Below are 288,358 nucleotides of genomic sequence, written 5' to 3'. Positions count from 1 at the left end.
TGGTCAGGTGGCACTGATGTACATGTCAGCTTTGAGCAGAGGGCACCAGGCATTGGCGAGAGTGCGTGGTGAAACCGCCAGCCTGCTCACCCCGGGCAAGCAACTCAACAGCCTTCCTGGGATAGCTTCTGGTGATCTCAGCAAAAGAGCTTCACCAAAAACACTCTGAGGCAAAGAGCCACTTATCCCCTGGGACCTGCCAGTGCACGTGTTTGCACACTCAGGGGCACACACACGTTTTAAGAAAAATGAGGATGAAGAACTGATCTATCCAAAAACTGTAAATCCTTGACTAAAGGCATTCACACATTAATATGCAAAGTCGTCATTCGATGGCGCAGGTTAAGAATGCATATGCAACCATGACATAACTTTATGACTATACATCATAAAGATCTGTTACTTGGCTGGGCCGAGAAAAAAGTCATGTGAAGTAAAATAAAGAAAAATCAAACTCCTAATCCGTTTATGATCCAGCAGAATGTTCAGCCGAACTTATTGTAAGAGTAATGTATGCAGAAAGGTGGGGGGAAAAAGGAAGAGAGGAAGGAAAGAAAAAACGAGTCAGTTTAAGTGGAATTTAAGTTGTCAGGCTACAGTGTAGAACTCCATTACCATATCTTTCTGTTTTTTTTTTAATAGTATTCTCTGAAAAGCACTAGATGTAATAAAGTCAATTTAAAATTTGTTCTACCAATCTTTTGCATCTGTAATTTTCCCATTAAACGTAAATGCCCATGAGGCAAGCTATTTGCATTACATTGCATTTGCAGTCTTTAAAACAAACTATAAATCCCCTCCTTGTTTCATGTGATTGATGCTGTGTGTATAAATACCACCATAAACCTCAAAGGGGGCTAACGGTGACAGTAAATTAAAGTTTCCAAGTCTGGCAGCATCTCAGCTCACCCAGCAGCCTTGTTAACCCACGTCCCATTGCCCTCCTGAACTCACCTTTTTCCCCCCCTTCTTTCCCACTCTGCCCCCCATTCTGATTTCCTTGGGAAACACCTTCCCGCCCACGCAAGTCACACCAGGGCAGGGCTAGGCAGTCAATTAAATGGAGGCTGCGGCGGCGTGTGGCAGGACGGAGGGCCCTGCCTTGCACAGCCCGCCCGGGTTGCAGCCCAAGAATCTCGGGCCCCTTCTCTCTGTAAACAATGGTGAGCCTCCGAGATACTGATTAACTGGCAAAGACCCCGGGATGAGCTGCTTTCTTGGGGACTGTCTTCTGCTCAGTGGCCTTTCCCTCAGGAAGGGGCAGGACACGGACACAGCAGCGGATGGAGAAGAAACCCAGGGCAAAAAGGAGCAAAAAGTTTCTAGCCATGCTTTTCAGTTTCTTCTTGGGAAATCACCTCTGTCTCTTCATTATTTTGCTCTCCGTGTGAACCCTGCATAACTGACATAATTACTTCTTTTAAGGAAATAATTACTTCTTATTAAAACCCAGAGCCCGACACAGGCTTTTCACCTCCATAGGAAAGCTTACTTGAAACGTAAACATAGCAAATGCCTCTCTGAAACTTCAGAAGACCCTTGTCCCCGTAATTAATTGATGGGTACAGTTGGTAAATTCTTTCCCGTGTCTCTCTCTCACTGCAGTGGGTTTGGGCTTGCGGACGGCTCTCGGAGCGCTGAGTTTGGAGAGGTCTCCGATGCTGATTCGCTGATTCTGCGTGTCCATGTCCACGTGTGGGGAGCTTGACCAACTTGACGTGGTCGCTCCCCCAAACTGCGCCACAGCTAATTGATTCTGGGTGCACTGGGGTTTCTCACTGTTATCTCAAACTCTCCTTGTAATTTTTATTTTGCGTTTTTCCCCAGAATAAAAGGAACAGAATTGTAAAATCCCACATCAATTTTTTTTTCTAGCTGTATGTTTCCTATATGACTTCAAAATGAAAGTGTAAATTAGCAGAACCTCACAGCTCACATAGGCAAAATTCTTGGGGGAAAGATGGATCTTTGAGGATGGGTAAATTATTTCTCTGAAGGGAAAGGGAAAACACAGAGGAAAAGCAGCTGGGCAGGGGGTAGGGAAGATGGAGGAAGGCAATGAGACAATAAAGCTAATTAATTAATTTAGGCTATTAATCTAGACCAAGTGTCCTTTGGTGATCTCCGACTCCGTAGAGCACCCCGAGCGAGTGCTGACAGGGACAGCAAACTACGGTTTGGAAAAGAACAGGTACGTGGCTTTTCATTTCTTCTGCGTTCTTTGAATAATCCAGGTGGGAGAATACAAGAAACATCGACGGGAGGAAGAAAATCTATCCGAGATTGATTTCCAGAGACTGCTTTCTGGTCCTTTTTCTTCTGAACGGCAGAGATGCCCAGCCATGGTACCTGCTTCTTCTGTAGCTCAGACACCATCCTCACGAAGGCGGCCCCCGGGGATTGGTGCGTTCTCCCCACCTCTGCTCTGACAGGCCCTTTCTACGCCGGTGGCCACGGAAGTAGAAACCCGTACTCATTTGATTAAAGCGGCAAGTTTTATGAACATTCCTACAAAGGACCCTGTGAACACGTCTATAGCCCACACTGGGAAAGTAGACGGTGGCAGACATTTATTGAGTCTCTACCATGCGTTTGTTGCCCTGCTTGACAATTTTGCTCTTCTCAGTTTTCACAATAACCCTGTGAGGCGGTCTCATTGGCCGTTGCCAATAGAATGGGAAAATAGTGTCTAAGAAAATTGTTCCAAGTCTCCAAAATGATAAGTGACAGTGTTTTGGGGGATTGTCCATGCTTTTTTGAAAAATCTTAATGATACCTGTTCAAAAATACAAAATGTGAAATCCTTACTGCAGATCCTAAGGACACAGAGGTGCATACCAGTATCTTTGGGTTAACGACTGGGTCTCCCCCAAATTTTGTCCATATGATCTGTGAGGTTTTGTTCATTTATATTACTATTTTTAAGTCATACACAAAGCACATGGCAGGAAAAAATGACATTGGATCATACAATTTTCCTTCTATTCAGGAAAAAATCATAAAGAGCATTTGAGATACCCTAATAAACGCTGAATCAATGATCATTGCTGTAATTTGGGGGAGCACTAAAAACTGGAAGGTTTTATCCTTGACTTTGGAATTCTCTATCATATTTAGGGGGACTAGATACAGAAGCGAGACTGAAGTGTGGAAACACTTAAAGGAGAACATAAGTAATTATTATAAATATCTGAGGGCAGAGGCCAACGTCTGGCTCAAAGCGGGGAGAGTTGAATGCCCTTTGGGGTATCACTGTAAGAACTGATGATGAATTGATTTCAGCCAATATTAATTTTTTTCTGGCTACCAGTTTTGGTGAGTGGGTTATGCACCCAAGTGTGCGGGACAGGGGGGTGGAATAGAGGTGGGGCGAGGCCAGAGCGGAGAGCAACTGAAAATACCACGCACAAAGGAGTTTTTCCACTTGGATTGGAACAAGGTGAGTTTTCCTGCGTAGGGATGACTCAAGAACGCTCACAGGGTGGACACCAGCAAGTGAAAGGTGGGCAACAGCAGATGGACTGACAAGGCCTAAGAAGAAGGTCCCTCTAAAGAACAGAGAGGTGGGGGAGTCACAGGTTGGCTGCCAACCAGATGGTCACTCTGGCAACTTAAGGGACTTCAGTGGGCCAGGTGGGGACTGCGGAAAATGGGACAAGGGAGCAGACCCCTGTAACTGGGTAGTGCTCACACCGTGCCTTTGTTCATAGGTGAAAGTAAAGGTCCATGGTTGCCAGGTCTGAATTTTTATTAACCCCCCCAAAAAAGATGCCTATATTTATTTGAAGTCCCTCAATATTTAAATGTTGGCCATTACTTCACATATCAGATCCTTCCTTAAGATGCATTTAAAAAAGATGTCTAATCCTCGGTGACGCAGAGAACTCTAATTTATTTGGCTTTATGTACTTTTTTTCCTGCTGGCAATATAGTGATTTCAAAGACAAATCCCTTTGCTTTTTTGGGGAACATAAGAAAAAATCTCAGTTTTTCATTTTGAAATATTTGCCAGTTTCTTTGATCTGTTTCATCACTCATTTTCTTTCACCAGCAAGACATATGACATATTATAAATATGAACTGCTAAATAATGTACACAAAACAAATTTGCAGTTTTGATTCTACTACGATTCTGAATTTTTGTGGTTTTTTTTTTTTAGTTCTGAATCTACATATGCTCAAAGCTTACATGTATTTAATCCCTATTCTGTCATCTGTGGTGAAACAACCATCTCTGTTTTGTTCACTTTTTTTTAGGCAAAACTGAAAAATATTGCTAACAAAACAACAAGCCCAGAATCTTCATGTGAGTCAGACAGTCAAACCCTACTGCTGACACAGATACCCTAGCCAGAAAATAGCACGGCAGGACCTCATCCCCCAAACAGAGAGTTGCAACAGATTCTGTCCGGTAGCAGGATGTTTGCTACACAACAGAGCCCAGACTCACGTCAGCTGAGCATCGCTGCCCTTCGACCTTTGGTGTTCTGCGCGGGCAGCCTTCCCATGGCCAATGTCGGACGCACGCTTCTTCAATATTGTAAAAGCTCCCATCTTTGTCTGGTCATTACTGTGTTCCAGGAATCCATTGATGGTTAGGGATTAAGTGGAGAAGCCAGAGAGGGAGCAGGTGCCCCTACCTGGCGACCACAGCGGCAGTAACAATCACAGTGACGACTGTGGGAAGATAGGCAGCACCAGGTCCCCGTCTCAGCCCCGACACATTGCAAAGACGGCCCTTCCCTCCAATCACCCTATTCATTTGGAAATGCTTAGATCTGAAGTTCAGCACAGGAATCTTCAGATCCTACCCATTAGAATAAGCCACCGTGTCCTCCTAAAAGTGCCACGGTGGAGTTTGGTTGAACAGATAATGACAACTTCGGAACACCTTGTAATGGGAAAAAAGAATTAAAATTATAACTCTTCCACGATCTTGGTGTGCGGCTTTCTGTATGGGCTGTGGTGTACCAAATTTCAGGTAATATTCTTTTGTCGCCCAATATCCCCGGGTCCCGGATATAAATGAAATGTGCATGTCATAAGAAGATCCCACTGAGCAGTAATAAGAAAAACGATTCAATCACAGTCAATTGGTTAAAGCTTTGGGGATGGGCTCTCGCTACTATCATCTTCTTCTTTTTTTAATAAGAACATGCATTAAAAAAATTAAACTAAAATATATTTCCACCTCCTACCAGATCCAGCTGGCCAGGGACAGAGGTGGAGTTATACTTGTAGTAATAGGAAGATAGTTTCCAATGGATTCTTTAAGAATTAGTGGAAGCATTATCAATCATCTCAGCTATAACAACCAAAAATTGTGGTCAATGTAACAGGTTCTTTTAAGCATAACCCGGGACATATCAAAATACATACCTGGTGCCATTGTTCCTCTCCCCCCACCAATAAAAGAAAGGGAGAAAGGAAGTACATTTTTCCATTATATTTATTAAAAACCTGGCAACACTAGGTCTTTGCAGTATCAGGATGTCTATTCTTAAAACAGAAATTCTAAAAGAAATTTCTTAAAACAAAAATTTTTTTAAAAAATTAAAGGAAATATATAATGGCATATGTCTAATTTTTTTAGCTAGGCCTTTGAATTACCTTTATTTTTTTTGGAAAGTGTTTTGTTAATAAGGACTTATCTTATGCTGGATGCAAATACATTAGTCTTTGAAAGCAACGAAATTGTCCTCAGAGGGGCCAACCATGTTCCCCAAAGTGAAACATGTCCCCCAAATTTGAAATCTAGGAAAACAAAACACAAACCTGCTTTTGTCAAAATCTAATACAAAGCCTCCCCCCTCCCCTCACTTTTACCTACCAGGAAACCTCTCCTTCTGCCCGTATTACAGCTGACCTACTCGGCCACTCCGAAATCTTTGGGACCTTTCATTCATTCAAATTCACTGCACAGAGAATTTCACTTTGTCTCAGCTCATCAGAAGCAGATGCCACTGAATAGATTGGGAAAAAAATTCAATGGTGCCCAAAAAGTCCACCATCCAAAAAAAAAAATACGCGTAAAACAATAGTTGTTTAGAGAGGCTTCCACGGACCCCAGTGCCCCGGAAACTTCTCCTGGGTTGTGAACAATCCAAGATTTATTCGAGCTCTCTGCACACTGGGAAATGAAGACCCAAAAGCTCATTATCATGTCTATTAAAAAGCAGAAACTGGGGTACATCTAAGAAAAGATGTATTACTTTTTAAACCTCACTGCAAACTGCAGGCCAATGGGGACTTGAACTATATAAAAATACCCTCAGTAGTAGGGGAGTGCAGAGGGGGTGGGGTGGAGGGTAGTTCTCCCAAACAGCGGGAAAATTAGGAGCCATGAAGTTCCACTGTTGTCGTGGCTTTGCAGAGGTGGCTCCCTCCGATTTCCTTGAACAGGGATTTCTGAAGCCAGATTTCGGTTTGATCAGGGGACTGGACACCGCTACTGGACTGACTTCAGGGACCAAGCTCTAGGGGAGGTGAGGGAGGGTTTGATAAGCAATGACCAGTTAAATTCTAGTTAACCCCAATTATAAACCTTCACCTTGGCTAATTGGATTAATTTGTCAGCAGGCAATATACTTATAAAGTGTCCTGGAGCCGACTTTGCACCACTTTATGACGAGATAAAAATCATTATTGGGGCATGCCTCATTTCTTAAGACTGGATCTATAACCAATTTCTGCAGAGGCAGAACAAAGTTGAATTTGACTATAAAGTTGGAAGAGCCATTTATTACAGCTATTCTCTTTGCAGACCGAAGAAATATGCCCAATAAGCAAATTTTTCTCTCAATTAAAAGCCTTCCAAATGCACGCTTTAATGAAATCTTAATTAAAGTCAATGGAAAGTCATGTTCAGGAAAAAAAAATTAAAGGTACGCAAATGTGTTCTTTTATTTCCCTCCTGACTGATCGGAGCGTTCTGACTGTTTCTGACTTTTTCCGTGTGTGCATGTGTGTGTGTGTGTGTTTGGGTTTTGTGCACAGAACAGACACAACCCCAAAAAGCCCATTGTATTCACGTGGCAAAACCAAAGTAGCTACTTGGTTGTTGAAAAGGTAAACACGTCAGCACACTATTTGCACCAGCTCACAAAGCCTGGCCTCAGTTGGCTGGCAGGATTGTGGGGCTCGGTGGTTAATGTTAACATTGCAATTTTATGTTTCTAGTCTTGTTAGGGGGGGGTCTGCGAACGAGCCCAGTTTGAGTGAAATGGAACAATGCTGATTCCGAGTATTCCCCTTCGGTGGGAATCAAATCTCCCAAGGTGGTCCCAGTTGGAGTGCAGAGAGAATCTGTTGTACTTGAAAATGTGCTAGGGAGGCTGCAAAATATTGTGGTTTAGAACCGGGTAAAGGGCAAATAGCTCTCGTTAGCACTATGCCTCTTGGGAGAAGCATCACCCCATCCAATTAGATGGACACAAGGCTCCTGGTGTGATGTGCAAGCTCGGAAGGACAAAGGAGATCGCATGGCATGTTCTGCTTTGATCTGTTCCACAAAAAGAGTCCTGGGAAATCAGCTACTCCATAGACATTCGTGGAGAATATACGTAGATTGCATTTACTCCGTCAACCTTTCCCTCCCTTTTTTCTTTTGCAATAAAGGTGCTAAGGATAGTACCTTCAGGTTCTGTGCCTGTACAAACAAAGCAATTCATAGGAAGGAGATAGTAAAGATGATCCGATGATGGAAATGAATGGCAATATCCCGTGCTCTGTGTGGTGTGTGTGTGATATGGTGTGTGTGTGTGTGTGTGTGCGTGTGTGTGATCTACCTAGGACCAGGGCATTGCTTGTTGCTTCTCTATAGCCCCAGCCAGACCTCGTCATCACCTGTTGACAATAGAGAAGAAAGCAAGCCAAGCATCGGGATCAAGGCGCAATAATGCCTGTTGACAATAAATTATCAAAACAATAATCATGTTTAGCCAATCCCTTTGTGTAAAACTGTTATTACGATTCCAGTGCCAGCTGTCTGAAACTTTAATTTAAGTGCTTGCTGGAGGCGAGACATTTGGAATGCTAGTTGAGAATGTTTTATAGCTCAAGCAATATGTTTTAGCAACTTCAAATACTGTGGCGATGCTTTCAATGGCAACTATAATTTGTACGTGGGGGGCTCCGGGGTGAGTTCTGCTCTCCCAGGGGAGTGTCTGCTGCATCTCAGTGCAGACACTTCTGGACTCTCTGGAGCAGCCTATCCTTGGGTGGGGGGGCCTTGGAGGGACACCTACCTGCCCACAGGTAAGCACCACAGGTGGTTAAATTTGGGGAAGTTACTTCAAGCTGCTGTACGGTGGAAGAGTCCCCGGATCCTGAAATGTTCCGTGGGAAGTAGGGTGCTAGAGAGGCTATGGTTTAGTGCTAGGGGGCGGGTAACTTTGACTCTGTCCTTAATCATCACCCTTGCCCTTGACCCCGGACTTTGAACAAGAAGGCCGGACGAGATCCTGTCGGGCTGTCATTAGCACGTTCTCGGGTTTCCCCCATAATGGATTGGCACCAGGTGGGCATGTTAAGAAGGAAACGTGATTCTACTTTGAACAGAGTGGGCGCCAACATATGTCCCATCCACAGGAACTTTCGCAATTGTCCTTATCAGGCATAAATAAATGATGTATATGAGGGGTTTGGGAAGATACTGGCAATTTAGGATTAGATATAGATTTCTCATTTTATATTGGAGTATTAGTAAGGTAGCATAATTGCAAAGATGCCTATCAGCTAATATTAACATTATGTTACCTTAGAGTTTACAGCACATATTACGTCCATCACCTCATTATCACAACAGCCTTTCCATCAGGATGAAATCTCCTTTTGCAGTGGACGGACCCGAAATCTAGACTCGAGATGATCAACTGCACCACGGGTCTCCGAGGACTTGGGGCCCTGCGCCAGGCCTCCCGAGTCAACCAGTAATCCACGCAAACGCAGGTTTTTGCAATTCCTTTTATATTCCCTGGGCCGTCAAAAACATTTTCCAGTAAAGACTTTACCTCTCATGGGCAGGCACTGCACCAACCAGTGAATATAGGTTCCAAATCCAATGTCTAGGTTTCCAGGAAAAAAAAAAATTTTCCGACCAGGGACCCCTAATTTCTAATAGCTATTTTGAGCGTACGCTGGGTACTTAATAAGCCTTGGGAATAACTTGACACCTGAACTACAAACCACACTGCGTGTTTTCCCACTCTAGAAAAAGTCTAATTTACGTTCTAAAGATGTCTGTGGAGATCCTACAAGATAGAGCGGGGAGGGAGAGCTTCCTGAGCCCATGGCCGATGTGCGCTGGGTAAACACTGCTCCGAGGACAGCCACTGCCAAGCTACGTGACTCCGACAAGGGCAATTGTCTCCTGAATTCTCCTAATAGGAGCCCCCCCCCACACACACGGCCTGATCCTATGTGTGGCAGATGCTTTCTGGGAAAAGTTATGTATCAGTGTGTCCTAGCATAGTGCCGGGCACTGGGATGTTTAGTAAATATTAGATTTATGAACCGTGATCAATACACTTCATTTTATTGGAATGGGGGAGGTGGATGGAATTCCAGGGGAGGTGTTACACAAAGCTATAAGTCCAGCTCTCTCAGCCAAGTATGGGTTCTGTAATTCCCCACACCTGCAGGAGAGCCCACGGCCAAAGGGGTGTTGCAGCTGTGGCCGGTGGGCTGATCAGAGTACGAATGGCAGGTGACCAATGAGGGCACACGAGGCCTAGAGTGGGACAGTGCAGTTTCTGGGGGGCACTCACCACTCCAGTTCCCTCCTGGGTGACTGTCCTCAAACTACTGCATGACTGTCCTCTGGCCCGGAAGCCTACAGTGTCCCCCACATGGTGCATGGCTGAGTGTCCTAGGATGCTGTTATTGAGCACAGAATGCTAAAACCTTGTTGGGAGTGTTCCTACTCCTCCCCCACTGACCTCAATGCCATCGCCTTGAAAGAATATGCCTGTGAATGTTCCCCTGGGCTGCAAGGCACCTGAGGTCAAGTTCCCCGCCGCTGCCGCTAGTGCGCCGCCCGACACAACGCAGACTCTTAAGAAATGCTCACTGATCTAAACAGTGCCAGGTAACCTAAGAAACGGTGGAACACAAGGCCCTACCACCTGCTCGGTGCTCTGGGATGGCCAGTAGCCTTGTGCCTCCACCAGGCCCAAGTTCATTCCCTTCGGAGTGACGTGGGCTTTCTCTCCGAATCCCACCGTCAGCCTCTTTGAAACCTTAAGGGAAAACTGCTCTCCCTCAGTGGCTGGGAGTGCCTCGGTGTTTCTACTTTGGAGCGCCACCAAGTTTTAGGGTTAGGAGATTTGTTCTACTGAAGGGACTTTTCAAGTCTGACCAGATTGCATTGGCCTTGAATAGGACTCGACAGCTCCAGACGTGGGCTGAAGGGCAGTTTTTGAGAACCTTCTTCTCTCAAGGAGTCCAGGAAAAGAACGCAAGACATAATCGAAAGGGTGCCTCTTGTCCTGTGCTAATATGCTAGAGGAACAAAGAGACTGTTTTTTTTTTTTTAAACAATTCCTACTCAGAACATACCCGCACTCATGGACGCACACGTCTCAAAAGGATAAAAGATGATTTGGGAATAAAAAGCATTTCTGTCTCCATTATATTTTAGCAGCAAATGGAATTCAAGTGCATTTTCCCTCCTTACCTTACTTACACATAATGCATTAAATAAGTCAGTGATGTCTCTCAGACACAGGCAGAAATTGCCTTCCTGTAACGGAGGTCAAAAATCTCACCGAAGAGTTGGGATTCTTATATTGATTTACATCATTTCTTTATTCACTTCCTTTTCGTTGATTTCTTTTCTTCCTTGACCCAGAGAAGAGGCCACCGACTAACAAAAAGCTCCCGTACCAATGCAACTGTGGGCGGATAACACTGACCTGCATCAGCAAGTGGAGGACCCTGCCTCTGCCCCTACTGCCAGGTAAAAAAATTAGAGGGGGAAAAAAGAGGTTATCAGTCGTACGACTCGTGTTCTCTTGTATGCAGACGGAATGGTTCTAACTGCACTGGACTCCAGTCTCCTTGACATCCGCTGAAAGGCTGGGGTCACTTCCTTCCATTAGCATGGGTCTCCCTTTCGACAAGGCCCTCCATGCCCACACTCATGTCAGATATAATTGTCCACTGCTTGTCGATCTTCCCCGCTAATGGCATCAACAAGTGGTGAAAGTGGGCATCTTTCTCTCCTGCAAGTTGCCAAGAGAAACCGCGGGCTCTTTCCAGAGATGCAGGAGCACGGGGGAAAAGCAGAGAGAGCACCTGGACTCTCCTTATAGTATATATGCTGTTCGCTTTCCTTTGGCTGCCAGTTCAGACGCTTCCTAGTGTGCCAGCCTCTAAGACACAGAATTGAAAATGCCGCAAGGGGTTGGACCCAGGGGCTCTGTTCCTGGGTGTGACCTCTCTCGCACCAAACCGCTCTGGTGTTAGACAGTGAAAACTTTCCAATCTGCAAACTGAGGTGGGCACTGCATGCATGTAACTTGTCTTGGGAAGAGACAGGTAAATTTTGGGACGTGGCATCAGTGCAAAGAAGGGTCTCCTTATGACAAATCTGACCCATCGCCCCACCTCAGCTACTCTGCACGTCTGGGCACTTCGAACCTGTCTGTGGCGCGGCTTGGGTAGACTGCAGAATGTTATGGAGACGGGATGGAAATGTAAGCTCCTAAACGATGCTTTGGACCGCTTCGAATTCTTCCTGACGGGTGGTTGATCCTGGACATTTTTCAGAGGGGGCAGGGGTCTGCCTGTGAAGCAGTTGCCCCGCCCCTTGGTGTGTGGGGTCAAATGGCCAAGAGTTGGCTTTAGAACATCTATCCTCCCCAGGGGCATTTCGAACCGGAGGATGTCATTGGATAGTCACAAAATCAATAGCGCACCACAAGGGCTGTGGTTAGAAGCGGAAACCCACAGGTCCGGGATGCGTCTGGAGACAAAACGTTGGACCACAGCCATGAAAGCCCTGCACGGGGGTGCTCCCTGCCCAGAACGCCTCTCGCTGAGTTGCATCCCCACCTTTTATGGATGCTCTCTGTATTTTTCCTCCTTTAAACATAAAAGCTGAGTTCAAGTGGCCAGAGGACCCTTCTCTAAACAGTTCCAGTGAGTAACTGTACAACTTAAGTGTTGTGCAAGAAGACTTACTGGATTTTCAAGTTCATTCTAATGTGCTTCCAGTTGCCTTCCTAGCTTCATTTCATAAAACCAGTGGTAAAAACAGCGATGACCTTGATATTGAAATGCTGGATATTATGTTTATCACTATGTATTTAATACCTTATATGAATATTATCTATGCATATAACATGCACATATATGTACATAACTATACATACATATACATACTTTTATTTACTATGTGCTGTAATGTGCTTAGCAAAATTTCTAATATATGTAATAAAATATGCATGTATTTACATATTAAGTATGTTACGTAATATGTTAGTTAGACCAGCTGAAGCTGTGCCCTGGCTGCCTGACATCGGGCAGAGCTTACCCTGGTGACGGGCTGCATGCTGACTGCTGGGTGCCTTTCCCATCAGCGATGGTCCCCCACCACAATCCCCCTGGGTCCAAACACATCCATTGGATTTTAAAATGATCCTGCCACTTTGGTTTGGTCGAATTTGTTCACCGCCAAATCATGCCCCCTTTCTCCTGCTCTGATGTCTGTGCCAAGTTCTGTCGCTGAGGCAAAGCAGAAATAAACACCTCTCACTAGTGCTCTCCCCCCGTGGTGAGACACAGGGCGTCCTCTCTCCTTGTGTGCAGAGCAGGCTCAGAAAACATCCCTTCCTGGATTTCCTGCCTTTCTCATTCTATTTTCTCCTGGAATCTGTTTGCAAAACAGTTTATGGAATTGGCAAGTTATTTGCACTGCTTTTGCGCCGCAGTCTTTCTAATTCAATTGCAATTATTTGTAAACAGCCGCCATAACTCTTCCTTGGCTAATGTCTGCAGACTGTTTACTAAACAATAAACTTAATCATGCATTCATTGTTGCAAATGTCTCCAAACGGCTTCAGAGGAGAGCTGACTTGACATTTTTGCCTATTTGCAAAGCCATGAAGGATGCTTTTCTGAATAGGCACCAAATCCCATAACATTCAGTCGCTCTGTTTGCTGCAGCTCATCAGATTAGCTGCAAATGGGGATGGCCTCTTTTCCGGATCAGCTCCCGCCGGTGGGTAGAGAGCGGCCGGGCTGCAGGGGAGGCACCAGGAGGAGGGAATAGAGAGACAGTACGAGAGCATGGCACAGGCTATGGTCAAGTTCTGTAAATATCACATGTGGATTCACTTCGCATAGTCACCAAGTGTCTGCTACTGTTCAGTCCCTGCGTGGAAGGCATCTGATTGGGTGTGAGGTTGAGAGGAAGAGGAAAGACCACAAAAGCTTCTAACTCACAAACTGAGAGGTCTGAAGGACCCATAATGCTATGAGTAACCACAGACCAGTCAGGGTGAGCAACGGGTCTGGGGAGGAAGGTGAGGAACATGGCTCAGAATATCTTGGTTTGAGCACAGTCTGCTGTGGCTCAGCGGATTGAGCACTGGCCTGAGAACCAAAGGGTCGCCGGTTTGATTCCCACTTAGAGCACATGCCTGGGTTGCAGGCTAGGTCCCCAGTAGGGGGTGCGTGAGAAGCAACCACACATTGCTGTTTCTCTCCCTCTCTTTCTCCCTCCCTTCCCCTCTCTCTAAAAGTAAATAAATAAAATATTTTTTAAAAAGAGAATATCTTGGTTTGATGCCCGCAGCAGTGCGTATTGGTGGAAGAGTTGATCAACAGTACTTATCAGGTAGTTTGAAATGGAGAATAAGAATGTCAGTCTGGGGTTTCTCGTGGAAGGAGGGTGAGGAGGACGGGCCCACTTTGGGGGGGGAGGGCCTTTCAGTGGAGAGTAGGAAGGTGAACCCTTTGTGGGGTACACAGAAGAGAATGGTACAAAGAGGCCTCAGCTGTTACAAGGTCATGGACATGAGGAGAGGCTTTTTAGAAGTCTGGGTAGCTTTAGACCAGGTCTCTCTGCTTCTCCGTCTCCTTGCCCACCCAGAGTCTCTTCCCCGCAGAGCTAGAAAGAGTCTGTGGAAATATTGTTTATGCCAGTCTTCTGCTCAGAGTAAAAGACAAAGTCCTTTCCATGGCCTGAAGACCCTACCGGATCTAGGCCCTGGCTGGGCTTCAAGTTCACATTCCCCTTCACCACCTTTCATTCGCTGTATGCCAGGGGCCTGTTTCTCAAATAAATGTCATATCTCGGGGCCTTCGCGAGTTCTGCTTCCCATAGACGGTACCCTCTTTCCCCCAATTCTGCATAACTTGCTTCTTCACTTCTTTAAGTTTCTGCTCACGTCACCTTTTCACGAGCACTTTCCTGTAAAAAATGTTCCTCCTTCCCTTAGCACTTCCTGTCCCGTACTCTGCTTTATTTCCTCCCAGGCCTTCATCTGACCTACCACATTTACTTGTTTGTGCATTTGTTGCATCCATCTAATCGAATGGAAGGCCCGCGAAAACTGCCCCTTTCCCCTCAACTCTCTGTTCCATCTCCGCCGCTTTGAAAAGCCCCCACCATGTGGTTCATGTTCAGTCAGTATCTGTATGAGTAAAACCCAGCTGAAGAGAAGCTGAATGGTGCTTAGCACACTCCTAAGGTTGTGACTGGTTCAATAAACATCCATGGAATGAATAAATAAGGAGATTATATCCACTTATAGGCAGAAGGCAGAGCCAGGGGGAGAAAGATACTGTGCAAGAGTTGGGTAGATCTAGCCCTGGCTGGTGTAGCTCAGTGGATTGAGTATAGGCCTGTGAACCAGAAGATCATGGTTCGATTCCCCGTCAGGGCACATGCCTGGGTTATAGGCCAGTTCCCAGCAGGGGCCAGTTCCCAGCAGGGCATGCATGAGAAGCAACCATACATTGATCTCTCTCTCCCTCTCTCCTTCCCTTGTAAAGATAAATAAATAAAATAAAAGAGTTAAGTAGATAGTATGGAAGAGTTGGAACATCCTCAAGTCAGCCCCGGAAGTCTAGACATCAGGATCCTCACGTCACCAGAAACCATGCTGGGCACTGACCAAGTGACTCTCTCTGGGGAGATGGGGGCAAAAGGACCAGCCAATGAGGAGGAGTCCCAAGCCAAGGGTTATCACGAAGCTGAATCCAGGAAATCAATGAGAGTTAGAAGGTCAAATGGGTCACCAGAACCAAAGGTCCAGGATCAGATCCACAAAGAACCATGGCTCACACCAGACTCCTGAGAAGGTAGCATTCAAGTCAAGCATGAAGCAGACGGGTTGCCTTGAAAGAAACTAGTTTTCAATGCATGCAGCTTTTTGATGTAACGTAGGCCTGAAACCTCGGCTCTATAGATTTGGCATTCAGGTAGAGAGAAACACAAAGCATGGATATATTGTACGTCCCAGCTTGAACTCCTATGCATTCAGTTGCAGACGCAAACCCGTCCCCAGTACAACCAATTCTGACTCAGCACGGGCGTCTGACAGCCAGGGGTAAGGCCACGTCAGTAGAGATTCTGCGAAGCCCGAGTCCCGATTGGCCAGTCTGCACAGGCCTCATCCGGGAAACCCACCGTTCAGTTTCCCAAAGCATGCCACTGCAATCAGGTCTTTTCCTCTTGTAAAACTGGCCACAAAATACGACTTATAAACCACTCCACCAAACCAGCCAGGGAGCACAACTCCTCTTGGCTTTCTAAGAATACTTGTTCTGTAATGAAAACCATAACCCCCCAGCTTCCCCATGCGAGTGCCTGGTGTCCAAGAAATAGCACTTCCTCCTTCCAGAGACAGCCAGCATCCTCCCCCGGCACCCGGCACAGCAACCAGCATGACCTCAGGGCGGCACGCTTGCCATGCGAACGCCCGCCTTCGGTGTTCACCGGTCCCCGGCTCGGGGTGCACACTTCTGCTCTGATACCGTGAGAGTGAGTAACCAGAGGTCAGGTAAAAATGCGACACTTACTTGAATCAATGTCTTCTTGAGGCTTTGGAAAGGTGCAGCAGGCATAAAATTTAATATTGATTGTTGGGGTACAGTCCATTCCCCCCTTCAGAGTCATCTCGGAATGTTGGGGTCCGCACGGGCCACGTCGACGGGACACCCACGAGTCTCGGGCCCTCTCAGCGAAGCTGATCTTGCTTTTTTTCTGTCCACTCCTCTCACTGTTTCTCCCCTCCTTAAATGTCTTAGTTCCTGCCGTCCCCTTCTGCTCGCTCCTCTTAGCTCCTGTTCTAATTTCAACTGTCATTTCCCCCGCTCTCCCGAGTGCTCTGAGCTCCTGCTCTAATTTTTCATGTCTTCTCCCAGGGCTGCCCTCCTTTCTGTCTCTCTGACCCTCTCCCGTTCGCCTTGCCTCTTACTCTGACTCTTACTCTCCCCATCGGAGGCTTTGCCTCGGCTTGTGCCTCAGCTTCCATTTGCTGCCTGCTGTCTAAGGCAGCTGGCAACAGGACGTCTGGTCTGCTCCGTGGACATTCCAGATGCACAGAAACAAGAGCGGATTTTCTTCCCCGTTTTTCTGAAGCCAGATTTGAACCCCATCTCCCCTAAATGTTTCCTCCCCACCCCCTTTCCACATTCTATTTGCGGATAGAGCAATCTAAGGAAATCTCTTTTTGTATCCCTTAGTTGACGAGAGTGAAATACAGGGAGTCGATCTGAGGACTTGTATGCCAATACCATTCTGGTCCAGTATCATTTTCTAAAGACATTTAGGTGGATTTCCAATGAGTGTCCAGGAAAGTATGAACACAGACCTGCTGGGATCCCATCATTCATTCCAACAATAGTTCAGTGAATAAGTAACCAACACGAAGGCCACGTCTTGTAAGTGACATTCTCCCAGGTTCCCCCTCCCCAACCAGTTGTATGTAGAAATGATTGCCCTCTCATTAATTGCGTGTGAAATGACTTACATGATTCTCAAACTACTTCACCGTGTGGGCAAATGATCTCAGTGGAATGTTGAACATACTGGTCTGGACTGGAATGAAAGGAATTCTTTTAGAAAATGTGGGAAGGCGTTCCTGGTGGCCTTGGACATCCAGATTTCGTCAGCCGTGCTAGGTGGGGGTTCTGTCGACCAGTTTGTTCCTAAGAGCAAAACGGCTTCTTATACGCAATTCTCCCAGCTTGGGGGGGTCTAAGTAGTCCCACATTAAAGAACGTATTTGTGCCCATATTAAAGATCACACAGCCTTTATCAGAAGACCTTTTAATTTCTAGGTTATTATCCAAGGACAAGGGCCCCTTCTAGTCCTACCCAGAATTTTCCCTTCCCTGGCTAGCGAATTCCGGCAGCCTGGTCCACCACCTGACTCTTACCAGCAGACTGGTCTCATTTAATGCAACCGGCCCGTTGTTTTGGCCTTCCTGTCGGAAACGTAACATTTTACATTTGCTGGGAGACTACACATACGTGGAAGAGGAGAATGCTTGTCTAGAGGTCAGAGTTTAAGACTGTACATGCCGGTCCTTCTCCTTCCAGGGCTTCGTTGACCGTGTCTCTGGAACTAATTTCGAGGGGCTTTAAGAAGTTACAAACGACGCGATTATCTTGGCTCTGTATTCTTATTATTATCCTTGCAGATGGCAAATGAGACTCAGGGGTTATGACATTCAACCCACATGGACTCAGTGAACTTTCTCAGTGTCCACTTTGTGCCCAGTGCCGCGGTGATGGCTGCAGGGGTCAGAAAGATGACGGAGCCCCCAGTTCCTTCCAGCTAAAGGTCATGTCAAGGGTCAACTAAAAAGCCTCAGCCTCATCTGAAAAATCTTAATCCCAAATAGCCTCTTCCACACAAAAACCTGCGAGTTAAACCTCTCTAGGGCATCTGGCTTCTAAAAAAATGAGCACAAAACCCGCGAATAAAAGGCTACGGCCTGTGTTACCTTTTTCACTCACTGCACCCATCATGCACAGAATATACATGGACTTCTCAAATACATGGTAGAGAGGAAAAGAGGAAATGCACATTTAGCCCCATGTAAGTTTCTGATTATTCCCTGCTTCTAATTAAGTTATTTTCCTTTACTAACAATCTCCAGATTTTTTTTCCATGAGAATGAGCAGAAAGACAAAAACACGGGGGAGGGGGAAGACCCACAGCTCTGCTGAGAAACAGGAAGTTATGTGAAACCTCACTTGCCCTTTCTGCTGCAAGAAGCTAGCTGTCACCCCACGCCCTGCTATGTAAACCACCTACAGAAGTGGCAGAGGCCAGCGTGGGAAAAGAAGGGGCGCCCTGGGCCTCGAGTGACAGCAACAGTCACTTCAAACCACTGACACTGCCCAGTCGATCCAAGTTATTGGCTCGCTTCTTCCTCTTTGCTTTTTTTTAACCTTCTTGCTTCCCACCCCCCACCTCTCTCTCTTTCTTTTTTGTTGAATTCCAAACCAGGATGAGCCTGTTAACTACGACGATGTTTTCAAATGTAGCCTAGTGACTTCAATTGAGCCAAGACTAAAACAATCTCCTGTTCATTGCTATTAAACGCTTTAGTTGCCGGCTTCTCTCTTCAAGTTTTCTGTGCCTCTGAGAATTAAGAAGGAACTAGTCTCTAGCACGAGGACTGTTCAAGCGGCCTTTTCCACTATCTTGCGGTTTCAGAGGGAGGCCGGCGGGGGCTCAGGGTCGCTGAAGAGGGGGCTCCAGCAGCATCCAAGTTGGGGTTATGATACATTTTGGAGAAAGGGCTCCTGAGACAAACCAATTTGGTTTTGATAGTCAATAACATTATGTCAATGGCTTGGTTATTTGTCCCTAAGAGTGTGGGCAGGCCCCGAAAATCAGTTTAAGGAAGGAAATGCTCTAATCTGATTTGTGCTATGAAAGTTCACTTTGGTGAAGATATAGAAGGTAGATTGAGTAGAATAGAGAGTTCAAAGGCAGAGCATCCCATAGGAGGCTAAGGCAACGAACCTAGAAGAGAGGTGGCCTAGACCAGAACGAGGGCTTCAGGGAGGGGGTGGAAGACGTGAGAAGGAGGCTGGAGTGGACAAGCTAAGACTCAGCCTCTAATCAGAGGAGGAGGGGAAGGGGGAGTTAATGGTGGCTTGAGTTTCCGGTTCCGGTCCCTTTGGGGTGAGGAGGGTGTGTGGTTCATTAAAAACTAGAATGCAAAAGTGCTTGGTGCCAGACAATGAATTCTGTTTTAGACTGGGGTACCCATGGAATCTTCCGGCCCATTGGAAACCCTGGTGAACAGGTCAGGGGGAGGTATATTTGAGACCATTCCTGTTTAAGTGTTGATGTGCTCTGTGTGGATGGATGGGTTTATCTGGTTCTTGTTCATTTTTGTTTGCTTGCTTTTATCCATCCTCTTGCCGCCTTCATTCATATGTGCGTGATTAGGGCAGTAGATGGGATGGGCAAAAGCTGATGAAGTGAACTAAGAAAAGTTTGGAGCTAAACAATGATAATATTTTCTTCGGATCATTTGCCTATTCCTATATTCAAGCTATTGATTTTCTACTGGATTCTGTATAGATGAAGCTTATTTCTGTGGTCGTGTCATACACACAGAAAATTTGGGGAAAAAAACCAAACCTGAAATCTCTCTGGGCCATTGTAGTCATTTGCTCTTTGCACAAGCATGTAGTAGGATTTGGGGTATCACACGGCAGCCGCTGGCCTTGACCCTGGATACAGCAATGAACCAGGTGGTCCCCGTTCTTGCAGAGGAGAACTTGGTCAACACACTGCACATGTCTAGGAGCTCTTTGTAATGTAACTAACACATTTTCCACTGCCGTTTACAACTCCATTTCATACAAAGGGCACTATGATGTGTGGTGGAGGGTATTTTATTACAGGGGATCACTCTTTTTCCTCTGATTATGATAGAGGGATTTCCATTCTTTCCACTTCAGTCAAGATGAATCTCACCTATTCATCACAGGACTCAAAGAAAGGCCAGTCGACAATACGGAAGGAGATGTTCACGCTTTCTTTGGTCCCCTAAAGGAAGAGCTGTGTCTGCTTGCCGGGCCAGGCTTGGAAAGACAAGCATTGTATTGCTTTGACTTTATGTTCAACCCAGAGCTTGGAAGGTCAGTGATCTCCTGCTGTTCCGATCTCTGGGCTGCCCATTTCTCTTCTTCCTAGATGTCGCTTCTTCTTCAAATCTTGTGACATATCCCGGGATTCTTCCATAGCTCCCTCTTCAGCTGGAGTTGGTTCGGATCACTCACATTTGAAATAGACTCTCCAAGTGTCTAAAATCGAACACTTGCTCTTCTTCCAAATCTGCTCCTCTTTCAAAATTTGCACCTCTATCTACCAGTTGCTCAGCTGAACATCTCGGCATCTTTTTAGAAAGTGTCTGCCCTATGCAGCGCCATATGTGGTCTGTCCTGAAGTCGCTTTGCACTTTTTCTTCCAAACCGTTCATTTTAGTGCCTATTCTCTCTGACCTGGACCCATATCTCTAAAGGTGGCTTTCCCAACATCTACTCTGGCCCTCCTTCCATTCGCTCTGCGTACAAAAGCTGGAGGGAGAGGGATTCTTCCCAAAGTGGACTATTTACACCGAATCGTGTAACTCCCCTGCTGAAACCCTTTCTCTGGTCTCCGGTTGTCCTTGGAACGAAATCCTGGCTCTCCCTCATCACCCCTGAGGTCCTGCTGCTCTGCCTCTGTCCACCAGCCGGACTCCACCTCTGGCTTCCCTTGACTTTGTCCCCGGCGCCCCAATGCAGCCCTTGCCCCTTTCTCCAAGGTTCTAGATCCTTCCTGCCCTGGGACCTTTTCATGGGTGATTTCCTCTTTTGCTGCTTGTCTTTCTAACGATTCGTCTTCAACCCCCTCCTCTCATCTCAGTCACGTTCTGTACGAACTTCTCTCTGAGTCCATCCTCTGATACAACACTTTCTCTATGGTACAGGGGTTCCAGGCACTTAGCATCACAGATGTGTTGGCATGGCGATTTATTGGATCTTCTTCTCTCGCGAGACTTTGTGCTACACCAGGATGAGACTCTAGCAGCGCAAGATGTGGGTTCACTCTCTCCTATCGCCAATGATACAGACAGACTACCCAGACTCCCGCCGTGAAAGCGAACAATGGGATGACCGACGCTGCCCGGACCGAGGCTAGGCTGGGTGAGTTGGCATCTCAGCCCACCCCCTGACCCGGGGTCAAAGAATCATGACCCCAAAGCACAGGTGAAAAGGCTGGGTGAATACTTCCTTCCACTTCCACGTCTAACTACAGACTTGTCACAGGCAGAAGGGAAGAAATCGACCAAGGTCGATGAAAGCACTGTGACATTCCGAGGGGATATTTCCTATTCGTTCTAAAATGAAAGCCTCATGAAAGTAGCAGGGAAAATATACCACCGGTTCTTTAGCTTGACTGTTTTAATAGTCCAGTCAGCACATTAGCTGCCCCGAACTGCCGGGCAGCGTTCTGCGATCGCCAGGTTGTTTTATGTACGTGGAGCAACAAAAACAATATAAGGTGACAAGCACAGGACGGAAATATATAAAAACAGGGAAAAAATTTAGCTGTGTGCTACCTCGGGCTTTAAAACGCTTCTTATACACTTCACCACCAAGTCTATTAAAGCAAAATATAGTGGAAATACAATATGCCGCAATGAATGTCTTCAAACTAGCAATTTAGCGCAAAAGCTGAGGGCAGTTCTTATGCACCGACTTTTAATACCAAGAGGATTTGTGGTCTCACAAAGTTCCTGCCTTAGGCAAAAGTTGTGCCGAGTTCTAATAGGTCTAGTTTGTTGGCTGTCAGAATAATGGAGAATTGGGGAGCGGAGGGGCTGGATGCTGTAAACGGCGGAGATAATTAGAAGGCGCGCTGGGAGGAGAGTGAGGCTGATTTATATGCGGTCGCGGGGGGAAAGTGTTTGTTCAGGAAACTCTGGTTGACACGGCTCCGTCTGGATCCCAGGAGGTTTATCTGGGGAAATTCCGTGGGTCACTGGACAGGCTAGTTTGCTTTTTTTATGATAATGCTACAGCTATTGTTAATAATAAGCTGGTGTTTGTTGATCACCTACTATGTGCTTGGCCCTGTCCACCCCTTTCTTCTGCATTCTATGGAGAAGGAAATCTGGGCTTGGAAGGGTACAAGTCTTATTCAGGGTCAGGCCCCTGTAAGCAGTAGAGCTGACAGTCACCCCATTGGGCTGTTTTCCTGGGGGGCAGGTTAATGTGGCCAAACAGTATTTTAAATGAGGATCTTACGAGTTAATGTCTAGGTTCGATTTGCAATAACCGTAGAGGCAGCTGACTTCACTGACAGGGAGTGTGATCCTGTCAGTGATCACGAGATCACAGCACGATCTTGCCTGCCTGTATTTTGATGACAGTTCAGGGCATGACCTTTTCCAGGGATTTACTTATATTTTGTGCAATTTAGTGTGGAATCTAGACTGTCCTTTGTAGTAAAGGTATTTTCACTCCTTGTGCCAGTTTATTTTCCTGCCTGGGAGGACCTGCTGGCCACATTGCTGCAGCCTTTAGGTATGCCCCCTCCACCCGGCCCCCAACCCACCTCCATGTGGTCACCTTGCCAGGTGAGTCACCACCAAGGAAGGTAAAAAAATTCAGAAGGTGCTTTCCAGTCAAGTGTGGGAACACAGGTAATGATTCTGTGGTTGCTATGATTTGACTTTAAGTCTCCTGGTACCTTCAAGCCTAGGAGACAAGACACAGCCCCCGTGGGACAGGGGCCAAAATGAGTGGCGTCTTCAGCCTCGGGGTGCTCGGCGACACATGTGGACGGATGCTGTTTTCCCCGAATGGTAAATAGTAATTAGCATGTTCTCAGCCCACTGTAGGACATCTGCATTCCTACTCCAGAAAGCTGTCCCCAGACGGAGGAGTTGACGTGGAATGAGAAGCTGCTGTTGGCCTCCGCGGAGCAGCCAGGAGGCCTGGGATTGCTTGTGGTGGGAGTTGAAGTTGAGAGACTGCATTACCAGAAGGGTCTGAAATCCTGAAGTGTCTGATTCGGGATTTATTTACCAAACCCTGGATCACCGGAACAAGATGGCTGCAGAAGAGGCCGTCCTCTGTCTCTTCCTCCCAGGCGACATCAGCTTCCTCGCCCCCCAACTTCGCATTCACGCTTGTACCAATGAATTTCTCTGTGCATCAGCCATTTATTCAATTATTTGGGAGAAGCGGCGGGTGTGGCACAAAGGGCACTGGCTGAAAGCTGAGATGTGGGTTCTAATCCCGGCTCTGCCGCTGTTTCTACCGCAGCTCTGAGGCTGGGCCTGCTCCTCTCCAACAGGGGAAGGTTCAGTCTTGTGTCTAATTCCATAGAGACCTCACAGGTCTTTATGATGGTCAGACGGAAGAGGGCTTTATATAAGTGTTTCATAGTTTGTTGAAGGTTATGATCGGACACCTTTGTGCCTCTTGTTGTAGGATTTAGATCCACATTTTACCTGAGCTGCAGCTGAAGCAGGCAGCTTGGCATCGCCTGCTTCGCCCCCTCAGGGGACCTCACCTCGCCCAGGTTTCCAAGCTCAAGCTCCTATGAAGACATGCTAGGGCCATGCATGTGTTACTTAGGATAGCCCGTAAAGAAACCCTTGGACAGTGGGGTACAGGAACCAGAATTAAATGGCCCTATATTCTGCTCTTAGTTGAAAAATTCTGAGAGCTCCACGAAGAACTCTCCCAAAGACCACCTCGGTGACCGACTCCAGCCTGGCCCCTTGCATGGTCTTCTCCCCCAGCTCTGCCTGTGCAGTCTCTTGGCACTGTCCCAGACTCTGCTTCCCGGGGGTCCCAGGGTCAGACAGGACTGCGCCGCAGTGTGAGTCATGCCTCCCCAGCTCTCTCTACTTCAGGCTTGGAGATCACCGCAATGATTCTCACCCAGATCAAGAGTAATCGTCAAACCACGGGGCTTACCCGTGGATCATGAAGTTCAAGGGAGACTCAGGATCTGACTAGTTCTGGTACTCTGGGGCTCTGGGTGTTTCTCTCAAGCTGCGAGGAAAATACGAGCTCCGTGTTCTTACCAGAGCCCCACTCCTGCTGATGGAGAGCTCGCCGGTATAGAAGTGCTCAGCTCCAGATACCTCCATGTCACCACTCTCTCCCAACCCAAGGCCACTCTGTCGGCCAAGGCTTCGTCAGCCCTCACCTGGACAACGGGCACAGCTTCCTCATGGGCTCCCAGCATTGAGTTCCACCTCCCCAACTATACCTCTGCTCAGCAGCTGGAACCATCTTCTAAACGTTCCAGACAGATCATGTCACTCTTTTATTTCTCTCTTCGAGGCTCTTCAGCACCTTCAGAACCCAGTCCGATCTTTTCATCACAGACGCCAATGCCTCTTCAACCTGGCCCCTCGCCTGGTCCCCTCTGTCCTGGGCCACGCTCGGGCCACGCAGGTCTCCTTTTGGTAACCTGCCCTCTTTGCTACGTTGGGCCCTTTGCTCCTGCGATTTCCACGGACAGGGAGGCCTGTGCCTAGTCCCTCCTCTTTCTGGCTGCTGGTGAAACATCACACCTGCAGAGAAACCCTCCCTGATGATTCTATTTATGGGAGCTGTCCCCCTGTCCCCATCTGTCATCAGCTCTTATTCTCTACAGCAGGGGTCAGCCTCCTTTTTCACTGACGGGCCACACGCGGAGCATTTCAAGTTTTGTGGGCCAGAGGTCTCTGTCACAACGGTTTACCTCTGCGGCTTTATGGTTACAGCCTCTGCAGACAGAACATAAATGACTGGGAGTGGTAGTGTTCCAATAAAACTTTATTTACAAAAACAGACAGTGAGTGGGTAGCACGTAGCCCAGGGGCCATAGATGGCCGATCCCTTGCTGTTGTTTTACCCCTTTAGAATCTTTGATGGTGTTTATTGAAACTGGGCTCCTTTACTTTATGGTCTGTCTGCTCTAATCGCAAACCCTGGAGGCAGAGGGCCCATCCCTTTTGTTACCACGGGGACCGCCGTGCCCAGGAGGGTGGGGCATATAGCAGACAAGACAGCTATGGAGAATGCACAGACCAAACATGCCCCCTCCCTGCTATTTTTCAACTCAGCACCTCATGTATGTATAATTGGCTTCACATCCCTGATCTCAGTTCTTTGAAAAAAAATAAATTTCACTTTACTGTTTGATGTAGCCTTCAATTTTTGATTCTCCCAAGAATTATGCGTTCCAAGAGCACAGAGACTACGTCTGTCAGGTGTGACTACGTCCCTCAGTCCCTAGCGTAGTGTGCGGCACACAGACGGACATTCAAACAAATGTCACGTACCTGTAGATGAATTAGTTTACTTGTTAGTTCCATGAATGAAAGGAAGCACTAACATCCCATGTTGCTAAATATCTGTTTAAAAACCATACCCATCACAGAATGAATGAATGAGTGAAACGTACCTACTGGTTCTGCATAGTCATGATCAAAGATTCCTAAGAATTCTCCAGATTACGTGAGAATCCAATGGGGGAGATAAGAATGCTAGTTATTTGCCACCAGGCAGATGAGTCTCTTTCACCACGAGGAGATTTGATAAGCAGACAAAGTCTCAGTTTTTTCCAAGAAGCCCCTCGATAAATGCCTCTTAGACCGAAGGGATGGCTGACTCAGAGGCCATGTGTTGCCGAAGTCACCTGAAGGCACAGCGTGACCTGTGAGGACATTCCCTCTTGGTCTTGCGGCTCTAGCGTCATCTGCCTTGGGGAAACTATTTCGTTGACTCATGGCCGTAACTATGACTCTGTCTCCACGGAAACACTTAAAACTAAATTGAAGGAGGGCGAAAGTGGAGAGAGACGTGATGCCTGGCAATCCAGGGGATGGGGGAGGTAGAAGAGAATAAAGGGGGAATGAATGGTGATGGAAGCAAACTTGACTCGGGGTGGTAAACACACAATACTATATACAGATGATATAGCATAGGAACCTGAAACCCGTATAATTTTACTAACCAGCATCACCCCGATACATGCAATGAAAAGAAAGCCATGGGTAGTGCGATGACAACATGTCCCAGTTTGTGTGGGGCAAGCGTCGTTCTCGTCTTTTCTTTTCCTTCCTGGAACTTTTATTAATTGTATCCCTTTTCCTCCTTAAAAGTGCCTGATTGGGACAATAAATTATCTTGTCACTGGAAGCATAAGGAGTAAGTTACCTTTCTTTCCTGAGGACAAGCTGGACATGCTGGGGGTGCCTGGCGTGTCATCCGGGTTGGGTGTGGGGACACCAGGCTGTCTTCTCGGGCCCATTGTGGATAATATTCCTGGGCATCTGTGGAAGCTTTGGCAGGAATTGCGGGGGCAGTTCCAGCAAAGCACATTTAAATATTTGATTGATCCCGGGGCAAACTCTCTGTGCCTCTCATCTGCGGTTAGAAGCCCAGGTTCTGCAGGTCTGAAATACCTGCCCCAGATTTTTGGAAGTTGCTGGTGCCACTAACCGGCATATGCCTTCGCAGAGGTGCCCCGAATGCCTTGAGGAAAGGGGTTACACCCAGGGGTCCTTCCTCCATGCTCCCTAGGCCCTGGCTTTCCAGCAGCTGCTAGGAGAGCTGGACGTGAATTCCCTAGTGACCAGTGAGTTAGGAATGACTGAGGTTGATGCCAAGGGGAGTGGACAGCACATTGGCGCTGGAAGCTTCAATCCTGGCTCAGGTATCTGTTGCCTGTATGTGGCGCCTCCCTTGGCCTCAGTCTCCTCCCCCGCAAAGTGGGGTCATTACAGTCCCCATCTTTCAGGGTTGCCTCAATGACTCAATCGGTCAGTTAATGTCTGTAAGACACTTTAAAAAGCCCCAGACACAGGGCTTCAATATTTGTTACTTTACTGTCTGCGTATACCTAATGCTCTCTAGAGAGGATGCTCCATCTTTAGGTGAAAACTGATTTCCAAAGATTTGAGAAAAGGCTCCCTGTCATGTGGAATCTCGTACAGGGGCTGCATCATCAATCTCCTTATTGGCATGTTTGCTTTAGAGTTCACGCAAGGGTCTCAGTTCCCCTAACATTTGCCTCATTGTATGGTGTAATGCTCCCCAATATGTGGCAATGTATCCCCCTCTCTGAACTCAGGGCACAACAGAATAAATTAAATTAATTAGAGCAGATAATTATTCTAGCTAAGCATCATCTTGAATAAAGCAGCAACTCAACAGAGCTCTTTTGTTTCCCCCAAATCCAGTTTGACTGACACAGAGGAGTGGAGTAATATAAGGTTCAGTTCTATTTAATAGCATCTGATTGTATTCTCTTGATAAGTCAGATAATTAAGTAATTTCTCTGTAATTATTAGTATTAATTTTATATATCCTTTCTGGTTACCAGCATTATTATTCCTACTTTAAGAGTGGCAATTATTGTTCATTTAGTTCCGTATTCTACACTGACTCCTGGTAAATGATTCTGAATCTTCAAACCATTGTGTTTGTTTAGTCTCTAAAAACATGCACTCATAGAACTTTTCCATTTCTTAGCTCATTTAATTCGTGATTTAGTTAGGTAGTTTTACAAAATTAATGTGGCCGTGTAGGAAATCTAGATGTCGTTGCTATTGTAATACACAAGTCATGAACGACGATTATTTTTTCATTGTTCTGGAATAATTTGTTTGTTTTGTGAGGGTTGTCAAGATTCTCGGAGATCTTGCACCACCTTTTAATCTTCCAAACAGGCGGCCTGAGGAGGTTCTGGAAGCGGCCCGGCTAATGTCCACTGTCCGCTTTCTCACCCTCTTCATCATCCCTTCCCTTCACTTAAAAATGCTTCTCTGTTTTTTCAGCTCTTGTTGTCTTGAACTTTATTACCCTTCACCCTTCAAGCCAAATGTAGTGCAGAAGAAGGTTCTAGAAGGGAGAGCCAGACATGCTCATGGCGTTAAGGAAGGCGGGGATTTGAACCTGGGGCGGCTCCTGAGGAGTCTCCGGTAGGGGACTGCCGTGGGAAGTTTGGAGGAATCGCCTGGAAGTGACATGAGGACCTTTGAAAAAGGAACTGCTGTACCCTCTAGAGAGAGGGGCGCGGAAAGGGAATCCATTTTTTCAGATTCGACCTGAGGGCGCACCTGGAACTTAGAGTGAGAGCCATCAGTGAGTAGGTGACACGGCTGGCTTCCTTAACACAGCCTGTTGAGCTGTTGCCACGTCTGTGCCCCTTCTCTCTGAAGGGCTTCTCTCCAGTCTCACTGGGACGGTCCCATTCAGGGCCCCCACTGTTGCTCGCCCTGTTGACGGGCCATGCTGCCCTTTTTGGGCACCCCATGAACGTCCTCTCCCTTCCTTCCTCCCCCACTTCTTTGCCCAGACGCCCGCTGCTCCTCCGGACACATGGCAAGTACTCTTCCTTCCCCTCTTCCGGGCAGAGCGAGCTGCCCCCTTTTTGGTTTCCCCCCTTTCCAGGTGCTTGGCTCTGAAACAAGGTGTGACCCCACCAGACTGAGTCTTCTATGCGTGTATCTGGTCTAGAATTGACTATTCAGTGCCTGAAACTGGGCCGAGAACATAGTAACTTCTCAGTCGATCGTTCTGAGTGAGCCTTGTGTTTATTGGCACACAGTTCAGGAAAGGACACAGGGACAGAAAGGTACCACTGTCTTTTTAGAACATGGCTTAAAGACGTCAGAAGCCATTCAGCTGGAAAGTGAGTAATCCGTGCGGGCGGGGCGCTTCTCTTTCAGAGTCTTTCGGGGACTCAGGTCCCCTCCGGGGTGCACTGCCAGGCTGTGACTTGGGTCACAACCCCCTCTGAGTTCCAGCTGTCAGGAAGGCATGGGGAGGTCAGGACTCAAAGCCCTGGCCTGGACAGGGCAGGCATCACTTCTCACATTCCTCTGGGCCTACGTCAGTCAGAGGACCAGCAATCCTGGCCGTCAGATTTCATGTTTTGCGTTGAGAAATACCAGTCTATATGCAAATGTGTCAACTCCCTGATATCAACCAATCTTCCATCTTCAGGCTTCTTCTTTTTTTTTCCTTGAAAAATTACCACCAACTTTCCTACTTAAATGATCAGGCTTTATTTCCCTTCTGTGTGAGGAAAATCCCGTGTACGTTCATTTCATCTTATTTCTTTGTTTAATTAGACAATCTCTGTTTGGCATAACCCAGGCCTGATTTCAATTTCTTTTCTTCCCCCTCATCTATTGTCTCCTTTATGGCATCTTCCAGGAACGGTACTAAATTAGTGAATCTTTTATCTTGATCAGCTTCATCGAGCAAAGGAGGCAATTCTCTCCTGGCAGTGTTTGTGGAAATTCTTTCCTAGAGTAACTTCCTCCTATGAGTTGTTCTTTTGGACTTCTGACCTCATACCACTGCCATTAATTTTAATAAGGATGCTCGGCGTAGCTGGGCTGGGCTAAGGGACACAGTGCCCACTCCTTTGAAACAGCTGGGCTCGAAAGATCCCTGGGTGACCTCTGGACCATCTGATGCTCCTAGGTAAGAATCTCCTTTTATACTCATGTGGATGTCGCTTCCAATGGCCTCAGAGTTCGAGGACAGATTCTGGTTTGGAAGTAAATTCATGAGGTGACTGTATTTGGGGGGATTTTCCTTCATCTTCTGTCTAAATTTTCTTCGAAAAATTAAAATTGGTTCCAAGTGCCCCTTGGTAAGAAAGTAGGATCAGCATGCTCTTCTCAGTATTATTATGATTATTATTGTTATTATTATCATGATTATTCTCTGGCATGGAAATGGACCCCCCCCCAATCACCCAGCCTCAAGACAGGCCTTCCCGAGCACCCGAATGGCCCTGGCTGTCACGAGTCAATTGTCCTTTGGGCAACACGGGAGGACATTTAAAACCACTTTCAGAACTTGGAAGCAGCGAGAAGCAGACAGTGTATGATTGCATTGGGCCTCAAGAGCGACACTCAGCTCCCCGGCCGTGGCCGTGAGCCAGGCTCCTGAAGACTGAACAGCCCTTTGAAGTGCACGGCAGACCTAAAGCAGGGGATCTGTTAACATCTCCCTGCGCAGCCAGTGGTGGGAACGAGGAGTGTATTTGATAACGGGAGAGAGGCTGGGAGAGTGGCCGAGGCCGGGCCTCCCTTGTGATAAAGCAGAAATTGAAACGAGAGGGCCGGGGAGCGGCAAAGCCCCTCTCATTAAGAGGGCAGCAGGTGTAGGGGTGGTTTGCATCAAGAAATCAGGAGCGAGGTTGGAGGGCCTTCCTCTGCCATTTCCTGGGGGGGTGGGGAGGGGTGGGTACCTGGGATGGAAAGCAGATGGCTCTCAGAGCCCAAATACCGAGCACCTGTCTCCGATTCCTCGGGATGGGTTTGAAGAAAACCCAGAGCTGGGAGCTGGAGATGTCGGTCTGGAGGGAGGAGCGGCTCCTGGCTTGTGCACTGAGTTTCTCCCCACACGTGCCATTCACAGTGTCGGCATCGTTCATGTTCATGGCCCCAGAGAAGAGGCAAGACCTCAAGTTCGGTCTCTTGTGTGGGACAATAAGCAGATCACTTAACTGCTTTGAACCTTAATGTCTTAATATGTTAAATGGGAAAAAAATGAGCCCGAACTCAGGTTCATAATGAGGATGAAAAGATTCGGCTGTGAATGCGCCCAGCTCCTTGTCAAGTTCGTTCATTGTGACTCTAAAGTCACAATGAACAAATTGATCTTATGATAGTTGTATTCAGAATGCTTGGAGATTTGGGGATTCCAGCCTTCTTTTTACGTGAAGTGCAGACACATTTAAAATCCCTGCCACGCGCCCATCCCTTATGACCACAAAAATCACTACTGAGCTCTTTCATGTCGGCCCAAGGAAATCAAATCCAATGCTATCATATCGAAATAAAATAATAAACTTGCGGTGTGGCCTAGGTAGCTATTAGAGCGATAGGAATGCTACGTGAATCTATGAGCTGTTGACTATTAGAATTATTAATGGGCGGGATAATGCATTAGTGTATAATTAGAAGCCATTTTTTCTCATATCAGAGGGAGAATTTCACAACACCTGCAAGGAGGAGATTCTGCTGCCACTTTGCCCTGGGTTAACTCACGTGCTGCCGCCTTTGTTAGCTGATTAAAAACATCAGAGCTGAGCTGGAAGTGGCCAGTTTTCTCCTGAAAATGCAGTATTTCCCCCGTGAATCCAGGTGTCACTGAGCAGACTGAAATTAATGATCAAGTGACTAATTGCAGCGGGTGCTTGTGGCCAGGTTCAGAGCCTGGCAGTGTCATGCCACCTTGTCACAGGACCAGAAGGGAGAGACCCAAGACTGCCACCAAGAAGCCAGGCTCCTGCAGACTGTCGGACGCGCTATGTTGGAGACTAAGGGTACTCTGTGCGCTGTCCGCTCCATGTGATCTAATTTCAGTTGAATGACTTGATACAATCTGCTCAAAATGTGTTTACGACAGAGAATCGTTATAGGAATAATTCCTTTTCCTTTACAGCGTGTGGTTTCCCCCTGCTCCTTTTCTCTCTCTCTCTGTCTCAGCTTTGAAATGTGCTTCCCTCTGCTAAATAGATCAAATAAGTTGAGGAGTCGAAATCCCTTCCTTGTCCATTGCATCGTCTCTTTAATGCCTTTCATTTGCTCATCCTTTTAAAAAGAACAGTCGCTTCTTTTCCTTCGAGAGCTTTCCAGATGTTCTATATACTTGAGTTGGAATCTTACAGACTTCCTCCTAAATTTCCTAGCCCGTAAAGAGCATTTCTATGCCAGACACCTGACCGGGCACCTGGGAGACAGACATACCACCCTCGAGGGTTGCTATCCACAAGGAAATCAAATACCTAATATTAAAAATATAAGACGAGGTCTAATTTCAGTATGAATGCACATAGTTAATACTTGCTCAACTATTTCTTTGGTTTTAATAGTGTTTAAAGAGAGTTAGAGAGCAAGAAACTGCAAAATGAGCACAGGAAGTTTCCACGTACCAGTTTTCCTCCGTGAAACATCAACCATATTCAGAATCCACTTTCAGAATCAGGAGAATGGCACTGTCATAATACTATTTACTCCAACACAGATCCGCCTTGCCTGACTATTTTGAAGGGGTTTGAGCCTCAAAAAGAGCCTCAAAATGTTTTGAGCTTCAGAAAGATTAAGAATCTTTCAAGGACAAGATTCTTAACTGAAGACCACCCCCACTCCCACCCCAGGGGACGGCTTGCAGTGGACATCCCTAGAGGCATTTTGGGTTGTCACAACACTGGGATGAGGTATACTACTGGTATCTAGTGGGCAGGGTGCAACGATGCTTCTCAGCATCCTACGATAAATAGCGCAGCTCCCACAACAAAGGATTACTTAGCTCCAAATGTCATTAGGGTCAGTAAACCATAGTTTCGAGGTACATACGTCTCATAGCAAACCACTTCTTCCTTTATCACGTCAGTAGCATTTAAACCAGGGGGTGCAAATTCAGATGTCTGCAGTGGCCAGCTAGGTCACGGTCAACCACACAGCCGACTGGGTGAGGATGCAGAGGGCAGAGGACAGAGGAGACCTAGGCGAAGGAGCTGCTGCTGCTCAGCCTGTAGGGCAGCTTGCCAGGCCAGTGTTGCCGGGGCATCAGACCTTCCCTTGGAAACCAAACATCTGGATTTTGAACTGTGGGCTGTTAATTTGAATTCTCAAAAAATAAAGCCAGAGAGCCACCGTGGTCATGAGGATGCCTGGGACAACTGTTAACTCCAGGGCACACACTTGAACCTCTTGGTAAAGGCTCACGGTCAATGGGAAACTGTGTGGTTCTGCAAAGAAGCCCATCTCTCAGCCTCAGCTTCTCCATGAGTGACAAGGAAACAGTACGGAGGTCATAGAATTGTTCTGAGAGACACAGACTTATGCGTAAAAGCTTAGTTCTCTGCTCTGGGCAACATAGGTGTTTAATAGTTGTGCCAGAGTAGAAGTAACTAGAGCTTGTAAAGACGTTAAATATTTTTTTCCCCAGGATCCTCTTGCCCGTGCATTGCTAATGAGTCACCATCAACTTACAACAGGCTGAGCCTCCTCAGAGAGGAGAACCTGGTAGCTTATAACTACAATAAGAACTGCCATTCATGTGGCACTTGGTTTGCTGTGGTGTGAGTATGTCTCCTCCCTTTAGAATTTGGTCTCCTGATGCTCATTTGGGTAAACATCCCACACATCTTAGAGCCTGTTGAAAGGTGCCTCTGACTCAGGGCAAGCATCACTGACTGGTCCATTTGGATCAGACTGGACAGCAGTGTAAGTGACGAGACTCTGAAAACTCTGCTGAATTCATAGGTGTGTTCAGTGGACTTGCAAGCCTGTTTCACTAGTGGGCCCCCGGGGTCACTGGTTACGTTTCTAAGTATTGCATCTACCCTTGCTTTCCTTCAGAGGTGGGCTGTCGGTGCCCACCCTGCTGGATATTCCGATCGAACTCAATATTCCCAGGGCTTGTGTTGTTGACTCAAGTGAGGCATAGTGACCGTCGTTAGTCACACCCACTCTGGTCTACTTTCCACAAGTAAGACTTCGGCGCGTAGAATTGTCGCTTATCACCCAGACCCAAGGGGACCCTCTGACCCACACTGTCCTGGCCTATGTAGGCTCTGGGAATCACGGGCACTTTTACAGCCAAAGGTGTAATCTGTGCCAAAGGCTGCCAGTGAACTTGTCCATTCAGGGATATTTCCTGTGATTCCGATCCACTCAAATGTATTGAGTTGTACACCTAGTCCGTGGTCTACCTTGGTGAATGCTCCAAGGTGGAACTTAAAGAATGTCTATTCTGCTATAATTGGATGTAGAGTTCCACGGATATCAATTTGGTCAGGTTATCTGATAGTGCTGTTCAATTTTTGTACATCCTTAATGATTGGGGGTCTTGTTGTTCTGTCAGTTCCTGTGAGCGTGGTGTTAAAGTCTCCCATGACTGTGGTTCCGATTACCCATGTTGTCCAGTTTTATCACTGGTTTTTGTTTTTAGGAAGAGGACTCGCTGAATTTCTCACCCTACCATTATGAATTCCCATCTCTTTATTGATGTTTTGCTTAACATTTTTGAAGATTTATTTGGTGCAACTTTTTTTTTTCAGGTAACACCTAGTCACGCTGGTGTTAAGGAACACGTTTTGGAGACATTTGGAGAAACTCTGACATCAGTGAAAGGGACATAGATTACTTAGGCTTAAATCATTGTATGTATAGGGCCACCGGTCATACCTCAGTCCAGGCTTGCCGTGGCTGAGGGTGGGGGACAGGGTGAAATGGTCTAAATCAGCTTGTAAACGGCAGACTAGGTCCTGCCTGCAGACAGGGGGTTGTGTAACCTCCCGTACTGATCTCTGGTGTGAGCTGGGAGACTGCACACAGACTCCGGATTCAGAAGGTTCTCTTCGGAAAATCTAACAACAGCACGCCATCCCTACGTGGCAAAAATATGCTACAACTAAAGGTTGGAAACCACACTGTCCCCTGTGGACTCAGCACACTGTATCAGCTAACAACCCAGACCCAGAAGTCACTTGAAATGATAGCATCGTCTCTCAAGGAAGCTTTGAGATGAATGGAGGTTGTTTCCTCGAATTCCAATACCTCTGATCACGCCTCGGACCCACAGCTTTCTGTTCACAACCAGGGCTGTGACGGTCACACTCTCAAGCTTGATTTTCATCAAGACCAGCGACATGGGTGTGCAAGGTGACCGGCTACCATGAATGGTATGGTCAGCAAAGCCAAGTAGAGCCTTCTGGCTCCTTCGGTGATAAACTGCCTCACCTTTTTAGTTCTGAGCTCTGAATGCACAGTCATACACATACACTCCCAGGGGACTTGGGTTACAGGTGAGCACATGAAGGTGCTCAGCTGTACGTAATGCAGTGGTGTGGGACAGGAGCCGTGAGTTTATGTAGGAACCTAAGTAGTCAGGAAGTCACTGTCAAGAGGTGACATTTCAGGAGTAATGTCTAGAGTTCGGAGGGAAAGCTCCATGGTCTAAAGTAGGTAGAGGGTGCAAGGCAGGCGGTACAACTTAAAAAGCGGCATCACAAAACATTTTTTGTGATGATGAATGCTTGTAGCCTACTAGGCACTCCTCACTGACCACCCCTCTCCTTCCCCACCCCGGGGTCTCCCACAGAACCCCCTCCTCTAACCCTGCCCGAAGGGTCTCGAGAATCCCGAAGCTTTGGGACTCTCAGTCAAGATGGCTGGCTCTCAGCCGGCCTATTAATTTCTTTTGTGTTTTTCAGGAGCCCCAAGTTCACTGGCCTTTCGGTTATTCAGCAGAAGTGGATTCATTTCCTTCCCCAGGTTCACTGTAAACTTGACTGTGAGGCTCTCCTGCCTTGCGAAGGCCCCGTTCCCGTGCCGAAATCAATATTAATCACATACAGCTTGATATTGTAATTGAATAGTTTTTACCCAGATGGTATTAACTGATAAAATATGGCCTCCTCATGAAAAAACATTACCTTGAAATATTAGCGTTATGATATGTTAATTTCTTTGGAGGATGTGACTACAGATATATGAGCAGAGGTAAATTTCCCAGCGCTCCGGCTGACAAATTCCATGTCAACATAACTCTCAAGAATTTGTATTACTACTTGGCGATGACTTATATGATGATGTATAACAACTTAAGGGGTTTTAAAATGCAGTATTTTGACTAATGCGGTTTGGTAAATAGCGTTTGTGATGAGTCCCTTTTCTTCCCGCTCCCCCCCCCCCGCCCCAATTTCTGTACTACTGACAAAAGCCAGTAATAATAATAAAAATCACCTCTCCAAATGGAAAAAGCCCCACTCCATCACCAGCCGTTCCTGGGAAGTCTCCAAGTTCTGTGCAGAGAGCGGCGGAAGGGAGCACACCGCAAGCCAGATCCGCACTGTCGTGCTCGCCACATTAGAGCTTCCTGTTCCTATCGGGGCGTCTGCCCCCCGGTTCTGGTTTCTAAGAACGTCAGCGGTGGTGATTCATTCTACATGGGCTGTGGACACTGAGAGAAGTTCTGAGCCCTGTGTCTCTTCTCTCAGGAAGGACTGAGGGGTGGGTCTGTCATTCTTATGCTTTTAAATACAGGAATGGTGACCCTGTCTCTGGAGTGTGGTTCACGAATAGTGCCCACAGTCCTTAGGATTCCGTGCACTTTCATAGGCGTATCTACTTTCCATCACTTTGAGAAACCATTTAGAGCCATTTCGGATGTGCTGCCCCTCAAAAGCCCCAGAACCCTGAGAACAGGAGTGGCCTCTTGGGATTTTCCTGGATGCCCAGCACCCGTTCTCAACCCAGTCTGGTGGCCGGTTCATCGTCATCTGCTGGCCCCCGGCAGGTGGGAGCCATCAACTCTCTCCTTGGAAGTCTCTCACGGAAATGTCTCCTCTTTTTCTGTTCAGACGCCTCAGCCCGGCCCCCTCACATCCCCCTCAGAGAAGAGGAGTCTTCCCAAGGTCAGCGCTGCCCAAGTAGGACCGGCTGTCTTGCATGGTCAGCACAAGGTCGCCTCTAGATAATCAGTGACTTTACGGCCCAGAGGAGGCTGAGTCTCTGGGCCTCGCCTGTCTGTTCTGGCTGATGAAGGTGACACATGCCAAGGATGACAGAGCTCGTGCATAAATTATATGCAGGCGACATTTCCTACTGGGGCTCCTGATCACTGCTGGGGGGTCTGGCTCTCACGCTGCCAGTCCCACCCCTCCATCTCAAGTGGAACAATGAACTTGATATTAATCTGTCTTAAGGAGAAGCATCTGGAGCCTGGCTCATAAAACTTCAACAGGACGGAGGAAAAAATGCTCTCAGTCATGTGGGCCCTTTAGAGCTGCTAACTGCTCCATGCCTTTGTCCCAGGGCCCCCGAACCTCTGTCCATCTGCTGAGGCCAGTGAGCAGACCCCTCGTTCTGACTACAGAAGACTGGGCCATGGTACTTTGGGCCACGGGCCCCAAGTAAAACTCCAAATCTCAGAGCAAAATCTCCTTTCCTCTCCCTCTTCCCCTGTGCTCTGGGATCTCCCCCCCTTCTCCCTTCACCTCCTCACCTTACACGCCCCACTCTCTACTGGGCTCTGGCCAGATGTTTAGCCCCTCAGTGTGATGGGAAAAGGCCAATGCCCTTGATCTGGGCAGACTGACGCCCCAGAGGCAGCTTCTGGAAAGCTTCCCCGTCACTAGACCAGCTAAAGACGCACGGCAAGGCCTGAAAGCATGACAGCTGGCCGGCACGACAGACTGACAGCACAGACACCGGCTTGGGGGACTATATTTAGGGACTAACGAGCCATTCCCAGTCCAGGAACAAGGCCATAAATCAGAGTGGGCATTAGGCAATGGGAGAATTTCCCCATCACCAAAGTTGTCTCTTCGCTTATAAAATAGTCCTTTCCTTTTTAAAAAAAAAAAAATATATCATTGGCTAATTATTATAATGCGACAAAGAAATCTTGAATTTTTCAAATGAAATAACTGCACTTTTAGAGCCATTTTAGGCACAAAGCAAAAACTGAGAGGAAAACATAGACATTTCCCATGGACTCCCGGTGCTCCGCAGGCACAAACGCTCCCCACCCCCATAATCAGCGTCACCAAATAGAACATTTGTTACAGTCACTCACCTGCAGGGACATGTCACAGTCACCCCAAATCCACAGTTCACATTAGGGTCCACTCTCAGGGTTGCACATTGTGGGATTTTGACAAAGGCATCACGACACGCATTTACCATCGTAGTATGGTAAAGAGTCGTTTCACTAACCTGAAAAGTCCCCGTGCCCCATCCCGCCTTCCCTCCAACCCCTGATGACCACTCACCTTTTTACTGTCTCCAAAGCGTTGCCTTTTCCAGACGTCATACAGTTGGGATCACACCAGATATGGCCTTTTGGCTGACTTCCCTCACTTGGTGACTGGCATCGAAGGTTCCTCCGTGTCCTCTCATGGTTCAATAGCTCATTTCTTTTTAGCAATTGCTGTGTAAAATGAGAGAAACAGGCCCATCTGAAATATCTTAATTCAAGTAAACTGTTTCTGACATTCTTATGAAATCGATGTGATGTGTGACCTCCAATAGACCTTTCCCATTGTACGGGCTGGTCTCGGATGAGTCAAAAATAGTGCCAATAAGAGTCTCGTATTAGGTTGTGGAGGGCACGTGAGGTCAGCCCCTGGGTAACATGTTAGGGTCATTTCTGAAGAACTGCTATGGCCGGAATGAAGGCAGAGGCAGGCCGATAATTTGTCTTTGGGGTTAACCCATTCATAGGGTTGAGGTTTTCAGGTTCAGTTCCCGGGGAAGGTCTATGATGAGGACACAGGCGGCTGGCCACTCCCGTAGTTCAGCAGACTGGAGACAGCAAGGCTTGGTGATGGAGATGGCACACGGTTTGAAGCCGCTGAGACACGGGGTTGAAAACTCGGCTTTGCTGCAGCCTCGCCGGGAAATCTGGGAAAAATTACTGAACTTCTCTGTGTTTAAGTTTTCTCTTCAGCAAATGGGTTGAAGGATGCCTACTCTGTAGCTTGATTAGGAGAATTGATCAGAGATCATTCTGTAAAATGCTGGACACCCACTGACTGCCCACTGTTAGGTATGTCATAGGAGGCATGGACATGCCTTCGTGAGCTTCGTGACCACCGACGTAAAGCAGGTACACAAAAACACACCCTGGCTTTTGACTTCACCTGCCCTTTCTTGTCGGTGGTTTAAACCATTTTTATTCTGAGCCTTCCTAAACTAAAACAAATATAATAAACAAATGATCAGAAAAAAATGGAACTGCTATCCATACCCAAGCATTGTGTAAGAGACAACTTTTTTCATTATTCTAAATGTATCAAATGAAAGGAGAGGTACAAGGAGGTGAATATTTTGCAGGCTGTGAGCCCTTTGCAGGCTGTCAGGGCATTCCTGGAGCTGAATCAGCTTAATCTATAACACAGGTCTGAAATAAATGGGTAAATGCAACTGCATACGTGTGCCCACGCACACACACACATGCATACACGTCTGGGCCTGGGAGAGAATGACCACTCTCTCTATACTATTTATACTATTGACCTAAAACTCTCTGTGCTACACATAAAATTAAGTGTTGGAACCCAAACTCTTTTAGTTTTAGTGCAAACGCTCCAAGCAGTGCCAGCCTCCCACGCCGTCACCCCTTCCCAGAGTAATCCATTTAGAAGCAATTTCCTGTTTATTTCTCTAAGTCTGCTAGCTTTAACATAAAAGTCCCAACTCTGCATGTAGCCTGGGAATGAGTGTGTCCATTCTGTCTTCCACCTGCTACTCCAGAAGGGTCCTCAGGCCCTTGCTCACTGGGCTCAGGGAACTTTTACTTTCAGAAGGCAAGTCTGTATTTGTATGCTCATTCTGACAAGAAATGGCTACCAAAAAGCTCCATATTGCCCAAGAGTTGTTAGGTTGGAAACTTCCCGGGAACACATGCAGGCCTGTGTGCACATGTATGTGCACACAGACTTCAATTGGCTCAACACTACTCTAATTATGAAATGTTTCACGTTTGCTTCCCCGAATTCTGTATTTCATTGCACATTTTTGCATGTTTTAATATCTCTGAAAAAGGCACAACTCATTGACAGCCCATCAAAATTCAGTTGGCAAGCTTTCTTTCTTGTCAGCTTATAAATAATAGTGTATCTCAAAATAAAAGTTATGTTAGACTCTATAAATATAGTGTTTTGGATGTATTATCATTCAGATATTAGTGGTTTGGATACTGGGGAAAATAATCTCATTTGGGAAAATTTTTGAAGAGTTTCTCAAGATCCAAACGCACTTTCCCAACCTCAGACCAAGGGTTTGAATGGATAACATTCTAGTAGCTTGCTTCAGTAAAGACTGTGACTTTACAAGAGAGATAAAGAATATTTATGACTTGATATGAGGGGTCTGTTAAAGACCAGCCTCCCAAGTACACAGCCAATTGTCCTTGGTGGCTGCAGGTGGCATTTTGTCTGGTTTTGTCCCGAGGGTTTCTCCTGCCCAGGACCCACCTGTAAATTATCCAGACTTCCCTTAAAAACAGTAGTCACGTGGAAGCCTTTTTTTCTATCAGGCTCATTCCCTGCCTTATCTCATTCCTTGTTTGAACAGCTTTGGGAAATACACCTCACGGTTAGCAGTTTACAGGCTTAAGACACCCGGGGATGAAGGAGGTCAAGCACAAGGCCACGTGAGAGGTGCTGGAGCGGTGGGCTTGGGTTGGAGCCCCATCTGCCCGCATCCAAACCCCTGACCTGCTCCGGGCGGGTTTTGTTTCCAGCTTCAATGTGCAGGCCCTTAGTATTGGGCCTGAAAAGCCCTCCCCAGACCGCCCCGCCTAGGGCAGGGTAAGCGGAGGGCGCGCACGTGCTACGCCTGCCCTTCCATCCCCGCGGTCCACTGCACCTCAACAAGTGTCACCTTGTGATGGCCCTCCTACCCCACCTCGGTGTACTTCCTCTCTTCACCTGTCCTTTTACTTTTTAGCACACCGGCCTGACCGGATAGTTACCCAGCCCCTTGCTGCGACCTGCCTGCCCTGTGTTAGGGTCACAGGTGAAGCATTACAATTTTGGAGCTCACATTCCAAGAATAAGAAATGGGTAGACAGGCTTCCTATTGTCTTTCTTAGCTCGGAGTTTCCAGGGATGTTCATGCCTTTAAAAGAGTTCATTCAACATGTACTGGATGCCTGTTGTGTTTCCGACCCGGGGGGGCGGGAGGGGGGCGAAAGGTGACAACACATCAGCCATGGCCTCAGCTCCTCCAGAGCTCTCTGTCTGGCATGGAAGAGAAGGACACAGACAGCGAGGTTCTCTGTGTGGTCCCAGCGGAAGGGACAGTGGTGGCTCCGAGAAGGGGCGTGGGGACCAGACTAGGGAGTCACAGAGGGAAGGTCAGAGACGGCGGTACATGAATTCTGATCAAGAACGCTCTTCCCGAAACACGAGTTTGAAAGGATATGTGCACCCCTGTGTTCACGGCAACATTATTTCCAATAGCCAAGATCCGGAAACAGCCCAAGTGCCCATTGGTAGATGAGTGGATGGAAAGGCTGTGGTACATTTACACAGTGGAATACTATGCGGTCGTCAAAAAGAAGGGAATCTTGCCTTTTGTGACAATATGAATGGACCTAGGGAGTATTATGCTGAGTGAAATAAGCCAGTCAGAGAAAGACAAACACCATATGATCGCACTTATACGTGGAATCTCATGAACAAAATAAACTGATGAAGAAAATACAGAGACGTGGACATACGGAGCAGACTGACAGCTGTCAGAGGGAAGAGGGGTTGAGGGCTGAATGAAAGAAGGTAAAGGGATTAAGAAAAAACATATATATTTTTGAATAGTCTCAAGTTATTTGCATCGGCTGTGGTGGCCCCAAGTCTTACATCCTAAGTAGGATCGACGTGGCTACCTTAACTAACTTGTGGCTTGATTTAACCTAGGTTCCCACTTTGACTTTGCACTGGGTCATTCAGTCTCTCAAAAGAAGTGAACGCCTTCTTAAAATGGCTTTGACTTTCCCAGTGCTCAGGCCAATGGACAGGCATACGAGCAGTCAGTAAACAGTGTCGAGTTACGGCCCAAAAGGGATCTAAGCGTTTGCACCGACTCTCTGCCTAGATCGATGGACAAAATGTGTATTTACCTCTATCCCCGAAGAAGGCATCATTGTTGCCAGGCAGAAAAACTAGTCAAATTACTAGTCAAATTACATTTAATTTTTGAACAAAACATGGGGCTCCTTATTTCTCCTAAGCTCTAAGTTTCACTTAGGAGACACTGGGCCCATCTGTAAAAGCTTCCTTTCACTTTATTCCAAGTTCATCTAAAAATCTTATTTGAGGAACACAAGGACTTTGGAGGCTACACGAAGTCTTCTGAAACCAACCGAGCTATGTGCCAAAGTGAGTAAGTAGGGGCCGCAAGTGTACAGTTGGTTCAAATTCACAGGCGGCAGGACTTGTGCTTGAAATTGTGTCATGTGGACAGTAGGCGGTGAACTCTGGCTAAGCCAGGCCGTGACCGGGGAGGACATTATGGTGACTAGTCTTTGGATGGCCCTGAATGACTGATGGGCCGGCCTCTTCCTGGATGGAGTGAGCTACCCAACTTTGGAGTATTTTAGGCTGAATTAATGCAAGGCTCCCGACTCAGTATCCCTTTTTCCCTGTGTTAGTTAACCCAAGGCTGAAAAATTGTGTTTGCATTTTGCGAAGGATATTAGAAAATGGGAAATACCCACAGGAGAAGCAGAGTGTGGAGGGACGACGAGATAGAGTCAAAGCCACTGGGGCTGTTTGACTTGGCGAAGTAGTTTGTACCAACTAAGCGCTGGGTGTCACACGGAAAGAGAGACTTGTTCTGAAGTTAAAAGGAGAACCACCCATTAGGACAGAGTGTGTGTGTGTGTGTGTGTGTGTGTGTGTGTGTGTCTTTGAGGGGATATTTGCTACTCTATTATGCCAACCATCCATAACTTGTGTTATTTCACTTAATCCTTCTGACAACTTTGCAAAGTCTGTTTTATTGTCCGCATTTCACAGATGAAGAACCTGACAATTAGGGCGTTTCGGTTGGTCTGTTCGGGGCTGCTTAGGTGGATTTGGGGCCAGAGATATTTTCACTGGAACTTCATTCTCTTTCCATGGCACCACATACCAGCCTTAAAATACCTCAGAGATGTAGTTGGAGTGCATAGTAAGGAAAGAGTTTTTTTAAAAAATGAGCTGTTAGAACCAGGAAAAGGAAAGTAAAGAGTTATATTTGGAAGGGTAACAAAAACCCATGAAAGAAATCCAGTCACTTTCCAACGAGACTGTCCACGGGGAGGTTAACGAAGGAGGTTCGAAGTAACTCTGGAAGGTGTTCATAAGACGCAGGAATAAGATGTCCGTATTCAGTATTTTGGGGGCAGATTTACCCAAGGCTAAGCTTTTTACCCAATCTGTTCACAAATTCACATGGAAATCTCTTTTCCAGCATTTATGCTTTCTACCTTTAATTCCATCCATCTAGGTTCTTACACGGTTCTAGGTTCTTCCATCCATCTAGATTCTTCCGTCCAAATTCAGATGATGTGGACGATGTGATTTTGGGGTCAGGGGAACACTTTTCCTAGACTTGAGTCAAGTCTCCTTCTTTATTTAGTTCATCAGCCATTGTAACAACAAGAACATCTCCTTCAAGTCTATTCTTTTCTTTTAAATTGAACTGATTCCTGCCAGTGCAGAACGCAAAGTGATAAAATGGTGTGACCCAGGATTAGCACACCAGCAGGAGGAGAATTCTCGAAGAGAAGGGTTGGTAGTTAACTCCATTTAGAAAGTGCTTACCATAATACCAGGCCACGGAAAAGACCGAACGCAGAGCTGCGGTGGCACATGGCCCCCAGCCCCTCCACGTACAGGTTTTATGGCTGTGAACACTGGGTCCCTTGCCCAGGAACTCGGTTCTTTTTTATTCCCAGAAGGTGCGGGTCGAAACCAGACAAACTCCAGGGCTGCTTCCTGCTAGAATAGTTCATACATGTATGAAACACGATGATTTTTAGATCAATATATTTTCAGATTTAGTACTGAGGCTTCTTTCCCTATAAATTCATCATATTTTCTAAAGAGAGAAATGGTGGAAAGGATGCATAGAAGAAAGAGGAATAAAATTTGGGGACTAGGAAAGAAAAGGGGCAGAATAGAGACAAACTAGAAGCAGAGAATGTCCAACGTGAAGGGAGTCGGGGGCGCAGTAGGAGGAGTGAGTAGGGAACCTAAATTGCTATAGGGAACCAAGGATTCAAAGTTCTTACTTAAATTCTCCCCCACTTTTGTCATTAAAGTACGTCCCGGAATGAGTTGCATCTGTCTTGTGGTCAAGCCCTGTGAGCCTTGCTTTCCCCAGAAGAACTGTGAACAGCGTGTCTTACTCAGGTCTAGGTCCCTCACCACAGCCAGCACGAAGAAATGGCACGATAAATAACCGGTCAGTGTTAACCGGACCTCTCTGGTGAACGGGAATAAACGTGCCTCCTGCCGCTTCAGTCCGGCACTGTTGGTTTCTCCCTCCTGTTCAGGGGCCAGCGAAGGTGGTGACAGGAAGGGGTCCCACTCCCAGGTCAGGGTGTCTGGGGACCTCCCTCTGCCATCCTGTTATTAGTCCCAGGTCATCAGCGGCTCCTTCTTTCTTCCTCTCTTAGTTTCCAGGAGCACTTGGAAGGCAAGTCTACGGGACCCAGTCGTTTTCTATGCTCATGTCTCTCCACGCCCCGCAAATAACCTGACAGGGATTTCCTCCCTCGACTCCAAGGACAAATATCCTGATCTCCAGAATGCACATTCGGGGTGTCCTCAGGGAGCCTTCGTCATATTTTTTTCCACTCTACATAGATAGTGTCTGGAGGTGGATAGCGCCACGGAATAAAACCCGAGCCCATTTTGTCTTTGGCGATTCGGAGTGTGACGGGGCTGATACCTGTTGTGTTTCTTGAGAGCACGGTGTCCCTTGGCTGGTTAGAAAGGTTGGAGTGGAGGGTGGCGGGAGGGAGGACGCTGTATTTGATCCTTATGGAAGCCAGTTAAAATTAATTGGAAAAAGCTTTTAAAGACCCGAGATGCAGACCAAATGTATCTCCAACCCGCGGCCTCATCCCGCACGGAACACGAAGGTCACCGTGAAGCCGCAGATTTATGCAGGCGGGTTGGGTGATGGAAAATGAGACAAAAGCATTTGGATTTTATTATTCCATTGACTCTGACCCTGGGCCATTAAGGGTTTGGAGAGCCTGTTTTATGTATTCAGCTGGTTGCCACACTGACAGGCATTTGGAGTCACTTAAGTAAACCACCCGGGTCCCACGGCGCAGCTGCAACAACACCACATCAAATGCAGGTTGGGGCCGGCCCGCGGGGGCTGCGACACAGCGTCTCCAGCAGGTGCACCGGGAAGATGGTCGTTTGTTCGGTGTTTTGTGCAGCTCCTTGTTTTGGGAGCAGCTTCCTGATCCAGCCTGTGAGTTGGATTTCCAGTCGACTCGGACGCTGAAGCTGCCTGGGTTTGGGTCTGAAGGGTGTGCCTGTCCAGGGCTCACCTCTGCTTTCCAGGAATGCTCTGGTTTGTTTGTTTTTTTTTTCACTGCACTTGCATGGGGCTTTAGAGAGGTTGTCTAGTGGCAGAAAGCTGGTGAGTTTTTGTTTTGTATTTTTTTTGTTTTATATTCAGGTTGATGTATTTTTAAAATGTGGTCTTTTTTTTTTTTTTAGTTCATTAGATTCTTTCACACTGGTCTGGTGGTGAAAAGCAGATGAGAAGAAGAATTCAACATGGAAGGCAGTGACACAGAATCTGACAAGTTTACCTTTGTGGTAGATGAAACACCTGTCCCAGGTTTGTTGTTTAATCGTGGGCACATAGGAACTAACCGGAGCAGAGAGGGAGACTTGGAAGCCTAACGGTTCCATCGTGTTTCTTTTGCGAACTTCATCCTAGAGCAAGACACAGTTTCCAGGGTCCACACGTGAGACGTGAGGCTGGCAGAGGTTAGAGGACTCGGGCCAGAGTCACGGGGCTGGGGAAGAGCATTCGTTCTGTGCTCTGGCGTCGCTCACACACGCCCTTCTTTTCATAACAAGGCCTGATGCTCAGAGTGAGGTGCAATTATCAAACAGAATCCAGGTGCTCCGATCCTGGAAACCAGAGACACCCAAATGTGCGGGGGGCGCACCGAGAGCTGGGGGCTTGCCGTGACCTTTCACCTCGAGAGCATACTCCTTTAGAACCCCAAAGAGAGTGTGGACAAGCTAATTGAGGATCTCTGTTTTATTTCATACTGTTCCTCTTGGGTCTGGTCTTCATAGAAAAGCCATCAGGACTTTGAACTATTAATCACTTGTCACAAAGACCGATTTTAGCACTCTCCCCCCCCCCACCCCAGACACTCGCCCAAAACACACCCTGAGAGTTCCACAACTGTGTGTTCATTCTTTGATGTTTCTTCCCTTGTCTGACACATCAGGAAAATTACCAACAGAAACCTCCCATTATCGGAATGACATTATTTTTTATTTCAGATTTGCGAGGGAAGGTCAAAATAGAAGTAGCTCTCAACGAGGCTTCCCAATGGGGCTTTGAGAGACTCGAATGCCTACACAATAATAAGAGGGTGACCTAATGTGTTTTCTTTTTCGAAATAACTGTAAAAATTGTGGTACAAGAAATGTCCCTACATTTCCTTCCTGTTTTAACCAGAAAACACACACCTGAACAAATACTATGGTACTCTTTAGGGTATGATATGAAACCCAGAACGTTTTTGGCTACAGTATTTCAGGATTTTTTCCTGTTTGTTTTATTAAAGGTGAAAATAGGACCCATCCTATCTCTCCAGATGAAAACGCTAGAGCTGAAAATTTGGCTTCATGAGAGTTTCCCTGACGTTCGACACTGGCTTTCTGAATTCATGGCCTGATTTTCAGAAAAATCGTCTTGAGATCACCCACCCTTCCCTTTTTCCCCAGAATCAGCTCTGTCCGAGTTACACGCAGCCTACCCTGGCCCCAGTGCTAAGAGAAACAGCGATAAATGCGCTCACGTGCCAGGAACAGAAATTCGTCAAGCTCTTTGACAACTTCGTAGTCCCGTGGTGGACTGAAATGATGTCTGTCTGTGCTAAAGTCTCACGGACATTGGGCAATTCAAATGTTACTATGTTGATCTGGTTTATGATACTTGTTTTGAACTCAGCAATCGGAAGAACATGTGGCCTAGCCGACAAAATATTAGAGGACTTTGGGCAGAACCAAACCTTGAGTAAAATTCCAGTATGGAGGGAGGCAGACCTTGGTATTCTCCCCGTTTCTTTTCTGCCCACTGCTTCCCCGGTCCTGCGGCCCTTTCCTGCCCCTCAGCCCCTTGAGGCACACACACCCCCCTTATCATCCCACCTTACCCACGCATCCTCTTTCTTGATGCATTCTTGTCCCCATATTGACATGCCCCGTTCAGACTCTCGATCCTAACTTTCTTCTCCCCACGGCTGTGACCCCAGGTGGCTGCCGTTCTCCAGACAAGCGCACGCTAATCGTCTGAGAGCAGCTCACGCCAGAAAGTGAAGAGGTGACGAGCTAGTCTCATGGCAAAGAGGACGCTTTTTTGAGTAAAGGAGACCCAGTGACTATGAACCCTACCTGGTAGTATTTTGACAGGGGGGAGATTTCTAAAGCCCGCTCCTGGGGCAGCTGTTTCTTTCTTTCCCTTCCCCCCAAATTCGGTGCCTGTGGGGCAGGGGCTTGCTGCCCCTCTCTGATGTTTGCTCTAACTCACGCCAGAGTGATCTGAAATGTGCTTCTCACTGGATTGACTGGGTATCTCGTTATTACTGGGTGACCGTGTGGGTATATATAGCGGTGTCTTAAATCCTAGTTCAGAGGATTTTTTGATACTGTGTTGTTTTTCTTTTGGGGGTTGGAGGAGAGTCATTACTTGGAGGAGAGTTCTGGCGTAGTTGTGGGTTCCATTGAAAATGGAATCAATGAGTTTATTTTCACTGATTTGACAGAAGGGGAGAGAGAGAGAAAGGGAGAGAGAGAAAGAGGTTTGTTGTTCCACTTATTTATGCATTCATATGCATTCATTCGTTGGTTGACGCTTGTATGTGCCCTGACTGGAGATCGAACCCACGACCTTGGCAAATCAGGACAATGCTCTAACCGGCTGAGCTATTCTCTGTGCATGGCTGCATCGCCTGAAGATGACCTGAGAGCCATGATTAGGGTCTCGAAAAATGGGGTGGATAAGCCACCACTCTTTCTAGTTTCTGGAAATTCTGAAACCCTTCTCCTATGGTGCTGGCCGTGTGGCAGGGCTGATGGAAGAGCCATGTGAGCCCGCGTACGTGCGTGTTTAAAGGCACCCATACAATAATGAAAGCTAACGGTGACTCCTGATGACTGTCATTGAAACCGGGGCACCTGCACTTTTGAGTGATGTTTCCCTCCCCAAAGCAGAGCTTTGGAAGGTTTATCCCAGTCGGCTTGCAGCGGAATGGAAAATGGCTGGATTTGTGTTTAACTTCTCCAGCGGTCACATGGTATTCATTTGCGGTGGCACCAGGGTGACTTAACTCCGGCTTGCAGTCTCAAATTTGGAGGGAGAGTTGGCTGAGCGAGGTGGGGGTTTCCGACTGTCTACAGTTAGAAACGCTCTGAACTTGAGAGGCCGCTTCGCTCGCCCTGCATTTTGGCATTTCTAGGAAATGTTACATAAAGACAGACCCAAAAAAATAAAATTTGACTCGACATTATGACTCTGGCAACTACGCCTGTTCCTGTGGTAAAACTACATGGAAACTATAAACAGCAGAAATTGCTACCATGTGAAGGGATTCCGGGTCGGGTTAGCACCTCTCCCTCTGCAGACAAAGGGAGACCCGAAACGACGCGAATTTCAAGCAAAACAAATTCACACTCTTCTTCAAAACAAAGCGAAACAAAAGCCTTCCTATAATTTGGCACAACCGGGCTGCCGGAGCCGTGTTCTGATATGTAAGTGGAAATCCTTTTTGGTATTTACACTACTGATTTCTTTAATCTCCACTTTGGAATTAATGGACAATGGCATCGGGTTGCTTCTCCGGCTGCCCCGGCCCTTGTGCGTATTTACCCAAGTGTCTAGAGTACGGATTGTACACACATCTCTAATCCACCTGCCCGTGTGAGCTAAAAGCTCAGATAAAATCAGCAGCCCTTAGATCTTAACCTTTTAAGTCTGAAATGTTTTTAAAGTCTGGCCATGGCAACTGCAGTCTGGGTGTGCCCTGGGAAGGAGGAGGGGGGCCAAGGAGGGGAGAACTGGTAGGGGAATTGGGACATAAAAATGTTCTCCACTGAAGCTGCTGTTGCTTTCCAATAAACCCGAAAGGTATAATAATAGTGAAAACATCCCCCCAAACTGGGAGGCGGGGAGTTCAGTTGCTAGAAAGAAGCACTTTAGGATGCAATGGCGTGGTACCAGGCCCCGCTTGCGGAGCTGTTTATCCAGACGAGGTGAACTCACTTTCAACTTTCTCTGCAGGTGTAGATCAGGGGAAGGCTGGTGGGAACCGGAGGGGCAAAGGGTGACCTAGAAGCAGGTAGCCCAGTGACAAGTGCTGACCGCACTAAAAATCCCAAAAATGCAACACCCTTGTTGCAACATTTAAGTCTCTGGGGCAATCGGTGAGCACAGGTATGGCCCATCTTTTCCCCATCTTAACCCGCAGATCTGCAAGTTAACAGACCGAAATCAAGTGAGAGATTATTGACAATTCTTATTGATCACAAGTTGCACGCTAGTAGATTGACGGTTTTTAATTCACCGTGTTCTTATATTTTGCCTGCCACCCTGTCCCCCAAAATACAATAAATGGTGGGTGATGCTGTTTCTAAATTAGGAAACTTGATCTTCGTGTTTTATCACTTACTTTCAATTTGTTGACTGAAGACAATAAAAGCAACCACACAGAAAAGCAACTGTGGCATCTTGGTACTTCTTTTCTGATTTGTGGAGTTAGAATCCCGTGCTTTCTGAACCACAGATCCAAAGTGAAACTGGCAATGTTTCATTAAGAAAATGACCAGAAGATTGTTTTCTGCAAGTGTTCGTTTACCATAGTTAGTCATAGGAATAGATATTGTCAGTCCAGTATTTCTTCCCTTGGAGAGTCCTCTGTGGAGACCAATGGTCATTTCAACTCAGCCTGTCCCTGGTCGCTGCCTCTAGGGCTCATCTCCATTTTCCTTCAAGGGCAGCTGCCCTGTTTTCTTCATCTCTCAGCCCTGGGCATGGAGTAGATGCTCAGTACAGACTTATCAACGGACTGCTTGAGTTACCGAAGAGCAGAAGCCTGCATACGTTTGGTTCAAATGCTCCCTTAAAATTCCACTGCAAGTTTGATTGTCCTTGTTGCCTTTCCTTTTTGAGTCATCTGTCCCTGCGCCTCCCTGGTGACATGGGGTGGTAGGATTGAGCCTCTAGGTTGTGCCACAGGAGATGGGAGCAGAGACAGTCACTCTGCCTATAGTAGGTTTGGCCCTGGGGGCGCTGCCCAGTAGCACCAGGCCCTCAGGGTCACTCGCTTTCCCTGGTACCAGTCAGCAGGCCAGTTGCATATCCCCACTGTGTGTCTACACGCAGTGGACTGCCCTGGGCCAGGCTCTGACCCGGGAGCTTCATGTCCATTTTGTCATTTACTCTGCATAGTAGCCCTGTGAGATCAGTCACATCATTGCTCTGCTACAGACGATGACACCAAGCCGTGGTGATGTGACTATGTTGCGTAAGTGTGTGCAGTTCCTAAAAGGCAGAGCAAGAACTGGACCCGGGCTTGTGCACCACGGCTCACAGTGCAAACAGTCGCCTCTCCGCTCCTCGCCCCACCCCGTCCTGCCCTGTTGCTCTTCTGAAGCGTTTGCTACTGTTCTGTGCAAACGCACGGACCCCACAACAACACGACAGCCAACCGACTGAACAAGCAGACAAATTTGAATAGGTGTTTTTTAAAAAAAGTATCCAAGTTGCCAATAGCAGACACACAAAAAACGCTCGGCGTGATTAATCATCAGAGACATTCAGGTACTATTTCGGACCTCCCAGGGTGGCTATCAAAATGGAAAATACCAAACACCGGTGAGAGTGTAGAGGGCCGGGCATGGCATTACCATGCCGGTGGGAATGCCAAACGGTGCAACCCCTGTGCAAAGCTGACTGGCTGTTCCTGAGAAAACTGACCACAGATTTACCATGTGACCCAGCAATTCCACTCCGTGGTACGTACCCTCCCAAAGCAAAAATGTTATGTTCAAGCAAAAACTTATACACACATTCCCACAGCAGCATGACTCGCAATCGTTCGAAGAAAGCAGCCCACATGTCCATGGAAGGACGAACTGGTGAGCGAAACGTGGCCTGTCTGTGGGATGGAGTACGATCCAGCTGTCAAAAGGAATGGAATGTGGATTCACGCTCCAGTGTGGCTCTGCTCTGAAAACACTCCTTTAAATGAAAGCAGCCAGAGGGGAAAGGAAATGGGCTGTAGGGTTCTTTCAAAAGGAAACGTCCAGAACCAGCACGTCCACAGAGACAGAAAGAGCAGTGACTTTCGGGACTGGGAGGAGCAACTGCATGATGCGTGTGGGGTTCCTTTGTTTTCCCTTTGATGTACATGTTCTGGGTTTATATCGTGGAGGTGGTCGTAGAATGAGATGAATTAGCCATGGACCTGCGCACCTTACAGTGACTGAAACGGTGAGTTGTACGATCTGTGGGTTTTGCTACAAGAAAGAACATGTTACAAAGGGGAAACATGCCCAACACTCAGCTCCAGTCCCCTTCACTCACCCCCTGACGACACTTTCATGAGAGTGTTCTCACGAGAGAGCACTCTTTCGAGAGAGTTCCTGTAGGTGGGAAGAGCTGCCGGGCAGCCTCCTGACCTGGGCTCCCGGGCAGTTCTGCTGACTGTGCTGAGTCACTGCACGTATCCTGGGAAATACAGTGGTTGGGACTCAGGACAAAGTGTCCAGCCATCTCTGTGCTCTGCGTTCTGGGAGCCCAGGGCGTCCAAATCGACGTCACCGGACATCTGGGGTTGGTGGTGATGCACGTTGGTAACTGTCCTTAGGGTCAGCGATGAGCCCTGAGGTGAGAAGGAGGTTCCGGGCAAACAGGGTTCGTGATGCGTCTGGAAAAACAAGGGCCTTAAAGTGCTTATGTGGATTTTTTGGTTTTCCCCGGGATCCTAATACAATTCCTTAGAAATGGTGTGGGTCAGAAATGGGAGGAAGGATTTGGTTTTGCATTTTGTATTTTGGGTTATTATTAAAAGAATCAGTGAGCTACAAAGAGTGGGCCGCACTCTTCCATGACAGCTTGTGCGGGTTAAAACGCTCGCTCCATAACTAGATTGTTGCGGGAAGTGAGCCCAATGAGTGGGGAAATAAAAATATCCCTGTGACTACATTTTCCTTACCCTCTTCTTCTGACTTTCTCTCTCAATCTAGGCCCGACAAGGGTCCCCATAGACGCAGAATAAAGCTGTATTGTGTGGTGGCAGATTTAATTTCATTCCATCACAAGTGACCATCGCAGCGCTGTCACCGCAATTTGTCACACTTTTTTTGTGTGCTCTATCTTTGTGAAGTCCCATCTCCTCTGCCGTCCGCCGCATAATCTCCTTTCCTGGGACAAAGCCCCCCGACATAATGAAAGAGGTGGAATCGGGACCTCGAAGTCAATGGGCACGGTTATCAGTTCAGGCCCCACCCCCCTGAGGCCTGGGATTCCTCCCCAGCAGCCGAAGAGGCGCTAGAGAGACCTTCTGTGTGTGTCAGGGGGGAAGGGGGGTGACCAAAGCTTGTCGAGGCCAAAGGAAGAGCTGGTGGCCGCTGGGGAATGTCACCTGGCGCCCTCCTGAAGAGACCACTGCAGAGAGGAATGCTGGCCGCCCCCCACCCTGCTCCCCCACCCCATAGCAACACAGCTCTCTGGGATCAGCAGGCCGGGCTACCTCCCAAGTCCTCCTGAATGGAAAACTTGGGACGGGCGCCCCAGCAGGCAATGGCTAGTGGCTCTACCCTTGGTTTTCCTTTCTCCACAGACCTGCTGGCTGCTAACACAAACCAGGGGGTATTTTGAGATGGATTCTCCAGTAGGAACATCTCTAAGCCCAGCCACACCATCTCTCACTGCGGAAACTCAAGTGCCCATCTCAAATTGAATGTTTTGAATGGAATCTCTTTAGCGGTCCCCTCTTTACCTGTGACAGGGGATTTACTTTAAGCTTTTACAGGACATGTCATGTGACTTATGTCATCTCTCTCTTCATTTCTTGCTGCCATTACCAGGGTGGGGATTTCCTCTTGCTTCTGCTTTTGTTGCTGGTCTAGATACTTCCATAGGGTCTTGGCTGAGGGCGTGAGGGAGTCCATGACTTCTCATCCGAGTATGTGACTTTGCCTACATTCCAAGCCATCTGTACTAAGAGGTCTTCTATCTATGACAATGGCCAAGAAAGTCAGCACCGCAGGTGGTAACAGGCTTCTTCTACGTTACAATGTTCACGGTCAAGGGCATCAGGGAGGTGACTGCCAGGGCATAAATCCTTGACTCGCCTACGAATCCACTTGGTGATTCGTAGTCAGCTATGCTACTTTATTTCTTTTTAAACAGTAAGAAACTGTTACGTTCCCCCAAAAGGAAAAAAAAAACATTTGTGGCGTTTTTTTCCTCATAATTTTCACAAAAAATACATGGTTGGAGATGTGGGTTTGAAATCCAGTTCTGTCACCCATTAATTGTATAAAAGTGGGGAAATGAGTTAACTCTCATGTTCAGGCTAGAGTCATCACTGACAAAAGGGAAAATAATAATCCTTATCATTTAGTGTAGTATCTTGGGACTCGATAAGATCAGCTGCAAAGCCAAAACATTATAACTTCTCACTATTCCCGTAGGCCTCAGGATTATGAATATTGTAAATATACAATATAGACATTTTGTATTTATGTGTGTCTGTAACCTGGGCTCCTCCCTTTATACTACTACACAAAGTTATTCATATTAAACCTTTTTCTGGAGCGTTAGCCCCGATCATGGATGCATGGGTGCATCCGACTCACCGGTTACGCCTCAGCTCACAAGTCACCTTCTCAAAGGGGCCGCCCGGCATCAGCTCATCTGATGTAGCTCCCTTCCTGTCACTCTTTACAAAGCATCACGGGGCGGGCAGCAGTCACCAGCCAGGAAACTCCGGAGCGACGCAATCCTGCCTACTGAGTGAGCACCGGCTGGGTCCATTCGTTTGGCAGGTCTTGGCTCGGTCAGGTGAAGTGTTCAGTGATGAAAGAGAGAAAACCTCGTGGAGGTGGGAGGTGGGAGGCAGGCTGGCACGAGAGGGGAGAGCTGGTGGGTAGAGTCCATTGTTACCCTGGCGACTACGTTTCTGGATAAAGAGGTGAGCATCGGCTGTCCCACAGGAATCTCCTTTGGGCCACGGAGACAATGGGCTTTCATTATATGACGAAAGAATGAATATAATCGCAGAAACATAGGATACTGCGGTTGGCATCAACAGTTTTGAGATGAAATAAGGGTAATGAGAAACATTCACAAGAGAAACAACTTATGGACCTAAGGTGCTAAAAATCGGCCTCCCCGCAGAGCTGATTATTGGGGAAGGGGACGAGGAGATGGGTCTGGGGTGGTGTGACGTTCTATCTAATCCAGGCTAACTGCCTTCCCTCCCCTCTCCCTGGCCGTTTGCCCGCTTCCCTCTGCGGCCTGGGCTAGATCCTGAACTCCAGGCCTGGGTGCTGGTGTGATATTTCTGCAGGCAAAATGCTGCTGGGTGGTCTTGTCTTGTGCAGGGGGAAAAGCAGATAGCGGAGGCTCGCTGGATCCTCTTCCAAGCGTTACTCCTCAGAGGAGAACGACCCACCGGGGAGGACCAGACATTTTCAGGAGACGGGGGAGGCAGACACCTGGGGTCAGGCAAGCCCCAAACGGAGGCCTCGCCCTGGAACAGCTGCGCTGCTCGGCCGGCTGCCACTTTGGGCTGGAAAGATCTTTTTTAAATGTAAACATTTTAATTTTTTAAATGACAGTTTATAGTCCATTCTATGTATGTTAATTCCTTTGCCCCTCCCCCCACGTGAAATACAGCAATGGAGCAAGAGAAAAAGAAATCATTGTGTTTAAATTGCAAACTTTTTGGAATCTGGCCGCCCTGGACCCTATATGATTTTTTAGCTTTGAAATAAAGGTTTTTGTGTTGTTTTGTTTTCCAAAGTATTGTTGGCCCGATGTCAAAAGACAGATGCTCATTTTGTGAACTGTTGGGTCCAGGAAAAGATTTCAAAGTCTCTCTGGGAATTTCAAACACGGAGCCACACACTGCTCAGAATAAAACAACTATGATCATCTTTGAACTGAATAAATGGGCGACCCCCCTACTTGGATGAACTTCTATATCTACTTTTAAAAGAAAAAGGATCCATAGCGTTTTCCTTGGGTTCAGAAGTGGTAGTATGGAGAGAGTAAACTTTCCCAGTGCTGAGGATGGGTACCGGTCCCATACCACGGCTTCACTCAAACAACTGCCACCGCCAGAGCCCAGGCTGTGTTGGGCACCGTGACACGCAGGTCAGAGTGACCATGGACTGACTTCTCACAACTGTTTTTACTGCTTTCCATGCAGAGACACATGAGAATAGATGGAGTGGGGCAACAGCTGCGTTGACAACAAACCATGATCGTCTAATAACTTTATTCTCATTTATATGCATAGATATTTGTGAAATACAGGCTGGTATAAAAAAAATGCCTGTGTTTAAGAGGCAGCTGAAGGAGACTGGTGGGTGACTGACTTAGGGTCTGACCTTGGCAGAGAGAAGATTTCAATTCCTGACTCTGCGTTCATAGTTCCATGATTCTTTCCCGTACGTCTTGAGCTCCACAGCGGGTTTCATGTGATTTTGCAACAAGCAGCTCTGTCTTGGAGGCTTTTCCTGGCCACTGACTTCGAAGTCTGGCCATGACCTGCATCCTGGGACTCTTAGACCAGCGCTGCCCTGGTCATGGTGGTGGGTGGATGGAACAGGAAGAACGGGGTAAAAAGTACTTCCAGTGGGCTTATTGGAAGGATTGAATTGAGGGAATGTGTTCAGCACAATGTCTAGCAGGTAATATACTTAGAATCATTATTTATTCCTATTTATTAATAACAATCGAGGGCTCTAGAGATGTAAAAATCGCTGCGTTCTAATCACAGTGCTCTTATAAGCCTGATCATTTTAGGTGACTTGGAGAATGAAAATTTCTTAGAGCGAACTATGAAAGGGGATGACTCTGCTCGGGGTAGCCGCTGGGACAGAGGAGATGTAAGTGCTGGGAGACCTCCTCAAAGCTCAGGAGGAGCTCAGACCTCCTCAAAGGCCGACGTAGCTGGTCGGGTGATGAGTCAGGGAATGAATGACGTGTCTCTGGCTTGTGGGAAGTGTCCAGCTCTCAGTCCTCTGGCCAGGGGACTTGTGGGAGGATGCCGTCGGACAGGCTGGAGAGAGGGGCAGGGGCAAACAGCCGTTCTCCAAGAGTTGGCGGTATTGGGTGACAGCCAGCTGGCTTCACAGACACCGGTCCTTGGTGGCGACCTCTGTCAGAGATGCTGTATGTTCTGAAGTGACTTGGCCCTCCTTTGGGGAGTAGGTGGCCACGAGGGTCCATGTTTTAAAGGACGTTTTACCTAATGCCAGTGAATGATGCCAGCTCTGGTTCTACTCAAGTCCACCAGCGAATGACAAGATGCCTCATTTCTAATCATTTGAATGTCATCTCTCCCTTCCCTGCCCACCCATAAAAACCGAATTGCCTGAGAATAGGTGCTATATATGCAAGTTCACGGGGTTTTCTAGTGAGTAGCAACCATTCGTAGTGAATACGGCTGTTTCGTTCATAGGCGACTATGTTCTAGTCACCCATTGTAGCCTGGGCTACGCTGGGGCCCTATCTTTATTCTGGAAATGTAGAGCTTAGGCAAAAAAGAGTGTAAAATAACATCAAAATAACACAGTGCAGGGTAGGCTGAATAATTCAAATTAAGTAAGTGGAAAGTGCTGAAATCGCCGAGAGAAAGAAGTCCCATACTGGACTTCGTTGACCTGACCTATTACAACGAATGTTGCTGGTCCTAACATCTCCAAGCGCCGTGGCCGGGGCCTAGGGTGACGTACGAGGCCCAGCTCTAGGCATTTGGAAGTCGTCAGGAAATCGAATAGACAAACAGTGCTGGCCTGCGGTCAGTAATTTCCCGTGGGAAGCGGTGGCTGGGGCTAGGCAATGATGAACACCCATCGTAAGTTATTTCTGAAGTTGGTGAGTCTTATGGGGCAGAAAATAAAAAGGTCTCTCCAAAAGCTGCCTCTGGAATCATTTGTCTGGCCCGCCAAGCAGTAATTATCCTGCCCTTATCACATCCCCTGCTATGTGAGAACCAGAGATGAAAAGTATCAGTGGAATAAATTGATAAACAATTAAATTATTCTTTTGGAACTGCTGCTATATGGATGCACGCTATGCGCTATCCCACTGGTCAATTGCAAATGCAAAAACCTTTAATTGGCAAAGAGAACCTCACATATATATGCAAGTATGAATATATGTATAATCATGTTGCTCCTGCATCTAAATCTTTTTTTAAAAAATGAGACAAATATGTGTGCTAACGAGGTACACAGAAGAACACTAGTGAGGGTGTGCATTCTGACTTTGTCCTAACATGAAAACCGGTTTGACAATTTTTGATGAAATCGACCCGTGGGGTCGAGTGCAACACCTGGTCAATGCAGTCAAAAATGTCAGAAATCCTGGGACCGAATCAACAGGTGTGGGACTGACCGAGCGGCCCGTTCCATCAAAGTGGGAGAACCATTTGTGCTCGTAGACACATTTCAGGCCCAATATAGACAAAGAGAATTTGGGGAATTAGCCCTGGAGTCGTCTCCTTGAGGCTCACTCTGACTCAGAAAACGAGCAGTAAGTTGCTTCTCTGGGATACCATTTCCTGTCGGGGCCCTGCCTCGGCAACCGCGCACAAGCACCCCTGGAAAGAAATCAGCGCAACTGAGGGGGCCTGTGCTGATCTCCTCGCATGGCTGACCACGGCACTCGGCTGCACCTTCCTTTGGAAGCCCAGCTGTCTGGGGGCAGGTTTCGAAGTTTCTGCTTCGCCAGGAATAAATTCAACAAAGGCCATCTTGGGGAGGGTGGGTGGAATCAATGTCCATTTTTATTATCCTGGCATATCGCTCTCACGGATTGAGTAGAAAATGTCCATTTTCAGTATTTGTAACTTGGCACTTGTACTCCTCACGATTTCAATTTCTTCACGGCAGGAAGAAGGCTCTTAGAATAAATACTTGGGACCGAAAGGGAGCTAAATACGTTTAAGTTTCTCCATGATCCGTTTATAGACTAATATAAAGGAATACCTCCCCAATTTCTAGTATATTGTCCCAGTGGTTGGTATTTGGCCTGTAGGGACGAGTATGAGTGTGAAGACCCCATGGAGATGGCCTGGAGGACGCTCCCTTGGACCCCCACGTCCGGGACACATGTGCGTCTGCATAAATTGTCCTACATTAGAGACCCAAAGGGTCGGCCAGCCTCTCCCACGGTCTTAAGTTAACACTCGCCTTTGTGCGGCCCACTCTTCTCTGAACTTGAAATCCAATTGGCCAACAATGAAAGCCAATTAGCTCGTCAGGAAAATAAACCCAAGACTCTCCCCCGGTGTTTTCCACGGCCGACGGAAAGCCAGTTAGCTCCAGGCATTAGCATAGTTGTGTATCGGGCCCGTCGTATAACGGAGACCGGTTGGCTGAAAGTATTAGGAGACTGGGGTAGCGGCTGGTGCAGCAGAACCCTGTTATTCTGAGCCCACAGCTGCCGAACATTCTTGACAGTGGGTGAGGCAGATGTCCAAGGACAATCAAAGAGAGGAGAAAGTTTAAGCCAACGTTTGCCTATCTCATATTCTCCGCTTGATCCTCGGCCTCAAAGACAGCACACAGCTGCTGCACTTCAAGGGCTGGGGGCTGCCCCCCCGCCCCCAGCCTGTCCCACGCCCCTGCTTATTCTCTGAGAGCCGGGCTCAGCTTTCCTGCCAAGTGCCCCTTGCAGGCCTCCTCGCTGGAAACAGGGGGTCTTCTTGGTGACTCTTTGGATTTTCCGGACACTCCAAAGGTTTGGGGTCAGAATTCCACAGCCTGCGATAATCACAGGACTCGAATACTTCTGCAGGTCAACCCTAAACAGGCCGGCTTCTCGGGCGACCAGATATATGTCTGGGCTAAAGGACTCTGTGTGCAGACATGCGAAGTCATCAGTTCAAAGACAAAGAGAGGCCAAGAGAAACATCCGTGTGAAATCTAAATGTTGAGGATTTACTCTGAAAGCTGGGGACCTTTTCTTTCATTGTTTAAATGATACAAGGAATGTGTATGTGAGTGTGTGTCGGGGGGTAGAATCAGAGGACCCAGGTCCCTATGGACAATGAGATGTTCACTGAAATGTAGGCATGTTGTCTCTCTTGGCGGGGCGGGGGCCGGTAGGGACTTCATTTCTCATCAGTGCTAAGGGGCATTTCCTTTCATATTTTACAATACGGCAATCTGCTCGTTTGCTAAAATCCTTCACTGTTCTACGTGACACGGCCCGGCACAAATAGACGAGTCTTTCATGTCAGTAAAGTACAATTCAGGTGCATTACATAGCAGGAGCTTGTGAAATGAGGAACCGTGGCAGTGCCAAAACAGTCCCGCCTACCATCATGTCGCCTGCTCCGCAGGCGAGGGACAACTCAAAGTTTTGTTTTGAAAATAAATATTAAGGGTTTCCCCCTTGGGATGTCTTTCTGGGGGAACTAAGTCCAGTGGGGTGGTGGGCTGGGACTCTCACCCCCGGTAAGTGATACTCACGTGCCATATTGCACCGTAATTACGGGATGAAAGCGTCCCCCCTCACTCGGCCCCCTGGGCGTGAGCCCTGAGGAAGGTATGCCGTCTCACACCCAGATGTTAGTGCCTGTAGGACCAGGGTGTGGTACACGCTCGGTGTGCCTCTGGAATGAATAAAGGAAACAAAATGAATGAAAGAATGAAGGAAGAAAATGAGTAAGTAGCCTTGGTCCCCTGCCAAACCCATTGAAAAATATATGAGCGTCACACAGCTGTAATGGAGTTACCTATAGAAACAGTCGAAAGATCTATTTTTAGTGGATAACCTGAAAAGAACTCAATATGAAATAGTTTCTTGTAAAAGCACTAATTAGTTAGAATTAGAGAGGGTTTTAAAAATTACATCGATTTCTACCCGACAACTAATTACAGGGATAACGTTCACACATACTACCATTGCAGGTGCAAATATTTAATTGTGTGTGCCAGCCAGGTGGTCGGGTGCTCCTTAACTACATGTTCAATTGTGTCTGCTCTGGTCGCCCCTTCAATTAGCCATGGGTGCAAAAAACAGAGACCGAGCCGAGGCCCTATTAAAACGAGGCCAATATTTCCCACAGCCTTTTATCTGCGAGGCGGAAGGGGCTGTGTATTTGGTGTTTTATTTTAGTTGCTCCTCTAGCTGGGGCCCGGGGGAGTTGCTTCGGGGAGCTAGTTAGCCCAGAGCAGCTGGGCCTGATAAGCACCCTGCACACGGTTGCATGGAAAACGGTCAGCTCCCCGGCGCGGGTTTGGGCATTAAACCGGGATCTCTGTGAAAAGCGACCGGGCCCGCTTATTCTGAAGGTACTTGAAAATCACGCCGAGTTTTCCCCCGTGAGATCAGAGCAGCGACGTTTGATCAGGACACTCCAAACAGGCAGGCCCTCCTTGCTGAATGGTCTTAATCATTGTAGCAGCAGCGCTCCTTGCCCTTTGAGTATTTCGGGGACGGCACACGTGGGTGGTGTTGGAGAGGCTGGGGGCAGTTTTTGAGATCTTGATTTTGTTTTTTGGACATAGTTCAAAAGGCTACTTTGGGCAATAAAACAATCCTACATCAAACTGTCTGAGAATCTACAGGGTTAACATTTGACCAAGGCTGAGAGTTTAAGATAATGAACTTGATGTTGACCTCTGTACATTTGGGAAGGGGTGAGAGTGGATAAAACAGCAGAAAGTTGGAGTCCATGACTCAGTTCTAAGTTCCCCCCTCACATGTGTCACTTTTGACATGTTACTTAACTTCTCTGACTTTCTACAAAAATAGGGCAGTAGGCCCTGGCTGGGTATCTCGGTTTGTTAGAGGATCAGACCAATACACCAAGGTTGCAGGTTCAATCCCCACTCAGGGCACATACAAGAATCAACCGATGAATGCTTCAATAAGTAGAACAGCAAATCAATGTCTCTCTCTCTCAAAATCAATTTTAAAAAACTTTTAAAAAGTAGAGCGCTAATGTCTGAGGACTAAAGAAGACACACTGAGGTGAGTGTGTCTTAGCAGTGTGTTTAATGACTTAGCAGGGAGATCACTTCATAGCTTATGTAAATGTCTAACTGCTATGCTGTAGACCTGAAAGTAATACTATGTGGAAAGTCCACTGTAATTTTTAAAAATATAATTAAAGCCCTGGCTGGTGTAGCTCATTGGATTGAGCACGGGCCTGTGAACCAGATGATTGCGGTTCGATTCCCAGTCAGGGCACATGCCTGGGTTGCAGGCTGGTTCCCGTCAGGGGACACACCAGAGGCAATCATACATTGATATTTCTCTCTCTCTCTCCTTCCTTTCCCCTCTAAAAATAAATAAATAAAATCTTTAAAAAAGTATAATTAAAGAAAGAAGATGGACCTAAAGTGCCTTGTTCTAAAACCGGGATGGGTGCTGTGTAGAGAGAAATTTTTTCCTCGCTCCAGAGGAAAGAAGCTTGAGGAAATTGCTCTTCTGCGATGAGCAAGAGAACTCTGGGGAGGGAGGTACTGGGCGCCCAGGATATATAGTCAGTTTGAACCCTTCAGAGTTGATGGGCACATTCGTGTCCCCAGTGATGTGTTACTGGATTTTCAGCTCCAGTCTTAAATCACAGCATCGAAATTACCCTCAAAACCTGCATGTTTACCTTTTCAGGGAACTTACATGTGTCTCAAAATCTGGCCTCATTGGATTAAAAAGGTTTTCCTCCATCACCTCGGGCTGCTCATTTGTAGAGGACTATAGATTCGGACCTAGGGAGTTCAGATGTGTTTATATGCCTCTTTCTTATATTTTCATCTAATTTTAGATGAAAATGAATCAAAGGGTGCCATGAATCAAAGGTGATTGGACACCCAAGACAGGTGGTGTCTTCAAGTCCAGGGTCCCTAGGCATGTTAACTCTGTCACATGCACACACACACACACACACACACACACACACCTAGGTATATTGTCTGTCACAGACACACACCCTAGGCTTTTCAATGATACACTATGGCACCCTGCATGCACAGATGTGGAGGCTGCTGGATTGGAAATGCTTGGCCTGGCCACAGAAGTGTGGGAACGCTAACTCCAAGTTGCCAGGGGAACAGGACAACATCAGTAATGATGCGTAACCTGGGGTGCACCGGGATGACTGGGGAGACGGGCCTAGCGCCTGCAAAATGACCAGCGACTCCTCCATCAGGGGCCTGGGTTGCTATTCCACTGCCTGGTTTGGATGCCTGAGAGAGGGCTCCAGAATCTCTTCTGGTGGCTCTTCACTTTTTCTCTGGGTGGGGACAACCTCAGTGAGACTTTCCAATTTCGGAGAAAAAATAGTTTGCTCACACGATGCTTTCAAAGTTGCGATAAGACTTGGGGCAGAGGTCAGGGGAATGAATGCCAACTTCTCTGACCTCTTGTTCTTTCTCTGGGTTGGGGAATGAGTGTGAGTGTGTGTGTGTGTGTGTGTGTGTGTGAGAGAGAGAGAGATAAACTTGAACTGTCTGAAAATGAAATGACTCATCTATTCCTGAGGTGAACTTGGAAGATACAGTCCTGTACCCTGGTTCTGAAGGTGGTGGGCAACCATTCCCAACCTTGGCCGAGGGGAGTGTCCTCAGTCATTTGTTATTAATAATAACAATACGTGCTTGTTAACATTAATAAAAGTAATACTTAATATGGACGAGTTACTGATTCCATAAATTAGATGAGCTTTTCCTGTTACAGCAGCATCCACACCTACTTGGTAGTGAGATGCTTTTATAAAGTGCTCCAGCTGGCACCAATGCACATGACTTCAAAACACAATGTGTGAGTTTCGAGGCCACCTGCGAACACTGGGTTTGATCATTATCGATGAATATTTACCAATTATTAAATGTTTCCTAAAACTTTCAAGTTGCTGAGCTGCTTTTTATTATAAATATCTGCATCCTATGATATTTTACGCAATGGCAGCTTTTGGGCAAGACGCGCACTGTATAAAATGTATCAGATGTATTTTGTACTTATCATGGAGACAAAATAAGTGGATAGTACAGATTTTGTGGTGACGACTGCTTTATTTTCTTAGGGTTCACAGAATGTACTGCATGATAGGTGCTCCATGTCTGTTTATAAAAATTATTATTATTTCTTTGAATCCCAGTGGATGCTTTAGTTTTTTAAAGAATTTTTACGTTTTATTTATTCTTTTAAATCCTCATCCAAGGACATGTTTATTGACTTTTGTTTTTTGAGGGAGGGCAAAGGAGAGAGAGAGAGGGAGAAAAACATCGATCAGTTGTCTCTCACATGTGTGCTGACTGGGGACTGAACCCACAACTTAGGCATGTGCTCTGACCAGGAATCGAACCTGCAACCTTTTGGATTATGGGCTGACGCACCAACCAACTGAACCGCATTGGCCAGGACCCTGGTGGATATTTTCAATTAGTTACATGTATATGCTCACGAAACGTGAGTAAACTACGTTTTTTATTTACCCCTTGAAGAGAGGTGACAGTTTAGAAAATTCTCGCTGTGTTTTTGGAGCCAAGTGTCCTTTACAGTCCAATGTGTCTGCTCTCAAGTCACCTGCTTTAGAAATCAGTGCCTTTATACAAAGTGTTATCCCCTGCAGTGGCTGCCTTTCTGGAAAGCACTTTCTAGAATAACACCTGTTAGTTCGGAGAGACAACTTTGTCTTCTCCCATGTTCTAGAACTCGCAACATTTAAATCACTTGTTTGAATTAGTGGGCTGAGGGCCAGAGCTTGGAAATGTAGTCCCAAGTCTAGAGTTCAAGGCTGAGCCTCACCGTGCTCAGGGGTCAAAGCTGTTATGATAATGTCAATGAAAGGGTTCGGTGAACTCAAACGGGCTGTACAATGCAAGCCACGCTGTGAGTGAGGTTCCCTAGTGGAACAAGAGAAACACAGATGTGCAGAGAACACCCAGGCCCAGGCCGTAGAAGTCCAGGAAGGCCACGGGGAGGTCACTCCAGCCTCTGCTGCAGCCTGAAGTGACAGACTGCTGAGTGGGCGGTGCACCCAGGCGCAAGCCATGTCTGCACAGGACTCCCAGCTGATTGAAATACGGCCGTCCCAACGTAGGCGGCCTTCACGGGCTGCACGTGGACTTGGTCCCATTTGGAAATTCACGTTCTGTGTCCAATCCAAGCTGGGATGCTAGCTCTGAAGGGGTCCCTGTGCCGCAGCTGCAGGGACAGGGTTCTGGCCAGTGGCCGCGGGCCTGGCCTTGAGTCCTCACCTCACCCTCCCTTCCACGTGATTTTCCTTCGCCAGCTATTGTACAAAGTGAGAAGCCGTAACCGAATGACCTCCCAGGGTTGGCTGATTTCCATGAACACCTCCCCCCGACCCAGAGACACAGCTGAAGACACAGTGACAACACACAAGAAGGTCACGTTCATCCCCAAGTTCAGTGGAAATGACATGGTTTTCTATTTGGAAGTGTGCATATCCTCGTTTCCTCCTTGCACGCGCATGAATCCAGACTGAAGGGTCCCCCCCAAGAGGACCGTACCCTGCCCTTCCCCCACCTTGTCTAATTCTTATGCCCCCTGTCCACATCTTGCCCTTTTAACTGTGAAATCACTTTTACTTACATTTAAAGCAAGCCGGTATCTTCGAACTTGTAGATTTACAAAGCAAACCTACAGACGGATAGGAAACGTTGACCAACAGAAAGCATTTAGCCTTCCCTCGCCTGGGCTGCGACTGGGTTAGCAGTAGTAACTCTACTCAAATGCAAGAGCCTGTCTCCCCGACAGTGGGATTACGCATAGAAAGGGAAGGACTAGGTTCTGTCGAAACGCCGTCCCATCACTGTGCGGTTTGCCTTCTCCGTCTCCGTGTCCAGAAATGTCCCAGGGGCAGAGAGGCAGGGAGATGTTCAGCCTCCAGAGTGAGACCTTATCTTGGAGAGGTAGGAAGGGTGTGCGTGAGTGTGTGTGTGTGTGTGTGTGTGTGTGTGTGTGTGTATGTGAAGGGAAGTCAGATGGATCCTGGAAAGCTACCTGTGTTTTCCTTTTACGTGTCTGGCTCCCCAAATGAATCATGGGGTTTGGGGGAGAGAGAGACAGAGAGAGAAGAAAGAGAGAACTGAAACCTGTTTTAAACGTGTAACAGACCAGAAAGAAAAGAATCTAATCACTCCATTACCCAAAATATGAATTGGAAACATGGTATGAAAAGACCAAAATTATGTTGGGTAGAGACACCCCCCTCCACCCCGGCCCAACAAGACATTGGCAGCATGAACCCTGGTATTTATTGCTCGTTTTAACTACAGTGCCTAGCAAGCACTTTCAGCAAAAATGTAATTCATATGCCTAATATTTCGCCCCAATTCTCCTTGCATATTTTACAGTGTTTGAGACTGTTTGTGTGTTTGCTATATATCAGTTGACACCTCTGTAAAATTTTTATATTGAATGCCTTTGGCAACCAGAGCTAAATAATAGTGTTGCCATTTGTAATTTTCGTAGCTCTGGTGTTCCGCTTGCCTGCAAGCTTCGGTCTGTGTGCTGTAAGGAGGGAGGGTTCAGAGAGCCGGGTGGATACTTCTTCCCGAGTGGCCTTCCCCGGTGGTAGGAGCCTCAATTACTACCTCATCTTGACCTTCCTGCTCTTTTCTTCCACTGAGCAACTGAAAAAAATGCCATTTTTTAAAAGATGTCATTGCCAACCACGGAATTCTTCTCTTGCATTCTGTTGGTAACTTATGTGTGCTTTGGAGACTTTTAGATGTGCGTGTTTACCCTTCATGCTGTCCAGGGTCTTTATTTATTTTTCTTTAAGATCCTTCCTGACTTTCTAGAAAGGATTTGAGGCTGTTTATAGCCAAGATAATTAAATGAGGAAGCAGATGAAAGTACACAGAATAAGAGGTCCAAAGCCATGTGGGGAAGGATACTCACTTTATTTCTCAAATAGAGATGGATATATTCCTGGCAGTCAGTCCTCTTATAAGCTTCACGGGAGAGGGGACTTCGGTCACTGTAGATTCCCCTCCAGAAAGGAGCTTAGCATGAGTTTCAGCAACTTGTACCGCTGAAGAGTAGTTTTATAAACCTCAGTCCTTACCCAAAGCTGTGACATGAATGACCTCTTTTTCCTTCCCAAACGCCGCTTGCTTTGGATTTCCTGGTCAACTGTCCTGTACAAGACGTGTACTATTTCTTGCTGCTGAGGCTTTAAGATAGCGATGAGCCAGAGGGGAAAAGCAGCCAACAGCAAGAGAGACAAAATAACAGAGAATACACCATGTACCGTGTTCTATCAGCAGGGCCCAGGAAGACCTTGTAGAGTTCCATGTACCTGCAGTTATTATTTCAAAAAGTGTCCAGTGGCCCAGGAGGAAAATCTCTCCACCTGGCCAATAGCATTATATTAACGGGCAAAACACCTATTTAGACCTCAGCATTCAGATGGCCACCTCCTGCTCGCTCATACGTGCAAGGCCTGGAGAAGGGGGGCTGCCTCGTATTATGCATCCTAACACAATCATTTCAGCGTTCCGACTCCAGATTAGGAATTTGGCATTTTAAAAATTCCACTGAAATTGGACTACAAAACATAATAGGTTTAGGCACCTGCTCTAATAAGATTGCATAAAAATATCCCAACAGCCTCACCATAAACATAGTTTACAATATCAGAGTCCAATTTTATGACATCATTACGAGAAGGCTCCGCCGGGCCACGCGATTGGCTGCTGAGGCAGAGCCGGATGCTGATGCTATAGAACAAACATGCCCTCACCCGTCCCTAATAAAGTTTTATTGTGTCCCCACGCACATTAAAATCAACACGAACCGCATTCATACATTGCAATTTACTTTGGTGCTATAGAATGCATAACAAACCTGGTGGTAATGAGAGCACATTTTCCATTATCCTAAAGCAGCCTGTGAGTATACCCGGTCCTCTGGGATTTCGGCTAAAAACACGCAACTCTCTCTTATTGGGCGACGGTGCGCAGTCGTCTAGAATGGTTTTCTTTCCTGCCCCGCTCACAGACATCACATCATGTTCTACACATCTGTGTTTGAATGACGCGGTTATAAAATATAGTATTTTGATTTTCATGGTATTATTCTTTCCTTCAAAATGGAACGTACACGATTCTTTTGTTACAATTGTCTGACTTGGATGGCTTTTTCATGTTCCACTGGACAGAGGTGTATTTGCTGCTAAAATACAGATTCAGACACTCATTGCCTTCACTTTTCCCGTTGGCTGTCATCAGAGTGGCTACAAGGTTTTTTTTCAGCGTGGAGTTTCAATTTGTCTGGTATGAGGCTCCAGAAAGAAATCAATTTCTTGTGAGACATGGAGGATTGTTTTTGTAACGTCTTCTGGTGTTGTTTCAACGAAGCTATTAGATGATTAAGCTTTTTTACTCTTAAAATTAAATCCCTAACAAGAGACACCGGGCCTTCATCCTGTCGAGCTCAGCGGAAAGTGACTGACTGCCCGGCGTCCCACCCGCACAAACGTTCTCCCGCCTGTCCGGGCTCCCAGGGGCTGGTCTGGAGCAGTCGTGACCGTGAGGAGGCTGCCAGGGGCAGAATGTCGATCACACTCAAGGGGAGAGATTGCAGGAATCTGAGAAGGAAAGGAGGAGGCCCAGGGCTCCTGTTACCCAGAGACAGGACGCTTCTCTATGGTAAACTTCAAACTGTCGTTATCTCGGGCCACTTTGTGTCTGGGTGGGTGTCCCCTCCTGCCCTTTGGCTACTTGGGCTGCACCCCGAGCTGGGCAGTTTACAAGATAAGGTAGGGGCGGACACCTCTGGATGTGTGAGCTCAAGGCTCCTCTCCAAGGGACTCTCCTGGGGCTTGCACACGTGGCCTTTCTACCGCTGGTGGTGGTACTGCCTGCTTTCCCAGCGCGAAGTGCTTTAAGAGTGTGACTAGATGGCACATGCACATGCACGTTTGCACACTCGACCTGCTCAGAGGCTTATAATGATGTTGAAGAGCTGGTTTCTTACATTTGACTTTCCAGCGAGATGTAGAGCCTGCCAAAGCCTATCTGATAGATGTGTTCATAAACTGTGCCAGATTTAAGATGAGTTAATCCTTGCAGTGCAATCAAGGTATGTGCAGAACTTGTGACTTTTACATGCTGCGGCTAGCAACTTTAAGCCACTTCAGCTTAATTTGTATAACCTCAGAACCATCATATATGTCCCCAAAGATTGAATTCTTAAGGTTCATCATAGTCTTTTTGGGTAGTTCTATGTTCTTACATTATTTTTTTTCTGGGAGTACCGAGGGCCATATTTTGGAACCAAGGAAAATTCCCTATGCAATTTTCCTACTATCTACAGAAGAGATACCATTATAAATCACATACAAATACATTAAGGAAGAAAATAATAATGATGATAACTAGTTGCACTTTTGGAGTGTCAGGTAGTGTCTAGAGGGGGTTGCATTCATTGATCTGTTGGCCTGAATACAGCCCTCTGGTATGGTAAGTGATCATTCCCATTTCACAAATGGTAAAACCAAGGCACAAAGAGGTTAATCAACTACCTGCCTGAGGTCGTACAGCTGGGAAGTGGAGATTCAGCCTTGAACACTCAGCCACATGAGACCTTGATCTTAACTTTTATGTAACGTCCAGATAAAGGGCTCCCTTGCGGGCTGACTGTGGCCTAAAAGGATGAATTTTTGTTCTCAGGAAGAGTGGGATCTCCCGTGCACACTAGTTAGTTTGACTCCGCGAGTCTCTTGAGTTTCCCCATAACGATGTGGCCTCATCTGGAGGCTGGAAGATGGAGAAATGAGCATAGGCTGGTGGTCCACCAGGCAGAGAAAGACATCTCTGTGAGGGTAGTAAGTGGCCTATTTAGACGATGCATCCATCCATCCACCCATCCATCTGTCTGTCCATCCCTTCCAGCATTTCTTGAACCATGCACCTCCCTCTAGTCCTACCTGTCACCTCCTAGTGACAAAGGCACTAGACAATTTTATGATTCCAGCTCCCCATCTTCTTTCTATTTCAATTTAAATAAAAATGTGAGATTTCGAATCACAACTTAAGCAATGGATGTTTCTTAGACTCAGAGCAAGCTTGATTTTTCACCTGGATTATATTTTTTTCAAAAGAATATATTAATAGTTGACTTACTGAATTTTTTTTTTAGAATAAAGTGAGATAATGTGTATACAATCTAACAGCGTAGTCTTGGGTGCTATGTCAATATTTTCCATGAAAGAAATAAAAACTCAAGCCAAGTACTAGGAACCATTGAAATAAAATTATAAGATAATTAGGAGAATACATAGAATAATATATTCTATCTCTGAGTATAAATGCAAAGTGAGAAAGTATAAAAATAGACATTTAACTACATTAACATTAAAATTTGTGTACAATATACATATAATTAAAATGCCATTAAATTGAAAAATTATAATCTACACAAAGTGCTTAAAAGTCAAGTAGCTAAGTGAACAAAAGATGGACAGAAGGACGTACATTGATAACTGATAATTTATGCAATTAATAGAAACACAAAAAATTTCAACTGGCACTGATGGTCAAAGATATAAAAATATCTTTAGTTGGAAAAGAAAAATAAAATATCAGAGAGGTCTTTTTAATGTATTTACTTGGCAATTATCCATTGGCCAAGGCAAAACAAAATACTTCTCATGTTCTTGTTAGGGTGTAAATTTGTATTATTTTCAGAAGGCTATTTGGCTCTCTTTACAGAAAGCCTCAAAATGTGCATCTGATTTTACTCTATGATTTTTAGGGCAATTTTAAGAAAAAAACACAGAGGATGTTCGATGATTTGTGGACAAGGGCTACCCTGAAGTATTATGCAAAATGGCAAAAATTAATGATGAATTAAATATGTAACAATATTGAATCATTCAATTATATTAATTATAATGAAACTGCAAGAAAGAACAATAGAGGGCTATTAAAGGATATTAGCTGACTTGAAAATACTCAGAGTTACAACACTGAATTTAAAATGAATGAAAGCCATAATAGAGTGACATTCTAATTTTGTGATGTACGTGTGCAGGTTGTGTGTATGTGCACATGTGTGTTACGTGATGAGTTCTTACATGCACTAGCTATTATGTTATTGTACTAAATAGCTTCTGCACTTTTTCTTATTGCATCTTCACTTAAACTGTGAATTGACTGCTTTGTTACAGGCGAAGAAAGAGAAGGCAAGCAGGCTATGCAACATACTCGATGTTATGGTCTGAATGTTTCTGTCCCCCCAGAATGTCTATGCGGAAACCCTCACTTGCATAGGGGGTAGTTACAGGAAGTGGGGCCTCTGGGGGCGATGAAGTCATGAGGGTGGAAGCCCTCATGGAGGGGGATTAGTGCCCCCATGGAGGAGACCCCCCCCCAGAGCTTCCCGCAGCCCCCGTCGCCAGGTGAGGCAACCACTGTTAACCACTCAAAGGTTTCACGTGACCAGGCTGCCTGTGGACTTCCAGTCTCCAGAACTGCGAGCAATGCGTTTTTGCTGTTTACAAGCACCCAGTCTTTTCAGTATTTTGTTATTGTTGCCTGAATGATCCAAGTCACTCAAAATCTTATCCATGAATGGTGACATCAGGATTTTAACATTTACGTGTTTGATGTAAAATATACGTTATCAACCAGCATGGCTCAAATACGTGCTCCAATGAGCTGAATATTAGGAAAAAAGATCTCAGCCAATGGAGAACTGTGGATATGTTGGCTTTTAAATACTCCCCTGGACGTGACTGCACAATTCTTGTTTGTCTGCCTACCTATCACAGATCATATCACAGAAAGGGATAAAAACCATTCCTGTTAAGAAAGACAGATTCACGTGCAAGTCCTAACTTTCACTTTATCATTCTGTAGTCTCGGGTAAGTTTCTTATTTCCCCAAACTGCTGTGGTGATGACGGGGCGTATGCCTGTGAGGCACCACGCTTTAAAAAGTCTTGCAAATAGTAAGCGTTCGACAAATGGTAGGAAATACTTCTCCATGGTTTTTTGGCAAACTTTCTTTAAGGAACACGGTACTCTCATACTCAGAAAAAGTGCAATAAGTATTATTGTCTGAAAGGAAGTAAACGGGTGACCTGATGTAAGCCTCCGAAAGTGAAAAAGGAAAGGGGGAGAAGGAAGCAAAGCCACCTTTGTCTGGGTCCTCTGCGTCCTAACTGTGCAGCTCCCCACAGGTGGGTGTCGGAGCCCGGAGGGAAAGCAATTACGTGCAAATCCTTTGACTTAATGAAAAATAAAATTAAGCAGACTAATACCCAGCAGGTACTTAAACATCACCTAATATTATAAAAGCCAGTGTTTCTTAAAGAGGAAAAACGTCTCTGGGGAAACTGGAGAAAAAAGAAGCCCCTGACCCAGGAGGAAGGAAAAATGTTGCATGTGAAGGACGACTTTTCCCAGTGTGCCTGAAAATCTCCAAGAATCGGCCCCTGCGAACCCCTCCTTTGTCTGCTGGGGGGCAAAGATGTTTACTCAGCCCACCGAGCAAATGTGTTCATTCTGCAAGTGAAGGGGCTTAATTTCAGGTTCTGGTGTGTTCTGAGCGAGTGGGTGTGTGAGAATCAACATGTATTGAAAAGCTTTATTTATTGTTAATGTGCAGACGTTGTCCTTCATGTTTTATCCAAGTTAACTCATCCACTTTTTGCAGTAGCCCAGGGGGAAGATGTTATTATCTTCCCCATTTTACAGATCCTCAGAGGTTATTCAGCTGAACTAGAGTTCAAGACTTTTCTACTCCAAAAATGCCGGGGCCAGAAAATTCATGAGGTTTCCAAAACAATTCTTTGAAGGCCAGGCAAAGTCAGAACTTCTTCTTCCTACACTGATTCACTTCTTTCTAGGACCAAAGTCCTCTTCTAATTGAAGAGAAAACCACCCATTAGACCTTACTGTGGCTTTTTTTTTTAGCCACATGCACCAAAGGGCTTGGGGGGGGGGTGGTCACGGGACAGATGGGGAAAGGGCTGAAGATGGGAAGGATGTGTCTGAAGGTGTCTGCTGGGGCGCGGGTGGGGGTGGGAGGCTCTACTGAAGTCTGGGGCTGGGGGCGCATTACAGATTTTACCCTTCTCACCACAAGCCCAGCTCTAGCTGCCCACTCGCTTCGAATCTGCCCTGGGGGTCTGCGACACCCCAGCTACGTCTTTCCACTGACTTCAAAGCAGACAAATGAAACCCTCCATCTGGGGGCTCTGGGGGCGGCGGTTCACTGGGTCTGTCATTAGTAATGGCTTCTTGCTCATCCCGTCTCACTGGCGATGTTTACAGGCTGTCCCCTTTCAGGGCCCGAGAGAACATTCTCAAACAGAAATCACGCACTGATTATTCTGAAATGGCCGGCGAGGTAATCGGATCCCCTGTCTTTCGGGAATGTTTTCGAGAAGAGGAAACGGAGCGAAGTGGTTTGTCGCGTTGTGGTCGCTGGGGTGAATGTTTTCTCCAGCTCCCTTGCACTCTTTCTTCTTCACTGAGTCTCTGGGCCTCTCTTTGCTCTGTCTTTCCCTCTCCGAGGCTGCCTCTCTTCTTGTCTGTCTCTGAATGTCTCCTTTCTGTGGTCCCCCCCCCCCCCCGCGCTGCGCCCACATGAGGACCTGGGGGAGGGCTGGCTCTTGTCTTTCCCACCGAAGCAAAAGCATTTCTCGTCCAGACTGGTGGCTTGTGATTTTGGAACTCTTAACTACACAAGTCACACCGCTTTCAAAGGTTCCGTGCAGCTTTCCATGTCAGATGTAGTTATTAACTCTCTTTCTCCCTTTAAAGAGCCAGCCAGTGGGAGGGAACGCGGCCTATCTGTGCAAATTGAAGAGCTGATGAAATCAGCGCGATCTGTTATCTCCTGAAGCTTTAAAGGTCCTGGACTGGGAGATTAGAACAAGGTTACAGTGACAATTTGTTTACAGGCAGGGAGAGATTAAGATCTCGTTGAAAAGGAATAAAAATAACATCGTCTCGAGCTGTCACAGCGTGAGTCCTATTGTAATCAACACTGGTCTGATTTCAGGGATAATTTAAGACCAATTTATTATCTTAATTAAAAAAAAAAAGGAGGGGGAATTCAGTGTTTCAGATGCCAGCGAGGTTGGTGGCTGTGGAGGTCTCTGCAGGTTCCGCGCACAAAATTCCAGGCCATCTCCTGGCGGATAAAAACGAAAGCAAATTTTCCCTTTTCCTTTAGTTTGGGTTTTGAAGTGGAAGAATCAATAGCAGATTAGAAGGCAAAACAGTAACTCCTTCGTACTGACCTTTCCAAAAGACAAATGGGTAAAAGGGTAAAGAAAGTCATTCCCATTCACCCTTTTGTTTACAGTCCTTGGTATTTAAGGTGAAAGCCTTCTAACTTCTTTTTTTCTTTCTGTCGTAATAAAACTGACTCCCCCCCAAAAAATCTTACTTTGGGAAGGCCTATTTTTCTAACTCCCTTCATAACTAATTCTTTTACTTCCAAAGGCTGAGAAAGCAGGACACCCTCGCCGCCCAGGGGAGGAAGAGTGAGAAGCCCAGAACGGTGTGATTTGTAACCACACCACCCACCGGCCAGCCCCTTTCAGAGTTCGCAGAAAAAGTGTACAGCTCCCTTCTGGCTTTCTCTACAAAAGCGGCCACGTCCAGCGCCCAACGCAGGGAATAAATCGGGCCACAAAGAGCCCTTTGAGAGCGCTAAGGAAATGTCCCACTGGGAAGCCAGGTGGACGGCGAACGTTCCCTCTCCATTACAAATGAGTGCTGGGACAGGGCCACCCCCGGGGAGGGGGGCACTCCTAACTCCCCCAAAGCCCGGAGCAGAGAGCCGCACCCAACCAGCCCACTCATTTGGAAACCAAACAGGTTTCCTTCCGCCTGCCCCCCCTCCCTGTTTACAAACACGTTTACAAGTGCTTGATAGGTGACCTTATTTACTTAGTAACCTGTGGATTCATTTATCTTGAAATTAGTAGGTAATGAAGTGGAAAACCTCAACAGCCCTCCCACTAATTAACATGATAATAAGATTGTTTTGCTACAGAGGTACAATTAGCATGTAGGAGAGAAAGGGGGAGAGAGATCAATACAATGTCTGAGGGGCACTACTCCTTGGTCTCCGGGAGAGAACAGAGAAAGACAAGCACAGATTTTAAGATTCATCCATTTAAACATCTCCGACTCTGAGACTGGAGCCTCCTGGGATGATTTGAGGCTTCCTGGAGCAAGAGGTGTGGGGAGGATTGAAATGAATTCGTTACAAAGCCCACTTCTTGGTTCAGTCCAGGGGCTTTGAAAAGAGAAGGGGAAAATTGTGGGAAGTTTCAGACCCTGATCTGAAATAGGCTTTGATGGGGGTGGGTGGAGGTAGGGGGTGTGGGGTGTAAAGAATGTGAGCAGGTAATTACACCCATAAAAATGGTTCCATTCCTTCCTTTTTCCTACCTCGCCCACCTCCCCCCGAAAATCAAGGGGCTCAGATATAAAACTTATAAGACAGATTCTTCTCCAACATCTAGTACCAACATCCATTTTCATGAGGTGCTGTAACACACAGGGTGCACAGCTCAAATATTTATTTATTCCACAGACTGAGGTGTGTAGAATAAATAAATAGGACTTTAAAAAATGGCCTCAATATGTATTTACCCAGTAGACTCATTTCTTGGGTAAATTACATGGATTTGCTAACCTTCCATGACATTTTTCCTTGATTTTAAACATACACAAACAGAGAATTGAAATGTCCAAAGTGTCTAAATAACCTAATTGAACTTGTGACACAGACCAGGAAGAACCAGGAGACCTGAGGTTAGAGGGACAACGCCAGGGGGTTTCATGGCTAAAATGTTTAAAGCAGTTGGAGCTTCAACAGAGCACCCCCAGGGCCTTGGGACGGGATGCTGCCCATGACAAAGTCCTTTGTAAGTGGAAAGATGGTATTTGGTACTCTTCTTTTTGTTTTATTTTGTATCTGTTTTAGTTTGCTTTTTGTTGAATTTATCGGGGTGGCCCTGGTTGATAAAGTTATGTAGGTTTTGGGGGTACAGTCCTATAACACATCATCTGCGTATGGTGTTGTGCGTCCACCGCCCCAGGTCAAGTCGCCTTCCTCTTCGCCAACGCTCACTTGTCCTCTCCCAGGACTGGACTTTCCTCTGAAATTCCACAGTCTAGGGCCTCGAAGTAGTTCCTTCATCTGCCAACCGTCTGGTCTTGCATTTAATGTTGACAATAATCATTTTGAAATCTCTTCATTGCCCATTTTCTTTCAAACTGGACTGGATGTATCCAAAAAAAAAAAAAAAAGGTTCTATCATGGACAAAGAGACACCCTCCATGACATTTTTAACTGGGAGACCTAGCTCAGCGCTTACCAACGGGAAACAAGAATAGTTGTTAGTAGATTAAAATAAACCCAACCAAGTGAGTACCATCTTATTTTAGAAATAATTTAAAGTGATGGAAATCATTGTTCCGCTTATGCCGTTAAGGAAGACCTTTGGAGATACAAGTTTCCTGTTTCCTTTCTCCCTCCCTCCCTCCCTCCCTCCCTCCCTCCCTCCCTCTCTCCCTTCCTTCCTTCCTTCTACATCTACAATTTCTGAAAAAACTCACCAACATTTTTCTGCTGTGAATTGATTTTAATCACAGGTGGATTATCATTGCTTTACCTTAACATCTTTAGAGTTAGGGGAGAACCCATCTTTGTTTCTGAGAGGCATTTGCATGGTTCCTGTGATTGTCCTGGACTTCATTGAAAACACCCGTGTCTCTACTATTTGGGACTGGTGAGCTTTGGGGGCTGAAAGAGAGGTTAGGCAGCGCTGGAGAGGAGCTCGGCCGCCATCCTGGGGGACACAGGTAGGACCCGTGAGCAGAGCACTCGCCTGTCCATGCTGGTAGGTGCCCAGGGGTGGGGGGTGGGGGGTTGGAGCAGAGGATCCTGGGAAGGAGCAGCGGACCCAAACTGCGGACCCACCCTTCCTTTGCTCAGGTCCACCTTTGCGCTCTGGCTTGAGAGACCAATGTAGCGATCACTCTAATGATGATCTCCTACTCAAGTGAGAGAGGCCCACATTTTCTGCTTTTAAACACACACACGGACAGCAGCACACGTCCCTGGCCTTTTCTGATGTGTTTAACCCCACCGCGCATCCTCCCTTTGACTGACCATGTTGAAGAGTGGGGGGATCCTTACAGTGAGAAAAAGAAAGCCGTGTTAAAAGGATCCCCGATCTTTTTGACATCCATCTCCCCCCACCTACATTCCACAGCATTATCACCCAGTCCACAGAGGGCATATACCAATTAAAGCACCCAAGTGGATTTATTAAAAAATAATTTTTATCTGAGGGTAATTTGAGAACTTCCAATATCTCTGGAGATCATAGGAGATACCCTGGGGTGTCAGGAAACCTCGCCTGGGTATTGCTGTTCTAGGGGAAAAAAAAAGGGATTTTTAATAACCAGAGCCTATTTCTCCTAGGAAGAATTCCCTGTGGGTTCCGTTGCTTCAAATCCAAATTCCTCATCTGTGAACAGTTAGAACGATATGATGTGGCCCAGGAGAGTCAGAACTTGAATTCAATTCAGACAAATGGACAATTCAGAGGAAAGAACATTGCACTGCATTCACACTGGGGGAATCTTCAAGAAATAAAATAGTCCCCACTCATTAGGCGCCCTACACCCTTGATAATCTTCATAACCCCGTAAAGCAGTTCCCCCATTTTACAGAAGGGGGAATTAAGGCTCAGAGACCCACATAACCACCTGAAGGTCAAACAGCTCATAGCCCAAGAGCGGGATTCTTCTGATTCTAGTAAATCTCTTGCTATTTCATCTTCTTTCCTGGGAAGACACACTGTCTTCCTGGAGGCCCATCTGACCTGTGTCTCTGGGAAGCGTGTGCTCTTTGGAGAAATTCTACGAACAGAAATTTGTCAATGTAGTTTCTGTTCATGGCACTCAAACCCATGACCCATTGCGGAGGGCGAAGCATTTCTTCTCTGGGCTAAGCCTTCTCCTACAGTATTTATAAAGGTCTCACAATTTAACAGCAAGGCCCCTCCGCCTGGTTTTAATGACTCTGTAAAATAAATGCCTAAGATTGTTCCTTAAAAAAATAAAATAAATTGTTTCAGTGGGAGAATATGGAAGATATAAATTTAACTGACTATAATTCCCTCAGCCCTTGTTAAGGGGTGAGCACGTGACTAGAAATTTTCAGAAGGGCTCCGATGAGCTGGTTGTCATGAGCAGGCTTTGGGGGCCAGGTTTGCACCTTCCTTGAGAACAGCAGTAATTTTGGAGTGTCTTTCCAGGCTTTTTTTTTCTTCCTTGCATATCCGCTACATGACTGGGACCTTGTCTGGAGGTGAGAAGTCCTTGCAAATGTATGAAATCATGTCGTCAGCCTCGTGTTCTTGCAAAGTCCCTGGCGTGAACAGGAGTGACTAGGCAGACGGCTCACAAGATCACGAGTGCGCTCAGGCCATTTTGGCATCACTCTGGTGTCTGGACAACCGTGTGGAGGCCCTGGCCACCGAGCATTGGATTTCACCCTCACGGTTTCTCCAAGAGGCAGGTGGGGTGGCCCCGGTCTCCCATTTCCCCAGCAGGGAGCCACCTCTTTGAAGAGTGACAAGACTGGAAATGTTGGGGACGCCAGCACACTTGCATCTGCCCAGGACCAGGGGAGGCCTTACAGGAATCGCTGAGATAGTCAAAGGTGTCCAGAGAACCGTGCGAGCGGAAAGGACATTTGCTGGTAGAAGGGACAGCAAGGAAGAAGGCTCTGAGGAGACTCGCTCGTTCCCAGGAACAAGGAGAGGACCAGTGGGCCTCGAGCGTGCGGAGTAGCGTGGGGGTTAAGCCCGGCGGCACCAGTCGAGTCGCTCAACCAGGTGGGGCGCAGAGGAGAGCTATTTCCCCTTTTTTACTCTGGGTGTGGAGTTATGCTTAGACACAGAGAGAAGCTCTTCTGGCTCATTCTTTTTATGTTCCATCTCTACACACACTTGTTTTGTTTTTTTAAACTGCTCTTGTTACAATTAAAAAAAGAAAAGAACTTGATGCGAGGATAGAGACCACAGATACTACAGACGATACAAGGAGCTCAGGGAGGTGGGGACAGGTTAGTCTGAAGATCGATGAACTTGGATCTGAACGCCTAGCAGGCCTCTCACGGATGTGTGTTTTTGGTGAAGCTATTTTATCACTGGTTGGGGTGCGTGTGAGAGGCAAATGACGGGTGTTTTTCTCCGTCCCTTTCTCCCTCCCTCCCCCTCTTTTCAAGAGAAATAAAATATTAGAAAAAAAACCAAGCATGGTTCATACTTACCTGTTTTCTGCAAATGGTCAACAAGGCATATCCATGAGGCGCTTACATTACGACAGAGGGCATTACGACAAGCCCTCCCTTTGTAAAATGACACAAAGTTCTCTGCATCGCCGCTAAAGAGTTTTCATTCTTCTCATTTATTTTTCCCTCCTCTCTGCCTCGCGTGTGCGTATGGGCACCACACACCTGGCAGGCCTCGTCCGCTGGGTTCCCAATATGGGGAAGAGAGCCAAAGGGAAACCCGCACCAGAAACGTCTAATTGACGGCTCTTGGAGAGGGGAAAGGCGTCTCTCCACAAACCTTTCTTCTTCCTCCTCAGCTGGGTAAGCCCTCCCTGGCTTTGGTGGGTCAGACCAACTCTCCAGCCGACCTGGGGCGGAAAAGGCTTCCCCAGTGGATTTCCAGTCAGCACTCCAGGGGCGGGGGGCGGGTGATGGAGGGCCGTGGAATCCTTCTGGAGGGAGGCAGGCTTTTAACTTGATTGATGAAATTATATCGAAATCTAGAAGATTTGGGACTTCAAAGGCATTTTTTCCCCAACTCGGGGCATCCCGGATGAAGGGTGTTTGCTATTTGTACCCAACTCCCAGGCTCAAGTGGTTTGCAAATTGACCCCTTTGTAATAGGTTAAAGGTTTCTTGCTAGATAACCGCGGTTCATTTTGATTAATTATGTCAGGGAATTAATGTATGATTACTAACTTTTAGCAGACCCTGCTCCTTCTGACCCCGAGCTGCTTGTCTGTGTGGCTGGTTGTAATTTTCGACCGATGGGTTAGGCGGGGTCACGGTGTGGTCAGCATATTTTAAACAGAGGCAGAAGGGGTGCGGCGGAGGCTTCCACATGGAGTGGACACCGCAGTTCAAGGCCTTTTCAGAGCTCTGTTAAGTGTTTTACCAGTAGGCTTTTATACACGGACTCTCGCTAATAAAAGACGGTTCGCCGGAGTGGAGAGTAAGCTGGGAAGATTTGGAGAATAATTTCACCGTTAAATGTGGGCCCATAAATTTCACTCCACACTGGTTTCAATGGCCTAGGACCTTGTTAAAGATTAAATGGCCGAGTGTTGAGTTTCGGCTGTTGGGGGGGGGGTGTGTGAAAAGATTCCAGGGGAAGGGATCTTGTTAATAAGGAGGTTTTCTGGAAGATGCTGGTAGACCCCACTGGTTTTCTGGGATTCCTTACTAGGTCGTGGGACAAAAGGGAGCAGAGAGCTGATGACACCTCGCTTGGAGTTAATTTTGTACCACTTATTGACGTCATTTATGGGATGAGCTCCTCGGAACGTGAATAGTTCCATTCATCGGCACGAACGGAGGGCTCGAAACAATCGGCGCAGAATGGCCAATTACCTCCGACTGGCTTTTCCTGGTATTTTTGGCTCTCTGAAGCTAAGCATAGTCACCACCAGAATGAGGTCTTTAGGATTTTGACAAAGATGCTAAGGATTTGTTTTAAACATGAGAACTCTCCGTTCTTCCTGCCATTAAACTTGGAGGATTTTCCTCCACAACGTGCTACAGATATTACATTGTCAATTGTTTTCCAACTGTGATCTCGTTGAAGCACAATTACCGGGCTCAGAGTGAGAAAGGCAGGCCAAGGAGAAACAGGAGACCTTTAGAGGGAAGGCAGAAATGCCCAGGGGCAAATTATCAAGGAAATGTGGGGAGGCGTAATTACCCAAGGGGTTGGAACAGCATTTGGATGAAGCAGGAGGATGGGGCTCTTTGGGTTTGGAGCAAATGCTGTGCATTAAAGAACTTGAAAGCCGAGATTGCAAAAAAAAAATCAGAAAAGGCAAGAGAAATGATTACAAATGAAAGTTGCTACTTTGGTACTGTACTAAACTTTTCAACATTATATAACTCCCTTTCTATAAGGTTATTCAGAAATAAAGTGTGCTTTAGCGTTCAGATTTAGTTAGCTCTGTTCAGAAGGGTATTGAAAAGACACTGGAAATGCCTATAACTGCTGATCACCCATCGCCTTTATGGACAACATAATCACAATTACTGTATTTCAAACAAGCCCCTTTCAGAAATTAGAGGTGTTGATGAGTTTAATGGGGACAGAGACCATTTGCCTGTTCCATTATTGCAATTACTGTGTGTGGCTTGGTATCTTCTCCCTGACAGGGGCTAATGCTGTGTATACTTCAGAGGAAGATATAAACCCCCAATAATGCACTTAGGGTCCGATTCCCATCTAGCTCTTCCTCCCCACGCTGTGCTGCCCCACCTCCGCGACCCGCGCGAATCTGCAGAGGCGTGAGGAGAGGGCCCTAGTGAGGAAGGCTGTGAGTGCCCCTGTGCTCCCCTGAGGACGCAGACAGCAGAGGGGAGGCGGCACAGGGTGCAGGTTGCAGGCTGGAGGGGTGTAAGGGGGTCACCTCACCCGGTGCCCCTGTGTCGCTGCACCCATCCCGTCCGGACATTGCAGAAAAAACATCCCTGGGACACACCGCACAATACTTTTCAGGGCTTTTAAAATCTACTGAAAGAATCATCTTGCAGCTCAGTCTCTCACTCTCCGAGTCTCCTTGTTGTAAATAGGTATGAAAATAGCACATGTATCACGTATGATACGCATATCTATCTCTAAATATCTCAAAATTTTATATGTAAATTTTGTATTGATGTCTAGATAGATATGTGTATCCTAAATATCCTAACATTGCCAAATGGTGTTCTTCTCGGTTCCCAGGTCATGTGACCTGGAGCTAATTCGACTTTTATTGCACTAGGGAATCGATCGTTGTTTTAATCCTATATTCATTTTAAAAGAATAAGACATAACATGGAACCTTCTGTCCCTACGTGACCAAAACATAGTGTTGTTGGAGGTAAGGAGTCCATCAGAACAGCTGTCTCCAAAGACGGGCACCGGCTTCCATTCAGGTTTTCCGAAGAGAATGTCTCACCGCAAATGCAGACATTCAGGAGCGACGTCCACCTGTATTCTTCCTCATTCAGTCACTCCCCCTGACCCCCCACTCCCCAGTGCCTAGATTTTAGTACAAACACAGTGATATTTCTACCACGGTTCGAGGTCCTCGCAAAGGAACCAGGGATTCCAAATCAAACCCAAAACGGACACAGAGAAACATTACAAAAGAGAAATGCATAACAGAACATTTAAAAAGAAAAGTAATGATTATAAACAATTTAAGAGACTTTCTACCCACAGTAAGGGATATCCTGATGTTTGAAATGAATTAAAAAGGACAAGTGTGTTGATGGCTGCCTCCGTAGGCTTCACTCATGGTTACTCAGATAAACAGACCAATGGGTGTATTTAGATTTTGATGAATATCTCTGTGCATTAACCCTCAGAATGATATTTATACTTAAGGATCACCTGGATCAACCTACAGAAAAAGGAGGCAGAGACCTGTCCAGTTACATGTAAGGGCTGAAGGGTAACTCATTATCCCAGTTTGCCGGGGCCCAAGAGGTATCCTGGAATATGAGACTTTCTATTTATTTTTATTATTTTATTTTATTTTTTTATTGACTTGAGAGAAAGGAAGGAGGCAAAGGAGAGAGAGAGAGAGAGAGAGAGAGAGAGAGAGATGTGTTACGCTACTTACTTATGCATTCATTAGTTGAATCTTGTATGTCCCCTGACCGGGGATGGAACCTGCAATCTTGGTGCATCAGGATGATACTCTAACCAACTGAGCTACCTGGCCAGGGCTGGGGCTTTCTATTTTAAAACTGGAAAAGTCCTGGGCCAACCAGATCAAATCATGTCACTCGAGATAAGGGAGTCCCTCTCCTAGTAGCCAACTCCTCATGGAAGTTGGTTTCTTTACCTAGAAGACCTGAGGGGATTGGACAAATGGGATATAGTCTGTCTGAAGGTAGCGCCTCGAAATTAATGAACCACGGAACTGGGTCCACAAATGACAGCAGTCACTTGCTCTGCTGTCTTATCTCCTGTTGTCTGGCATCAAAGTTTCAGCTGCATACTGATTAAACTCTTTTCATTTTTTTTTTAAAGATTTTATTTCTTTATTTTTAGAGGGGAAGGAGAGAGGAAGAGAAACATCAATGTATGGTTGCCTTTTGTGCATTCCCTGCTGGGAGTTAGCCTGCAAGGAACTGGCCTGCAACCCAGGCATGTGCCCTGACTGGGAATCGAACCGCGATCGTCTGGTTCGCAGGCCCGCGCTCAATCCACTGAGCTACGCCAGCCGGGTCTTTTCATTTTTTTTAAACTGGAGATTTTTCAACAAAGTTTAATAAGTCTCACAATCCAAATTAGACCATTCATCACGTGTTATCAACCACTTGCAAACCTGTTGTTTAGTCTGGCTTTATAAGTGTATTCTTTAGAACAGTCACAAACAAGGCATCATTCCGAAACATATAGTACAATAAAGGTCTGCAATGACATTTTAAAGAGAGTATTTTAAGTGTCCAGTATTTTGGATTTTTTTTTTCGAGTTCAGATGTGACTTTCAGCAGAACTTCAAAACCAACTTGGGGAACAATGAACATAGAACTGTTCTTTTTAATCACAAGCAAAATCTATCACACATGTTCTTTCAAGTCAAGTTTATTAGAAAAAACTGCTACTAGAGAGCCACATGTTAACTCTGACTTGGCAAGGTCAGGCCAGGGCAATAAACCCTTGAACTTTACAAATATGCAAAGCTGACATAAATAACAAATTAAACGCAGCCAGGTATAACACTTCGGCCAGTTGGATGTGAGGCAGACGCCAATCCCAGGGAACAAGAGCCTGTTGATTTGTAAGGAAAACCCGGTCTTACCCTCTTTGTTCGCTGCCCATTAGTTTTGCATCGGGGGCTCACTTTGCTCCTTCCTGCAGCGGTAAAACCTAATAAAAAGGGATTCTGCTGTGTTTTCCACCAGCGACCCCACGGTACGCATGGGCTGTTGGTGTGGTGCGTTGGGCTAATAATGTGGTATGTTTTTATGAAGGAACGGAGGGCCTTGGGTGGGACTGACATGTGGTGTTTGGGGATTTTAAAGTCATTTCTAATGATGGAGCCTGGGATGTTCTCCAGGAAGAAGCGAGTTCTGGGGTAACCACAGACTCAGCGCTGTGGGAGAGAGAGGATATTTGATTCAATCCAACATAGGAAAGGGAACAAGCAGCTGTGAGCAGGAAGGAAAAGATGAAACATATTTTGTATTTAAGAATAGACATTGCCCGGACTGGTGTGGTTCAGTTGGTTGGAGCGTTGTCCTGTAACCAAAGTTGCAGGTTCGATTCCCGGTTAGGGTGTATACACGACACCAATCTATGTTTTCCTCTCACACTGCTGTTTCCCTCTCTCCCTCCCTCTCTCTCTCTCTACAAGCAATGAAAAAAAAAATGTCCTTTGGTGGGGATAAAAAATTAAAATAGGACATCACTTCCTATTTTTTAATATGAAGGTTATTAAAGGGATTCAGAAATCAGGGATCTGGACAGGGTCAGGAGAACATAACCTTGAATACAGTCTACAATTCACACTAGAAAGTGTCAAGGGGGCAATACTATTGGCGAGAAACATACATTTTTGTTTGCTGAACATGTACTTTTGCTTAATAAGTCACCTAGAAGTTTTTGACATCATTCTTAAGCAGGGATGTTAAGTTATTCTACCACTGCTTTTGTTAAGGAGTATCAGTTTTGACAAGTCTAATCTGTAATGCATTTAATTAAGCAAACACAGCCTATCCACCTCCATGAGTTGATTCAAGGGTTGGATTCAGGGCTTTTAACTTTCCTTTGAGCCGGTGACACTCTACTCTCTACCGAAGTCAGTGCGTATAAATCAATGCTTTTGACTCTGATCGTTGACAAGAAAAGTGTCCTTTGTCTGTCATACTAGAAGTGGCCATGAGAGTGACTTCCTTTGGAAGTCGACCTTGGCTCTGCCAGCAGGGAACAGGAGGACACTCCAGTCTTTCTCAGGGAAAAACCATTTGACTACATGGCGGAAGGAAGGGTTAAACTATGTCAGTATCATGTCAGTTTTTGAATTTTTAAATTCTGAGAATTGCCTCGTGGATGAGGAAGTGGGTTTGTAGGTCAATGGTGAAGTCCTTGATGTTTGTTCAAATATATTTAAAACTTAAATTGGATATTTTTCTAAGTTAGAGTTTGTTGAAGGTGGAAAATAATCTCTTTGCCTTTTGAATGCAAATGTACTTATTTTAACATCATGCCTACCCCCTGAAACGTGATTATAGCCAGCATCGGAGACATATTCTGCAATGTGTTTTTTCTACAACATGGAGGGCTGCAAAGCTCATTGTGGAAACTCAGGGCAGGGGGGCGGGAACGGGCGGATGGGGTGCTTTCTCTGCTGTGCCAGCGCCGCGGTGATGAGGTGGTGCAGCTGGTCTTTTTGCATTATCGGGAGGGAGAAGGAAGAGGTGTTTTTAGCAATCGGCCCAATCCAAGGACAAGAGGTTTGGCAAAGGCCTTCAGGGGAGTAAGAAGAAAAAGCCCCTGTAACACTATAAAATTGAAATACCAATAATGAACAAACGGCATGAGATGAAACCCACAAAGGTTTTCAGAAAATTGGTTGAGGACAAATAATATCTTATTTCCATTGTCCTTTTACTTGTAAAAGCATTCTGTGATGTCAATGATTGTGTGTGTGTGTGTGTGTGTGTGTATAGACACACACACACATATATATACACACACATATATATATTTCATTGCAAAAGCAACTATTAGGCAGCTCAACCTTTGAACTAGACCGAAGTCTCGATCTCACCCCTGCTCCATTTTTGAATTCTACCTAAGCAGTTTCTTCATAGCACAGAAAAACAGGGAATCAGCTCTCTAAGACTACAGCCCATCCTATTCTCTGAACCGCTAGCTCATTTTTAATACCAATGAATGCTTCTTAGTTGGGCCGGCGGGTTGCATTTTGCAGTCGCTGGCCCACTTCAAGCTCATCACGAAGACTCTGGTCTCACACTGGCACACCCAATTCTGCCACTCCGTTCTCTTTTAGTGGTTGCCATAGTTATTTTGAAATTAAACACTGAATCCATCTACATGGTGGGAGTATAAACATTCCAATTTGCCGGTAGTTTTACCCTTCATCCATGGTTTCATCCCTGGAGCAGCTCACACATGAACCTCAGTAGTTTGAGATTTTATGGTTTGATGTAGGTTATCGAGGTGGCCTCAAGTCTTCAGGTCTGGGGCGGACTAATTAGTTAATCCATCGTTCCAACCTTGACCCCAGTGGAATTCTTGCTTCTGGGAAGCCTGGGTAACTGACACGTTTTTAATGTGAATGTCAAGTTAATCTCAAGTTATTTTGGCAAAAGTGGAATAACCTTGCTCCTTGCTTCTCTCTTGATTCTGTGGGTGGCAGCTGAGTGGGAGAGAGGCAATTAAGAGGCTCTTGTACAGGAAGTTGAATCATAATGTATATTACTACCTTATTTATTCTTGGATTCTTGTGGATTCAAGGCTGCTGCCTCTAAGTCTCAAGGACTAAAGGATTAGGATGGATATATATATTCTTAGTCATATACGTATATATATATATATATATTTAGTCATATATATATGACTAAAGAGGAAGGCTTGTTACCCTTGTCTATTCATCTTTGGCCTCAGGGCACATACCCTTGAATTGTATTAAATATTATAGGAAAATGTTTATTTAAAGTCCTTTCAACTGACAGGTTATTAAATGCTAGATCAAATGACTAGAAAGTTCAACATCAAACTTGTTAGTGGGTGATTAAGGGTGGAATCTGTTGATTCCTGTATAAACAAACAGACATGGAAATGTCCTCAGCTTCATTCAACCTGCTGAACTGTGGTTCCAATGAAGGAGAAAGCCAGGGAAGCGATTTTTTTAGAAAGTCATCCAAGGGCAATCAGAGTTGGCAGAAGTTCACGCACGTATGAGTATACCGAGGAGGAGAACAAGAATAAGCTTAATTTTTACACCAGATGTTTGGCAGCTAATTAGGAGTTGATGCCTTGCTCTGTAACCTAGTCAGTCACCTCAGACCCTCGGGTAGTTTAAATATTAGCCCGGACATTTAAAACAAAATGCGAATAAAATTATGAATAGCAAATAAGAAACAGAAAGCGTTCCCTTGGTTGGCTTTTTCCTACAGGGCAGCTAGCAGCCTGTCAGCATTTGGGGTCACATTCTTTATCTGTTCATAGTGAAATAATTTGAGTTTTTGAAAGAGCCCACCTTCAGTTCAGTACTAGGTCAGCAGAAGGGACAGACATGCCAAAAGCAGTCTCTTAGCCCAAGGTCAGCAGAGAAGTGTAATCAGTTTAGAAGTTGATGTTGTAACTTACCTGAATGAGAGACTTCTCTTAAGGTGACGTTCGGATGAAATATTTCAGATAAACTGGGAGATTTGACTGGAAATTCACAATGACTCTCTGAAATAGTCTGCTCTGATTTACAGATGCTCAATTTTCAATTTATGAGCTAAGACCGCGGTATTCCACTCGAGGATGAGAACAGAGTAGTCATATTAGAGGCAGCTCATATATCGTAGAGACAGACTTTGGAAGAATTAGAAAGTATAATAAAGTGCTTGTCCCTTTAAGACAAGACCTGGCTCACTGCCAATTTCCAACCTAAAGCATTCGATATTTTTAAAGCCCTTAAAACTGTCACTTCTTCTCCAGACTTTTTGTCATCTCCAAATGAAAAAACAGTTCCAAGGAGATTTGCCCATATTGTTTCAAGTCTCCTCAGGATATTTTTGAAAAGCAAATATATATTGCTGACAATAATTTCTTGTGCCAATGTTAACTAGCCCTCCAAGTACAAAGCAGGGCATCTGAAAGACAGAGTAACAGCTTGGCCACTCTCAAGTTACACATATATACGAGACACTTTGCAGGCAAGACCATTCAACGTGCACATTATTGAAATTTCTTTATCCTTTCCCAAAGGGGACTAGAAATGATTTTATGGAGAGATCAGCTAAAAGATGTTTGGGGCTTGAAATACAGGGTCCGGCACAAATCACGTCCCTTTTTTTTAAATTACATACAAATCTTTTATGACGAAATCGTAAGCGTGTAATTCTGAAACATAACAATATCATGCTCAAGCACGCCGTAGGACATTTTAGGGGGACTGTTCAATTTGCTGACCATCTTGGGCAAGACATTCACGTGCCTGACCAACCACACTCGGTGGCGTTACATCTGCTGGTCTCTGTATGTTCAACTTTGGCTAGAGACCACGGGAGTGTCAAATAAAGAGCTGGCCCCACCAAAGGCCTTATCCCTGCCTTTGTCCTTGAGCTTCCCAAGGTGGCTTTTTGACATTGTGAGAACCTCAAGGACCCTTCGTCCCTAGATGTGTGCCTGCCTTTTGTGTCTGTGGGAAAACAATGACTTCCTGACCACTCACTGCGTGCTTCCCATTAGACGTCCAAAAATGTCTACAAACTCCTCCAGTCTGCTGTCAACTTGTGCTAAGAAACTTTGGGGGGTTTCATGGGGGTCATTTTATAATCAGATAAGTTATGAGAAGGCAAAGTCAAACCAGTTTTTCTAGTGCAGATATTTTTAAAAGATTTAAATACACATCATGAGTCTCCCATCCTTGGAGACCCACTTAGATTTTGAGAAACTTTCAGTAAGACTAGTCATTGATTATATTTCATTCTATGCTGGCTAAAGGTATCAAAACAATAAAGCTGCGAAGGTTATTCTGGGTTGTGGTGTTTTGATTAATTAATTAAGAAGATAAATAAACACTGAGTGGCACTATACAGATTTTTTTGGAGAAGATCTCCCAATGGTGTCTAATTTTTTTATAGGTCTAAAATACATTTAGAGAGATCGGATTGACCTTGAATACCATAAGACACCTATTTATCTCTCTCTATATCTATGTGCTGATAAGTAGGTGCTATGAATGCAAATTCACGGGCAGTGCCCCGCCCACATTCATACCCATATATTAGGATGTGTTAGGATCCCTTAGCATTTCTCCTTGGCTTCAAATAACAGAGCCCTCGAAACCTCAGTGGGTCAGATCATTTGGTCACTCCCCACATGTCATGGCGCTTCCTGAAAAGCAAAAGGGAGCCGGTTCTGCCTTCCTGCTCCAGACCTTCAGCTCAGGGTTATTTCATGGGTGCAGCATGAGAGATACAGCCATTATATCTACATTACAAGCAGGGAGAGTGAAGGGAAAGGGAGAAATAAAAAATAAAATGTGCCTGCCCATTGAGTTGGACCCCACCACCAATTTATGTTGATAGTTAATGGCAAGAACGCGATCCCGTGGCTCTCTCTCTATGTGAGGAAGGGTGAGACACACGGTGTATTTTGTTTGAAACTGGGGACCTATCAGCCCCCCTTGGGTGAGCATCCCACGAACAACCTAGGGTCTGGGGGCAGCCATGGGAGCCATTGATTTTCAGTAGCGACTATCCAAGATCGCAGACGTTGGTTTCCAGATCTCCAAATCCCAAAACAGCTTCAAGGTCACCTGATGGGAAACCTTTTAGGGGCAGGACAGAAGTGTGTATATTCTCAGACACTTTTGATTCAGGGGAAGAAAGACACCAAGGCTAAAAGTGTGTTCGAGCTTCTTAAAAGGCACTCAATACTGAAAAGAGCACAGAATGGTTCCCTTTGGAATATGTTTCCATGTTATTTATTCTTAAATTAATACTCTAATACCCTTAGTATCTTGATAGTCTATAAAGGTTATTTTCAGGCTAACATTTCCGTAGATTAGTTTTATTTACAAAAGCCCTCTTGGCTTTTAAAAGATTTCTAGAGGACGCCTCATTCATGAAGGACAGAAGCCCTGGCCTGAAGCCTTTGAAACCGGTAGTGCCATCTAGTGGTGATTATCTTGACCTGCAGACACAAGATCCTGGGGATTTGGAAATAGGGTCAGGTGACCGAATCCATGTTAATTTCAGGAAAAGTTACAGCTGCCATGATCTTAAGCCACCCTGATTTTCTATTTCTGTTTTTCTTTCCCTGGGTCCATTTCTTCCTCATGTTCCCAGATTATTAATTTTCTTACACAGCATCGTCCATTGCTCCTCCCTTTTTTCAAGGACTGTGTTTTTGCCTCACACTTGGCCTTTTTTTTAAAAAAAGGATTGAATTTATTTATCGTTAGAGGGGAAGGGAAGGGAAGGAGAGAGGGAGAGAAATATCAGTGTATGGTTGTCTCTCATGCGCCCCCTGCTGGGAACCAGCCTGCAACCCAGGCATGTGCCCTGACTGGGAATCGAACCGCGATCCTCAGGTTCTCAGGCCTGTGCTCAATCCACTGAGCTACACCAGCCAGGGCTGACATTGGGCTTTTATATGGATAGATGATCTAGAAAACAAAGGAGTTGGGAGGTTACTTTCTCACACCACTTACAAAATGAAAATCCCATGATTTTATTATCATAACTCAAACCTACATACATGGTCTTGTCCCCCTTACCCAGCTCTGATCAGATATTTCTAAATTCTCGGTGGCCGTGTCTGCCTGAGGGACCCACTGTAACATACACCAGTTCTCGGAACAAGCTCAACCCAAGAACTAATCCAAAGGACTCTCAATTTCTGTTAATGGTGAGCATGTCTCTCTTTATACCCATTAAGATTAGTCTTTAAATTCTGGTTATCCTTCTTTTCGTATTTCCTCTTAATGATGAGAAAAGAGAGGCTGGGCTTTGCAAACAGCCCGGTGAACGGCACTGGAATACTACTAGCTTTGCCGGTTACTGGACGTACAATCCTGAGAAAGATAATACTCCGTTGATTGGAACAAGAAAACACATAAAAGGATGAAAATACAAGAAAGGCTACGATTAAACATCTCACAGACAAAGCACACGTTCCATGAAAATATGAAGGAGGGGCCGGTCACTCATGGACTCAGGTAATCAGCGTGGCATGTTCGGTTTAGAAGTTTAAAAGAAAGGCGTAGAAAAGGAAGGGGGCATGCCCGGGCAAAGAACTACGTGAGTGCAGTTACGGAGCTGGGGTACTCGACACCACATGGTCAGGAGGAAACGAGGAGCCTTGCGTAGCTAAGCTGGGAGACCATACTTGGAAATGTGGTGAGAAATTTTAGTTGTCTCAGATTAGAAAGGGTCTTGACCCGCCCCCAGAACCAGGTATTTGCATCTCAATGTAAAGTGATTTGAGGGTTCTGAGTAACACAATAATGTGATCAATGCAGCCTACGATTTCACAAAGAGTGGATTCAAAATTACTGGTAATTGCAATAAATGGAAAAGACAAATTAAAAACAAGAGCCAGCGAGAGCGAATGTGAAAGACGTTGAGAGCAAAAGAGCAATGAGAAGTCAATAAAAAGCAGAAACAGGAAAAGTAAAGGACAGACAATCTGACGGGAGACTTGAACTGGGCCAAACCGGTTTAGACTGGAAGCCCGTAACTTAACCAGCATGCATCTCTTCCCTGCCCTGAGAAGTGCAGTAATTCCAGTTGGCTCTCTGATGTGTGTGCTGCCCTGACATTATGGTAAAAGTCCAATAAACCCTTCGGGACTGAATGAATGGGTCGTTGAGACCACAATCAAATTCAATCAATCTGAACTCGGCAACGTGTTGAAGGTACACCCTCAGGCACCCAGAAGGTAGCTGATATGACACTTGAAAAACAAAGATTTAAAGAGGGGGTTATCAGCAAATTAAAGTGATCATACCCACCAACAAACGGTCCGCAAGTGGAAGACAAAGAATGGCAGAAACACTTTTATCCCATTCCACAAATGATCAAATTGGGAAAGTTTGGAAGAATGTGACCAGCTTGTGCTAGGAGCCTTAGAGAGCTTTCACTGAGCTAAGAGTGACCAGGGGACCATCTGCTTGGGGAACACTCTAAAAACTGTCACCTAGCCCTTCCTGGTTCTACCTCACTTTGATCTTGAAAGGGAACTGAGCTATGTCCAGGTTGGAACCTTTGGGATGTAATTGCTCGGTAGATACTTAAAACCACTTTTTATAAGAACTGGAAGGGACCTCGGAGATCAGCGAGACCCACCTTTGGTCTCCCCATGAATATAAAGATGAGGAAACTAAAACTGAGCAAAGCAGGGGACTCCATTTTCTGGAATGCGGATCTGTCTGCTGGTGGGTGCTCTCTCTGAGAGATTTGTGGGCCTCTTGTGTTATAACTGAGTACCTCGGAACGGTTACCAGAAGTGAACTGTGTTCCCTGAAGCATCTTCGGTAACGTTACAGTCCACGTGACTGTAAGAACCTTGGGTGCCGGAACTGGGATTAGAAATTGCTGGCTTCCGATAACTTCCTGGTGAATGAATGAACACTTTCCCCCCCTTCCTAGATGAAAGGGCAGAAAGGAAACAATGGCGAGAATTATTCAGAAAGTGGACCACTGAATCCCGGCTATCTGAAAACTATTCGCACATATCTTATATTCTCTTCTAAATGGCAAATCGCTTTTGCAATTGATTACTTAGTTTATTTTCTTAAATACCTGATTACTCAGAGGATTAAACTAATTAGATTTAATTATTACAACTGCATTCCCCGAGCTCTTGTCAGAAGCTCTCCCCTTTCCCGCTGTCGCTAAAACCAAAACCATCCCTTTGCTGGGGGAATTTAACGTTGTTTATCATTTTCCTTCGGGTAAAATGAATTCCATTTTGAATCGCTCAAGGATGAATCGTATTTAGGGTTACTGGCGGTCTCCGCTTGGCTGTGTTTTAAGAATCTGAGAGGAATTCTGGTTCCTGCCCTGACATGGGAGGGAGGTGAGCCTTCTCCTTCCCAGGCAGAGCAGGGATTAGGCATGGATATTACTGCTCTCCGGGAGGGTCCTTCCAAGCTCCTTCCCGCTGCACAGTGTCTGCCTGAAGATTTGGAGATAATGCATCTGGGATAACACGAGCTCATTCAGGTTTGTGGTTTATCTGCAAATCGAATCTCAATAATCTCGTAGCCCATTTGGCTCCGCGTACATTTGGGTAAGGTTTAAATATCAACATTGACACAGGGCTAACGAATTTCAAAGCAGGAGAAGAAGAGAAACTGTCTTTTTTTTTTTTAGTTCAGGCTAGCCTCCTTGCGTGTTTGCCGGCGTGTTTTTCTTCCAGCAGCGCAGGGAGTGTTGTTGGCAGAAACCTCTTCCGCGTGTTTGTTTCTTCTACGGTCCCACGGACTCAGCAGGCCCTCGTACGTGTGAACAGAACCCAGACGTAGCCCGTGTCCTGGCCGAAGTAAAACCGTTCGAGGTGTGAAAACACGAATCTAGAGAGTGAATAGATTAGCCTTCCGCCATTCATTTTAGAAAGAGCCTCCCTCTCCCTGCTTACGAGCCAGTTCGTGGACAAGCCAGCGAGTGTGGTAGCGCAGAAAGCTACGTGTTTGGTTAATAGGTGGTTACCAGTACAGGCCAGAAGCAGGCAGTTTGGTGCTAGTTAAGCGCCTGGAGTTTGAAATAAAACAGAACACGGTTCAAGGCCAGGCCTTGATGTATGGTCGCTGTGGGATGTGAAGCAGGTTGTTTACCCGCTCGCATCGTCGGGCCTGGGGATGAGGACCGAGGGGATGTCGTGCGATTCTTGTAAGCATCACGCCGGGTGACGTATGTGACGTAAGGGGGCAACATAAACGCCGGCACAGAGTAAACACGCGGTAAATAACTGTGGATCAAGTAGAAAGGACAGTCGAGCCTGTCGAGGAGGTATTTTCTGACAGTGTTGTAGATTTCTGACTAACTATACAAATTTAAAAAGAGGAACAAAAAAAAAAAAAAAAAAAGAAAGCCTGTGTGTGACTAAGTCCTCTCCCGGACACTGCTAGTGAGTGTAAAAATTGGTGCAATGTTTCTGGAAGACAGTTTGTCAAAACAAATCACGAGCCTTAAGCAAGTGAATATATTTTACCTAAAATTTTGAATTTTTGAGTTTCTGAAACAAAGATTACGTATAAAATATTTATTATAATATATTTTCCATTGTGTTGTATTATTTAAAAGGGGGGGGGGAGTCCAACACAGTGTGACGGAATTTACACATGTCATAGAATAGCTTTATAGCTGCTTGAAATCTTGCATCAGAAGAGTCTGTCACGATGAGAGAAAGTACTCTTCATATACTGTTAAAAGTAGCAAAAAACTTCTATGAAGTAGCATATACCTGATCAAATCAATAGTTTTAGAATCTGGTAAAATATTTACCAAAGTGGCAGTTGTCTGGGTGGTGGGGTTACAAGTTATTTGTATCTTCTTGGAATTTGTATTTTCAAAAAGTTAACCAATTCTCTACAGAGGCAGTTTACATGCATCTTTAACTCTAACTTCGAGGGTTCTTTAAGGCCCTAATTCTCCCTTCCAAGTCCCTCACAGGTTCCTACTCTCCCAAAACTTGTTACTGCCTATATAGCTTTTTATATAACCCGTTAACATGTAAAACGACAGAATTCCAAGTAGCTGGGTTGCCTAATGCAAAGTATAATCATTGAAATGACATAGAAAAAAAATTATTGTAAAGCACTTGATTTTTGGGGGATGAACAAATTAGATTTATAGTTTAGCTAAATGAAATGGAAAGAGGCATCAAGTTCAACATTATTAAAGTCTTGGCAAGTATTTTAAAGATATTTCCATGAATGTACATAGTCAAAAGTACCCCACAGGGCATCTGGGACATTGCCAAATTTCCGGTGGCCAGAGCTTTCAATTAGTATCAGGTGAAGCGAACCCCTGATGATTTTCTCATCAAGTTAATGGTATTCTTTCCGTCACCTGTAGTAACGATAACCCCCAAATTCTCTTCCTAGAATTTTCTCATGAGGAATCTCAAACAATTTTGTGGGCAAATATGAAAACCACAATAATATGATTCTTTGACCATGAGTTAGAAATCAGGTTTTCATGACTTTCTGAAAGATAATGCTTTTTTTTTTACTTTTAAGCGATTAGAAAAGAAATGGTTTGGTCTTAGTATAGAATTGGAGAAACCAAAATATGACAATCTTTTCAACATTGTCCCAGCTATATAACCTAAAAAATAAAAGAAATAACTCTCAGTCACATGTTATGGAAAGTGATTCTGCACCTTCGAGGGCCTGCCCAGATAGGTGTCAATTATTTATCTCGTCTAGGACTGGCTGCCTAGGGACAGGTGACCACAGAACCAACTCACACCGGTCCTATCCCGTTTCCAACAAGACCTGAAACCGACGTTTAAACCCTGGCGGCAGCACTTGGGACCCCTCAACTGCTCTCTCCCTGAGAACCAAGGACCCGAACAGGACCAGAACCTGCAGGCCAGAGCACTTTAGGAAGCAGGAGACCCGCTGTCCAGGATGACCCAGTGCTGAAGCCCCTTAAATCCCACCCCGAACCCTAGGTCTGGGAGAGGGATTTGAGCTTTGCCTTCTGCTCCCTGCTGGTGGGACTCACGGCTATAAACTCTTCCTTCTCCCAAAGCCGGTCTACAGCATTGGCTTCCATGCAGGTTGGCTGGTGCGCCCTTGCTTGGTAAAGCAGTTTGTAAAACATGAGGCTCTGAGGTTTTGTTGCAGTTTGTTATCTAGGACGGTTTGGGGTCCATTGCCAACGCAGTCGTTGAAGGGTGTGTAGAACAAGCTTTAACTAAGTGTCAGCCACGGCACCGAATCGCCTGCGGTCCAAATAGGAAGCAACACAAACACTAAGGTTCTCTACATCCCAGTGTGTGCCTCCCTCGCCAGCCGTGACACAAGGAGGAAAGGAAAGGCGAAGTCTAGATGCCCACGACTCACTGGATGTCTGCAGGACACCAAAGGGCTGGTGTCTCTCAGGTACCGCATGGAAAATAGCACTGGACCGATGGATCGTGTCAACGTATCCTAAGGTCATGGCCAAGTCTGGCCCGTGCTCAGCCAGGGGATCACAACCCCGCCACATTCCAGCCACTTTCTACAAGCGGTAGAGATTCCGTGTCGTTAGAAAGACTCAGGTCCCGGAGACGATCAGCAGAACTTAAACTCCTGACTCTTCCAGGTACGTGCAGACAAATCACACGTGCTGAGGACCACAGGAGCATCTTCCCGATGCACCATTCCTTCCAGCACGCAACGCCGAGGGGCCGTGGGCGCATAAACTGCGGGCGAATCGTGTGTCAGAAGTCGGTTCCCTGGGATGATCTAACTCTGGGGACACAGCATGACGTTCCCCAGCTCACTGAGCTTGTGGTCGTGTTGGCCTTTGACAGCCTCACCGTTCGGCGTGTCTGCCATAAAGTGGGGGAGCTAGCATTCTTTAGGACCTGGGGGAGTTGTTGCGTTCCGCTGGAATGTGTTGAACGGCTTGTAAATTAGAGTCCCTAATGAAAACTCACCGGTGTCCAACTGTAGCAATCATCTGGTTAAAATCAGGCAGTAATTCCACTAATTTTACTGCCCTTCTCCCAGCCCTCAACGCCTCATTTAGGAAAAAATGTTTATGTTCCCCTCAAAACACCTGCATTTTAACTTCGGTCCCCAACGCAATTACAGTGTTTTGTTTTGAAATTTTATTTCATTGCTTCTCTTCTTCTTCTTTTTTTAGCTCGTCTGTTGTGAATGAAGTATTCCTTCCTTTGGAAATATGTAAGTAAAATAACCCTGAAATCTTTCGCTGAAGGTGGGCATTCTACGTAGTACTTTTTCCCCCTTTTTAGTGTAGGGAACCCAGTTTTGCAACTATTGTCCAGAATCATTTAGATACGTTTCAGAGAGGTTTACACCGGGGCTAAATGAGCACAGGCTTGAAGAGAAGAACACTGTGACTGTCCCATTAAAAACCTCCCCAGCAGGCTATAGCTTTTACCCAAATCTAGTCCCACTGAGACCTTCCACACTTTTATCAATTTAATATCACTTTTTTAAAAAAGTGTTTTGATCTTTCCATGCCCAAAGGAAGTTCGATGGCAAATGTTGAAAATACGGCATGGGGTCAGAAACCCACTCTTTCATCTGCCTAGATGAACAGTGCGTTACCTGGTGCTTAGTTTGGGGGGTATCTATTTGTTTAAATTTCCTGAAAATAAGGTGAAACATCTTTCACACCAAGCTAGGCAAAAATTCGTAACTTCATGTTACGTGTTGTTTCTTGATACAACGCAGAGGACAAAGAATTTCGAGTAACGTATACACAAATCTCTCTGTTTGTTTCCAAAGCATTACCTTGCCCCCACCCGCTCCTCGCCCCACGTCTGGGAAACATCTGTGAGCTGGGAGGCATTCTGGGTAATGACATGCAAATGAGGCCACCAGTTAACAGAATTTCCTTGTCCAATAATGGAATTGGACCAACATGTAGGTTTTTAAATTGGAGCCAGGCTTAGCCCGGCCAGATGTGCAAAAGGAGAGCACGTGTTCCTGGATTTCGGAATTGGAGCAGCGATGGCCCGTGGGGGAGGGAGGGAGAGAGAACCACGTGACTGGCGGGCTGTTGGGTGAAGGACAAGAAAGAAATGGCCGGAAAGGCTCACTTGGGTCACCTGCCTATCCATCGAGTTTAGTTATTCGTAAATATCTGGGGGACACAGTCCCCCACCATGTCCCCCAAGGCTGATGACTGTGGCCGACTGAGAGTGGCCGTCGTTGCCGGCTGAGAGAGAGCTCATTTGTCCTCAGAGTGTGTCCTTCTCTCTCCCTTCACACTTCCTTTCAGACACAGTGTGAGGCACCAGCTTCCTCCTCTCCCCCCTGCGCCCCATGTGCGAGTCCTTCCGAAATATAGAGAGATGCAAAAATTGACCTCCTGTGTCCCATGCCATCCGTTGGGTGTCCTCGGAAAAATGTGGAGGCTGCTTCTAACAGGGAGAGTGGGCTATGACCACTGCAGTCCCCACCACGTCAGAGGCCCGTCACTACCTGGTGCTTCCCACTTAGGAAACAAAACTGATGCCAGGAACTCGGAAACAGTAAAAGGTAATTAAAGTGGCTATTGAAGGAACCTCAAGGAACGGAACAAGAGAAATCAAATGAACTTAAATCAAGATGTAGAAAATGGCTTGGAGTAAGATTCCCCCCCTTTTTTTTTTTTAAAGTGAAAGGATTCCTTCCTGTTCTTTTTAAAAGTGAAAGCCAAAAGAGTATTATATTATAGATGTCACAATTAATAACCATCATGAGATCGAGGCTCGCTGAAGATCAAAAACAGTGAGCAAACATTTGGATATACTTCTCAAGGATGATGGATATATTTAACTGATGGCTATTGAATTTATCAGGGTCAGTTAGCATAATGAAAACATATTTTATTAGGCCGTTAAAGGGATAAATTGTTTTCATATTTATTCATCTGTTCCCAAGGCTAATTTGGGGTTTTTTTAAACATGCTTTTCATGTTTCTAAAATGAACAGCTAAATAAATAAAGCATTAGTTTGGGAACAGAAGTAAGTACCCCAGACATAGGATTTCTCGGTACAGGCCTAAGTAATAGCTTTCTGACTTTCTGTTCATCTGTCACACTGCATAGTCACCAGATTCCCAAACTAATAACAAACAAACAAAAGTAGAAATATGCGTAAGTAAGAAAAAAAAGTGTAGGTCAGGCTGATGTTGGCTGCATGAAACCCAACATCAGGCGTGTAATTATATATGTTATTTAAGCTGAGAACCCTTTTGCTTCGATTTGTTTCTGAGTGCATTCGCAAAAACTGAATAACACAAAGAATCTGGAAAACCCCCCTTCTGCTTGGCTGATTCAAAACACCAACAGCATTCCTGATGAGAGCAGTGACTTGTAGATACTGACCCCCAAAGCATGTTTGGGGCTGTGGTCGCTTTTGGGGTGGGGGGGCAACACTGTCTGAAGGGGCAACGCCCCCGTGGCCATTTTGCAGTGGAATCTCTGCTCATCTGTCGCCTGCTTTCCATCTAGCCCCATGGTGGCCAGGCCACCCTTGGGATGTTACAGTAAGACTCACCCTGATTTTCTCTTCCATTAGTTTCTTCTCAGATTGCATCACTCACTTCACCACCCGCTGTGCGCCGTCCGTCCTTCAGTGCTGATGTCCCCACGTTTCTGTTCCCAGTTCTGGCCTCACACTGTCTTTGTGGGCAATTCCAATAACTCTGTGGNAAGGGGCAACACCCCCGTGGCCATTTTGCAGTGGAATCTCTGCTCATCTGTCGCCTGCTTTCCATCCAGCCCCATGGTGGCCAGGCCACCCTTGGGATGTTACAGTAAGACTCACCCTGATTTTCTCTTCCATTAGTTTCTTCTCAGATTGCATCACTCACTTCACCACCCGCTGTGCGCCGTCCGTCCTTCAGTGCTGATGTCCCCACGTTTCTGTTCCCAGTTCTGGCCTCACACTGTCTTTGTGGGCAATTCCAATAACTCTGTGGCTGTAGTACCCATGTCTCTGCTCGGCCCGGACTCCGCTCTACAAAACCAGGCTGTGTTTTCAACGGGCATCTTGCCTTGGAGGATGGTGAAGTAACTCAGGTTCGTTGTAACTAAAGTCCCATTTGGATGCTGGGTGCAACGGCTCTTCCTCCTGCTGTCCTCTCTGTTCAGGAAGTCCTTGTCCATCTACTTCACCCTTCCTTCTCACCCATCCCTCTGACAGAATGGAAGGGCACCCAGGAGTACCGTTCAGCGCTCTGCTGCGGGAACGTCACCCGAATGTCCTCTCCGTTCACTCACTCCCACGGCCATGCCCGGGGCCACCTCACCTCTCGTTCTGAGGGTCGCCACAGACCTTCTCTCTTCCCAGTTAATTCTCTGCGTTACCACCAGAGCTGTTTTTATTCCTTCTAAAAAGTGAAATGGACAATGTTCCTATATAAAAATGTCCATGGATTCCTTCCTGCTGCTTACTGGAGGATATCCAAATTCTTAGTGCCTACCTGCCACCATAATTGGAATATAATCTTTCTTTTCAGCTCATTCATGTCTGGCCACTCATTACCCTACACCATCATTCACCACGCTGCCCTCCTCCTCATCCTCCAAGTCCCCCGGGCCTGGGAGCCCACGTGTTCTCTCTGCTTTGACTTGACAGTAAGTAGCCTTGGAGTCCAGAAAAACAAACCACTTCTCTCATAAAAAGCTCTTAGAGGGCAGGTATGGAAGTCAGTTTAGGATATCACCATGGTGGGTCCTACCGTAAGAAACTGGGGAGCCACAGTAAGACAGGTGATTATCACTGGGGAGGGGGGGAATGTTGCTAAATTATCTCTCACGCTTTATCATGGGGAAGAAAAAAAGGAAAAAAAAAATCAGTGCTGAGTAAGTGGGCTTGGAGGGCCTGAGTACAGAGGCATTCTCTTCTGTAAACTAGCCCGGGAAATGCTCACGGTTGGCCGAGGACCAAAACTGGACGGAAACCAAAGAGGAGAGTGATGGNTAGAGGGCAGGTATGGAAGTCAGTTTAGGATATCACCATGGTGGGTCCTACCGTAAGAAACTGGGGTGCCACAGTAAGACAGGTGATTATCACTGGGGAGGGGGGGAATGTTGCTAAAGTATCCCTCACACTTTATCATGGGGAAGAAAAAAAGGAAAAAAAATCAGTGCTGAGTAAGTGGGCTTGGAGGGCCTGAGTACAGAGGCATTCTCTTCTGTAAACTAGCCCGGGAAATGCTCACGGTTGGCCGAGGACCAAAACTGGACGGAAACCAAAGAGGAGAGTGATGGATAGCAGAAGAGTGTGTCAACGTGCGAGGCCCCGGCCACCGCAGGCACGTCGAGGCCGTTGCAGAAGCTGGCGCCGGTCTCCACACTCCGGGAGCAGCAATGTAGGCCACGATTTACATTTCACATTTGTGTTGGCGCTTGGAACTGGGTGGGGAAGTGCGAGGGGCGGTAGATTAGGGAGAAACAGACCGAGCAGCGACAGCCGCCCAGGCACAGGCAGGCGTGTAGAATGTGCGGCGGAGGGCAGATACAAGTATTCGCTTCGGCTTTAAACCAATGTGTGTGTAATTAACAGTTCCCATTCATGATTTAATTTCCCCAACATATTACTCTTTATTGCAAGCCCTTCATGGAACACAGTGAATTGGCTGTGAATGAGGAAGATGCTCCGAGAATGAGCCTGACACACTTTCCTTCCGTTTCCTGGGACGTTTGGTGCTGGTGACAGACAGCGCCCCAACGATGGTGCTTGAGCCCCCCTCTTTCCTTCCACGGCCGGCTGAAGGAATTAGGGGAGCAATGCAGTGTTCTTGTTACTGTAACACCGCTTGGGGACTAGCAGGTCCGCCCTGGGGACCGTGACTGCTTTCCCGTTCAAGGATTAGTCTCTCGACCACAGCCAGCTACGAGTGCCAATTAGCACGAGCTGTAAACGGATTCATGTTAAATGGCTATCTTGATCTGACTTCACATTGCCATTTCTAGTGCGAACTTTCAGATGGCAACAGCTTCCTCTCCCCTCTGAAGAAACCAGATGGAAAGCAGAAACAAAACTCGACATTTTTCAAAGGCAAAACATGAAACACACACACACACACACACACACACACCCCAGAATAAGCCACCCCCCTTGAACTTGGATTTTCTTAAATTCTCTCAGTTTGGTGGTCTTGAGTGTCACACAGGCTGAGAAAGAACATGAGCTTGCTGAGAGAAGGGGAAAATAAAAGTGCTGGGGTATTATGAAATTCTTCGAGTGGTCTTATATAGTCACGGTAATGTGTTACAGGTCCGGATTCTATAATCGTCTCTAAAGCACATACGAGCAAACGAAGAAAAATTGGTCGTGAGGAAACATGAATTATTTAAAAGATGACTCTAGCCATACGAGAGTGAAATTAACAGCACGTAATCCTCTTAATAACGCAAACAAAATTCTCTACTTTCCCTTAATCAATCGCATGTTTTAAATAAAGCATTTTTCTGCCTGCAATATTCAAGTGATTTCTTTCAATGTCCACTCTGTGTACACACAGGCAGAATGTACACATTCGAGTATGTTCTATAATTAATTTTGAAGTGCAGGAAGAATGTGCTAACTAAGTAGCAAGCCCATTATCTGCACAATGGGAACTTCACTTACAAATGCAGGTAAACTATTTCCCCCTCATTTAAAATACACATATATTGTGTAAACAGAAAAAGATATTTCCATTTGTGAGCGGGCCTTTCTAATTTGGTACATTTGCAGACACAAAAGAAGCCATACTCAACCACAAATTGGATCAGAGAGCGAAATAGCTCAGATTATAGCAGGCCAGAGGTCTGTGAAAAATATACTGTCATTTGGGGTTGGATTTTTTTTTACATTAAAGCAAAGGAAAAGTCATTTTATGATAAAATGTCATACCATCTGTTCTTGTGTGTAGAAGAATTTGGCTGAACTGATCCAATTTACAACAAGTAAAATGGGTAGCTCTGGAATCTCTTCACCCTCCAATTGTGGCGGTTCGGTGTGTTTAAGAAAAATACAGTCAGGAAAAAGGAGAAAACATAGCCCTTCTATTTTAAATCCTTAGCCTGATCCCTGTTGCTCTGTACCTGTCACGTTTGGGGAGAACCGCGGATGCTGGCCTGCTCCTGCAAATGACTGCCTTCTATGTCGCGTTAGTTAAGTCCTAACTTAACTAACTAGCTGCTCCTAGTTAGTTAGGGCCTAGCTGGTCCTCAAGCCCAGTTGTTCACTGGTGCCTTCGTTTTCATCTAGACGGTAGGCCTGAACTGGGAATGCTCAAAAACCAGAATTTTGAAATAGCCAAAGGTCGTCTCAAATCTTACATTTCTATGATTCCCAAACTGGGTAACGCTTGTAAGGCTGCACGAAATGACTTTTGGATTTTGCCGGAGACAAATGTTGGTTGTTGGGTTCCCCAGCTTTGACTAGCGTCCTGGAAAGATACCACACATAAAGTATTTATCAATGTGTTTTGAGCTTCTGCCAAACTGTCTTTAGAGTTCCGGGAAGTATTGAAATTCATGCACATCTTATTTTTATATTATATCCGGCATATATCAGGAGTGGATCGATACCTAGTAAACAGATGAGAGATTTATTCGGTGGAGAAGAATAACATAAATGATGAGTCTTTAGGCAGTTCTTTTATTTTTATCGCTTTAGTTCTACCTTGTTGTTTGCTCTCCTTGAGTTGTTTTATGATCTTTAGCTTTGAAAGAAATCTCCACTTTGAAGAGCCATCCAAAAGAGAAGATTTGGCTTAGGTTTCAGGTGGACGCCACCTCATCCTTAAGTTTTCGGTTTGTTAGGGCCGTGGAATTCTCCCAGAATCTAGCCTTCCGGACAGTCCTGTGGCTCAAGGTCCTGAAATATTTGATGCTGCCTGCTCTCCCGGGAAGGCCACTGATGCAGTTTCTCAAACTAGAAAACACTGTTCTACCCCCTTCCCACCCCAAGACGGGACCAGCCGGGCAGAACATGTGTTCCCAATTTTGTGCCTGGTGCGTGGCCCTGCTGCAGATGAAACCCTGCACAGAGAGGCAAAGAGAAGTGGGAATTTTCTTTTAATGTTGGGATAATGGGGAAAGATGATGTGAATAATTTAGATCTGAATTATCTGGTTGGGCCTTAGTGCCAATTAAGTTAACTGAATAAATTATCCTAGGGCTGATAATTTACAGTGAACAAAGAGAAACGGCGAGTAATATAAATACCTGAAGGATTCATTTACAAACTCAGTTAATAATGTTTTCAGTCCTAATTACTGACTTTGACTGTATAAATAGTTGATCTATCTTCTGCAAAATTATGTAATTGCTTAATGCTCCACTCCAGGCTGTTGAGAGGATTAAATGAAGTAGTATATTCAAAGAATGTAGTCATACTTATTCCATACATTAGCTCGTTCCTAGTCTACTGTATGTTGACCACAACCCACCCACGGATGGGCAGGTCTCCTGTAAGAACAAACGGCATCATGGCGTCATCCTACTCGGTGCGATTTTATTCCATGCGAATTGCACCCCGATTAACTGGGTTATAGGACAGTTACACAGACACAGCTACAGGCCAGGAAACCCCAAGCCGAAGCATCAATGAGTTCAAAATACTTGGAACAGAATCCAACCACGGGGCCAACGTTTTACGGAGCTATTGTATGTTCTGTCTGATTTCATCCTCGCAAGGACCCTCTAAAATGAAACGAACAGTTTTATAGATGGCACTAAGTTTCAGTGAGGTGACACAAGGTGCCCAGGGTCATGGAAACGTTAAATGGTGGAAATAAGGTAGGAACCCGGATTTTTTCCTGCCACAATGCCTCTGCTCTTTCTGGGACAACGTACTTCCTTTGGGGGCCCGTCATTCACCCTGAGCATAGCCAACATTCCAACTCATAAAATACATGTCCTGGAGGAAGACGCATGCGCAGCTGCATTTGATAGACTGGCTCACTTACTTTGCATTTTCATGATAGCCGCGAGAGATGCCACGGGTCTGAATTTGTCCCACTGGCCTTTCAGTGAAAATGCTCTGCGTCTCTGTCTTAAGACAAATATTGATCAGAGAAGGAAGAGCACTAATTTCTATGAGAGTGGGTCTGCCTCAGATGGGCCATTTGCTGCGGAAGAGCCAGCCGTGACCTTGGGGTGAAGCACAGAACCCTGTGATGGCAGGGAGGGGCAGAGACGAGGGGAAAGGGGACTCAGTGTGGTTCATTCCACGTTTGGCTCTTGGTGGAACATCCTTTGCGGTAAGGATCGGAAAGGTGGGTTGAGATGTCCCCAGTGATCTCTATTTACTGTGTCCTGGATCCAGTCCTTTGTCTTCGTTAACCTTGGTTTCATCATCTGGAGAATAAGGCATTGTGGTCTCACCCAGGCTTCTGGTGAGAATCCCAGGGAAGGACAGAGAGGAAGGTGCCTTGAACCCTAACATGAGAAAACCCTGCACGAGCTGGAGGGTTATTAGCGGTCTTTCTGCTCCACGGCGGTTGCCAGGCAGAATCTTTGGCCCCCTGCCCTGCCCACAACATCCTCCAGGCGGGCACGGAGCTTGGTAGAAACCGGAAACAGGCCACTTTCACATTATTTAAAAAATTTGTTATGAAATTTTGCCAAAACTTTATAAATACCAGCGAGGGCAACGGGGTGCTGTACCACATTCTTTCCACCTCGTGAACCATTGTTTTTTGTTCTGGGCCCATGAGCTAGAATGCGCCGGGTTGCTGTTGCCCAGCTGGGTCAGCTTGTGAAATGCCTGATATGTAATGCTTGATTCTAGCCAATTATCTTTAGTTCCTCTCTTTTATTAGTGTTAAATTTGAATTACAAGGGGAAGGGTGGGAGTGGAGCGTGAACTATGCTCTAAATCTTTAAGACAGTGAATTCGTTTGTATTATTTTATGATCCCCTCTTGATCGCTTATCGCCGGTTGCAAAACTCTGTTGCCACTTTCGTGCTCCTCCAAACCCAGGCGACCCGTCCTTTTGCTTTAAATCTGTTTCCTAAAAGCAGAAGATGAACTTTCCTGTTGCAAAGTTTGAAAGGCGGGGGGGGGGGGGGGAGAAGAAGAAGAAAAGAAAAACCTCACAACAATCTGAAACTTGTAGTTAACAAAATAAACTGCAGATAAAACCCCTGAAGGTCTTGGCTGCAAATGCTTCCCACTAAACCGGGCCTGCGCGCTGGTCGTCTGAAACAGATTAGGGGCAGGGGGAAAAATCAACAGCTCTGGGGTGAACCTGGGGTTGGTGCTGCCTCATCATTTTTTCACCAAAAATAAAACAAGCAAATTTTGTTTAACTGCAGGTCAAACGAAAAAAAATTTTAAATCCCTCATCTGTTCAATGTAATTACTAACAGAGAGCCTTCTTACCAGCTGCAGGGTTCATGGATAAATGGAGAAAACCATAATTTTCTCTCCCCGGGGCTAAACTTCCAAACTTTGCGTCTGTGTCTCTCGCTATAGCGTGCTTTTAATATACTGCAAGAAGCCACGTCGGAACGTTTTTGGACTCTGCCTCTCTCCCTTTTTCTTTCTGACCAGAATGAAATGGTTGTGTGTACCTATATAAGAGTTCATGTTCTGGAGGGAAATAAAATAAGGCTGTATTCCTTCAAGGTCCTCTTTCCTGACAGTCTACCCTTTTCTTAATGAAGACAATGGTCCCCAGATTCTTATGACCCCAAAGATGGGTGAAATGAACCAGACTTTAGATTCGTCACTTGTTGCCTATTGCTTTCCAAATGGTCTTGTTCCCCACAACCAAAAAAAGTACCGCCACCCCCCCCCCCCGGTACTTTTCCCTTAATTTTTAGGCCTAAGTGTCTATGATGAAAAACTTGACCCTTATATTTCTGATTTATTTAAACTTAACTGATGGAACTTTTTTTTTAAGTAAAATATTTTTGGCATCCAAACCCCTCAATGAATGTCTTCTAAAACCATCTTTAAACCTTCATTGTATTTGCATAAAGCTGTCAGACTTGGGCTGAAAGAAATCTGAGCTCGGGAGTCTCGTTTTTGGTTTGAGATTGAACTCACCAAGTTCACACGGGGTCTGAAGGGGAAAGTGGCAAAACCAGGTCTCTTTCACCTCTCCTTAGGTTTTTCTTCATGGGTAATTTCACCCTGTCATCGGACCTCATCAGAGACCCGGAGATGAACTGAGGTGTGAGCGGTCGTCACACTGATGTGAGTGGGAGGCTGGGACCGTGCAGAGCAGAAGCCGTCCTGCTTCGTCTCCTCGCCGTCTTTACATTGGACCCAGACGGGAGGCATGCATGTTCAGGAAAGGGACAGCTCGCTAGAAGGTGGGACAGAGGTGGATCAGATATGGGTGACTCTGAGACATTTCAGAGAAACTTCCGGAAGACCCCCACACACGCACACTGCGTTTACCCCGTTCTGAAGATGGAGAACGTCTGGGGAGGGTGCCCTTGGAGTTTAGACCGAGATCGCCTTCTCAACGGCCACGAGGAAGACATTTCTAGTGCTTGGCCTCATCATGACCACAAATCCCACTGAGGAAAATTAACCTTATTTTACCTGCTCAATCTCTCCATGTGGGAAATGTTTCACATTCACCCCTGAGATGTGCATGGCAATTATAGAGAAACGCAGATCCGACTGCGTCTACACAGAGCAAGTGAAAAAGCACTGAGTGGCATTCCCAGTTCCGCCAGCGGGAGCGGGCGGCATCACGTGACAGCCCTGAGTTCTGCCTGGCCACCTGTAAATGGCTGGTAATGATTTCTCCCCCAGCTGTGTATTCTCACGCCTGACAGCTAGACGTAGCGGGGTTCTCAGGTCACAGGCCTGCACCAAGATCTGCTATTGGGCCAAGGTGTTAAATTTCTTTTTCCTCTTCTGTGAAGCGGAGATAGAAATAACACCTACCTGGGCATGTTATAAAGAGTGAATGAGTTACTATAAAGTGCTCAGTTCAATAATTTCTGGCACAAGGAAGGACTCAAGAACCATCACTATCATATTTACTCAGTTCCAAAATTTTCCCGTATTTTTATATTCCTGAAATCAGACCGTGCCTTCCAATAGACAGTATCTTATAAGAAGCAACATACAAGAAGCAACCAATGAGTACGTCAGCAAGTGGAACGACAAATTCCGCTCTCTACTTTCTCTCTCTAAAATCAACAACAACAACAAAAAAACCCTAGCAGAATGCTTGTTAGTGACTTGGAGAAAAATTCCAGAAACTATACTAAGCACTGTTTTAATCATTAGGCACTAGGTAGGTATGGGAAGGGTGTTTGGAGGTGACAAACCAGGCATGCTTAGCGACATTCTAGAAGTGAGAGCCAAGTGTCTGCTAATTCCTCGTACTCACAGAACTGGCCTAAAGGTCCAGTTCTTGTCTTATCAGAGAGGAACAGATGGCATAGAGGACAGTGCTGGAAAGGAAAACCCAGCGTTGACATCGATGGTCTGCGGACAAAGAGTGGTGCTCGCCTGTGAAGGAGTGCTCAGCACTCCCCAACTCGTTGGCTTGTATGTGTACACCCAGACACACGTGAGAAGAATAAAAGGGGAGAACTGGTGGACTGAGGGCCAAAAGCAACCTCTCAATAAATGTAAAAGGAACTGTGTAAGTGGGACGGAGCCATGCCTCCCAGTCCCACTGGTAGTGGCCTTTCCATTTCCTTTCATAATGATACACAAAGGGAAGGTTTCACTTACACTTGAGGGTGCCTTAGATTTAATAAAATGAGGAATCCGTTTGGTGGGGGTTGAGGGCTGCATTGATGAAGTGATGATAATGAGACTTGGCACACTTTGGATGTTGACTGAACGCAGGCGTTGCCCGGAGACGCTGCGGGTGCCGTTCCAGACTCCCACGATAAAGCCAGTATCACAATAAAGCGCGCCGGAAACATTTTTTGTTTCCCAGTGCACATAAAAGTTATGTTTACACATGAAAGTTACGTAGATTATTAAGCGTGCAAAAGCACTATGTCTAAAAAGTAATCTGTGTCCCTTAATTACAAAATAGTTTGTGGCTAAAAAACGTGGACCATCATCCGAGCCTTAAGAGAACCCCGATCTCTTCACTGGGGGTTGCTGATGGATGGGGTGGTGGAAGCTGAGGGTGAGCGTGGCTGTGGAGAGGCCTTAAAATAAGGCAGTGGCCACGTTTGCCACATCAGTGGACTCTTCCACAACAGATTTCCCTGGGGTGTGCGATGCCATCCAAGAGCGTGGTACCCACAGTGAAACGACCGAAATTGAAGTGAATCCTCTCAAACCCTGCCACTGCTCTATCAACTGAATTCACGGAATGGTCTAAAATCCTTCGTGTACATTTTAACAGTATCCTCGCCAGGAGTAGACTTCACCTCAGGAAACCACTTCCTTGGCTCACCCACAAGAAGCGACTCCTCACTCCTTAAAGGTTTATCACGCAATTGCAGCCATTCAGTCCCGGGTGGAAGCTCCTCCCATCTGTGGAACGCTCAGCGTCTGTGAAGCACAGTGAAGTGGAGCGTGCCGGTCCTTGTTACATGTGGCCCACATAGTAGGAAGGGTCTGCATGGTCTAACTCTGCCCTGCCAACTGATTTGCCCCTGTGTTTTCCGGTTTTGTCCGCGTTTCATCTCCGCACGTGGTTTTGCACGTGGGGGCATCTATCTGTGGAGGGTTCTTCCCTCCTGCGCTGATCCTGCCTGCGGTGGTTGGTGTTGCTGGTGCTCATGCGTGTTTCTGGTTCTTCTCCCCTCCCTGACATACACAGGACCTCCCTCCATGTTGGCCGTGGCTGTGCGGTTGGCTCTGACCGCTAACCAGCAGGTGGAAAAGAGCTATTTCATTCACCCACAGAGACACTGAAGACGCAGCCTTCTCGCCTTTATTTTCATCCCACCCTGACCATCCACCATAGCAACCTGGGAGTGTGGTGTTGAGGGAGGGGTTGGGGGATGGATGGCAGTTTCCTGGGGGACAAGCTGCCCTAGAGAATGGCCTGGCCCCAGCAGAGATGGTTCCTGTTCAGGGAATACTCTCTGTATTGGGGGCTGCTTGGTGGCTTGTCTGGGCTTCCGTTCCAAGTTCAGATGTCAACTGGAGAGTTGGCCTTGACGTTCTCATATCTAAAGTGGGAATACCAACAGCATGGCTCATATGGCTGAAGAAAAATATCTCTAAGGGCTTCAACCAACAGTTTATAGTCAGTTTTCAATAGATACTAGTTACTGTTTCTCTAGGAATCTTTTTTGGCTATAGGTCACACACCCCTATTCTAGATACTCACGGCACCCGGTCCTTCTTCATAAGCAGCTGTAGTGGTAAGAATTTTGTGTTTTTCTGTGTGCCAATGTGATGCATGTGTGTGTGTTGGGCTTGGTTTGAACTCCACGAGGGCAGGTGCTGTGCTCACTTCTACTCGCTATTTTATCCCCAGAAGCCAGCCCAGTGTCTACAGATAGAAAATGCTCGCAGGCATCTGTTGAAGGGATGGTATTGAGCCTTCGAACGCAACCTTCCATTGCCAGAGGGCTTTGAACCAGAGTTGGCTACAGAGATCTTGGGAAGCCGCTGGTAAGAACCAGAATTGGGAGCAGGAACTGTCGGCTGGTGAATGAAACTCATCCTGCTCCCGTTGATTGTTCCGAGGGCGATGTGTGTGTTCACGCTCTTTCGGTCAAATCCCTCGGAAACGAAGAAGAGCTAATGTGCAGTCTCTACTCGAATCCCCCAAGTACTCACATCCTTGCGGAAGGATATTTGAAAATGAAAAATCAAACCACCGACAAAAACCCGCCTGGGTTCTCTGCCGTCCGTTCCGCCCCCTGTGCTTCCCGCACGCGGCCGGACCTTTGCTGGGAATGGCCTTGCTGTGTCCTTTTAACAATGATATCTTAAACTTTATGGTGCCTTATAGCTAAGCATCTCTAGACATTTTACAATAGCATTAAAATGAAAGCCAGCTCTGCTCAGGATCGCCACAGGCAGGGTCCACACGGAAAGGCAGCTGTTTGTGGCTTTATGGTGAAAACAAGGGAAAGTGATAGAATAAAGGACGCCGCTGTGTGCCACCCGCTGTGTGCCGCCGCCCGGACTGGAACTTGCCCTCCAGCCCCTGGTGGTGGAAGGCAGGGGAGGGAGGGAGCACTCGAGGCCATGAGAGACCCGTGGCCCACGGACCCGGGTCGAGCACGGCAAAGGCGCAGTGAGGTCTGGGCTCGGCGTTCTCCTAGGCCGCCCACTCCAACCTTACCGTTTAGATTTTTCTTTGAAAACCAAAAACAACACATTCACGGTGGAGGGCTAGATGATTTCGAAGTGCAATCACATAGTTGCACGACAGAAAAGTCTACTCCTTAGTTAAGCAATCTCAAAATTTGTGCTTACAGATGTGAAAATATTTCTCCCTCGGAAACCTGTTTTTGCTTCATGTGATGACAATACATAATATACATACAGACATAATATATTTTAAATAAATTTTATATAACTTTATATTAATGCTATATATATTCATACTCTGTTTATAGCTCTATACCTATATCTATAAATATACATATTCCCACTCTTCACAGCATTGCTAAAAAGACTACGCCAGGATTCACTGGGTCATAACCCAGTTTTTTTTCCCTCTCCCAATTACAATGATCTAATGGGTAAAGTATAAGATTCAAAGCCACAGCTACATTAGCAGAGTGAAAAGAGAATTAAGGCAATTATCTCCGTAATTAAGGGAAACAGCCAAACCTTTTTTTGGCGGAGATGTCTAAATAAGTTGAGGGCAATGTGGGCTGGGGGGGGGGGGGGNGGGGGGGGGGGGGGGGGGGGGGGGGGGGGGGGGGCTGGAACACTTGCATTTTCTGAATCAAAGCTTTCTTTGGACAGTTCACATTGGCCCCCCCACCAGAGTCACAAACTGTGCCTTCTTCCTCTTCGCTCCACTGAGGCAGGGACTTTGGTCATCAACCTTGGGTGATGGAGGCCAGAGTTTTTCTCTGCGCAGCTGTGGAGAGGGGCAGGGAATACACTGGTTTGCCAGGCCCTGGTTTTCTGGGAGGCGGCAGCTCGCTCCGTGAAGGTTCTCCATGTGGAATCGTGAAGCTCACCTTGTGGGTTGGGTGGTGATGGGGGGTGGGCTGCCACCAATCCCACGTGGGGTGTGTTCACTGCACGGAGTGATCAGGACACCACTGCTCTAGGAAGGGGTCCAAAGGGATTTCTTAAATCCCTTTTACGAGGCCTCTTCTGCCGAGGCCCCTGTGCGTAAACCCAGACCCCAGGGGCGATGCCACAGGCGGAGAGGGCAGGCCCAGGGCGCCTCTGTTTTCTGGGCCCCCCTGCCCCCTTTTGCTGTCGAGCTCAGGTTCCCTTGCAGCCGCCTTTAAAGACGACAAATGTGTTCTAATTTTGGAGCATCGTGGCAATAATTGTTTTTATTTCAGTGGCGAGGAAGAGTGAAGGAAAAACAGCTTGGGACTTAATAACCACCTTAGCCTGCAGCCTTCCGCGTTATTCCTGAGATTTTTTATTGTCCCTCTCCCTCTTCGTGCACTTAGCATCTTCTTTAAGGCACAGCCTTAAATTACCTCTGCAAAGGTTATATGTTTATTTACAAAGAGCTGGCGATGAACGGCCTCTCATATTGAGGAGGCTGGCTCCTGGCAATAAACATCTTCTGCTCTCTTACCCACGGAGGTCAACCGAACACAGTGATGGTTAGCACTTCAGACGTGGTACAGTTTACGGCTTCATTAACCGCCTGACCTGTATTGTGTGCAAATGTCAGGAAAGTCTGATGCGCATTTGTTCCCAGAGGTAGGCTGCTTGGTGGTATTTTATTCTTACAGGGCAACTCAAATAATTATCCTTCGAGGTAACAGTTTCTGTCTTCATACCAAAAAAATGAGAAATTCACTTCCACATTTGCAATGTATTTTCCCTAGCGCATGCCTGTGCACGGATCCTATATGGCGTCATGTCAGGAATCTCAACCCCATCCTGGCTCAGAGAGATGTTTAAATGCAAAGAAAACAACAAAACCTCAGATGATGAGCTGACTCATGAAACAGAATTGTGTTGGAGCTTCAGCTATCTGGCCATTTCAAGAAACTGGATATCTGTTTTTAAATTCGAGATTTCCAGATAAGTACTTGGGTTTATTGCTCTAAACATAAGAGGGAAAATAGACAATGATCTGATTAGTTTGATTCGTATAAATAGTCAAATGGGGAAAACAAACAAATAAAACAATCCTGCAAATTTTTCTGGTCAAAGTGAGTCAACATGTCACTGAAAAGAATTATTTTTATATGGTGAGTACCCTGAGTGCGTGTGAGAAAATGGGAAAAACGGAAAAGTGGGAAGTTATGGTCTGGGTTTTGTTTACGTGAATGAATCTACGGGCAAAGGGGCCTCTTCAGGAGAGAGACTTTCCCCGCTGCCCTGAGCACCTCAGGGAAGCGGTCTCTCCACTGGATGGTCTGCTTGAGTTTCTTGCCAAGTTCTCCAATGTGGAAGGTTCTCTAGAGCCGGTCAGCCCATTCCTCTGGATCATCCCCTCTGTCTCCTGCCAACCGTCAGCACTCAGTAACGCGCCGATCTGTCCTTTTGTAGACAGGTACTTCCCCCATCATGGTGACAAGCTTTGGGAGGGCTGAGAAGGCAGCTTTACTGTATCCCTTCTAGCATTTAGCTTTAATCTACCTCCCCTGTAGTGGGTTCTCGAAAACAATTGTGCATTTGACTGATGGATATGAAATCAGACCATGATTATCCAGTGTGTGGTGCAGTGTCCGGCGCCTAGTAAGTGTTCAATACGTGTATGTAGTTTAGTCAGATGGTTCATGATGCAGAGCAACAGAAGGTTTCAATGTCTTGCTTCACACCCATGAATGAGAGTTGGGTGGGGAAGCCTGGCCTGTCCTTGAATAAGGCGACGGCTGCCTTGCTCATGCGTTTACCTTTATTAGGAAACACGGAGGACTCCTCCACCTAGTAGAAGCCTCAGTCTTCCGTCCGGTTTGAGCTGGGAATCTCTGAGGACAGATCATACATTTTCCAGACTGCCGTCCAGCAGCCTGTGACTTCTGCAGCCCCACAGCTGTGTGTGGTGCCGGCGCATCTTGTCTCGGTGGCCTGCCGCTCCCTGGTACTTCCCGGCTGTGGGAGGCCCCTCGCAAGGCCCTTTCGGAGACTTTCATGGTTCATGCTCTCACTGATTGGGGTTCTGTTTAATGGCACCTTCCTAATCATAGCAATTTCAGGAAAAATCGTTAGACTCTTTCAACTTACGCTGGAATGCGCCCAACGCTGGTTTCTATAGTGCCTAAAACAAAATGCTAAACTGACAGATTTTATTTATTTTGTTCTCTGTGGGTGAATTTTTTTCTACCTTAACTCTCAGTTCGTGGCGGGGAAGCTTGCAATGGGGCGTGGCCAGATGCCCTGAGGATAATTATGACTGCTGGGGAAATTTCCAGAAGGTGAGACTAGGCCGGGTCTGCACAAGGCAACTGGGAAGTCAGTCGCCTTAGAACTCGGACGGATATGACGGACAAACCATGCCTCATTTTTAAAATAATGTAATGGAGATGAGTTCAGTATTAAGAATTTCGTTGTGCTTTCTTCCTGCAGATCATTATTAGGTTATATCTCAGTTATTAATACCGCCCCCCCACCCCATGAAACCTCTGTTTTAGAGAAAATAAGCTCTATGGCTGGATAAAATGGGAAGCCCCGTTTCCCAGTGAATTATCATCAACTTTGAAACGGCACAGAAGAGCTGACCCTGTAGCCCGGTGCTAAATAGTTTCTGTGGCCGGAGGAGAATCAGGCCGCAAAAGCTCATTAAAGGCATCGAAACTTCCCAAAGAGCGAGCGATTCCAGGAAGGAAAATGCCGAGGGAGGTGCCAGGAACTGGAGACTGAAAAGACGTCGTGAGGGAAACATAGGCGTCTTTTTGATATACTACCTGTCAATTCATTTTTGGCCCGTGAAGGTTACACTCCGAGCCAATTTAAAGGGTACTATTTATACGTGAATCTATGTGACTCTTACCCCCCAGAAATTTGCAGGCCGCGGCCCTTAACCATGCTTCATCTTATTTCACTGACTCCAGACTTCGGGTCATATAAAAATGAGGAAGGGTAAGAAGAAGAGGGAGAGAAGTCTCTTAGTTAAGGTGATGGACCATTATAAGAATTCTCCCACGTGTCGGAGGCTCAATGCAATATAATTTATTTCCTGATCACCTGGTGGGCGTTTCTCCAAGGTGGTGTCCTCCAAGAAGGAGCTCAAAGGCCTGGGTTCTTTCCATCTCGTGGCTCCAGACCTTGAGTGTGTGGCCACCACGGCTGCCAGAGAGGGCAAGCCTGAGGTTGCCCCGAGAGGTCTCTCTTGGCCTGGCCTGGCGGCGGCTCACGTCTCTGAGCGGATGTTCCTTGGAAGGAATCGCAGACGTACATCCGCATCCAACATTTCTCCTCCAAGGGAGGCAGAGAAATGTTCAGTGGCCATGTGCCCAGCGGGAAGAGGAAATCAGTGTCTCCCAATAGCTTTATCAGGAGCACCTGGATTTCATCTTTTCATGCTGGTGGAAGACAGCACCAGCGTCATCCCCACTGGGTCTTCTGGATCCGGAAACCAAATTGCGTTCATGTAGGATTCTTTGCTTCTTCTCAAAGGGCCAGAAAGATAGTTGTGCGAGCGGGAGAGATCTTATATACCGGTGTGCGCATACGCACACAGTTTAAACCTAAAATCAAAGTGTTCTTTAATAAAATAATTAAAAATCGTAGTATTTGGATCTAGTTTTGATAATTCACATCTTTCCATCATTTAGGATTTGTGAATCTACTTCTTTGGTGGAAAAAATCATCTGTTTTGAAGAATATTGACAAATACTGCTGTGTTCTTTAAATTTTTTAAAAGTTAAAAATATTTTTAAAATGCCATTTTACTGATTTTTTTCCGAGTTCTGAAAAGACTCAGATCTGATGGAAATTTATGGGAAATAGTAACTGGATCCTCTGTCTCCTGGTCCCCTCTCTCTCCTCCTATTTCCCCCTCCCTCTCTCCCCCACCCCTCTCCCTTCCTGTTCCAAAAACAATGCTGGTATGCTGATCACCAGAGGGGTGGGGGGCAGAGGAGGTGAAGAGGGTCCAGGGAGATCAATGGTGATGGAAAGAGGCTTGGCTTTAGGTGGTGAACACACACCACACTCTACAGATGATGTATTATAGAATCGCATGCTTCAAACCACGTAACTTTATACAACAATGTCACCCCAATGAATTCAGTAAAAATTAGAATATTTTAAAAAGGAAAAAAACCTCAACATTGGAGATAAAAGAGCGCATAAAATACCTCTCGATGGTCTTCTCTATATTGGCAAAGAATCCTTTTACGTTTTGTTTCCTTTTGTTTACTAATGACGATACGATTTAAAACTCTCTTCTGTCTCGTTGTACTCCCCACACTAAACTTAATACTCTGAAAATACACACAGCTTTACAGAGATGTATCTGACACCTCCACCGTCTGCCCACACTTTATTTACTTTTTCCTTTTGAAATAGAAGCAAAGAAATCCTTGCTAGGAGGCAGTAAAATCTGTATATTTAGCCAGAGGGGCTTTTAATCTCTCTCCCTTTCCCTCCGCCTCTCCCCCTCTCTCCTTTCCCCCTCCCTTCAGTTCCTCTCTCACTTTTGCTCTTAATATCGTGGGAGGCCAGCTTTCTTGCTCATGGGCTAATGCTTTCTGTTTTCACTCAGGGCTTGTTTCACTGTCAGACCATGACACGCAGGGGCTGCGCCCTTGGTCCACCCACGTCCCGCCAGCGCTCGAGGTTTCCCAGCACGCATGGTGACCACTGTGTGGCTCGTTTTTTTGTTTGTTTTTTTTCCTGAATGGTGAAGGGCTTTGGTCCCTGCTTCTTTTGCTCATACTCTCTCCAAGTACCAGCTTTAAACGTGTTGTTTAAGTTCCTTTTAGCCTCTTCAGGAACCACATTTGATAACAGTTAAAGAACTTGTCGTTGCGCTCCCAGTTTAAATGCTCCCCACACACCTCGGAAAGCCTCGCTCCTCACAGCCCTCCAGTCTGCTGCACATTTAATTAAATGTGCTGTTTGCTGTCATTTCTGTAAGTCATCAAGCAACAGACCCTTGGACAGACACCATCCCTGGTTACAACATTGCTTCAATGGGAAAATCAGATTCCTTTTAAGGCGTTTAGAATCCCAATGCCTTTTGCAGAAACAGAAGGACAGAAACTCCTTGTAAACTTGGCTGCTCTTTCCTTTTCAGCATGAAGGTGGCACGGGGCCTGGCTCTGGCGGGATGATGGCCGAAGCCTGGCCTTGCCGGTGCCTTGGAAGGTGGGAGCCCGGCCACTCGGAGGAGGCGCTGTAGGCGAAACTGCTTTCCTCCTTGCCTTGCCTGTCTGTCGTCTGCTCCTGGACTGCTCTAACTGAAAAGTGGGTTGCTTTTATTTGTTGATTTTAGGAAGAGGGGGAGAGAAAGAGAGAGAGAGAGAGTTGTTGTTCCACTTATTCATGCATTCATTGGTTGATTATTGCATGTGCCTTGACTGGGGATCGAACCCACAACCTTAGTGTATCAGGACGATGCTCCAACCAAACGAGCTATCCAGCCGGGACATGAAAAGTGTTTTTACCAACACCATTTACACATGTTCTGGGTGTAGGAATAGTGTGCAAGTGTCAGCCAAGCACATGCGGAGCACGAACCTTTGGGGGAAGGAAGAATTCTGCATTAACTCTGCCACTACAGACCGGAAAGCCCTGGGCTCTTTGAAAGACATGGGCCAAGCTCTATTTCCATCCCAAAGGGACTCATAGGACCAGCTCCAGTCTGAAGGTACCACCGATGGGCAGGCCACTGATGAAGTCACAGTCTACCCCCTCTAGGACATAGTCCATCACAAATATTTCACTCTTCTCACTACTATACCCTGAGACTCAAGGATCTAAAGGCAAAAAGGCCGTTTATGCTTTAAACCAGCTCATATACCTAAACAGGGCTTATTAAAGAAGAAGGATGCACACAAACATCGTTTTACTTATACTCAAGTGGGGAAATGGACTAAGAAAGAGTAGGTAAAGTGTAACTCGGAAAGTTCTGGATATCCTAGAGATCTCTCCCGGATGGACAACGCAAACCCCACCCTCATCATCCCGTAACTAGAGTCACTCAAAGGAAAATGCATCCTCTTGGGTAGAGAGAAACTTTCCCCACTATTACTCTGGACTCTGACAATGCACCCGGGGGTAGAAATGACTTGGGGGGTGTAACTGAGCCACAGCGCCATGAGCTCTTGAGAGGCTGGGGAGTAGCCACGGGCTTCCCCGAGTCTGAAGAAAGTACGAGTCAGCACAGCTGATGAACATCTGGTGTCCAAGCCCAGAACGTGCCTCCCTAGGCCACAGTTGGATCTGGGCAGCCCCTCTCTACATCCCTTTTTTAACCTCGAGAGTGTTTGTGTAATTCTCTTTTACAGCCCAGCTTTATACAACTTAAAAGAGTAAACTTTCTTTGAACTTCAGGGTCCATTTTCATTCAGCCATGTGAACTCAATCTTCCCCTCTGACTCCAGGGGCTGTTGCGTTAGTAGACGGCACAGTTTGAACCTTGTACTGTGTCCACACATTCGTGGATTTCACTTAGTAGCTGTTGAGTGAATAGTAGGTGAGTGGATGGGTGGGTGGGTTCACCAGCACCCAATTCTCGTGTTTCGATCTTGCCAGAACTTATCAGCAACTCTTTCCCTGCTTAGTCTCTGCGTCCCTCGTCATTTACTGGCTGGTTACTTTTCATTCAAAGTCACGGTCAGACCATCCAGTCATGGAAAACAGATTCAGCAAGATTTGCTTTCTCGTCTTTGCCAAAATCTCAAGGCAGGAAAACAGCGGAAAAGAAAACCTTACATATGATAATAAAACTCTGTGTGTGCCTTGGGTCTGCCTGGTGTATACTTGATTGATTCCCTTCCCCTCTTGAGTGGGTAGACACGTAAAGAATCACAGTGGAGGTTTGGATATCGGTGAGCAACATCTGTTTTAACCTGAATGGTTCAACGTGTTTCTTAAGCATTGTGTTTACAGAATCAATTTGGTTATAAATATGAGAACAAATTTAGGGCACCAATTTAACTTGGTTTTCCCCCAAGGCAAGCTAATTCGTAAAATCTGAAATATTGTTTTGGCCACGAAGTAATGTTTCCTCTGACTTAATAAGTAAATGGTAGACAAAAAAATATAATGAAGCTCAAATCCCCAGCAGCTAAAAAGTTAACGCCTTAGTGGTGAAAAGGCAAAATAAGAAAGAATTGACGGTTCCAGCAGGCTAAAGGTCTCCAACCTGTGAAACCTCTTTCTTAAATCTGTAACACTTCTCTTTCAAGTTATTCAACCTTTCACCCAATGGGTCCCTTTCTCTGACCCTTGAACTGTAGTTATTTGCTTAGCATTGTGGTAATAGGGTTTGGAAATCTGAAAAACATTAAGTTAAATGCAAGGGTGTTGAGAAGGTGAAATTCTGTAAGTGAGCTGAAGAAATTCTATCTGGAAGATTTAAACATTTTTTTTTCCTCACAAGAGTAAGGGATAAGAAAAATGTTGTGGGTTTTTGGAAACATTATTAAAGTTTTTTTTAAGTAAAGGAAAAGAGAGAATGTCATTGATGTCATGTATGTGTGAAGAGTGAAGACAAGTAGAACAATGTTCTCATGAGTGAATTATTCTTAAAATTATTACAAGAGCAAAAATGTAACAGGCCAATCACAATTTTAATTGAAGTTGGATATATTGACAGTAACATCAACTCTGAAAAATAGGATTTATTTATTTGTGTGATTGTAATTTCTGATCTGCAAGATTACTAAATAAGGAAGGCACAAGTTTCCTACACAACTTTTCTTTCTTCACGGTGCTTAGTTTGAGGAATTTATTTCAATATTCCTGTAACTATATTAAGTAGAGGAAAACTGTAACTTCTTTAAAAGTGTGTGAGACTTGTATACATGTTTAATTTAATATTTTAGTTTAATCATATTTAAAGTATGTGTTGACTATCCCAAAATGTCATTTAAAAGTGTCAAATGAGTCTATTTGCCAGATTTCAGTATCTTTTCTTTATAATGAGCATAATCACGCAAAATATTACCTTTTCATCCCTACTTTTAGTTTTATGAATTTGTAGCCAAAGGGTTCTTTCTGCATAAAGGTTTTGATGCTATGACCTCTCTGGATTATTCTTGATAATTTGGAATTTAATATCTAGATGAAAAAAGGGGAGATAAAATTTTTAGGTGGGCCATGGGGAGTGGCGACAACGGTTAAACTTGGTTAGTATATTATAACCTTTAGTGCAAGTATTAAAAGAAAAATATCACAGCACCTCTTGTACGACCAGCTTTAGAACTTTTGTTTGAATAATTTGAGATATATCAAAAGTTGTTTCTAATCTATCTACCTACCTCTCTACCATCCTCCTTGTAATTTTGCTTTGTCCCTACATTATGCAGACAATTCACTTATTCATTCATGCAACAAAAATTTGCCAGGCACACGCCACACGACTTGTCCTGTGCAGAGCAGCGAGGATGAAGACAGACAGTTAACTACATAGAAGAATAAACACCTTGGTTACATTTAAAGTCAGATAGACATGTTAGGCGCTCTGAGTAATTTGGGGTCTACGTGGTTTAGGGGCAACAGCCCTGCATCCGAAGTCAGGGTATCTGGGTCTGAGGCCAGGGCTCTAGTCCCGGCATTGTCTCTATGTGTCCTGTAAAAACACCTACAGCGGGTCGCCTTACTCCCCTACCTCCCGCTTGGCACCCCATGTCCATAAAGTCTCAGCTCTGAAAGGACCTCTGGGAACACAGAAACATCGGACATTCCCTGGTGCTGCCACTTTCTCCCTTGCATTCCCAGAAGGCCATCTGTGAACCTCCACTGGGCCGCACATCAGTCAGATATTTGTTTAGGGAACGTTTTCTAAAACATGTTAGAAACGTTAGAAATATTTCCTCCCATGTTCTTCTCTTCTCCCCATACCCAGCTCCTGACGGTAATGCTGGGAATGTAGTATGGACTAGTAAATACTTGAATACACAAATAAAAGCAACAGCGGTAGCAGAGAGGAACTGTGCCAACAGGTAGAAACAATGAGAGTCTGGCAGCGATTATAATCTTGCCTGAAGAACGGGTATTTGTATTTTGCATATCGTATTATATAATAGAAACAGTCCGTGTTGGTCGCAGGGTGGCTTTTGCCCTCCGTAGGGCGAGCCAGCCCTAGTAGAGTGTGTGGTACAAGTGGTTGGGGACCATGTCACAACGGAAGAGCCTGCGTATGCGCACCCAGCCACCAACAGAATATTCCAGAACAAACATCTGCTTTCTGGGTCCCCACTTCACGGATGATGTACTGACACACGACATCAGTTGCCTTCAGGACAACACATAATCTGAAACTCGCTTGAGCACCTAGATAAAGCTCCCAGATCGTTACGTCCACTGACATTAAACATCCAGGTCTTTCCAGGTATCGATCACGGTGCTGTTTCTACACATGTAATTAGTTGGAACATTTTTACAAATCCCTCCAGTGACTTTGGTCAAACACCCAGGTAGGTCATCAAAGAGATTAATCTGTCCGATGTCCTGCGTATAACACGTGCCTGACAAATATTTGGTGAGTTAGTGCTTTTACTGAGTTAATGCATTTGAATAAACTAGTAAGTCTCTGAAAATCACAAATGTCATCCGAAGGAGTGACTGGATCATTCACTGGCTACATAGACACTCTTCAAAGAACAATACCCACGTACAGGCATGGGGTAAAGAGTCATGTTGAACACAACCAGATGTCGATTGAACAGTCCCTGAATACAGATGTTAATCAAATATATAGAAACAGAATCTAGCCACACTTAGGATGTCTATCTATTGATTATATGGCTCTTTGCCTACTCTAGACGATACTGTTTTCGTTTCCAAGTTTTCTTTGTTTCATGAGCTTCTCTTTGGGTTGGGTTCTGTAGGCCTGATAGAGTGGGGAGAGAGATTTTGTTTTTCTTTTAGCTCCTACCAACTTGAGGAGTTAATGCTTTGGAAAGGAAGGCAATACTATATATTCTGCTGCTGTCAGACACTGCAATCTGTACCAGGAAGCTTCTCCATCTATCATTTCGACTCACTGCAAAGTTTTTATGTCTTTCTGCTTAAGAAAAATATATACAGAGGAATATACAGTCATCGAGTGAATAGACCTCGTTATTATAGGAAAAAATACTCCACTAACAGAGTTACTTTCTTAAACTTTTTGTTCAAAGGCATTAGGAAACAGTGTCAAAGACACAGATCTGTTTGCTGCATTGGGACGATATTCAAGAAATGAAAATATAAAAATTACCGCGTTACTTTACTAAAAGGCATCATGAATGTATTTATGGATTTATTGAAGGTAAATGAAGGGCACGTGTAGTTTTTCCTTCTTAGGTGAAAAAAAGAAGTTTATCCTAGGCCCTAAAGAACCATCTGCGTATCCCCTTCTCCTCGTGGGGTTTTCAAAATGTAGTCCTGAGGAATTTCATTGATCCTCTTCTATGTCCCCAAGGATTAGCGTTTCTATGTCCCTTCCCTAGTACGTCCATTTCCCACGAAGCTATATCCAACTTCCGAGAACACAGTGTCCCTTTCTTCCTTAATCCCACTGTGAGCCGAGACCTATTCTTAGCCACAGTTCGTTTTTTTTCTGATGAACTGTGTTACATGTCCCCATAAATCAGCATCATTGTAGTTTATGACCAAGATTATACCAACGGGTTCTGCAGCTCAGTTACCATTAGAAGGTTAGTTCTGAGTTATGTTTTTTTAAAGCGTCCAATTCCAGTTCCCAAACAGAATGACAGCTTTTCTACCCACACTTCCTAGTCTCTTAGGTCCTAATATTTGCACACTCATTTTAGTTTGATAAGTATGTGGTCTCGGGGATCCCCTTTGTTTTCCACATATATTTACTTTGTCCTGATACCTATCAATAGCACATTGGTAACATGTTTTCATGTGTCATGTACTTGGCTCAGGTTCAGGTCCATGTGATTGCTCTGCTGTTCAGACTGATCTCTTAATTGGATCCTCCAATCTTCCTTTCGCTAAGTGATCCTCCACATGGCTATGTGAAGTTCAGTTCGGAAATTCCCATCGTCCCAGGCACAATTTGAGAACACTTTTGTATACTGCATCATACACACTAAAAGATGTTTTCTGTATTCTGAGTGCGGTTGGATTCCCAGGCTTCCAGGGACACGCACACTCTCCCGGTCCCTCGCCCACACCCAGCTCCTGTCAATGACTCAGATGTGACAGTCTAATTGTGTGGGATGGGCTGCATGGAGTAGATGTTAAGGAACCACACGACAGGGAGGGTCAGTCCCATCCCCAACCCCCCAAGGGTTCCCGATCGGCCAGCCTGGCTCGTGCTGGGCTTTCCCTGCGCTGGAAATGCTTTTCCCTGGCAAGTAGCTTCTCATTACTTTCTTCTTCCAAATCACACCTCCCTTCAGACTCACTCAAAAGAGCAGATCAAAGAGAGGGGATGCCCTTTGGCTGGAGGACAAGGTGAAAGGAGGAAAGGGAGCCACAGAGGGACTTTGTTGGGGCTGAGACTGGTGAAAACAGACCTTGCTCATCCTTCTATTTCCCTTCCCTTCATTAAAGTTGGCTGCAAGCTGAAAAGACACACTAATAAAAAATCAAAGTATGTTCTTTTGATGGTTCCTATGAATATAGAAAAATCGATTAGGGTTAGGCCAATCGAGGTGGGTAATTCAGTCCGAGCACCTTGTAATAGATAAGTCTGGTTGGTTGAGAATGCATGGAGAAATGCATTAGCATCTGCGTTTGACTGTGAGTAAGAGTAGTAATAGTGATAATACTATTGTTTTGTCCTTATGTTCATGAGAGAACTGGTCTATAGTTTTCCTATGTTGTGATGCCTTTACCTGGTATTAGGGTGTTGGCAATGACCTAGTGAAGGTGATTCTGACATCAGTCTAACATGAGAAGTGATCCCTCTTGCTTTGGTTTTCTGCAAGAAATCATGGAGAATTGCCGTTTTTGTCTTTTTAAATATTTGGTAGAAGTCTCTAGTAAAACCATCTGGGACTAGTGCCTTTTTTCTTTGAAGGCTATTATTTATTGACTCATTTCTTAAAATAGGCATAGGGAATATTCAGGCTATTTCTATTTCTTTCTTCTTGTATGAGTTTAGCAGTTTGTGTCTTTCAAGGAATCAGTCCAATACATTTTCTCATTATCTTCCTTCCTTATTCTTTTAATGTCCATGGAGTCAGTAGTGAGGACCCCCTTCTCATTTCTGATATTGGTCACTTGCAGAGTTTCCTGTTTCACTCTTGTGTAGCCTGGCTCAGGGTTTTTTCATTTTTATTGCGATTTTCAAGGAAACACAGTTTTTCTCTATTGATCTTTTCCTGCTTTCAGTCTCATTGGTTTGTGTTCTAATTTATATCTTTCCTACTTCCTGCATATACTGTTCTTCTTTCTCTGGGTTTCTAAAATGGAGGCTTAGGTTATTGATCCCAGATGTGGAGAAAAGGGTTTCTAATCTGTGTACTGCATAGTATAGAGCTACCTCTCTGCCTTGCTTTCCTCGCATTCTCTCCATTTTGATAAAAAGAAAGAACAAAAAAGAGGAAAAAAAACTAAGCAAGAGAGTATTCATGTACCTTAATATATTTATAAGCCAAAATGGAAATATAATACTTATGTTTAATTTTGTATCTTAATGAAAACAATTTAATATGACAAATTTGAAGTTAACATATGCTAACAAGGACATTTTTATTTTTGTTATTATTTTTCTGTTGGAATGTGCCTGTCCTTTTTTAAATAGTTCATTTATTATTGTCGTTTTTTTCTATTACTATTTATTCCCACTCTATCCTATTCTGCCTTCTCCCATTCCCTCCCCTGAGGTCATTAAAAAAACTTTGATAAAGAGTTAGTGACCCCAATTTTTTTCTAAACTCACATTGCATTGGCCAGCATAGCTTTTTTGGCTCTTTGAGTTTCTTGGAATGGTAAAATAGATTCACAACAGCTAGTTCTTTGAAGACATGTAGGTTGGTGGATTCCAAACTAAGAGTCCCGTCCTGGTGCAAGCAGAGCTGCTCCCACGGAGCTCCTTCCACCGAGGGGCCCTGACGGGCCGGCTGGCTCAGCCCTACCCCTAGTGTTTCATGAACCTCAGCGACATTTCCAAACCCCAGCCCCCTGGCAGGGCTGAGGAAGACTTCCCAAGTGGCCCCAGGTAAAAATACAGCCATCCCTCAGTATCTTCGGGGGATTAGTTATGGGGTTCTCCTAGCCCCTAATACCAAAATACTGAAGTTCCTTATATAAAAGGAGTGGTATTTGCATATAACCTATATTTACACGTAGGCTACAGCAGGGTATGACTATACAGCACTTCATTAGTGTAGTAAATCCAGTTCAATGCTCAGTGCATGGCAAACTGCTTTGGAATTTTGTGCAATTTTTTGTTAGAATATTTTTGACACAAACTCCAGAGATGTGGATGGCTGACTCTCTGTAGTGCTAAAAAATTACAGATAAAAATGAGAACTTTGTAGAAGAACAGGGCACTGAGACGGGAGGTGCGTTTTGGGTATTTCAGCCTCTACCCCACTTCACAGCCCCAGCCCTCCCTCCTGAGTCTACCCCCATGGGGTACAGTTTCTTTTCAAAAAGTTAGATCATTTCTACTTTCCTAAATACTAAGCAACAGAATTCTGAGTCATTCAATCAAGTCCTCTCGACTAAACCCCAAAGTAGGGGCGAAATTCTCTTTTTCTACTGTTTGTGAAAAGTGTGTCTGATACGCTGGAATCTGGACTGGGGGAGGGGGTGAGGGGGTGAGGGTGTGTGTGTGTGTGTGTAATAGTGTGCACATCTCCCTTCTCTTTCGCCCACTTCCTTCCCTTTCTCCCTGTCCCCTTCCCTCTCCCTCTCCCCTGCCCCCCTCTCTCTGACAGCCTATCACCGCACAGTTGGAAGACAGCTATCATATTCTCAGTCTTTTCTTTTTACTTTTTCGCCTTCCGGGACCTTGCTGCCTCTCCTCCGCTCCCATCTCTCTGCAGTTCCCAGGCAGGACCGTGAGTTTGGAAAGTGTCAGAACAGTGTAAATGCTGATGTATAGGCCACAGTTGTTCCTCTCAAAAGGCCCCCAGAGCCGGCCCCCACCCCCCCTCCCTGTTCCCTTCAAGTTAGGAGTGATTCATCAGCTGGCCTTTAGCAAGAAAAGAGGCCGGCCTGAGGTCTCAGGCCTTTGACCCCTGTGAAGAGAAAGGTCACACCGAGCACAACTGTGCAAGCGCCAGGCCAGGAGTTACAGGCATGGAAACCCGAGGCAGGGGCGCCTGGCTGAGCGGAGGGGGATGGTGGGAAAGAGGGGGAGTTTAGGAAAGTTAAGAGTATATTTCTAAGGGACTCAGTGGATCAGCTGACGGCTGGGGTCAAGGGTCATATTTATGCTCCATTCCCGGAGCATGTTACAGTAACGGCTGCTTGTTAAAGGTCTTTAGGGAGCAGGCGTGGGGGCCAAAGCCTGCTGACCTCCTTGCACAAAAGGGGACGGGCTAAGAGATTAGGGGTTCCTATGGATGTTTGTGCTAGACATAATGGCCCCCCTCTTCTGGGCGGCTTCACCCCAATTCTTTTTACCATCACGAGAAATATTTCAACGAGCCCCATGGTTGTCAGGGGAGAGCACTTGAAAAAACCGCAGGAAAGGAAGTTTGACTTTGATCGGAGAACATTTTGATGAAAATACAGAATGAAGAACATTCGGAAAGAAAAAAACCCCAACAACCCATGACATTCTTCACTGGCCAGAATCAAGTCGTTTCACAGAACTGTCCCAACTTTGGACGTCATAAACAGAATTAGAAAACCAGTGGTCACTGTGCTCTGTCATGGTTTGCAATAAACTTCCTAACGGGAGAGATGATGTGGTCATTCAGTTAACAGGAATTGTAATTTCACACGGCATTCGACTCGGAGATCGCTGGACTCAAAACGAGGACAGAGCTCACAACGAAGGGGAGGTTGAGAGCTGGACGCTGATTCCACCCTTTCATTAGCCCTTTTGGCTTTTGAGTCACTTTTATGCCTTTTCCCCCAATTTCTCTTTTAAAATCCCCCTTTTTCCTTCCATCGCCAAAGAAACAGAGCTTTGACATGGTAATAGTCCCCCATCTCCAAATTAATAATCGGTGGAGGCAGAAACCAATTTCTGAAAAATTGCATCGAAGAAAAGAGAAAATGCACTTGACTGCAAAATTGTTTTCCAAAAAACAAAACAAAACAAAACAAAACAAAAAACCCTGAAAACAAACTTGGGATGTGTTTGCTGGCTTCTAAAGTGCACATTTTGCATTGGGTGCAATGATCCAGATTTTTTGTCTCCATTTCCCATGATTTTTGCTTAGAACTCCCAGGAAGGACTCAGTTTTGTTTTGCAAAAATCTCCTGGTACTACCGTGGGCACACGTATTCGCCATCGCCAGGACCCTACGGCGTGGATGCATGTTGATGTCTTATCCTCGTGGGCACCGTTTTATTTTTGTTAGCTGGAGAATTGAAATTTGGGAATGGAGGGAGGAGATTGAAGACAGAGGATATTATTTTTAGCCAGAAAAAAAAGTTAAAATAAGGGACTGTGTGATATCCCAGAAGGCGGCTTCTTTCGGGCCTCACGTCCACGGCAAAGTTCACAGACTCTGACCTTCCCTGAAAACAGCATCTTTGCTGTTTATAGGGAATGGCCTTGGGGAAACCAGCTCCAAGGAGGAGAGTGGGCTGTTGGGAGGCCAGCTGGATGTGAGTGGATGGGGCCTCTTTAGAGGTAAGAGCTTGGATGTGTGTGCATATGTGTATGTGTGTGTGTGTGTGTGTGTATTTGGGGGTGGGATGGGTGCTGGGAGCTGTTCAAATCCACTTTGTGATTATAAATAATAAAAAAATTCAATCGGAAGTGCGTTCTGCCAAACGTGACAATAAACCTCCTAGAAGGGCATTGAGGTTTCCTTAATCAGGGTCAGGCCCACAAGCATAAGGCCAACAAGTTCAGTGGGAAAAATGACTCTTCTTCCCGTTCTTTTTTTCCCTTTCCTTTTTTCTTTCATTTGGAAGGGACCCCCTCATAAACATGCAGGGCAATTTTCCAGTACATTAACCCAGGAGGGACCCTCTCTCTGTCGGCTCAAGAGGCAGAAAAGTTGAGAAACAGGGCGAGGGGAAGATGGATGGGCCTGGGATAGAGGAGAAGGCAGTTTTTCCACTGTCCTGGCCCGAACACCTAGGACAAAGGCTTCATTGAGTGCAAGGCTTGACAGCAGCCTCATAAACTAGTAGTCAGGCACAAAAGGTCTGACACTTCAAAGTAGGAGGCCCTGCCTTCTCTCCATGGCAGCTGTGTTGGGGGGTTGGGCCCAACCGTGGCGCCCCTTTGTCAGCCCGAGGGACGAGAGGTGAAGATAAATAGTGTTGACTTTCATGCAGTCACACAATTTCGCTGTGTCCCAAAAGACAACATTTCCTTCCAGGTGTCGCATCATGGCCCAAGGAGACGGAACCGACTTCCCTCGGGCCAGGGAGCATTGGCCGGGCGGTAGCCACGAGGGTGCAGAGTGGACATGTGTCTGGAGGGAAGGGGACTAAACAAGGGACAAGAGGGACAAGGGACAGGGCGGAGGCCTGGGATCTGTTCCTTGTCTCCTTGGAGGAGGTGGTATGGCTTTCATGCATTCCAGCTTGGTCACAGCGGTTTCTTTCATTTGCTTGAGATGTCTTTCCCCCCGAGGGGAAAACCGCATGAGGGAAGCAAGACTGAAAACCATGTACAATGATAGGATTGAGAAGGTTTTTAAAAACCACTTTGGTATCTTTCTGATTGTCGCAAGGCCAGACACCAAAATGCTGTCCTGAGAACATTTTGCTAAGGAGACTTTAAAGGAAGCAGTCGAGGAGAATTTGAGAATTCAAGAGTTCGACGCACTGAAAGGCAGCAACCCATTGGCTGGGTGGCCTGTAGCATTTGGGTTATTTATTGTTAGCATTCGTTTTAGACTGGGCTTCAGTGCAGGTAAAACTTTTTTTTATGCTTTCGTTTTTGTGCTAGGGAAGAAAGAATTTGGAATATAGATCACAGAACCCATTTGGACTTGAAGGCTGATGGCCAAGTTCAGTTGGCGGAGGGGAGGGAGTTACCTTGCTGAATGCATCATCAATCTGTTCTGGGTCTGTCTTTTCACCTTCCGGTGAGGCCCATTGGAAGATAACATTGAGCCAGCCTCCCTTAGAAGTACCTCTCTGTCTTCAGAGGGAATTCCAAGGAACCATGGCATCCAGATTCTAAAGAACTCCCCAGGAGTGTGTTACGTGCAGGGAGAAAAGTACAATGGCTCAGATCCCTGCGGGCCCCTGGTGCTCAGGCTGAAGCAAAGTCAGAGTGGACACATGAAGGACAAGGCCAGTTCTACATAGACACCGACGGTGGGATTTGCACGTGAGCTGGTTTGAAACACTTGGCTGAGCTCTCCTTCCCTTCCCCATCAAGTTCCCAAGTTCAGAACTTCCTTCTATTGAGGTCACCCCTTGGCCTCTTTCAAGCACAGATTTTAGAAATTATTCATCCGAGTTACTCCAAAAACTGTCTTCTATCCAACTCCGCTGCAATCTTGTTTTAGAGAATGTTGCTAGAGGTAAAGTTTAAGGATTCTCCGTTGATGGGAAAATATTTGAATGAGTTTTTTTCTTTCTCTATGTTCTCTCTCTCCCTATGTTCTAACTATGAGCTGTGTTATAAAGAATCATGGGGGAAAATGAGACAATGTTTAAAGAAAAAGCACTGAACCCTGACCAATCTCCATTTTGGGTGCTGTGGGTGTCACCTCTAGAAAGGTCAGTGGTTTTTATGTGTATACACGACCAAAGGTTTCCTCCACGCTAAATTTAGGCCTGTGTCGTGGAATCAGAATTAAATGTATCTTTGGAGTTTTCTCAGTTCCAGTCAAGGACAAAGAGTTTTGTAAACACGCCATTAAAACATGACTCTCCGGGCAGAGACCTGCATGTGTGGAGGCCGTCCTGGGATTCAGGGACCGGCCTGGCTTTCCTGGACAGAATCAGAGTTTAAAAAAATTCTTTTAAATAAACTTTCGCACTCTGACTCATCAAAAGTCTGACTTTCTGACAAAACTCTTTTTGCATGCACGCCATGAAACCTTTCTCTTCAGTAAAATGCACGTTGCAGCCCATTTGTACTTATGTCAGTGAAGACTCTGGTGAGCGGGCACAGCCTTTCTTTGCTTCCTACTCCCTGAGTCTGGAGAGCGAGACTGTTGCTGCTGATTAGAAGGAAATATTTTGGTTTTTGAGCCAAAGATTGAAGAACTCCCACTGCACAAATCAGACCCATAACCTGGGTCCTTGCAGAACCAAGGCCACAGGAACACGCTCAGGAAAAGGATGGCCGTGTTGCTTTTGTCCCTCTTCTCAATGATGTTGTCACTGAGAGACTCCCATCGAAGGCCTGTGATTGTACACGTACCTCACTGCCAAATTTATGAGGACAGGGATCAGCTGGATGGAGGAGCTACCTGTTGTTTCTTGTTCTCTAGCTTTGTTTTCCCCTCAGTGAGTCAACTAACTGCATGTAATAACTTGGTAAACACGTCCGACTTGATAACCCGCGGACCTCAGACTTGATGTATCTCCAACTCAGTTCCTGTTTCTCCTTAGGAAAAAAATGAGCTCTGCTTTCTGTTTTGTTTTCCCATTTGTATTATTATCACTGCCTCTATCACAGCCACACTGCTGAAGTTTCCTCTCCTTTTCTCTCTGGCTCTCTGTGCTGACGGTGATCTACCCCTCCTGAATTTGTCTCACTGCTACGTTCTGACTGTGGCCTATTTCTCTTCCCGCAGTTAGCTGAGGCATTCCAGTCTTCATGCCAAGCTATTGCAGTAACCCTCTAAATGATTTGTTTTTTTGTCACTTACTCCATATGATTCTCTGCTCCAGTCACCTCTCTTCGCTCATGTCCCCACGACTTGAGCCTCAGCCGTGTTCCACCAGAGCAAGAGGCCTTTTATCCCCTCATCCAGCCCAGCTCACATTCCTCAGCAAGCCTGCCTTGACCTCTCTAGAGTCCAGCGAACACCTCCCCTCTGGACACTAATTGCACCATTAGCATTTACTGTACATTTCATTATTCTCCTTTCAGAGGGCACATAAAAGACTCAGTCTCCTCGAAGCTGTTAGAATTATGGAGAAGATCGCATGAAGTTTATTCATAATTCTGGCCAGGAAGTTAGCCATAGAGGTAGGCAGTGATAACAATAATAGTGACAGGAGGTATTATCGATGGCCTATTGCATGTCAAAAATATTCTGAGTATTTTATTGTCATTGACTCGTTTGATGCTGCCGATGATCCTCTGAGGTTGTGACTCAGTATCCCATCTCGTGCGTGTGGAAGTGGAGATGCGGACAGGCCCATATGAGCGGGGTACACGTTCTAACAGAGTGTCAAAGGGTAATGGAAGCCCGACAGGAGAGATGACCTCCATCCACTTGACACAGGGGTTGTGGAAGAACTTCAATGGAATGAAGAAAATAATTTGGCATTTCCCATGTAATTAAGTAGAAACGCTGCAGCTTTCGGTCCTAGTTGTTACATTTCTATAAGCTCCTGCTTGTGCTTCTAACTAGAGGGTGAGCTCCTTGGAGATGGACGTTAATTCTCCTGGTTTCCTTTACAGCATCCGACCCAGCGCTTTTCGTACAGCTGGTGTATGTGGACTGAGAATTAATGGCCTTGGCTTGTCTCGAGCACAGAGATGCTGCATTTTAGTTTCATTCTGATTTCTCTTTTTCCCTGTTTCCAAATATGTATGTGACTTCATTTTCTATTTTGATTTTTGGGAAGTAGCTTCCTTAGTAAATCAACCATGTATATGCCAAATATAATGACAATCGTAGTATTTTTTTTCAAATTTTCATTTACTATGAAATACTTTTGGACCTGTTTTTTCCATTTATCCTAATCACAGGCATTTGCCAAGCAGGAGAGATTGACACAGTAGAAGGGAACAGGGATGCGAGTTGCTAAGACTTTCACGGAACCAGTGCTGTACGTTCCCCAGAGTTTGTCGTCCCGGTCACACGCCCTTTGCTGTGTGTCAGCGACTTCCTCACAGGGTCGTCGGGAGGATTAAATGGAATAGGAAAAAATAAGGCAATTAGGAGAGAGCCTGGCGCATGCTCATTTTGTTTGTGTTAAACACCACCACCACCATCATCTTTATTACCACCAACAGCAGCAGCACAACCTTCATCATCATTATCATCGCTTGTGTGAGTACATCTCTAAATGCCATGGGATACCAGTGACCAAACCGACAACGCCAGTCCCAGGACCAACGTCAGCGCGACACTTGGTTCTGGGGCCGTGGTAGAGGGTTGGTAATGCTGGGCCCAGCTAACTTTCCCAGAGCCAGGACTCTGTCCACTTCATAACTATGCACCTGAAAACCATAACTTCTCATCTATCATCCTTGACACCCTTCTAGGGAAGGGGGGGCACGGCATTCTCTGCTTGGGGAAAGTACCTGCCACTCACCACCACGCCCATACCTGCCATTTCTTCCTATCTGAGTTTTCACCACTCAGCATCCTTGACCCAAAAGTGGATTCTATTTACATGCCATTCCATAAACATGTTTATTTTTAAGTTCATCTGATCATTTACTAGCAAGTAATAGTTGTGAAACGTCTGAACTAAAACTGAATTTAAATTAAGTGCCGTTAAAAACTCCAGAAAAAAGAGATGTTAGTTGTGATTTAATCGAAAAACAAAGTCAAGGTAAACCAGGCTTCGTTGGCAAAGAGCACACACGTAAATGAAGAGACCTAAGAGTTTGAGTGACAGCCATTTTTGAGGCATTTTTGTCCAGAGAGCTCCGTGTGCAGAAATATTGATTTGGCTTTTTTTTTTTGAGTTCTTCTGAAGTAAAAATAATAGAAAGCATTTTGAGTGTAGACCAAGGACATGGCTCCTTCCTGTTTGACTTTTCTGAAACTCCATTCTTTTTTGCAAAATGGATTGCCTATTGTGAAAAAGAATTAAAACATAAAAGACTTCTCTAAAACATATGTGTGAATACCCATCTGGGCTGCTAAGCCTGGGTTTGTTCATTTGTATGTTTAATGAACCCTGACGTCCTAGAGTACAGACTTATCCAGTGCATGTCTGCCTTTAAAGGATCTGTCCACAAAGCAGGGTAACTGAGTATAACAATTTTTTTAAAAAAATTGTGCCTAACAGATTTTCTGTTTTCACTTTCTCAAGATCCCCTACCTTCATTTTCAATGGTTTAAAAATTCCTAAGCAGTTTCCGAAGTTTACAAAAAAATAAAATTAAAATTAGTGTGAGAGGCAACATAAGTTTTCCTATTCCATCATTTTTACACATTTTTAATTAAAAATAAGAGAAAGATAGAAGAAATATGATATCATCATGTAGTTTAAAATTATTAAATGCATTTTATATTTTCATGATTCTTACTTTTCTCACTCTGCCGCTAACCGAGGTTGGGGGCTGCATAAAGACATGTTCCTTCAGCACTTTCTTAGCTGAGATCATCATCGAAATCAAAAGAAATAGGGAAGTGAGAATTTCTGATTGTGTGCTCTGTTTTTCTTGAAAATGGCAGTGATTTTTTTATTAATAAAGGTAATTCTCAAGCTGTCTTATGAGCTAGTTGATACCATGAATGGATTGGTTATTTCTCGTTTCAATGAATGTGTGATTAAAGCCTTGTGTGTGAGTGCGGTGAGGCAGACGCCACAGACCAGGTCCACACCAATGGACACACGTTTAGAAGAGTCTCATAGAAATGCAAATTCAACAGTAGGTTTGAAAATGGACTGCAGGAGCTTAACAAACATGTTTCTGTTTGGGGTTTTACAACGTACATCTTTCCAATTACTTTAAAACTTATAAGCATTCACTACAGAAATTTTACTGGGGGGGAGCAGGGCTGGGAATACAAGACAGAAAACTGTACTTGAACAAGAATTAAATTTTTAAAAATTTCAAAAAAAAAGAAATTTTAGAATTTGGAGAGAAGGATAAAGAAGATTTCTTTCTTATGATACAACTACTCAATGGCAACCTGGGTGAGCATTGTAGTATAATTCTTTGTAGATGGTGTGTAAAGATGAAATGCAGAGTATTTAATCATTATAGAAACTGATGAATGGGAAGCATTGCCATATGCAAAATCTGGGTGAATCATCTTGTTTTGCTGAATATCATCTGTGTTGTGTGCATACAAATATTTTAATATTTATGTCCATAAATAACAGAGTATACATTTATAAGCTTGTATATTAGTTGTAATTCATACAATATACAATCTTATAAGTTTATGCATTTTGGATAAAATCATCACAACATTGATGTCCAGGCTATCTGAACTATTGTTTATCTCTGATTAATCTGTGAAAAAATAGAATAGTTGCTAGGGAAATTAACAATGTAATTTTGAGTTTTGGGAAGGACAGATTTTTAAACTACTTCACAAATACCATCACAGGACCTGTGTATTAGCAATGACCATGAAAAGTGGAAATTATTCTTAGCAAGACTTTAGGGGAGCTGCAGGGAGAATTCTGCAGGACAATATTTTCTGATCACTGATGGGTGCAGCATGAAATTTTAAATAACCTGCATTGGTTTTTAAGCTATCATTTCGAACTCTTTACTAATTAATTCCCTTTTAGCACCATCCCCCAGCAGTTAGGCCTAAGAAGTAAATATTTTACTTTATTAAAATTTCATCTGACTATCCAGCTTCCTTGATTGAAAACAAATTGCGCACACCTAGAATGAATTTAACAAACTTTTTCTTAAAGGAGCAAAATCGTATTCTGGGTGCATGGTGACCACATAACAGGGGAAGGTTCACAGATGCTCAGTGAGGAATTGAGTTCACCTTGAAACTCACCATTAATGAGTCATCATTCACTTGTAAACCCAGGGGGGAGTCTTGAAGTATTATCGCTACTTTAGGGAAGAGAAAAGGAGCTTCATCCTTCCGCTCCTAACAGCAAAGAGTGAGTCTTGGGAAATCGGAAAGGATCCATATAAGATACATGTGGGCCCATGTCAGGAACTGCCTCTTCCGTATCGAGGCAGCCGGGATGCTTGCCTTCTTCTGAAGAAGAATTCTTTGTTATCACACCACTATCTATACTGTTGGTGGATTACACAGTGTACACGTGGGTACCACCATTGCAAAGTGGCAACCTAATAAAAAATCAGCTGGACATTGGATTTAAAGAGAAACACACAGCCCACCGCACATGGCGCCGGATCACAGAGCACGCTCCAGAGTGGCCTTGCCTCCGCTGTGATGTAAGGTGCTCCGGCCACGCACGCGTGCGCATTCGTTCCTGCCGCACAAGGTCCTGGGTCCGGGAAGTCGCTCCCTCGCAGAAGAGCGCTTTCTACCCTCATTTGCGTTTGAAACATGCAAACAACATAACAGCTGCATGCTGCATTGAATAAGGAAGATGCACATGCATTTAAATCACTTATATCTTACTTTTTTATGATGCAGTTGTGAATTATGTTCTTTTTGCATCTGTAATTAGAGGGCAGAACAGATGGCGGAGGCTTCGTTTAAAGTGATGTGTCCATTAAAATAACCTCGGCTGCCAAATGATTGTTCCCTCTAACGGGGCATTCAGTCACCGTGGCAGGCACTTTGCGGCACTGAAATATGTTGCAAAGGCCCCTGGACTATACATGACGCTTATTATTTTTAAGGGCTTTCCAATAAAAGGGTTCACTGTAGCACAGCTAGCTTTGTACCTCATTTATCTTCTGAGCATATGTTTTACTATATTGTTCTAATTAAAAAGTGACCTTGTATATAATGATCAGAACTCAGTGCAGAGAATGATTCATATAGGAGATGGCGCTATGAGAAGACAGTCGGAGCCACATTGAACTGGGTGACGAGGCGGGCGGGGGACGGGGTGGCACTGGGGGACAAAGTTTTTTTCTGAGATCACAGTGAGAAGAGTTCAGAAGGTCCCATTGCTGTTCGAGACTCATTAGCTCCCTACTGTACATTACTTGGAAGCTTTGGAGGAGAAAAACAAGCACAGCAATAAAACAGAAAGGTAAAAATTAGCAAAATGTGGTTCAAAGTTGCTCATATACAATGTAGTTATTCTACATGTGGGCAAAGCACACTGACTTCTGCCTGGTGTAAAGCTATGAAAGATGCTATGGGCTTGCTTTATTTGGTCAAGCTATGTTGAAACTTGCTGGCCTATCAGAACCTGTCAGCCATATACTATCATGGAACTTGCATTTTTACCAACCTCTGAGGACAGAGAGGTTTCAAATGTATCATAAAATACCTAGAACTCTGTAAAATAGTTGTTATAATTTTTGCACTATGAAGGAGAAGACCAACTTAGGTGAAGTGAGCATTCCTACTCTATCCAGCTAGAGACTAAAAAGAAAAACCAATAGAAGAAAATGTAAATGACTTTCTCCTGCAATCTCTGCGAAAGAATTTTTTTAAGTTAAAGTTGGTGGGGAAAAAATTGAAAATTCCACAAATGAAATTAAAGTTCAAGCTCCTAACTAGAAAAAAAATAGTTGTGACTGATATCAAGGAAAAGTTTTATCCTTAATATGTAAAGAGCTCACACAAATCAATAAGAAAAGGTACTGAGACTCCACGGGAAAATGCCACTAAGGGCAAAAACATTTGGTTTACAGGAGAAAATACAAATTGTTAATTAAAACAACAAATGTGTGGAACTTCACATGTAAGCAAAATGATTTTAAAGTAAACACAAAGGACTATTTTCAACTAAAACATTACAAACCATTTGTAAAATGTTCATATGCTCTTCTGGTAAAGTTTCAGTGAATAGGCCATTGTAGTGAATGGAACATGTATCAGAATTATCTTTCTGAAAAGAGTTTAAACGATTTTAAAAAGTGTGTACATTTTACCTGTTAATTCTACTTTCACAGGTCAATACCAAGGACCCAAGCAGAAATGTGAATTAAACTAGGTAATAATGATGTTATGTACTGAATTAAAAAAAACTCCTAGCTTATGGTTTGACAGCTTGTGATATTTTTCTATAAACCCCAACTACTTCAGTATGAAAAATAATGTTCTTAAAATGTAGGTTCTGTTTGCATTTGAAGGAGAAGTCTTGAATATATGTAAATATACTCCAAAATTCATCATGCAAATTCATTTCTGGCAAAGTAGATTCTAACTCTCAGGCACTCTTCTCTTAAATTTTGGTTAATGAATGGAGATTCTCACACTTAAGCAGTTTTTCTGCACCAGGCTTTCGTGAGTAGTTAATGATCTGTAAACACCGTTTAAACGCACCAGGGGAGTTTACCATTTAGAAGAATTCTGTGGGGAGCCCTTTCCTAGAAGGAAAAGTCTTTGGATAATACAAATATTCACCCCTAACCCATTTTTATTGGCTTTAAATTTTATTTTAAAATCCTTTTGGTGGAGCTTTTAATCACCAGACGAGTATTTTTAATTTCTTGCAAAAAAAAAAAAAGAAAAAAGGAAATCACGTTCATTTTCCCAGGGTAAATGTTTCCCCTCCTTTTCTCAGTAAACTTTAATCCGGCCTTGTAACTAGGGGATGTGCTGTGGGTGTGGGGAAATTGTGAATGACAGCAGTCGATCTGCAGATTCTTTGAATGGGTACCTTTATAAATACTCTTCCAGCCTTTCCATGAGCATGGTCAGCCTGCTGTGGGGCTGAGAGGTGCAGCAGCAGCAAGCCCCCGTTCAATGAAGTGGCTTTACCCGAGCAGGACTTAGAAATATCCTCAGGCTCTGTGCTCCGGTGGAAACCGCGTGGGACACCCCAACTCCCTGGTGCCTGCCGGGAGCAGGGGAATGAGGAAGCATGCCTGCCCTCCCAATGCTGCCAAATGTCCCAGTGTGAGCCAACATTCTAACCCACACCGGGCTCACAGGAAAACCATGAAGAGTAAGGAGATGGTGGGTGGTACTGAAATGGTCTTCAGTGTCGTGCATGGATGACCGAGCACCTAGTACATTCTGTGGGTCATGACGGCTTTCCTGTTAGACTCCCTTCCAGACTGGAAAATTCCACAGTGCGGGTGCAAGGTTGCGTTTGCCTTTCCTTCCTTGGGGCTGACTTCGCATACGGGTGTCGTGGCCACACTTCCTTGGTGCAGAAATCCGTGTCTTCTGCTCATTCACTGGACTACATGTCAGGCTGCGGTTTCTGAGTGGAGTGTTATTTATTATATTTTAAGCTCTTTGCAGGGTGCCCATATATTCTGAGGATCAATAGTTCTGTCTCTGCTTCTATTATTTTTATTTATCTGCATCTCTTCTATCATCATTAACTACTTCACACAAGGACCTGAAGAAAATTTAAAAATACTTTACCTGTCCATTAGGATCTTCGAATCTAGTTTCTGCCCGACACAATGTGATGAATCGGTCATGAACAGGTTAGGTGCCTGGCGTTCAAGAGTCAGACTTTTCACGACCGTAGAAATATTCTGGACATCTTCTCTGTTGATTTCCAATGGAATCAGGGTGGAAAAAGGAGCCCAGGACTAATGCAGAATGAAGAATAGCTGAATGCACTATAAAACAGGGCTGCCAAACATACCGGGAGGAAATGGTTCTTTGGCGTGTGTTTTTTTCTCCTTTTATTATGAAAACTCAATTTTAAAATATCAATATTTTATGCTTTAATTTTTGATCTCTGACCAAGCTATTTGTCATTGCCGGAGTGGTGTTTCGCAGTCCCTCCATATATGCCTTCTCCTTGTGAAATGGGTCTTTGGTGGCCATTCTTTTTCGCCCAGTGCATCTGTCTTTTTAGGTTAAGACTTTGGGGCTCTCCTTCCCCAAAGGTTACATCTATAATAATTGTGTTACCCTACCTGCCAGCGGCCATTTCTCAATGATTCTAACTCAAGTATTTGTGCTTTCCAAAATGCACGCTCTTCCCATTTCTCCCCATCCACAGCAGATGTTGGCGTAATCCCTGCCTGTGGTTTGTTTTCTCTGCCCCAGAAAATTGAGAGGCCACAGATCAGAGGAGAAAAAGCTAATGCCAGACATGGTACGGTTGGAAGCTTTTGTCAGCTTGGGGAGACGATTTAGAATTCTATGATTTTTTTCAAGGAATTTCTTGAGCTTGTGGAGGTTTTAATTCACTAAGGTCAACTAAGAAGCTTGGCCGCGATCCCTGGCTGCCCACCCAGGTAAGCTCTGTGTGTGTGTGTGTGTGTGTGCGTGAGTATACACACTCTCTGAGACCTTGAGCATCATCACCTCTGATTGTGAGTGAAGGTGATGACTGACGTGTGCTCACAGAGGACCGTTTTCAGGTCCCGAAGAGACCTGTTGGGATGAACACATCCAAGATAATAGCGTGGGGCCGGACAAAAGCAACCGCATTGTGAAAATGCCTTCAACCTGAAACACACTGATGGAAGCTTCCGCGTACAATGGGCGCAAACGGCCGAGTGTGGAATGTGGAGATAGCAATAACCTTTAATGGCAACTGTAAAATGAAGCAGGAGGGGAGCCAGCAGAAAGGAACATGCAAATTGATTCTCTCTTTGTTTAGATGTAAGTGCTTATCAAGGTTAGTAGGTATTCAAGGTCTGTGACACCAGAATAATTTGTTTCATTATAATACATGAGAAAGGAAGGTGCGTGGGGCTCTCCGAGTGACTCAGGTGGCCGGATGAAATTCTGTTGTCTGAGCTCTTCACAGCCTCGTCTCCACATATCCCACACTCCACCGGATAGGGGGAGAGTGGGCTCGGAACTGAACCCTTTACAGAAACGAGGCTAGAATTAACAGTTGTAATGGATGATAGCGAGTACTATGTTGTTCCTTGGTAGGGTGACAGACGTGAAGCTTGCGTTCGAATCTTGCGTTTGGACTTGGACTGTTTTGCAGTCGCCTGGGAGGCAAAGGCTTTCCGAGTTCTCAGGCTCCTGGGCAGGAGCGGGATGTTCGCAGGTAACTCGTCCCCACCTCCGAGGGTCAGTGTCCAGCACAGAGTAATACATGTGGGTTAGTGGGGCTGGAATCAAAACCGCGGCCAGCCCCCACCCCCCTTCACTACCTATCCTGAGTGCAAAGGACTCTTTCAGTCTTGTCTTGTCACCAACCCGAGGGACCGGCTTCGTCTTTGGACGCTGTCACATAGTGACACCTATTGTCCGAGGAAGCAAATTTTGGCAGTGCCTCAGCGCGTCTCTACCCAGATGGCGGCTCAGGAAGGGGGAGGGCGGGAGGGCAGAGGCTCACCCTGGTGGGCAAACCTTTTCATTTGAAGTGCGGCGCCGCAGCGGGAGATACTGGAACGTCTCCCCCAAGTCCAACGGGCCTCCAGCGACAAGGCCGATTCAGGGAGCTCTAGGCAACGCTAAACGTGGCTGCTCAGAACATCCTTTCAGCTGTTACGTAGAGGCAAAATGTAACTGGTTATTCTTAAGCACATTAATGAGACAGATGAAGCCAGCTCCTCATAAGTGGGCTTAGAAATGGATACGTCTCTCTAATTCCTAAGTCGGATTTGGGTATTTACATCTTCCTTCCAGTAGGTGACTGAGTGATATAAACTTAATGTAAAAAAGAAATGAGCCTTTTATTCAGTGGGTTCTGGAATGACGGAAATAACTAGTTAGTTACTCCTCTGGGGAATTGTATAAGTGAAATAGCAAAAATATGCAAGACGCAGCCACTTTCCTCAGGGAACGTGCAATCAAATTTTCAGCTGGATGTTGGCTGGCCTTTCAGGCTAGTGCTCTGAAAATAAACAGAACATTTTTTTTTTCTTGGGAATTGATCATTCTCTGTCAAGGGAAAATCACCAGGAACGTTTATGCTAATTAAAAATAATAAAATATTAAAGACAAAATAAATCATATTAGCGGTGTCTTGGTTTGCAATCAGCAGAAAATAATTTGACTGATTCAAATCAGGCTCTTCATTGGGACCATACGGGCTGGGCACGTGGCGAACGGGCTGAAGTGAGCAACCTCGGAAAGCAGAGAAGCATCAGTGTTGGTTGGGGGCCGGCGACCTCAAAGGGCAGTCGCTTCTGGGCCTGGCCTCTTGAGCCCTAGCATTGGTCAACTCCAATCTCAGCACTCCTCTGTGAACGTGAAGAAGCTCGTGTGAGAGGAAACCTGATTGGCCCACCTGGGGCCAGGAGTCCGATGAGGGTGCACACGGTGGTCAGCAGAACAGGGTTGTGGAGCCCACGCATGGCCACTGAGGGGCCTTCCGGGCAGTGCAGGGAAGTTCAGAAGGAAGGAGGAAGTGTGAGCTGGATAGACAACCCCCCAAATACATCAATTACAACGGTAAAATAAGGCAGATTCTTGTCTTCTGCAAACGCTGATCCCGCTTAAGAGCACCCAGTGCTTTAGAGTGTAGAGTTGACATTTACAGAAGTTAACGATTGGGAAACAGCATGGGGGAGGTGGGAGCATCAGGGCAGAAGTTCGATCTTCGTTACTGTTCTGCGTCTTGGTCTGTGCTTTCTCCCTCTGCGGGTCAGGTGACTGATGGCTCTACATGTGGCCAGGATGGACCAGCGACAGTCTTGTGACCCAGTGACAGTGCGAGCTCTGTAGAGGAAGCGATTTTGCCTTCAGGATGAACTCGAAATACCGCAGTGTGGCCCTGGTCCTTGAGCCTCTCCTGGTCTGACTTTCCGTTTTCAGCCCTCAGGCCACCCTATTATTCTCCTGATGTGCAGGGCAGACAGACTTCCAGCCACACCTTGAACTTCTTGTACGTCTTCAAACATGTAGCTAATTTTCTGTGCTTCTGCCCCTTTGCTAATGCCATTTCCATGGACTGGGAGGCAACCCTTCCCCTCTATCTGGACATTGCTCCTTCTGAGCACTTAGCCGGGTTCAAATGTCACCTCCTCCAGGGAGGCCTCTGTGTTCCCAGCATCGATCAAGGACTTGGCTTCCAGCAGTCTCTCCAGTTCCAAGAACACATGCTCCCAGGATGAGGAATATGTTTCTTTTTCACCTTTGTGTCCTCCACCACATCTATACCAAACATTGGCCTGAGAATTGCTGTTTGAAAGAATGAATGAGGGAGAGTCGATGGGAATACAGATTTTTGAGGCCTCCAGGACCTCTCTTCCTCCCAGAGCACGTGGCTGGCCCCGAGCCCTTCCCCCAGCAGCCTATAGGTGGCCATGAGAGGTTTCTCTCTCCAGCCTTTCTTTTCTTCGGGTCTGATGGTAATGACAGGTTGTTCGGAAGCATGCTGCGTTTGGGATGAAACCGACGTGGCAACGGCGTGATACACACTTCAGTCTCTATCCGTCTTGACAGCGTTTGTGTATGGGGATTTTACGACGAAAGCCTTCCCATCTCATCACACCTTTCCTGAGCCATCCATGCCCAGGGGATATTTGTCTACAGTCTTGCGTAAAAAAGAAGAAAAAAAGAAAGAAAATCAAGAAAATCTGTAACATATCTCAATGCGAGTGGTCTCCCTTGTTCCTGTCATTGGCTCCACACCCACATGCTATTTGGGTGTGTGAACTTTGCACAATATAAACATTCTATATATTTACATACTCACTTACACCAATTGTACAAGCGTACGCAGGTACACAGGCACCTTTCCTGGGTGGACCTGAGTGGTAAGTCACACACACACACACACACATATACACAAGGGAAGGAAATACTACGCTTTCACTCCTTCCCAAATAAGCATCATTTGTATGTCAGAAGTTGGGGGTGGGGGACACAATTTTAAGTGAGGCAAAATGTGGGTCTCGGTACATTTTACAGCTTTCATCTTTTTCACTGGGTCCCTTCCGCTAAATCTGCTCAGCAGCCGTCGAGGCCGAGTGCTCATTTGCCTAATTTGGAGTTGGAGACAATGTGGGCTGCTCTGCAGCTCCCCTCAGAATCCAGGGGAAGGGCCATCTGTTAGGATTAACTGGGTGTGCAAATCTCTTTTGACTCATCTTCTCTGACAACAGGGTGGAAGAGCAACTGGTCGGCCCCAGCCTCCTCTCGATTCACAGGAAGAAATACGCGTTCCCTCTGAGAAGTCCATCAGTGAATATTAACAAGGAGCGGGGGGGAGGGGAGAAGAACTTGGCAGGAAGCTCTGGCTTCCCCCCTGACTCAAGTCAAGAGACCGTCATGGAAGGAGCCTGGTTGTACAGTATATGCCTCGTCCTCTCACCAGAGTGACGGCTGGGGGGGCTGGGATCAGGGGCAGCCCGCTCTCCTGTGGCGAGCAAACACCCACCCTGGTAAGTGCCTCTTCATGCGCCTCGGGCCCACGTCTAGGAAAAGGTTGCACCGTCGGCAAGTGCAGAGCTGTAAGGGGATCGCTTTGACATGCTGATAAAGTGTCTCGGTTTACTTTGGACTTGACTTTATCATTTACTGAAGGATATTATTAGTGTAGGGATGATAGCCATTCTCCACCTTCTCCACCGAAAGCCAGTGAAATGTAGACGAACAAAAGGTCTGTTGTGGAGAAGCCTACCCTGCTTGTCCAGTGACTTGGGGATCTCAATTATACAACTTCGCAGAGATAAGGCCCGGCTCGGAGGAAAAGAGCCCACCCAGTCGGGGCCCCCAGCAAGACAGATGAAAGGCAGCCGTGTTAAAAATGGAAGCTCATCCAACTCCGAGCCATGTGCGTAGTTTTCCCTCATTGCAAATTTGATATTATAAAAATAGATTTGCTCTTTGGAGCCAGATGGCACGCGATAGTTCCGAAGTTAAATCCAGCCCTATGACAATGGCCAACGAGACACCACTTGGACCGCGGAACCAAACCGGCCAGCTTTCTGTGACTCGGTTTCATCAAGCAAGCGTTTCCGAACCCGGTGCGAAGATTCATATACGTGCACCTGGACAGTAGTGCGACTATCGTTTCGGTGGGGTAGCTTTTATTGTTTGTTTTGTGTTTGTTTTTCATCAGCCTCAGCCTTGTTTGAAAAAATAATAATAAAGAACACGTAACTAGTAACCTCGGTACTGCTCATCAATTAGCTGGTTGCTATACAACAGGCCTTTGGTGCTCATTTCTGATGGTTTTATCGACCGATTGATTGATGCCTCCATTCATTCAGCCAAGTCTACAGTCTCATACAAGGAAGATCAGAGGATTGGGAGTCAAAGATCCATGTTGCGCTCTTCAAGGCGTAATTTTTAGAAGCTATGTCACCTTGGGAAGCTCTGAGTTTTCTCAGCTCTAGCTTCTATGGCTTGGATGGGAGATAAACATAGCAATTACACCCCAAAGTAGCATTTATAAGAGTGATTGATAAACTGTAAAGCTATGCAAATGTTTTTTATTCCCCAAGGCTAGACCTATGACTGCAGTATTGTAAAAGTTAAGTAAATAGGTATATTTTAAGCATCTCTTCCATGTTCAGAAATATGTGAGGAGTTTTATAGTTAAAAAGACAAATCTGACAGCAATTCTGTTCTCAAAAAGGTTACAGTCTACGAGGAGAAAATAACTTAGTCCTGGAGAAGGCACAGATTTAGTCATAGAGCTTCCTTAAAATTTGCTATCAAGCAACTTACTCGCCAGACAAAACTATGAGTGTTATAATTCTCTGTGATCCTCAGCCTGATTTTGTAACAACCTACATTTAAAGATATTACCTGTATTTTAAGATATGCCCCCTGTAAATGGAATAAATTATTCACTTTTCTAAATTTCTTAATTTCATGGCAGTATGGAAACTTAATGGTGGACACTGAATTCAGGCTACTTTTCTCTGTATTTTTTTTAAAGAAACCAAATGATCTTTAATGATAATTGGAAATATCTATTTGTTCAATTAAGAACAATTCCATTGTTTAAAAAATAAATCCAAATGGAGGGTTGACAAAAAAAAAAGAGTACTTGAAATGTGTGCTAATCTATTAAAAGTTAGGTCGTTTGGGAAAGTAATGCCAACTTTTGAGATTCAGCTTTCTGATGCATGAATGGAAGTACAGCGCTCCTCGTTCAAGATAAAACAGGAAATACACCTGGAACACCTGTCTTCACTGGTGGCAGAGTCCCTGAAAGACAGTGGCTTGAAGAATCCCAAGTCTCTTTCCTCCTCACCCAGACACCTGAAACTAGCTGTGGTTGCCCAGTGGTGTTGGGGCCCAGCAAGCCTCTATCCCAGGTTGCAATAGCCACATTTCCACCAGGATACCCACCAGAGAGGAACACCGGACGGACCAGAGACCCTGCTTTGGTGCCTTGCAGGGCTGGCGAGGGGCATCAAGGCACCAGGTGCCTCTGTCTGCCGGGCCACCACAAGGATCCTCAAACAAGGGGTTGCCTGCCGTCCTGCACAGCATCTCATGGCCTTGCGCAGCTCCCCGGGCCTCCCCGCCTCATATCTATTTCTTGCTTTTCCCTTACAGGCCAATCCTAATTTGGGTGATCATTAGCGATTCTCTTTCCACGAAGGCGTACTCTGCGTTCAGTAGCGTGGAACCCGGGCTTGGCGATACGGAAGCAGCACACACGTGGATGCATGTGCGGGCCCGGCCCCTGCTGATGTCGGGTGTGTGGCTGCAGTGCTTTATTCAGCCAGGAGGAGGGTGCAGTTCTGTGGGGAGCCCGGTGCACAGGCATCCAGATCGGAGCCTGCAGGAGGAGCCTCGTGGGGCGTCTCGGGCCCGGTGAGATTTCACGAGCCGAGAACTGGCCGTGGCCTTCGGGGCGGGTGCCCACCACCTTGGGGCAACGGGTGGCTTGCGGTTCCCAGAGGCAGTGGGACTTCCCGGCTCTGAGTAGGTGTTCCAGATGGTGCTGCAGGTAAGTGTCAGATGGGGGACCAGCGTGTGTCCTCGTCACCGTCACTTCCTCAGAAGCCACTTCCCACATCCCTGCATGATGCCAGCAGAGGCTCAGATGCCTGGCTCCGGGCCCTGCTCCTGGAGTTCTCATTGACAGGGCAGCCTGTGTACCCTGCCCCGTGGACACTGAGAAATCACAGCCTCTGAAAGTGCCACCGAACAGGGAGGCTGGCCGACGCTCTCATTTACAGCTCTCCTCTCTTCTGTGTCCTTTGTAGCTCAAGAGTTGCAAAGTGTCACACTGTGATCTATCAGGCAGGCACTGGACGCAATGGCTGTGGGACTACAGGCAGTCACCTACTTTCCCCGCAGCAGTCAAGGCAGAGGGACCTGCCTAGGGACTTTGGTTTTGCTTGTGTGGAATCTGAGGAAATGCTGAATCTAGAACGCTGAATATCCAGCTGGTTTAAACTGTGCTGACCAAACCAGAGGAAAGGTCAAGTTTAGGGGTGTGGCCAGGGCCTGTCTGAGGCTCGGGAAGTTCTGGAGCACTTCCATATATATATATATATATTTTTAAAAGGTAATTGGTGTAGTCAACAAAATTAAAGGAAACAGGCTTAGAAACTTTGTGGCATAGTTAACATTTTTATACCTATCAAAATCACACTTTCAGCACACAAACAATCCAACTGTGTCTTTCAAAAACAACCAGGTTAGAGTTCCTAAACTTTATTTACACACAGAGAATTAGGTGTCATGGTTTTATCGTGGGGTGTATGGAAGGAGCTCACTCCCCTCACTGGGCCTGGGCCGGTCTTTTTCACCCCCCCCATTGTCCCTGCGTAATTATTATTATTTTTTTTAAATATTTTATTTATTTATCTTTAGAGGGGAAGGGAAGGAGAGAGGAGGAAACATCAATGTATGGTTGCCTCTCATGCATCCCCTGCTGGGAACTGGCCCCTGCCGGAAACTGGCCTGCAACCCAGGCATGTGCCCTGACTGGGAATCGAACCGCGATCGTCTGGTTCGCAGGCCCGTGCTCTATCCACTGAGCTACACCAGCCAGGGCTGTCCCTGCATAATTATTAACAGCACTCAAGAATGTCCCAATTTGGATGNGAGGGGAAGGGAAGGAGAGAGGAGGAAACATCAGTGTATGGTTGCCTCTCATGCATCCCCTGCTGGAAACTGGCCTGCAACCCAGGCATGTGCCCTGACTGGGAATCGAACCGCGATCGTCTGGTTCGCAGGCCCGTGCTCTATCCACTGAGCTACACCAGCCAGGGCTGTCCCTGCATAATTATTAACAGCACTCAAGAATGTCCCAATTTGGATGATCAATTGTTTAGGGATATGTTTAAACCTGTATTTTCAGTGCTTTCTTCCCACTCTCTCCCTGTGGCTCAGTAACTCTATGTAAAGCCTGTTTACAGAAATGTGAAAAGTCTCATTTGGGCCCTAGCCAGGTAGCTCAGTTGGTTAGAGCATCATCCCGAAACGCCAAGGTTGTGGGTTCAAACGCCCATCAGGGCATATGTAAGAATCAACCAATGAATGCGTAAATAAGTGAACAACAAATTTGAGAGAACAGTGTTTCTCTCTCTTTCACTCTTCTCCTTTCTCTCTCTAAAAATCCATTTTAAAAAAGTCTCACTGGGAGACACTTTGGGAATGAATGTGAAGTCACCTCCACAGTGGTGGCGTGGGAAGCTGAGGGGTGAATGGGTGTGAGGGCTGGGCTATCCTGTTCCCAGGGATGGGCGATGAGGCCCTCATACGCCCAACACTGTTTTGAACTTGGTATTTTCCATACCATGGCCCCATTGACTATCTCAGCCAATCTTTTGACACTGGTCAGTGGTAGGCAGTGCCTATAACACTATTCCTGTGTTACCCTTCATGAAAAAAGTCAGGGGGCTGGGAAATATGTGAGTACACGCAGAACAGGACGGAGAGCAAGGATCTTTCAGAACTGAGTCTGGAGCATTTTCCCACTGCAGTGCATGATGGGAAGGCTCTAGGACAGTCCGCCCCGTGAGTGCTTTCAGATCACCATGATCTCTAGTGGCCCCTGGGACAACTGACATTGCCAGAGATATAGGTGAACTGCTGGGCTCCATCAAACCAGGTCTCCACCCTGATCCTGCCATTTCCTGTGGCAGCCTACATCTCTCTGAATCCTTCTCGCTTCACGTAGGAGAATACGGCCTATTTCAGTGGTCTGGTCATATTAAATAAAATTTCAGTAACGTGCCTCAGGCACAACATGCAAGAGGCCCCAAACAATTCATTTTGTTCTTTAAAGTATGTGTGAAATACTTATATTTTTAGTACATCTTTAAGTTCCACTTGCGATTGCAAGCCCAGAGACAAGACACTTGAGGCCATTTCACATTGTTGTGACTTAAGTCCCTTCTAACCTCAGGGTCCCAGTCAACCAGCAGCTGAACTCGCTGGCAGATAATTACACACGAGTCCCATCCCGGCTCCTTAGAAACACAAAGTAAATCTGAAATTCCCCACCCCTGGAAAGAAATTTAATATTTAAAGGTAATTTGACCTGTACATGTGCGTACCATGAATATTTAATGAAACCTATAGCAAATGTATTTATATAGCATTCATCTGAGAATATTTATTTCTTATTCGTTTCCTAGGATACTATTTCCTCGGCCCCATGAAGCTGCCCTCTGTAAAAACGCTCGGTTCTGACGGTGGGCTGGAAACTCGTGGGGGCCAGCTCTTCCCCTGCATGAGGCAGAGGTCGCACCGCCTCTGCCCCTTCACATAGAAGAACAGTTCTAAGTGGACACTGTCAGTGTCCCCCAAAGACTGTGGCCAACGGGCTACCCCCAGGTACCACGCTTCTGACCCTCTCATTCTACGTTACATATGTTTACACATAGGAACAGGCAGAATCTAACTTTCCCACCTCCCTTCGATATTGATCATTTCGCTCCTTTTTGATATTTCATCTTGTTAGTGCTTTACATACCAAGGGTGGATAGGAGTCAATTTAGCTGATAGTTTATATGGCGGTATATCATTAAGATATTTAGAATTTTTAAAATAAATTTATTGGGGTGACATTGGTTAATAATTTTATATAGGTGTCAAGTGTATAAATCTATGAGACATAATCTGTGTATTGCATTGTGTGCCTACCACCCTAAGTCAAATCTTCTGAACATTTTTTTGAATGTATTTTTTGGATAGGTTAGGAGACCCATAGGGAATAAGATGTTTTTCTTTGCTATAGCTTCAACCTTGGGATTAGGACACAGCAAAACCAACCCCCCAAAATAACATCAACAATACAAAACCAACACCACAACAAGAAGTAAAAGGTGTTGTTTCCTGATGCAACTTGGTATTATTTTGTTAGGTTTTTACCAAACTAGAAATGGTTGATTTGGGGGAAAAAAGATTAAGTGCTATCTGATCACTTTTTATAACTTAAAAACCCCAACATAGTTGAGAGAACAAATGCCTCATGCACCCCAAAGATTTGGGCTCCCCACAGCCCTCAGAGCTCGGAGACTGGCTTGCCTCTTCCTGCCCAGAGCTTGCATTGCCCCCCATGCAAAGCTATGAGGCCTGCTGCCTCTTTTACCTGCCAAGCCAAAAACTGACTGCACATCACAGCCTACAGAGGCTGGGCTGAGCCTAATGATGACCTTATGCCAAAGGAGCTGCAAGAAAGCCAAGATCAAAGGCAGACACCATGGGAACCTGTGACCTGGATTTTCGAGGGTGCCTGACCCAGGTGTGGGAACACAGGATTAGGTGAGCACATGGGTTCATCTATCAGAATATGGGATTTTACACCGTTCCAAGCTGACCTGTTTAATAATGTTCTCAGACCCACAGAGTCCCATAAAACAGACCTCTCTGAAACGTGCATGAAAAAAATACTACTTAAGGACGTAGTCCAACCAAATGAAAACTGAATTAACGCAGTAGAAGATTTGAGAGAACTCGAGGTAAAATAAAAGAGTGGTAAGAAATGAGACCAGTAAACCTTGGATGCTTTTTTTTTCAAACACTAATCACAAGATATAGTTAAGGAATACAATAAACACGTGGAAAAATATTCTTGAAAAGGGAGATAAAGGCAAAATAATTTATGAACACAATGTTCTAAATTTTGAATCTGAAATTCTTGGGAAGCACAAAGGAAGAAGAAAACTAAAACATAGTTGAGTTAACATACTTTGGGATTTAAGCAAATATTATTTCATGATTGATATAAATAAGAGAGTAATGTAAAGTATATAACTTTATAATCACTGAAGAAGGAAAAAAAGAGCAAAATATGTCATGTATGGACTTATGAAACTCCTTTTTTATTAGTAAATATGAAGGACTCTTCTGTGTGTATAAACATTCTCTCTGATGATGCCAGAGAGCACTGTACTGAGTAACTACGCCCCACGGTATTTCAACCAGCATCCCGCATTTAATGCCCTGGGTGTGTTGCCAGGTTGCACTGCGGTGCGTCTCTACCATCTTGCAGCCCCCAACCAGTGAGTGAAAGTGCCTGCAGACTCGCACCCTAGCCAACATGCTGCTGAAATGAGATAGTACTCTCTCATTTTAGCACAGCCATTATTTCACTCATAGGAGGCTTTTCTTGCTCTGAAAGAAAATGCTTAATTTTGCCTAAAAATGCATTAGTGCTATGTTTATATGCCAAGTATAATTTTTTTCCACAGAGAAGTTAAAATCTGTCTTTCCGAAGAGGACCAACTGCTCAATGCTTTCTGGTTTTAGCAAATATTTTGTTTGGGTCCAAAATACAGTCAAGTACCTTCAAAATATTTGGTAATACTTATCATTATTCTGTTTGTTAAGACAAGAACCTGTGGTGAAAACAGTTACAGGAATTCGTTGTGATTACGGTTAGTTTGGGTAGCCCACGGGAAAGTGATATTTCTGACTTTAACATTAGTGTTCGGATGTCCAGTTTTATTAGGGCCACCCCCCGGGGAGGGACATAATCATGGACTCCTATTATTTTGAGAGATTTTTCTCTTTGAACATGTTGCCTACCATTCAAGCAGCATCTTCCCTTTTTAAGTGGAAAGTGACATTAAAAATAATACTAAACATCAGTGAATGTGAAGAAAAGCGTAAGGATATCACATAAAAATGGAATTTGATCTTTAGCATAGGTAATGCAATAAAACATTTTAATATTAAACTATTTAATACCACAGTGGAATGTCTAATTGTAGATGACTTTTGGTTGTCTATGAATGTATATGTTTGGAAGATTTAAAGTGTACTTTCGTGCATTTTTATTTCACATCAGATAGCATAGTGTTTTGGTGGGCAGTTTGACAATATCCATCCAAACAAACAAAGAAAACATACATACGAATTGGCCAAGCAACTCCACAAAGGTATTAAATAAAATAACAAAGTCTCAAAAAATCATCTAAAAAAATACATGTGTGAGTGATATTGATGACTAAGAAGATCCAGAATATGCTTCCGGATGTAAGGGGGTTACTTTCCTTAGGTTAGTTGTCTTGATGAAAAGAACTTGAAAGTCTGGAATACACATACACACACATACACACACATATAAAGACATAGATATAAACATACATATCATTATACATAAATATATAGCATGTATAACATAAATATCCATATATTTTTTATTTATATCTGTGTGTACATATATGTGTATGCATATAATTTTTCAGATTTTTGGATTGTTCCCATCGAAAGGGTTAGCCAGCTACAAACTATTTCATCCATACCAGTTGGGTACATATTATCATTGAGAGTTTTACAATAAAGTGTTATCTACAATGAAAATTCCCTCTACTCTGAAATTTTGAATGTATGGCATAGGCTAACTCTAATATAGTATGCTGATACTATATTGCATGGTTTGTAGGCTCTAGTAATATTTAGATTCAATTTTTACTTTAAATTTCTAAATCATGATTCTGAAAGGTAGTATTCCGATGTGATGCTCCTTGCTATTAGGACACTTAGAGCAAACTTTTGAGTTTTATCTCTGGTTAATAATATTAACAAGCAGTAATTGTTGATGTTATATGTGCCACCACTTTTTTAAGGGCTTTGCACATTTAGTTCAGCTAGACCTCATTAAAACATGAGACGTCGTTGGTGCATTTTGCAGAGATGAATATTCGAGTCCAGGCAAGCGGAGTAACTTTGCCGGCGTTGCTTATCTAAGTGAGGAGCTGGGATTCTCCTTCTAATACTTTGTTTTCTGCACAAGTTTTTTACTTCCTGTTTCTCAGATCCTTGCTGGGTCAAAGAAGTCTTTGACTAGGTATAGGGCTATTCCTGCTGCCTACTTTTCCATGAACTCCATTAAAAAATTCTTAATTTGAATTTCTATACACAGACAACTGGGTTGAAATACTCCTAGTCTAATTTTTAAGGGCTACATGTGCTTTTAAATTTTTCCCCAAAAGAACACTTCAAAATTATTTCTTTCAAAAGTAAAATTCCCAGATTGAGAAAATATCAGTGAGAAGAACTCCAAAATGAATTGAAAACAATAATGTATCTTTAGAGATAATTGTCTGATTTATACTGTGCCTATTAATTAACTTAAACATTCTTTAAGCCAGAAAATAAGTAGATGGTTTCTATGAACCTTATAGTGCCTCTATAAAATTATCAAGAGCAATCCTTTTTATTTATTTACTTTTATTTTTACTTTTTACTTTTTCCCCACAATTTTTATACTTGTTCAAGTGCAGTTGTCTCCATCCTCCCCCCCCCCACCAAGCAGCAATCCCTTTAAAACAGTATCTCTACTTACTAACTTATCTCCCCACATTTCAGAGCTTTCTCGAAATTTCAAGGACATTGCAGGTACATAGATTTACTAAATTAGGCATCGCTAAACCAACCTGAGTTATCGAAATTTAGAGACCTACTCCAAATTTATTATCGCCCCTTTTGACTATGAGATTTAAAATTTTTGAGAGTTCACAAGAAAACAGCTTTACATCAAAACTTAATTGGTCGAGCCTAGTAAGTTATTTCGTAAAAGGAATTTAAAAATAAATTTAAAAGTCATCGGGCTTTCTAAAAGAGCACTTTCTACTTCCTACAGTGCCGTTTTCTTGTTGGCGGTTTTCTTCTCTGGACTTAAATAGCAAGAAAAGCGAATGAGCAGATAATTCCGACTTAAAAATAGTGTTTTTGCTATTGGCAGATGTCAAGACAACCTGAGACTTAATGATTACCGCACCGCATACCTGCCATCCTTATCTGTCTCCAGCCCAGTTGACAAAACAAGGTTGTCTTGATGTCAAAACAGACGGGAAAGGAAGAAGCGAAGACGGAAACCTGGGCTGAGTTAGGAAGTCTTGCTGTTGCATTTCAAGTCTCTCTCTTTTTTCAAACTTCTAAATGATCTCCTAAACAAACTCTTATGTGTACCCAAAATAAAGCATTTACTGAACCACAGACAACTAATCCGAAAGCATTCTGTACCACTAAATACAACAATTGGGCAGATGAAATCTTATTGACCCATTTCCTGCTCCCCAGCCCCTCCCTAGTTAAAACCATGGATCTTCACAGAGCTTATCTGAGAGAGAACGTGTGTGTGTGTGTGTGTGCGTGTGTGTGACAATGACAATTTCTTCTCCTCTCCTTACTGAATCTCTCTTGCAATGATGCTCAACATGTTACTCCTTTCTGGTTCTTCTTAGATTGCCCCCTCCCATCCCACCAGGCACACTGAAATATAATTGACACACAACCATGGCATAGGTCTAAGATGTGGAACACAGTGGTCACATACAAAACATACATATTCGGAAATGATCAGCACGATAAGCGATAAGTTCAGTGAACACTCACCACCTTGCATATTTCCAGTTTCTTTCCCCGCCTTGTGGTGAGAGCTTCTGAGACCTCTTCTCTTAGCAATGTCTAAGGACACAAACGGTATTGTTTCGTGGGGGAGGAACGCGTTTTCTCCTACCCTTCTAGGTTCTTGCAGTTTCTCTAATAGTCCAATGCACATGAGACAGGCGAGCAAGACGCTGGCAGGCCCCGCTTCTGGGGAGAGGGCTCCCTGTCGCGGATGACTGTTTTCTTGCTGGGGCCTCACCTGGTAGACGAGGGAGCCAGACCTCAGGCCTCCTCTTAGAAAGCCCCAGTGTCACCATGGCTGCTCCACCCTCTTGACCTCACCTAAACCTGATGGCCTCCCAAAGGCCCCACCACAACCGGGCTTGGGGTGTCCACAGAAGAATCTTTTGCAAGGGGGGATGCGAATGTTCCGTCCTTAACCCTGGTGTGTACCTGATCATACTTCAAGACTCAGATGGAATGTAATCTCCCCTTCGAACCCTCCCCTGTCCCCCCAAACCTCTGCTGCGCCCCCACAGGACTTCCTGCCAGTTTCTGCTTTACCATTTTATTGGGCACCCCTGTTGACCGTCTCTCCTTCCCACTGGATCACTGTTAGACTCCCTCTGATATTGAGTCTTCACTTCCATTACAGCCTCCCTGGCAGACGTGACAAATTGGCCACAATACTTTCTCCTGCTGAGTCAGAATTCATCTCAAAACAGTGCCACAGGCTGCCTCTTCTGACCGACCGGCATCGATACAGCCATCCGTCAACTCTCCTGGCCGCATCTGATCCTCCCTGTGCCCTCCGTGATGACAGGCGCATCTTATTCGTCTGCGCGTCCCCTGCGCCGGGGACACAGAATGGGTGCCGTTGGAGAGAAATTTCCAGATCAATCCGTATCTGACAAGCGAAGCAATTTGTTCCTACCCACCCAGTCTCTTCCGTGGCCGTGGTTTCTGATCTGCACCATCAGGGAGCAAGAAATTTGGCCGCATGCCATAAGAATTGCCTTCCATTTGTTTCTATGAAATCCTGTGTTTTGGTAAGTGGAGGCACAGCCCATAGTTTCTCGGCAGAGACTCCCAACCTGCAGTCCACAATGGGGCTTTACGCAACGGTCTTTCTATTGTAGACATGATGCCTTTGAAAACTAAAGCTTTCTAAGTCAGGCATCAAGATAATGATTTAGTTAGTTCTGCCTTTGAACCAGCTACTTTGGTGACTCACTTTTCTCTCTAGCCCGTACTATTATACACTAATCCATACATTACTTCCCCTCAATACAGATGACACAGGCTGTTGACTCAGGATGGTTTTGCGATATGCACACGAACAAAGACTGTGTGGGCAGGAAGAATACCGGTCGTTCAACCGGCTTTAAGAAACCAGCTGAGTGGCAGACTGGCTTAGCAGGGTGTTAAACACCCATTAATGACGGCGGGGAGACCAACGAGAAGGTTTTGATTGGAGTTCAGAGACGCGCTCCGAATTCAGGACTTGGCTAATGCATTTCCAGGTTTCTCTTCGCGAAAACCTGGGCTGTCTCTCTGGGGAAGGGTGTTAAGCTGCATTAAGGTTAGTTAGGCACTTAGAAGGAAGACATTTTTATAATAGTTGTGTAATACTTATTACGATGGAATACATCTAATTATAAATCTTGCGCTTGGTGGGATCATCCAGGTTTCAAATATGTTCCTCATGGCCATGTTTCTTACACCATACGCATTGGGTTTGGGGTCAGCAAACCCTATCATTGAGAGCTTTTTTTCAAAAAATATTTTATTTATTTATCTATCTTTAGAGGGGAAAGGAAGGAGAGAGGAAGGAAACATCAATGTACGGTTGCTTCTCGTGCATCCCCTGCAGGGAACTGGCCCCTGCTGGAAACTGGCCTGCAACCCAGGCATGTGCCCTGACTGGGAATCGAACCATGATCATCTGGTTCACAGGCCCATGCTCAATCCACTGAGCTACACCAGCCAGGGTTCATTGAGAGCTTTTATGCTTGTTTGGAAACTTTTGCCAAAATAACTGCATTCCCAGGGGAGAAAACCGTGTCTTGTCTAGGAAATGGGTCTCCACATGGGACTCCGAGACTTCCCTCCCTCCCTTCCCCCGTTACACCACAGGTCTTAGAATATTGAAATGATGTGCGTACTGGTGCAGGTTCCCCACTAAAACTCAGAGGACGTTGGTATCGTGGGCACGTTTCCCCCTGTGAGGCACCCAGCTTAGCACAGTAGCTGCAGTTAAGGAGCTGTGTCATAAATATTAATTGAATAAATAAGTCGCTTGATATCAAATTGTACCTTAAATATTTGATTTAGTGTGTTCATCGGCGATGATTAAGGAAAGAGTTGAGGAAGTAGTTAATTTTTAATAATTCACCAATGCGTAGGTGAACAGGTTTAGACAATTTCAGAATATCTTAGTTGAATGGGGGGTGAGGTGGGGTGAGGGGCAGGGGAAAGTGGGCCCAAAACACATAAGGTTTGCAAAGGTCTTTGTGTAAATAAGAAATTTATTTATGATTATTGCTCGTGCCATCGCTTTCCCAATCTCCTAGGTGGGCCAAAAGACCTTCACGACCGTACATTCAGGGGAATTAAAAATATGAACCAAGAAAGACAGGCTAGGGGAAGTATGTGAAAATGGACTTGCTCCCCTGCGCTGCTATTCCTCGGAGTCAACCCCAGTTTAGAACAGAATAAGCAGACCCCCGCTCGTCACGCCTCCTCTCTCCCAGGGGCCCGCAACTGTAATGAAAGCAGTTTAACTCAGTGGTAACTGGATTAGAGCAACGCAAGAACCTGCCACCTTGGGGCCTCTTGCTTGTGTCTCGGCCCGAATGAGTGTGCATGGAAATTGTTTGAAACCGACGGCTGTACAAGATCACACGTTACAGTAAGGCTGACAGTCCCAGCTTGGAACTGGGGAAACAGCCGAAAAATGTGGAGCTGGGATTAAAAACCGGTCCTTCGCTGTCATGAAGCAGCGCTCAGAGGTGTAGAGGTACAACCTTTGCAAGTCAGTGGCGACACTATTTGCAAACTGCCGCTAGCATCTCCATGCAGACTGGAGCACCTTCCCGTGAATTTTTGCTGCAGATAGAAAGCCCCGTGATTTTTTTCCCAGCTGCCAAGGTTCATAACAAGCCATAAAGAGAAGTTTCTCAGACTCAAAGGCTGAATGGGAAATGCGAAGGTAAAGTTGTCACATTCTGTCATAGCAGAACATTGTGGCAATAATCCACTCGGTTTGTCCCCTTCAACCGTGGCCGATGTTTCAGCGGGAGTCCCGCCTTCGTTACCGCATAGGTTTATCGCTCTGTGTCACAGAGGCAAACAGCTGCTGGCAGAGACAAGGGAGGCGGCGGAGCCTTTCCATCTTCCTCGAGAACGTTCACAGAGAGGTTCTGGTGGATTTACCGCCAGTGAAAAGTGGCAGCTTGTCAGCTTCCCAGAGGCCAGCTTTGGGGAGGCACTGAATGGTTCCTGACTAAGAGCGAACAAGGTGTGTGTCAGATTTGGCAAAGTGGACACAGAAGGCATGTTCCACAGGGGACCTACATACGAGTCTTCTGATTTCTCATCATTCAGTACAATCATGTATTCCAATTTTGCTTCCTAGAAAGCTGAATTGGTTTCCTCAAGGCGATTTGACTGGTATCCATTTTTGCCTGGAACGTCATTTGGGCCCATAGAGCCAGTGAGATAATTCAAGTCACAAAGTTCTATGTTTTAGGAAGGACTTTAAAATATCATGTAGTCCTACTGCCTTCTTCCAAGCAGAAGAGGAGCATGGTCTCCATCTTACAGATAAGGTAAATGAGGTTCGTATTCGAAATGATTCTAAATTGTAGATCAGGGTTATATTGTATTGATCTAAGAGCCAGTCCCCAGGACAGGGCCCAGCACACAGTAGGTGCTTAGCAGCTGCTTGTTGAATGGGATCTTACTAGACAAGGAACCAGCGTGAAAAACTCGCCTTCCCAAACCCTTTGAAAAGGGATGCCATTGTCCACAACAACTTTGATGGCGTATTTACTTACTTGTTTACAAGCTTGCATCCCATCTGTCTGCATGAGACTGTGAGATTTTAGAATCCACACTCCATCACGCCTTTGGACGGCTCACTTTTTCACATGTTTCTGTAACTTGATTTTGAATTTTCCTTACTTTTGGAATTGGGATTAAAATAAGCAACATACGTAACATCGCCTAAGGAAGGCGTGCCAAATAACCACCCAGGATTTTCCTCAATTTTGAAAGACAGAGGACGACTTGCTTTGGAGTGGAAGAAGAGAACGAGAAGGAAACCCTAAAAGTGCACGCCTGCTGACCGCTTTTCAGGTACAGCCGTTTGGTTTGCTGTTTGGTTGTGTGTGTTTGTATCTACATGTGCTTTCTTTCTTCCCGTTTGAATACCTTGTTCTCTATGTCATCTTTTCTACAAAGAAACCAGAGGTTCTGACCCTAGACACAGTGCACGCCTCTCCATCGCGTTCACAGAACTGACTCCCCGACCTACCCCAAGGTGCTGAGAGCAGGCAGCCATTCCGAAGTCCTACAATGCATGCAGGCAGCTGGTATGTTTCGTATTTAAGGAACAGTTTTGCCTTTTCTATCTTTTCTATTTTTTTTCTCTTTTCCCTCAGTAGAAGCTAAAATTTTATTATAAAACCACAGATAAGTATATCGCCTGCTAGAAGGCTGACAGAGCAACCTGCAAGGACATCAGAGGTAAGGGACTGTGGTCAAATACAACCATTGCTGGGGAATTTAGGCTAAATGACAGCAGATAAGGCTTTTCCTGAGTTTCTATTAGAAATGTAATAAATAAGAAAGCCACAGATATTTCTTTCCAGTCCCAGTACTTCTGTTACTTTATTACTCGACATAAACGTACAGAAAGCTCATCAGTGTTGGGATTCTATTCACAGCCGCCAGAAAAAACTTTGCTTTAGTCATGTTAAAGGTATGGCAGCCTCTGATGGATGGCTATGAATCTTTCAGTAAAGTTTGCCGTTTGAATAAATGACCTTATTTATACACTTAAGCAAGTAATCCCATAATCCTTCACGGAAGCCTCGGGGGCAAAGCAAGAGTGACTCAACAGAAATCACCAGGAACCGAAAGTCAGGCTAAAAAATCGTGGCGGGACCTTTGCTTATGATGGTCTTTAGCAAAAATTCATTGCATTTTTTAAATCACATCATGTTATTATTGTTATTTGAAATGTAGGTACTTCTCTAAGGATCCAACACTTCTGAAAGTTCATGGGTACTTACTAATACTTCATGTTCCACTGTGGAATTTAAATCGCCCTAAAGCAGATAGGTCTTCATAAAGTGTATCCACCTAAGAGTCAATTTGGGTAGATCCAAGTAGACCAGCTTGGTGCCCTTGGCCCTGCTGACCTCAGAGGAGGGAAGGAGATGAAGATCTAGACAGAGGTGGGTTCTAGTGGTTCCCTGCGATGACGACCCCTCCAGGGCCTGCGTCTTGAGTGTGATCTGTGGTCTCAGGTGAAGTGGTCCCTGGTGCCCACTCCGTCTCCAGAGAACAATAGCCCTAAGTCATAAAACGTCTCCCTGCATAATATGGTGCGTCCGTCAGCCTTAGCGCCCCACATACTCTGTTTATGTCTGTCTCAGGATGGGCCACGGGAGAAAAAGATGGCCCTATGTGATGGCAGGTAGTCAAGCCATTTTATCGGGCTCTATCTTTTGTTCTTGTGTGATATGCATATGAATGTATATATACCTTTTATCTGGTTGAATTTATTTTTTGAAGCAGGGGTCCCCCACCCCTAGGCCATGGACCGGTACCAATCCAGGCCTGTTAGGAGTGGGGCCGCACAGCAAGAGGTGAGCCTGAATGTAACGCGCTTGAACCATCCCCAAACCATGCTGCCCCCGGGATGGGGTCCATCCAGGTCTGTGGGAAAACTGTCTTCCGTGAAACGGGTCCCTGGCACTGAAGAGGTTGAGGACTATTGCTTCAAAGCATTTACTGAACGATAATTTCTGAGCATGATATCTATGTATCTCAACAGATTGAGGAAGAACAGATCAAGCCATATTTACTTCTTTATCCTGGGGTTGCTGCCACCTCAGGGGGTGGAAATGATCCTGTCACCACCTTTCAGTCGTAGTTTCCACCGAACAAGGAAACAGCCATTCCCAGGCACCGTAACCTCAGGGCCATAAATCGGTCACATGTTCCTAAGAGCTCTGCGTGAAATCATGCATGAGTATAACTGTCATTAAGCAAAAGCAAATGCCATCAGCAACCAGTGGCATGGGGAACTACGACGTACACAGAGCCATAATCCAATACCCGTTTGTGAAAATTGCTCCAGTTTTGAATCTCCTGCTATTTGGGATGATCAGTGCTAGGCTTTCTGTGCCTAGGATGCCATTGGCATTCAGGAGGTACTGAGGAACTCAGGCTTGTGTGGAAAGTCTCTCTGAGTTAATTATTAAGATTGCTAGGAAATCATTACAGCTAGAAAAGCTAACTCTGGCCCCCCACCTTTTTTTGGAGGGTGGGAAAGGAGGCACTTTCTCCGCTATCTAGGTCTCTTAGTGAAAACTACTTAAGATTTGGTATCAAAGGAACATTTCCATTCATTTTTGAACAAACTTCTCATAAATCTTTGTGGCTTCTGTGTTATGACCCAGAATAAGAAATTAATGGGAGGTTGGATAGAGGCTGACACCTTGGTTCTCCATGTTTCCTACGATTTATGTGAAAAATCTGTGTTAACATTACCTCTGAATGGTTAAATAAAATTCCTTCTTACCCCGTGTGAGAATATTTGATTAATGAGTAACTACAATTAAATGAATTGCTCTGTGTGAGGTGTTTAGCGCGGTGTGTGGCACATAGTGTTATGTAAGGGTCAATCCTCTCACTTATTACGATCTTTATTGCTAATGCGGATTGTTCGATAAGAACACAATTATTTCGACAATCTAATTTGGGCCTCCTAGCAAAACAAAACCTATAAAACCTGAGACTCGTGGCAGAGTAGGAGCTAAGTCCTCAGTCCTCTCTTATTTATTTTTGACCACTGTTTTATAGCTTCATTCCTCATATTACATGAGAAATAATTTTTTAACTAAAGAAGGATCTTGAATGCTGAGAATTAGTTTTCACATAACGTCACCAAATGGTTTGATTATTGATGAGGTTGGAGGCTAGGGCTCGGTGATGTCCTGAGTTTCAGTCGCAGCGACAGCCTCGTTTGGGGGGGTTCACAGGGGTGCAGTTATCTGGCCCGCTTCCGTGTGTGCGGATCTACCCCGTGGGCAGGCTGAGTTAGCATTGCTCACATCTACAAAAAATGTGGTGCCAGAAAAATAAATAAGTGACAGTGAGAAATTTTTCAGAGGTTTTTGATTGTTGAAAAGCATGTTCTCTAGAGGGAAACATAGCTACAAACATATGTGTGAATGGATAAACACGCATACTCACATACGTGAATAAAAATATGTATTGATCCATTTAATCTTGTTCTGCGGTTATTGAAAGAGTACTTTTGGGATCAGTTTTAATTGTGCTGGATGACACAAAAAATAAGTTTCATACTTCTTCAAAATGGAAATACATTTAAAAAATATTTTTGGCTTTCACATGCTGTTAACTAGTTACCCTGGATATGCAATAATACCTCTGAAAATAATGGCATAATTATTTGTTTAGTTATATAAAGTGCAACAGACAAATGCTGCATGTTTTAACCTTAGATTTACTTTACCTACGATGACCTCTCCACTAAAACATTCCCAAATCTGCCATTCAGTAAAGTGACATTCGAGGACTATGTGGTCAGGGGTACGGCTGATTTTAAATCTAGATAATTAATGAAAAAATTAATTTATCTTTCTTTTTCTTAATAGCAATATTTTTGGTTTTGTGTAAAAATCATACTCAATGTCTTGGTCATAATCTTATTAAATAAAATATTTTTCTTTTATTATTAAGCATTTTGGATGCTTTAAAAATTTTAAATGGTTATCTAAAACAAATCGGTTAGCAAAAATTTTATTGGCTTTTACGTTACTAAATTATCTTAACAACATAGTGGCAAGGTTCGCATTTCTCAAGCATATGGTCTGTTATAAAATATTTCAAAAATATTTCACAGAATAGTTATGTCTTGAATTAGTTACAACTGACAGTTGTTTTTCTTTTACTGTAGTAGCTTCCATATTTAAGTAATTCTGCATTTGTTGAATGAACAAATTTTATATTGTAATTATGGGAGGGAATAGGTCTATTTTCTTGTTTTATAAGAATTCTGCTCAGTGAAAAATTATAATAGATTCTCTCAATGTTGTCATTACATCACAGCTAGACACACATACACACACACACACACTCTCAGTTCATTAGGCACATTGTCGACCTGTGTGTGTGTCTTTGTGTACGTGTCACACCCTCTAAATCCAGGTGGCCTCAAGCTGCGCCATATAATTCCAGCCTCAATTAAACTCTCCAGGGTCAGCACTGCTGTGCCAGGTCAGACATAAATAAGGCAGAGGACAGTCCTCGGGAACCGAAAAGCCACGTCTATTCTTTATCCACAGTTCATAGCAATCACGTGAGGCCTGGCCGAGGGGGAAGACAGAGGAGAAAGGAGGACTCTCAAGAAGGTACTTCATACCTACGTGTAAGCTTGGTGAAAAAAATTAGCATATGAATAATTCAAAACACAATGAATGAGTAGTGGGTGTGGGTCTATGTGTGTATATACGTTAAATATATATGTACATAGATATTTCTCCCTCTAAGAACACAACTTTAACTAGAACTGCATGGGGAATATGTGGGTATGATTCCAAATCACTAACCCAGAAGTCAAGAGACCCAATGTCTAATTTTCTTAGCACCACTAGCCAGTAGGATAATCTTACATACATATTTTATCACCCTCTGCTTCCTCTTCTATAAAATGGGAAGTGTAAAGCAGATAAATGTATTAAAATGTCCAGTTCTAAATTCTGCTCTGGACAGAATCTCACTTAAATAAATAGTGTCAGTGGGTAAAGTCTCAGAGGTCACATTAAAGATGAGAACTTGACTGAGAGAATGCTTGTTCATGTAAAATGCACAGGGCTTCTTTCTCAGAATGTATGAAGAACATGTAAGACACGCTTCCCCGAAACGTACAAAATTGAACAGGAAATCAGGTTGGCCAAATAAATCCTTAAAAAGATGTCTAATGTCCTTAGTAAGTCAGGAAATTCAAATTAAACATTATATCCTCTACCACCCACTAATTTGGCAAAATTATTAAATCTGACCACGTTAGGATGCCTTACAAGTGAGACCCCCCAATGGTGTACGAGACCTGCTGAGCACCACAGAAAATCTACTACTGCTTCACAGGGTATTTAACAATTTGGAGGAGAGCAAACAAAACCTATGCCGTGAGTCTCCTCTGTGACAGTCACTGCACAGCGTCAACTTAGGTCACGCTACGTCTGTTCTCTTCAATGACGCCCCGTCTCTGCAAAGCTGTGCTTTCAGAATTCGCTAGAATAAAAGGGAAGAGTGGCGTGACTTTCTCAGTTTATTCTTCATTTGCTGGTGCATTTTTGCTGTCCTCAGTCACAGCCAAATCAAACATATTTAAAAGAAATTTATAATGAGAAAACGCCCCCCCCTCTTTTTTTCAAAAACAAGTTCCAGCAACATGCCTTGGAGGACCCTCCTAACACCATCCAAATCCACCTAGACATACGTCTCCCTCTTCTGAATACTTAATCTCGAATATTGGAAGGTAGCATGACAGAAGGCCTGCCTCACTGGTCGCTGTTTCTTATAAAGATCACTTTGATAGCTTGCAATCATCTCCAAGACAGTCAAGATACTAATTAAGGGATAGACACCTAGTACTTTGGCAAGTTAGATTAGTTAGGCCACCGACTCAGTTATTAATTAACTTAAAAAGACAGGAAGGAGGCCTGTGTTACGCTTTGTCTTGTGAGGTAGTTCCGGTTTGTTTGGGTTTCCGAGCTGGTCTTTTCTCCAGAACTTTGAGTGTTATTTCTGTGAGAGAACCCAGTGGCAGATACATCAGGGCCCATTTTTCACAGGCTGACCAGACACTCTGCAGAACAAAAGTGTCCCCAGTTCTCCTTGGCATATCCCTTGGGGCATGACAATTGCCACAAAACTCACAAGGGTCCTTGCATCCAGCACACGGGAGCACAGAGATGCAAGGAGGAAAAAGGGGTAAATCCCTCAGATGGTTCCGACATGATCAATCCCAATGAGGGCTTTGCAGCAGATGTAATTCTTCTTATTATTGGATGACCCAGTGAACTCAGGATAGGATGGCCACAGCTCACTATGGAAGTGCCGCAGCCGGATACTCCACTGAGTGTATTTACCTGCCTTGACTCATTTCACACCTGCATGTGATGTTTCTTGCTTTCCAGGTCAGGAGACCACCTCGGGAGGAAAGAGCTGATGTGACCAAAGCTACAGGGACTCAGAGTGGCCCAGACAGGACTCAAACCTTGAGTAAGGAGGGAGGGATGGTGTTATTATTACAACATCTGGCCCTGAAATCATTGCAGGACAGAGAACTATTGTGAGGATAACGTGTGGCTAAACATGTGATGGAATGTTTGTATCGTATCAGAGAAGACTTTAGACTCTGGGACGCCATGAGGCAATGAGTTGGTTGATACTGGTGTGAGGGAGAAGAGAGTACAAATGAGGAAACCTGAAACGCTGCCCCACGTCGGGTGGGCCTCCGCCCTTGAATCACTAGAGGCTATTACATCTTGGAATGTGGTTTTGTGTTTGTTTTTTGGACTGGACACTGAACGCAGATTTTATGTTGGAATAAATGTACTAGGAACAGAGGGCAGTGCTCAGAAAGGTTATAGAAACTTGCGAGGGGGCCATTATCATCCTAAAGCCAAGATAAGATGAAATGAATTCCACTGTGAGTTGAATTGAAAAATTTTCCCAGATCACCAAATCACTGTGCCAGCCAGGAATTGAACCCGCAGAGTCTGACTCCAGAATCTGTATGGTAAACAATTACAAAATGAAACCTCTACCAAAGTATGAGATACTTATTGCTTTAAAGAACTTAGAGAACTGCAGTGCGTAATAGAACAATTTCTGACCCAGTAACAAGGAAATGTCATCACTGTGTGTCAGAAAGATTGTTTTCCTTTCTGTGAATTGTGGGCAACTGTGAATAATTTTAAGGACCTCAGAGAATCGGGATTAAAAATAAGGAAAGCAAGAAATGATTCCAAGAAAATAACTCTCTTAAAATACATTGAAAAAAGTATACCATATAGGAAAATTACCCAGTTGACATACTTTTTTTCCTATGGTAAGAATTTCCAAGTAGTTTCAGGAGTGAGCTCTCCATCCAAGCTGCCGCTGCATTTGCCCCTTTGACTCGACAAAGCAGAAGAGAGATGGAGGGGGAGGGAGGTTAACATTAGGCAGAATTCTTTGCTTCTTGGGATCTTGACACTCAAAAGCGCCCAACCAACCAGGGTAAGTTAAGTCAAGATTGGAAACTCAATCTGTTTGGAAGGATGAGCTTGTTATGCATTGTGAGAAAAATACACTGTAAGAATATTGAGTGTCTGCAATATTGATCCATTAATCAGAGGCTCGAATTATTGAGAACGTACCTCAGTCTGGAAAATAAATGGTGCCTGAAGAAAAAGGTGGAATGGAACTACTCAGAATCACCGACATATGGCAAGGTGCATCTTCAGTAAAGGGGACGGCACCTGAGCGGCTCACATCCTTCAAATGCTCCCTTGCTGAGCCTTTCTTGGTGTTTCCTCCCAGGTACGCCATCCCAGGATCTTTACGCCCACCCCCAATCGCACCTTAAAGCCACTGGTCCCTGGTCTCTCCCACAGAAGAGGGAACAAGTAGAAGCTTTTGTTCTTATGATAATTCTGCGCATTCTTGAAGAACACGGTAAAACTGGCCCTCGGTTTTTGGTTCTATTTTCTGCAGAACAAATCATCTCAACTCCTTTTATCTTTTCTCAGAGGTCCTATTTTTCCACCCTTTAATCATTTTTATTGCTTCCATCTGTACCTACTTTCCTTTTCCTGGTCCCTTTTAAGATGTGTACCTGCAAATTAGATGCAGTACTACCCCAACTGGATGGGTCTAAAATACCTACTGGTATCTCACTGGAATAACTATCTCTGTTCGGATAAGGCGACGTATGGAGAATGGTGGGAAGGGCAAGGGAGAGAACTGAGAAGGTTTAACTGCTACCATGTAAGGAGATGTTCAGACCCAGAAAGTAGTTCTAAGTAGTGGAACGTGCCCTGAAGAGAAATGAGAAAACGCGGAAGAGTATGAGAAAATAGCTATTATAGAAACTAAATAAAAAACGAAGAGCATAAAAATGGTATCTATAAAATGATTACAACTGCAAACATGTGCCAGCCCATAAACACATGTGCACAGGCAAAGAATATGTATGGGGGAAAGTTTTTCTTAGAGTAGCATAACTTCCTGTGTTTAAAAAAATTAATTTCCCTGATTTTAGCAGTGCTGTGTGTGCAATAACTAAAACAATTTTAGGGGCACTATCTGGAGAATATGCAAGAGAAGGCCGATACACCAAATAATCTAGTAATACCTTTCAAAATTTTCAATTATAGTTTACAATCAATATATCTGTATTACTTTCAGGTGTACAGCGGAGTGGTTAGCCGATCGTATACTTTACAAAGTATTCTGGAACCCTGATATTTCCAGGACCCATCTGGCATCCTACAGGTAATGATGCCTTAAGAGCCCTGGCTGGTGTAGCTCAGTGGATTGAGCGCAGGCTGCGAACCAAAGGGTCACCGGTTCGATTCCCAGTCAGGCCAGGTCCCCAATGGGAGCCACATGAGAGGCAACCACAGATTGATGTTTCTCTCCCTTTCTTTCTCCCTCCCTTCGCCTCTTTCTAAAAATAAAAATAAATAAAATCTTTAAAAAAATGCCTTAAGAATAGAAAAAGAGGTCTGGAGGTACATGAAGGTACAGGTCTGCACTTTTTAAACACGTTGAGTAAAAACCCCATACAGATGATCTGCTTTTGCCATTCGTGTTTGTAATGGATAGAGCGTGAAAACAATGATGTCATCTGTACTCTGAAATTCCTTGCTCTGTTTCTTAAATGTAAGCAACAATAAAAAATCAAAAGGACAAATTAAGAAGCAGATAAAAGGAAAATAGCCTTAGAATTTCAGGCCTAAAATAGCAGAACTGGGTTTGTCACGTATATTCCAATGGAAGAACCCAGGGTTCAGACACTTTCTGTTCCGAGGCACCCCCAGGCGGCCGTAAACCACACCGCACGTACTCCTCTGGTACTCACGGCACATATGCCAAGAGTCCCAGAGTCCCATTAAATAAGAGTGTGAGGACTTTGTAATGTCTCTGCTGGTAGAGACCAGGTTTTGTATCAGTTGATGTTGTCGGCAGGTGTGGTCAGTGCAGGGCATTGCAAGTATTTGTTCTTGTCTTGGCTCACAAGGAAAAACAAAAGGAAATATCATAAATCCACCATAAATGATAACTTAATGAAATTCCACAGAATTTTGAGATTGAGAGAAAATTTTGTTGTAGTTTATTGGGTTTGTTTCCATAACATAATATAATAAATATAATAAATGTAATTAATGTAATATAATATAATGTAAATTTATTTTTGCCTAATTAATTTAATCACCTGTGATCTCGTTTAATATTTAGCTCATAGCTCAAAATTCTGCTCTTCATGTCTGGTCTCTTTGTCTTCAATCTGTAGAATAGTTTTTCACCTTAACTTTTTTTTTAAGATTTTATTTATTTATCTTCAGAGAGGAAGGAAAGGAGAGAGGGAGAGAAACATCAATGTATGGTTGCCTCTCACGCATTCCCCACCAGGGACTGGCCTGCAACCCAGGCATGTGCCCTGACCGGGAATCGAACCCTGATCGTGTGGTTCGCAGCCTGCGCTCAAACCACTGAGCCACACCAGCCAGGGCTTTCACCTGAACTTTTGATATTCATTCTCAGTCAAATATCATTTTTCTGAACTTATCTGAATTAGTAATACCAGCCCATTGTTTCTATCAATAAAATAACTATGCTATTAAAGATAAGAAAATTGCCTTAAACATGGTGAAAATAATTTCCTATACCTCTTATAACCAATGATGTGGAATTCCAAAGGAAGTTACATAAGTAAGACTTCAAAACCTCCTTCTTTGCAGCATATCCCAGTTTTTTTTTTTTCTTTCCTTTTTGGTATTTGAAGGCCTATTCTCAAGGAATGCGGACTTTACAAATCCGAGTTTAGGATAAGATCATCAGGTAGCTTCTGATTTAGTAACCACGCCAGCCTGGGAAAGGCTGAGTTAATAGGCACGGACGTACAATGTTGTCAATCAATTACTTAAAGAGAGTTCCCGGGGCTTCCCAGATCTCAGGGAAATGAGGAAGACCAAGCAGCTGTGGGGAATATGTCAACTGCCCGATTTGAGAAAATTAGATCGAACGTTAGTGAGTGACATTCTCTAGTCAACAAAGTGACTAGCTGAGTTGTTTTTTGAAATCCCGCTTGAGAGAATTGCCTCGTTTTGTTATTAAAGAAATATTGGAGGAAAGTTTTTTAGTCCAAAGATTTAAACTTTTTTCTTTTTTGCAAATATAAAGCACCCTTGCTGGGGAACAGCTGCATTTCACAGTCATTCTAACCACGAGATGCACCGCACGTCAGGACTATAGCATGAAAATAATGGGGAGGTTTGCTCTTTTATGTGCAATGGCTGATATTTTTATTGTAGTTTCTTGGTAATCGATTGTCCTATAAAGGACAAACGCTTACTTTTAGTTTCAATGGACCGCACTGATAGCGTTGAAAATATCATCGCTTTAAAAAATAGAGTATATGCATTTTGGAGCAGACGAGAGCTTCTGCTTTGGTATCTTGTGTTCTCCCAGGTATGATAGGTCATTCTACAGCAATAGAATACGAAAATGAGTTTATTACGTTCGCTTAGAAACGATTCAAAGATATCTGGGTGAGCTCCATGAGCTATGTCAACATTTTCTTGAAAGATACCTGCGATTATTTGATGTTTACTTTTTTTAAGGATAGTATTTGTAAGTTAAAGTGCCCGGGAACATTTTATTACATTTTCAATGTAATTCCTGATCCCCAGATGCTGTCCCTATAAATCTGAACAAACTCAGGACAGCGCTATCTATATTAGATCAACAAATCCTCTCTCCCCGGGCTGGTGTTAGGAATAAGCAGCAAAAGTGAAATTCCTCGGTAATAAAACTTCTGTTTCTTGACAAGTATGATGTAAGGACATTTTTTTTTTTTTTTTGCTATGCTGCCTACACCTTTCAAAGTAGGTTACACTGTGCGGTTTGATTATGTCTTCTTGTAACCTCTATTTCAAAAGCACGTGGCGTGTAAATAATACACTTTTCTAACAACTGTTTAAGGCTCACCATTTTTATGGTCATCGCCATGTTCAAATTCAAAACTGCAAAATGCTGAAAATCCAATTTTGCTTTGTAGGAAGGGACGTTTTCTTTCTTTCCTCTTTTCTTTTGGATTTTTATTCCTATTTCTTAAAATGGCAATCTCAATGAGAATTGGCATACTCATACATCAAACTTCATTTGTGCCAACATCAGGTTAAAGAATTTTTCGAAGCTTTAGAAGCACCATGAAACCGGCCATACCTATGCGGGCAATTGCTATTGACTTCTCAAAAATGATTACATTACACTTTTCTTCCCGAAACCAGACAAATAGGATCTTTTCGGGGTTGGAAGGCACAGATTTATCTCTTTCCTTTGCCCCCAGAGGACATGACAACTCACTAAGTCTCCTGGTTTTGGCAGGGAACAGATGCCACCCAATGACACCCAGTTAGAGTACACCCAAAATGAGTTTTACCCCCTAGCCCTCCCTGCCCCAAGTGACTGTAGGTCTATGTATATGTCCTTACATAATGTTCATTATTTTTCTGATTGTGACATGTTACGGAAATTTGGAAACTTACATAATATTACGGTGCAGAAAATCATTTAAAACCCTGCCCTGATAATCATAATTTGTATTTTGAGATGATACATTTCTTTGCCAACCCAACCGAAGTTTTGCAATAACACTGTTTTGCATCTTTTTGCCAACATTTGAAATCCACAGCCTATTTATATACATGGGATTCAGGCCAGTGTCCTTCAACAAGTACAGAATGACCAGCTCTCTTTAAACTCCACCCCTTTGAAAATAAATATTATTTGAAAATAAAGGGAGAGACATTCAAAAGTGTGACTTTGGACAAAGATCAGGGGGCTATTTAAAAGGCTGATTTCTGTTAAACTGATGGGGAAACACGGAGTCAAGAACAATAAAACACTAACAGAGGTCAAAAAAATTCTGAATAACGTGCGCATAACATACAATCAGTGCCTTCAGCAGATAAAGGGCATTGACTTCTCAAGTTTCTTAGATGTCTATGAATGGAATCTCAAGATATTGGATATTATCCTTAAGATATTTTGCCATTACGAGGAATTTTGCATTTTTTCCTACAAGGCATTTGAAAACAGTTTTTGTATGTTTACTTTCTATGTGCTTTTCTTCTGGAAGTGCCTTGTTTGTATTTTCGAATAGATGCATTCTTTTTTAAGAGGTTTTTATAATGGTTATTTATGTTTTGGGTTTGATTTTCCTTGAATTGATATTAGCGTTTAGATAATTTGATGAAGACACTGGAGTTCACATTTGTATTCGGCCAAATTCAATAATTTTTTCTTCAGGTTTTCTGCGGTTATTATTATGTAATTCGAATATATATATAGTCTTATGAGCATATAAATACAAACAATACTTTCAGAGGAATATTTTTATCATTACAGATCTCAAAATTTTTTATGAGCTTTCTCAAAGATTTTTCTATGTGGACTCATGAAAAAAAAAAAAGTCTGTGACTTAGAATCATCATCTCTCTTCCTGGAAAGATGAAGGGAACCACCACTCCCTTATTGGTTAATAATATTTGTACCTAGTTGTTTTTTAATTCCTTCCAGGTAAATTATCTCCCAGGAAGCCTCTGGTTTCCTGTGCAGATATGTCTCTGTTGGGCACAGTTTGCCAGACATACTCTGTCTGACACATCGAATGTCTGCTCTGTCCAGCTGAGACCCCGGGGACATTTAGGTATCTGCCACCCAAAGGCTAGGGATGCCGACCTGTCTGCAAGGTGGGTATTTATCTTGATGTCCAAAATATCACTGAATAATACCCATTGCTCTGAATGATGATGAAATGGAGCATTTATTTGGAGTTTTCCTACAGGAAGGTAGAAGACAGAAACCCACACTGTCTTTTCGTGTTCCAAACTCAGAAGTTCACCCCCAAAGGAATTTCAGTGTTTTTCAGGTGAAATTAAATCTCAAGTGACTGAAACATGTAAAATGCAATACTATAATGTATGCTAAAATACGTCCTTTTAGCCAAAAGAAAAATGTAACAGCACATGGAACTCAGAATTTTCTGTAAGAAAGATTAAAAAATACCAGAAGGTTAAGAATCTTAGCAAACATAAAAGACTTATTTTTGCAGAATCATCATTTTAGACACACATATAGCTTTAAAAGACTAATGTATGTTTACAGCAAAAAATAATGCATTGTTACATCTAAAACATGCATAGCACTCAATAAAATACATGAAAATCAGAGACTAAAGGGTATCAACCCGCATACTCTAGTTGATGCCTAAGTGAACGCTATACCCAACAAATACACAGAAAACCCCAAGGCAGAGTACAGACTGGGAACTACAATATGTCTTAACAAGCATGGAAGGCTTGATATCATTCCGTTTATAGCACCTGACCACACAGTGTTCAATTCGAAAGCAATAGTGATGAGATATCTGAAAATAGACCTTGCTGAGCATTTGGAAATTTATCAAAACACCTCTACATAAAACGTGGATCCCCAGAGAAATCACAGGTAAAAATTATAAAATACTTCGGAGTGGGTAATAATAAAACCACAGAATTGGTTGAATGACGTGAAAGCATTTAGAGGAAACCTTGTAACTGTAAATGCTTATATTACAAGTTGAAGAAGCAGTAAAATCAATTACATAAGCTTCCTCATTAAGAAACTGAGAAAGAAAAGCAAATTACACTTAAAGTGAAAGAAAAAAATAATCAAAATGACAGCAGAAATCAATGATAGGGAAAACAAATCATGTAGGAAATTAACAAAGTCCAATGCTAGTTTTTTGGAAAATATTAATAATATTAATATCATTATCCCCAAACTGACCTATAGATTCAACAGGATCCCAATCAAAGTCCCAGGAAATTGATTAGTGTAAATTGACGAGCTTGTTAAAAAATCTAAATGTACATTCAAAGGACCTAGGGAGCCAAAGCAATTTCATAAAAGTAGATAAAGCTGGCGGACTTACGCTTCCAGTTTCAAAGACTTGTAAAGCTAAAATCGCTAACATACTGTGCCTTTGTCTTAAGGATGGACACGTGAGTAATTGACAGTGACGGAGAAGCCGTAATTAGATTTAGATTTAGACAGATGTGGGATTTTTGACCCATGTCAACAAAGGAAGGGCTAATCTTATGGCTGGTAAGTGGAGGAACCGGGGTGTAAATTCAGCTGTAGATCTGCAGTGTGTTACCTTGGACTACTATACTTCCCACCTCTTGTCAGGTGGTTCAGAAATGGACCACAGGGCCAGAGTAAGGGCCCAGGAGCGCAGCTAATACTGGGACTCGGTCTCAGGGCCACACCGGGACTCTCAAGTTAGCTGCTAATAAATCGGAGTCATAAAATCAGGCAGGCATTGAGCATAAATGTAATGTTAGAGCTGCTTCTGTTTTTAAGTGCGTTTTGCTATATTTAAAAGAAAATCCACACGTGTTATAGAGAAAGAGGAGCGAGAGGAAGACACTGAAAATTCACAGCGAGTGAAGGATGACAAATGGAAGGGAAAATGTACAGTGCTCATTATGACTAATTCAAAAAGGTCTAAAATGTCATTGATATTTTCTTCATTTCACGGGCAGATGTGATGATTTTTACAGGATGTCAAAATCCTTTAAGGCTTTCTGTGATAGGTTGATGTACAGCCTCTGTCCCTTAAACCTAAGATAGCCCTGAGCGGTAGTCATTTCTCAATCACAACGGACCCTCCCGTGGTCACTGGGATTAATCATGTGGTGACCAGCTGGCGTGGCGGCACTGACCCACGCCCTGGAGCGTCCCCTGCTGCAGGGACTGTGATGCGCAGGAGCCAGGGACCCCACGGTACTGCTGCTCACCCCCCGGGCCTCCTTTGCCCCTTGCCCCTGCACTCCACAGTCAGGAATCACGCAGGCAGGAAAAGAGGTGAGGAGGCAGACAGAAGGCCAGACCAGCCTCCTTTGAGACAAATGCAGAAGCCAAACATCCCAGAATGCTCCAGGAAGACTGGACGGAGGAGACTTTAAGAAAGCTTTAGGTCTTCCTTGGCCCCTAGTGCATGAAGCACCAGATTGGTCTTCTCCCCTGAGAAAAGCTGCTGCCTGTCCCAATTTTCCTAAATCTGGGTGTGGAGCACAGGCCACCAGGAAGACACTAGGCACCAGGTGAGTCTCTCTATTGAGAGGGTGTGGCCTCTCAATTGAGAGGGAACGTCGTCAAGCACCCGAAGGTGCAGTTTTGCCAGTGTGGTTACGCATCTGATATAATGCCCAGGAGCCGAGATGGCACAGCCTTGAAACATTCCATTGCCTCATAGTAGGTAATGGAGGTGCCTCCCGAACTTCTACAACTGGGACGACACGTCTGCAGGTTGTGATCAGGGCTTGAGTCAACATCATCGACAGATACAGAAGATTTGCACGCACCGCCATTTTAATCTGACTTCCATCAGAAAGGTAAGGATGTCGTTCCTGAAAAGCCAGTGCTTCAAAGATCCCCCAGGAAAGATGATTCACCTAAACTATCGTAGGATGACCCCAGTCTGTGAGAAGGAAATGATGGAGGGGAGCGTGTCTGTGCTGGTTGGCAGGCATTGGAATATGTGTTTGCAGCTTGTTGTCCGTGGGAAAAGCAAATCTGTGAAAATGCCGCTAGGAAAAATCTTACCTCAGGAGAGACCCTCACTGAGGGCTTATAATACATGAATAATTAAGATTTTTTTTAACGAAAATTCTAAAGAACCCTGGGATGTTGACTCTGGTGAAGATAGGAAGAGATGGTGGAGGAATGAGTGACTCTGCTCCAAAAGAGAAGAGGCGATTCTTTCTGCACAATATGTGACATCTGCTGTGGGTGCCAAGAAAGGCACAGAGTCAGTGGAAGAGAAGACACTGGAAAATAATACCGGGCTGGCATTCCAGTTACTCAGAGGCAGGGCTGGCAACAGAAGTTCTGAGATTTCAACTCTGTTGTGCTTTTGTTTTTTATTTTTATTTTTAAGGCTTTTAATAGTTTTTTTAAAAATTGATTTTAGAGGAGAGGAGAATGGAGGGGTGAGAGAGAAAAAGGGAAAGAAGAAGAGAGAGAAACATCAATCTGTTGTTCCATTTACTTATCCATTCATTGGTCAATTCACATATGTGCCCCTGATCGGGGATCGAACCCACAACCCTGGCATATTGGGAAGATGCTCTAACCAACTGAGCTACCCGGTCAGGGCCTAGTTGTACTTTTCAATTTCCATGAGTTCGAGAAACACCTGTTACATAATTATACGGACTGGAATTTTGCTTTATTACGATGAAAAGCTAGCATGATCGCATGGGAGATATTCATGTACTTACTTAGGAAATGAATGGGTGTGTGTGGGGGGGTTTAATAAGTGGGGTGTGGAGAAGGAATTTCAATTCTGGGCTGATACAGAAGTAAATATATTTATGAAGCATAAACATCTATAGGGAAGAGGATACGGCCTACATCTGCAAACTGGTGGAAATATTTTCTAGCCACTTCCAACCAGTTATTACTGGTCTGTTGGTTATATAAAATTAAGAAATAGCCTTACTCTTTAAAAAAAAACTATAAAAAGGAAACATCGTTCATTGTAAAGACGAGAGGCGGAAAAAAATAACTTGTCTGTAATGCAGATTTATTAATAGTCATTCACTGATTTTCTGTGGAACACTCTTCACATAACCTTGACTTTATTAAGGAGTCCTTAAGGTGCATTTGGAAGGCAGATAATGAGTTTGGGGAATAGTCTTATCTACATCAAGCTAATCTTTAACAGCTTGGAAAGGAACTAGCGTCAAGTTTTTTCCAATTTGAGTGACAGAAGCATGCTAAGATGAAAGCATTTAAAACGTCCTTTTAATATGAAGAGTTTGCAGTACATGGCAATGTTTTTATAAGTATGCCTCATGGAGCAGTGGGAGCATAAAATAAATAAGAAATATAGGAAACTATAGAGCTTTAATACCGTTCTTGAGGGTCAAATGAATCGCTAGTTAAGAGAATAAAGAATTCTACTGTCGGAGGCCGCTGAGTGGCACTTTGTATCTGGGTTAATAAAAGCCAGTCAGACGTCCCCAGAGGGAAAAAAGTGTTTCATTCACGTTGGCTGTCTCCTTTAAAGGGAGGGGCAATCTGAAGGGAGGGATTTTGAGTGGCATGCCATTGTCCGGACTGCACATGCCACATTGTCAGGACTTCTATGGGGAGAAACCGGCAGGAACCTTTCTGACCTTTCGCAAGCGCGGGGCTCTGCGTCTGTGTGGGTGTGCGAGAGAGGGCTGAGAGGCCACAGAGCCAGGGATGAAAAGAAAACTAATTGAGAAGTATCTTTCTAATGAGACAGCTCATATGTACCCATGTGCAGATTCCCAAGTACAGATTTTTTCTCCTTTGGTGAGAACGCGAGTTCCCTTCTTTAGCATAAGAGTAGCTGTGACATAAGCAGCCCTTCTCGTGGGGTCAGCTTCTATGCAAGAGTTACATCACACTCCCAGCTGAAATGGGGCGGCGGTTCTCAAAGCCTGAGACGTGTTCATTAGCCCAGCTCTTCATTCACGTGGTTCCTGATAACCTTCACTTAAGTTTCCCAGTTCGCTGTTTGTTGTTCGGGTTTGATTCTCTTTCCCCCATGTCCCTCAACGTTCTCAAATTATTTCCCTCTTCCATCTTCAGTCCTTATAAATTTAGGATTTCACCAAAAATATCTGCAGCCCAAAGGTCACGACACAGGCTCAAACAGGGAAAATCACGGCACTTTTCTGAGATTTTCATTTTCCCCAGCAAGAGGGCACTCCCAAAATGAGCCCAAGGGATTTAAATGCTTTTTTGCTGTTTCGGCATTTATCTAATTTTTTTTCTAACCCCGGCATCAAATAATTTGTTCCCCTAATAAGACCCAAATGGGCATTTGTAGATATAACTGAAGTCTACACAGTTCCCTTACTGAAGTATCTGCAGTCCGGAAGGTGTGAGTATAACTGACAAAACCAAGAACTTCTCTCTAAACTCAGAAAACTCATGGGTTAAGAAAGCTGGGACTTGGTGATGTGATAGAGCTTTTTTTTACTTCCTTTCTTTAAGGAACAAGCGATAATTCATCTGCAAACACACCTTTCTTTGCTCTGTTGTCAATAGCAAAGTTGTTTTGCTAATGGTTATCTGTCTACAAGTCCTTGACCTGCTTGTAAACACATTTCAGCAGGAAAACCCTGGGCCGCGGCCTCAGGACTTTGCGTCAACAACAAGAGATAAAGTGACCACAACTTAACCTGACGTGGCCTGGAGTGCCCTCTGCTGCCCCTTGACCAAGGGTTTCCCTAATCTCTCTGCTGGGGACGGACTCTTTGGAGGGCCGGTCATTTACACGGCGTGTCTGCTGCTACACAGTGCCCGCCTTCTTTTAATAATGTTATACATCTCCGCCATTTTCAACCGTATTTCCATTCGCTGGGGCTTGGGGGTTGGTTCTCTTGGCTGATAAAGGTTGGTCAGATTTGTGTTTTTATGAGCTTAAATAATTGGTACAAAAGTGAAAAGAAGAGGGTCCCATGGACTGATCCAGTGCCCTATACCAGCCATGCATACCCACCCTCTGCCCAAGACATTCTGACTAGAATGAAGACAACTTAAAAAAATACCAAACACTGAAATCAGTGTGTGTGTGTGTGTGTGTGTGTGTGTGTGTGTAATGAGTTCTGTTTAGCCATAGGCAGAATAATTTTCTCTCTCTGTTTCTGTCCCTCTGAGTACCAGCCCCCTGCAGTGAAGCTTGCTCAGACCGCATCCCTCCCAAGGCGCCCCTCTGGTTCCACGCTCTTTGCCTGGCTATTTTTACTTTCTTCGCTTCTTTCGAACCTCCCCCTTACCTTTCTAAAATTAACGTTACATAGTAAAGCATGGCTTCAATGTTCCTGAAACTCTGGTTTCTAGTGGAATTCTGTGGGTCCCATGGACCAGCTGCGTCCACGGTTTAGCGCTTCTCTCTGTCCTTTCGTTCCCTTTGCCCTTGGACTTTCTGCAGAATGGGCCTGTCCTTCCTTCTACCCCATCCTTTTCAGCTGTGACTTGCCTCATTTCTCTCGCCATTGCCCAAGTATTCGTTCTTCCCTGAGTTTTGCCTCAGATTTCGTTTGTTCAAAACTAAGTCTACATGAAGTTAACAGGGATCTTTGGATGGCGGCTTTGTAGAGATAATAAAAGAAAAAATCACACCCAGGTACTGCCCTTGAGAAGAGGTTTAGTTTTGATAGGTCTGAAGCGGCAATGTCACTCACGAATGGAGTGTTTGTTAAAGTATGTGCACGTGAGAATAAGACAAACTTTCTGGGCGATTTCCATGTTGTTTTAAAAATTAAATTGATAACACTCATTCACGATAGTAATTTGACTAGAGCTGGAGATGATCGGTTCTGGTTTTCTGTTTATACTCCATGTTTCAGGCATGATTGTCAAAATAATGGCATGAGCAGTCTTTTGGTGTATTTCAGTGGCTCAGGTCATTATTCTCCAAACCATAAAATACTCAGAATTTCAATGCGCTCTTAAATATTGCTTCCTATGGGGCATAGGTTTTACTTTTTGAATTTTCCTACGGTGGTTTAGTCCTTGCTTCAGGCATAAGTAAATTAAGAAGGGAGGCCAAGAAGCGCCGTTTTGAATTTGTTCACATCAGTAACTAGAATACTGATTTTCATACCCGTTTTTCGCATTGGTGACATAGACCTTTGATGCTGTAATCGACATCTCTCCTTAGTGAGGGGAGATCATTGGTGAAGACTTCCTATGAAATACAGCCCCAAACTGTGCAGAAAGCTGTGTCAGAAAAGGTATGCGGTTCGATGATTTATGGTGAGATGAACATCCGTATAATACCCACTCATGTCAAAAAATAGAACGTGATCCGCATTCCCAAAGCTGCCCCTTCTCAACTAGTACCTCCTATAGGTCTTTCCAAAAAGTAATAATAATAATAATAATAATAATCCTCGGCCTTGTATAATCACCTTCTCATTTCTCTATACTACCTAAGCATGCATCCTAAGCACTATGATTTTATACATTTGTTTCACTTTGTATAAATGGAATCAGATGGCATTTACTCTTTTCTTCTGGTTTCATTGGGTCAACATCATCTTTGTGTGACTTAGTCCCGTCTCTAAGTAGCTACAGTTTGTTCACGGTCATTGCCGAATAGTATTTTACCGGATTAGTATAGCACAGGGTACCTGCTATCCACACACAGGTAACTGGTTCCCAGGCACTTGGCATGAATCTTTTGAGATGTTCATACAACTTTTCTCTTTCACGTGATTAATGTGCTGAATTCAATGACTCCAAGTCAGAGATTTTTTTTTAGGAATACACATAGAAAAATCCTTAAACTAGCCCAAAAGAGTTATCCTGGATTATCATGCTTACATTTTGCTGCGTTCAGTTTTCTAAAAATTTCAACATCTCAGTATTGTCATTTTACTTTCTCATAGTCCTATTTTGACAATGAGGTTATGCTGTCCTCAAGAAAAGAGCCGGAGGATAAGTTTCTCTCTTGGTCTTCTGTGAAACTCCCCTGAACGTGGGATGGGATTCAGCAGTGAAGCTGTTTGGACCTTGGCCTCCTCTCTCTTTCTTAATCACTCTCTGTTTCTCTCCCCCCCCCCCATCTCCTCCCTCTCTCTTTTCTCCAGATTAACACATTGGTGTGATGAAGCCGTTTTAGCAACAGATCTACATAACCAGTGCACCGGTAATTCTCTGAAACACCCTGAAAACCACGCCCCGTGCTCCTGGGGCTATCCACACCAAGCTCTCTCTACACACACTCAACCGCTGCTTTTGATTTTCAAGAAAAAGAATTTTGCTGTGGATGAAATTAGACACAGGAACATAGTTTTCAGATGAAAGAGCATGGTGCTATTTACTGATTCAAGAGTGTCATTCTGAAACAGGACTACATGTATGTGGACTTCCATGCATTCATGTTTAAGCTACACAGAAGCCACCAGCCTCTTAAGGGCAGTTGTGTTTGTGGTTAAACGGAGAAGAGCAAACATATCATTAGGTCTTCCACCGTGTGATTATATGGTCTTGGCATGACTCAGGTGACACATGACAGCTTGTGTGAACACTGGAGAATCCCAGAAAGTGATGTGTAAAAGACACTTTTCTGTAATTGGTCCCAGGGCAAAGGGCTGATGGCTTGTACAAAAGCCTCCAGATCTGCAGTTGTCTGACTTCTAATTAGTGAAGCGAAAAAGAGCTGAACTTCGGAAATTGTGATGAGTCCGTGATCTNAGGATAAGTTTCTCTCTTGGTCTTCTGTGAAACTCCCCTGAACGTGAGATGGGATTCAGCAGTGAAGCTGTTTGGACCTTGGCCTCCTCTCTCTTTCTTAATCACTCTCTGTTTCTCTCCCCCCCCCCCCATCTCCTCCCTCTCTCTTTTCTCCAGATTAACACATTGGTGTGATGAAGCCATTTTAGCAACAGATCTACATAACCAGTGCACCGGTAATTCTCTGAAACACCCTGAAAACCACGCCCCATGCTCCTGGGACTATCCACACCAAGCTCTCTCTACACACACTCAACCGCTGCTTTTGATTTTCAAGAAAAAGAATTTTGCTGTGGATGAAATTAGACACAGGAACATAGTTTTCAGATGAAAGAGCATGGTGCTATTTACTGATTCAAGAGTGTCATTCTGAAACAGGACTACATGTATGTGGACTTCCATGCATTCATGTTTAAGCTACACAGAAGCCACCAGCCTCTTAAGGGCAGTTGTGTTTGTGGTTAAACGGAGAAGAGCAAACATATCATTAGGTCTTCCACCGTGTGATTATATGGTCTTGGCATGACTCAGGTGACACATGACAGCTTGTGTGAACACTGGAGAATCCCAGAAAGTGATGTGTAAAAGACACTTTTCTGTAATTGGTCCCAGGGCAAAGGGCTGATGGCTTGTACAAAAGCCTCCAGATCTGCAGTTGTCTGACTTCTAATTAGTGAAGCGAAAAAGAGCTGAACTTCGGAAATTGTGATGAGTCCGTGATCTTTTTTCCTTTAAGGAAATAATCACTTTGCCCTTGAACTCCGAAAGGCCCTGAAATCAACGGACTCTCCTCTTAAATTCCTTAACAAGCGTGGGGATTAGAGGCAAGCAGTGTAGAATGGTTCATATTAGATAAAAATGATAATGGACAATGGAAATTCACCTATGAATAAGCAAGGTCCTTTCACTGAGGTTTCCTCTCTCCCTCTTTTTTTTTCACAAGATATTGGATTCTCTTGTTGCAAAACCATGCATAATGCAGATAAATGATAAGACCACTAGAGAGAGTGAAGTTGAACGCAGAGTTCTACTTAAGAGCAGTTCTTTAAAATAAAATGTGGTAAGTGGTAATAGTGTTAATTCATGAAATCAAGTATATCATGAAAGTGAAATGTAATTAAACTGACTGCTTACATATTTATTTCTCTCCTATTAAAATAAGTCAGGGCAATTCCATTTCATTTTTATTGTTGTAAAGAAATAAATTTGTGAATGAAAAAAGCGTCATCCACAACCTCCCCATTTCAAACCCAGAATCTTGAACATGCCTTAAAACCCTGTTCTTGACTACACCAGGAGGAAGTGAATCAATACCACATTCAAATGATCTCTTTGTACTTTGGTTGAGATTCTGTTGGTCTCTGTGTATCACTGTTTTGCTGACTCTTGATCCTGTCCTCACCCCGGAAATGAAGAGGTGGACCTGCTGGCGTTCCCCTTAAAGGGACAGGCGCCCCGCACACAGTCTGACCATGTGGCCTGAATTTCCTCTTCCGATGCCACTGGCCCCAAGCACAGAGTAAAGTGTAATGGAGCAGGAGGAGGGTGGGGAGAAGGAAGGGCAGGGAAGGGAAGTGTTGTGCTTTTGGGGATAGGACATAGCCCTTGTGATTCCTATTAAGGTGTCCAGCTCACAGACGTCATATTTTGTTACATCTTGCTCAGATTTGGGTGAATCTTACAGTACTTGGCTTGGAGAAAAAGCCCCATATTAAGTGATACTAAGAATCAGGATGAAAATACCCTCAAACTTTCCTCCTCTGGGAAAACCTTAGAAATTCAACTTAGGATCGGAAGACATTCTATAGGCTGCCGAACTTGCTAGTATCCTCTATCCCTTCCTTTGACTTCTCCAGCCTCTCATTGCTTTTCCCCCATCTTGCTTTTAACCCGTGTTTGAATTGAATTGATATTCAGATGCATTGACAGGCTCGTCACTTCAAAGTGAATCTGAAGCCTAACTGATTAAGTTTTGAACTCCGTGGAAGCTCCTAGCACAGGAGTTCGATTGCAGTTACTCATTCCAGCAGCACGCGCTGAGCACGAGGTCTGTCCCACGCCCCGGGCTCACTCCCGAGGATGCAGAGAGGGGCAAGGCAGCCGAGGACCCAAGACTCTCCCCGAGGAAGGGTACAGACGAGGTGCCCGGAGGGTACAAAGCCTGACGTGGTGGGTGGCAAGGGCAGGCTCCGAGGAAGTCAGCAAAGGGCAGTGATGTTTACTGTGTGCGTGGAGAGGGTCGTGGCGTGAGAGTGAGTGAGAGGAAGCAGGGATGCGCGGACAGTCATATTACTGAAGCGGCATTTTCAATCAGCTGCGTTTGACTGGGAGGCTGTCATTGGCTGGGAGCTGCTGGTTTAGGTTCCGAGGCGTCAGATCCTCTGTGCCCTCCCCATGAACCTCCTCTGTTTTAGGGAACCACCTAGTAGGGCTATTTATCAAAGGGAGTGAGAGCAGACAGCTGGCCCTGTGTGGGGAGACCCTCTGCACCCTACATAAAGTCCTTACACGAATGGACATGCGAAATGTACTATTTAGTAATAGGAATTGAAGAAATCTTCCACCCTTGTCAAAAAGGCCGAAAAATGATTTTTAAAAAGGACGTTAAATTACCCCTTTGCGTGGAGTAATTGAAACCTCTGTATCCTAGATCAGGGGTCAGCAAAGGAAGTCCTCTGGCCCATTGAGTAACCGGTCCCTTGAGCTTCTGTAATGAAAGGGGGCTTCTGTCTCCCAGCAAGGTGTAAATTTGGGAGGAAGGTCAGCCAAGAATAAATTTAAATTTTTTTTTTTAAATCCTAATAGGCCCACGTCTGCAGAAGCAGCCTCCTTCTTTACCGAGGCTGAGGGAAAGTAAGTCGATTTAAGGTTTAAGTGCCCCTGTTGTGAAACAAAGTTCCCTTGATTTGAATTCTTGCTCAGTGACCTTGGTAACTTATTAGAGCTTCAAATGCAGAGAAAGAGCTGAGCCTGTGCCCGGCTCTCAGGCGTGTGACTTCCTTACGTAATATAAGGCGTGTCCATCCCTGTGTGACAGTCAGCAGAAAGCAGGAATAGCTCACGTTCTAGGGGAGTCGGTTTTTCTTGGAGGGGGGTTATCTTTCTGCTACTGTGTTGGCCTTGGAGGGAGTTTGGGTGCGGTTAGTGTCAGCCACAGGGCTTCTAGTTCTTTTTGATTCTACCTGGATTTTTTTTTTTTTTGTAAGCAGCACATAAAAGAGATCTATCAAATTGCCCGATCAATGTAAGTTTATTATTGCTTACCCAAGTGTTTAATAAACCTACCCCTGTCCTGGGCATAGCCTCAAATAACTACTTCATTGACTATAACAAAGCAGCTCTTTTCTTTCGGCCAATGTGGTCGTATAAACTATAATTAAGCACTAATTACGAGCTCTACTGGTCAATAGGAGAAAGCAGGGTCCCTTACAAAGCAGGGTCCAGGGCAGATCTTTGAAGGAGATATTTATTGTTCAAATATTATAAAGTACACAAGAATGAAACACGGGAGTGAAAAAAGTGAAAGATGATTTTTCTCCACCCTCCTCCCCAGTTTCTATGATGTGGCCACTGACCTCATACATCACTTTTCTGTTTTGTGAAGAATAGGAAAATAATGTTGAAGGCAATGGTCCGATTTTTCACAGTCAGTAAAATCACAAGACCTCATGAATGATGCTACAAGAGAATGATTTTTTTTAAGTGCTTGATATTCAAGAAAACTCAGTTTCAGTGGGTCGGATGCACGGAGAGTTTGTTGGAAAATCACTCTCTGGTTTGCAGACATTGTAGGAAAATACAACATGTTTTTCTGTGAGATGTCTTCATTGGAGGGAACGGCATGATTTGAGACGCAGAGAAGTGTGGCTTGTTTTGAACACACTCACACTCGCGCGCGTGTGCACACATACACGCGCACTTAGCGGGGCCACCTGGAGGCAGCGTGTGAACAGCGCCGTGATCTCACCCTGCCACTTGTCAGGAAGGGTGTCCCAGCCATGGCCACGTGCACACTTTACAGGAGCCGCGCATAGAAAGGACATATTTAACAGTTTATAACTGTCTTGGTGACAGCGAGTTCTAATTTAAAACTCCTGTGTAATACTTGTTAGGAAGTTTTAATATCAAAAGGCCAGCCAAGGTCTTCCATGAAAAATTTCTAGACAGTTGAAGAAACTAATCCTTTCTCGTGATGTTTGGCTTCTCCTCGGCGGTAGGCGATCTTGATTTCATATTTTATACCCGTGGTTTGTCAATGAAAAGAGCAACCAGGAAAAGAGAAAAGGAGCAACACTCTATAATAAATATTTGAAGGGAAATTTATGTACAATGCCAAAACCACCACTAGAATTTTTAGAACGCTTTAAAAAATACTGTATTTTGCTTTCCCGGGAGACTGCTGCTGATTGTGTTGCTGTGGGTGGGTGACGAGATGGTCCCTGGAGGATCTGCATCCCTGGTAGGAGGATTAGCAAGCCTCCCAGGTCCCTAACTCCTCTCCCTAACAGACATGGGTTACCTTGTCTCACACCGTTACCTGTAAGGAATCCCCGTGTGTGTTACAATAGCCTTGGGGACGTAGCCACAGGTGGGGACATGTAGCTGTCTCCTGGGGTCAGGTCTGCTTGGGAAAGGCCATCTGGCCTTTGTGGTCCTGGGGCAGAGCTGGCTTGCACCCCACAAGGTCCAGGAAATGTCATAGCTTCCCTCCAGAGTTGCCTTCTGGGAGTACCTCTGCCTCTCCACACAGCAGGTGTGCACAAGGCTACGCACACTAAGTGAGGAGCCTATGTGTGTGTGAGAATTAGTTGTGAATACACATGAACAAAACTTGGTTGGCACACACAGGCCATATTCCTCGGAGATTTTCCGGGTAAGAATGACTATTATGATTCCAAGAACTTGTGAAAATGGCCCAAAAGATGGAAAACTACTTTCCACACCATGTATTGTCTCTGCAGTGATCTCAAATTACGTGATATTTTATTGAACATTTATCTCCTCTAATACAAATTCCCTGGGCTAATGCAACAGGACCGTCCACGGGATGATATCTGTGGAGCACTTTTAGATTACGGAGTGAAAAGCCACCGCTATTAAAGAACGCTGTGCTATATTAATTGTTCCTTATCTCCTTTATATGACATGCTATTTTCAATAGTGATGTATACCTCTTAGATTTCTTTACCTGTTTTTGTCTTTGTGAATGTGTGCACTTTTACTAAGCTATCTTAATCTTTGGATAGAATTATGTGGGGGGGGGGAGGGCTGAAAGGCCTGCTGAGAAGGAAAAGGGAGTCATAGATAAATAATACCTGATTTGTGTGGGACTAATTTTTTTGGGCAAAGCATTTGACATCACGTTAGTTCATGGATGGCTTGCATTGACATGATAATCATTTTCTTTTTTCTCAGTATAATGAAAAATAGGAATACTCTTTAATACTAATGAGTTTGTGTTTAAAAGCATTATTGATTTCTTTTAGCTAAGACATCGCATTCTTTATAATTCACGCTTTACTGGGATTTATTAACAAACGCAGCAGAACATGGATTTTTCCAGATGCCTTATTAGCAGGCGGATGCCAGGCCCCACAGCCTCCTGAAGGTGGTGTTCGCAGGGACCTGGGTGATGTCTTTGACTTAGCGATGAGCAATGTGCGTCTCCGAGAGATTAAACAAGGGGTCTCTTGGCGAATCTCTTCGTCACTGACAGTGTTATAGATGTTAACTAGCTTCTCTTGTCAAAATCCACCCCGCTGTCCCTCAGGCGGTGCTGTCCCCACTGCGGTGACTAGATGCCCGGCTCCACGGCCAGGAAGTGTCTGTTCACCCTCAGGGACGGGCCTCTCTACCCTTCACCTCCCTGGCCTTCCCCGGCCACACGGAGGCGCCCTGTGCGCGACCCCTCCATGGGTAACTAAGACCTCGGAACGGGAGACGTGCTTCTCCCGAAGATGATGCCACGGCGGTAGGGGTCCTCCGCATGGACACACCCGGCCACGCCAAACCTTCTTTCTGGCAAAACACAGACAGAGCAGCTCCTGACCTGAGGCATTATTTTCTCCATCGTTGAGAATGACAGGTCAGAGTGAGAGACAGGACATTCTCACCTAGTGCCTCGGGCCTCCGCAGCCTGGGCCCGTCACAGCCTTCCCACACTATGTCCCCCACTCCCAACCTATCACTTTTCCTCTAGAGAAGTCATCCCTCTCCCTGCCCATTCAGTGTCTTTATTTCTCTACTAGTGGACAAAAGGTTACCCTCATGCACTTGGAAATGACTGAAGCATCTTGCCTGTGGGCAAGGCTAACGAGGCGTAAGTTACTGAATGATGAATTGAGGGCAAGGAGCAAGGAGTGAACAGTTTGGGGTGTTTCCTGTTTTCCAGCTATGTTGTTAAACATTTCACCTAGGCCCTTCCTTGCCTTCTCAGAACAGCCCTGTGGGCGGCTGGTGGCCTTCTTCCCAATGTATGGATGAGAACACCGAGGCCCCAAGTTTGGGACCTCACCTACAGTCAGCCCACCAGGAACAAGTGGGCTACACCCTCCAGTCTGTCACTGCCACGCTTCCTGTGCAACCGTGCTGCACGGAATGAACAATGCCCCGAACGGTCATTTGTCCACCGTTGGTGAGTCGCGGTCCCTGTGATGCGGGGCAGCCGGAATAATTTTGGAAAAATATAAAGTCGCTTACAGCCTTTTCAGGTTCAAACTCACGGACGGCTCCATGTTACACTCGGAATAAAATGCAGACTCCTGGCCCCGGCCCACAGAAGTCAGCCTTCCCCGGCACGTGACTGCCTCTCCGACTCACACCCTTCCTGCCTCCCATAGACCTTTCCTTCTGTGCCTCTTTTAGCCCGTTACCCTGCCTGGGTTTTCCTCTGGGACTTTTATCCATACCAGACACCACCACTTCCTGTCTTTGACAGTTTGGCAAATGAGCTCTCACGTTCAGTGACTCTAGACACCCTGTTTCCTTGTACAACCCTGGTATCTAGAACAGTGTCTATCATTTAGTTCGGTCTCCATAAGTCATTACATGAACATTCAATAAATGACTGTGCCGTTAGGGCTATGTGGCTAGTTGAGGGCTACCCTTGTCTCGATGCTGAACTGGATTGGCCATTTTCATGTGCACAAGGCAAAAACTCATGGTGGGGGGAGGTTTCCCAGAACCATGTAGTTGGAACAGCCAAACAGGACATATGGTCTAAGGAAGTCTAGTTCCATTTAATGGGACAAAAGGTTTGAAATGGATTCTCCATGAAAAAGGTGAAGGTCTAAGGTCTAAGGCTTTCATTTGCCCCCCCCGCCCCCACTGGGAACCTGGCCCATAACCCAGGCGTGTGCCCTGACCTGGAATTGGACCGGCGACCCTTTGGTTTGTAGGCTGGTGCTCAATCCACTGAGCCGCACCAGCCAGGGTGCACTGCTCCACGCTTTTGCCTGGGGAACAGATGCCACACAGCGACTCCCCCAGGTGCACTTGTCTCAGGATGTAAGGTAAGAAGCCACACTGTAGAAGGACGCCAACACGTGTTGCATAATGAAAGGTCACTGCTCTGTGTACTTGATGTAGCCTCACGAGGCTTCCCAGAGATACGTGTTACCCTCCCCTCTCTACAGATCAACCCTGTGCCTCAGGACTGATGGACTTGCCCAAAGCGAGGTCTGCCGAGACCAGTAGGGTTGACATTTGTGTGCAGCGCCGTCAGCCCCAGCTGACAAACCCACTCATCTCTTTATCCAATGCCCCTGCTCCATTCGCTTTCCCGAAACCTACAGCCCCTTCCAAGGCCGGCTCTTCCCCTGCCCCCACACCAACACACAAAGGTCCACACACTGCAAAGCCCCCTCGGATCTAGGGAGAACCGCCAAGGATTGGGGCCTGAGGTTCCTTGAGCCAAGAGTCCCCACTAAGCTGGGAGTGTAACACCTCCTTTTGGCTCCTGGGAAGCTCCAAGGCAAACCTTAAACCAGATACACTCCTTTGAATCCTATTGTTCCTGTCTTGTGTGGTGCCAAAGTAAAGAAAGGCCGCGCTTTTAAAATGCGGGCTCTCAGAAGATAGAAGTCAGATACACAAAACACACACTTACAGCGATTCCCCGCGGGGTCGCCGCGTGACCTCTCCTAGCCACACTTCCTCTTTCCCGTCTCCCCCTTCCCGCGCAGCAATAAGTAAATAAATGAACCAACAAGCAGTGTGCTCTTCTGTTTTCTTCTTAGAGGATAATATAATCTACAAATTGAGTTGTTTTTATTTTCTTGTCCCAAGGGAAGCAAGTGTACCTACTGTGACTCAGAACTTGAGGGGGGGGCAGTCCCTTTACGTATATTATTTCATTTATCTTTATCGTCGCCCCTTAAAGGCAGCATTAATGACAAAGGGACCACAGCTCAGGGAAATGAGATTCTTTAAAATCAAACAGCTAGGAAGTAGCTCAGCTGGGATTTGCTTGCAAACTGGAGGATGCCAACATTCACATTTTTTTTTTCCACTTTCTGCTCACACGTAGAAAGAACGGATAAAGAAGGGTGTGTGGGTTTGGCAGGGAAAGTTGCCTGTGACTGAGTACCACTGTAAGGCAGTCTCGGACGGAAGCTGAAAAATGGCAGCGATAAAGATGGCCATGTTGGGTGTTAACGTGACACCACGTGTTGAGGTGACATGTGCTTGTCGGAAGGTGGACGCCTTTGTGTTTTACCTGCTGCCCGACCCCCTCGTGCAGGTCAGCGGCAGTTGACACAATCGAGCAATAAAGCGCTTGACGGGAAGTAGCGTGTGTGCAGGTCCGTGCTCTCCAGCTGGTAGAGGGGGCTTCCTGGTGAGCAGAGCTAACAGCAGATGAATTAGTGCTTTTTACCAGCAGGAGTGCTGGACCCCGTCATTTCTGAGGCGATGCCACCAAATATCAGCTCCATCATGTTAGGGCTGTGACAACCCTTTGTGCACTGACACAGGGTTTCTACGGAGGAAGCTGGAAAGAAGGGAATATGAAATAAATGTTGATTAAAGCGCTTATGAGAATGAAATAGTTGATTCTTTCTCTTTCAAAATTACCTGAGGTAAGCAAAAGGGGCCTGGATGGTGAATTGAGAGCTTAGTTCATCGTACAGCATGATTGCTCAGACCTACACACCTCCCTCCAGAGGACCAAGCAGCCATCGACAATGCAATTCCCCTTCCAAGTGGGCACCGTGGAAGGTCAAGTGCATGGAGCACATGGCCAACCTGAGGCACGATGTCTAGCCCCGACTGCACCCAGGTGCAGACCGACACCTTGAGGATGTAAATTATACATTCGCTTCTATGAGAGTGATTTGAGGTGTTTAAAAAATAACCCAGTGTCCAGTCCCATATTTCTCATCAGAACAATAAGCTTGGGGAGGAACATGATTTTCATCTCTGATCTAGGGAACCCAGTGCAAATGTCTTGTAGGGTGAACTTTCGAGTCTCTTTTCCTTCCTTCTGGCAAAATGCTTCCCTCGGCTAAAAGTTTCCAACGTGACTCGATACCATCATCTGTAACCACGACTGAATCAGAGTGAGTTCTCGGACTGTAGTCTCGCCCTTCTTTATACCAAATGTACAGATGCTAAAACGACAACCTTCAGGTCGGATATTAAAATGTACAACCTCTCCTGCTCTTGTAATGCTTGGTTGATAAGCAGTTATTGTCCCGAATGCCAGTCATTGGAGTTGAAAGATAAATATTATTCCATATCTTATTGAATAAAATATATTATATCACAGGTGATGGAGACAGATTGACTCAATAAATTCTAATAGTGTATGCTGAGAAATAGTGGCAATAAAAATGCTGATGACCTGACACAGGGAGAATATTGAATGTCATTAACATGCCATTTCCTCAGTCCTCACTTTCCTGTCATGTTCTTCCCACCGTTATCATCTCTATCGGTGGCTTTTTTCTTTGCTTTATCAGCATGAAAAAAAAAACGGCATTTTTTTTAGGGCTTAAAATTTCCCACTACTTGACTGGTTGCCAAAACAATGCAATAGCCTAAATGCAGAAAATTAACATGGGATTTTATACTTAGCAAGGGCATTGGATGGTCTTTGAGTGTCCCCACACAGTGGGAGATGCCACTGAGTCCCACAGTTTGGTCTCACCACCAAGTTGGGCCTGAGCTCCCAGTTTTGCTAATCGTTCTGAGCCAAAGCAGTCTGGAATAAAGAGTCCAGGTTTACTACGGGAACTTTGCCTTTAAAGGGGTTAGTTCACGGGTCTTATTTTATGAGATGGAGTAAGGTACAAGCAATGGAAATGTGAACGTTTGTTTTGGTCCCAATGGTTTTTGTAATTGTTTGGGATAGATAATCGCATGAACCACGTGTAAATGGAACGGACCTTCTGGGCACAGCCCCTAAACTGGATGAAAGAGGAGTGTTTTGTTAGCAGAGTGGTAACTGGCTGTTAGTGAGTCCATGCCCTACGTGGAGATACTTCACAGGGCTCTACCAAAGGTTCCCAGCCCCGTTGCTCCCACTTGTTCTGAATAAAATTCCCTTCGGAGACACTGCTCCTCAGATTGTCCATAAATAGCCAAACTGAAAACATCTTAAACTGAAATTATCTTTCTCCACACAAACCTCGTGCTGTGTTCTCTAGTTTGGAGGGTGACACCGTGACCCAGTCTGTGCTCCTAACTGGACCCATGCGTCATCTGTGTCCTCTTCTTCACCCATGCCCTCCCCAGGCGAGCCGTTACCAAAGATGTTCCTTTCTCACAGTGTTTGGAATCGATCCATTCTCCAAATCCTAAAGGTTTATGTCCTAGTTCGAGTCATTATCATCTTGTTCTCAAATAGTTGTAAGGAGCTAACTCTTCTTCCCACTCCCAGCATGCGTCTCGGCCACCCGCCCCAACCTCCCATCCATTCTCCACACTGGGGCAACCTGCTCAGGCCTTCTTGTGGTGGGAAACCCTTTAATGGCCCGCCTCCATCTTCCGCAGCAAACCCCAGGGGTCCAAAAGCCCCCCCCGAATATTTCTTGTCTTTTAAGGCAGCAAGGGGTCTGCTTTCCTTTCTACTTTTAAATTAGTCACTGAACTATCAAAATACGTTCTCTTCAAAATCAGAGTGCTGTGAGGGCTTCCCAAGGTGCCTTGAAAGCCGAAAGACATCTCGTATCAGTGGGTCTCAGTCCTTTCAGTGAGTTGTCACTCACCACCCCCCCGTCACTGAGACGGGTACCCTGGCCCACTGTGCTGGTCACAGTGGCCAGGTGAATTATTTTTTTCTTGAACTTATTCACTTTATATTTGTAATAAACCACTGGTTCAAGAATGAGAGCCTAGAGCACTGGTATTAAAATATAAGTTAATAAGCAGTATGAAAATTGTGCAGTGAACTCAATGTGTATACGACTTTATTCATCCAATCATAATATGTATACAGGATAGCAAGGTGCCTTTAGTGGTCAACAACGTCTCCAGTAATCTACTTCCTGAAATACGACTGCTCTGACTACAGAGGAGTAGAGATCTCCAGGACCTGCCTGGTACGTCATGCCACGTAAGAGTGGGACTTCCTCAGCCTCTTCCTTCAGTCTTCATGCCTCTGTGCTCCAGAATGAAGCCTGTAAATGCTCTCCTGGCTGTTCTTTTATCGGGACTGAAACGGTATTTTGTCCTGGTCCTAGTAACCAAGTAAGATGAATCCCACTTACGTTTGCGTTGTCTAATTCATAACCAATTATAATTTATTTTTTACTGGGAGATTAATCCCAAGTTTTCATGGCCTTCAAAAACTTTTTTATTCATTGATTTCTTCCTTCCTTCTCCCTTTTCTTCTGTCTTTTTTTTTAACCCCACAATGCATTCACTTCTTTTGTTGACATCATTGGCAGAGGACGTCCCTCTCAGCCTTCTCTCAGGAGAGCTGCAGGTAGGTGATTTTAGGTATGAGGTTCAATGTCAGAATGAGTTATTGAGTTTGGCCAGAGGAGCCAAAGCTTGTTTCGTTGTCCTTTGTTGTTTCTGCAAATTCTACCTCCCTCTTTTCCGAAGAAAGGATACAGTCACTTAAACTTTTCCAGGCGGGCTCCTCATGTCCACAGTGACATTCTTCATGCCCAGGGTGGGGGCTAGGCAACTCTTTATTTTCCTTCTCCACAACGCATGGTCCCAGCTGTGTGGCTCCCTTCATGAATATGCATGAAATCAGATATGACATTGCTTTGCTCCCATTAATAATCTTGTCATCTGACTTGTGCCCCAGAAAGCTCCAGCCCATGACTTCTCAGAGCAAATGTAGCCTGAAGAAGAAGAAGAAAAAAAGACAAAACAAAACAAAACAACCAAAAAGACCCTCTAGCTTTTCGTTTATTATTGTTTTTTTCTAATTTGACCGGGATTAAGCATTCTGACATTTGGGTGGCGGGCGAGGGCATGGGAGGGGCGCCAAGGAGGAAAGGAGTGAGCGAGCAGGGCTGGGAGGCGAGAAGGCAGCCGCTGTGTGAATGGCCCGGCTTGTTGGGAGCCCAGAGCGGCGGGTGGAATGGTATGCGGAGTGACCTTGAATATAGGCACTGTGGGTAGCCCCAGCTTTTTTGTCAAAGGAGCATTTGCTGTGGAGGTTTGGGTTTCAGGCCTTCCAGTCATCAATCATCGCAGCCCATTCTTCTCTTTGACAGCTCAGTACAAGGCCTGACATTTGACACCCAAGACCCCGGGACTGACGCACAGACACAGGCTGAGGCCCTGAGGGTGGGGAGGAGGGGAAGAGGGGGGGAAAAGCTGCTATTTTTTTAAGCAGCACACTGAGGAATATACCAAACAAATTCTGACTGTCATAGGCACACTGAGTTTTGCTGCTGATTTGTGATTTGTTTTTAGACATTCGGGTTACATATAACTGCTCTAGGAGGGGTGTATGGGCAAATATCTGTGCCCGGCTGGTCACTTTCCATTTGGCCAGATGGAATCCAACCTCAGCATTCAAGGATGGAGTGGTGGACAAGAGGGTTATCACTTTCGGGACAATGGCTCATGACATTTTGACCTGAGTGTCATTACATCAGACTGTCACCTCAGAGGAAGGCCACCCTCAGGGTACTTTACCTTGGGAAAATTAAAAAGAGAGAGAAGAACCATAACTCAGGTTCCGATATGAGCTCACAGAAGTGCAGGGTCAACGAATGCAAAGGTTGCGGGGATCAAATAATGGTAATTGGTGTTAAGAAGAATTAGATAATTTATGGCTGTAACACTGAAAGAGTCTAAAAGGTTTACAACATGCAAGCCTCAGGATTTCAGGGGTGAAGGTCTGGGTGGCTCTGCCTGAGACCCCTGTTTATCTATGGCCAGTCACACTGAGTGCCAGGCCCCGAACACTGGAGGCCAGGGGAGGGTGATTCAATTCCCACCAAGTCGGAGACTGACAGCTCGATCGACCAAGTCCTTCTTGACACTGACAATATGCCCAGCACTGCACTAGTTCATGGAAAATGCAAATAGTATAAGCAAGGACTGCAGCCCACACAGACAGTGCTGTCTATTTGGAGAGATAAAGCACACTTGATAAGATAGCGCAGGTTTTGGAAAACAAATGTATTCTGATACATCAACTAAGGTTGTCTCCAGAATTACTCAGCATATCTTTCATTCTGGAAGCATCTGCATCCCACACACAGACTTGAAAAATCACATGGTTACTGCCTGTGGATTTATGGGAAACATTTGAGGGGGAGGGGGTGTTGCTCAGCAAATAGAAAAGCTTTCTAAGAATATTTATCCAAATAGACTCAGAAACGCAGAGCTCAGTATTAGGCATGGTTCAACAAAACTGAGAAAATAATATAGACAATATTAGCCATGAATGGGGTGGTTGAATTAAAATTGAACTTCATTTTTAAATTTTATTTCCCAATAATCTATAATAAACACGTTTACCTTTGTATTAATAAATGTTATTTATTACACATAAAATAATGGGTCTCTTCAGTGGCTACCTGGAACCAGGTACCATTTTCGTTTTATTCCATAGTTTTTCTTTGAGGGGGAAAAGTCTATTAAGATCCTCTTTGTACTACCGCCTTCCCACGAATAGTTAATGATGCTCATGCTTCTATAAGAGCAAAGGTACCAGCCTCTGAGCTTGCTATATACAGTAGACCAGACATTCCTCTGTGTTCCCACAATGCCCTGTGCTCTCCATGGCAATGACCAGCTTTAACGGAAATGCAAGGCATTTCTTGGAGTGGCCACTAAATGGGGGGCTCCTTGAGGGCCAGACCAGCCTTTGTCTCAAAGCAGCTTACGCAGTTTCACGTCTTCTGGGGATAGTCCTTGCAGCGTTCAGTGTTCTATGGAAAGATTAATAAGTAAGTGAATAAGTATGTGCTCCGATGTCTCCTAAGACGAGCTTCATCAATGTACCAGGACACTCATCTATGCCCCTTTAGACAGGAACGTGTTTATTAGTCATGGAGCCTTGATTTTTTGTCACTCTTTGCAGCAAACAAAGCTACCCCTCAGACTTTTTATAAAATTCGTGGCAGGTGAGAACCGATAAAAACTTGGCAGACTCTTACCTTCTTCCCTTGAAAATTGCCTGTTTTGGGGATCCCCCATTAAATTTGTTCTTCCTTTATCTTTTCCTCTTTTTTTTTTAATTTGCCTTTTTTGGGGGTCCCTTTAGCCTGTAGATTCCCTAAGGAAAGAAATTGTGGTTTTTCACTTTTAATTCTTCAAAAGGAAATGGCATTTATAATGACGTATGTATTAAAGTTTTAGATAGTTAATTCCTGATGGTGTTTTCAAGTTATCTTATTTGCCTTTCCAAGAATTTTGCTATTCCATTCTCACCTGTGTTTGGACAAATCTGTGGTCATTTTTTTTCTGGAAAACTCCATCCACTAAGCCCAGACAGCAGCTTTTCCTTCCCACTTTGGTCAAAAAGTACAGAATCTGCAATATCGTGAAATGAAAGGTTTTAATCTCGAGGGAAATCCTTTGATCCATAAAATAAGAGTTATGTTTAGCCGTGAGTTTTCTGAAACAGAGTATTCTTCCTTGTGTATAAAAGATCCCAGTCAGAAATCTGAAAATGTCACACGGGGACGATGACTGGTTTGAACGTAAAGAGAACAGGGCCACTGAAGGCAAATTGAAGACAAGTGCTTGGCCAGAAAGTGGAGTTAAACATTTGCGACGAACAATGTTGAACCAGCATCGGCCATCTCGGCACACGTGGGGTGAAAAGGGTAGTGTTCTGTGGAGGGATCCTGTGGTTATTTTTCTCCTTTCGGTTCCACCATGTCACCAAAAAATTAGGATTCGAGAGAGGAGACTGTTTCTAAATCATGTTGATATTTGCCGCGTAGCTTCTTAGCCAGCCTCTCGGGTTCTTCACACAAAACCATAAAAGGTCATCAATGATTGGGACCTTATGTAAATACTGGGCTGTTTTGTGATTCTATTCTGAGCAACGTTCACATACATCTGCTCAAATAAATTAATTTTCTGGTCCCAAATGACTCATTTAGTGGAACTAGAAGCTCTCATGCCAATGCAAATAGAGAAGGGGAAAGAGGGCAAAGGGAAATGGGGAAGATGGGAATTTATTTTATTATCTGCCAATTTATGAGTGCTGGCACTTGTTTTATACATGGAAAAGCATTAAACAAATATTTATATGGGAAGTAAAAGAAAGTGAGAGAACTGTGAATTTTGCCTTCTCGTGAGAAACATAAACATCTTGAGGGTACGAACGCGGATTGGACACGCCCGTTTTCCGGCCCTGGTTTCTGACGGCTGATGTGATTCACTTAACTTCTCGCTTGATCTTGCTAATGGCAGTCACTTTCCTTTGAAGGACAGAGGTTTGCAGAGCTTCCCCCACGCCCCCTCCAGCTCCGTCACTTGTGTGACAGGCACCCCCTCCCTCTGTGCAGTTATCCTCTCTAACCATCATCCAGCATCCTTTATCCTGTTTTGTGACACTCCTTACTATTGTCACTTCATGCGTCCCCCACACCAAATCTTGTGGCTATTGCCAGCCCTCTGACATCGCTGGGGATGTCGATCCCTAGGTACGTGACCTTTTTATGACACTGGCACTATTCCTTTCTCTCCGGCTTGTGCCCAAGATGTTCTTCAAAATTCAGTTCATCTTCCTTCATCCAAGAATTCTCCCTCCTTGTATCCAAGCAACCCCACCTCCTTTGAATGACTACTCCATTGTGTGTTCTGCGACTTTTACACAGAATGGATGTGTCCACGGTTTTGACACTTTTTTCTCTGGCTATTTCTTATCATTTTTCTTCCTTTTCTAGCTAGAGTAAAACTCTTTAAGAACTGGCATTGAAAAAATTTTAATTTGTATTAATTATATTGCCTAGCAGAATCTGTTATAGATGACAGAAGTTTTAATAATTGCTTCTTAAAATAAAATTATGATTAATTAAATGAGTACTACAGACTTCCCATCAGCTGTTCCGATTCTTCTTGTGTAAGTTCCATCTAGGCTATCTCCCTTCTCTAGGTACATACTGATTCATCGATTTGGAGGTAAGTATCGGTAGCCTTCAAACTGTATTTTTAGTTACACCAAGGCAATGCCCATTGAAATACAGGCTCATTTTTAATGGTCACATTCCTTGGCTCTAGACTGGTCCTGGCACTTACAGACCCAAAGCAACATCATGGACATCGACTTGAGCCATTTAGTATCAGGACTTAAAGTTTCACACCTTTGTCGTTTTCACACTCCAGTCCTACAAACCCCATTGCATCATGCGCTTCTCTGTACCTGCCCCAAGGACATCAATCCAAGTTCAACAAATAAAATAAAGACGCATCCTTCCACTGTGTTCTTAAAATTCTGAAAACGGCATTGTTATTATATACATTAGTGAGTGATTTGATTTCTACCCTACTAAATAAAATGGGTGTTGGCTAGTTTACAGAGGATCATCCGCTCTCTGAGTCCTGCTATTCAGTGTTTGCACATTCCGGTATGGGGATAGCAAAAGCTACCTACTGGATTATGGTGGGGAAAGAACATGCTGTTCTGCATTAAAAAGTGGGGGCTGGACAGGCAGGAGATAAGCAAGAGAGTGCAGGCTAGAGGTATGGGCTCTGGAACCGTAATATTTTATTTGAATACCAACCCACCGCTCCCTAGTTGTAGTTTGCCTCAGTTTCCTCACCTGTAAAATGCAAATACGATGCTCTTGGCAAGAACCAACACCATGCACACGCAACGTGCTTACATAGCATCTCCAGGGATGCAATTCCTCCAGGGATGCAATTAATTTTAGGACTGCTATCATGAATTAACTAGGTACATGTCCCGTGTGCTTTTGCTGTGGGTTAGCCCGCTCTGGGTCAAGCCACAGTCAAGCGTATGCTCACTTGCCCAGCACAACTACCTAGCTTCCGCCACCACGTTTCTGAGTTACATCTGTGTGGCTGAGTGTGAAGGAGGATGGCCCAGTTGAAGGGGAAAGCACAAGGCCCCTGAGCATTAAACAGAGTCTACTCCCCATGCCTACTCCCTGAGATTAAAGAGAAGAGTTCTCCAGCCATTCTTCAGACTGACTAATTTATATGTATATCAAGGATGCAGCGGGAGAAATTTCTTAGAAGGAGCTGGGGGGGAATAGGATGCTCCCACATTCCCAGCGGTGTTGCCGCATTCGTTTGAGTAGCACGTTCATCCTTTAGTACGTCCACAGACTGACATGAGGGAGGAATCCGCATGTCACGGAAGATAACATCTCACTGTTGCCAAAGGAGTCTATTCAGACATGCATGTTAGTGGGTTGATAACTTACTCGGTATTGCAGAGGACTCAAAGATAGACATTTCGCCTTTTATCTTCATCTCTCTGCTCCCTGCATACTAAAGATAGTGCAAAACAGCCAGATACATCTTAACTAACCTACGCAGAAAAGAGGGACTTCTGTGAGCCTACTGCAAGGCTGCAAAGTTAAAGGGACACGGTGTCACGCGGCCTAATGATAAATGAATTAAACACGTTTATGCACCCAACTTGAGCTGTCTGCAAGTGTATTTTTAAAGCTGCAGCTAAGCAATCGTTTAGCAAGGGGAGGTGCAAAATAAATGGAACCTAGGAATTTCTGCGGCACTGTGGGGTGGGGGTGGGAGCGATAGAAGAAGCAAATAGTGAGGTTGCAATGACAAAAAAATGTAGGTTAAATCATAGGAGTAGTTTCATGATCGTTGACATGTATTTTGAGGTGAAGGAAGGAAAAATGAGAACTAACTCAAACAATGGCTCTAATATGCATTAAAATAGAGGACATTCGGACTCCCTGTGGCTTCTCAGGCAGGTAAGCGTGCAGGGCTCTCTGTCAGACTCCGTGCGAAAGCAGTTTCTGTCTTCTCTGCGGCGCTAAACACTGAGGGTTTGAACAGTCTATTTCTCTCAGTTACCTGTGGGTGGTAGTGAAATGGGATTATATAAGATTATGTTCAAAATATTTTTCAAATACGTAAGGTGAAGTTGACCGGGAAGACACTGATCTAATTATTTTAGGTCAGGAAACTCCCAATAAGTGTAATGAGATCAGAAAACTGAAGCCAAAAAGTGACATTTGGGTCAAAATGTCTAACTGGCTTTTTGTGTTCAGTGAGAACCTGTAGCTAGGTTAATAATATAAAACGTCAGTATATAAATGGAAACTTAATATATTAGGAGAAAAGTAATGGCCATTGCTTTGGTTTTAAGTGCCTGAAAAGAGACTGGGAGAATATGAACCAAGATAGTAAAAAATAGTTCATTGGGTTGGAAGATTTCAAGGAACTTTTTTCAAAATATTTTATTTATTTATTTTTAGAGAGAGAGAAAGGGAAAAAGAGAGGGAAACATTAGTGTGAGGTCGCCTCTTGAAAGCCCCCTACTGGGCACCTGGCCCACAACCCAGCCATACGCCCTGATTGGGAATCGAACCAGTGACCCTTTGGTTCATGGACTGGCACTCAATCCACTGAGCAACACCAGCCAGGGCTCAAGTAATTTTTTAAAATGATTTTATTTATTTTTAGAGAGAGGGGAAGCGAGGCAGAGAGAGGGGGAGAGAAACGTTGATCAGTTGCCTCTCACACACTCTCAACTGTGACATCTGCGCAAGGCACAGAGGCAAAGAGTGAAATTTTCCACGTCAGCCCACACAGCTGAACGAGATTCCGGAAGTTTACCTGGTGTCTGAACTTCTGCAACTAGTTCTCAACCAGGAGACGGAACACTTGTTTTCCACTTTGTATTATGTACATAAAGAAAAGACGCATCACAAAAAGTCAGCGAACAGGAGGAGAGGCTGTTAAATGGGGGTGGGGAGCAGCTCATGCGTTTCCTCACACCCGCACAAACCCTCCGAAGATGGTGAGTGGAGTGCATGTTGTTAGATGGGCAGTGTTTTATTTAGTGATATCTAATACTCTACTTACAGCTGCCGAGGTGTAAATTCCATTTGAAAAAAAAATTGAACCCATTTCTGAATGATAAGTGCATTACTGGTCAGTGTACTGTATTGAGGACCCAGTAAGATCTCAGAATAAACTATTTCATCCACTTGGCCATGAAAACATGATATGTTTTCCTAAATGAGGTCTGTATGAGACCTCATTTTATACTTTTCAAGTGTAGTATTTCTGTGTCTCAAATAGTTTAAAGAAACATGCAAAGATGTTAAGTGGAATACCGGATTAAAATATCATTGGGAGCAATATGAGTCCTATAAATAATGTATTCTAATAAAGCCAATATTTTAAAAGCACTTATCCTTTATTTTCTCTTGATTATGGAAGTACATGCCAACTTTGGAATATTTAGGAAACCTAGATAAAAACCTAAAAAGCATGAATTAAAAATTACTTGAGCCTTGGCTAGTTGAAGGCTCAGTGGATTGAGTGCCGGCCTGTGAACCTAAGGGTCACTGGTTCAATTCCCAGTCAGGGCGTATGGCTGGGTTGTGGGCCAGGTGCCTAGTAGGGGCCTTTCAAGAGGCGACCTCACACTGATGTTTCCCTCTCTTACTCTTTCCCTTTCTCTCTCTCTCTAAGAATAAATAAATAAAATATTTTGAAAAAAATTCCTTGAACTCTTCCAACCCAATGAACCATTTTTTACTATCTTGGTTCATATTCTCCCAACCAAATGACCCTTAGTGGGAAGCTCCTTCACCCTCTGTCATTTTCCAGATGGGCATAAACGTTGCCTTTCCTTCATCTTCCAGCCTAACAGCGAGTGAGTTTCAATTGGTCTGGCGCTTCCTTGAAATCAAGGCGTGCACGGGGCACATCACGGACTCAAAAACCCTTTAAAAATGAATTATACCTGCAAATGCACTTTTAGAGTAAGGCCATATGCTTCGGAGACACAGACCTGTGATATTTATAGACGGGCTGCGTTGCACACAAGTCCTAATCAGATGCTGTGCCTTTGCACCCCACCTCCCGCGACTTTAACTCGCAGCTTTTCCTCCAGAGCGCCCAGGTGAGAGAGCCTGTGACTTATGGCTGCGTCAGTTCATACAGAAATGTGCTGTAGCGTCCCAGGCAAGTAGTTCATCTTCTACGTGACAACCCTGTGCATCTCCAAAACCTGCAGGAACTCTGACCATGCTGAGTCGAAATGACCTCAGAAAGGATCCAGGGTCGAATTACAACCCCAGGACGCAGAGATGCGCCAACAGAGAACAGAGCTCTCCTTAGTGATTTGTCTATTTGTAAATTGACACTGGGCTACAATCCTGCGTAATTTGGAGCCCCTCACATGTGTGAGAAGGCAGCGTTATTCATCAGAAGTGAATTGATTTGAAAAGAGTTGGTTAATAATCATTGATCCACCAATTTATTCTTTGGTTTTTACATTAGTGTGCTCAATATTTTAGTTTGCTCTTTAGAACTAATTCTAAAGAAGCTCCCTAAATATATAATTATAACATTAGACATTGTTTCCCTGTATACTTACTATTCCTTAATTATTACTATTAGGCATTTGTGTATATTTATAAATACATAGAATTTGACTATATCAAAACATGCTCAATGCAAAAGAAATCTCCTTTCCTGGATAAAGTATTTATGAATATCAATTAGATGGGCATTTATTTGATGTTTCTGGCACGATCCTACTGCGTTTCGGTTCTATCGGCAGTGATGTCGGCATGAAAATAGCCATGTGTTAAGGTCAACTTCACATCCGATGAGTTGTGTCACTAAGTTTACGCTTCCCTAATACCTCTGGCTACATAGTTGAGCCTGATAAATGTGACACCATTAGAGGTCCGCGAAAAATGCGGCCACATCAGATGTATTTGTCAGATGGGCCTTTATTCATTGATGGCTTATTGTGTCTTGTTTTCCATCTTTTTTTTGTCTGTGACAGAACAAGAAAGACAGCAAACAGCACTTGTACCAACTCTAAGGTTCAGCAGGAGATTAGTAAATATTATTCCATAAAATGTTTTCGAATGTCACTATCCACTCAGGCAACTTGACTTCAACGGGACTCTCGGCGTGCCTGACTCCTAAATATAAATCTCCAGTTGCTGTGTTTTTCGTGAGTTGTTTGAATTCAACTGCAGGATGAACTAAATGGGCACTTCCCTAGCCCGGCAATATCCTTGTGTCTCTGTGATGCTTCTAACCGTTTCTTCTGTGCCTTGGACCTGAGACAGTCAGCGCCGCTGCCTTCAAATCTTTGCATTATCCTTGGTTGCTCCCTCTCCCTTCTCTTCCTCCTCTTGCCAGGAGCAGCAAATGGGGTCTTTTATGCCCCTGAAATTCTCCTTCTGCCCATGTTTTTCTTTCTGCTCCCACTTACGATGTCGGCGTTCACCGCAGAGACATCAATCACTTCCCAGTTGGTCTTCCCTCCCAGCATCCTCGGACCTTAGCCCATCCCAGCACAACTGCAAATGAGTGTTTCCTCGTTGTCATCCTCTGGGCTTACTGTACCCCTGTGTTAAGTATAGCATCACATGAGATCATAAAAGAAAAACACAAGGGTCATCTCCCTATATTCTACCCCATCAGTCAAAACATGTGGATTCAATTAAATTGCTTTAAGTGAGGAGATAGGTCCTATTTATAAGCATCAGGAGTAATGATTTCTCTCCAAGGGCAAGAATTAGGTCAATGGGAAAATTAAAACCCAGTCTATTACACTGTGTTTATTAAAGATGAAAACTGCGCTGGCCGGAATGTGTTTACTGTAGTAATAACTAAATAAAATATCTAAAATACATTCTCCATCATGCTAAATTTTAACTTCGTAATGAATACGAATGATGGCTTCTCTTGTTGAATCGGAGTAGGTTACAGGTGTAATGACTCTGCCGCTAGTTACGGTTCTTCCAGAAAAGGCGAGGGAGTGAGCCGGGGTATAACCCCCGAAAGTCACCTCCCTTCTGGGGCCCACAGAGCTCTGGACTACATAGTCCTCAAAAGATGCAGATGGCGCCCGTTTAGGCCAAATCATCAAGGCTAAGAAAGCACAGGTGGAGGAGGGCCAACCCCACTGCCGGCTACTACTGTGGGTGTTGCCTGCTCACCTGAGGCAGAATTGGTCCATGGGAAAGTGACCAAAACCCTTCTTGGCTAACGTGTTATTTCGAAAGCTAAACAAGAAGTGGCAAATCAGAATTTTTCAAATGCAAAAACTAGTACCGTTTATATGAACTCTATTCAATACACTTTTCCCCCTTCGGAATAGGTCGTTACATTTCAAGCATTTCATTTAGCAAAAGAAAAAAAGTTTTCTTTTTCTAAAAATTCCAGCATATCAGCAGGAATTTAAATAACTTTATTATTTGCATTTCAAATCACAGCGGAACTGGAGAGTGAAAACAGAAGTCGGTTTCAGAAAGCACAGCCACCAGAAGGCATTCACAGGGAAACCAGTTTCACCTGAGCCAGGTCTTCACCATCAATATTTAATACCTTAAACTCAATGTGGTCCCCAAAATGTACCTGTCTGGTCGTCTTTTAATTTAAAACAGAACGACTAAATTGTGAAGTCCAGGTGGCATGTAGGGACTCATGCACATTCTTCCAGAGACAGAAAATAAACATTATGTGATTATTTGAGGAGAAATAGGTTGATACAGCCATTCATCTCCAAAATGCTAACTTCGTCTGTGAACAGCAGATGCCGACACGTGCAGCGGCCTGCAAACACAGGTACAAGATGGATATGAGTGCTATCAGCCATCTCCTGCAGCAGAACTGGGTGCAGGTGTCGGGCTGAGGGCTGGGGGGAAAGGGTGAAGGAATTAAACTAAACACAACCAAGCAAAACTCGTAGGCATAGACAATGGCATGGTGATGACCAGAGGGGAAGGGGGCGGGGAGGTAGAGGAGGGAAAGGGGGGACAAATGCTGACGGGCCAGTGGTGAACACACAGTACTATATATAGATGATGCACTGATATTATAGAATTGTGCACCTTGAATATATGTAATTGTATTAACCAGTGTCACCCCAATAAATTCAATAAAATTTAGAAAATGTGTGCTGTTGCAACTGAGTGGATGCCATGGGGAAAGACTAAGTCTTTCTCTTCTATTCTGTGAGAAATAGCTAAACATGTTCTGAAATCTACTTCCTTAGATATGAATGGACCCACGAGCGCTTTCTTTAGACTAGCACTTGCATTTTATATCTTTTTTATCCTTTTATTTTAATCCATCTCTATCATTATATTTGCAGTGAGTTTCTTTTAAGCAATTCGTTTGCCCTTTTCAATCCAATAGGAAAACCTATATGTTTTAATTGGCTGTTTAGCTCATCTCCATGCCGTGTAATTATTGCAACGGCTGGAATTAGCTCCACCATTTTATTTTGATATTTTTCCACTCTGTTTTTTCTTCCTCTGTTTTCCATTTTCTACCCTATTTTGGACAATTTGTTTGTACAATGTGGACCTCAGTTCTTGGTCCCTCTACCCAAGTAGATGAGTTGTTTTCCTCAGCATTTGAGCTTCCCTATCAGTCAGCTATTTCATCCAAATGAACACAAAGTGATGAGAGCAATTTGTATGAATATTTATTCCCTTTTCAATAGGAAATCCAAACATAAAAGGCATCTCGTTTGCCTATCTTTAAAGAAGTTGACTTCAAAGCCACTTCTAGGAAACTATTCTCTAATTATGGAATTCTGTCTAGGCATAGCCACTAATTTCCTACCCAAGCATCAAGATGTGCCTCAATATTTGGTAACTTCTTTCTCCTAAAGTCATCTGTACAAAGTCTGAAATAGCAAAGGCTTTTACTACAGAAAAATGTGGAGTTGCTTAGTACGTTTTACTTTAGGTGGCTTAAAGATCAATATACCATTCTGAATTAATTTTCAGATAGTACTAAAGATTTTCCATCATACATTTCTTATGTTAATATTTATTTTTGCTAATGTGGTCCAAAGGTTGTACTAAAAACCTAATTTAGATGCTCTTATCCATCCTGTGAACAGTGATGCAAGAGCGCATGTTTTTTTGCTACTGACATTAAAATGTCTTATTCTAGGGTATTTATGCTATGGATGTTCTCAGCCAAGTGAAATTTTATATTGTGTCATTAAAATGAATATTAAAATGGTACAATGGCAAAATATAGATGTTCGTATCTCTTTGGCATGGAGACAGTCTAATGAAGAGTAGAAATGGCACAGAGTTAGAAGATCTGAATTAAAGATTCTGATTTAAAAGGAAGGCCCTGTGAATTTTGTAAGATCTATTTTAAATTTTTTTTATTTCACTAATTAAGGTGACTAAAGAGATAGAATAGAGTTTCTACACATCGTTACTGTTTTACCTTTTATTCCAAATACTGCATTCATAAATAAAATTAAATCACTGACTGTCCGACTTGACGCACAGGAGTACCAGCGTGGACATTCTGTCTCCCTCCCCAGCTGTCGTAGGCAGAGTTGATGTATCCCTTTGGCTGCCCATTGTCCAATCCTCTCCCCGTCTGGTTGGGGCATTCCAGATTCCTCTCCAGAAACCAGTGCTCCCTGGCATGGAGTTGTCTGGTTCTGTTTAGGGGAGCAGTTCTCAAATTTCCTGTGCAGCATTAACACCTGAAATACCTACTGGTTAGAGCACCACCTGCTAGTCTCCAACCCCTGAGTTTTCAATTCAGTAGGTCCGAGGTGGACCCTGAGAACTGGCACTTCTAAGGCGTTCTTAGGTATTAATGATGCTGCAAGCCCAGATCAACAGTTATCAAGGCACTAATCTAGGGTAAGTCACTTTATTTTCTCAGCCCCGTGCAGTGGATTCCCCCTGAACCATCTGCAAACCGTCACGGCCTGGGTCATTGTAACACCCTTCATGCTGAATCAGTAGCACACAACGATGAACTTAGGTAGGGCACTGCAGTGTTAAAATGTGAGTAGGATGATGGTTAGGAGACAGAGTTTAATCACTTGTATATTAGAGTCAGAATTACAGTGAGAGCAATTGCCAGAAACCCACGTCCGGTGGGATAAGCGACGGAGTCCCTGCTAAGGAGATGTATTGGAAGCCCCTCGTTTGCCTGGTTCTAATGTCACGACGCTGGAGTCTTCCTTCATCTATGCCTTCGCCAAGTTAGGTTACAGCTCTCTTCTTATTGTTCTCACACATCACATGGATATATTTATCACTGAGCTTTGCCCGTTGAAAAAATTAGAGTTTTATGTACCTGTTGTCTTCGTTAGATATTTGGTCCTTGAGAGATGAGGGCCATTCCTTATTCATCTCGTCTCTCTTTTGTTCTCAATGTTTTGGACCAAATCTTATGGGTGGCTGGCCTCCGATAAATTTTTGTCACACAAAAGATGAGATCTACCATGGATAGTGTGTGAGAGACAAAGGCAAAGAATAAACCTGCCCAGGGTGACTTCCTGGCACAGCGGTTGTTTGGATGAGCATTTTCTCACGAGCTTCTACAAGTCGGCACACGAGGATCCATTGTCACCACAGGCCTCTCCTCTTTTCAAAAATGTGCCCACGCGCTTGCAAGTTGTACAGAGAATGACAAATAAAGTGCTCAAGGGGATAAGAGGTGGTAGACTGGAAAATTTCAATTCTAGCTGGAGAGACACAAGCTGAGGGGGAGCATGTCTGAAATTTAAAATTCACTGAAGGCTTGGATGGGGGAAGATGTATTTAACAGTCAGAGCAAAATAAGCTAGAATTAAGCATTTCCTTTGGACTTTAAGAAATTATATGAGCGCACATTTTTTTAAAATACTACTTAGCATCATGATGAATACAGAACACACCCTCTGCTTATGTTTTTATTCTTAATGCTTTATCCTGTTAGAATATTTTCCCCCTTCAAACTCTAAGCCATAGTTCAAGACCCAATGGTAGACCAGTTGCCTGAATTCACCCCATTTCTGCTCCCACCAGCAGTGAGTTCTCTCTCTAAAGAGCTCAGACAGCCCACAATTTACTAATCAAAATACTGCCTTGAAGCATATCGACCTTCATGGAATACGTACTATCTCCAACTGCACCCTGAGTTGTTTTGTGTCACACATCAAGAACAGCGCATTGCCTGCCTCTTCTGCGCTGCTGCTCACCCCACGGCAGTAGCTGCTTGCCGTCCTGAAATACAGTCCTTTCACTCAGGTATGTTTATAAGGACACACTGTTTGCCCAGAAGCTCTCCGGAGACCTGGGCATGGATGCCTTTATTAGGATGGGTTTTCCTTTCCACGTAGAAATTCTAGGACCACTGCTTAAGAAAATAAAGGTAAGGTGTGATGGGAGTGATCTTTCTAAAATTAAGTTTATTGGGATGCTGTTGGTTAACGAGACCTTAGAGGCTTCAAGCATAGATTTCCATGATCCATGACCTGCCCCTGGCGCTGTGTGCCCACTGCCCAAAGTCAGACCACCTTCTGGCACCAATATTTGGCTTTACCCTTTAGCTCCCCATGGTGGACGTGATCTTTCTCTCCTTAGGCTTATTTCATAGTTTATTTTTCTCCTTCATTCCCCCACCCCCCTCAAAAACAATTTAGGATCAAATTCTCCCTTCTTTCACGTCTGTGCAACAATTAAAAAATGAGGTGACGCTACACTATGCTATAAGTAGGCCTATGTTCCAATTAATTCGAATGTAAAGATTAATAAGAAAAAATATCTGAGCCCTGGCTGGTGTAGCTCAGTGGATTAAGTGCGGGCCTGCAAACCACAGGATCACGGTTCGATTCCCAGTCAGGGCACAAGCCTTGGCTGCGGGCCAGTTCCCGGCAGGGGACACACACCAGAGGCAACCATACATTGATATTTCTCTCTCTCTCTCCTTCCTTTCCCCTCTAAAAATAAATAAATAAAATCTTAAAAAAATATCTGGCCTCAGGACATTTGAACATAAAACAATGGTATACATTCATTTATTCATGTATTTATTCAATTATTGCTTATTTACTGAGGCTATGTGGTTGAATAATACATGATTGCACTAGCAAGAAATTCCAAGGTTGATCTAGGAACACTTAAAATATTTTTAGTGTTTATTGTAATAAAACATGGAGGAATGGACTCAACAGGGCTGCACTGGTTATCAAAAGGACAGGACTAGAGGGGGAGGGTGGGATAATGGTATTTTTTCTCTTGTATACAACTTTAATTTCAATGAGAAGGTATTATTTTATAATTTAATAAATTTAATTAAGAGTACCAAAATACAGTTATATATCTTTCTCAAAATATCTTTATCTCCATAATAACTAATCTCAATTATTATTCATTTTATTTCTATGTACTTAATTTACTCTTTCCTCATTTAATTTAGAGCTATTAAAAGAAGGGAAAAAGTTTTCTCAATCTATTTTAATGGTACCATACTACTGTATTCATTCAAAAATGAATTGTTCATATAGAATTCTCCTACATCTATTTCCTTACTTAGTGCTTTCTTCGAAATTTCTTCCAAAAAGTACTCTTTTGGTGATGAAATTAACCATATTTATCTTTAAATTTCTCTAAAATACAAGGTTCATTTGCACAAACATTTCAGTCAGTCCATAGTTAATAAGTTCTCTTTTTTTAAACCTTATTCTCTAAATTCTTTGCAGCCAGAAACAATAAGCTACATCCAGGAGTGCCAAATTCCCTCCCAACGACTTCCCATCTTTAAGAAAGACAGGCTGCGTCTTGACATACATAAGCTTCTGACAAGAAACCTGTCCCGGCTGAATGTGCCATGACTTCTTGATTTGCCACAGCGGTTGCCCCTGACGGACAGGAGAACCCACCCTCACAACAGCACCTATTTCCAGTTTCAGCGGAGCTTCGTAGCAAATCACGCGTCCTTATGAACTTACTTGGGTGGGAGGAAGTGGTGTTCCCCCGACAGAGCTTCACCCTGCTTGTCAGCTCCGCCCATTGCCCAGGCTCTGTCTCCTCCTCGGTGATGGGTGCTGAGTCAAGCACGCGGTGTTTGCTGCTGGAAGTGGCACTGCCTTCGTTTTCTTTACCCCTTGGGAGGGTCTCCCCCTGCCAAGTCAATTTGCAATGGCTTGAGTCTTTCAACAGTCCTTCGGTCCAACTCGAGTCCCTCTCAGATATCAGATGACGCTGACCCCTTTGTGTAAACTTTAATATCTCAGAAACCCAACTTAAAATCCAAGAAGGTTTCCTAGTGTTTGAACTTTAATCTCGGGGCTCTACATATGGCCTTTGGAATCCACGAGGGATTACTGGGTAACTTGCTAATATGCCCTCCAATTTGTCTAGAAGCTTTGGCTTATAGCCTCATAGAAGTTGAGACACAAAGACTTGGAAGATGGGAGGCAGATGAGAGCTGGCAATGTGACTGCAGCCAATTAAGAGTTTTAAGTGGAGAGGCAGGGAAGAGGTGAATGTGAGAAAGGTACGATGCCAAGAACGAAAACCAATCAACAACCCAGGGGCCAAACAACAATACGGCACTCTGCCTGTCGTATTAGAGAATCTCAAAGGTCAGGTGAATGCGGAAGAGGTTGGTACAAACGGAGGAGGAGGGAGGCAAAGCAGGGAGACCATGATAACCAAGAGGCTGCAGAAAGAGGAAAGAGGAATTTATTTTAGAACGCTCAGGCATTGTGGAAAACCTTTTCTTTTCTTTTTCATTCATTTTATTTTTTAGCATTTAAGTTCTCCTAAGGGTAAAAAGAGCCTAACATTAATAGGACTTACTGTTGTTGTTGTTGTTTTTTTTCCTGGCACACTTTTGATTTAGTCTATCCATGTAAAAATGAAATGGCTTGGTTAGAAGTTGAAATCATCACTCAGATCGTAACCTTTAATTTTTCTCTGTTTGGGGTGAGTACAAAGGAAAGCCTTCAATGTCTCTAGCAGCTCACTCTTCAATTGGAGAGAAGTCACTTCCACGTTTGGGAGGAAAGATGAGAAAGATAAAAAGAAGATAGAGTCGCCGCTGCCATTGTCAGGGGCACCCGTGCTCATGCGGACACCCCGTGCACACGGTCTATCTCCTTCCCAGATCATCCTCATTGGGTGCATTGTCACTTGCTCTACTATCCCTGAGATAACGTGAAACGGTCTCCATTTGTAATGCATTTAAAATTAACACATTTTTTAGAGTAGTATTTTAGGTTTATAGGAAAACTGAGCAAGGAGTACAAAGAGTTTCCCGAACCCCTGAGTTTTCCTTATTCCCCAAATCTTGCATTAGTGTGGAATATTTATTATAACTGATGAACCAATACTGGTATATTGTGACTCAATAAAGTCCATGGTTCATGTTACGGTTCTTCACTCTCTGTGTGGGAAAGTGCTATGGTTTTTAACTAATGCTTCATGTCCTGCTTCTATTATTACAATATGACACAGAATAGGTTTGTGGCCCTAAATATCTTTTGAAAAGCATTGTTCGTGGTACCTCCTGTGTGCAGTGCGACTGTATGTCTTGGGGGGTCAACAGGAAGTGGAGCGGCTGGGGCACGGGACACGCACTTTCAAAGGCCATTTTAATAAAGCAGCCACTGTTCTCCCAAATAGCCACACCAATGCACACTCAAACCCAGCTGCCTGAGAGTTTCCATTTCCCTTTGCTGTTTCCAATATATTACCAATTCTAAAAATTTTTGCGGGAAACATATCTTATTTCAATTGGCATTTCCCCCAGTGACTGGTAATGTTGAGCATGTTTTCATATGTGCAATTGACCATTTACGTCTCTTTATATGGTAATTGCATTTCCATGTAATTTGTCTGTGAATTGAGGGCGGGTAGTTTATAATTTTCTTATTGACCTTTAGGGTTTTTATGTATTCCAGACAGCTTATCCTTGACGGCTAGGTATGTTGAAATACTGCATTTCAGTGTGGTTTTTTCTCTTAACTTCTCTTGGGCTAACTTTCATTGCATATACGTTTGAATAAAAAAAATGAGACAAAACAGTCTAGAACATGACGTATAGTCATGTTAGAAGTGCAGTATGTGAGCTGGAACCATACAGACATTTGCTGTGGTCCCACTTCTGCGTGGGGTCCACCCTGGATCTCCTGGCTCGTTTTCACTTGCCTTCCTGAATAGCATACGTCGTCATAGCATTTTCCCCTCTCCTTCTTCAGCTGTCTGCAAACAAATTTCATTTTTTTCCTTCCACCTAATCATGTTATTCCGTGAGACATCCCTACTGCTCAGATTTTCTCATTCAGAGCTTCTGCCTTCTGTGTTTGATGCTCTACAAAGAACTGTGTACACACATAGCTCTCTATAAATAATTGAAAGAGTAATAATTTGCATATACAGTGGCCTGTAATTGCTTGTGATATACTCGCTAGTAATTTTGCATGAGAGGTGCTCCAGTAAAATAAATTGTGCTTGTCCGTGTTTACTTTGGACAGGTAACGTGCTGTATCACATGTTGAATTTTTATATCAAGTTTTAATTAGGTCATCCTGCCTGAGTTTCCAAAACAAACCGCTCTCCCCAATGATAAGAATGGGATTCATTTAAAAATGAGTATCAATGGTTCATCTCTATATTTCAGAATATGAAAGAACTCCTCTCTGTAATGTATTCAGGTTAAGTATTTTTGCATCCTATTCTAGTGAGGCTTGCTGACTGATTCTCTGCAAGAAGAGCTTCTGCCAGGCTGGAGGATGGAGACCCTGAGGTCAGGGCTCCAGTGCCCGCTCAGGGGAGCACCTGCAACCCAGTCACTGGGGACACCCTGAGAGACCAGCTTGCTGCTTGTCTGCATCTCTCCCTCCAGCTGGGAGCAGGTCAGGCTAGAGGAAGGCACGCCTCCAACACCACTTTACTAAGAGTCTTCTACTTCAAAATAAGAGGCCGGAGATTTTGGTTTTCCATTTTCACAGAATAGACCTTTACAGAGCAGACTAGATTGCTTGAAGCATGGTCATTTCAGTGTGCTGAAAGTCAATGCAAGGAGGGTGATAGGAAAAAGTAGTTACAAGTTTTTATTAGTAGTATTATTGATATTTAACCTTATGGAGAAATTTAGCTTGGTGGGTTGGAGAGAGATATTTTTAAAGATTTTATTTATTTTTATAGACAGAGGGAGAAAGAGAGGGAGAGAAACATCAATGCATGGTTGCCTCTCACACGCCCCCTACTGGGAACGTGGCCCGAAACCCAGGCATGTGTTCTGACTGGGAATCAAACCGGTGAACCTTTGATTCACAGGCCCATGCTCAATCCACTGAGCTACACCAGCCAGGGCCGGAGTGATTATTTTTGAAAGTCCTCCATGAGGCCAAAAGCAAGAGCTCTCCTGGCTATGCACGAGTCCCAGTGTTAATGCCGCCATTTTTTATAAGAACGAGACAACTGACAGTTAAACCATAAAAGAAAAATAAAGAACATAACACATGAAATGATTCTCCTCAGTAATAAAAAGGCACAAAGCACACATGAAACTATAATAAAGGGCTATTTTGCCCATTTAATTAAAAAGTTTTTAGAGCTAATATTCCATATTAGAGAGGACTCATTAAGATAAGTCTCCATATATCACCACTGCAAAATGAAGCCAGTATGGCCTTTGGAGAATTTGCCATTCTCTATCAAGAACCTTAAAAATGTTCGCATCACCAGCCTCAGAAATTCTGCAAGGACTTTTAAAAGTAAAACAATGAGATGATTGGTATTTAAGGCAGATTTCATCCAGCCAAACATGACAAACGAGTTTGAATCTTTCGGTCTCTTCGGATTAAACGAAGACAAAGAAATAATAGTAGACACCACCTTAACTGGTTTCAACAGAGAAAGAATCCGTGACACACAGGTCATCCTGAGGTCAGGTTCAGGGGCCAGGCAGCTGACTGCGGCCCTCCCAGTGAAGACTGCAAATGGCCTTTGCCAAACACCAACACCTAACAGATGTAGATTCACCCACTTCCTTCACGATGCTTTCTTCCTAAGTGGGTGGTCCTGTCTGAGAGTCTCATTGGTAGAGCCAGGGTCACATGACTCCATCTTTCTGGCAAGGCAGCCTGGAAGAGTGTGTTAAGATGTCTCTGGTGGGAGGCAGGACCTGTGTGTGGGGGGGGGATTTCTCAAGTATAGAAAGGGCATTCAAAAGTTGTTGGGCAGGCCAGGAACGACAAATTCCCTCCACACACTTCAATCCCCCTCATAGAAGAATAGCTAGAGGAACAGACTAGTTGACACCATGAGAAGATACATCTGTATATCCTCAGTATATACAATATATAGTTATATACACAATTACATATTATATATATGTACACACAGGTTGGGGCAAAAGCAGGTTTAAATTTTTTCACATGGAAAATAACACAATCATTAATAAGCAATAATACAAGAATACACTCTGTGGTTTGAATACTCACAGTTGTAAACCTACTTTGCCTTCCCCTGTGTATATATCCATAGGCTGGCTTAATATGGCTCAACAAAAAGTCATATTTAAGAGCACTTAATAGCAGGGTACCTGAAAATAATATATATATATATCACTATATCTATATAAAACTATAATAGATAATGACTTTATTGTCCAGGGAAGGAACGTGCAGCAATGGGAATACAGTCAGTAATACTGTAATAACTGTGTATGGTGCCAGGTGGGAACTAGACTTACGGGAGGAGCACTGTGTAAAATATATAAATATCTAACTACTATGTTGTACACCTGAAACTAATATATAATAGTATTGAATGTCAAAAATAATACTTCCACTTTTAAATATGTGTAGAGAAAAATATTAGAAGCTAATTTAACAAAATGTTACATGTGGATAAAAAGATGTGTTTGGAAAAGTTTTCGTATTTTATAATTAATGCATTATTTTATAATAAAAAGTACCTATTAAAAAACCCTAGTTCTTTATATGTTTAATTATAGACACTAATAAGTTATCACTGCATTTTCCTGAGCCGTCACATCATAAACAAAAGCCTACCTTACACGTTCAACTCCATCTGCAGTCAGTCAATACTTGACAACAGAGAGAGGCGTCTGTTGCAAGCCCATTCACACGCCTGGCAGCCAAGCCCTTTGTATGCAAACATTTCCTGAAAATAAACCTTACATGCAGAAGCCTAAATGTTACTGCCTTCTTTCACTTATCAGCTTTCGATAACCCGGTTTCTGTTCTCCCTGCTCTGCAGAAGGAACCCCCGACCTATCGCCTATGCCCTCCCTCCTTCTCCTGGGCACACCCACCATTTTCCCAGGGCTTGAACTGTGCATTCTCCCTGTACTGCACTCTCGGGTTGTTCTCTGTTAAGCTCTACTCCCCTTTACCTGTGATGCCACACTGTCCAGGGGTTCCTTTCACCCATCATTCATTTTCATTTGTAAAAAGGTTTTATAGGGTGTTCTGTTATATTCCAGATGCGTCTGTGAACAACGCCTTGCTGCACTGGAGATGGAGAGGAATATTACCCGAGTAAATAAACATATAAATGAGGCAATTTCATCTTCTGCTTCTTAACCCGTCTCTGCCTCACACTTGGACTTCCCTTTTTTCTGGCAACCTGTAACTCTTCATGTCTTTTCCCATTCCTTGCATTTTTCTCTTTTCTCATGGTTTCAGCTAATCTATTTAGTCTTGAGCTCACCCCAGTACTCGTGTACACAACCGTCTGCCCCCAGATATGTCCACCTGGATGTCTGGCAAGCACCAAACTCAAGAAATACCAAGATAAATTCATGGACCTCCCCTTTAAACTTGCTTCTTCAGCTGAAGGTCTACCCGATCACCTGAGGACTACACTGTGACCATGGAAAGCACCCGGGCTTGAGGGAAGTCATGGACGATCATTCCTGGGGTCTCCAAGTCCCCATGTACCAAAATAAAAGTCTTTCGGTAGAGAGATTTTTGTTTACATCTCTGGTATTTCAGAACAATCCGTAGCATAATTCCAGTGACTTCGTTATTCTAGAAGATGTATGGATAAACACACACAATATGAGCAACACACTCGCACACTCAATTCTTGGAGGTCAAGCCCCAGTCCAGTGTTCTAAGCTAATCCTGTTCATGTTTGGACATGGGTATCTAAAATAAGTAGTTCACTGTTAAAATAGTAGTATCAGAAATATTTGAAATAACAGTATCAGGAATCTTGATATTTGTTTTCCCACGTGCTTATGATGCCAGTTTCCCATTACTATCGGGTTCTGAGTATCCTGGCTCGTCCCTCAGGACCAGATATGGCCTAGGCACTTAACAAATGCACGTTCATTAACTCTTGGGTTTACTGAGAGACCCACTATCTCGATGCTGCCAGTTCCTCACTCAGGAAAACAAAACTGGGTAACTTGCTTTCTATTTCAGCACAGGGCTTTGAATGTTTACTGGTAAGTAGAGGGCAGATACATACCTTTAATTACTCAGAATGTGGTGCATTTTCTGCACCAATCTCTTGGCTTGGCTAATGTCAAGGATGATTTAAGATCGCCTCATTTTTTTTCTCTTTATGGCAATTTGGCAATCAAGCGAATCTATTGTGTTTTCCACAATGCATTCTCCTTCTTTCTCTTTCTTAGAAAAATTCTAATTCAGCGAAGCAGCCTGACAGGAGCTGGGCTGGCACGAACACCCCCATCCAGCTGGGCGCAGGTTTCCGTCCTGCTCACAAGGCAGCCTGGGGTGCGAGCGGATGAGCGGATGTGCTGGCGGCCCTCCTCCAGCTGAGCTACTGGCCTGCGAGGCGTGCCTCCCCTTGCCGAGGGAGCAAAGACAACGGCCACAGGCCATGGTCCCTGTGCCAGCAGAAGGCACTCCAGGCCACTGGGGGGACCTGATCGCTCCTGTGCTCTGAGACCACTTCTTCCTGGGCTGAAAACCGCTTGCAATGTGAATGGTGAGGTCTGTGCATATGTTATAGAACAGGTTTATCACGGCTATTAGAATCTGACTCCAGTCTACATTATCGCCTTCCAAAGGCACTTCTCCTCTTCCCGCTACATCTCTGCCATTTCTGTTCTGATCAGGGCGGAATGAAGGACTGATTCCTCCCGCCAACCCAAGCGGTCTCTCCCTTTCCTCTCTCTGTTTCCAGCCCCGTCTGTTTTCCTGTCTCCTCTCCCGTCCTTTCCCTCCAGGAGGAAACAGGGATCCGAAGGAAGGTGTAAAACAGGTTTCATCTCCTTTTACTACTCCTAGAACAATAAAGGCTCTAATAACAACAATATCCACAATAACGAGGAAACCAGGCCAGGAAACCAGCAAAGCCCGCTTACGTTCAGGGTGTTTTAAAGCCCAGCACTTATCGGAGCTCATTAAAGAGAGATGGTGCATGACAGTAATACACACAAGTGAGAATAAGAACTTTTTAAAGCATTTCTTTAAAAAAAAAAAAACAAGAAAGAAAGAAAAAGAAATTCGCAGTGTTCTGACACAGATGCACAGAACAGGAAGGGGGCGGGTATTTGCTCAAGGTGTTCTTTGCCGCCGCCCCCCTTTTGGGGATCTTTGTAGACACATTCCAGCCCCAGACAAAAGGAACAGGGCAGCTTTAGAGCCTTCAGGACTGGGGGCCGAGGAGGCGCGGGGAGAGACGAGCATGATTGATGGAGTTCTGGTTGGCTTATAAAGGGCAGCCGGGAGTGCAGGGAAATAATCAGAGGAAAGGGCGGCCCGTGCTGGCTTTCTCAGAGGGGCGAAATGAATCCTGGTCCTCTGCATTATTAAGTTGTCAGGCGGGCTGATGATGAAAATCTGAAGGTCAGGCATAACAAGAAGCACCTTATGGGGGGGTCATGACCTTTCTGGAAGTGCTACACTCATGTTTATCTGCACCTAACCCTTATCCACAATTCTTCATTTGATAAGAACATTGGGAGAGGGGGAGGCCGGGAGGGGCGCCCCTCATCTGTATAAGCAGTGAGTGAAATTAGGCTTCCCATGAAACTGATTGTGGAGGCTCAATTCGCAAAGAAAGATAATAAACCGAAGGACACACGAGGGATGCAGGCAGAAATTGTTCGCTACAGTGGAACTCAATAAAGGGAACAAGAGCTTCCCTAAATGACAAATTTGGTACAGTGGTGATAAAATCAGAATCCCCCCCGGGACGGCCACAGCAATTCACTCTCGGCAGTACCACTTTTTATTTACTTTGGAGATCCTAATGGCGTGGGGTGGGGGCCTCTTTTTGGGGACGTTTACTTCTTTTACCCGCTTGTTTTAAACCAAAGCGTCCAGGTGAAGGACAATGAGACAGAACCTTCTATTTGATTTGTGATTTGGCCGGTTTGTTTCCCAGCTGAAAATGAAGCCGCAGCCCCAGTCCGCATCTTGTTGGCACGTGTTGGGGACAGAGTTGGGGGTTTTGTGTTTTTCTGTTTCGAGCCCTGTTCCAGGTGCTCTCTGGGTCTCCGGTAGTGAGGAAGTGCTCGGGGCTCTCAGCGGGGACTTATGGACCAAACCTCTAACTGATTACAAAAATAAACACGTCACCTGTGGAGATAATACCAGAACAATTCACAACCTACAATGCAGGCTGCTAGCGCAACTTCCGATCCAGTTGTTCACCCCGATCTGTGAAAAGAACATTCTTCGCATTGGGGTTCTTTGGCAGAAACATGTCAAACAAAGCATGGGCAAAAGCACTGATTTCAAAAGGTGGAGACAGGTTTGAAATTGCACAAACAGGGGCGGGGGAAATTGGGCCACGTGGGGACAGAAGGGGTGTACCTGTGGAAGAAAAAGTAAATCATCCTCAAAGTCAGTTAAAAAATGTTAACCTTCCTAAAATGGAATTCTCCAAAATCTGGAAGGAAGGACTATTTTACCTAATGCCCTTTATATTTCTTTTGCTTATATCTCTTGTAAGGGGTGAAACCTGATTTTCCGACACGGTACTTCGAGATGGGTTCACTGCCAAGATAAGTAGATTGCAACTTGAGTCAGTGACACTTAATTTGGATTTACATCCTTTTATTTGGAAGGACTTTTACAAATATTTTTGGCCTGGTTCCTGCAGTTATCACCATAAGCTACTCACCATCCCTTTATCCAGCTCCTAGGTACAGAAACCTTATCTCAATAGATAAGCCCCACAGAAACCCAGAAGAAAATCCATTTTGGTTTCTCAATTCTAAGCAGGAATAAAAATGCAAACTCCATCTACAACGTGGCCTGGCCCTCATTCACGCCCTATGCACTTGAAGATCACATGTGCCCTCTTTGCCTCGCAGGCTGTTGCCCCAGTGGTCCACATAGAATCGCTACCTTCCCGTGGCATCCGTGTTTGTAATGGGTGCCTAAAAACTGAGCCCTCACCATAAAAATGGCATTGCAACATTAAGGGAACTGAAGGGAAGTGAGAACATGCAGCAACAACGTTATGCTCAACATATATGGGTTTTTTTTTGCCAGAAGACAGGATAGGTTTGTCATTGATGGGTCTCTCCGGCTTAGGCGACGTTGCCCCAGAAGTCAGTGGGAGAAAGAGGGATCCCCCTGGTGCTGGGGGCGCTGCTGTGTCCCATCACACTGATGGTGACTTTCCAGGCAGAATGAAACGGGGATCGTTGCAAAATCATTTTTGAGAGAGTTTGAAATGAAAAGTAATCCTTCCTGTCCTTTCGTAGGCTACAGTGACTCATCTGAAGGCTATTTTACACAATATTAATCAGGGAACACTAATATCGTTTGCTTCTTACTCAGTCAAATATTTCACAAAGTACAGTTCCACTTGCTGCTAGCTCCACTTATCAGAAGGCACCCACTCTTCAGGACCTCAGGTGGACTTTCAACAGCATTGCCACTTATCAATTCTCCAGCTGCATGTTACCTGAACTCAACATCCCAAATATTTTGCTACCCAAGAAGGAAAATGAAATTTGATGTGCACTTATTTTACTTATTTTAAATCTATGCATTTCCTCTTTAAAGCGTGGATTTTTGAAGAAGATTTCTGCTCCCAAGAAAAGACAGACACGCGTTAAGAGGACTTAGACCAGACAACTACAGACAGACAGGAAGGCAGGAGAAGTGATGCCATTATCAGGTGGTTCTTCGAGAGTGTTAGGCCGGCCAGCTGAGGTCGTTACGTAGACTCTCAGACCCACTCACTCGAAATCTGTGTTTTCACAAGATCTGAAGGGTCTGGCTGAACTAGGGGCCGCTTGGCATTATGGGAGCATCCTCTGACTTAGCACAGAGCCAATCCCCTCTTGGTTGCTGAGTAAGTTTAGGTAAGTTTAGGTAGCTGTTGCCCACCTAGTACGGGTTTCACAAGGGACTGAAAGTGGCCAATGCCCAACCTCTCTCTGCACGTCCTCCCTGAGAAGAAGAGAGCACTGGAGAAGAGCCGAGAAGATGCTGGGGATAGTTCCTGTGGAAGCACAAATTTCTAGAGAAAAGGAGGGCTCCATCCATGTCTCACCAAAGCGATTATCTACACGGCAACGAAAGATGAATCGCCCAACAGCAGGTACCTGTACCTCGGGTTAATTTGAAGTCGTAATCACAATAATAAAAACACAAACTTCCTTTTTGCATCAGCTCTGCCAAATGGAAAATGCATGCTCTTCTCACGACACATTCTATTAGCTGCTTTTTCCTTCCCCGGAAAAAAAAAAAAATACTGCCTGTGTTTTTTTAAAGATACTGGGGAGCGAGTGCTACCTCTCATTATGACCTTTATTTTATTCTCAGCTCTTCAAGAAAACTCTGCTGTGACTCCTCACGGATGCCTTTTCTGGTACGTTATAAATTTCATAAGGCAATCGATTCACATCCATTTTGAGCCTCAATGGGCGAGAGCTTGGCACACAACTTGGTTGGCCAGGTGCAAGTTTCTCTTCAAAATATGACAAAAGTCATGGCTGAAATATAGAGCGGCACAAATGCTGGGCCGTTGTGCCAAGCCATGGCCAGACAAGGCTGGCTGTTATTAGCAAGGGGCACAGGGCAAAGTGTGTGTGTGGGGGGAATGTGGGCACTGTTCCATTTGCATAACAATCAACCTAGCTTTTTTTTTTTAAAAGAACACTTGGCTTCTGTTCATTCTTTTTTTTTTTTTCATTAAAAAAGAAAAGGTAATTTAGAGATTCAACAGTGCAGAAACCAATGAAATAGGAAAGGTGAGAATGAAAACATGTTAATGATCTTAAGCCGGACATTGAATCCCCCAGAACTTCCATTCCAGGGACACCCCAACACTCAGAGTCTCGACCTTTGTAGCACGGTGCCTCGCAGTGGCGCACACGGTGCCGAACCAGATGCTACAACATGAGGAAGAAACGGTTGCTGGTTCGTCATAGATAATCACAGCCGATTAAGCAGTGGTTCCACGGCCGTGTTTTTACTATGTATTATTTTTACTAGGCTGCGTCCTTTGGAATAATGGGAATTGATTTCACAGATCTCCTGCATATTACTGATCCTCCGTAATGTTGCTGAGTAAAACCTTTTTCCATCCTGCCACTGTGAAAAGGCACTAACTGAGGGAGAAGCTTCCCCCATGCAAGGCTGTCTTCCGCAGATTAAAGGATGGGAAGGGAAACTGTGCGGGGACCTGGGTGGCTCAGCCACTGTAGCTTTGTGTCCTGATTTAGCTGACCTAAAATCCACACGCTCCCAGACCACACAGCACCGGCAGCACGGCCCTCGCTTTCTCCTCCGTGGCCCCGCACTCGCTCCCCCTCCCACCACCACGTTTCTCCTACTAGATGGGCTGTGCTGCTGCTGAGTGGGGAGCCCAGAGACTGGAAGCAGAGACAGAGATGGTCCGCATCTCCTGAAATCAGACACAGACCTTCCCATGCATCGCATTCTTCACCTTGACTATGGGTCCCTTGCTCTGTAGGTCATCTCTACCTGGCCATTTGGACTGTTTTCTTGGCTAGTGTATCTGCAAACACATTCTCTCAGAAAGACAGACCTCCCATCTGTCCTTGCCAAAGGTGTCTTTATCACTGATTGACTTGGCAATGACCTCTTGGTTTCTCCTAGACATAACTTTTATAAGGAGCATCTACAGTTTTTTTGCTCAAGCCTTCATCTCTAAGTCAATGAAAATTTCCTCTTGCTGGGAGTGAGAAATCTTCACCCCTGGGGAAGGAACAGTGAGAGAATGAGGCAGTTTGGGTTCTAGACTGATGTCTGGTCATGGACTAGCTACTGGGTTCGGCATTGAACTTCACTGGGTTCGGCATTGAACTTCACTGCCGTCTTGCTTTCTTCTCATGTAACATTTTCCTTTCAGTGACTAAGGCAGCTTTCGCCTTCCCCACTCCTACCTTTGGGGAATTCTGCTGCTAAAGTTAAACTCCGGTACAATAATTCATTGGCATCACGTTACCAAAACCGCAACCAAGCCGGGCTGCCCTGAGCTGAAGACAGCAGGAAAAGGCTGGGAGCCTTACTCATTTCACCTGCCAAGCTCTGCAAGCAGCACCTGGCAAGGTGTTTTCCTTCCACGGTGGCAATACTTTGGCAGGAAGTGTCTGTAGAACTTACTAAAACATTTTAGACAGTGAGACTGATGGATTGAGTAGTAATATTCTACAATGATTTTAGATATAACCTGGGTGGGAACAAACACTTTCAGTGTACTTCAAGGATGAAACGATCAGTAAAGATCTGGAAATATCTGTTGGTCCATAAGTCTTTGCATGGAGTTCCAAGGTGACTGGTCCCACCCGAGTTACAATCGCAACAGCTCAGGGATTGCTCTGAGAATCTCACAACACACAATTCCTAAGATGTTCAGTTAGTGAGATGTTAATGGTTATTCTAGACACACACGAAGCAAGTTTGCATGGTGAAAACTGTGAGATGTTGGATGAAATATACTTAAACTGTTGTTTGATTACAGGATCTCAGAGCCTTTGATCTGCAAACGTGCCTGGTGGGTCTCCTAGAGAAAGACGGCCCTCGCAGCCTCTGGAGAGCTGACATGACAGCCGAACTCTCGGTGGAGAACACCTGTAATTCCTTACTAAAGCACTGCACCTCGGGACACAGTTTGTTAAACACTGACATACATTCGATCTGTTGGCGATGAACATCTAAGGACAAGCCCTAGACATTGTTTCCAGTAGGTGTAATTCAAACACGCTGAACAATGACTTAAAGGAGAACAACGGTTAGTCCTGTTTTACATCATTATCTCTCTGCATAAGGAAGGATCGCCTACAGATAAAGCACTTGGAATGGGCCCTTCTGAGAGGTAAGTAAATACGGTGTATGCGGGAACTTTTTGGCTTAACCTATTTTTTAATTTATTTTTAGAGAGAGGGGAAGGGAAGGAGAAAGAGTGGGAGAGAAACATCCATATATGGTTGCCTCTCATGTGTCCCCTACTGGGGCCCTGGCCTGCAACGCAGGCGTGTGCCCTGACTGGGAATTGAACTGGTGACCCTTTGCTTCATAGGCCCGTGCTCAATCCACTGAGCTACACCAGCCAGGGCTGGCTTCACTTTTTATGAGTTATTATAGCTTTTATAGCCATGAAGAAACCCCAGTATACCACGGAAATGACATCACATTACACATAGACCAACCTAAATTTTAGTGACATCAAACTGGTCCTCATTCTCCAAGCCCACCATGTACCTCCCTGTCTTCTTATGTTGGCTCACAAAATGTTTTCTCCTACAAATCCCTTCATCCTTATGGTCACCCTCTGTATCCTATTTATTCTCAAAGAACCATATCAAATGCTAGAAAGCTCCTTTTGATCTTTTTATAACTAATCTTTCTTTCTGGTTCTTGTATAACAAGGTATACTCATACTTGTATTGGGCACACATTTCCTCATCTTATACTTAGTTAGCTTTTATTATTATTTTAATCCCTGTTTCTTAAGGATTTACACTTAAGAGCCGGACCCAGCACTAAGTTTGCATGCACAGTCTCATTAATGTATAACCTATGCAATGATGAGTACCTGTCCCCCCCACCCTGCCCCCAACCCCACGTAACCACTGTCTCTTCCACAGTGAAGGGGGCTTAGTGAAATTCACTGAACTCAGTAGACTGCACAAACTTATATTCAAAAGTTGAGTGACTAAATATGTGAGACGAAAGAATGCCCTCTTTCCGAGTTTATTTTGCCTTGGTCAATGACCTGAAGATGTCCTGTATTAATGTCTTGCTATGCCCATTGATTTTGTTATTTTGGACTTGGCTTTAGGCCTCAGAAACCATGAGAGACTGAGAGAGACTATTTCACACTCCATTATGGCTTTTTTTTCCCCTCAGTGGACCAAAGGTTAGTCCTAGGATTGCAGAAACCTATTTTTAGAAAAGTGGCATTCTTTGTTTTATCTCTAAATTTCAGGTGCCACTTGGCTTATGTTAACTGGGTCAAAATGATCACTTTGAGTTCCACACACTTTTCTTGAGTACCTACTATGTGCCACAATTTTATGAAGGGAATTATGGATACAAAGTTCATTGAGACATCCCAGTGTACTCTAATGGAGAAGACATATAAATAAAGATGATATATCAACCAAATATAGTAAGTTCTATGGTCAGTGTATGCCCTGGGTGCTATACAAAGTTTAAAAAGTGACATTTACCCCAACACGAAGCTTTAAAAGCCTAAAGTAATCCTAATTTGTACCAACCTTGGACTCCTAAATTTTACCTATATTTATACTTAAAGTTAAAAGAATTAATCTCTTGGCTTTCCACATCTCTAGTTGAAAAACAGCCACAGTGGTAAAATTCTGCGTACCTTCTGCCCTGGGAGCCTGTGCCAAGTGGTTTTCGTGTCCAGTGCCTGGGTCTCCAGCTGAAGCGGGGTGAGGAGCACGTATTCCTTCAGCTGGAATCAATTTTTTCTACTCAAGTCCATTTACTAGACTGGATCATTTAAGGAAGAAGCTCAATTTTGCTGGAAAATCCAGAAAATACTTCAGTCACAGCTCCACATAATAAAGCAATTGTGTAATTAGTAATGCATTTGTCAGTCCTTCAGTAAGTGGGGGAAAAGGTAACACACTCATTGCTTTCGTATAAATCCTGACAGTGGGACTCTTTTTCCAGAGAATTAGACCATTATACCATAAAAATGTCAAGGCACCAGTTTACTGTTCCTGCTAATATTCTAACATATTCTCTGAGGCTGACATCTCTGTCAATTAAAATTAAACAAAATTGCATTCTGTCATATAGACTTCGGGGAGGAAGCTTTTGAGTTTATGGCTGCTCTCTGAATTGATTTTGAAGACAGGCATCTGTAAAACTTGGCTCGGACCGAATGAGGTGGGATGTATTTAAGGACCAGTCAATTTAAAAAATGTTTCTAAAGACCGTAAATTGACAGGCAGAATAGACTGCACATGTCTCCAGGTTTCTCAGCTATTCAAATACATGCAGCGACTCCTCCTGCATCGAATGTCTGTCCTGATAGGATTCCGCGCCAGCACGCTTCTGACGTGTTGTGGGTTGCCAATATTTTTTACAGAGAATAACATAAACAAGAAGGCTCCCGAGTGTTGCTTTCGGTTGCTCGGTTCGCACGGATTCGGGAGAAGCCCTTCTCCTGGTGTTTCCCACAGTGGGGCAGTGAGAACGTTCTTTCTCACGGGACTGTCCTTCTCAGGGTGGAGAGGGACAAGCAGTGCGGGCGGGGAGCACTTTGGGCGGATTACTCTGCCAATAGACTCTTCGGGGAGCTCACCCTCTACGACAGGAAGATGAGCAAACGTGAATCTCCGTTCCAATTCCTCTAAAAGGAATTTAAAAAGCTGCCTTTGGGCTCATCTCTCTGATTGCCAACCCTTAATGTGCAGTGTTTTATGGGTGCATTTAAGGCAAGCACTACGTAATGATCCAGAGTTTCTTAGGGGCCAAAGTACCTCCCTTCATTCTCTGTTAAGCACCTTTTGGAAGCTCCACGTGCCATTCTGGGTCACCTGGGTACCACTTCAGGGAAAGAGATAACATCCTAAGTAGCTAAAAGGGTTTGTGCTCTTTCAGGCAAGTTCAAAGTGATGTTCTGGCTTCACTCCTGTCTCAGATCATTCGTGCGGGGTGTAAAGGGGTTTGCCACATTGGTGTCCTTTATGGGCAGAGGCTTTGTCTCCACAAAGAGGAAATGGTGTCCCAGAAAAAGAAGTGAGGAGTGGCAGGGACTCTCTCCTTTGCTTGAAATTGAAGAGGCTGGATTGTTTAGGGACTAGCACGGAAGGAACTTGGGCCCTGCCCGGAAGGGTGGCATCTTTCTCAGTGGTCAGATGTAAACTTGCATGAATCCTATGGAAGCAGCATCACGTTTGACTTCTCAACTGCCGAATCGCCCCATCCTAGAATACAGCTAGCACATGGGAAGGGCACCGTGAATATTTTTGAAATTGTAAATACATGAATAAGTGAATGCATTAGAAGCAGATCCAGTATCACAACCCTAAATTCTCTTCTTATTTTTTTGATGAGGTAATTTCATACATGTCTGACACTTTAGTTACCATCTCTCCATGGATAATTCTTCTGTTCAATTCACAAGCCGTGTCTTTTCTCTGAGGTCAAATTTGTGTCTTCCATCGAGATGTCATGATGGTTAATCTTATGTGTCAACTTGACTGGGACGTGGGTGCCCAGATATGTGGCCAAACATTACTCTATATTTCTAGGAGGGCATGTATGGATGAGATCAACGTTTAAAAAGCTATCAGTAGATTGAAGAAAGCAGATTGCCCTCCTTAATGTGGATGGGCCTCGTCCAATACGTTGAAGGGCTGACCAGAACAAAGAGGCTGATCCTTCTGCAAGTGAAAGGGAATCCCTCCTGCCTGACTGCCTTTGACCCTGTACACTGGGCTTTCTCCCACCTTCAGACTCAAACGGAAACATCAAAACTCCTGGATCTCAAGCTTCCAGATCATCTCATCCTTCAAATATTAGGATTTAAACAGCCTCCGTAATTCCTTATATCCATCCATCCATTCACCCAGTCTTCGGTTTCTCTGGAGAATCCTGACTAATACGGATGTCATTATGAATGTCTCCAAAGCTTCAACATAAACATGTCCAGAAACGAATTCATGATCTCCACTCTCCAACGCCTTACCCCTCCACCCCAGCCCCCACCAAATCTCACTGTTCTGCCAGTTCCCAATGAATGGAAATGTAGCTACCACTCATTCCAGGTAGGTAAGTCATAAAGGAATTGACCTTGGCTCTTCCCACTCCCTCCTCGGCTAATGCTTTGTTGCCTATCCAAACCATGTACCTATTCGGCTGGTTTTTATCTCAGTAGACCACTGAGGTTTGAACACTTCTATCCATTTCCATTGCTGCGCCCTAATCTTGGCCACCATCATATTTCTTGGCTTGCTTTTCCAGCTGCAGTCACTCTTGGCTTCTCCACACTGTCGTGATCTATGCGACCTTCCATTTGGTAGATATCATGCCATTTGATTCTCTCACTTCATTTAAAAATGTCTTTGTCTTCCCATTTCTCTGAGGATAAGAAAAATAAGTCCTAACTCAACCAATAAACCTCAGAGTTCCCTGTTTGCCTGTAACAAGTATAAGCCTGTAGTCCCATTTTAATTTTCATTAGCACCCCCTTTCACTCTCAAATATACCTAGGTTTGGACAATAAATTACATGGTCACCTTCTCATGACCAAGATTAAAGGGGGCCAGTTTATATTCGCAACTGGTGGGTACCAACATCATTCCCCACTTCTTAAAGAAATATTTTCTGAACAAGCAGACCTGCCTTGATTGAGACAAAATACAGGTGCTAGAAGCTAAGAAGCCATGTTTTTTTTTTTTTTTTTAAGTATTATCCAAAGCCATGTTTTTTTAAAAAGTATTTTCCAAAGTTCCCCAGAGAGGAAAGGAGAGGCCATAGGGCCCATGACCCAATGAGGAGGGGAAAAAAGAGGCTGGTGACAGAAAGACATTAATTCATGTGCTGTGAATTTGAATGATGTGTTTTCTTTACACCTTCAATTAAGATCAACTGGAAGACGAAACCCCAGTTCCACCCCCTGGTAACAGTCACACATTGCGGGACTCACTCTAAGCCCCTGGGTTTCTTCTAAACACTCAATGTTTTATATCATAGGAAACCGAAATGTATCATCATTTCATGACAGATTTTCAAAGACGGCGTGAGCCTCCTCTGCTTTCCAACTGAAAAACAGAGAAATTTTTCAAATAAAGGGACGTGATTTGTAATGGTGATAGCAGCATGATTTGAACGGTGGCCTTTTCACACCTTTAAGCTATTCGCTCGTTGTTTGTGTTGAAACGTTGCTGAAGGTTTAGAAGACGTGGCGAAACCCCAAACGGTGGTCGGGTGGTGTAGAGGTTTCCTCACCTGCAACGGGACGGTTCAGCTTTTCTCTCCTGGCGTAACTGGAGAGACCAATGGGATCACCCGGGAAAATACATAAAATGTTCTGCGGCCGATGATGGACCCACTGTATTCCTAAGCTGTCGGTTACTATTTTTATTATTGATTCTCTAATAGAAGACAAACTATAGGTAAACTTACTCTATTCTTCATAACGATGTTTTCCTATTTTCATGAAACACTTACCTACCTAACGATCAATTAGGTATTCACCAGGCCTCGGTGGGTGCACATTTAAGGAGTAGTGAGTACAAATAACAATGTATTCAGAATTCTGCCAAAGACAACACTTCTCTCATTTGACTGTAAACCGAGACAGTCATAACAGAGACGCTGCTGAGTCTCTCACAACGGACCCTCCTTCCCAGCCCTGCGGCCGCACTCACTCTTTTCTGGGACTGACAGACGGCTTCCTGCCCCCCACCATCCCCAGTCATGGCCACCTCACTTCCGAGATGCCGATTCACTTACTGGGGGCCTAGGACTTCGTATCAGGTTTGTCTCCAGAGCTCACAAGCTTTTTCTTTCTTTACATAAAGAAAATAATACAAAACCACAGGTAGACACATAACATAAGGAGATGTAACAATGTTTTCTATGTTTTAGAAAGCAATCATTTATGGGTATTCTTTACTCAGCGTGCCTCTTAGAGGAGCATGCTGATTGGCCGCGTCTACCTCTCCACATTTCTTACACAAGCCGGACTGCGGTTTGCCTCACACCCCGACTGTGTCAAGAGCTTTACGTATTCTGGAACTTCTTTCCTGATTTTTGGCCCCCAAATTGGAATTGTGTATTGGATGCACATCCAGTTCTTGACGTTCTACATATGCTGAACACAGATATCGGTGTGTTTATATCAACTTTCGGCCCCTGAAAACTGACTTGGGCCATCACGGAATTCTGAAGTGCATTCGAGACTAAAGTATGTCTGTCTGATTTGTTATTGTGGAAAAGCTCCCCAGAGGAGCCCGGCCTGACCCCAGAATGTTTTCCTTCGTTGCTGGAGGGGGTTCAGTCCTGTCTTACGCCTGTCTCACCACTCATGATGCCGTTGTTTATTATGGTTCCCAGGCAGCCCTCTATGATAAATAATGAAGATTAGCTTTACATGTAGGTATTTATATTTTACAAATACAGTCCAGGTTTCGCAGCTCGCTCTTGCCTGTGGGGGATATAATCAAACGGGCGAGGATAACAATAGAATCAGCCGTGGAAACCTCCCGCGAGAAAGTCGGTGAGCGTCTTAGCCCTACATCGAGCACTCTCCGGATTCCGGCAGCGACTCGGCCGAGTGCAACATCCTGACCCACGACGACTGAAATCCTTCTATTACAAGTTAGGTCTGCTCCCCCTCTCGTCGTGTCCAGGGGCCACATCTGTCCTCGAGAGATTTTATTTCACTCTCCCACTTTCTGTCCTATTACTTCCTGGCTTCTCCTGATGCTATCTTGAACCTAAGTGTTTTCCCAGTCTGATGGCCTCGTTCCCTTCATTACTGTCATCTTCATGCACGCAGGCACTCGTGTGGCCACCGGCATCATGGTAGGAAAGAATGCAAACAAAATATGGCTGTTACTATGAGGTGGAAAAGTTAGGGACCTTGTCTCTCAGATTCTTTACGACATCCTTACTGAACTGTTTATTTCCGTTATTACTGCCACCCTCCCCTAAAACGTGGCAGAGTCAGGAGATAACATGAACCCCAGTGATAACCAGCAGTCAACTTCACGCACCCTCAGCCACACTCAAACACCCTGATACCGGGTGGAGAGTCTCAGCCCCACCTTTGCTCAAGTCCATTGCTACACTACCCAGCTCTCCCGGAAGGTCAGGAGCAGCCACTGACACATTACTTCAGAGTAGTTACTGTTCTAGGGGCCAGCTGATGACCTCAATGAACCCAGTCATTGTAGGTGCCACAGAGCATTAGTTCTAGGACCATGAGCTGCAAACACGCAGCACAGTGATGCTCTGTAAACTGTCTAGGCATTCCATCAAATTTCTATTGATCTGTCAAGTTCCTTTTTGTCTCAAGAACATATACTTGAGAAGCAAAACCACATGAATCAGATAAGATAAAATTAGGGTCTCTTATAGGGTAGTTCAGGGGCAGGTAGGCAGTCTGGATGCTGGTTTAGTCTGTCCCACCAGACTGCGCCCAAGGATGCGGACAGCTTTGTGGCGATCGCCGCAGGCCACAGGGAAGGGAGGGCAAGGGCTGGGAGGGGGGAGCGGCAAAGATGAGGGAAATGGGGACAAGTGCAATAGTGCCGAGGGTAAAAAGAAAGGAGAAAACCATTTGAGGAACCCCCATCAAGTGTGCAGCGGTCTCTTGCTGCTCAGAAATTTCTTGATGCAGAGCCCTTAATTATGTGGTCAAACCTGGCCGACAAGTTTGTGAACCTGTTACAGCCCACGAGGAAGGGCAGAAGTGAAGGGGAGGAGGTCAAGGAAGTAAAGAAAGACTTGTGCACACCATGCTTTGCTTATATTTCATTGTCAAGGACATGCAGGTGGCCACAACAAGGTACAGGGAAGGCTGATAAATGTAGCTTTCAGTTGGGTGGTCACCTGCTACCTAAACCTCAGGAGCGGGGATTCTGCTACTAACGAGATGAAGGGCGGAGGAAGAGTAACTAGAGAACCATGAGCAGCCTTTGTTGCAGTACTGTATGGAGCGAGACTAAACACATCGGAGTTTCAGAGATACACAGGGTCCGGCACAAATTAAGCCCCCTTTATTACAAAATCGTAAGCATATCATTCTGTAACATAACAATGTCACACTCAAGCCCATCATATGACATTTTAGGAGTAATGTTCAAATTAAAACTATAAACTATGACACCCTTGTTATTACCCCACCAACCACACTCAAGCAGTTCTTACTTCCGCCAGACCCTGCATACTTATATCAACAGAAAGTGACGGCATATTCAGGTAATAGTGGCTGAGGCAATAGGGGTATTTAAAGATCTCCCACCCAGAAAACCCTGGGAGAGGTGGCTCCCGGGAGCAGCAGCTCCCTGAAGTCATCAAGGACTTTTCCACCTCTTGTTTACAATATGGCTGCCAGATGCAGGCCACTCAACCTTTCTCCCCACATGTGTTCAAGAGAAGGTGAAGACCACACGCAAAAGGAGCCTTTTCTTTGATCAGGGAGCCAAATCTTCCCTTGGAGCCCCCAAGGGGATTTTTCTCTTGTGTAACTGCCCACATCTACCTGCAAGTGACACTGGGTAATCCTCCGGGATTTTCGTGGTACAATGAGGCTGTTTCTGGGGTCCAAGCCCTTCCCCACTATGCAGGGCCGTCTCTAAGGTGTTCTCAGTCACAGCTGTGAGCTCTGGGATGTTTTCTTCAACCATCAGTGCTCCTGAAATCCCCTTTAGAGGGCACCCCAGACAAGCATCCGCACGGGAGCAGGAGTGCCCCCTCCATACTAGGAAACCCATATTAGGATGAACTATGTGAGAACCCCTATTGTGAGGAACTATAGAGAACAAACGTTTTCGATGAAAGAAAACACATGAAACCCTACTAACTTAATAGTCCATGAAAACAAATAAGCAAGCGGAATTCTTCCAATTAAATTATTACAGGTAATGGGAGACATAAACATGCTTATTTTTTAAAGATTCATCATAGATAACCAAGTGTTTTTGGAGAGGAAAATGACACATCCTTTTGGTTTGGAGACACTGAGGGTCCCATCTGAGCTCAGCTCCCAGAGCCCCTAACTGGACCTCTCTCCTCAGACTACTGTTTGGGGGTCCATGTGGAGTTGGTATATGTCCTAGGCATGCTAGGAAAAGGTTAGGCTGTGAAGGCAGAGAATACAACATCATTCAGACACTTAAGAAGAGAACTTAGCCAAATTTGCAAAAAGAAAGAGCAAATGCTTTGTGTTTCCCCTGCATTACTAGAAGGTAGCGGAAGCTGATTGGACTGACACAGACTTGTGAGTAGCGGCAACCCAGCACGATGCACTGGTGTGAGTGTATGGTTTTAGCCCTAAAGTTCTCAGAAGGCCAGTGCAAGGTTTACATGACGAGGAGCCATAATAGATTTGTTCAATAGTTAGTGCTATTTGCATTTTCCTACTTAATTGCCTTAAAGTGCAGTAACTGGCACAGTGGGAAATCACCACCCTCAGAGGAAACAGGAATGGTGAGTTTTTGAAAGAGAAATGCACAAACAAGTATGTAATAAAGTAGAATTTCCCTTAAAACTGGGTCTATAGCTTTACGGGAGGGGAAAAGAAAAAGCGAGATGATTCGGAGGGCCCGTGGAATTGACTCTGGCAGTCACAGAGTGAGATAGAGCAGAGGGTATGTTGTGCTGTGGGTGCAGAGGTGAATTTTTCTGGTGTCTTGAAGTGTGGATTCAAATGTTTAAGGGGCACAGAGACAGCCAATGACTCATAACAAGTCCAAATTAAGAGACTTTGGTTTGACAGCATTCACATCATATTTGCATTGTATTTTCTTTGTGACAGTTCTGGCCTTGATCTTTCTCTCGCCAGAAGAGCAATTCCCAACGGCACCGCTGGAAGTAATCCCCGTTGAAATCAGACACAGGGCGTCGCTCCCCAAGTCTCCGAGAGCCAGCGCTCAGTCGAGTTAGCCAGGGGAGCCCAGCATTTGCAGTGGGTTCTCAGCTGATTAAATTCACTTGGGGCCAGGCTGCCGGGACACAAATAGACACAGAACCTCCTATCTTCTTCTCCATTTTTTTCCTTGAGGAAGCAGACCAATATAGAATATAGAACAATCCCTACTCTTTCAGTAAAGAAAGGAAATTATAGCCTTGGCTGGTATGGCTCGGTGGATGGAGCACGGTCTGTGAACCAAGGAGTCGCCAGTTCGATTCCCAGTCAGGGCACATGCCTGGGTTGTGGGCCAGGTCCCTGGTACAGGGCGCACGAGAGGCAGCCACACATTGGTGATCCTCTCCCTCTCATTCTTCTCTTCACTTCTCTCTAAAAATGAATAAATAAAATCTTTTAAAAAAGAAAGGAAATTATATATAGTATATACTGATACCAAGATACACACATATACATGTATGTATGTGTGTACTTAAGAGATTGAATTTACTTATTTATTAACATTAATTAGGTGAAAAGAAAGCAAATGGCAAAATCTGTTATGACTTGGAGTAAATAATATGATACATAAATGTAAATAATATTCAAATTTAGTTTTAATAAGAGTAGCTTTGTTTTTCTTTGCTAAACTAAATTGCAGTACTAAAACCATAATAATTCAGTTAAAATATTTTTGCAATAATTATCAAGATAGATAAAAATATTGAGGGGAAATAAATTGACTCAAAAGTTAGCATGTTTCTCATTTCTACCTGACGTGGCAGGAGTTTTCATTAAGGTAGTTAATTTTTCCAATTTAAAATGAGCCTGGAATTAATTTAGTATAAATCTTGTTCTCTGCTTGATACTTATGTATTTTCCAAGTTTTGTGTAATAAGCTGAGTTACTTACATAAGTAATTAAGACAAGTTATTTTTAAATAATAAATTGTATGATATCATATTTTCTTTGTATTGAGGAAAAAAATTGTATTCAACCAAATAAGAAAAAAGTTCATTTTCATTCAGTAGACTACCTAAATTCAGAGAATAGACGACTGTATCAGGCAATATATCATAACTGAGGTTGTTTGAACAGTTGTTTTTGGCATCAGAGAATACATATCATATTAAAATTCTTCATAAATTGTTCAATTCTTCAAACGTTTTCTACCTTTATGCAGCAAATTCAAGAACAGTACTTTTAAAATTTTTTCTAAAAAATAATACATTTCACTGGTGCAAAAATATTTTTTCCATTTCTGAACTTCATAACTTCTTTTGCATGAAAAGCTTGTATTTTTTCTTCTTTTGTGTGGGTGTCTACAAAGTTTCTGTTTCCACTTCAGGGGCATTGAATGCGTTTGGATCTGAACATGTATTTTCCTGGTTCGGTCCTCCGTGGGACTGGGGAAGACTCGCGCATGCCCATGTCCCGTGAATCGCGGCAGCCAGCTGTCCCCCATCTGTGGTCCCCCCACCCCAACAGCCCGTTTTATTATTTCACCATCATTTAAAACCTTCTTATCTTGTAAGCACTTATGAAGACTCTCTCTAACTATAACTTCAAGAACAGATTAAGTTTGCTTTTTAAAGCCATTCATCATCAGAGATATGTTTTTGTTAGTGTTTTCTTTGGTAAATCATTTTATTATTGTAAGGTGCCCCTGGATGCTGGCATGATAATAGGCTATATAAATGATTTTGTCCTATATTTGTGTTGTGTATACTTTATTGTAATAGCACTCTCGGGTCAAAAGCAGCCAATATTATTCCGATTAATTCCCGTCTAGACACTCATAAATTGTCCTTTAATTTACAGAGAGAAAACGAAGTCATATGAAGCATAACCTTTCCCGGCTGCAGAAACTGCACCTGGTTTTTCTGGGCGAGAGAGAGCAGGCCCGCCTCCCGGTGCTCTCGCAGCGGCAATCCCGGCTGCGCCAAGGGCCAGCGAGGCCTTCCCTTGGCCCGGCCCAGGTAGCCAGCCAAGGCTTGCCAATTGGCGTGCTGTTCCTCCAAAGCACAAAACCTAATCCTCCAACACAGTTCCAGACAGCCGCTCATTTTATTTACTCGTATTCATCTCCCCAGAAGAAGAGGGGAAAAGGGAGGAGAAAGGAGCTTGCTTAATCCCAATACTAACACCGTATTGATTCGCATTCCTGTTCTGTATTTATCGACGTGCATTGCATACAATGGGGGCTATCACTGAAGCCACTGTGATCCGGGGACGCCACGGTCCCATTAGAGAAAGCGCTGAAGCACCCAGTTTACACAGCTCTAATTTCGTGTAATGTAAACCTTTCAAACACTGTGCATGGGAGTGAAAATGCATATCCTAATGAAAAACCAAATGCCTACCAAATGGATTTATCTTAAAGCTAATTATGGCGGCGGAATATCTGTCCTCAAAAGTCCACCGTTATTTCCTCAACTTGTATAACGAAATTAACTTCTTTGGCTTTGCAGCAGCTTTCTGTGTATCTCATTAACTGACTGTAAGTGCATTTGTGCTTTGGAGCGCAGCGCGGGGGTTTTGTTTGGTGACATGTAGGGTGCAGTGTTTTGAAATTCTGCAGGTGCTGGACAGTGCTCTAGGCTAACTATACACAGAGCTGACGTAGAATTGAACACCAGACAGCATATTTGTATGACTAGCATATGGCTTCTGCAAGCAACAGATATGAAAAACTCCACATTTTTTCGGGGGCCCCTTGGAGATCTTTATTGCCTCGTGGCAGCTGTATTTAATAAAATATTAGTAGCCACTTGAGGTTTAAAGGTGTAATACAATTCCATTTCAATATAACAATTCCATAAATTCAAATAAGAAAACTTCATAGAAGCATAATATGGCTATAATTAAAAAAAAACTTGGTATGTGCTTGCAAAAAACAAATTTAGGGCACGTGGTACCAGGGTACCTGGAGTCAATCTGTAAAGTGGCTTTGGGGTGATCATTCACATGGTTGAAAATTGGAAATGATTTAGAGGTTTTCAAACAGAGGCTGATGGTTTATTTGGTTTTAATTGTTATCCCAACAACATAGTCATCGGCCCACTGCCTACAAATAAGATTGCTTCCTCTCCCTATTGCTTTCTTCATGCCTTTGGAATCCTCCTTCATCTCCTAACATAGACAACGCATGAAAGTGCCTGGGAAGCTATCAAGTGCCACACAGGTGTTAAACTTTATTTTTGCTATTTGTAATTCCCAAAGAAACGATACAACATTTTTAATCATCTTGCCCGGTGTATTCCTACACATTCAGGAGCTCGCAGAGGCAAGGACGGAGACAGACTTAGAAGCTCTGGGTAGGAGAGAGTTTCAGTGCCTGCCTTTATTTGTGACATTAGGTAGATGAAATGGAGAAAGAAATAACCCTCTTTCGGAGATCGGAGATGTCCAGCAAATGGTCCGGAGGAAATAACACACGAAAAGGCCAAGAGCTTCTGGAACACCTCATTTATTCACAGAGCACAAGTCTCTGAGTGGCCAGAGCACGAGCAGAGGTTAAGGGAAAGTTTCACATCATTTCCAATGTTCAAGGTGAAGTACAAAAATGAAGGACAAGCAACTAACAGAGATGGAGAAGCCAACTTGAGGAAAAGGATTTTGCATGGTTGGCCTTGGTGGGAAGTCAACTGAAAATAATCAACTCAGAAACCCCGGGCGGTGTTCTGAAAAACAGTCATGGCTGGAGATAAAGCCTTGAGTGAAATGGGTGGTGAACAACGATAGGTCTTTCAATGACGGACCTCATCCGGGGAAGAGCATCTGGGCAGGAGAGAAAGGGGGCAAGATGGTGCCCTGGGAACACTACTGTTCTAACGCTGAATGAATGAAGAAGAAAAGAACAGGGACTGAGATGGACTCATCATAAGGAAGATGAAGAATCAAGAGGGAGCCAAAATACAGTGTGCTCCACACTACCTCCTTTATGATGCCTGGGAGGTGGATTTCCGCAGGAAAGTGTACCCTAAACCACACTTCCTTCCTTCCTTTCTGTAGGATTTTTTGTCTCTGTGTTAATTCAATGCTTAGCCACACGAACAGGGTCCATTTGGGATAGATTGAGAAGCTATTTTTAAGTATATTTTATTGATTACGCTGTTACAGAAGAGTTCTTTCTAAACAAGCTGCCCCCAGAAGTGTCTTTGCTGGAACAGCCTCTTTGCGTTGAGAGGGATTTCGTTCCTGCTGTGTGTTGACTCGATTACAACGTTCTAAGTGACTCCACAGCTGATTTATTTCCCCGGGAATTGCTATGATAAGGCTGGAGCTCAGGACGCAGGATTTGAGAAGTTCAGAATTTAAATCAAGATGAACTTTAAAATGTAGAATTTGAACCAAATTCGACTCTCTAATCCCAGAAGAGAAGAAGGATCACACAGTCCAGTCACCTTGAAACTGTTTGCAACAAACTTCTCCAAACCTGGGTCAGGAGCAGTTACTGCTGTTGCTACGGTAACTTCTGAACTTTCGGCGTGTATGTGTGTGTGTGTGTGTTTGTGTTTTCTATCTTGCTTCTGCAGTTCCAAATAAGAAAAAGGCGGCTAAAAATTCAGTATTTTCTTCCAGTAGCTAGAAGCAAAATGCGTATCAAATCTTTGAGGTCAGTGATTTTTTTTTGTATGTATTAAGACATGATGGAATTATTTAATTACCTTTGCTAGCAAGTTTACAGACAAGCATACCCCTATCATATTACATATCCTCAAATAGGATTATTTACATCCAATCTAAGGAGTGCTGACTGTGGCATTGGAAACAGAAGCTGTATCAGCATTTAAATTCCCACTCTTCTGGGCAAAAACCCAACTGAATGATTCAATTAAACTCTTTATGTTATATATTATCCACCAGTTCACAATACAAAGTGATTCTCCCCGTCTGAACTCCCGCCTTTATGGTTGCAATTTGGTAGCGAGACCATTTCTAAGGACTATATTACTTGAACTGCTGTGAAAACGTCAAGCTGCCACACACTTTGGGATGCAGGTTTTATGAACGGCACTCCAAAATCAACCATTATTTCAAGCACATGCCATAAATAACCTTCATTATTCATCAGAGTGTAAATATGCATTTGTGTTTGCAAATACGGTGGTTCCGTGAGCAAAGCAGCCAGCAATCAACAGCTCCCTCAGCCATTTCAGGAGGTAACAAATGGACGTCAGCCCCTTTAATTGGTAACGACCATCTCCTGAGTTGCTGAGACACAAACAGCTCTTTCTTCAGCAGAGACCCTGCTCATTGGTCTCTGCTCAGTATCCAGGTGTGTGGTCGACCATAGTCTCTCAGCTAATCTGCACGGAATGGATAAGATGCAATTCCCACCCCCCTCATGACGTGCAGAGTTGCAATTTTTCCAATAATTTTTAAAAATCGTATTTTGTTTCTTTCAAAGATACTAATATGATTATGTTACACAACAGATAAAAAACAATGATTTGTGATAAAATGTCTTGGGGAATTCTCTAGGGCAGACTGATTTCTCTGCTACAAGGCGTTTAAGCCTCTCATTTCTACTGTGTTCCATGCACATCTAAGAGATGGGTCTAGCACGTGTTGTGTTTCAGGTATACTGGGCCACAAAAACTTTTTCACAGAGCTGATCCCAAGACGAGGGGCTCTAAGGGACAATTTAGAAGACAGCATCAGGTTTTGCCCTAGTTGGAAAACGTGGAGAATTTCACTGATCACTTCAGCGCAACGTAGGAGTTGGGGAAAATTAGATGCTCAACGGCAAGTGTCCATCTTCGCCAGAAATGTACGCGTTAGTTTTAATTATATCCTTTGGGATCAAAGTTGAGGCTTTGTCTTTGTTCCAAAGAGATCAAAGCTATTCTTTCCTCGCCACGGTAATTCTCTCTACATCTGTCCATAATGGAAGACAGTGTTAACCAGCATCTGAGTGAGCAGAGATTTACGCTCTACCCATGGCGGGGACTGGCATTTCTCTGTCAGTGACGTGTCCCCGTGTGTTTCTGTGTGTTTGTAGTGCACGCATATGAATATGACACTCTGCATGTTACCTGACCAGTGCTTAAGGAGGATGACCATCTCCTTCAGTGAGGTACTTCTACTTTGATAATCCAGGGAGACACTCTATTAGCTCTCAGGTGTCACATCATGTAGTTGACCCCTATTGCTCTTCTCCAAAATGGTAATGTACCCATTGTATTCACTAGTCTGTTCCAGAGAGGTTTTGGTGAAGCCACAGGTTTCTCACCCAGTAATTTCAGTCTTTCGCTTCTTGCGATGTGAGTGCAGGGCCTACCTTATATCTGGCCCACTTACATGACTGTACATGTTGATCCATCATTCACATTCTTTCATTCACTGTGCTCAAGAGCCTGCCTGGGTCCATGTAAGGACACTCAAGCACGCTTTCTGCATTATCTTTCTGACCCTGGATAAAGATGGGGAACAAGATGAGGCTGAGCGCAGGGTGACGGTGGCGTGCCTCTAGAAACATCTTGCCTCGGTGACATCCATCCACTTAATTACCCACCTCTGGGAGCAGATGTTCAGCTAAGTCCAGGACCCTCTCATGATCTCAGATTTCACTGTTTTAGTCACTGGTAAAGGAGGAAAAGCTCTGTGTACTCAAAGGGATTCTACGGAAGAATTCTGCATTTTCTCATTATGTCTGTGTGTGGGGGGGTGTGGAGTACGTCTGTGTGTCTCTGTGGGTGTCTGTGTACACATGTGTGTGTGTACATACAAGATTTAGGGTCTCCCAAATATCGGAAGAAAAAACTTCATCTCTCCTTTAACAAAGAGCGTTATGAACTAGTTTACATTACAGGGGCAAAGTCCCCAATGTTGTCTTCGTGATCAGTGCCTGCAGTTTCTCTTGGATTTGTCACAAACCCCAAAAGTTATCTGGAAAAATTCCTCTCAAAAGTTATCTGGAAAAATTAAGCTCTCCAAGAAATCTTGGCGGCCCTCTGCCTTTTCCTGGATCTCGGGGAGCGATTTTGATTTGCGGTCTCTTAAGTCCGTAACAATTTGCTATTTCTAATTTATTGCTTCATTTGTGACTGCTGCAATGGCAAGGTAAATTTATTCTGATTTGCACAACCTAAGTCCTTCCTCTGACAGTGACTAATTATTACCTGAGTTAAAATAATGAAAGTGTCGGAAAGTGTCCGAATGCAATTTGTTAGGAAAACAAGTGGCATGCTGTGCCGCCCCAGCCCAGAACAGACTAAGTGATCAGAAACCATGGAGAATTAAGAAATGCCTTTTCCTCCTCAAAGGTTATAAATCAATGTAGAAAATTTTAGGAACTTCCGTTGCCAGAAAACTGAATTGGGGGGCACCGCGAGGGCTTGTGGGTACTTAAATATCTTACATACATTGAAAGGTAACTCTTTAAGGGGAATCCACTGTAAAAAGTCACATGATAACAACATCAAAGGAATAAAGAGGACCAACATTTGGTGACTGCCTACTGTGTTCTTGGGCTTGCTTGTGCCAGGGACATGGCACATTTTGTCTCATTTAATTTTCGTAACAATTCTTTGTGGGCTAATTTGAATTTGTTTTATTTCATTCCCCAGCATAAAGAGACTCAGAGTTTACACCGTTTTTCCAAGGACACAGCTGATGAGTATTAGAGCTATATTTCAAACGCCCATTTCTCCGATTCGAGAGCTCTTTGCCCCATACCAAGGTTCCATGTAACGTTGATTTCATTTAATGCATGCAACAATTTAAAATATAAAATGACCCCGTGGGCTTCCTAGTCAAGGAGCCACGGGGATGTGTGATAGAGCTAATTATTAAAACAGGGAGTTGTGAGGGCTGACCGGAAATGAGTACCAGAATTTGGTGGCGAAACTAGCAAGCCCAAGACTTGTCATTTGCACCATGTCTGGCCAAAGGCTGTATCTTTTCTGCAGCCCAACTGCGCTGTGATTTACTCATCTCCAGGTATTTTTTTTTCTTAATTTCAAGACTCTCTTTAAAGATTTATGACCCAAATATGTGAGACATGCCAACATGACGCCAGGTAAAGTATATATAGTCATAATAACACTTAGGATAGGGAAGAAAGCAAGTTTCCAAAAGGGGCATCTTTAAATTAATGGTGTAATTTTTATGTGCACAATAAATTTATAAAAAGCAGTAACGAGATTTTGGCAATTTTAATCTACAATATTGTTAATAAAGATATGTTTATGTTGGAGGCTGCCTTTCCAAATTTAAAAGCCGTTCAATTACTAAGATAAGCACTTAAATATTTTGCAAGTTAAGATACTTCTCCTTATAAGGCTCATGAAGTTACCTGCTCTGTGAATTTAAGGCACTGTTTCAAGTGTATTTCATGCTTTGCATTAAACAATACTAACCAAATATATGTACCATATTCTCACTGTGGGAAAATAAAAGTATTATAAATAAGGCTCACAATGGGATGGGAATGCTGGCTTCTTGGCGATGATATCCAAAGTCACAGCTAGTCCATCAGGGGGAATGAAACATGGGGGTGTGCTTTCTGAACCAGATGAGACAGATGAAAAGTTGGGGTGTTTAACGAAGCTATGGGAGGGACTGGGCAATAGTATAAGAAAAGAAAAGGCGTGGGTGGATTTACTCAAACTTGCCAAGAAGGGAAACATTCCAGGGCTTGACCAGAGTATGGGAAAGGGTGGTTTACAGGTTCAAGGTTTAAAGACTTGGAGGTTTCTGAACTGAGAGACTGGGACGTCCAGCTCAGTTTCGCACGCACTGAGTGGTTACTTAAGTGCCAACACTGCACTCTGGATGGGAATGGGAGGAGGAATGCCGCCGGCCCTCTCACGTAAGTCTACGTCAGCTTAGGGAACGTCTTCAGAATCATTATGGAAGGCACACGGGGTCCAGAAAAGGTGCCGGTGTGGGACAATGAGAACACGCTCTACTTCCAGCAAGACCCGTGCGCAGCATCTCACGCATGGCTGGCTCTCCGTAATCACTGATGGACTGCCTGACCTTTAGTATGGCGGGGGGCGGGGTAATCAATAGTCTCTCCTTGCATCCACAACATAGACTACTTTTCTTTGGTTCATGAAAATGGTCACCATCTCTGTCTTGGCAAATGCATGTTGGTCCACAGTATGTGAATTGCCAACAGACATGCTGAATACACGAAAGAAGGAATGAAACAGAGACCCAATTAAGAATATTGATCACAGGAGAGAGAAAATGCCAGGCTGAAGATGATGTGCCCATAAATGAGGAGGATTTATTTCATGAAACTGAACTGGAAAGTATGTTTCCAGGAAAGCAGAACTCGGGAGCATCTAGTGGCAAGAGAATGCGCTTCAGAGAACAACGTAAGTCGGTTTCAATCTCACACGGAACAAACAACACTGAGTAATTTAGAGCCAATCCTTCCACATCCTAAGCCTCAGTTCCCTTGCTTATAAAGCCCCAATAATGAGACATTTGGGTACAAATGGAACAAAGAAAGCCCCTGAGCACAGTGTCAGATAGTAGGCTGTATTGTCAGTAAACGTGATTTCCTGTCTCCTTCTGCTCTTGCACGAAGCATGGGATATTTCCAGGATAAAACTTAGAAGTTAACGGAAGACTGAAGAGCTAAGATCTGTGGCAGTATAGTGAGACTCAGAGCATATACTACCAGAGCCTTGCTGCTTCTCAACTAAGTACCTTCTCTAACCATGTGCTTTTTTTTCCTGTTCCCTCTGTGCCGTGGAAATAACCGCGGTGCCCATTCACGTGGCTGTATGTGGGGGAAAATCGTGCATGCGCAGCACTTTTCACGAAGCACTCAGAAATGGTAATTGATGGAAGAATTTATTGGCATGTGAAGGAAGCTGCTCTGATCCATTTGCCCTAAGTAAACTAGGTTGTTATTTTGCATTTAACTGCCAGAAAAACTGCCAAGAGCTCTCTAAATGAGTGGCCATTTAATTATTGTCTAAAGGTATGGCCGCAGAGAATGCAAATCATAGGCGCACAGCCCTGTGGGAGGGACCACTTGGGGCTTGGAGGTAGACTGACATTCCCACAGCCTCCTTTTCTGAGTGGCATGGTAAATGGAAACGGACTGGACAGGCTCGGTTATACTTAATGTGTTCCAGCGCGCTGTGCAAAATGTGCTTTAACACTATCATATCTATTGAATATTTCCTCTGAGAGCCAGTCTTATGATTAGATTATATTATACAACATGAGACCAGTCAATAAGTGATTTTTTCTCATCCCAGCTTGCCAATGGAAATACCTGTTTTTAAATTACTCTAAGACCTTCTGTGGAGGAAGCTAGGAAAAATATGCCCATGAATCATAAAATTGACAAGCCCTGGGGCGGAGTGGGCTTGGTATAAGGATGCAAGAACAAAGATAAATGGGCACTATAGCTATGCAGAATACGGGGCGAATTAAAGATAAACCGAAGAAGTAGCTGTTGGTTGAGAGGAGCAAGGGAGACTGGAATGCTTAAGACGCAGAAACAAAAATACAAAATTAATTAAAAAAAAACAACAGTGAGAATGGAGGATGACCTTTACTATAAATGTTAGGAGGAAAAGAAAAAAAAATCTCAAAATTGCATAATTGAGATTTCATTAGGCCAAAGAATGCTAAACTTTTCACTCTTACTACTATTGCTTCTATTTTTCAATTTAATCCATTTTCAGTCACAAAGATTTTCTTCTTTTTTTCTTAATCTCCTGTCATCACCAGTAACAGCTCACCTGTTTTAAAAATATCTTGACCCGAATAAGAAAAGCCCCTTTTGGATTAATTACTCCTCTCGGGAAAGTGAAGGTACTTCCCTTAATTCAAAGTTAAATGGGCAGAGAAAAGGGGGGAAAACAGCTCAGCAGCTCACAGCTCCCCCTTGCTGGTCACACAATCTATCGGGAGAAGGAAAAAGAATTGCATTAAAACATTAAAATACCCGTTTTGCCTATAAAGTGTTTTTATATCTCCCTAAACCGAATTCTTCTGTAAGACTGACATTTCAGAAAAGGAGAGAAGGCAGACAGGTGAACTCAGATCAAAATGGATTTTGCCAACCTTCCATTTTAAAGGTCAAGGTGGTTGCAGACTCACGTTGTGTTTTCCAACTAAAGCTCCGGACTCCGTCTCCAGACTTCAGGAAATGCCCATGAGCAGGAGGAAGAGAGTTTTCCCCCTGCTCTCCCTGGGACTTCAAATGCCTGCAGATGCCGCCTGCATTCCCACAGCCAAATGACTTCCTGTCATGTGCTCTATTCTTCCAGAGCTGGAGGAAGGATGTTTAATTTATTAATTTATGGATTTGGGGCAACTCTGGAGAAAAGGACATGTGAGATTACCTCCGCTTAGAGCCCACGGAGCTCCAGACCGTGGTGCTCCAGAGTGCTCCGTGCTCCAGACTATGGTGCTCCAGAGTGCTCCGTGCTCCAGACTGTGGTGCTCCAGAGTGCTCCGTGCTCCTGGCCGGGCCTTCTGGATGACTTGGGCTCCACCTCCCTGCTTCCACCTACCAGATGTTTCACTGCTCTGGAGTTTGTTCTTAGAGAACTTTCCAGATCAGTCCAGAAGAGCATGCGCTCTCTTGGGAACCGAGACAGCCCCTGGCTGACTTAAGGCAATGTGTTCTCATCTGCTGTGGCCTTCTGTTCACACGGAACCCGGAGCGCACAGTGTGAGTTTCAGGCCGCCCTTGCCTTTGAGGAGCCCACAGTCAATGTAAAAAGGGGAAGTTAAGTCCCACCTTTGGAGGGTCTGAAATGTTTGTGTAAAAAGTTCCTAAAAGTACCTCTTTCATATGAACAGAGTCTAAGCACTTTTGCTTGAGAGCGGTTTTAAATTGTGGCCTAATTGTTCCATGGGTGCTCTCTCTACATTGTCTTGTAGTGGGAGTTTAACTCTTTCAAGCTTTCTCAACCTCCCTCAGCTTAGAACCCTCAATGTGCCAAGGCGCCATATTTAGGGGTAGCGTGCCCTGAACCTCATCCCTATTTTAACATATTACACCATTACACAACACAAGATTTGATGCTAAATTATAAAAAAACAGTATACGGTGTTCTGCCCTGTACATGCTATTACACACTCACACACCCACACACACAAAGAATCAGTGTGTCTTGAACTCCAGGAAGATATAAGCTGATGGAATGTTCGTGCTAAAAGGGACCTCAGGAATGATCAATAATAATGCCCTATTTTTAAGATGACTTCACAGGGGGCGGGGGTACCCAGGACAGGGGTCCAGGGGCAGACTGCTGGTTAATGGCAGAACCGTTCCAAGGAAAGGAGCCTGGTTCTTCTGGGTCCTGGCCCAGCCAGTTCTCCCTCCACTCCCGATTCTCAGCAGCCCCCCCAATTCTCTGTGGACCGGAGATGCTCAGGAAACCTCTTCAGCACCATCAGATTGCATGAAATAAGCACGTGCAACCAAACCGCTCAGGCCCCTAATACTTGACATTTAACACCCCGGACCGAGGGATATCTTTGACCCATCAGTGCTACATCTGAACCTGAAAGAAAAATGTTTATGTTTGTTATTAGACATCTATCTGCCTGTCTCTCTTCCCTGCTCTTGGAGACATATGCCTCTATTGTCAGCTCTGCTTCCTGTGCTTAACCCAGGCGCTGTCCCCTCTGATTGCCCTTAATGGAGTCTGACAGTTGTGGAGTTAATCTAAGCTCTGGTCTCCAGGTTTCCCCTCAGGAAACAATCGGTTCCCAGAGGGTTTGGGCTTCTTGCCAGGCTATACTCCCCCTGGGTCCCTTGCCTGTCCAGCTGGGGAGCCTTCCCCATTGTCTGCCAAATGGACACCAATTAAGTCAACTGTTCCCCCAATTAGAATTTTGCAGAATTCCTCTTGTTCTCTTGTACTCCTGCTCGCCAGCAAGGGCCTGTTTTAGAAATTAGTTACCCAGGGAGGAAAATAAATAAATAAATGGCAGCCCTTTCCTGTAACCCGATCCCCCTGGGTTTTTCCTGCCGGCCATTCACACAACATGATCCCCAGGGATATATGGTAACTGCTTGGTGGCACGGTGGTTTGTCATCTGCATAATCCTTCCAAGGGCTGTTCTCAGGGAAGGGCCCAAAGCTAAGGGCCCCTACTCACCCCGAGGGGCACTCAAGTAGCTGGGAAGAGGTGGGAAACCGCCTCTTTGTACCAAAAATGTGGCTTTGCTTTGAAGAGATGAAAGCCCGGTGTTTTGCTTGCTGGAGGAAATGCCCCTCCATTTGGACAACGGACTTGAAGGCAGATGTGTTCTCGTGATGAAGGATTTTGCAGCGTGAGGCATTTCCAGGCAACGTTTAAGATGTCAATCAGCGGTGTTTGAAATCGCTCAGGCTGTCACAGCTGGGTGACACTGGGGCTGAGTCGGGGGTCTTTAGAGAATGGGGACGTTGTTGACATCAGAGTGCACTTGTTTGTGAAACACAGTCAATCACAAATATCTTCAAAGAATCCTATTTATTGTCATATATATTTAAGCATTCATTCAGCCTGCTTGTTTGGTGCGCTCGCCAAGAACAAAGGAAGGCATGTGGCCTGGGGCCACCCTTCTCAAACCATGACACGTGTGGGCTGCCACCTGGGAGCTTGTGAAAATGCAGATTCTGGTTCCGGAGACCTGGGACTGGACCTACGAGGCTGCACTTTTCCTGAGTTCCTGCATGGGGCTGAGGCTTCGTATCCCTCACTGCAGTTTGAGTAATAAGAGTAGAGATTGATAGGTACAGGGATAGGTAATAAATGGATAGATAATTAAGTTGATAGGAAAAAGACACAGCATTCCCATAGAATTGGGTCCATGTGAAAAAAGAAAAACTTGAATGAAGTGTTTAGATGTTTTAAATAAAACACCTTGTCAACCTGTTGGTAGTGGCACGAAGTCATCTACCTGCTCATTCATTCATTCCTTCATCCATCCGACACTGTTTACAATCTGCCACGTGTGCAGAATTCAACCGTCTGCGAAGATGCAAAAGAAACTCACTGGAAAGGTCTCCGATCTTCAGATGAAACCCAGAACATCGAAGTTTAGTATCTGCAGATGTAGACGTCACTTGAGCAACGATCCCCAGGTGGCACTGGTTTCAAACAGCAACAAGAGCAGCGGGATTGGTTAGATGGCACTCAAGGGTCCCCAGAGTCCAGAGGCCGCCTCTGCCTGGCCTGCCCCCTCAGGCTCACAGTGGGCATCGCCTCTGTCTGCTGGGCACACCAGGTGCAGCCCGGCCTCCAGTAGGTGAGGACGGAGAACGCACAAAGCCATGCACGCGGGAAGCAGGGGACACTCTGGGGGATCATCCGAGACTGGCAGCCACAACATAAAATGCCCAAAGTGAAGAAAACAAAATTAAGGACGGTAGAGACTCAGAGGAGAAGTGAGTCAGCGCGAGCTACATTTTTAGGGAGAACCCTTCAGCCATAAGCTAGGGCCAGANCACAGTGGGCAGCGCCTCCGTCTGCTGGGCACACCAGGTGCAGCCCGGCCTCCAGTAGGTGAGGACGGAGAACGCACAAAGCCATGCACGCGGGAAGCAGGGGACACTCTGGGGGATCATCCGAGACTGGCAGCCACAACATAAAATGCCCAAAGTGAAGAAAACAAAATTAAGGACGGTAGAGACTCAGAGGAGAAGTGAGTCAGCGCGAGCTACATTTTTAGGGAGAACCCTTCAGCCATAAGCTAGGGCCAGAGAGTCATTTATGGTAGTTATATATGTCTTTCTTTCCTTATTAAAGTTAAGTAAATGTTTATTAAAATGAATTAGAAAATAATGAAAAGCCAAAAATGTCCTCTATAATCAAATTAATAAATGGATAACTATTTTAAATGGCTCTTCATCTTGATAAAAGCCACATAACATCAAAGAGTAAGATCTGAAACCAAAAGCTAAAAGGCCACACAGAAAATTATATGTTATGGGGAAAGAGCCCTCTAAAAGCATAAGATGACAATATATCAATGATCTAGGTAGGTTTTAAATAATGTGCTTCACGCTTACTGCAGGCTGTGAAAGGAATTCCTGAGCTTGTCACAAATCACCCACAATCCCACCAGGCTTCACTCAGCAGTCAGATACAATAATGTGAAAATTCATACCTCCACGCGCTTTTCAGTGATATGCCACAGACACAGAGAAAATGCCAACTGTTAGTGGAATGAGGCTGGCTCAATTTTCTCTGAGTTATATTTGTTTGGAAAGTGATCAATACACCCTGCATGAAAGGAAAATTGACATCTACATTTTAAAGGGAGACGGACTGCCTGGGAAGCCATTCCTGTCTCTCTGAGGTTAAACCCAAAGAAGAGAAAAGGAAAAACGAATGCAAGGGAGTGTATGTCTGTGAGGCGGGTGTTTGTAATAGTCCAACACCAATCACTCATCAGGTTTCCACTGTTGAGAAATAACGACTTCACGCTGTGAAATGCCCACGGCTCTCCTATTCTCTCCCGTCTTTCTGTTCAGGGCATTGCTTTGCCTGCTCTTCCCTCCTCGGGCACATCTATCGCCAGCCTCCTAATGTTATATTCTGGGCAGTTTTCCAGGACTGGTGTCCCTTGCTAGTCTTCTCTCTGGTTGTTGTCCTAAGAAACTAATGGCGTGGCATTATTAAAATATCATTACTTTCTACGGGGGGAAAAGGAAGAGGAGGCTTTATTTAATTTTCTTCTAATGAGGCCACCTGGAGAGGTGCCCAAAGGACTAGCAACTCCTCTCTCAGATGATAGGAAAACATCCCAATCTTGGTAGGGCTCGGCACCCAACTTTTGGGGTTGTGTTGAGGCTCTCTTGTCCTTCTTCACCAAGGTCCCACTCAGTGTCCTAATTGCCATCATCCGCAGAGGCCCAAATCAGCCAGAGGGACGTGGAAGGGATCTTTCTTGCCTGATCCAAAGCAGGACAGCCTGAAACATTTACAAGAAAGTTTGTTTTTAAGAAATTTCCAGTCCAATTATGCTCTCCCTAGAGATATGAATAGTTCAGATAGCATCCAGATAAGCATCCACAGTTTGGGGAACTTCACAAAAAAAGGAAAGACAGAAAAACAGAACGAGCAACTTTTGGAGGTTTGGCCTTCCCTGGCTGAAATAGCTCTTTCAGGGCGAGGCGGCCTCGCCTGGTGGTCTCGGGATGGAGGTTCAAATCAGGAGATTCTGAGTGTTTGGATTCCAGCTTCCTTTGTCACTTGATGGGTGGCCTGAGAAATGAAAGGAGAGGCAGCCTCTTGATTCGAGACACAGAGACACACAACGATAAGTTGCACGTTAGTTTTGAATGAATGGGCCCGATGAGTGGGCCGGAATGGAGAATGACTTTCTGGCTGGAAAACACCACGTGGGATTCCTGGGCGAGCCGGGCTAGGTGTGCTCACGGGCCCCCGAACGGCATCCTGCTTGCCTCCCTCACCCGGACCGGCCAAGATGCCCACCGCAGCGCATGTTCTTCATGGCCTGTGGTTGGCTGCACTTTTCCTTTGGGAGGGTAATGTTAGATCAGTCTCCCTGGTGACCTAGTATTTTGCTGATGTAATTAGCTGATCTACGTTGTTTTTAGAGAACACCATACTCAAGGCATGCCACGTGTATGAGGCTCCTTGTGACAAGGTGGAGATAGTACTTCTGACTGGAAAACCCGAGAGAGATGTGCTTCAGAGAAATGCCGTGGAAACACAGTACAATTCGAGGGGGGAAACACAGTCACTGGGCTCCTCCTCTTCCTCCTCTAGTTTGTAACCTCCTATGCCTATAGCACTGTGGGTCAGCACACATCTTTTGAAAATTTAGGCTGCACATGATTAAAATCCAAATCAACCCCATTTAAACAGCAAGCAGAATTCATTGACTTGTACAACTGCCCATCCTCAGGTTGGGAAGCAGAGGCTCGGCTCGCCTCCGCTTCTGAGTGAACCTCTGCACTCCGCCTCCTCTGCCTGCTGCCTCGGCCCATAGGCCATCGGCTCGGCTAACGGTAAAAAAGTGGCCAGTGTCTCAGAATACGCAGCCAGGCAGAGTGCTGTCTGAAAACAGAGATGAATCCTTGACTATTTTCATGCAACGTCCTAGGCTTCACTGCGACTGGATCAGTAGCTGACATCAGTAGTCAAAATTTGGCTGACTGTCTTGGGCAGAACGAAACTTCAGTGGGGTTGAACTTTGAGACCATCCCAGCCAACTTGGGCAGCTACCAAGAGGTACAATGGATGCTGAAGAACCAATGGTGTCTTTTATACCTGGGATGATCAGCCCCTTCTAGACATAAATAATTTGTGTGTGGGGTTAAATGATTCATTCCAGATCACACAGTTAGTCTGTTCTGAAGCCAAGGTCTTTCACCCCGGAGCTGATGGCCAATATTGCTGTTGGCATTAGAGCATTCTGTCATACCACAGGAGAATGTCCATGTAATTAGACCTCACGTGGACAGGTAAGATTCTCTAATGACAAGCTATGGGCAGGGCGATTTTTAAAACATAAAAAAGAGGAGTTTGTTTTGATTTTAAAACAAAAAGAAGCAGTTTGGAGAGGGAGAAAAGAGCTTTGAAGGTCAAGTTCAAGGTCTCCCACTGTCTGTCTCTATGAGCCTCAGTTCTGTCATCTGTAAATTGCATGTTCTCTCCATGGGGGACTGAGGGATTACATGAGGGCCTTGAGGAAGTGCCTAGCTCTGGGTAACACATGGTAAGTTCTCGTCGAGGGTCTGTTTCCTACTTCTTCTCCTCCCACTTCTTCGTAATAGGTAATCAGTCTGAAGCTGTTAAATTCCTCACACAAATGAGCATCTCCACTCACAGTGTTTTCTATAGTGCGGCCCATACCGATGTCCAACCAGAAACTGGGTGATTTGTACCAGGAGCCATCTCAACTGGCCAGAAAAGCTGACAGTGGGAGAGAGGAAGTGTCTCTGTTCCCAGAGCAGGCTCCCCTCACAGCGGGCGCCATCTATTGCGTCCACGGGAATTCTTCTGCGAGGCGGGGAAACTGAGGGAGCCGAAGGATTGAGGTGTCTGAAGGAGGATGGACATGAAAAACGTAACCTGAAGCCTTCCCAAAGAAATGTGGAAACTTGGGCTATGTCCTGTAAGGTGAGAAAAATAGGTGTGCCACGTTCTGCTTGAACTGGCTACCGGTTGGCCCAGCGTTTCTGTTTATGTGTTGTTTCCAGAACTCATGGCTGTGCCCGTGGAAGGAAGGCGTGGTGGCGAAATCTGCAGGGAAATGGCCACTAGTCCCAGTCACTCTCCAACAGTGTGCCTGGTGGAGCCACACTGTGCAATTGGGAAGGAAGTCGTCTCTGGCCGAGCGCAAGGTGGTTTCTCCAGGGCCCGTCCCCATGGAACAACCCCCTCGGCAGACCCACCCTCCCTCTATAGGCCCAGGAGCACCGCCCTGCATGTGTCAGCCCGTGCCCTCTTTTATCGAAGGGGGACACGGAGGAAAGGAATCTGACCTTCAATCTAACGGCCCCCCGCCAGGGGTTCAGAGGCTAATTTCCCCTTCTCCACCTTCACCAGGCTCTGCTGCGTCTCCAGTATGATATGGAATTTGGCTGTGAAGTAACGGCAAACACAGGCTTTACAGAAACAGCATAAATAATCAATCCTTCATATATTTGTATAGAAGCCAGGTGCAGTTCACGGATGATTGCTTCGTCCTTTATTTCTTTGCTTTTCCAGGAAATTCTGATAGATATAACGGGGCAGTTTGACATCACCTGGGAATGTCCCTCATCTACACCTTGAGAAATAATCAGCCCGACATCAGGTCTGGTTAATGTGGAGGGGAAGCAGGGTGGAGTCCTAAGAACTGTCTTCAGAGTGTCTCCCAACTGATAGTTTACAACCCACATTTGATCAATTTGCCACATGTCATAGCGTGTGTATTACATTACAGTCTCACAAGAGAAAGGCCTGTACGAGGGATTGAAGATACTTAATGGGGTGAACTTGGTGGGCTTCCCAGCCTCAGGGTGCGATTCCTTAGACACCAAAATCACTTGGGACCCATTCAAAAATTCTCAGGAACGTGTGAGGAATACCAAGGTCCAGAGAACAGCGAGCTTTTCGTGTTTGTTGAACACACATGTTCACAGCAATATGCTATTCCACTTATTCCTTCTGTCTGCCCTCGATAGTTTCATTATGTGGATTTAATTTTAGTGCCTAAGTGAACATACACTAATTGTGTGTAAGAAATACTCAAGACATCCTTAACCAAAAAGCAAAGACTGTGTAATGGTGCTGGGGAGCCTGCTGGGAGCAAATCTATTCTAAAGCAGCTGGGGGGAAATCTCTCCGAAGGCCTTGCGTGTGTGAGTCTCCCGGTCTGCGAGGAGGTGGAGAGTTTGACGGGGGAGGGCGGTACCAATCAATGAGGCTGTGATTTGCAACGGCAGTTGCAGTGCTCCTATTTCTCGCACAATAATTGCCACATGTTGACTGCGCAGATGTCCGAACACATGGGAACACTTCTCTTTCCCCGAGACAAATGAAAATTTCCACTTTGTTTGGTAAATGTGTCAAGATTTATCACTTCGTCATGTGCCCTCCTTGAAGGTGTTTATCAAAGTTGGCTTTCTGCTCTCTGGTTATGTGGTCCTCTGGTTTCAACAATGTGGCAGTGATGAAATCAATGTTTCCTGCATTGAAATGCGCCTCAAGTCTCAGAGTGGGCGGTTAAAACAAGGGGACAAGAGATCCCGTCTGGGGACCTGCTGGTGCAACGGCCTTCCCATCCCCTTGTCCTCTGTGCCTGCTGACAGCAGCCAGGTGGGATGAACTTTCCAATGCCCTGTGACTTCGAGAGGCCCCCCCAAACTGGATCTCCCAGCTTTTTGCTACAGAATGAGCCACAGTGTCACTGGAAACTGGGACAGAATACGAAGCTCCCTCTTGAAAGATGCACGAGGATGTAAAAGGTGTGTTCTGAGGAGACGGTGACAAGAGGTCAAAGGTGAGCTCAGAAATAGTCTGCTCGTTACGTCTAAGGACAAAAGAAAATGTTCCGGAGAGACAGGAATCTTGCTTCTGCTTTAAAGACAAGCCCACACCCGTGTGGTGGAACAGGACTCCCAGGTTTGGGCTGCCCTCTTTTCTGGGCCGGAGAGGAAGCTAATCTGAGTTGCGATGGCTTCCCAAAGAGAGGTGCAGTCCAGAAGAAGTATGCCTTTGAAAACAACACTGAAACGCAGCCATTGCTCGTGGGGATGTCGATGTAAAGTTTCGGCTTCACACTGAGGAAAACCCGCAAGGAGGCTAACACGCCCACTGAGGCAGAGAAATTCTTTTGATTTTCCCGTGTCTCCATATAATTGCGCTAGGCAGAGAGTTGATACCTCTTACATTTTCGACTGCCGAATAACATGTCAATCTTGTTAAGTGCCATATGCCCATTTAATACAGGAGCTAGAAGAATACAGCAATTCAGGGTTCCTGGGATAAAGGAGCGGCTGAGATTCCCCGGACCAGGGCAGAGAGGCAGGGCGAGATGCACACCCCGATGGTGGAAGCAGTGAGCGGGCATGAGCAGGCCCACGGACACATCCGGGTTCTTGCCCGAAAGACTCAGATACACTTTCGGAGACTAGAATTCCCTTCAGAGGGCATCCTGTCTATCACTGAGGACTCCCTGGCTGTCGCTGGAACCAGATCAAGGCTATGGTTCAGTCCCGGGCACGCAGTTTGCTTTACGGCATCTGCAGAGGGCCCTCTGTTAAGGGCCGACACAAAGCAAGTACCGCAGCTGCGGAAAGCTGGGCACCGTCTTCTGCAGGAACATTCTTGGAAGTCTGGTTTCCCCGGATCCCTGTGTCTCTCGAGCAGGCAGCACTTACCTGGGTAATGCTGCCCAGGGGCACGGGCTTGGTAAGTTTCTCCAAAACCCAGGAAAAGTCTGAAATTTTATGCTTACTAGAAGGCTGACAAGTGGTTCTAGCTTTAGAAAACAGCGCTTCCCATGACTTGATTAAAAAAACAGTCAGTTTGAAGGAACAGGATCCAAAAACCAAACCAAATGAATACAATCTAAGAAACAACTGCATGCGGAAATACTACTCAAGGCAAGAGGGCGAGGATTTTAGGACAGTTAATGAGGACGGATTATTCTTAGACCCTTCAACAGTATGTTTTCACTACTAAAAAGAAGTTAAATTTTCTCACATGTGCACCGTTATGCTGTCCAAGGAAATATTCTAAGGGTGGTCCAGGTAGCAATCAGTTCTTTGAAAAGGGTTCCCCCAAAGAATAGAAACAATCCCACTAATAGACTTTTCATATAGTGTCCAGCAGAGACTNGATCAAGGCTCTGGTTCAGTCCCGGGCACGCAGTTTGCTTTACGGCAACTGCACGCAGTTTGCTTTACGGCAACTCTGTTAACAGCCGACACAAAGCAAGTACTGCAGCTGCGGAAAGCTGGGCAGCGTCTTCTGCAGGAACGTTCTTGGAAGTCTGGTTTCCCCGGATCCCTGTGTCTCTCGCGCAGGCAGCACTTACCTGGGTAATGCTGCCCAGGGGCACGGGCTTGGTAAGTTTCTCCAAAACCCAGGAAAAGTCTGAAATTTTATGCTTACTAGAAGACTGACAAGTGGTTCTAGCTTTAGAAAACAGCGCTTCCCATGACTTGATTAAAAAAACAGTCAGTTTGAAGGAACAGGATCCAAAAACCAAACCAAATGAATACAATCTAAGAAACAACTGCATGCGGGAATACTACTCAAGGCAAGAGGGCGAGGATTTTAGGACAGTTAATGAGGACGGATTATTCTTAGACCCTTCAACAGTATGTTTTCACTACTAAAAAGAAGTTAAATTTTCTCACATGTGCACCGTTATGCTGTCCAAGGAAATATTCTAAGGGTGGTCCAGGTAGCAATCAGTTCTTTGAAAAGGGTTCCCCCAAAGAATAGAAACAATCCCACTAATAGACTTTTCATATAGTGTCCAGCAGAGACTGGCGGAGCTAAAGTTAGAAAGCGTTTTAAAAATTTTATTAATTTTCACCCCCATCCTACATCCATTCTTTAGGCAGACACTTTTTTTTTTCCCCAAAAAGCCAAATGCACAAATACTGCACAGATGGGCAAAGGCCCCTTTGAGGAAGGTGCAAACACCTGCCCTATTTTGGCGGCGGCGCCGCAATTTATGGGTGTCTCAGATGCTAAGATGCATTCTGAGTGGGGAGATATAAATTCTCTTGCTCTGAAGTCCACACAGGTGTTTTCTGTTGATTTCTGCTACCCTTGAAGGCCACAGTGGAAGATGCCGAGACCCCTTGATGTGGGGAGGGTGAAGAAAAAGAAAAACAATTATTTGTTGGGCTGGATTTTGTCATCAGATCCTTTCTTTACCAAAGTTGTGAAGAAGGATGGAGACAAAGAATCCAGAGATTCCTTTGAATGTCCTATGTAAGAAAAATAAATGCCTCTGTTCTAGTTAACTCAATAGTCATTGCAAACAGACGAACACAAACTATTCAACGAGAGGCTAGTGGTTTTTCCTGTTAGGGCCTGTAACGCCAGTTCAAGAGATTTGTACAGTTCTGATTAGTTCAAAGTTTCAGAAGCTGTTCTACAGAAGAGCTTTATCGATCAAGAGATTCTGTTTTTTAATACTTCATTATGTCATGCTTTCCACATTGGGACTTTGTTTCCAAGAATGAAAACTGGCGTGTTGTGTTTTTTGAAGAGTTTGCCGTTTTGTTGCTCACACCCAGAATAGTCACAGAAAAAGATGTCCCCCTTCAGCGTGGCTTCTTTCACACTGCCTGCCTGGGGGTGTCCAGTGTGGGGGGCCCAAAGCAGTGCAGGCGCCATCCCAGCACAAAAGCCTGACTTTCGTCCCCTCAGGCCTGGGGCCTGGGGCCTGGGGCCTAACCTTGGCCCAAGCCTGGGCCTCTCTTGAGAAGTGCTGCAGGGAAGAAACCACAGGCCCCGGGCCGGGCCTTCTAGAAGCCCAGTCTGAGGTCTGACTATCCAACAGGTTCCAGTGGTACAAAGGACAAGGTTCAGAGCTGGTTTTCAAGGTAACTGGATAAAGGAAAAAGTCAGCGAGTACAGATCTTAATTCTTTAAAATTTAAAAGCTAATTTTGTGTCTTCTAGTCAATTTCCTGCACAGGAAGGAAAAATTTATTAACTGCCTTCTGGTATTAAATGGAGTGCTAATGGGTAAGTACAACAATTCAACAGGTGCCACGGAGATATATAGAGGCATTATATCAATTTAAATCGTAATGTCTTGCAAATGCATTTGTAGAGCGATAGCTTCTGCTACCCACCCCCCTCCCTTTGAATTTATTTTGGAAACCTAACTCACTCCAAATAAGAAAATGACTCTTACGCATTATTCTAGAAAACAGAATGCAATATGATCTTATTTACAGTTTCCTCCTAAGGAAATGTTATTGCACACGTCTAAGTAACGAGAGTACATGGGAACAATTATTCAGTTTTTTAAAAAAAATACTAATGGCCAACACAGGTGAAGATTTGAATCAGGCTTAATGAGAAATTTTCTGATGCACAGCACAACGTTACAGCTCTATCCTATGAGTCTTTATATACAATGGACCCCTAGGCACTACAAGAACTTAGAAGAAACGGCCTCTGTGCAGCAAAAAAATGAACGTCCACTGTCTTACAGGCTGCCTTCTATTTTCGGTCTCCATCTTTTCTGCAGAAACACAGCTTGAGTCAGTTGTCAACGGGAAAGGAACGCATAAAGCCACAAGTTTTCGATCCGTCTGCGAAAAAGCAAAGCCCAATAATTAGTGCCGCTGTCAATAAACTTATTTAGATTAGGTGTCCTCTTGCCTGAGGCAGATGCCACTTAGAAGAATAAGAGGGAAGTTTCTTCTAGAATGAATTGCGTTTGAAACCACAGAGAAGAACCGTTTATTATTTCTGCAGCAGTTGTTTGCCTAATACCACGGCCCCGGACCCCACTCTTTGTCCTTTTTCTGAGTGAGTCACCCAACCTGATCTTCTTCCTAATAGGACGGACGGCCTGGGCCGGGACCCAGGCATCCCAGTAGTAGTCAGACACTCCTGATGGGAGGAAGCAGGTAAGCTTCTCATTCTGCTGATTGTTCTCCCCATGTTTTGAGTATTAAGATGGACCTCAACGTCCCTTTTATACAGTTCACCTTTATTCTCTGTTTATCTTAATCAGCAAGAACACAAGGAGAGACTCACAATGAGAGCTTTATGACCGGGCGAGATAGAAACTTTAGGCCTGAGCAGAGAAGAGGAAGGAAAGTGTTGGGAAAAGTTTAAAATTATGGAAAAGTTAGAAACATGACCACTAAAGAAATAAAGGTCTGCTGTGATCAACGCTCACCCCTCTCTCCAGGCCCCCATGAAGGGACATGGGGTTGTGCGATGGGGGAAGAACAGAGGGTGGGACCGTTTGTAGGTCATCCTCTACCTCCTCCAAGACCCAGAGACTCGTTCCGAGCTCCTCCTCCGTGAGCACGTTGTACCATCCCAGACACTAACAATGTTTTCCCGGCCCCACACAGCAGCTCCCAGGAAGCGGCACATGCCAGGGTCAGGATGCAAGCGGACAGGATGCCGTGCTGACGGGCCTTTCTCAAATGCAGCATCTTCAGTCGTCTTGTGTTTGGAGATGTGGATTCTGTTTAAGCACGGAATGCTACCTCCTGAGAGACCATGCCCCCCTGTTGTGTACTATGATAAGCTAGAAGTCTGGAACTCAAGGTTCTGGGATTAAAATTAATATAAAGGAATTCTAATTTGCACTAATAGTATGAAGCTCCAATCTGAATTCGGAATATTCTGATGCCTAATTAAAAATACACATTTTCACGGAAATAGGTTACCTGTGCATCTCCATCCTAATATTTTGGTGTAGTTTTCTAAACTACTATTCAAGTAGATTAATTAAATGCTTATGTCACATCATCATTCTTACTATGCAGTTGTTCCTTTCTCAACTATGAAGAGCTAAGTTTTAAGCACTAAAAAACTAAATAAAAAACCCGCAAAACATAAGCACACACACACACACACACATACACAAATAGTCGTTAGTTCCTTGGTTAGAAAATTAAAATTTTTTTTCAGATTTCTGACTAACCCAAGTGAAACACAGCAAGCTTAAAGTGGAAATAAATTCACTCAAGGAGGAGAAACTTGAGAAGTAATAGCTGTGGAGTATAAATGACATGCACACACAGACATTGCCACACAGATGTAAATAATGTCGCTTTAAATGGACCATAAAGTTTAAATTACTTTCCACACCAAGAATATAAGGCCAGGGAAACAAAACAAAACAAAGCAAAAAAAGTCCCAGCTAACCTTGGTTAAAATAATACTGTGCCCCTCTCAGGAAAAACACAAAAGAAGCAGTAGTTGTTCATTTAATGGCTGCCCTGGGTTTTCATAATTATATCACTTCCACCATGAAGAATATCATTAGCTTCCCATTTCCCAGAGCCTCAGAAACAGGAGAAGAGGGGCATCTCGGCCTTCCACTCGCATGGGGCTCACATGGTTGTTCATAGGCTCCAAAATGGCTGTGAGACTTTCACTGATGAGGACATGAAACCGCCAGCACGCACAACCCACGGAGCGCCCGCTGTTCTTTTGGATTTTGATTACAACCTGGGATCAAACCTTTTTACACCCTTGGCCATCATGTCTATAAAAGGGCCAATGGTTACATTAAGATCACTTTTTAAAAACCACCCAGACAGTATGTAAGCATACGAGGATAAACAGAAAATGAAAGAATGAGACAAGAAGAGAGAAAAGAAACCATCTCACTTTGTCTCTCCCGGCAGTCCTGTGTGCGTGTGGGATTATCTTTCTCAGACACGCGGACACATACACGGAATCAGGTTATTCCTACTGTTCCGCAGCTAGGTCTTGTGCTTTCTGTTATAACCTGGATAACTTTTCATGCCGTTTAATATACTTTGAATAGTATTTTTTATGACTGGAAAGGTTTCACTAGATGATTCTATATTTTAACCTAATGTTTCTACACATCTAAATTGTTTTCAAACTTTTGATATAATGCATACGTTTGCAATGATTGTCTTTGAACTTATGTCCTGGTAGGTCTATTTGTCCAATGGGATCAATCCCTAAAGTGCAATTTCTAGATTTCAGTATCACTTCACATTGCACAACACAGGCTGTTCCCAATTAGTGACAATCCCTAAAAGTGAAAATTGTAGGGAATTATTTTCATTCCAACTTTTTAACCTGTGAAATTATATCTACATTCATAAATGTCCCGACCAACTTTTTTTCAAGGTGATGGTCATTTTCTTACTGAATTGTAAGAGCACTTCATTTACAAAGGATAATATTTTGTATTTGGAATACTCTACACAGGGTTTTAATTTGCCTTGTGTTTGCTGACAGTGATCTTTTAACACAAAACTTTTTGTTTCTAATGTAGCGCTCCCTGTTCCCCTGTAGCGCTCGCCTGTTCTTTTGGTGCCCTGCTTAGAGACAACTTCCCTTGTGATAAACGGGAACATTTGTTGAAGGTTTACATTTTAATCAACTGAAAACAATTTTTCATTTATTCTGTCTATGCTTTTTCTTCCCTTCACTTAACTTTAATATACCTGGAATGTATTTTGCTAAATGATGCAATAGAGGCCTCCAAGTTTGATTTTCGCCCAATGATATGCACTCCATTCTCAAGGATTTAGTGAAAAATTCTGTCCTCCTCATTTAATTTGAAATGCAACTTTGTAACACATATTTTAATAGCAACATGCAAAAGAATCAAGTCATACCTGAAATTCTGTAACTGTAGAAATTAATGTCACATTTAAAAAACGTAAGTACATGCTTGTTATTTCTGTGAATTGTATGTTCCTTAAAAAAATTCCTTGATGTCAATTGAAAAGTTAAAATTTCTTTCATGACGTAAAGTTGTATGCCCAACTCTAATATAAAATAATGCTAACTATTATTCTTATTATAAAAACTACAATCAGAATCAGGGGCATAAACTTTGCAGTCATTCTAATGGAACTCTACCCAGTGAAAATATCATACTGTTATATTCCATATCGGGGTATTTAAAAAGGCATAGTGTGAATCATACCAGCTTGAATGCAATGTATAAACCTTATTTTATGTATATGAAGACACAGAAATACTTTATCTCCGACAAAGAATTAGTGTTCCTGACAGGAAAAATTTAAATTAAGACTTTTTAGTTTACAACTTGGCAAAACCGCCTCTGAAATCAATTTTTTTTTGAAGCACTATAAATCAACGGCACTTAGCAGAGCACAGTTTGGTGGTTGTTGTCGTGTGTGAAAATATTTAGATCTGGATTGGCAGTGTTTCCCAACCGTGCCAAGTCAAAGCAACCGCCTAGATAGCAATTCTGGGGTGGGGGCGGGGGAAGCCCAAGAAATATAAATGCAAGGCGAGAAAGAACCTGAAGTTACTATTTTTGCATCCGAGCATGAGTGCTGAAATAAATGCTGGGCAGAATCTCTAGAACATGCTTAACTACTCGTTTTTAAACATACAAATATTAAGACAGTGACAATGAAGACAGTTTCTAATGAAATGTCAACTTAGGAGAACCAGCTTTCTTAACAATTGGGTTGAAATGGAAAATATTTAGAGTTTTCCTCTGACTTCCTTACTTCTCGGGAAAGTGAACTTTCTGGGTTTATTGTGGGGAAGAGGGGGGTGTTTTTTGTTTACTTAGGAAAGAATTGGTTTCAGATACGAATTTGGTCACATTGCTGCTTCCCCAAGTGTCCTTACTTTTTTTTTAAAAATATTTTTTTATTTATTTTTAGAGAAAGGGGACAGGAAGGAGGAAGAGAGGGAGAGAAACATTAATGTGTGGTTGCCTCTCATATGTCCCCTACTGGGGACCTGGCCTGCAACCTAGGCGTGTGCCCTGACTGGGAATCGAACCAGCGACCTTTTGTTTCACAGGCCCATGCTCAATCCACTGAGCTACACCAGCTAGGGCTCCCAAGAGTCCTTTCAAAGAGTAAGAGAGTAAGAACAGACAGACGTATGGGACGGGTGACGAGGGGGTGATTTGCCCATCTGTTGTCTCACAAATGAAAAGCCGAGCTCTCCTGGTCCCATTTCCTATTGTATGATAAGCGGGTTCTACCATATCAGATTAGAGCCCCATTAGTTTGTGACAATGCTAATAAAACTTCTCGGTGACAGAATTCACGGTCCCTCCTCAGAAACAGCCTAGTGTAAGAGGTGCAAAGCAAGACCTCGAGCACCCCCGCTCCGAGTCCCTGGCCCGGCTGTGCCCCGCAGAGTGTGGGTGCAGAGAAGTTCCTTCATTTCCCTGGGCCTCAGTGTTCACATCTGTGAGAGGAGAGCAGAGAAAGGCGTCCGTGTGATAGGACTGTCGTGAGACATGAACGGAGAGACTATGCAGGGCCTGGGCCAAGTAACGTTGCTTTTCATATTACACACTCTTCTATTACAAAACCGTGTATGATTCTGTAACACAACACTATCGCACTCACACACCCCACGTGATATTTTAGGTGACGTGTTCAAATTAAAACCACAAATTGCGGCACCCACGTCATCACCCAACCAGGCACCCGCAAGCAGCCCTTGCTTCTGCCCAGCCCTGTCTAAGAGCACGTGGAACAACACTTGGCACCCCATTGGTTTTACAGCCGCTAGAACTGTTACTAAGTTGAAATTACATGTCCGTGGCTTTCCCTGTTGGATTTTCTTTTCTTTTTTTTTTTTTCAGTTCATGGCAGTTTTGAAATTGACAGCACCCACGTTAGCAGACTTTGCCCTTTGAGTGGAACAAAAAATAGAAGACCTTTAAAAAAATGACAAGACGGGCTGGCTGAGTTCTCTGGTCGAATGGCAGCGACCGAGGGCCCTCCAACCCCTTTGGTACAGTTTTGGGTTCACCATAGCCAGCGAGTCATCGCGCCCTTGAATATCCCAAATAAAGTCCTAAATATGAATTCATGGGCAACATCAAAATGGAAAAAATTTTTTTTCTTAAAATAATACTAAAGAAAAATAAAGCAACCAGGCTATACTTTGTTCTTATTTAACCAAGAGATTAGTGCAGTGGGTTGCTGGTTTTCTTCTACTTTTTAAAAAAAATTTTCCATTAAGCATGTTCTTTTAGAACAAATTTGAACTTTTCCCATCCCAGTGATTCCCACGGACACTTGGCAAAGAATCTCGGATAACTTGCAAATCTGGGATTTTTTCCAGGCATGAGTAACTTGTTAAAAAGCCACTATTTCCTTAATACTAACAGTAAATAGAGTTCACATCCACATAAATCCTCAGTGGCCCAATGGGGAAAGTTTTTATATGTATCTGTGTGTGTGTGTAATCCCCTTTTTTATTCATAAAACCCTTGGCTCTCAGCATGTCTGTTTATATTCCACTTCTTAAAAATAAATACACACGTTTATGCCAGCTGAGGTTAAAAGTTACCCTTTTTCCATTGCCTGCTGTGTGCCAATGATTTTATGATGGATGGATTTAGAATACCTGGTTAGAATTCCTGAAGAGTGTTTCTCCTTTATTTATTCTATTTCTGTATAAGCAGGGTAAAACTGAATTACCATGTAATTAAAATACATCGTTTCATAAAATTTAATTTTACTAGAAAGCTCAAATAAAATTTTCAAGACTTACAGGGAAAACTGAGTGTTTAATTTTAAATTGAAAGAGCAAAGCCAGGATTTTTGTGTGCCTAGGGAATGGAGCAGACTACTATAGCAATCATTAGCAATTACTACTCTGAGTATAAAGTGTCTCTCCTATTTATTGCTGGGTAATAATTACAGGGCCATTCCCATATACAAGATTTTTGAAGGGTCCGCACTTTATAGTTATCGCTCTTTAGACTTGTTTTGGGGATGTGCTTTATGAGGCTGGCGGAGGTTATGTGAAACTTCCCAAGTTCACACAGTGACACAGCAGTGAACCAGGGACGAGACCCCGTGAGGGGCATTTCTGCCCTTCATCCCTTTCACAAGACATGTGTCTGTACCCGAATTCCTTCTAATTCCCTTTCTCTGGGTAACAAACAAATTCCTCTCGACTTTACAGGGTTGGCGTGGGTATATTTTGATAATAGGCAGTCCCATGAGATAACTTGCATTTCCTGCTTCCGGTCAGATGTTCCCCAAGAATAACTTTTCTACATATGTTTTTGCATTTTTGATCACAATCCCAGCTGGAATCAGGAAGTTTGGAGGCAGCATGGAAATGGAAAATAATTGAAAGTCACAGCGGCATTTTTTTTGACTTTCAAAATATTTAATTTTGCGGTGGTCCTGAAGTAAAAACAACAACAACAACAAAAAACCAACTACAGTATCTATTATCTCCTTAAAAGTATGTAATCAGTTCTTTTCCTTATTTGAGATACATTTTTATTTACAAGAATGAAGGCATGATTATATGGGAATAGGAGATTTCCCATGGTGAAACAATCAGTCACAGAAAGATAGGAGATTAAAACTTCCAAAATTCTTAATTGAGTGCTTATCTGAAGCAATATTAGGCATACACACTAGCCTCAGTAACTTCTCATGCCAGTAAGAATATACCACATTATAACTTCTCTAGCAAATAAATTTAAATGGAGGAATACAGAAGACATGAATAACTCAGGTACCTTAAAAAGCTTAAAGATGAATTCTAAACATTCTTTTTTAAGCCATTTAAAAAAATACATTCAGTTCTTTGAGCTTCGTTTTGCTCCTCTGTCAGAGGGCATCAATGACTTTGTGCACAAAGCGTCCATCGGCATTAAGTTAACATGCGTGTGAAGGACTGAAGTGGTGTCTGGCCCTTAAAATGTGCTAGAAAATGTGGACCCCTTTGCAGATCCCCCTTCCTCATTTGCCCTCCCCTCACAAGGGGGGGTGTGGCAACATTTCTTAAAAAGCTGGGGTTTTCATAGACACAACAGCTCCCCCCAGGAACGCCCTGTCCCAACTAGAACCTGCTCTGTTGGCCAGCAAGAGCCAGACTGAACCCCAAACAGCGAACATTCAGGTGTGCCTGCTAGTTTGTACAATTTGTACCAAGACTATTTGCATTATTAATGTTTTATTGAATCTAAACTGAGTAATGTATTGTTTGTTTTATTCTGTTTTGCTTCTTCTTCTTCTTTTTTTTTTAGAGGTATCTTTTCTATGAAAATTCCAAGGTGTGTTGTTTATTTGTTGGGTATGGAAGAAAAACCAGTATATACAGAAGATCAATTATGGCTCAGGCTCTTCTCATACCTTATCTTATTTAAGCATTTATAATACTCCTTTTATAAGATGAGAGGTTGACATTTAGAACTTTAGTAAAGACTAGTAAGTGGCAGATTCAAACTCAAGTCTTCGGGTCCACAACTACGCACTGAATGTCTGCTATACGCCGGCCCCCTGATTCCCGAGAACAAGGAGCTTGCGTGTTTAGTGAAGAGGACTTGAGCTTCAGCATCCGCGCTTTAGGGATAAGTGGGGAAATGAGACAGAAGGCAAATACCGATTAGCACCAACCATCAGATGCACAGCATTAGATGAGCATGTACTCTTTCATTATACCGAGGCCTTGCTCCTCAGGGTATGATAATGGAAGCAGAAGACATGGTCACGTGGAGTTAGTCATGCGCCTGACACCTAGCCTTGTGAAGGGTATGGGGACTGAGAGCAAGGGCACCGGACTGGGGTCTTCCGTCTAGTGGCCGTGAGTTCAGACACAAGACCACACACCCACGTCTTTATTCAACCAGCCCTACACAGACCCAAGGAGCAGAGCAATCACACGGGTAGCCAGGGAGCGCTGACCGACAGAGGATGCCCATGGCATTATGGGTGTTTTGGGTAGGCTGCTGTGCACGGCAGGCCGCTACGCGCAGGTCCAAGGCTTCTTATCTTGAAAACGGGGCGGTAAAATAGGGAAGCCAAGGTGAGACTAGGTGGAGAAATGGCAAGTGACCTGGTCTGGGGACATGAGGAGGCACCCAATGTGTCCCTGGGCAGCCTTTTGACCGAATCACTCTGGATCAGGCGGACACATGGCCATCAACACAGTGGGGAGTCGGCCCTGGGACAGACACTCCTCACGACACTGAAGCCACAGTAAACACGGCTGTCGGTGGTGTGAAGGGGTCCCCAGAGCCCGGACGGATCTGAGTCCTACGGGAGGCCCTGAGAATCCCTGGCAGACTGGTCCCAGTCTCTTGTAACACCCTCTTCATAACGTAGCCCCGCACTTTATGCAATTGACTTCTTGGCCCCGACTTATCATAGCGTGCCAGGGCTTTGCCTTCATTTTTCTCAAAAGTGTGTAGCCGAGGTTTATTTGTTTTACTTTATTTGTAGAAAAAGAAGATTAGAACATTTTAAGTAGTCATCTCAGAAGTACTGGTACCACATCAAAACTTTCTCTTTTATACAATCCAAGATAGGGAAGAAACTGGGTGGAATACTACATGGCTAAATGAAAGAACAGAAAAACTATTACTGACATAAAATTACTTAAACTATATGTTGCTAAAAGTAAAAATTGCATATAATATGTTTGCATCTATGCAAATTACATATAGATAGGTATATATAGGCATGTGTTTACTTTATCACAATAAAACATGTTCAGAGAGATACACCAGAAACTCACAGGATGGGAAATAAATGGCAGGAGTGTAGGGGTAAAAGGAGATTTTTCACAACATAACCTTCTGAGTTCTGAGTCAAATGAAAGTGATACTTTTTCAAACAATAGCTGAAATACAATTTTTTGAGGTGGATAATGAACGAGAGATAAATTTTATGACTACATCTTTTAAGACATATCCTGTCTTTGTGCTGTGCAAAATTATCTTATGCTATACTTTGAAATAATAAATATAACATATTTTACCTAGTCTTGGGAACTTTCAAAAATCCTCATTAAATAAACAGTACCTAGTATCACTTAAAGGCTTGCTTCTTTTTATAAAAAGGAGATCTTTCTTCTTAGATACGAGGCCCCACACAATTACAGTGCCCACTAGATTAATGTACATATTTCCTCAAATATTGGAAAGAGGTTGAATAAAGGGGAGACAAAATATTAACTTCAAAAATACTTTAGTAAAACATCCTGTACCTATCAGGTTTCAAGGACTGGAAATCAACTGTAATTAATTAAAAAACTATTTTTGTTGAATTAGTGCTGCCACTGTGCATTTTTAGCCTCTTGTGCTATCTTGATATCCTTTATCCTTTATTTCAAAACTATTTTTAAACCAAGAATTATTAAAAAATAGGAATCCAACCTGGGTATTCAGTAGGTTAACATAGATGAGAATACAGTGTTATCCTCAACAGATGCCCCACTTAAGCATAAAAATCTTACTCTATTTAATTTCGTCCCTGGCATCCTCGCCTTCTTCTGTCAAAGCGAATCAACCTGACCGCTAATTTTTGAAGCAAAACCTCTGTGATCATTTCCCTCGTGATTTAATCCAGATCTAACCTCAGGCCTTTCGAGGTTCAAGGTCAATGACCCAATTTATTCTGCCATCAGCCTCTGTATCAGAAACCATTGTCATCCCTTGAGAGGCTTTTACTACATAACATTATTCACTAGGTGCGTAGCCCCCACCAAATTATGGGGGCACGTGAAGGAGATTTCAGGGTGCAACTTGGAACAACTTGACAAGAGGTTTTGGAGGCTCTGGCCATTGGTAAGCAGAGGGAAAGGTGTTTTCAGTATGGTTTTGGCCTCTGTAAGCAGAAGCCAGTAACTAAGAAATTATTTGCCTTTCTCCCACGAGCAGAGACTTGGTCCTTGGCATTTTTGCCAACGGGAAAAGAGTTTTAAAAAGAAATCCTGGTGCATACGCACTCCAAGAAAATCTGGGAAGAAAATAAAGGGATGGGTAGTACACTCCATATTTCTTAGAGATGAATGAACATACCCAAACACACATCTAGGGGCCTTATTTCACTCTTTTCTACAACAACTCGTGTCTTTGAGCCTCCTTCATGCATAGCAGTTAATACATTTTGTGAATTTGCCTTGATGTTTTAAATAACTCTCCCTCCCCTGGCGTCCCACCAGCAGGTCCGCAGGGAGCAGCGCACGTGTTGGAGAAGCTGTCCTTAAGTAAAGGAGAGATCCCAGGGACGCGGGGCCCCAAGCAGGGAACTGCTGCTCAAGGGGTCCGCTGGTCCCAGGAGGCCGGAAACTGGGTTTCTGTGTCAAAGATGCTGAATGAAATCGGGGGTGGAATTGTTAAAATTGGAAATGACCTATTTAACTATATGTGCATTCCCATGGTTGGTATAAATACGTCCGACTTTCTCATTTTCTCATCAGAAGGAACTTATCGTACACTCCGATGCCAAGAGTCTTTTCAGCAATGTGTTAATGAAAAAAGAATCGGTGTTGTTGGACTTTAGAATTCTTTATATTCTCTATGCTTTCTCATTCTCACATGTGATGATAAAAACACAAAGATGGCCTCAATCCCACTGAAGCTTAAAGGGGAGGGAAATGATGGGGTGGCGTTGCTCAGAGGAAGAGCTGATAGGGTAAGATAGTTTATTTTGGGGCCATTACAGATCAGAAACAGAATGCGTAGTTATCCGATCATACAATATCATGTTGGACTGCACTCGAGCTCCCAAATTTCACTGCTGCGTGGGCATAATTGGATGTCTCATAAAATGATGGTCTTAGAAAATCACCTTATAATTTCTATCTCGCCCTTCCCAAGCCATCCACTCGTCCTGTAAATCTAAGGGAAATCCCAGACGTCATTACTAAGGAAGGTGAACCGGTATTCCCCACATGGACTGACGATGGTGTTGTTAACAGGACATGAGTATATCTTGGTATTCGTTGACTCGTTGCTTTAAGGAGCGTATTTCCTGGTGCCCTAAAAACAGGAAGCTACAGGGTAGGCAGAGCTGTGCTGAACAGAATCAGCCTGCGGTTCCCACTGTGATGTATCCTGAGCAGAGACTTGCAAGTCCTGGGCCCGCCTGTTTGAGTGAGAGGCTCCGGGCATCCAGTCAAATGGATTCTGCATTTAGAACTTAAAAATCTATACCTTCGACTTGGCCCTTGATGATGGACAAATAAAAGTTTTAGCTAGAAATCCACCAGACTTGGCATGAATTCACATAGTTTTTTTTTTTTCTTTTTCTTCAAGAAAAGAATATTTCGTTTGTAGAAAAACTGCATGACTTTTCTTTTTTTGGATATGTGACCTTTAAGAAAAGGTTGTGCTGTGTATTTCAGCCACCAAGCATTGAGAAAATTGCATTAACAGTAAAATAATATTCTTACTGCCAAGTGTACAAATATTCCCTAACAGCAATCTTATTCTCCAAGGCCCCGAGCAGTGCTTCATCATGCTAGCATGGCCTCCATGACAGAAGCCTTCTCTGAAATCCATCCACCTCCCTGTCATTCACGGCCTTGTGATTCCCACCAGCTTGGTGCCCACACTGGCTGGATGACCCCTGCCCCAAACCCTGCCGCCCTTGGTTGGCGAGGGCTTTTCAGGCACCTTCTGTCCCGGGCTGACTGGCGGCTCTGACCTCTGCGGCTGCTGTGTACGATTTTTTTGGACAAAGTTGGGTGACTCACAGAAAAGCAATCCTATCTGCTGATGTATAAATAATATACACACAGATATGCATGCAAATACATCGTAGGCTGTTTTATGAGGAATGGAGAGTCTACGCATGCAGCGAGAAGTGCAATTCTTTGAAAGGTGCCCTGTCTGGAGAGGTGGTCTGTTGTTTTTTTTATGATTTTTTGAAATCAGGCTGCAGGGGAACGTATGTAAATGTCAATGATCCCTGCATGGCCAAAATCTGACTTGTTCAAAAGGCTTAAATGAGGATATAAACAAGCAGATTATTTCTGAGTCTTAACCAGAATTATTCTCATTCAATGAAGAGGGAGTGAGAATGAGTGATGATGCTGTTCTGTATGATTTTCATTGGTAGCCAATGAAACTCAAGCGAAACCCTTCAAAGTGGAACCTTCGTTTTTTTGACAAAACTCAGACAGCTGCAGTGATCTGGGCGGGGGTGCGTGTCTATGAGTCTATGTTCTACTTCCTTTCCCTACACTGCCCCTTCTATGGCTGGGAGGGTCAAATCCATGGCAAGTTCATTTCTGAGCCAACTCTGCCCAATTATATGATGTGATTGATGCCCATTAGGGTTTAGGACAGTAGACGCTGATTCAAATCCTTACATTGAACGAGTCTACCGTTGTTAGGGGAAGAAGCCAGTCTATACCCATTAACTAGTCAAATTCATCTCAACCTACTCTATTTGACCACTTGCAGGGAATACTACCCAAATATAAGTATATTTGGAAAAAGAAATGCTATGAAAATCCAGAAATATAACAGTTTCATGGAAAAGAGCTACTACCTAGCTAAGTTCTAAAATTTTCTTAAAAGATTAAGGATTTTACACAGTTGTGTCTATGAGTCCACAGAATAACTTTATGGTAAAGAGCAGCAGACACGTTATTCTATGGGCATGAAACCAAGATATTAGAGTCAGTTAGAAAAGTCACATGATTTTGTGAAAGCCTACGGCAGGCTGAGGCTCTGGGAAATAATTTCTCTTACACAAAGACTTTCTCCCTGATATAGAAGTTCTATGCAAGTATTAAATCTCAAAACAAATTAATCCATGCCTATCACTGGAAATGTTTACAATTTAGACAGTTAAATATCAGAGTTCCATGTGATGGCGTGAACAGGTTGCAGAGATTTGTTCATTTGAAATTCCGTTCGGTAACAGATGCGATAACTTGTCTGGCATTAAAACGGAGTTTAAGGTAATCACTGCACTTGCTCTTTTGTTCTAAGTGCTTTACAATCCTTAATTCACATAAAACATCTGTGAAATTTTGTTAGGAGTGTGGTGAGTAAAATTTAATCCCTCTTTTTATACCAGCATGTTCTAAAGCATGCTTACATATATTTCAGTCTTCCTGGTGTGAAAAACTCATGTGGGAATGAACAGGAAAGCATTTTCATGACATTAAAACTTAGGGGGCAATGGAAGATGAATGTGCTAACAGAACGAAGACTAGGCCACACTAAAGACGATTTCCTCCATTGATTCTTAACACCAATTGGAGGAATAATTATGGAAATAAATGAAGATTCGGAGATCATTTCGTTGGCCAAATAAATGTGTCTTTGTTAAATCGAAAGCATGGGCTTCTCTTTGGTGTCACAGGTGAAATATAGGCAAAGCGGAGTAAGTTATTTTGCTGCGAGGTAGGAATGGCATGTGTGTGGTATGTAAGCAGACTGAGCATGCCTTCTACATCCACTGCAGACGGCTAGCTCTAACCGACCTCACGGAACCAGCTCTCCCCTGGGAGCCCAGGGCCAGCTCTGTCCCCTGCCCGGGAGGATAGGGGGGTGGGGCCCGGGCAGACCTTGTAAGAAGAGCAGGGTTGCACACCCCGGGAACCTTCCTGAGGTTCCTGTGCTAAGTGATAACAAGCTGTGTGCTTCAGAGCCAGTTTCCAGGGTGTGTGTGATAGAAAGCACACTACTAATAAAGGTATCAGAGAACGTAACACAAAAGATGTTCTAAGTGAATCTCCGCTTCCCTGTTACTGATCTGAAACTATTTATCTAGCACATTCTATTTGTAAGGCACTGTGCTCCATAGACTCTGAGACAGTGTGCGCGCACACACACACACACACACATTGTATCTTTGTTTATTTCTGTTCTGCCTGCTCCACAAAAGATTTGTGATTGTCTGTAAGTATTTACACATAGGTATATGCTTATGTGTGTGCATGTGTGTGTATATACTAGATGTGAGAAAATATAGAATAAAACCAAATAATAAAGGGACTCATGTTAAGGGAAAATGTGGAGAGGAGAAAGTTAGGGCAGGATGAGATGAACAAACAAGGTGTACCTTTGATGAGTCATTGTAGAGTTGTTGGAAGTAAATCAAACTTTTGGCTTTAAGTTTACTTTCCAATGATCAAAGAAAAAAAAGACAACCCCGTGATCAGTTATAAAGACATACTAGGTGATAGACCATATGTTAAAATCAAACAGGAAAGGTTTCCCAGAGAGTGAGATGAGAAGGAAAAATTTGTCACAGGTTCTCATTCAGAGAACATTGTACTGTCTGATGAGTGGGAAGCTTGCCAACATCCGTGCAATAATTAACATAGTCAGTTAGATGTGACAGTTCTTCTAATAGTCCTCGAGGTATGCTGGTGACCTGCTACCCATGTAAAATACAGTGAAATCAACTCTGTAAGAAGGTAAAATATTGCAGGAAAAAAATGTAGCTCTCTTATCATCTTGCCTTTCCCCAGAGTAGGATTTGGAAAACTGACATTCAAACCAAGCTACCCAGAGGTGATCGTTCCAGGGGGCGGGGGTGGGGGCAGTCAGTGAAATCCAGACAGTGTGTGTACCTGCACCCCTTCCTGACAAAGTGTCCTACGTGAGACTTCTGAGGATGGCACCTCACATTTAGATATCTGGTCCAGAGACAAAGGTAGAGAGTTGGGGAGTTTACGGTAGTAATCTTTGACAAGGACTGGGGGTGCAGAGACTGCGTGGACCTAGTGAAAGGAGCATCCTGATGCTTTGACCACCAATTCTGGGAGCTGGGTCAGAGAGTCCTTGTGTCATGGGGCAGGTGTTTGCTCTGCCCTCACCAGAGGAATGAGATTCTTCCTTGGGAACTGTTTCTAGTCTGTTCTGGAGGGACAATGAGTGTGCAGCGCCTCCGGGTTCTGCCACATAGAACCGTGTTCTCCAGGAAGCGTTATTTTTCAAGGATGATACAAAATCTCCGTGATCAGAGACGTTTGGGGACCAATGGGGAAAACAAGGCTCAACAAGCTGTTTCCTTGCAGGGAACAGCTTTTCAAAGGCTTTTCAAAGCTTTTAAGGAGGCTCCCTCAAGCGGTAATTCTCAAACAGCAGTGAGGTTCGCCAACTCCAATTCGGTTGCGGGCCTCTCTTTTTGCAAAATATCTCATGGGAACACTTTGCTTAGAGCAGTCATAGCACAAGTCAGCAAGTTTTAGAAGATTTTTCTTATAGGCACTGCCAATTTAGCATCACGTTTTGGAGGTTCCTCCATGTTGTGGCAGGTATCAGGGCTTCCTTCCTTTTTATGGCCAAGTAATATTCCATCGTGTAGGTTACATCTAAAATGCTGGGCTTCTGGATTGTTTCTACCTTTTGCCTGTTATGCGTGATTCTGCTGTGAACACTCAGGTACGAGTGTCTGTGTGGACAGATGTTTTCATTTCTTTGGGGCACATATCTAGCTGTGGATTGCCCAGTCCGGGGAAACTCACGTTTAACTTTTTGAGGGGCTTCCAGATGAGGTTCCAGCTGGGCGCCCCATTTACATTCTCATAGAAAGCGTGCGCATGTTCTAATTGGTCCATATCTTCAGAGACACTCGGTACTCTCTGACTTTTTGGTTATACCCGTTCTGGTGGGTCCAAAGTAGTATTTCACTGTGCTTTTAATTCGCGTTTACTTCATGACTAACGCTGCCATATATCTCTTCACGTGTTTATTGGCCATTTGGGTAAATGGCTGAGGTATAAATGGGCGAGTTTGACGGGTGACATTTTTTGATGATATCAATTTACATGTTCTTTCAAATTAAAATGTAGCTGTATTTTTAAAGTGAACAGTGGACTTACTGTTTTTAAGTTGGAACATTCGCTTTGCTATTTGAAAGGGAAATTATTCCGTAAAATAATCTAATAAAAAGGAATCATATAATAGGGTTTAAAATTCTGACTAACATTAAAAAAAAACTAGTAGGCTTTTCACCTAAATCATGCCTAATATTTTGGCTCTAAGCAGAACATGAAACCAAGTAAAGATTCACCTGGTGTTTAATTAGCTTTTCTTTTTCTTCTCAAGCCAAAATCATTAGTCTCATGAAAGCTATATAATACAGGCAAGTACTGTTTGACCAGTATTTCCATTTCATATTTTTCTGCTTCTTGTTTTCTGCCAAGCCCAGGAATGAGGTGTTTTGTTTTACTACGTTTCGTTTTGTTTTGAATCATGAGCAGGAAGAGACCCGGGAGATGATAAGGGCACAAATGGGTTAGGCTCTGGGTTTCAGGCCTCAGAGACGTTCTCTTGGTTCAGACACAGTGAGGAGAAGTGATAAGACCTTTGGTAGGATACATGATCCTCTGGAGAACTTTTCATTTCTTAGGTCACCTGTCCAGATCTAGATGATCAAACTCACGGTACAGGCTAGAACAACACACAAGATCAATAGGGAAACTTCCATTTGAACTTGGCTCACTGCTCTAGAGGCCACAGCTGCTCATTAAGATAAGACAAGAGACAAGGAAGAGAGCGAGGGGTTGGGGAAGTCAGACAGTGGTCATGCAATCTACGAAACGGGATTTCAAAGATCACTGGAAGGAATCTTAGGGAAGTTTTCAAATGCCTTGTTAAAAACTAGGCTTGCCTCTTTGCATTAGCTCACTATCAATTCATCAAATACAGAGGGCCAGATAAAAGAGCGATACCGTGTTTAGTTTTGGACTCTCTAATACCACGTAACGGAGCCACTGAGTAGCCACATCCACAGGCAAGTAATCTACATTGCGTTCTGTCTCCTCATCTTTAAGGGAAAAGGAAAGCCCACACTTCTGCTTTGAAGAGTTTATGAAGACCACATGAGATGATGAATGTGAGGACACTTTGCAAACCCTACAGCCACAATATTAATATTCATGCTATTATTACTCAGCTCAGTCACTTTTTAGGTCTCCTCTCTGCTCCTTGAGACTCATTCTGAAGACGGGGAGGCTGAAGCCACCGTCAAATTAAGATTCTGGAATACCCGTGAATCTTTCACTTCTCCCAGCTACCACTGGTAATTGAAAGTTGATGTATGATTCCATTTGTAAAACCGGGAACAGAAGTTCTGACGCTGACTTACTGAGTTTTCAGCAAAATAAATGTCCCTTTGACAGGCTTAAGATAATGAGACCCGAGAATCGGGCTGGGCGAGGAAATGTGCTCTTTGCAACCCGGGTCGCTGAAGTTCGTCAACAGGTACAGTGAAGATTCTGGAATGTGACCCGTGGCCCTATGGCACAGTGCAATACTCCCTCCCCCAAACGGTCTCAGTTTTCGCTTCCTCTCTCCCCTTGTTGTGTTCCGCATATTCTTGAGACTTGCCAAATTCAACTACCAGAGCAAAATAGAAACTTCGAGAGAGAGGCCAAAGAAACGTCACCGTGGGTAAATAGTCCTAACGGATGCATAGATTTCAAACCTTATTTATGCCGAGATTTATTTAGCAAGCGCACTTGGAATCTAAACACTGGAACGAAGTATTTCTTCACTGGTTTAAGAACGCCGAGGGCCCTGCTACTTTTCAAAGGTAAAGAGTTGCTTCACTTACTTACAATTCAGAGGCACGTTTCTCAGGCTTGAATAACACGGCAATAATAACACACCAACACAAACATAGGCAGATCATTGAGCAAGTGGCGTTTAGCTTTGCCTTCAACCAAGGGAGGTTGAAAAACTGTCCCCAGTGAAGCCTAGCCAAAACAAAAGGCCTCTCCCAGGAGACCTTTTGCTGCCTTCTTTCTTCAAATAACACACCCTCGGGGCACAGACCTTCAGGGAATTTACACACCTGGCCAACCATATTAAGATATTTTACACTGGTGTTATATCTGTCAACAGATATTATTTCTTTTCCAAGGATGCTCTCAGATGGACTGTTTTACTAAATCTGGGCAGGAGAATTTCCTACAAAGTAAATCACCGAACAGCCAAACAGGGAGAGAAAAATAAATTTTTTTTAAAAAGCCTTTTTCTAGATGGCATTCAGGCTCCAGTCACCTACGGCAGCCGTTAACAGAGGAAGTGGCCAACGAGGCCCAGATACAGAGAATAGGACTCTGACCCCCGCTTTTCTCGTGAGTGTCTTGTCCTGTTAGAAGCACTACACACAAGAGGGTGCATCCACGCACCGGTTTCACACTGTGCTGGGTGGGGCCGCACTGCTCCTGCGGGTCACTGAAGACCGTCGCTGTCTGCAGTGAAGGACAGTGCCGGCAGTTCTGTTTTTATATGCTGTAGGTGTGCAACCTCTACTGAGCTTTGGCTGAGAAAAAAAAAAATCAATGGCCCTTTCTAGAAAATAGTGAAGATGGAAAATGATTTGTTTGGGGGGGCTCCCAAATCCTGCTTTGCTTATTTTGCTGTACCCAGCAGCTAGCCCAGTGCTCCGCCAGATTGAGAAAAGTCTCACACCTGCAGAGTCACTGAGTAAGCGGGGCAGATGGAGTCCAAGTTGTAGGTGATGTTCATGATCCCCTTCCGGTCAAGCCATTGTATGAAATGGTCATAGAGACTTGTATCAGGCGAGTTCAGGCGGGAGGTAGTGGGATTGCCAGATGTATTAAAGAGTGCATTACTTAGACTAAAAAGATATGTATTGCTTATCTGAAATGCAAATTGAACTGGGTGGCCTGAATTTTGTCTGGCAACCGTATAGGGTGAGGAAGTTGCCAAGGATGAAGTCTGCTTGAAAATAGTCAGGCTGTAAATGGACTTTGAAGGAACGCAGGCAACTTGGGTGGTGCACTTTACTATTAAACTCGAAAAGAGCTAGTTTGACAGCTCTGCCTCTTACCAAAATGGCAAAAGAAGTATCATGAACCTGCTTAAGCTTCAGTTGAGATGTTTTTGGCTCTGCTTCTGGTCCAAAGGAGAAAAACATTGAAATAAGGGCAAACTGAATTTTTGACTATCAACCATCAAATCACTGATCTTCCTGTCTTTTTCACACAGAGATTCATAACGAGTGTTATATATATAATCCACTTGCTGCATTTAAAAATTGCATCCTTTGTGTGAGGCCTCCGGGTAGAAGTATAATCAAATCATTCATTACAATATATCCTTAATGTATAGCAGCAGCGATGTTAACAAATAAAACTCAGCCCCTAAACCAATGTATTTCATATGATTACTTCATCTCGTAGGTTTCACCTAGTACCGATTCCTTATAATTTAGGGTTTGCCTCATGACCTATGATATAATAGTGGGGGTCTTAGAAGAGTTTGAAATGGGGGGAGCAGTGCAAGAAGGGGCCATTTTCTAGAAAATGCATCTGGTTCTTTTAAATACAAATTGAAGAAATGCGTGACATTGCTTAAAAGAAATGAAAATATATGAGATTTTTTATGTTAAGTTACCAAAACTGTTTGGATTGATTTTAAGCTGCTTAAAGGGGAAGGGGAAAAAAAACCCACAACACCAGGCCTTTCAACCTTCACAATTTTCACTGATATTTCCTAAACGTTGACCCACCTTTCTCGTGTGGCACTAACAATACCTACAGATTTTAAGGGGTTTTTGAACGTCTGTTTCTTCATTTTTCTGTAAGCTGTGTTCTTCAGCATCCATGTTGACTCATCTTGGTTTAAATTCCCTGGTGAGTGCTCTCTGCTGTTCTGGAAACTTGGCTGAGTTCAGGGATCGCCCAGAGAGCTCTCAACCATGATTGCTGGGTGCTGCCGACGGGGGTGTCCCTGGATGAGCATCTGCACCCATAGACTGAGTCAAGGAGATGACTCTTGCCAATGTGGATGGGTACATCCAGTTCATTAGGAGTCTGAATAGGATGAAAAGGGGGAAGAAGGTGAATTTGCTTAAGCTGGGGCATCCTTCCTCCCCGCCCTTGGACATCGGTGGTCCCGGTGCTGGGCCTTGGTCTCGGACAGGAGCTCCCACCACAGCGCCTGGACTTATTTACATCTCCTGCTGTCCTATGTACATGGATTTGTTATACCCAACCAGTTCCATTTCTCTGGAGAATCCTGACTGACACAGATAACAACCTCAACATTCCAGTGACTGAACACAAGGACGTTCATTTCTTCGTCATGCACACTCATCCCGGTCAGGATTACAATCGGGCTGATATTTGGGGAAAAAGTTCCTCAAGCCTTACCTCGGTGACCCAGGCACCCATCTGCACATTTAAAAACTATCATCCTAGTTCACAAAGAGGAAAAGGGACCTATGGTCCAAACAGTGCTGATGAAATACCGCAGTTCACAAATGACATACATTTCTACTCATTCTTGCTCCCATTTCATTGGACAGAATTAACCACATGGCCACTTAATGCCAAGGGGGCTGGGAAATATTGACTTTCAGGACCTGGTCTGACGGGAACACAGTATTTGGGGACATAATACCAGCTGCCATGCTTACTTGCTACATCAAAAGTAGGTCCATCTGTCCCCTCTGCCTGAAAGTTCTCCTGGTTCTACATGACATTTTCTTGGTAGCTCTAAAACAATCGCCTCCCTGTGCCCTGCACCTCTCCCTCTCCCATCCGATCCATTAGAACCCGTCGTAGGGAGCAAAGCCTCCATGAGAATATGGTATTACATGACACTGTAACCTTTTTCTCCTCTAGAAAACCACCCTTTATGAATAAAACATGGGTGACCTTTAAAAACTTAGCAGTTGTACTAGGTGATTGCATATTAACAAGCTTTTTGAAGAAACAGGACAGGCACTGTATGTTTCACTTAAGGATAGATAATAGAACTATTCAAATAATGTATTATTTTATTCACTAGGAGGAAATGCAACAACTATTTTACACAGGCCACTTACACTTCCCCTCAGTTGTATGTGACTTATCACTTATCTTAATTGTGCTTTTTTCATTATTAAATTGAAGATTCCCATGGAAATTAGAATGTTTCTTATGTACTTGGATTTTCCATTTGTGTGTGTGTGTGTGTGTGTGTGTGAAATAGTTGAACATTCTCAGGGTTAGAACCCGCAGTAGGGAGCAAAGTAAGGCAGAGTTACGTGTGATGAAATCGGATTTCCTGACACCCAAACCCAAAGCCTCAGGTTTCACAGTATCTGGCATATAGAAGAATCTCAATCAATGAATTCCATGTTCAAGGCTGCTCTTGAGCATTTAACAAAGGTAAAGAGGAGTCCACAAGGGAGTCCTGTCAGTGGTACTGAGGAATATGAAATCGAATCTCACACACTCACAGAGCGAGAGGGGGAGGGAGTTCTAGGGTGGACCCAAGCGGAGAACTATCCTGCCGGGGGCGGATGAGGCGAAAGGAAGATGGAACCCACTCACCGATAACACACAGTTGGGAGGAGGACTCTGTCCCAGGCAACACGTTTCTAATTCAATTGTTTGGGAGATTCATTTCCCCAAAATAAAGCGAGGCTGCCCAGAGTTCTAGGGTTCTGACGGGGTATCGCAAGAAGCACTAAAATGGAGTGGGGAGTCTTCCGTCCGGGGCTCAACAGGGGCTCAGGGCCACTGTACTCATGGGGGTCATAAGCTGTAACTTTTGGCTGCGCAGTCTGAACAACAAGAAACGTGTGCCATTGCACGTGTCTACTGGGCGCTCCAGTGTCCTCTACTGACTACGGCCCATCAAGTCACTGTTACTCTCGTGATGACTGGCAGTGCTGGTTTTATAAGCACCGAGTGAAAATGATGAGCACACAAGGTGTGACTCTATAGAGCACTGGGAATACATGACACAGATCCTAAATCACTGTGCATATACTTTGTAAGATACAGATTACAAACCTATAGGAAATATCATTGGGTAAACTCATAGGATATTTGATCAATCTTGGCTGGGTCTCAGCCAAGCCGGTTACACTTGCACAGGCTTTGAAATCTGGGTCTTCTTTTCCAGCTACAAGACCCTCAAGTGGCGAGACATGATTCTAAAATTCTCTCTTGTCCTCCTGCAAGCTTGTATAGTAACTGAAAAGTTAATATGTATTGAACACTGTGGAACTGATAAATTTTCTGAATATTTTTGGCATGTCTGAGATCATCAGCTACTCTCCCAGCTGTGGTGGGATGGAATGGATGACTTTTCTGCACTTATCAATACACCCCACTTGGAACTGTACGGCAAAAGGATTCTTACATTGTTTAAAACTGTGGGCGTGATTAAAATGACTCCATCTTGCTTAGGACTCCTTTAATTCAAGCATAGTGGTAACTCCTTCCTTTTAAAATCTGTGCGAGTAAGTCAGGCAGTTTCATTTAATCTACAATTATGGCAATAAGCCATCTTTTTGCTTTGCTTTGCTGGGCAGGCTTGGAGAAGATTGCCTCTAGGTGGCCCGGCGCGGCTTCATCTTTTCGCTCTACGTGCGGTCTCTCGAGAGAGCTGCAATGGATATATCCAAGCATTGAAGAGACAAAATCACTTACATTTGTCATTTTAGCATTTAGGCTCCTAGAATTGTCTAAAGGACGGGTGATATAAAATGAAGACATCTCTGGGCATGAGGGAGCTGGGGCTGTTTGCATGGCACTTTCCCTAATGCGTGCAGCACGCACACGGCAGCTCCCTCCTGGAGCTCGTGGCGGGGGGAGGGAGAGAGCAGGACACCAGCCCACCGGAGAAGTTTCCTCCAATGTGTCATTAAGGTGTTTCAGAGCATCTGTGTGGCTGCCATATGAACTGGATGGGAACACAAAGTAATCAATTTCAGTTGAGAGCACTAATTTATCACCTTGCCATCTTTTATTGCAAGGTAGAGAATCTCAATCTTTGGTTCTCCTGTGCTCGCTCTCTCTCTCTCTTTCTCACAGACACATACCTACCTCTCTCACAACCTCACCAACTCTTACACTTAACCCCTTCTTTTTTAAAATATTAAACTGCCAAATCAGAAATTTACAATCTTTTCCTGCTGTTCGTTGGCTTGAATTTCGGGTTGCGAAGGTAGTTGCTTAATCAACATTTCCCTTTCCTATACTGGAGACTTTATATATTCTCTTTCTTGGACTCCGAAAATGAGTTTAAGTATGATTTCAACATGAATGTAAGACTGCTTCCCAAACACACTCTCTGTCAGCACGCAACACATTTAGCTTCTGAGAGCTGAAAATTTTAATCTGTGGGAGCAATTTAATAAAGCAGCTCAAATCTTAATTCCTGGAGTCAATACAGCTACAGAAGTCAAACTTTTCAATTAGAAACTCAAACCCTCCAAGCACAGAGGAGGAAGCATGGGCAGGACCACGGGCTTGTTGCCCCCACTGAATGCAGCCAGCGCACCTCACCATGACCTGTACCTGCGAGGGCAGTGGGGCATCTGGCCTGGCCAGTCCGTGGCAGGATCACCTAACAGACACGGGACAGGGGAGGGACAGAACCGCACAGGACGGGGGAAAAAGACGAGATGGCGGTCATCCTCCAAAAATAAATTTTTGCACGTCTTAAAAGTCCCCAAGGCTCAGAGCAAATGGTGAATTATTTTTTCTCAGCATTGGAAGTCCAGACTTCTGAGGGACTAGAAAAGCATCTAGGGTATTTTACGGAGACCCTGCATTTCATCTTTTCTTTTAGCCAAATCTAGGTTCAGCTTTACCATCCTGGCCGCCTAATTTTTTTCATTAAACCATAACGTAGGAGCTCTCATGATTTGCAATAAATATTTTCAGTGTGTGCTTTTTTCTGGAAGTCTGGCGTTTGTGTGTGTTATTTATATTACAATATGTGTCACCCCCCCTCCCAGCAAAAAAATAAATCTCTTTTGGCCACTGCGGCCAAAGTTCATCTGTCCACCCCAGATGTGTTTTCCTTCAGAATCCCTACAAGATCTCAGTGGGGTTTTTTTTCCATAAAATCTAAAATCCCACCACAAACATTTTTTCCCCTTTTAACTCCTAATATATTTTTTTCTTCAAGCCCTGATGTTCTCTCTGTTACTCCCAATATTTCTCCCTAGACCCCAATTTCCTAACCAAAGCACATTACTGATCTGATGCTTTCAACAGCCTGGTAGCACATCAATAAACTAAAGATTATTGTGCTTTGTCAGGTTTTATTTTGTAACATTATGGGAAATTCTCTGCTGTCTTGGATGAGTGCATAAACTCTGATTGCTTGACAATTAACAGAGCTAGTAATAGAAGAGGCAATGTAATTTACCTTCGTACACGAGATCTCAGTTAACAAAAATTAAACTATTGAACTCTCCTCTCCAAGGAAAGGGATGTCGCCTCATTATATTAAAAAGAAAAACAGATTCCAGTGGCAAGTGGGCCCTCAGTCTGGCTGGGTGGATTTACGGCGCAGATTATGTGTTTTCTGACATGCATACAGAATGATGGCTTTTAAACTGGACCCGACTCTCTCTTCGTTAAATGAACATTTCCCCCGCTTTGGTGCTATAACTCAAAGAGAAGGTTCTCGATAAATAATGTTGAGGGGGAGTATCCACGCGGGCTTCGTGGTTTGGGTGGTGAGGGGGAACGTCCCTTATCTACGGGGCCCCACTACAGCTTTTGCCGGCTCTGTCTCTTCCACTCTCTGTGTCTCTCTCTCTTTCGGTATCGCGGCGCTAAGGAAGAAAATATACAGTGTAATTACACACAGAGCCATCACGCTGAAAGCGAAGAACTCCCACGGAGCAGAGCGCTGGGTTTTACAGACCCCCACGGAGACCATATGAAGCTGGCATTCGGAATGGCATCTGTAGCTCCGAGCCTGCCTTCTGCCCTTTCCAAGCTTCTGCTTAGTTCAGAGAAATACTGTGTTTGAACACAGACCTCCGGATCACTTAGCAGAGTTGGGAGGGGCGTGGAGGCTTGACGTCCCTCTTCCTCGAGAATTTCAGCCTCTGAAATCCTCCTTTTTGTTGTCGTTTGGTTTTGCTTTTGAGAGTTCCCGCATGCCTTCCTAACTTTTCCAAATGGACAGCTTAAAAGTGTTGGTCCCCTGCCTTAAGCTGTGTGAATGGTGAGCAACACTTGGTCTCTGGAAGAGACCATTGCAAGTCTGGTTACACAGAAGACAGGACATTCGGAGACTTGTGTCTGCTTTCAAGAAGGTTATAATCCTGGGGCCAGCAAACCATGGGCCCACGGGCCAAATCCAGCCTGCCACCTATCTTCGTATGGCCTGGGGGCTAAGAATGGGCTATGACTGAAAAAATTCCAAAGAAGAACAATGTATTGTATTAAGTGAACATTACATAAAATTCAAATTTCATTACCAATGACTAAAGTTTCATTTTAACATGTTCTTTCCATTCATTTACACAAGGTCTATATCTGCTTTCTTCCCACAAAGAATGGCACAGTTGTGACAGAGAATATGTGACTTGCAACATCTAGAACGCTTACTATTCGGCCTTTTCTGTAAGAGTTTGCAACCTCTGTTATGAACTCACTGGAGAACCACTTCCGATAACCATAAAATAGTGAGTGAGCAAAGAAATACAGTGTATTATCACCCGTGGGCATGTGGGAAGCTTGTGGACAACTACCGTATGAACCCAAGAAGACATGCATCCCTGCAGATGGTTCTGTCTTAAGACAACTTGGAGAAGTGAACAAGAACAGGAACAGACCTTACAAGGCTGTGAGTGTGGATGATACAAAGCAGTGGGAGGGGCATTTCCAGCTGGGGAGACACAGGCAGCAAAGATGGGTTCTGACTTGGCAAGAATGAGGGTCCGAGAAGAGATGTCGGTGATCTGCGCTAAGAGTGGAAGTGTAGGTTATTTACAATGTCAAGGGTAAGTCCATTGTTTCCTATTCCGATGTTGATAGTTAGGAACGGAAGAAGGACTGAGAAGAGAAATTGTGAAACTTAAAAGCAAAATCAAGATCAAGGTAAGGTGGGCAGGGAAATGGAAGATGTGTGGCCCATGTCATCAAAACAGTTAACCTGTTCAAAAGATAGAAAATGACTGACAAAAAGAAGAACTATCATATCTTACTCATTGACAGCTATGGTAAGGAGGTGAGAACACCCTAAGGCAAAATCCGCAACAGCATGCCCACCATGCACCCTACTGCCTCTGGGTCATTTTTTCTGGAACCATTTTTTTAATAGGATACAGTGACTGTTACAATATTAAATATGTAGTAAATTCCCAATAATTATCTAATAAAGCCACAATGTATGAGAAAAATGCAGTTGGCAGTTTTACACATGGTCATTTCAATTTTAAAATGAAANAAAGAAGAACTATCATATCTTACTCATTGACAGCTATGGTAAGGAGGTGAGAATACCCTAAGGCAAAATCCGCAACAGCATGCCCACCATGCGCCCTATTGCCTCTGGGTCATTTTTTCTGGAACCATTTTTTAATAGGATACAGTGACTGTTACAATATTAAATATGTAGTAAATTCCCAATAATTATCTAATAAAGCCACAATGTATGAGAAAAATGCAGTTGGCAGTTTTACACATGGTCATTTCAATTTTAAAATGAAACACGGGATGCAGCGGGCTGTTTGCTAGTGTAGGTCTCCATAGCACAGAGGAGAGTTTAAAAAGGGGATAGACTTTGGGACTTCATTAGAAAGTAATGTAAAAGAAAATGCTTAACGATGAGGTTATAAGACAGTGGCATTCCATTCGACTTATCACGTACTTTGGCCACTTTGATCTGGTTCCCTTTCTGGGTTGCAGCTTGGAAGACTGCAAGGGCTACCTGGCTATTTTATTTACCATCTGTTTTGTCCACAGCATGCTATTTGACCTTATTTATGATATTTTGACCTGGCATTACTTTAAAATGGTTTCCCCTTTCATTTACGGCCCTCATATGAGGAGTGCAAAAATGCATATAAAGATTTCACTGCCATGTAGTTAAGAAATGCCTTGCACAATTCAGAAGGAGCGGCAGAGATGTTACGAGAACAGAACTGGGCAGCACTGAGCCACGACACAGCGGAAGGGCAGAAGAGCTGTGTCTGCAAGACAACACAGCCAGATAAATACGTGGGATTCGGTTGCATAAGCACTGACTGTTATGTCCATGAAGTGTGGTGTAGGGGGTGAAGGGAACAGCTTTTCACATCAAGTGGGTGTGACATCAGCCTTCATTCATTCGCTTGTTAAGCATGTGCCAAGCACATACTCTGTTCTTGAAGCTGTGTCAAGCCCTAGGGACACAGGACAGAATGAGATAGAAGTTCACTATCATGTAGCAAGGAGGGAAGGCCAACAACAAGATGATTAAATATGGAGGGATAAGCGTAATGGTGAAATATACACTGGCCTTTTAGAAAATGTCTTCTACCCAAGACTGGAGGCAAGGGTAGACGTCAGTGCAAAGACTTGGGGATGGGGGCACGGGAGTATTTCCCCATCCCTCTCCCACTACCTGTAGCAGGTAGTTTGGGGGGGGCTACACTTCATAGTGTGAAATTGAGGGTGTGAGACAGGGATCAGCCATCTTCTGTCTTTACACCTCTTCTTATTCTTTGTTCTCTCTTTGTACCTTTTTTCACGCTTTATCCACCTCCTCCCTCCCTGCTAAAATACAGTTATGAAAGCCGATGCCACTGAGGGAGGGGGAACTCTCAGCACCATTCTTGGAGGTTTATAAAAGTACTTAAAACGAGAACTACTCCCATAAACAAACAGTAATGTATTTAAAGAACAAACAGTCATCTATGAAAAATATTTAAGATGACGGCGCTTTTCAAAAAAAGAGTAGACAGTAAATATAGCATTTAAATATCAAAGAATACTCTTTTGTCTTGCTTTCCCAAATATTTAGCTGTGATAACTCCTGTTTTAGAAAAAGAGAAGTCTTCCATCGGTCCCTCATCCACTAATGCAATCCAGGGCGACCTGGTCAGTGCTCACGCCACAGTCGTATTTGAACAGTGCGCTCTGAGCCCGTATAAGTTCCCAAAGACAGATACTGGTGGGTGTTATGGGTTTGGGCAGGGAGCTTTAAAATTGTCCTGCGCTGTCCTGAACCTCCTTCCACACACAAATAGTACAAAGACTGGAAGATGGGGGCCTTGGGCCCAATGGTGAAAAGCTTACCTTTTCCCATGAAGAACAAATGTCTATCAGACGTGTTGAAATCTCCTACTTGACCCACGTCTAACCTCCAGCCCCAAACACACAAAGTAAGATAGACTAATCCCAGAAAGCAGGTTTAAACAAACAAGCCAACAGTCTACTCCATCTTGGAGCAGTCTGATTTTCCTACTTGCCCCCCCCACCCCGCCCCCGCCCCGCACAAGTGGTTTGGGAAACAAGACTCTGAGGTAGGTTACGAGGGTCTTGGCGGGGGAATTGCAAGACTCCCAGGGGCTTTTTCAACACTGGTGTCCAAAATGTCTGATTTTCCGCTGCCTGACTTTTCCAGAATAAGCCTGGTTATTTGTCTCCCAGCCCCTGTGCTTGCCAAAAAATGTGTGATATGCAAGTATCCTGCTAAATAGCACTTCAAGGCTTTGGGGAAAATATCAGAAGAAGTTCAGAGTTAATGACTATTTTTCCTTTGCAAATCACCAATGGATAAAACACCACATGCAGCTGAACCACACTTCTGTATGAAATTCAGTTCTAACAATTATAGATTCGATGCCTGCTAACTTGGAGCCCGAATTGTTTTTTCCTTGCACATATAAGATTCTGGACTGAAAATATTTAAGAGGGTCTATCTTTAACATTTTGATTCTCAACATTCTTCTTAATTCAACTAGTCACTGTATTTGTTAAATAACTACTATGTGCTCCTTACTGGCTGAGCCTGGGCTCCCCAGGGGCATAGAGCCATAGCCAAAGGCTTCTGTGCCTCACCTTTGTGAGGGAGCATGGTCCTAGGACAGCAAAAAAGAGAGAGAAAAGGAGAACAAAGGAGGGGAGAGGAAGAGCCCACCCAAGGGATCTTACCAAAACACCATCACAATATAACGAATCTTACTTAACCATGGTCAAGACCATTTAAATGGCTATGCCTCAGGATGGTTGATTCTGAAGAGAGCTGATTTTATGCACTGGCTCGAGGTCTCCTGTGCTAAGAAAACCATGGTAAGGGTTTTCTTCTTCTAAGGAGGGCAATGATTCAACCTGAGTGCCCACAGTGACAACCAGAAAGGAGTCCCAATGTTACCCTCCAATCGCTACATAGGTTCCACAACAGTGATGCTATGAAACTCAATTAAGAGCAAATGAACTCAATCTGTTCAATGTAAAGTGTTCTCTAAGCTAATACATGACAATAAAGATGGGAGGTATTGGTAGTTGAAAAGAGATTAAAGGACAGAAGGAAGAGTATTTTGGGGTGAGGGAACAGAATGTACAAGCTTATGGGGGAAAGTGGCCATTACATTGAAGACAGAGAGAGCACCAGGTAAAATGTAGGGTCCGTATGTAAAGTAGTGGAACATTTTCTACTTGCAGGTAAATTCATTTCTTGCAAAAGATGCACAGCAGAAATATTCTGTAGAGCTCACTCCTGTCTATGCTGTCGATGGGAGAAAGAGCAGCTGTGTTTGAATGAGGGGGATTGTACAACTCTGTCTAACCATCCAGCCCCCATCAAATATTCTTATTATAATATAATAACAATAATTAATAAGGATGATCGACAACCATTTATATTTGCAATAAAAGAGTAATTGTTGCTCATTTTCTTTTGGTGGTGCCACTACTGAATTAATCATAGCCTTGATGAATTACAGAAACACAATGTTATGCTATTGTAGGTGTCCTTGTTTTTTTTTCTTTTTCCTGCAGCTGTTTAAGATTATTCTTATTATGAAGTGTTACAGCTTTGTAAGGGTAGAATTAAAGAACTGATAGAGGATGTGGACAAGGTAACTTTTCTGGCTCTTTCCTTAAAAAATGAGCCTTTTCTTGTGTATGTGTTTTAAGTATGTACAATATAATGTATTATTGTTATTTTTGATAGAGGACCAATTGATTTTTTTAAAGAAATCCCTAAGCAAGACAGACAGAAAAGAAGTAATAGAATTTCTTCTCCCCAATTTTAGCAGATTGAAGCTAGAAACATAATGACAATTTAATGTGCTTCATCATGTCACGTAGAAATATAAAACCCATTAATGTGAAAAGAGAAGGAATGTTCCCGGTAAAGTTAGGGAATTAGAAAGCGTATGTTCCTTATTCATTGAAATCTTACTGGTCTGTTTGGTTGTTTGCTGTTTAGCATAGAAATTCAATGTGACAACTTCAAATAGTTTCGAAATTTGGTGTATCTAGTTCTAGAAGTGATTCGTTCAGTCCATTTGTTCCTACGATGCTGCTAAACTAATTCTACAGAACAAACTCCCTTCGGTGATTTCCACTACTCTAAATGACCCCCAAATTCCTTATTATGATGATTGCACCATAACTTTGCAGCATGGACATCGCCTTCCTACGTGGGTGAAATGCCATATGGGTGAAAAACATATTAAGAACTCGTGCCACGCTTTGCTGATCAACATTGGTAACGGTCTCAACATAGTGGCAACTTTTTCATTGTGGATGATGAATTTGGCACAGCAACTTGATCTTTTGTTCATCCACTGGGTATTACTCGAGAGCAGGCAGCATGATTGTGTTAATGAAAATTCCAAAAGCCACAGCATCCCTCTCTACAGCGGCACACACCCTGTGGCCACTGTGGCCAATTGTGAGATTCCTCGGCCGATGCTAGCGTATTGTCTGGTGACAATCCGGGGCGCTTTGCCATCCTGTTGTTACAAATGGACAGCATTTTAATGGCATGTAAGAACAAGATAGCTCTGCCCAGTAGTGTTTTCCTCTATTCAGAAGAAGCGTATGCTAGCACAGCTCATCATTACGTGGGTTTTGATGGAAAACAAATCCTGTCTTGTCCCTTGAAATATAATTACATGACCATACTGTAATATGTCTAGTGTACGAGGCAGCTGTTAGATTCTCCCTAACCGGTATTATAAAGCTGTTCTCCTTTACTGGCTAAACACATTCATTCTGTGCCAGAGAACCTTCGAAACTGAAGTTGCTGATACAGAGTTTGCTTCTAGAACTTTGGTTGGGGCTTGCAGGGGGCTAATTCTGAGCTCGCTGAGAAAGATGAGAATCATGGACCCAGAGATCAAAATGTGGTGCTTATTCAGGTTGGGTTGCAGAGAATAGGGTTAAGTCTGGTGTCAAGTGCTTTCTCCCACAGTGCACTTGCCACCCGGTGACAGACGGCACTGGAGTCCAAGGGCCTTCTCTACCAGGCCAACCTTGAGATCCAGAGAGACCACGTCCCTGTGGGAAGGTGAGACAGGCCCTGAGCCAGGTGGGCTCGGTTCCTCTTCCTGAATGCACCCATCAGGGGAGTCTGCCGCACCTCTGGGGAGGAGGGAGCAAGGGAGAGCACCGGCTAGTTTTGCCCCCGAAAACCTTCAGCCAGGACCAAGAGCCTTCTCCCTTGCTGCCAAGACCCAGAAGATCAGAGAAGGCCTCTAGGAAGACTTCCTGCACCTTTTATAAAGGATGCCACTCTATTCAAATGTGACCAAGGACAAGATGCATGAGTTGTCCATTTAGGCAAAGCAGTGTTTAACACCCTGTCCTGTAGTTCCAAAAATGCTTAGAAAGCATATTCCTTTTTCACGCCATGTAATCAATGGCTCCTTATTGCTCTCAGGACAATGCCTTTAGGCATTAAATCTAGTGCCCTCCGGCACCTGACCTGGGTAACCTCATCTCCCTGTCTCTTCTGTTCTCCCCGATACCCTGAAGTGCGGTCTCACTGGACAATGCACAGGTCCAGAATGGACCACACTGTGGTTCCAGAGAAACTCTGCACAAATGAGATAGCTGTTATTACTATGCCGTATTTGTACGAGAGCAATCGAATGTTTGGTCCCATGAATCGTCCAGGGTCACCCGGTCCTTGCTGGAGTTGAGGACTAAACCCCTTTGTATCACGCTAGAAACTGAGCTCTTTTTTCCTGAGCTACAGCCTCTGAATTGAAATGAGCCCTACCATGTTGTGGAAGAGGCACTCAATAAGTGTTTGTCTCCCCATCCCTGAAATATAAATTCATGCCGATTTTAGTGATTCATAAATAGTTGGCTAATCCATTCCCATTAGCTACATTTCACATTTGATATAAAAATAAACTGAATACTAGTTCACTTTAAATTCCTACTATTGGAGTTTTGGTAATGTTCCAGATTGTCTAAAATTTATAAACAACAATCATAGAAATAGTTCACATTTTCTATGAGGTAGATGCCAGCTATGAGAAAACTGGTATGAGCTTGAATATTCACAATATTCACAATATTTAAATACTACTTAATCTCCTTTCTCCTACCAGCTGACTTTTTTAGGCAACAGGTTTTTAATGTATCACAAATGCCCACATTGTCTCTAAGAATTACACTCTGTATGTAATTTGAATAATAAAAGCACAAGGAAAATGAAAGCTGATAAAGCTAATTGAATGGAGTTAATCAATGCTATTGTATTTCTAAAATAAAGCTTATTTAATATATTTTTATTATAAAATCCCACTTTTATTATGAAAATTTTGAAAAATCCTTTAAAGTGTACATGAAAAAATTATCTACAATCAAATTACCTAAAGATGGCTTCTATTGGTATATTGGCATCACTCTATTAAATATGCTTATTTATTTAGCTCTTGTTTCATCACTGATATTATTCCATGAATAAAATTTTGAATTCTACTTTATCATTTAGCAATTATCACATATATTTCTCTTCTCACTGTGAATAATTGACAAACAGAATTTCCCTGTTCTATATTTCTTATACCCACATATTGATCGCTATGGGCCACTGAGCTCCAAACTTTACTCCTTTGCTTGAAATAACTTCTCTGGTCTGTATTCTGAGACCTTGAATTACTGGGTCAGTAACCATCACATTTTAAAGGCTTCTGATATAGACGGTAGTTTGTTTATTTCCTTAGACAAGGGTTTAATCTCCAACATACACAAAGAACTTACATGACTCAGCTCTAAGAAGACAAGCAACCCAATTAAAAAGTGGGCAAAAGACTTGAACAGACACTTCTCCAAGGAGGACATACAGAAGATCCAGAGACACGTGAAAAGATGCTCAATATTGCTAGCTATCAGAGAGATGTAAATTAAAACCACAGTGAGATACCACTTCACACCAGTCAGAATGGCCATCATAAACAAAGCAACAAACAACCAATGTTGGAGAGGTTGTGGGGAAAAGGGGACCCTAGTTCACTGTTGGTGGGATTGCAGACTGGTCCAACCACTATGGAAAACAGTATGGAATTTTCTCAGAAAACTAAAAATGGACCTGCCTTTTGACCCAGCAATTCCACTGCTAGGATTATATCCTAAGAACCCTGAAACACTAACCCAAAAGAACCTATGCACCCCAATGTTCATAGCAGCACAATTTATAATAGCCAAGTGTTGGAAGCAACCTAGGTGCCCATTGGTAAATGAATGGATCCAAAAACTGTAGTACATTTACACAATGGAATTCTATGCAGCAGAAAGAAAGAAGGAGCTCCTACCCTTTGCAACAGCATGGATATAACTAGAGAGCATTATGCTGAGTGAAATAAGCCAGGTGGTAACAGACAAACACCATATGATCTCACCTTTAACGCTAAACAACGAAACAAACAAGCAAGCAACATGTAACCAAAGACACTGAAATAGAGAACCGCCTGACAGTGTCCAGGGGGAAGAGGGGAGGGAATTTCAGGGGAAAAGGGGAAGGGTTTGCAGGAACAAGTATAAAGGATACATGGACAAAAACTAAGGGGAATGGTAATGGGAGGGAGGTGGGGAGCACTGGGGGATGGGCTGGGGTGGGAGTAAAAGACAGAAAACTGTACTTGAACAACCATTCAAATACATTTAAAAAAAATAAATAAATAAAAAGCACATGTCAGTTTACTGTCACACTAGTTATGTGTCTCCTTTAGCCTCTAAGTTCTGTTTTCTAAGTCTAGAATGAAACAGCAACAACAACAAAGTCACTGATTAGGAAAGTTTCAAAGGACCACCTTACAGAGCAGCTACTACTAAAGCCGCTTCCACACACGGCCCGTGGCTCGTGCCTTCTCTCCTTTCCTCGTCACATTGCCTTGGCTTCAGTTTCCAGGGTCGGGTGAGAGAGAGCTTGGCACAAACCTTCCTGTGGATATCCTCCTGAGACACGCCCACCTCGGCCGGCCCGTGGGACATCATTTAGCACGGAAGGAGGGAGGAGGCAATGGGCACATACTGTCAATAATTTTATCTCCCAATTTTCTTTCTCTCATGATCTTCTGCCCCGCACACTTCCATTTGCAAACACTAGTGGTGCTGAGGAAGCAAGAGAAATCCTGAATAGCTGGAACACTTGAGCCATAGAAAATCTTGCAAGTGAAATCTGAGTACACGGAGGAGTCAGGAGATTGAGTGCCTCCGACTTGCGTTGGAGAAGGGAACTGAGAAAAAGGAAAGCAAGTAAAAGCTCAGTTGAAAAATGAACACAAGCCTTCACGATAAACTTTGGAACGTCTTTCATCACTGTTCATTTTTATCTTGAAAAACATGTTGGTGGTGTTCAGTCCCAAGTTTCCAAACCTGGTGTTCCTCCTTCGCCGTGATGTTATCGGCTGGAAGGGAAAGCTGGCCGTGAAACTGTTATGTTAAGCACTTTTCCACAGGAACTTATTGCTTTAATAAGTTGGGAACATGCTCTTAAGGAAAAAAAAAGTCATTGAAGATTCATTAGAGGGGAAAAAAACTCCATTTGACTCTCCAGAGAATT

Source organism: Sturnira hondurensis, unplaced genomic scaffold (genome assembly GCF_014824575.4).
Source record: "Sturnira hondurensis isolate 20B ecotype Veracruz unplaced genomic scaffold, ASM1482457v3 Scaffold0007865, whole genome shotgun sequence".
Classification (NCBI taxonomy): Eukaryota; Metazoa; Chordata; class Mammalia; order Chiroptera; family Phyllostomidae; genus Sturnira; species Sturnira hondurensis.
Note: the sequence above shows the minus strand (reverse complement) of the source record.